Genomic DNA, 288,358 nt, shown 5'->3' on the forward strand with positions numbered 1-288,358 from the left:
ATAGTTTGGTTTTGAATACAAACACTGATCTACAGTGAAGCTGTGATTTTGTATTTACAGTGACATGTATTTACAGTGAGTTATTTAGGTATCATCAGCCGCTGAAGTACTTTCATAAACCAAATACTTTATTTTTACTGCTCGAGAATGAAGCTGCTTACCCTGGTGAGTGCACTAATGTATGGACACACACACACACACACACACACACACACACACACACACGAAAATGTAAATAATTTAGAGATTTTTATAAAACAACAGGCTGTGTATCTAAAGGCTGAACAGTAATTTACATTGACGCTATGGAGAGACAACAAAATAAAAACAGTTAGAGTAATAAGCGACAGAATGTTTGGATGGTGAGCATTTATTGACAGAGAGATTATCACTGTATAATGGTTTCATAGCACTCTCGGGTACAGATCACAGATTAATTCTCTATATATAATTCAACCGGAACACAATACATTCTGCAAAGTACATACAAAATTTTATCCTCTCCCTAAGTCTCAAATGATCAGATTTAAATGAAATATTCACTAACTTACCGCCTGCTTATTCTGAAATCCACCAAAAAAATTAATTAATATAACAATCTTTACATCTAGATTGGAGCAGATCATATAATAATTAGATATCATTGGCATAAGAACATTAGTTCTTATCCCAAATATTTAATTTTTCCTTTTAGAATTAGTTTTTGATCATGTTTGTTATACTGTGTTGTAAACACAGAATAGCCAGGATTAGTGTTTAAAAAAAAAAAAAGTATATTATCACCTTTTATTTATGTATTGTATTTTATTAAATTATCATTATTTATTATATTTTCGATTTATATTTGAGTAAGAGAAAATATAGAATACAGTTGTTTAAGATTGTTTACATTTTGAAAATAATTTAAAAATGATTTTTTTTTTTTTTTTATCAATTACGAAACATTCCAGGCGACCCCACATGGGGTCACAACCCCAAGGTTAAATAACCGTGCTCTATTGGCTGTTGTCTAAAATACTGATACCCATGTATTGAAAATTAATAAATAAACAGCAAAGAATATTAGTTTTCATTCACCTATAGCAGGGGTCTGCAACCTTTACTCTCAAAGGAGCCATTTTGCCTAATCTCACCTGGATTAAATTCCTTCCGGAGCCGAAAAAAATACCTTTCTCAACAAAGATAATAGTGTAGAAAATTCTATACAGTTAAAATTATATCGAATTTTTTTACGAATTAATGTTTTTGAAGGGCTACAAAAAACAACACATCATCACGTTGGTCAACACATGCTTGTTGCTCATTTTTTGCAACATATTAAGCATGCATATTAATCCGGCAAGTTGGTAATTAAAAAAATCTTTCCCCACACAAACAAATCTAAATTTTCTTCCAGAATAGTGTTTTGTTGATGAAAGTTGATGGTTTGTCATTTATTTTTAGGTTAACCAATTGTTTTATCATAGTTTTATTTGACGTTAATGTAATTAATTATCAATATCAAGAAATAGCAATTCATTACATTTTTTTAAGATATAGGGAGTCATTGCAAAAGAGTCAAAGAGCCACATGAGGCTCCAGAGCCGCAGGTTGAAGACCCCTGACCTATAGGTATTACAATAAAATGTGTTTTCGACTGTTCATATGTTTTTTTAATAGATTTTGTAAAACAAGTGTTTTGGGTTGGTTTTATTTTATAAAAGATAAAAATATTAAATAATTCACTTTCAGCACCAACTACAACGTCAAGTCATCTAATGGCACTCATCACAAAATATAGTTATGACAAAAAAAACAACTAACATTTCCACATGACATCAGCAATGATGAAGAGAAAAATGGGAATGGGAAGAAAATCCAAATATGATGGCTGAAGAAAATGAAAATCTACACATTGTGGTGGACTAAAATAATGATACCCACGCATTGAAAAAAAAGTATATAACTTGTATGAAAAATTGGAAAAAGTAGCAACGGATGCAGGTTCATCCTATAATACTACTGGAGAGTGACATGACTTGGGCGTCAAACAGCAGAAAACACCTGACACACTCCACATGTCAATGAACAGGTCATGGTAATCATCAACAACCGCACAAGGCCCGACTTCAGATGAAGTCAATATTTGTCAGTAGCAAACATCAGTAACCAGGAGCTTGGGTCTGGCCCTTTACAGCAGACCTGTCAGTTTGCCTCAGGCATTGCATCATTAGTATAACCCCCCTGTCAGCACTCGCTCAGCCTGGAGCCCACTGCCCATGGATTCTGTCCACAAACATTTCTTTATTCAGGTTGTATGCTCACATCTTTCTGTGAAGATGTTACCTTTTATTTTCACTCTTTGTTTTCTTTGCCTTTCCCCAAGGTTTCAAGATTTGGTGACAAAAACTCAAAACATTTCAGATATAAGATTGTGTTTTTGTTGTGTTAGATAATACTTAGTTCAGTGGTTCCTAACCTTTTTTGGGTCGCGACCCCATTTTGATATCAATAATTTCTAGTGACCCTAAAAACATTTTTTTTTTTTTGGAATTACTTTTTGATCATGTTTGTTTGGGTGACCATGGCTCAGGTTGGAGGTTTGATTGCAGTCTTTACCTGTCTGTGCGTCAAAGTGTCTTTGGGCAAGACACTGAACACCTTGTGTGTTAATGTGAGTGTGAATGAGCTGATATTGTAAAGCACTTTGAGATTACTTCAGTGTGGGGATAAAACATTATATAAATAAAGTCCATTTACTATTTATACTGTTTTACAAATACAGAGTAGCCAGGATTAGTGACAACTTGTGTTCACGTAGAGTTTTTTTTGTCTTTGCATTTTATAATCATTATTGATAATAATAACTAGATTTATACTTTACAAGGAAAATTATATAATACAGTTGTTTAAGTTGTGTGTTTTCTAATCAGTATTTCTTTTTTTTTTTTTCATCAATTACTAGACATTTCAGGTGACCCCATTTAAACTTCAGACAACCCCACATGGGGCCCCAACCCCGAGGTTGAAAAACCTTGACTATAGTCTAAAACAGGGGTTCTCAACTGGTCTCACCCTGGGACCCGCATTTTGCCACGGTCATTAAATCGTGACCCACTTTTTTTTTTTTGGAATTCAGTCAACCAAACTAAAAGCTTTTCAAAAATAGCTGTTGAAAACATGCATATATAATCTTTTTTAAACATAAATCTATATATTTTAGTGTGTAACATGCATTTCACAGCATGCCTGTCAAAAGATAAGTTTCTTTCAAAATAAGACAAGTCCAACTTGAGAGACATGAAGTATTTATTCATTTTTGACTAACTGTCCGCGACCCATCCAGTGCAGGTCCGCGACCTACTTTTGGGTCCCGACCCACCGGTTGAGAATCGGTGGTCTAAAACTTAAAAAACCAACAAATGTGTTTTTTTTTTTTTTTTTTCATTTTTCACTCTCATTGGGAAGAAAATTTAAATTTAGTTTTAGTGGTATTTAATTAGCTTTTTTATAACATGTTCCTACAAAAGAAAAAAAAAAAAAGCCTTCTCAATGTTTGTTATAGTTCAGGTTTGGGGAGATATTTGTTTATTTATTTACATATTTATTTTTTAAAGCAGTGGATGGAACATGTGTGTTATGGACATGATTTTTTCTTTTCAACATTGGCTGACGTGCTCTGATATGATTTTGTAATATGTACTTGGGCGTGCTGACATCACCAAGAAACAAGCCCACGTTGTTTATGCATCAGCTTTGCTTTTTAGTGTGTCATGAATATGTCGAGACTGACGTATGTTAAAGACAACAGTCCATTCCATTTCACTTGTTTGTTGCACCTTTATCATTTTTACTACAACAATGCTGGGATTGGTTGGGTTCATCACCAGGTTATCGAGGCAATGAGACGTCCTCTGATGGATCCATGTTTGTTCTGCAGCCTCTGGATTAAATGAGCTCACCACATCACTCCCCACCCATACACATCTGTTTTTTTTTTTTTTTTTTTCCTGGACATTGTCGATAATGAGGTCGCGAGCTGAGATTTTTCAACTGTGCTGTGCTACCGCTGCAACTAAACTAAACATTCAGACCACACATCTGAGCATGAATCTTTCTGCTCTGACGGCTAACAGCCACCTGCCTGGAGAGCGGAATTGAAGAGCTCTGAAATGAACAAATTCATGCCTTCTGCGTTGTGGTTTTCTTATTGTTGTGTGTTTCAAGGTTGTTTGCCTTTTTGTAAAAGCTTATGAAGCCTGTGTTCGCTTGAAAAGCAAGTGTCAATAAAAGTGCCTCCCTACTCTGCCACTATTTTCACTGGGATTTAGGATGTAGTTTATTATTATTATGGCCTATATTCTGTAATAGTGACTCTGATTTACTGCCAAGGCTCTAAAATTTCAGAGAATTGTTTATACTGTAAGTATTTCTTCTACAAAAAAGTCAATTGGTGATAATAGGGACTGTAGAGCAATAAATGCCACTTCTTTAGCTTCTTCTTAATCATTAATACCACATAATACTTTATCATTTTGCAAATTGAATTGCAAAAAATGTCTAAAGTCCTCACTGTTGTGTGTCATGGAGTGATTTGACTCTAACCCACCTATTATCCTCCTATATTACTCATATTACACATTTTACCATTGGGGGTCAATCTGACCCCAGAGACATTTGCCTCCAGAAAATGATTTTCAGAAAATGTTTGATCAAGTTTTTGTGTCAGGAACTTAGTTTATTTGTTGAATTTATAAATAACTTCTTGATAATTAAACTTTGACCTGTTCTCTATCAGGCCAAACTTTTAAATTAGAAATAATTGAATAGTTTTTTTTTTATCCAAATCTTCTTAAATTTACTGAGAACATTAATGACCACTAGAGCAGGGGTTCTCAACTGGTCTCACCCTGGGATTCACATTTTGCCACAGTCATTAAATTATTAGACCAACCAACCAAATTTAGTTTTTCAAAAATAGCTGTTGAAAATACAAATACATAATCTTTTTTAAAAACATAAATCTATATATTTTCCCATGCAACATGCATTTCACAGCATGCCTGTCAAAAGAAAAAGTTTATTTCAAAATAAAAGACCAGTCCGAAATGAGAGACATTAAGTATTTATTTATCTTTGACCAGCTCTCCGCGACCCAGTTGAGAATCACTGCACTAGAGTATGAACCCTATTGGTTGTGGTGGCGCCACCATCAGATTAAACTTTCATTTTTCGAGTTTGTATATCTTGATAATCTGCCATTCAAATAGTTTTTAATATGGGGTGCACATTCATGACCACCACAAAATTAACCATATTGATGTTGGTGACCCCTTTCACCCCCGTTTCCTCCCACAAACACATTTATTTACTTATTTTTATGGAACATATTTAGGGTTATTCACTATAGAGCCTTTGATTGTTTGTAAGCATTGTGACATATTTTGTTGGGCGGGGCTTAGCCTGGAGGCAAAACTACAATTGTCTTCATTTTTCTGAGCACGAGTGTCCGCTGGAATCCTATAAAACTTTAATTTACGTCCACTAACGTTATTCCTCTTATTCTGGCACCCAAACACACAACAAGACGACATTGTAAAACCATAACATTACTAGCCTCCACTGTATTTAGCTATCGGCGTTTCCTTTTTTTTTGCCTCCAGCTAGAGTTGTGACGTCACTCATAACGTGGACCATTAAGGGGTCTATAGGTCCTCTGTCTAAGACATAGGCTCCTCTACGTCTCTACGTAACTTTCACTGTGAAAGAGCTGTTCCAAAAAAAGAACATTTTCCCCCCACCCCACCATGTGTTATATCAACTCTGCATTTCCAGGTGTGGGGATGTAAGATTACCAGACAAGTTTTACACAGCTGAAACAGCTCTGGGGTCAAATTGACCCCAGATGAACACAAATGCAAGGAATATGCCTTCAGCAGATTGAATAAATATTATCATGATGATTTTATACTTAATCAATTGTACTCATCAAATTAGGTAAAGTCGTGAAATATGAAGCAAAAAAAGTCAACATGATGAACATTGAATGGGGTCAAATTGACCCCAAGAATAATAGATAATTCAGGCAGACTGAGTCATTATTTGTGCATCTATGCAATTAAATAAAGGATGCTATAGGCCACCTAACATACTGTCCACATGTCAGGCATCCTTGAATAGCATCTTTTGTGACATCCTTGTTTTTGGATTTAAATCCAGGGAGGCGGGGAGGGGAAAAAAAAGGTTTCATGAACGCTGAAGGCTTTCATCCATCTGTTGTTGCTTTATCTTGATATTGCATCAACACTGGCTGTCTTGTGTTTGGCCTCTTGGGAAAACTGTGTACAAACACTCTTTCATACGCTCTAAATCTCAAAGTCAATCTTCTTGACATCTGGGTCTGAACTGAGGGCTTTGTTGTGGTCAGCAGAGGAATAGAATTGGCTAAAATAACGCTGAAATACTTCTACAAACTATATTTCTTCATATTTTTTTTGCAATCATTTTCCTTGTCATACTGGTAGGGGAGAAATACTTTGTCAATTTCTTTCTGAGCTATCAGATGGAGTGTGTTCTCAAGACACATCATCTTATATCTGGTTCCTTGATTTAGCAGGATTTTCATTATTGTACACAGTGTGTGTGTTTGTGTGTGTCCATTCACACACATCACTCACTACCTTTGTGGGCTTTGGTTTATGATGTGTCCCTGTTATCGTCTGAATTTGCAAATTTATGTGTGTTCTGGTTTCAGAAACGTGGATAAGGCCTTATCTGCTTTGCCACTGAGAGCGGGGGCCTGCAGAGCTCTAATAAGAGCCAAACTCTGGCAAACATACAATCTGGCGCCTGAATAACTAGATTACGCAGAACAACGGCGATAGAGAGAAACCAAGTCGACACCATGCACAACCAATTTTAAAAACACAGGAATATAGAGTTCCTGTTTTTTTTTTTGTTAATCTATCAATGAAACCACGATATACAACACACCAGAAAGGGCCACACAACACTGAGGATTATACTTAGGAAAAATGTTAAACATTGTGTTACAATATTACAATATTGTAGATAGTAGAATAATGTACAACTATTGTATTATTGTATTGTTATTAAGGTATTTTTTTGAAAATGTAACAAAAGGCAGTTCTTTTTAAGCAACTTATAACAACATTTTACACATAAACAACGATTTTAGTCACTTCAAAAAACAGAATATTTTTTATTGTAAGGCAAAAACGTGCACATTTAACATGCAAACTACCCGTTAAAGCAGTAGTTCTTAAACTTTTTTGGCCCATCTCTTATCTCTGAATCCAAGTATCCCATTTGTTCCACTCAGAATTGCGCAGAATTCATGAAAAAACACCTATTGAGCATAATAATGGAATGAATAAGTGATAATACACATTTTAAAGAATCTCATTGTAAATAAGTGGAATGAAACAGTATTTAGTTCCTAATGAATCAAATTTATTTGTATAGTTTTTATCATTTCTGGTCATCACTCAACTGGTGTGGGACCAAGACTGACCCTTGTATTTTCAGTTCACGTTCTAATCAAGATCATTTTCATCATCATTATAACTAAAAATAAACATTATAAAACCGAACATTCACTTTTTCCTCTCTCAAGTGCCTCCTGTGGTGCCATTGCGAACCCCTAGGGGTACACCTACCGCCATTTGAGAATCACTGCATTAAAGGGTTGAGTCAGAGTTACTAATTGCATGCCTCTGTGGCATGTAGTGAACATGCATAGTTTGCATATTTTCTTTAAGCAGGGAAAATATTGGTTTATTGAAAAAGACAATAAGTAAAATTCAAAGTAGTTCAAGTAATAACTCAACTGCTTTGGTGTAAACATACGCTTTTGTATTTCTATTCTCAGTTCAAATCTACATTCGTAGAACTGTCCTGGGTTCATTACTTCCACATACGTGTGTGTAGAAACAAATTCATCTTGTGTCAGCAGTCTTTCTACTTTATTAACAAAACACAAGCCAGAGTATTTGCATATTAGATGCATAGTTAAACAAAATAAACATGGCATATGCAGCAGGGAGGCGACTCAGCCTAATTGATTCAATTTGATTTACGATGAATGGCGACTGCATTGCAGTCCTACACTGAGGGACATCAAATAGAAGCCCGCACGTCGACATTATTCATGAGGCGGAGAAATGAAACCACGATGAATGACTGGACCGCTCATTTGTTGAAACGCGCACACACTCGTACATGAAAAGACGAGCTCGCGCACACATGAAAACACCCAGCACACATCGCCTGCTTTGAAACCAGTTCAGTCGGACCAAAGTCAGTAGCTCTGTCAGTCTAATCAGCAGTCAACACAAGGTTGAGAAATAGACGAGAGATCAGTCATTTCACTTGCTTTAATGTTTTGTCTTGATTCTCTCCCTTTACTGCAAAATTTTGAAAAGAAAAATAAAAAAAAAATGTACTCCTGCACAAATACGTGACAAATGAAATTCAGGAAAAGGTAATAAAAGCAGGAAGTGCCCAGAGTTTTATTACTACACTACTTTTTTTTCTCCTCTTTTTGAACTCTCTGTAGCTCAGAGCATTATCGGGAGAGCAGAGGTATAGACAAGGGGTAAAAGAAATGAAAGTGAGGATGAACAGGAGGTTTGAGGCCACAGGATGGTAAGTTAATTTCCACTATAATGATGGAGCCTGCAGGGGCTGCTGCTGCTACTGCTGCCTGAAAATGCTGTTGTCCATTTTCCAAAGGCAGACATTCTGTCAGCACACAAACCCACCCACGGTAAAGAGCTGTGGAGAGAGCAGGCGTGTCTGTTCCATCAGTGTGTGTACGTGTGTGTGTGTGTCAATGCCATGTGTTTACCCAGAGCTATGAGCTACAACCTTGGCAACATTCTTATACTCCAGACATGCTCCTCCACCCACGCAGAGATCTGGAAGGAACCATTCTCTACCATTTAGCCACCCACCCAACCATCCTGTAACAAGTGCCTGTGTAGAGTGCAGTGTGTGTGTGTGCAGTAATAAAACAGAAGCTGCGTTTTCATAACCCTTGGAAATGTGCAAAATCTCAATAGTGCGATAAAAACTGTTAATGGAAATGCCTGAATTAAAAAAAAAAAACACTCAAATATCGCTGAAAAGTTTTTACGCTTTCATGAGGAGGAATTTCAGACGCTTCGATCACAGAACGTGAGGTACATGGTCACATGACCACTTCTCTTCGAGAAAACGTTGCGCGGTACGTGCAGACAGAAGAGGAGACCCGGACATTTTCTTAGCATAAGACTTAAACATTATACTGCCACTTCACCATTAGACGTGAAACAACAAAAGTGTTTGGAGCTTCCATCTTCCTGCAGCAAAGTCTTGCAGGATGAGATTTCACGGAAGGTTACGAAGCTCCTGTCCAAAACAACCTTCAATGGAAACATGTTCAAAGCGCAATTATACTTTGTCGACATTTCGAAATAGCGCTTTTATTTTTTTGAAAATCTGTAATGAAAACCCATCTACAGAGTCACTTTTCCACTATCACTTCCTCTTTACATATCAAGGTTCAAGGTTATTTATTTGTTGTTTCAGTGTATTTCCATACAAAAAAGCAAGTGTTCCTCTCAGCCATTTGATGCATGTAACAACAGTCAAACAATAAATCCGTAGTGTATTTAGTTAAATTTTCAAGCTTCCGTTACATAATTTTGTCTCATTTCTATGCTATCTTTCTTTTGTGCTAACCATATAAACCATAATAATCAAGTTTTTCCTCATATTTCAGATAAAAATACATCTCCAAGGTCTTCATTTTGCTTGAATAATTCTCAAAAGTAACATCCTCTCCTCTCTCGGTCTCTCTCTCCCTCTCTGTTGCTAGGCTGCCTGCCTTCAGAATAAAATAAATATTTTTAAAAAGGTGGAGAAGAAACAAAATGACCTTATTTTCTTAGTGGACTCAAGGCAACACATCAATTAAATAAGTGAAATTCTGTGGTCGTTTACATTCATGAGTCGTGCATAATCACTTTGAATACAACTTTTCACTATGTTTTAAATCAAATTTATTAAAATTAAACTGTAACTCAAGGTGTCAATAAATATCCCTTCAATTAAATCTCTAAATTAAAAATTACCTTTTTTCTTCCAGCTTTTGCTTGGGGAAAATAAATTCTCCACCAAAGCTGAATATCTGCACAGATTTCCCAATAGTCCGCCTATAAACGAGCTATATTTTTCCATCATTCAGACCAATTACGTTTATATGTACACACTGTCGGTATTCGTCATCATGTGTTTGCGATAATAATTGCTGATAAACAACTCAATCTCTGCTTATTTCCTCGGAGGACCCGACTACGGCGCTTCACATGCATAAATGAATGTAGTCCCTTTGCAAACAAATCAATAAAACTCATTTCCTTTTGGTCAATTGTTAATTAAATGCCAGTTTTCCTTCAATTAAAAACTGACCGAGGTGCAGAATATGGCATTAAATAAAAACATGTTTTTTTTTTCTTTTGCATTCCCTTCGGCAATCTTACAAATCCAGAATGGGAAACTACTTTAATTCATATCTGCTAATTTGCTGCTGCCTTTGTATTACCATCTCGGCTATGTGAGTTTTCTAAGCCTGGTAAATTATTTTAATGTTGATGGATAAGATTAGTGAAAGAATAAAGCTTATGTCGATACCTTTATGCTGAAGGTTGTTCAGCACTTAAAAGTACTAGAACATTATGCAAAAAAAGGATCTGGTCTTAACCCTCGCGTACCTTAAATACCAAAACGGTACCCGTCATAAAAACGTTATTTAAAATTTTCAACAATGCAGACCTAACCATAGATACAACATTTTCATTATATTTCAGTATTTTTTTTTTTAATGTTTTTTTGCCCGTTCTGTCATAAAAACAGCATTTTTATTTTTCAATGACAAAAACACAAATTATGCATCTCTTTTTTTTTTTTTTAAAAAATAATGTGCAAAGTGGAAAATTAGATATGAAGTTATTACAGACTTGAATAGGTAAATAATTGATAATTGCTTGTGAGGTATTAATACTTTTAGAGCTGTCAGCATTTATTATTTATATTTTTTAAATCGACACTCTGACCTTAAATTAAACTACGCAGAGTTTGCTGGGTGGTGTGGTCAAAAGTTTTCAATACAGTTTTCCCAGATTCATTCATTCATTCATTAAAAAAAAAAAAAAAAAATTACAATTATTGATATAATGTACATGATATACAAATATTTTAGGTGCCAGTTAGTTTCATGTCAGAGATGTTAGTTCTACCTCAGGTGTGTAGTATAAGTTTGAAGTGAGACTTTTGACACTTTAGGTTGGTTCTTCTGTTGTGCAGTTTTTCTCCACAACATAAATGGATGCACATTTTTGTAGTCAACATTATCAGTTATATTACTAATCATTTTTGGCATTATTGTCGTGGTTGTCGTGAATCTCGAGACAGTCTATAGATTTCTCTTTTTTTTTTCAACTAAAACTCTGTATTCTCCACCATCTCTGAAGCCAATTACATTAGGGTGACCATACTTTTGGATTTATTCAGTGATATTATAAATTAATTAATTTGTCTGGGTTTCCCAGGGACCTTGAACACATCTCTTTTTCGTTTAAAACCCCGTAACTCTGATAATATTTGCTTTATCCGAGAAATTCTACCAGTTTCTGAAAGCTAAGGAGTGGCGCTCGCCAGTATCATGTCAACAGAAAGAGAATAAGGGAATGTGAAAAACATAAAATACTGGTGGATTTAATTGAAAAAGAAGACCCTCCTGGTCACCCTAAACAACATGCAAGTTAAATGAATGATAAAAAAACACTCGTCTCACTTGTATTCACTGTACTCTGAAAAAACTTGAATGGAACTTTAGGTGTTTGGGTATAAGCAGTGAAGCAGTCAGGTAGTTATTTAAAGCTATAATAAACTGCAGATTTTGTTTATTTAGGTAAAGCATTATGGAAAATTTTGCATGTGCAATAAAGGATTTGCCATTTCCCTCTGGGCTAAGCCTAGAATCTAGAATCGCTCCTGTTTCTGTAACTGCAATAATTCTCAAAGGGGGATAATGAAATGTCAAAGTGACTCTGCCAAATGCTTTACTTTCAAATTTAAAAAATCTTCTGTCTTCAATGAGCGACTGCAGTGTTGTGTGCTTTTGGAGAACCTTAGGTGTTGTCAGACTTTCTATATTACGGGAAATCAATATCTGCCCAAATAAAAATGCCTCAGTACTAGTCTTGGGAAAATAATGCATTTCATAGGAGCCTTGGCGAAAATCACCTAGAGACAAAATCACTGGAGGGGCAAAAAAAGGAAGAGTGAAGACTGGGAGCATATACTGTATAATGACCATGGATCAAGCAGTTGTGCAGAGATACTCAAAGATTACTCAATGGGCTGCTGTAACGCTGAGATGTGCCTCTTATGACAGATTGTTTCTCTTGAAAGCAAGTCACTGTTCTTAACTGGAAACGACCTGCATTCTCCTGTTTGTGGACGAAAACGTGGAACCAGAATTCCTCGATGCTGTCACTAATGTCAACTCCTATCCTCTCCTGTCTCCTGCAAGCTAATGTTTACACCGAGTGTCACATTCAGAGACTGACATATGCACAGACGGTGTCATGCACCCACCCAAACATACCAGTGTATGGAGACGTTTCGCCCGCCCGCCTGCCCCCCCCTTTAGCATTGTTATTCTCCACGGTTAGAGTTTAGAGTTATGTTTTTGTTTGTTGCAAAAGCAGCCCTGAAGCAGGACAGATCTGCTTTAGTTTGTGAAACTAGACTATTTGCATATATCTGCTGTTCTCCTTGTTTTTGTTACTCTAGACATTAGTTTGCATAAAGCACACATCTTAATTAGGGATTTCAGTTTCGGGTGTTTACAACTTAAGAGGTTCTCCTGAAAGGGGGGTGAAGGGGGGTTCCACCATCCAGCATTCATCATTTTTTTAGATGAAAAATCAACAAACTACTTTAGATTATATACAGTAGTCCCTCGTTTATTGCGGGGGTTACGTTCTAAAAATAACCCGCAATAGGCGAAATCCGCAAAGTAGTCAGCTTTATTTCTTTACTATTATTAAACATGTTTTAAGGCTGTAAAACCCCTCACCACACACTTTATACACTTTTCTCAGTCAGGAATTAACATTTCTCTCTTGTTTAAACACTCTCAAAGTTAAACCTTCATAGATTTTAAAACATAAACCTGTTTTCAAACATACAGCACCTCAGAGTCACTGCTAGCGATCAGACATTGATGCCGAGCGCATTCAGAGTCTTTGTTGACAATGACGTCAGGCTGTCAACACGTACACCGGTCTGTTCACCAATTCAACCATGGAGTAGAAGCTGTGTGTGACCACCTGGAGCTGTATCACATGGCCTTTATAACCAGGACCGGACTAGGAAGGATTAGGCGTGGAGGAGAATTAGCGAGGAGGTGGTAGTAGCAGGTAAAAGTTCTCTCTGTAGCACTGAGCTAGCATAGCATTAGCTGCTAATCACACCGACTTTTTTCACTGGTGGTTTATGTTTATGAGAGGAGAAAAAGGAGCACAGCTCCTCACTTCAGCAGGCAGTGAAACTCACAGAGTTGGATGTGTCGCTGGTGGGTGAACGCGCATTAGCCAATCAGGAAGCAGAACCCAATGAGCGTTCAAACGCTGTAAAAAAAAAAGGCATCCAAAATTGCACTGTCAAAAAAATTGACGCCGCGAAAGGTGAACCGCGATATAATGAGGGACTACTGTACCCTCAAAAAATACCAGTAATGTACAAGTTCTTAAGAAGAAGAAAAAAAAAAGAATTTGGAATTTGCTGGTTTAAAAACATTTTAGTAGCATGTACTTTCTTACTTTTACTCAAGTAAGGGTGCAACTTCAATACTTTTACTTTTACCACAGTCATCTTTTTCCCGCCATCTGAAGCACAGTTTTGTTCCAAGAATCATGTCGGAATGGCATAAAACAATAGATTGATTAATGTTACAGTTTCAGGGTTGTCATTTACTTGGAACCCTAACAATTTAAGGCCCGAGGCAATAATACTCAGTAGCCTGTAAAATGTTTCATTCAGAAACGCATGAGCTTTTGTTTAAGACGTCCTTGATTTAGTGATGCAACAACAACAGTGTCAGAAGTTGAAGGTGAACGACACGGCAGGAAGTCAATCACTTCACTGTACCTTAATTATTAATTAGGTGCGAGTAAAATCAGTCATCTTGGTTATAGTTATGTAAATGTGATCGTAGATCTGGTTCAGATAAAGCACAATGGCACACAGAGAAATGCCCTAATAGGAATATCTAGCAGAAATATTGAAAAGAATAGCAGATCGAAAAGGATTTTTGTGTTTGTGTGGAGATGGTACCGTATCACATCATGGCCTTCAGTAACTGGTGATGTTTGTCATGGCAACAGGATCCCAAAGACTGAAGAACATTTGCGAGTCCTTTTGGCATTCATCCTTGTATATTTAACTGGTAACATGTAATATTTTTTTCAATTTCAGAGTTGGAACAGGCATTTCTGGGAAGGGAAATATGAATAGTATAGCAATGTTTATATTAAGGCCTGGGGAAGAAAAATGCACTGAATGTAGAAAATTAGAAAAAAAAAGCCTTTTTCTACAAACTGAAGGGAAGTTAATCACCACTGAGTGACACTGAGATACAACTAAAGATAAATCTCCTTTGTTTTCATTGTAAAATAAATGGATTGGTAGAGGTGAAAATTACAGATTACAAGTACTCATGCTACTGTACATGAGTTGCTATTATGGGTACTTGTACTTTTTTTTAGTATATTTCTAAATCAGTCATTTTACTTGTACTGAAAGATATTTAAAATAAGTAAAGTAGACATACACAACAATCCCTTATAACAAACAAAATGACTGCAAAAACACACAAAACATTACAGAATTGCTCCAAAGACACACAAATTGTTAACAAAATGACATGAAAATGCAGAAAGCAACAACAAAAATACAAAAAGTGACACGAAAAACGCAAAAATCAACAACAAAAACGCTGAAAATGGCAGAAAAATACACAATATTAAAATAAGAACACAAAACAAACACCACACATAATGACTAAAAACTGAGAAAACATCAAAACCACCATTATTCTAAATGCTGACATGAATGTTGATAATGTGACCTTCAGATCAGATACAATCACAATTTTGGCCACGGTTACATGATGTTTTTTAATTCGAAATTATTTATTCGGAATTAAATCATTCAGAATTAAAGTGTTGTGCTTCATGTTTACATGGTAATAGTATTTCCCAAATTGAGGTTTAGGAAAACCAGTTTATTTTCTGATTGGATGGGGGAGAATGTGAAGTATCACATCTATGGGGAAAAACACAACAAACCTTTTATTGGAAAAAAAAAACCAAAAAGTCAATATCACATGGTTTCAGTTTGGACCGCGGAGCGGAAGGATATAGGAGCTAATCACCAGTAAAAAGCCCAGTAAAAGTCTGGAAAACATTCACCAGGAATAAATAGTTGCTCCCTAGTAAATATAGTAGCTCTAACAACAGGTAAAATGATAAACTGGTGATATTACAGCCTGTGAATGCAGTACGGGGACGCATTTACCCCGCCTACTGGTCCCAGTGCCAGCCGCCCGGTGAAGCCTGTTCTGTTTATCGTGTTTACCGAGGTCCGTGTGTGTTTAGTAAGTCCGTGTGAAAGTCTGCATGTTTATGCGGACAACACTGACTACAGATGGACGTTCAGAAGAAATCAAGAATGTTTTGACCAGAGAGACATGTAAACCCATGTAAATCTGCGATGGTAAAACAGGGGACGGGACCCGGATAAGCAAACTGCTTCTCTCGTCTCCTTTTTCGGCATGTACAAAAAATGTAAAAAAAAAAAAAAAAAAAAAAAAAAGTGAATGTAACCATGTCGGAAATAAACTGAATAAATAAATAAATAAATAAATAAATGCTTCCGTCCACCCACTCTTTTCATTATATTCATGTCTTTTAAGGCTCTACATGAACAGTGTCGGCTCTAGTCCGGGCTGCCGCCATCTTGGATTATGTCGTCACCATCAAGTCATCGCCGCAAGTCGCGCAAGCGCAGAACGACCCGAATTAGCTTAAAGTGGATTTAAGCAAGAAAGAGGAATTATCTAATTCGTAATTAAAATCGGAATAAACCAGCCACTTAATTTGGATTGAAGTTTTTAAATCAGAATTAAATTAGCTTTACATGGTCAGTTTAAAGAGGAATTAACTTTTATTCTGCTTTAAAGAGGAAATAAAGCTCCCATGTCAACGTGGCCTTTGTGGCTCCCGCTGTGATAGAGTTGCCCATCCCTGCTTTACACCTTTGTTGATTGGTAGGAGAAAGTGAATTGAACCCACATCATGAACATGCATATTCCACACATAGTTGAACCCAAAGCCTTGGTGTTATAAGGCAGCGATGCTCACCACTTGCGCTCCTCTTAGCTGTCACCTATAACCTCGTCCTTGTTTGGTCCCCCAGGCAACTCAAGACAAGAATGTCAAGTGACACCATCTACTCTCAGTGACTCCCAAAGACACACACATTGAGTAGAATCCGCATCCACCACACCCTCAAGGTTAGCGAAAACTCCGACTCTTGGGACTGGAAGATGTTTTTTTTTTTTTTTTCTTTTAAAAGATGACACATCTTCAGGAAAAAAGCTGTAATCAAGTCCAGTCACCTTCACATACAACAAGAAGTGTGTTTGGTCCCGTGCAAATAATGACTGTCATCTGTCAAGAGAGAGTTGAAGCTCGCTGTCGTTGCATGAGACAGGAAACTTCCTGTCAAGATAACTCTGTCCATGTCAAGCCAAATATTAAATATTTCATGTTGGTAAGCTATTACTGATTAATAAGCTGGTGATAAGGATTCTAGGAAAAAAAACTTATTTGAATTTTAATTTATTTTGGCAGTCTTTTGAAAAAACAGAACAAACAACACTCAGTTGTCTAATTCTTCAGCTGAAAGGGTATAGGTTGAAGTAAAAGCTTATACACTCCTACCCCTACCCCATCACAAAAAAACAAAACAAGGCTCTCTAGATAATATATATTAAAAATGATTTGGAAACTCTTATTACCATTTTTACAATACCCATACAATACAATACAATTCCCCAGAAAACCTTAAAAGGGGAAAACTTTTTAACCCCTTTTTAATCTATATTCTTTGGCCATTTTGCAACTTTCTTTCAAAAAGTTCTGATTCTTTTTTCAGACTTTAGTTTCCTTTTGCCAATAAATATCCATATTTTTCCCTATTTTTTGTCCAAGTTTTGCAAGTTCTTTTTGACACTTTTATCAAATTTTTGTCCTTTCTTTAAATTTTTTGGCCCCTTTTCATCCCAATGAGCTAAAATTTGCACAATAAATACCACTTTTTTTCTTTTTTCCCCTTAATTTTGCCTCTTTTTGTTCCACGTTTGCAATTTTTCACTGTTTGTGACATTTTGCCCATTTAAGCTACCCTTGCCATTACACACAACCTGGTTCCTCTTTACTAGTCAATTTTTTTGGCAACTCTTGACTTCTTTTGGCCCATTTTAGTCACTTTACACTTTTTTCTTGCCATGTTTTTCCCACTTTTGGAACATTTTTGGCACCTATTACACCATGTCTGCCTCTACTCGCTTGGGAATAAAAAAAAAAAAAATGCAACAGGCGATGCCTGGTATGCCAGATGGCCAGTTAACCCCTGTACATACAATATATACACATATACACATACACATGACCGCACATGACGCATGCCTAATATTAATAATATACTATTTAATATCTACAACACAAATATAACAAAATATAGCGTGGCAATATTTAAATTAATAATACAATCAATAAACAATATATACCTTTTATTATGTTTATTCAGTATTGAGATATTTTATACCATTATTTACATTTTTTATTTTATTGCTGTACTAGGTTAAAATTGTTGCTCTTCTGTCATATACTTAGTAATGATATAAGACTTTAAAAGTTTTTTTTAAACTGGTTCATGTTGGTGCTTTGTTTTATTTTTGTTTCTGTAAAGATGCTTTATAAATTCAATGTATTTATATATTGATTTTTTCTTTCTTGATATAATTACTGTTTTTTGGCCATAGAGGTCAGCGGAGTTAGGGCGGCTTCAGTCATTTAGATCAGAAAACTTGGTAATAGGCAATATAAAAAGGTAAAAGATCATGGTTTTACTTTGGCGCTTTTATTAAAACAAATAGCAAGGGTCTAAATAATCGTAAAAATATGGATTTTCAGGCTAAAACTCAAATGATCTTAAATCAAGTGGTGTTGAGTCTCTTGGGCTTGTTCTCTGTGTGGTCTTTTAGCTCTAGTGCAAATAATAGATTATAGTCCAGGTTTCCCACTGGCCGTCCATTATGTCGGGCAGCCTGTCCAGTGCTGTGGAGATGGTTGAAGCATGGTGCACGACTCACTGTTTCACTGCCAAATGTAACCGTGTGACGCCTGTTGTACATGGAGCGGCATGTTGAGACACTTGTTCAGTTCCAAGAAGGAGATTGTCCTCCAGCACGTACAAAGACTGCCCAACACACATGGATGCACACATTTTCACACTTAGTCGATGATTTTATGATGGAATTGCACCATTTTTAATGTCTTGCTGTTATGCAACGCATGCATTGGTGTGTTGGTCTTGTTTTAGTCATCTGAATGACTTTAAAGTTTTAGTCTGGTATCATTAATGTTTGTAAATACACAGACAGATTTAATGTGACTAACATGCAAGACCGTGGCCGTGCTCTAAATCGCATACTAATGTACTACTCATACTAAGTTTGACGTCAAAATGAGTATGGAGTGCGTTCACATTAGATGGTATGAAAATATTTCACGTGCGAAAAATATGACAAAAAGTCGCTTTCATAAGAGTTGCAGACTGCAGCTTTAAGGAAAATAATCAATATTTTTTAAATAGTTTTAGTTCATGTGTATTTTCTTAATTATTCATAGTCCCGTTATTGTCACTGAAAACTAATTAAGTTGATGAAAACTATGACGAAAACTTTCACACAACAAAATGGCCGCTGTTTGTGTGTTTTTATCGACTTCTCAATGAATAGCTTGGCTTTATGTAAATTTGAGCAGTTCAAAGAAACATGTTGTGCAAAAGCAGCATCAAAATCCTGTGGTGAAAACAGGTTGTATTATGAAGGCGGTGCGTGGAGAATTGAGATTTATTTCAAACATACAGTCCAGGTTAGCAGGAACCCTAAAGCTGCTGCACAAGGACACCAAATCCAGGACTGAATACAAGATGGAGCAAGTGGAGGAAGGCTCCCATGTATGCTACTCACGCTCCGCAGGTAATGCAAGAATAATTGTGCTGTCTCATAAATCATGTTTGATATTTGCTCATTTTAAACGGAGGAGCTGGTCATGCTGCAGTGCCACAGCAATATCTGTGGAGGTCCTGGGCTTTCATTTGTCATGCATAAACCCGGAACATGAACCTCTGGATGATGAAGACTGGTTCTGCAGCCAGGCATGAGAACAGGTAGAATGGGTATAAATCATTAGCTGGAGCCATTAATGTCAAGAGGGGTCAACTGGAGTAGTGTGTTCAGACAGACAGCTGCTGGTAATTTAAGGCTAGCCGTGTTTAATGTATGGAGGTCAGTTTAATACACACGGTGCTTTATTACAGCTTCAGTGCAAACCTCATTCAAAGAGCACAAATCTTACAGCGATCAGAAGGTCTTATTAAGGATACAGTATACCTTAAGGCAAAATTACAATATTGCAGATATTAGAATAATGTACTATTATTGTATTTGAAGGTATCTTATCATAATGCCATTCTTTTTAGGCAACTTATAGGAGCATTTATATACAAACAATGATTTTAGTCACTTTAAAAAACAGAATATTATTAATGTAGGTAAAAAACATGCACATTTAACAAGCAAACTACCCGTTAAAGCAGGCTCAAGTATTTCTGAATCCAAGTACCCCGACAACATTTTGCTCAGAATTCTGTGAAAAACAATAAAGCATAATGATGGAATGAATGAGTGATAACACACATTTTAGATCATATCAATTTGTAAATAAGTGGAATGAAACAGTATTTAGTGCCTCCTGATTGGAATGATTGGTATTGTTTTTATAATTTCCGGTCATCTCCTTCCTGATGTGAGACCAAGACTGACCTTTGTATTGTTTGTTCATGTTCTAATCAAGATCATTTCTATCATCCTTTTGTGTGTTTTCAGTGTATTTTGTCTGTTCTTTTTCCCTCATTCAGTGTGTTTAGCGGTAATGGTAAGTATTTTTCTCTTAGTGCGTGTCTCTTTCGGTGTCATTTTGTGTATTTTGTTGTTGATTGTCTATTCTGTGTGTTTTTATTGTGATTTGTGAGTTGCTGGTAATATTTTGTATGATAATTTAATTTAAATTTTACTCTAACTCATACACATACAGGTACATCCACAAAATGTGTTCTTTGCATTTGACCCATCCCTGAGGAGCAGTGGGCAGCCACTTTTTTTTAACTAAAAATAAACATCATAAAACCTCATATTTTGAATGCTTGCAGTTGTTAAATTTCCTCTCTCTCTCTGTATTATTTACATTTAAATGATTCTCTTTGATGTCGTTTGGTTGTTTTTCTCTTATTTTTGTGTATTTTGTAGTGATCTTGTGTGTTCTCATTTATTGTGTCTTTGTTGCCTTTTTTGTGTTGCTGGTAATAGTGAGGATTCATCTCTCTTAGTGTGTGTGTCTATTTTGGTGTAATTGTGTATTTTGTTGTTGTTGTTTGTCTGTTCTTTTATTATTCAGTATATTTGTCTCTTATTTTGTGTATTTTTGTTGTATTTTTGTGAGTTGCTGGTAATATTCAGTGTGATTAGCATTTTTAACTAAAAATAAACTTAAAAAAACCATAATTTAATGCTTTAATTTGCTAATGTTGTTAAACGCTCTCTCTCTCTCTCTCTCTAGTACCCCCTGTAGTGCCATTGCATACCCCTTAGCGAACACATACCCCCATTTGAGAAACACTGCCTTACGGGATGATTGCATGTCTCAATATGAGAGAAAATTAGTTAATACCACAGCACGGTTGGGCTCTTTAGATATTTCATGTTGACGTACAGAATCGGCACCAACTCTGAAATTATGTAAAAAGCTGTCAATGAGAGGCAACTGCCACCTGGCGAGCCATGATGCTGTGTGGGCGAGCAATGGAGATGACATTTCTAGGAAGTAAACAAAGTGTGTTTTCAGGACAAATGGCTCAGAAATACTCAACAATCTACTGGAGCGATCATGTCTTCAAAAAAGCTCATCATAAAGTTATAGTGTCCTATATTTTTTTGAAAGGTTTAAACAGCAATCAAAATGTCACAGCTGAAATTGCTGTGATTATACATTTAAGGTTGCAGGTTGTAGTCGTGTGTCCTCATTGGTTTAGATCAGCGGGGGCCACAAAGATGTGATAGTATGATCCTAGGGCCAAATTATCAACATTAATGACCAACACAGGAAAGAACAAAAAGGTTTGTGTGGATTTTATTCTGTGTATTTGGCTTATTATAGTATTTTTGAGTTATTTTGTATGGTTTTATTTTAATCATTTTGTGTTGTTTGTTGTATTTTTTTTTAATATTTTTCGGTTTTGAGTATTTTTGTAGGCGTCATGAGTATTTCTGTGTATATTCTTGTCCTTTTGAGTATTTTCATTGTACTTTGGTGATGTATTTTAGGTGTCTTGTGTAGTTTTTGCATTTATTTTGGAGTTTTGCATAGTATTCTTGTATATCTTACTGATTATTAGTGACTCAGTTTTTCCTATTCTGTTTAGGATTTGTTTGTATATTTCTAGAAGTCCAAACAGACTAGGAAGCAATATGCTAAAATTGCATAATTAAGAAACGGAGGTGGGATTCTTCTTCCCACTCCTTTTCAAGCAAACATATCATTGCAATTCTAAGTGTACGTGGAACGTATGCATTATTTTGAACATCTTTGTTTTCTCTCTTGGGTTTTTGTTGTACACAAAGAGAAACAAATAAATTCAATTACATTTTGAGGGACGCTCAAAATAGGGACGAGGGCCACATGTGACCCCTCCGGCCGGCAGATGCCCATGTCTGGTTTAGATCAATTGCTTACAAAAAAAATATTAATTTGAGAAAAATATTTAATTATTTAGTTATAACAACTGGAAGCACTTATATTATATGTCTTCAAGATGCTTTTCTAACCCTAAAATGATTGCGTTCTTCCCCTTATCTGCCTCGTAATGCATTGGTAGGTAGAGTCAGCAGGACTGGCTGTGTGCATCAGGAGAAAATATTCTCTGTCTTGACATCATTACTAAAGGTGGGATGATGCACTGAGGTTTTGATACAATACGATTTTATTTATACGAGTTGTGGTAGCTATACAGTATTTTTTTTTAAAGAAAAAAAGATCAAAATAACTGCTGTTGGAAAAATAACCATGTTTTATGTTGACCTTAACTCGGGACCCACAAGCTTTTCAACTCAATAGGAATAAAAAAATAAAAAATAAAAACAAATCATAACAATCTCGTATGATCGTATATACACCACTTGTTCCATTGACGATACATCTTGTGACATTTTAGTATTGTGATATCTTGTCGCATTGTTTATCCTTAAATCTTAGGGGCGTTCCCATCGAATGCGATTTCAGCGACTATAGTGGCTTAAATCGCCCGTGATGAGTCGCTTATACGTAGTCGAGCTTTTTACCCCACCAATTTAAAATCTCGTTTACGGCTCAATTTTAATTTTCACATAAAACATGGCTGATACTATCATCAATCAATCAATCTTTATCAATCAATCAATCTTTATTTGTATAGCGCCAAATCATAACCAATGGTATCTCAAGGCACTTTACAGTAGAGCAGTCTTAAGGACGGACTCTTCATTTTATGGATACACACATATGCATATATACGTATATACACATTCATATGTATCCCACACCCAACATGAATTCATCATGGCGGCAAGGAAAACCTTCTGTTAAGCAGCAGGAACCTTGTGTGGATCCCATTCCTATGATGAACAGCCATCCACGTTATGCTGTGTTGGGTGTGTGCAGAGGAAAGGGTGGAGACAGAGTTGTTGAGACTCTGTAACTCCACACTAAGGATCCCACGGACCTGCAAGACAAAAGCCAGAAGGAGTACAGGAGCAAACACACAAGGGAAGAAGCAGACATAGAGGGAGTGTTTGAGAGAGGAATGGGACCCTCTCCGGTCCCTCTCTAGCCTAAATGACCTATCATGATTGCGGCAATTTACTTGTTCCACAAAATCCAGAAAAGCCACAGACTATACGATGACTCTTTCCTCAATGTTTCTCCAGTAACGTGACGACAAGGTGAAGCGACGTAGGGAAAAACCCATTGCTGATTGGTTGTCGCGACACAGCGTCACTCGAAGTTGCTTGAAAAGTTCAACATTTTTAACTTTTACAGACTTCTAGCGACTCTGTTTGCGCGATTGAGTTGGTGGAGTTGTGTGAGTCACGTCGTTTAACGTTGTAACATTTACATTGATTTTGAATGTAATCTAGTGGCCAGAGTTGCTGAAGTCGCTTTCGGTGTGAACACACTTTTAACCAATGCAGTTTTGGGTAAACGTATTGCGCCCTAGTTGTGAAACCATTAACAGTGAAAGAGAAAAAAATCATAAAACTATATTTTAAGTAACATGAAAATGATATCGTTGGACAAAGGATACACAAGTAATGTTATTTTTCATTAGAGTATCTGGTCCTCATATTGGCTCTCATTTATCAACCGTTCGTATTTTCAGATCTGTACGAAGTGCGTTCGACCATCTTCACGCAAGATTCCAAATGTATTAATTTTGACGTAAATAGTTCCTTAAACTTTCACAAATGCGCTGCAGTAATCGTTAATGTGATGAATTATAGGTGAAATTGACTGAAGGCATAAACACAGACAAGGGACATTTAGTCATTTTTTAAGGCTTTAATGTGATATTTACTGCCAAAAGCTTGCAAACTGAGGATGATATAAACGTCATATCCATGTGTCTCCAATATCTCTGTTGTGAAGTTGTTCTCAGTGCACACAGGAGGGCAGACGTCACCTGCTCAGTCGTTGATCCTCTTCCACAGAGCATTTAAATGAGCTTCTTTAATTCTAGTTTTTCACACTTCCAAAAAGAACATCTTTGTTTTGCTCCAACTCCGATGTGAGGATGCCGATTTTTATCTTAGAAAAGCTTCTTTTCTTGTTAGATCTCAGTGGGCGGGGCCTCCGAAACAGGAGAGAGGAGCTAGTTCATGACGATCAAATCTATCCACTGGATTTATCAACATACGATCATTTGTACGCTGAGATTGGTCAAATACAGTACCAAGGTTTTATGAATCACACATTGGTCCTGTCGTACGACCAAATTTGCACTCAAATTTACACCTGTTGATAGAGGACCAATTTCTTCTGGGAAATAAATGGTAGGAATGTTGCACTCAAGTCCACTTTACCCATCTCCAAAAATACCAAATGCATTATTGAACATCCTAGATTAAATATTTGTCTAAACTGGAACTGAATTTTGTGCTATAATGCCATGGGATTGAAGAGATTCTACCCACATGAAGCCAGATGATACACAGTGGTTACAAGGTTTGTGACAGTATGGAAAAGATGGAAAGGTTGGCTTTTTACCAAGTGGTAGCACAAAGGCTCGCAGGGATTTCAATGTACACGGCAGGGAAAATGAGAACGTGTGAGCTGAATTTTGTACTGAAGTGAAAAGGCATGAAATTTACTTCTCAGGTTCTTTTCCCCCACAAACACATTCATTATAATCAAGCATATGATATAAACCCATGTAGGCTACACATATGCATGCATTTATATATATATGCTTGCACACATCCTGTGAACATATGCTCATTGGCAAGCTTTAGCCTGACTTGTATGTTTTTCTTGGATAGCAAATGTTTTTTTTTTCTTCCTGGCGTGCCTTCTGTAGAGGTCACATTAGTGCAGCCTTGTTGTCATGCTCTGTGCAATACTAGCAAACCCCAGCATTGCTAGCAAACACTAACACATTGTTAAGCATCCAACAATGACCTAATGCGCACACACAAAAACACATTCATAAGCACTGATCTGAGCCAACAACCTCCTCTTAAAGGCTCAGAAAAACCATTGTTTTTGTTGTGTAGCTTATTTGCAAAGAAAAGTAAATTAATGACTAAAATGAGTTTACAATTTAGCCTAGTCAGTGCTTTCATGGTCATGCTGTGGGTAAAGTGAGTGCCACTTCTTTAAAAGTAAAGTGACTCAGGCAAAAACAGCCACAAATCTCTCTATTTTTCTGAGTTAAAAGAGTATCAATTTATGGAGAGCCAAGTGGTTTGCTGTGTCTGGTGTAATTTCTGCTTATTAGGGGTATAAATTGTGTGCCGTGCCCTAAGGCATACCGCATTAAGACTTATTTATTTCTAGAAAAGGTTACAAATGGGCATTAAAAATAAAAACAGAGAATGGAGATTTGAATGTAGGAGGTAGTTTCAAAGCTTGCGTTGCAAATGTTAGTTTTACTGAAAAGTGCTAAAGTTGGCATTATCTGGCCTTGGATTGGCCATGCTTTTTCTTTCCTTCCAATAAATTAAACTTTAAATTTTTTTTAAATTATTACACAGAGACAAATTTACCTAAAAAGCAGTGAATATTATTTTTCAGAGGGATTGTGAGATATCTAGTAAATAGCGAGTGAAATATTCAGCACTATTTGGGTTTAGGCACTAGCCATCAGGGTTAGGGGTCAATTGTAATTGTAATCGCCTAATTCTAAACATCTGTATTTCAATTGTAATTGAGTTCAGATAATTTACTTTATAATTGTAATTGCCATAAAAATTCTATAAAAATTGTTATTTATAATTTAACGCTAAACTGGGGAACCATGTTACAGTTCTATGTACAGTTCTACACATTACTAATTATTAAAATGCGTTTCAGATCAAGCTTTCCAACATTTTCCCATTTTAAAAAAAAATAAATAAATCTGGGGCTATACTGACACAAAAAAGGCTCAGATGTCCACACCAAAAATATTTTCATTGATTAGAAAGCCTAACAAGGTAACCAATTAATAGGAAATAAATGATATGATAGATGTTTATTTTTAGTGTATTTTACAGCTGATTTAGGACCCGTTATCATAAAAGATGTTAACCCAAGAGGAGGGTTAACTTTTATTAAGTTGTTTATTAAAGGCTCAGTCATTGTGATTAATTATAATTGAACAGTAGTAATTGAGAATGTAATTGTAATTGACTTTCTGAGAATAAAAGCAAATATTGTAATTGAATTGGAAATGCTGGTCACTGTAAATGTAACTGTAAGTAAAAAATGGATTTTACCCCAACCCTGCTAACTGTATAACCAGCTTAATCCTGCAAAGCTTCATTTCCCACTGTTTTCCCTCAACATACTGTATTGTTTAGCACCCAGTATCACTGCTTGTTATCTGCAAATGCACAGTCAGGTTTATCCACCCAGTCAAAACGAGTCCTCACAAACTGCTTTGAATGTTGGATTTGGCTCATGCAGATAATAAGAGTGTCATTCTGAGGGAAATAACAGAACCCTGTTGGCAGAAAACTTACTGGCAGAAGATGTATTTGCTGCCCTCGTGTATTTTCATTCATTTTTTTTTTCTTCTTGTCAATCCATTTTGTTTACTTGTTCACATAGGGTGAGTCATACTCTTTCTACAAGGGACTTTTACATAAATTGACAAATTCACATAATAGTAAAAACCTCAATTTATGAGAAAATGTTGGCTTTTAAGGGTGAATAATCTAAAAAAATTGGAGGAGGAAAAAAAAGCTGTTGAGAGATAAAAAATAAATAAATAAAAATCCAAAGCAATAGCTTTATGGGATAGTGCCTCAGTTGAAAAGTTTGTTTAGAGTGAGAATGCAAAGGGACAAACCAGTAAAGCACGAGATCCAAAGGGAGCTCGGTATCTGTGCAACAACATGAGCAGCACATCAGAGTCTCTCTCTTCTTTTTCTGCACCCATACTTACTTCCATACACAGAGCAACAGTGTTTGTAGTTTGAAAACGGAAGCAATGCTTAACTTCTCTGGATATCACCATACAGTTATATGTTCCGCTGCATCTCAGTTCAATAGATCTGCAAATACATCACCTTACTTTTTTTTTTTAAGAGATAAAACAATAGCACTGGAAATTTTGGCCTGCTTTAAAAAGTGCATATTATGAAACCAAAACTAACTAAATAAAAGTGTGAAGTTTTTGGCTTTTTCCTGTCCAATCAAGTAGAGTCCTGTCCATCCTAGCGTGAAAGCTAATTAAAGTACCGTACCATGGAGGAAGAAACTACCCGTAGCCACTGCTAATAACCAAAAGTGCCAGTAGCGACGGTTTTAAAGTCACAGCGCTTCCATCTGTATTAATGAAATGTGCTGAATTGGATTTTAAAAAGGTGGTCGCTGGTGGTTTCATCGTGTCACATGTAATCAGCATGTATGGTATGTCCTTGTATAGTAGTGAGCATGTGAGTAGGACTAGGTCTAGGTCAGACATGGGCAACTTTTATTAAAGATGTGATAGTCTGATCCTAGGGCCACATTAGCAACATTAATGTCAGGATTTAGATTAATGACCAACACAGGAAAACAAAAGGGTTTGTGTGTTTTTCTTATTAATGTATTTTTGAGTTATTTGTTTATTTATTTTAATTATTTTGTGTTCTCTTTCATAATATTACGTTCAATGTCTCACTCATATTACTCAGAGAACCGGCGTTATGTAAATAACCTAAAGTTTTCTGTTGTTTTTTTATGTTTTTCTCTTGTTTTGTGCATCTTTGTAGGTGTCTTGAGTAATTTTGTGTATAGTTGTTGTCCATTTGAATATTTTCATTGAAATTTGGTGATTTATTAATTTTTTAGGTGTGTTGTGTGTTACTGTGCATTTAATTTGAGGAACTCTCAAAATAAGGGCAAGGGCCATATGTGGTCCCCAGGCCACCTGTTGCCCACGTCTGGTCTATAGATAAGTCAGTCTATGACAATGACTGAGTATGAGTATAATAGTATTTTTGTGTGATTTTGTATGTTTTTTTTTTTTTTTTAATATAATTTTGTGTGTTTTGTTGTCATTTTTTAATATTTTTTTGTTGTTCTGTGTATTTTGTTGTATTTTTGTAGGCGTCTTGAGTAATTTTGTGTATATTTGTTGCCTTTTTGAATATTTTCATTGTAATTTGGTGATCTTTTTAGGTGTTTTTTGTGTTACTGCATTTATTTGGTGCATTTATTTTGAGGGACGCTCAAAATAAGGACAAGGGCCGTATGTGACCCCTGGGCCGCTAGTTGCCCACATCTGGTCTACGACAATGACAAGGAGTATAATAATATTTTTTCATAATTTTTTTTTATTTTTTTTATCATTTTCTGTTCAAGGTTGTCATTTTTTAAAAATATTTTCCTGTTTTGTGTATTTTTATAGGCGTATTGAGCATTTTTGTTTATATTTGTTGTGCTTTTGAGTATTGTAATTTGAAGATTGATTTTGTGCATTTATTTTGAGGCTCAAAATAAGGACGAGGGTCACACTGGGCCAGTTGCTCATGTCTGATCTAATTAGATATAAAATAATTTCAGTGTTTATTTACAAAATTATTGTTAAAAATCGTAACAGTTAAATTCCGAGTGATAAAGGTGTAAAGTGACCTTTCAACTTTCTTTTGTAATTTATTTTTAGCTTTAGCTGTAATAAATGTAACTACTTTTAAATTTGAATCTAACTCATTCTTCTATTGTGTTGAATTAGACATTCAACTGCATGTGCACGCGTGCGGGAAGGATATCTTTTTAACCTCTTTTCCAAGGTGACCTTATTTTCCAACACTTTGTTAATGACGGTGCCTGACATGTCACATTTTTCACAGTGTAAAGGGCTCAGCTCGATGATGTTCATTTCATCTAATTACATTTATCAAACAACAAAAGGCCAGAGCAGGCAGAGGAGATCCACACTAATTACATTAGAGCTTGTGGAAGATTGGCACATGTGATGAAGTGATTCGTCCGCTCCTGGCCCCACTGACTCTGCTCAATAAGTTGATGCCCATCCCAGCTGTTTATGAGATTGAGCTTTCATCCAGATGTCACTCACATCTAAGTTATTGCCCAGCGTTTACGTACGAGAGCCTTACCAAATCAAAAGGTTCACTTGTGCAGCAACGATGAGTCAGACGTTAGTGAGTGAGTTAATCAGATTAGACAGGCATCAACTGTAACACTGTCAGGTAACAGAAACATCATTGCAGTGATAACGTCTCCAATGTCATTCAGATAGAAACAGGGGCGGAGCACCACATTTTTGGGCCCTGGGTACAAACCATCTTGTTGGACCCCTACTGTAAGTTATAGACACTATACTATAGTATTCTTGTATTGTTATATATAAGCTTTCTTTTTTCTTTACAATGACCAAATGACTCCATATCCATTACTTGTATTTAATGAATTTGTTCTGCTACAGTATATTTTAGTGGTTTATTGAATACAGTAGTCCGTCGTTTATCGTAGGGGTTACGTTCTAAAAATAACCCGCAATAAACAAAATCCACAAAGTAGTCAGATTTATTTTTTTACAATTGTTTTATAGTTTTAAGGCTGTAAAACCCCTCACCACACACTTTATACGCTTTTCTCAGACCGGTCTGTTCACCCATTCAACCATGGAGTAGAAGCTGTGTGTGACCACCTGGAGCTGTATGACACAGTCTTTATAACCAGGACCGGACTAGGAAGGATTAGGCGTGGAGGAGAATCAGCGAGGAGGTGGTAGTAGCAGGTAAAAGTTCTCTCTGTAGCACTGAGCTAGCATAGCATTAGCCGCTAATCCCACCGACTTTTTCTCTGGTGGTTTATGTTTATGAGAGGAGAAAAAGGAGCGCAGCTCCTCGCTTCAGCAGGCAGTGAAACTCACAGAGTTGAATGTGTCGCTGATTTTGTTAGCCAATCAGGACGCATTGACATTAAAACAACAGACCACAAAGCATCAACAAAAATAGACAATTCAAGACACGTCATCGTACTCGCCGGCTGACCGGGACCAGGACCAATGGAAAGAGGGCCAACTGAGCAATTAAAAGATCATTACAGCATCAGAGTAAAAGACAGTAAAAGGATAAAACTACCATAAATAAATACATACAGTAAATATCTGAAGCTATAACTGTTTTAATGGGGGTGGTAGCTATAGGGCCTTGATGCAGCATTAATAATAGTTGTTAGTGCAAAACTGTGCTTAAAGCTGATATTCAGTTTCTGAGAAATTCTTTTGAAATTCATAAAAATACATAACTCGTCTTTTACTGTGGTCTACTGCCAGTGGTCATTCATATACTGTACATGTATATATGTCCCTTCTTCGTCCTATAGACCCCTATACAAAAGGAAATGATCGCCGAGTGCACCCAATCAATAGGTTTCGACTGTCAATCAAAGGGAATGTGGAACTGTGCACGTAAACAAGGCTGTGCATCACAACAGCAAACAGCTAAATATGATGTTGGCTCTTATCTGACCCATAGACCTATATCAAGGCGACCCGATGCAACCTTGTTATGTTCCGCGATACGCGTTCGGAGGCGTGGCTTCTGGTAGATTGCAGAGGCAGGGGGAGGAACTGGAGCTGTTGAGGGCGGGACATCGAGACGTCCTCTCACAAACTCCGGATATCAGCTTTAACAACCAGCTTATTTTCACACCGGGCCCTTTTCATTCCAATATAAAAAATCTAAAAATGTTTAAAATGCATTTTCATACATACCTGTATATATAAAACAGACTTCTGAGGCCCCCCATGCCCCCTGCCCTGGGTACTCGGTACCACCCCCAGTCCGACGCCCTGGATATAAAGTACATTGTGTTTGCAAGTTTTAACACAGCAAACTCATCATTGTTATTTGCCTTTTTTCTTCTACACTATTGTACTATCTTCTCCACACACATCATGACGCTAAACCAATTGTGTTTATACGCTGCATGATTTCTTTTGCTCCAGATGTCTGTCACAGTGAGCTCCAAGAGCACCGTGCTGCTCGAGCGGGATCAAGAAAGTAAACCCAGCATCAGTTTTGTGGAAGTGTTATTTTTTTTTTATCTGGATGACAGAGATTGTCACTCTTACGACACTAAAAGCTTTCAACACACCTCCAAATCTTCTATTGACACAGAAAGGTGTTAGTGGATATGTTGGTGTGTCTTTGCCTGCGTGTGCTTTGTTTATTTTTGTTGTTGTACAGTATGTTTGCCGAGGGGTTATAGGCAGCAACTTAGTAGTTTTCAAGATGTCAATATTGATGGCATGTTGTTTGTGAACCGTTTCTCAGAACAATATCAAGCCCTTTTATTAGACACTAGATAATAAGTCACTCTACGACAATGACACGGAGTAGAATAGAACTCAGTTACACAAAATGCAAGTAGAAATTTTCCCATTTAACACTTGAATAAGACAGATTTAAGGCTTTGCCTGGAGTTTTAAGTGAGAAATAATAATAATAATAAAAAAATAAAAAATAAAAAATATATGTATATTTAATTTTATTCATGTTCATACTAATTCTTATTCTGGTTCTTATAGTTTGATGTGAGCGAATAACTTTTATGTGCTTGCGTAAAAAAAAATGGTGTGCACAAAAAGTTATATTTATGTTCATGCTTACCTAACCTCACTCATTTTACCAAAATAGGTAACACTTTGCAATGATGGTTCCTTAATTAACATTACTACACTACATTATTAAGCATTAATGAACACATTAATCATGTTATTATCATTATAATGTATTCCGTAACATTAAATAACATATTAGTTAATGCAATCATAAGTAATTAAATAATATCTATTGCACATAGTTTATTAAAACATTGAACATTAATAAATGGTACATAATACATAGTTATCCTTAATATATGCATTACTTAATAATTAATATATTAGTAAAACATCGTAACGTCTGTGTTAATCGTTTACTTACGGCGTTTATAAAGTAAGGTGTTACAAAAACATTAATATATGTATAGGAGTGCTTTGTAAGCACATACATTATAGTGTTCACAACCATTAGGGAATATGGCTGTGAAAACAATTTTCTACAACGAATACTGTAAAAATGTGTTTCTGGATTTAATATTATTCCCTGATATATCTGAAAGTGCAATCAAACTCAAATCTTTTGGCAGCAGCGTAAAGAGTTTTCCCTCTAATCCAAAGTAAACATGTCACTTACATCTGACAGCAGCATCGGAAGGTGCATTAAAAAGATAGAGTGTTATTTGACTTTGGATTGTTGTGCTGAATGTACTTTAACCTTATTTGAAAAAGACTTATTCCTTAAAATGACAAAGCAAAAATGTCTTGGATGTGCAATATTACTGACTTTAGGAATAAATGACAGTTAAAACCAATGGTTTTCTGGTAACACTTCACAATAAGGGTCCCTTAATTGATGTAAGTTAAACATTAACAACTTAATAATGTCATAATAATCATTATAGTTTATTTAATAACATACCAGTTAATGCATTCATAAGCAGTTAGATAATGCTGTTATTAACATTACTAAGCATTAATGAATGTATTATAATGTAATTAGCTATCCCAATATAACATTAATTAACAGTTTAATTACATTATAATAATCAATGTAATGTATTAGCTAACATTAACTAACATACCAGTTAATGCATTAATACACAGTTAGTAATTCAGACATTACTAAGCATGAATAAATGTTATTATTATGCTATTATTTTTACAATGCACCATGGCATCATGGGTGAAGTGTTGCTAGGCTGCATAGTGGCTTGCGTGTACGTCATGTCTGTATTGTTGAAGGAATTTTTTATATAAAAAAGTGTTTTGTTGGTTTTTTTTTCTGCATTTTCCTGTCTTTTTGTTAACAGTTTGTGTCTTTGGAGCTATTCTGTAATGTATTGTTGTTTTGTGTGTGTCATTTTGTTTGTTTAAGTGGCAGTTGTGTCTGTCTTTGTTGTCATTTTATGTTTTATGATTCATTTTTTTGTATTTTTTGAAATTTTTGTGTGTTTTTGTGTACTTATGTTAGGCTTTATATTCCTTCAATCGTCTTGAATTACATTTTTTTGGGGGGGGCAAAAATTAGACTGGCCCCTGGGCCGCCAGTTGCCCATATCTGACGTAGTTCATGAGGCCAGAATTTGAATATCTCAACATTAGGACAGAGATTTAACCAACCACTAAAGCTTACACACACACACACACACGCCCCCCCCCCCCACACACACACATATACAGTATATATATTTGCTTCACCTCATTACTGCCTCTAACAGTCCTTTTTTTCTTGAACCAATAGAAACTTACCTGGAAGTCTGACCAGAGCAGCAATTGATTCTAATAAAGAAACATAGTGAAGAAAGTTATTTTCCACATGCAGTTTTTACAATTTTCTCCCACTGGGAAAAAACAATGAGTCGCAGGTGTACACAGGGTCTGCAAATTACAGAATAACATGTTCATAAAACTATGATAATTGCACATGGTCTATTTTAACTTGAATTACCTCTGACAGAAGCTGAACTCCATAGCTTCATTAGTGCCAAACTGCTGGAAAGCTTTTTTATTTATATATTTTTTACATTTTTATCCAGTTCTCCTTCAGCTTTAGGTGATTAAAATATCATCACATCTTACATTAGCAATTCCTTAGCACCTCCAGATACACCACAGACGAGCAGCAGGGACTCGTTCGATTAAAAATAGATGCTCGACAAAAAACTAGCACGGAATGCTGAATAAACAAAACAATTAAAGGCACTTGAAATCAAAGCAATTCTGAAAAGACTTCAAAACCATTCCATCAAAGGCGGGTAAAACGCTATTCATCACTAGATTTTAACACAATGCAGAAACAATTTGGGTGTTGAAAAGGCATGAAACAAAAGCGGAGAGAATTCTAAGTCAGGGGTACAAAACAGTTGCTGTCAAGAAGAAAACGTGAAAGACAGAAGCATTGGGACTGTGTTACTGGTGGGAAGACTAATGCATTATTTGCCTCAGCGAGCTTCCGACCAGTCCGCAGCAGGCTGCTGAGGATGTAAGACAGCCTCTGGACACATCATAATCTCACTTTAATTATTTAGACGTAACAGCTGCTCTCTTTACTGCTTTGTTTTCTTTTTCATAATAATCCTATTTCACATGTTTATTCTTTTCTTCTTTCAAGGGCCTGTGTTTGGTTTAAATCATCAGATTTGCCTCGAGCATTAAAAAGTAGGGGCAACCTGCTGTTGTCAGCAGTTTAAAGGAGCTGGATTCATTATTTAACATCGACTTCCACATGATCTCCAAACCCAATACGCAGAGGAGAAAGTAATAGATTACAAGTACTCACATTACTGTAATTGAGATGATTTGATGAGTGCTTAGACTTTTTGAAGTATATTCATAAATCAGTCATTTTAAATGTACTTAAGTACATTTTAAAAGAAGTGAAGTCATTTGTTACATTGTGAATTTAAAGTTAAATGACCAGGCAACAATCAAATGCATCACATCATTGCCAACCAATCAGAATAAACATAATGCATGGCACCAAAACAACATTGAATGAAGGTTATTTCAGCCTGAGATTTTGTCTTATTTAGATGCCTGTGGAAAATAAATTAAGTTCAAATTGTGCAAGATCTGTTCTAAGTTTATACATGAGATGTTTACTGTATGCAAGGGAACCATGGCAAGATTTATTACCATAAATCAACATTGGGAATGAAAGTAACTAGTATTATTTTGAGTACTATTTAATTTAACTACTTTACACTTGTACTTGTGTATTTTGTGTATGACTTACTTGTACTTGAGTACAATTTCAAATATTCATAATAATAATACACTTTATTTATATAGCACTTTTCAAACGGGGAAACCCCAATTATCCAATTCCATTACAGCTGGTATGAAGTGGGTCAATCTACCCTGAGTACGTAAACCTTAGGTTAGTTATGTGCACGAGTGTGACAAAAAGCCATCATCAATGGAGCAAAGATTACACGAGCTGCCATGGCAACCACCCGGAAGAGAGTGATTTATTCGCCCCGATGGGTGAAATAAACTGGTATTTGGGGAAAATGAGCCTGTTCTAAAGGTGCCTTTATACAGAACGCCACTTCAACAACTATGGGTCGCTTAAATCACCCGTGATATGTCGCACTTTTTGGTCGCTCCATCACTTCATCGCGCCAGTGACGTGACGAGGGGGGAATACTATGATTAAAATGTGTCTGTGGAGGCGGGGCATCATCGCTGGGAGGGCTTCTGCATAGAGAAGGCTGATCACTTCTTCTACAGCCGTAGGTTTACAGCACTTTTCATAGACAGTTCCACTTATGGTTATGGTTTAAATGCTCAACTTACTGAGTTTCTAAAGGATGAGTTCACTCAAAATGTAATTATAATTTAAAATGTGCATTCAAGGAGTATTCCACTTTCATTTGGCACCGGTAAGTTGGGAAAGTGCCCTCCCGCTACAGTGGCTATAAAGACAGTGACGGCCACTTGACGTTGCATCATTTAAATTGATTTTTAATGTAATGTAGTTGCCAGAGTCGTCTCGACGTCCAAAAAAGTGGTCATGAAAAAGACGGTTGAGCTAGAACCGCCGAGCACTTGCTTACCTGCTGCGCCACTATAACTTTCAAACAACGATTGTCTATACATCCAGTTGTATTACAGTATGAAACAATGTGAAGTCAATGTCGAGCCTTAAAGGTGGATTCATTTAGATTGACATTTCCCCCTTTACATTTGCCACAGGTTTGTACCCAGGGAACTTTGCTACAGACGTCAGAAGGCCTTTAAATGCAGATCAACCTCTGCATCCACAATGTTATAAAGAAAAAAAAAACCAAAAAAAAAACCTAAAGCGGCTCAGCATTTGTAATGATGTGAGCACGTCTGTGGTGTGTAATATTAAATGTGTGGTCAGATAAGAGTGTCAAGATACATTAAAGTGTTCCTTGAGAAGCGGTGTTCAGGTGGGCGGAGCCAGGTAGAAATAAAGGGTTTCTTAGACAAAATCTGCCAGCGAGCTGGTTCACTTCATGGAGAATGTTACCATGGTGATATACTCAAAGAAGAACATACCTCGCCTTCAGGAATGGGATACTCAGAGTTTACCTCATTTGAGCCCGAACATACTCAGAGTTTGAACATTACCCGCTTTCTGGAGTACCCCCCTGATCTCCTGGGGCAGATCATTCCAGACTGAGTGTTGGTAACAGTACTTCCACTTAAGTAGGATTTATCAGTGCTCTTTAAACCTCTGCCAATAAGATACCACTGCCCCAGTATTTCCAAAAACCTATGGCTAGTTTAGATCACACCAGAGAGCATTGATCTTCTCCATATGCAGGACACAAACAAACAGTTCATTCCAAGTCTCTCAATAGGCCACAGTTGGATGTGGTCACTAACCAATCAGGGACGATCAGCCAGATTTTAGAGCGTACACACTTGCATCATGTTTCCCTTTTTTCTGTCGTACTATAGTTACTGAACCTGAATATGATTCATTGGTTAATCATTTCATGGTATTATCCTTACAACTGTTTTTATCGTTCTGGCATTTCCCTTTATCTTTCTTTTCTTTTCTTAAGCACTAGAATTTACAAATGGAGCAGGCACAGACTAATGAATCAAGAGAAAGAGGGAAAGGCCACAAATGAAAGAGTATTTGTTACCACTATTATACTGTTTAATCCAGTGGCGTCAAACTCATTTTAGTCCAGGGGCCACAGAGGTGGGGAATCGAACCATTTCGACGTTAGTCCTACTTTGTATTTCCATGTATAAATTATATAAAAAGCAAGAATGTAGAGTATATAAGGTACCGACAATATCCAAGAGTAACAACATGAAAACTGGAAACCCTTGCAAATATTGTTGAGTTTCATTGAATTTGTGACAAATTCAATGAAATTTCACTTTTATAAATCTGTTGAAATGTTGTTTTTTTTGTTTTTTTAAGTGTTTGGATATGATACAGTGATTTAAAATTACTCCCAAATTCTACCTAATTTCAATAAATCATTCCCATGAAAACTTTGCATTTTTTGGATATTGCCAAACTTGCCGAGCTTAAGTTCCCGTGGAAATTTTCCAGATATTTTACGCCCCTTTGCAACTTTACTAAGATATCCACAACTAAATGATCTGGTTATTTACACAATGAGTCATGTTTTCTCAGTCATTTTTACTTTACCCTGCGGGCTGATTTGGATGTATTAATGAGCCTAATTTGGGCTTCATCTTAAGCTCCCAGTGGACACTTCGTCCCTACGTCGCGATAGACTTTTCTCGACAGCTGTAGAAGAAGAAGGGTTGTAGTGTTTGGGTGGTATCATGTCTCTCCCCTTTCTCTTTACTGAGGTTCTGATTGATTGCTGGAACACTCCACCTGGGTCTGGACTAATTGGTTCCTCCAGTTGCTCTCCCAGAACTTCCATAAGACCAATGAAGGTGGTTGCTCTCCTCAGCACTGCCTCGACACTCTTTGGCCTTGTTTTTTTGTTTGAGTTTAGCATGAAAAGTTCTGTTATTCCTAAACTCCTTTACTCTTGCAGGTAAGCAATTTTTTTTCTGGTTAGACTTATTGTTTGCTTAGTTTCCCACGTGCTTTTTTTCTCATTCCTTGTGTTGCCATTTTGTCATTGGTTAGAAAAAACAGAGTTTTTTCCATTTACTCTGCCTTGTAGTTTTGGGCCAAGGTGCACTGTTTGGCTAAAAAAAATGTGTTCAACTGGTTAGTGGAAGGTAAAATGTGGACATCGTGAGTTTTATAGTGCTTAAAAACGAAATGAAGATAGTCTTATTACTATTACCTCAGTGTTATGGAAAAACAAAAATCCACAATGAATATTAAGATCTGTTTTGATTACATTTTTATTTTCAAATATGAACACAACAGCACTGTATTTACCACAATAAGAACATAATAATAATTAAGAAATAAAAAGCAAACAAAGCAAAGAGAGAATAATTGGTTATAAAGTCCTGCGCATGAAGCCTGTACATGTTCGGAAAGGAGTGGGAGGAAGCATAAACTTATATTATCCTACTCCTCGTAATATCTAGTACTACACTTTACTTGTATCCATTAATCTTCTTAAAATGCACACCTTTTTACACTATAAAAAGGAGACATAATATATTGATATAGATCTATGTAATTATACAATTCACTTTCCAAACATACACATACATAAGTATATACACACCAATTCATGTTTTTCCTTAAACGCTTATGTTTTGAGAGGACACATTTTACGTGTTTATATTTAAATTGCTTTAAATTCAGACATTTTATTATTTAACAATTCAAGTAGAGCTACTTCATCACAGAACCCCAATGGCCGTCTCATCTGTTTTTCTCTTAACACTTCGTTTTTTTATTATTAATGTCTGATTAATATTTCAGTGTTTTGAAAACAATATATACCCTTATATATATTTTTTTTTACACAAACTGCATTTCGACTTTACAGATTTTTACTGTCTAAACTTTTTTTTTTTCTCTGTCTCTGCATTTGATGTGATTTCTCCAGATGAATATTGTGTTTACTAAATATAAAATCCTCCATCTAGCCAAGGTGAATTGAACCTGGAACGTCAACCACTCCTTTCAATAAGAAGAAAAAAACAAAAAAACCAAAATCATTCTAGGGCACTTGCAGATTGTTTATTTCACACTGCATTCTAAAGATCATGTCAAAATAAGCCCTCAAACTCTTTGTTTTAATAATGAACTCAACCCTGGTCGTATGGTAGTGTGTGTCCTCTCTGTTCTCGGTCCTATTTGTGCCAGATGGGCAATTAGAAATATGGTAAGTGCACGCTGAGCAGCCACCCACACACTGGTTTCAACATTACCACATGTGGTGATATTATACCTGATATAGCACTCATACTATTCTATTTACTTCACTCAATGTCCTTGTCACTAAAGTGAAACTTACAGTGTAATGCAAACAGCAGGTTTGGAACACCTCAGCAATGCCAGCGAGTGATTGCCCTCTCATTAAAAGCCTATTTCTGTTCTATACACTGTTTACTGTGAAACGCAACATGTGGGTAACTGGCTGAATAGTTACCCATCATCCCATCTGCCTGCTATTAAAGATCCCAATATGAAAAATTTGTTTTAGCATTCCACGTTGTAAGGAGCCTCTTGTACCTCATGAATATTTTATACTGTAAGTATCCACTTCCTAGAGACTCTCCTTTTGATTAGTATGGTTATAACTTCCTGTGTGATCAAAGAGGTAACTACTATATTGTTGGCAGTTATTTATCGGTCTCGTTTTCCTCTTTTTTTTAAAAAAAAAAAAAACCAAAACAAAGAAAAAAACCCAATGTAATACATTTTATAATGTGATAACATTAAACAAGGACTATTCCTCCAGTATAAATGTATAGCCCGCATTCAGGGCTCTTATTGTGAAAGGCAAGAAGTAAATGGCGTGTGATCGTTATGTGCAACATTTCACCGTCTATAGCTGTTTGTTTTCTTATTCGTAGTTTGTGTACTTTTCTCACAGGAAGTTGCATCCACAACCAGGAAGTAGCCTCAAAAATAAGGTGAATGCAATTTGTTCAAAAGTAAATGTGATTTTTTTTTTTTTTTGGATCCTATCATAGTGGTAACCATAGCAAAGACATGATATCAAAACCAATGTACAACTAAAAAACAGTATTTCTCCACTAAATCATCTTTAGTCACAAATATGGGGTCAATTCCAACCAGCCATTAACCACCTCAGGAGTAATTCTGATCTATAAATGTATTTAGAGAATGAATAGCACCCAACCCTGTAGGAAATATAGCTTTTTTTTTAATATATATTGTATTTAACCCGTTAACGTCCACCGTCTCGAATACTGGTCACAATGCATGTTTTCACTCATTCACGATCTTAAGGAATACTTCTCAAATACAGCAGCATATCACCAGTATCATATAATGTTTGAAAGCTTAGAATCTTCCATTTTTAACCATATAAACCATTCCAAGACACAACCATCTCAGCAAACACAGTGAAATATTTTGTCAAACTTGAAAAAAATAAAAATGCTGACATAAATGAGCCAGCACACCTCACCTTGCCATGTTTTACTGAATCCATATATTCCATCAAAAATGGTCTCTCAGTCTTTCTAAGCGTTCAAAAATTCAATGAATCCCAGCATTTAGTCCAAAACACAGTAAAACTGTTGTAAAAATTTAAAAAGTCAGAATCCTTTTGTCATTGCACAAAAGCACAACAAAATTTAAAATAATAGCAGCTCTCATAAACAGTGCAAAACAGTGTAGGTAAAAACAATAGTGCAAAAGATGTAGGCAATAATAAAAGATAACAAATAAAGAATACTATATATATATATATATATATATATATATATATATATATATATATATATAAGGAAAGGGGTGGGATGGACATTGATATATACATATGAAATAAATATTGCACGATTTACAAGACGAAAGCAGCTCCGCGCTTATTTGGGAATGTCTTGGACTTTCGTTTTTTCCAAACTCTGGGTGGACCTCGAGGGGTTAATTTGTAAAACTCAAATGCATTGTTTATTGTCTTTTCTTTTGCTTCAAGATGTCGACTAAAAACTCTGATTCTTTCAATGAAACGTCTAATCCCTCAATAGTCCAGGTAAGCTGTCTCTCTATTGACCCAGAAATCCTTCCTGGAATGAGTGTGTAATTCATTAGAGCAACATGTCATCTCTATTCATCTGTGGTTCTCACTTGACCCCTCTCCTGTGTCCAGTGAAAGAGTGGAGAAAAGTCCTGATGACTGATGGACCTGCCGACTATTTAGACATGTGTCTTTGCCTTCATGGCTCTGGCAGGGTGAGGTCTGGGTACAGTGTGACAGGCCTCCACTATAGCATGTACCGACACTAGGTAAAAACATCTCTGTGGTCTAAGCCTCAGAGATCAGCCATTAGTGAGATGTCAATCAGGCACACAGTAACAGTCCTCTGGGCAGCTTGGGGGAGGATTTAGGCCATGACTTCGAACAAGGAGGTAGATATGAAATCATTACAGTCAGGATAAATTTAGAACTTGTAAGTGTATTGTGTCTAGGCTGCAGTCAAATATGGCCCAATTATTGTGGTTATGAGGATAATGGCCTCAAATCTGCACCGTCTATTTTTTTTTCTTTTACCTGACAGAGAAATGAGCTGTAAATGATCAACTTGGAGAAAAATATTCCCCCCAAAAAACACTGAGAAACACGCAAACTGCTGAATAGATACACAATGGCAGTAAGAGGAAGCACATTACTCCCTAAAATTAAAATGAGAAACAGACTCAAAGGTAGTTGTGCTTTAGATATATAACATTTGTATTAAAAGGGACATATGCTAAATCCACTTTTTTAGCCCTTAAATCCATTTTGTTGTATATTTAGATTGTTTAGAAGTACAGAAAAGTTCAAATTAATCTCTTCAGGTGCTCCGTTGATATCTTTATATTCTGTTTTGGTCATATTTTTCAATCTGTTTTGATTTTTCTATTCTCTATTACGTTTTTTGAACAATAACGTCACAGAATTTGCAGCGGAACTGCCAAATTAGGACATCAACTCCAGGTCAACACTTCGAGCAATCCGCCATTTTTATTTCTCGCTTTTATTTTGTAGTCCAAGCTCAAGGATGCTGAAGTTACGAGAGGGTAAGTCAAAATGTTGGGTTGTTGGATGTAGTAACCCACACGCTTCATTACACCGTCTCCCAGCATCAGAACCTTTTCAAAGTGCCTGGTTGAGTTTTATTTTTCACTGAAATGTACCCACACCTGTGGGTAAGGTCATTTTTGTGTGCGTGAAGCACTTCAAGGATGACTGCTTCGCCAATATAAAGAAGGATTTGCAGAAAGACTTTGTCTGATTGAGGGTTCAATTCCTTCTATCTTTGGAGAAGATGAACAGAGCACTTTGGTAAGCTGTAAATAACGCTAAAAAGTGTAATGATAAGACGTCCCTGTCATTGTTTTGTTAGCATTAGCAGTTGCACGGTCTTCATATGTTAGTGCTGTGTGCTCGTTTTAGAAACTTGATGATATGGCCTACGTGGTTTAATTAAAGTCTAAAGTTTTCATTAGTCATTTCATTTTGCCGTTTTTGTCTCCAAAAAGACTGTATTAAAATGCATTTTGTGACGTTAGCTTGGCGCTAGGGTTAGCTCGGCGCTTGTGTTAGCTCACTTGTTAGGGTTCTGCTGGTTCATCATCTACATTTTCATCTCTCTCCGCCGGGTCAGACTCTGGCTGGAACATGTAAGGCTGGATGGACAAGTCTTCTGTTGTTGACATTTTGTAAATAACGTGTCAATAAACATTTTCTGCGCAGCTAAGCAATCGTATCTCTTCTATCAAACTACAAAAATGGCCGAACAGGGTGGAGTTGAACCGAGTGTCACCGCTGCAACCTGGAGAGGGGGCGGGGTATGAAGTGTCTCATTTGCATTTAAAGAGACCACACCAAAACGAGTTGCTCTCAGAAGCACATCAGAAAAGGGGTAGAAAAGGGGCCTGTGGAGCTATAATAATGAGGAATTCAGACCCAAGCATTGCAGTTCCGCTTTATATAGACCACAACTGTTTGATTTATATGTAAAAAGGATGGACTTAAATGTATGATGTGTCTTCTTTAAATATTTAATGTATTTTTTTTTAATTAAAGCTCTTTTTTTTTTTTAAATGTGGGTTTTTTTTTCTCTAACACAATGACAACAAAAAACGTTTTTTATACAATTTATTTTTCTCCAGGTTTCCTCTATCTTCAAATGTGATGTAGTATCAGATGCTCAAAAAGAGGCAAGAAGCTTCTTCGGCTCACATTACAGGTTAAATTGTTAAGGATATGTTGGAAAGGATATGTTAAAGCTGATCTGGAGTTTCTGAGAAACGTCTAGATGTCCCGCCCTAAAAAGCCTCACTTCCTCCCCCTGCCTCTGTAATCTACCAGAAACCGCGCCTCTACTTTTCTGCATGCGCATTCTGGAACATAACAAGTTTGCATTGAGTCACATTGATATAGGTCTATGGGTCAGGTAAGAGCCAAAATCATATTTACGGTACCTGTTTGCTGTTGTGACGCTCAGCCTTGTGTCCGTGCACAGTTCCGCATTCACTTTGATTGACAGTCTCAAAAACAGGAAGTCGAAGCCTATTGGCTGGACGCACTCTGCGATCGTTTCCATTTGTATAGGGGTCTATAGGACGAAGGAGGGACTTATATACATTAATGTATATGACTGACCACCAGCAGTAGAGCACAGTAAAAGACTAGTTAGTTATTTTTTAGTATTTCCAAAAAAATCAAACAAACATAGACTTCTCACAAACTCTGGATATCAGCTTTAACATGCATAGCTCTAACTTCTTCATAGAGTGCTGTGATGAAGGAGTGCAGAAAGATGGTTATGGTTACTGTACTTTGGATCATGGGCAGTGTTTTCAAAAGTCAATATAATTGGTCCAGAACATTGCTAGCAGTCTTCAGATGAAACCGTATCTTCTAGGAGCAAATTGTAGTCGCCTTTGTGATATCGGCCAATATCGTATCATTGTCCAAAGAATCAATACCATATCGTATTGTCATGAAACTGGTGATTCACACCCCTAGTATCTCCTATGATGTTGGTGGCTTATGGAAGGCAGGGTTTGGTAGGGATTAGCAAAACCATAGAGACAGCTTTGGGCCTCATTTGCCTACAGTCTGAACAGTGCCAAAGTTGACAAGTTGCTGCACTGACCATGGACTATATCTGAAATGAACGTATTCAAATAAAAAAAAAAAAAAATTGGCAATTCAATTAAACACAAACAATTACTTGGGGAACGTTAGATGATAAAAGACTTGTATACAAAAAAAGAGTGTTGTATTTGTTAAAGAGGAACTAAACCCCCAAACTGTTAAAAACAAATGTATTTAGGTATGAAGTATTGTTGTTGATTAATCCTAGTCTAACTCTTGACATTTTAGGCAAAGGAGGGTTGAAACCTGGCCATTACATTTCAATTTAGCTATTAGCTCAAAAAGGTGGCTTGTGACGTTTTGGTGGCTCCTTACATCACAAACCACCTCCGTTAGCCCCGCCCCTCCTATAAAATCTAGCACCTGTGGACTTTGCAATTTGCGGGGAGTAGGTTGGATTGAGCGAATTGTGAATGGAGATGTATAGTGAGTGATGAGTAGGTAGTTAGCATAGCAATTATTGTTCTTTGGAGGTTTTCTAGTATCGATTGGGTGTGTCTTAACTGCTCCAGGATCCCCGCCCATAATAAAAACATTTAATGAATTTCAGCCGAAACCTCAGGGTTTAGTTACTCTTCTGGAATAACTACAGGTCTACATGTATTTCAGAATTGTGTGCTAGTGCTGTACTCAAAAAAATCTATAACACTAAAAAAGACACACTTCCTTTGGTAAATGTCAGGATTATAGTGCAGTGAATAAGCTTTTCATGCAGTTCAGAGCAACAGATATTGAATACAATCCTAATAAAAATCTGTGCGATGGCAAAGTATATCTTTTTTTGATAAACAATAACTAGAAATGCTGAATCTTCAACCGGTGGCTTTCATCAGTTATCAACTACTCAGAGGAGACTCACCTGTACATTCAGTTTAAGTGGACATCAGATAATTCAAACTCAGCATCATATAGTTTATTCGTCATGTTTTATCTCTGATATGACATTAATCACTGTGCCGTTCATGTCGAGCTTTCACAGAGCACACCAAAGCTTTTATGAGAATCTGTGCAACAGCTGTCGTAACAGATTGAAAAACGTTTACCCACCAATCCACATTCCGCACTTTGCTGGGTTTGTTTGTGTTTGATGGTGCTTTGACAGAAACCGAGTGCTGCCACATGCTCTCAGATGTTGTTTTTTTTTTTTTTTTGCTGAGGATGCTCATATTAAAGAGTATGTCTGACTTGTAGGGTTAAACCAAGGAAGCATACTCTATGAAGGCACTTACAGGGATTGTTTGACAAGAAGAAGTTTTGCAGCATCCATCTGCTTGGATTAAAAAAAAAAAAACTAAAAAGTTACAACCAAAATAATTTTCATGTTATTAATGACTTGGATGAAAACAGACTTGTCATGTGTCACCACCATTTTCACTTCTAGGTAAATAACTCTGTAATGGCATCATTTATTCATTTAGCCTCATTGAGTTCTGTCACTTGGGTTCCGTCAAGTTCTTTGCCCGATGGTGGAAGCGTCAAGCTTAACTGGCAGTGAACCATTGGGATTCTATTAAGCTCCAACACCGTCTATGACTGCAGCACGCAGTCATGTTAACAAAAGCTGTATATTTACAGTCATCAGTTTTGAATTACACTGAAATGTCATGATTTGTAGATGAAAAACAATACAGTTGAAAAAAGGATCATAAAACAAGATTTGGCAACAAAAGATCAGATTTGGAGAAGCAAAAAGCCTTAGCTTTCTTTGTGTGTGTGCGTGTGTTGAACTTGAATTTTCCTGTGTGACTATTGTTCTGCTATACTAAAGATTACGTGTATGCCTTTTTCATGTAAATATTTTTAAACCAATGGTAAAGAAAAACTTACCACATAATGTCATGGCCATGAATAACCCTTCCAAGCACTGTTCAAGTATAGTAGAACATGTTACCGTATTTGCCACCTCAGCTATTTCCTAAAAAAGTTCTGCCTTTGGTCAGGCTGCTTCGTAAGTGAAATTGTCACTATGTCGAGCTGAGCTCTCTTTACCCCCAAAAAAGGCACATTCAAGGGCAGCAGAGGGGACTCAAGCACCTGCCTTTTTACCTTCTCATGTCCAAAGTGCCCTTTTGCTGGAGGCTAACACACACACTAGACAAAGACTAGAAAGGCACCTTGTAGCAACCTGACAACATTAGATGGTTAATTGTCTCTTACCCAGCACACCATTTGTCCAAAGAACTTTAACAACATTGAGATGATGGTTTCTCAGGCTACTCGATGTGTGCATCACAAATATCATAGATTTAAGCCATACTTACTGGCACCATTTTCAGACCTGTCATATTCTCCCAGTTCGTTCACGAGTCCAAGAACGCGTATGTGGGATTCATGGGGTTCATTAAAGTCAAAGTGTTTGTCCATATGAATGTTTGTGATTAGGGTTGTGCCATGCAAATGTCAACCTTTCCAGGGTGTATCCAGGGGAAGCTTTCATAAACTCAACTGCGACTCTTAAACATGAATGAATGGGTAATTGGTTTGTAAGGGTTGGACGATATCTAACGAGAAGAGATCTCATGATATTTAAATACGTCTTGTCAGGGGGTCTGAGTTGTATCCACGTATTGCACAGAGGGCACTTTTTTATTCCTTCAGATTCTGATCTGCTGACTCTCCCTACCCTCCGTTGTAGTTGTTTTACTAGTAGATCCACCATAGGCATGTTGCTGCCCCCACAGGTCGGCAAAGTAAATGTGGAACATAAAAGTGGTGTACACTGTGTGGATTTTTTAAAAGGATGTCATGATGATGACGACCATATATCAGCTGTGTGACTCTAGTTTCACATGAATTGTCAGCCTGGCAGTGGCATTCCAAGGTTTTTAAGCCTTTAGACTGTTCTTCCTTTTTCCGCTTGCTTTGCCGTGTAACCGTTTTGCTTAATGCCGCAATAGAAACTTCAGCTGGAACGTCCACCATTAGACTTTTACTATCAGTGGTACATGAACGCGCCTGACTTCAGTCGAGCAGCTAAAAGTAAAGGCCAAAACAGTGCATGGAGCACTCTGTTTGTAGAAAGATCTCTGATTGGCTGAATCCAGCATCACGCTCCTGGATTTCTAAAGTTCATTTACACGGCCAAGAGAAGAGGAAGAGATTCACTGTCCACTCAGAATACTTCGGATTACAATATGCTTAATGATGATTATGGATTTTTGACCAAATGACCAAAAAAAAATACATACTGCAGCTTTAAGTCCTGCCATATTGGACTCCCTGCTATGAGACTATTTTGTGATTATTTAACTATGTAATTTTTTTTATTGTTTGCATATCTATTACATAATGTCTAGGATCTAATTCCCCTACCCTTTTACAATAATCTACCAATTTCTTGTACTTAGCAATAAATGAGAGCAATTTTTTTGTAAATAAAAAGCAAAACTTTGCAGAACAGTAGAAAGTGGTTAGTGCTTCTGTTTCACAGCAAGCTGGATTTCCACGTCAGGGAACTTTCCTTCTTCCTTCTTCTGAAGAGTTTGCATGTTCTCCTTGTGTGGCTACACACGCACACACACACACACACACACACACACACACACACACACACACACACACACACACACACACACACACACACACACACACACACACACACACTTTAAATCTGCAGTTTCAGAGGAAACAACATACGTAAAGTTCACTCAACACACGTGGCAACCACTAAATCAAAAACCAAACATTTGCCCAGTATGAACCCAATCTTGAATGTGTTCATCAGTCCTATAATTTGTGATAATCATCCAATGGGCTTGCAGACAGTGCATATTTACTAAGGCGCACAGAAAAGTCACGACACCGGCTGTTATCCTCATCCACCCTCGGTCCCCCATCCTTCCATCCTTCCTTCCGCCTGACACGGTCCAGTCCCTCCCCTTTATACTGTCTGCCATGACCGTCCTCTACAATCTCAGACTGTGTTCTTTGTACCTCCCCTTTCTCGCCCTCAGCCTGAGCATCCCAGCCTCTCTTCCTTAGATATCCATCCCTCACCTCTCCGCCTGCGCCCTGCATCACATGCTGAGAAACCACAGCTAGAACCAGGACACTTTCAAACACACACATATTCCAAGCACTCCTCCCGTTCTCTCATCCTTCTGACGGACTTGCTCACTTTATCCTCTGTGCGCGCCAATGCCCGACACCAGGCAGGAACGGAGCTTCTCTTCTGCTTCTTCCCCTTGAGCATGAAAAGGATTTCCACATCATCCGCAATCCAGCATCACCGGCATGAGCACTGGATACATAGGCTCCAGCAGAAGTTCTGGGCTCGGGAACTAACGCATCTCGGACCTGTGAGGCGGGAGAGTCAGATTTAGGTGAGTAGATTGAACACAGGTACGGTTTATTTACGCTTCTCAAGCTATCTTAGTCACATTATTATGGCGATCATGCGTGGTCAGCATGTTATCCTGGAGATTTTCTTATAAACACATGATGCTAATAATTAGTTCTTCTCTCAGTCTCCAAATGCATCCTGCACCGGATTTCCAACTGGATGCGTAAATGCTCCGTTTATCTTCAGTGCTGCTGCATCCGGAGATGATGCTGCAGAAGTGCGGCTAAAAGGAAACAAGGAGGAAAGAATGATCTTATATTTCTATAAAGGCTGGATCTGGATGGTTTTTACTTTAAGATTGAAAGCAGGCCTGTAGATCACTGTGCGCATCCGCGTTTAGGGTGTTTAACTTTAATATCAGACGTGGACACACACGTGAAGATCCATCAGTTGTTATTTCATGTTTTACCTTTTCTCCCTTTTTAAATTTTTTTTTTTTTTTTTTTTTTTTTTAAACATCATCACCTTTCACGAGCTTTTATTCATCTTCATGTTGCTTGACTTGCCTTGTGTGCACATAAGAGTAACGTGCACGCACACGCTTGATCTATATATATATATATATATATTTTTTTTTTAATGTCGTGCGCGTGTCATCCACTGAGGCAAAGTTGCCATTAAGCGTTCAAGTTGCCTTGGTTGCTATGAGACAGCCTTACTGCAGGGGGAGCTCCTGCTCTTCTGCACTGCAGGTGTCATCATGTGGCTGAAGGTGAGATAACTGAGTTTGTTACTTTGAAATTAAAGAAGAGCAGCCTGGATTTGAAATTGGTCTGGATGCAGTTTATCTGTGTTTTGTGCTGTTTTTTGTTGAGTCATTTTTTCCCCCCTCTTTCAGAACATGCGTCCGAGCAACGCAGCGTCTAGCTATTACATAGAATTACATTCAAAACATGAACTTCATGGCTTTTTAATGTCCGTATACTGAGAATACGAACAACTATTTCCCATTTGAGTTCGTACCAAGTAATCATTTCATAATAATTATTGAGCCATCTTCATTTAACTCGAACTATCTTTTTGAATCTCTAAAAAGCACTTGTTAAAGAGTTACTAGCAGATCATGCTAAGAAAAGTGCTACACAATAGAAAGAAGAAAAGCCACAATTACACTAATGGAATGCACCAAAAGCCATCATATAGCATCATTTTTTGTGATTTTTTTTGACCCCCCCCAGATGTTTCGCATCATCGGCGCACAGCGGCGGCATTTTGCCACAACTTTTAGCCTTCTACTTTTTTAAATCTACTCTGGACATCTCTGTATAACATCACAATTATAAAATGTTTTAAATATGTCATATTTTATATTATGTATAACATATCATCACAACCCATACACCAAATATGCAACACTTAGAAACATTTGTCACAATATTTCAGTGAAAATGAACATTTAACGATGGTTAATTTAATCCTAAAACTTTATCATGTGCAATAGTATTTAACTGTTCTAGGTTCTACATCTGTCATGTATTTATCATTGTGAGTAATGCTAAACGATTAACTTTAATCACATCGATATTGAGGTTTTCGCTACTGCGATAACCTAACCTCAGATGCGGAGGTTTTTTCTTCAGTTTCCATCATATGAGTAATATACAGTATATGTTCACCAATCAGAATCGCCGAGAACCGCTTTCCTGGGCTGCTGGCCAATCAGGAGCGAGTCTCTCTCAGTTACCCCTCAGTTGAGTGCACTAACAACAACTACACTAGGGCCCTTTAAAATTCACGTTAACAGAATCAACCATTGAAAACTTTTACCGCTGAACGCAGAAATGGACAGAATCGGGTTGAAATGCTATCACTTTTTAATGGGGAAATGTTTCGGGGACCGCTTATTTGGTGCACTGCCTGCCCCCCTCCTGTCCTGGCCACTTCAAACATAATCTAAACTGCACTAAACACCATCTAAACTGCCAAAGAACTACACAAATCATCACTGACTCCTAAATCAGAGCCGACCAGTGCCCGCTTAACTTCAATGTGTCTGTGGAGCTCCGTCCGTTTCTCATGTAGCGCTGCATCGCTCTGTGAAAAAAATAAAACGCATATGCATTGAAATGTATAACCAATTTAGAATTTAGTAAATCGAATCGCAATTGCAATATCTGTCAGAAAAATCGCAATTAGGCTTTTTGTCAAAATCGTGCAGCCCTATTTGTGAGTTTGAATACTGAAATTAGATTTTAGTCTGAGCTCATTAGTGACTAGAGCTCCTTAGGGCTCCTCACATGGTCCACGCGGGCTATCTGGTGCCCGCGGGCACCATGTTGGTGACCCCTAAACTATGCTATGTTTACTCGCTACGAAACGCTCAATATACCGCTCTATTCACTCTTCTTTCAATCCAACCTACTCACAACAGATTGTAGAGCCCACAGGGGCTAGTTTATAACAATGCTTGTTTGTGTTGCAAGATGGTCTCAAAACATCACATGATCTTGTTCTCAGCCAATAGAGGGTTTTCACGGCGCGTCATCAAACCAGAAATTTCCATATTGGAGGTACACAAAGGTAAACAAAGCAGATCCCGAAACAAACAAAAGGAAATGGTGAATTATTGCCGTGTTTTTGGCTGTACCAGTTGGTTAGACAGTGAAAAACATTAGCGTTTTATAGACTGCCAAAAGTTATGGTTAAAACCAGGTAGTTAATGATATCAGGATAACCACTTTGCGAGTCGTCATCAATCCAAGACGAGGGATGCAACTCGTATGGATCTGCACCACCAATAAACCACAAGTTTTCCAAATATTGTGCCCTTTCCTGCGGACCAAGTCCTTCCCTCTATGCCTTTGCATCAGTAATGCATTTTGAGGAGCTTTTCTGTGGTTTCGGACATTTATCCATCACGGTGTATACATTCGAGTGCCTCCAATATGGCCGCGCATCCGGGTTACTGTCCAGAACGTGACGTAGGTGAAAACCCTCTATAGCAAAAATCTATTGTAATAGCTGGGTTTCACTCTATAGAGGGAAGTCACTCTGACATTCTATAGCAAAATATGCCAAATTGAAATACTTCAACAGCACTACTTCATACCCAAATACATTTGTATTCAGCGGAAAAAAGTGGTTTGGGATTTAGTGACTCTTTAAGTTTGGTACAAAGCACTCCACTGCAAACTGAATTCAAAGCTCATATTTAGCCTTAATATATCATACGATCGCTTCATTGGCAGAAAGTCACTTCCATCCCGTGACATTGTTCTTCTTCCTCTGCAGTAACGAAAATTGCACTGGTTGCGGAAATTGCTCAAGAAAAGCTGCCTAATTCAGAATCCTTCATTCAATCTGGTGGCCTTTGCAAAGGCAAAACATTGGCAACATGTAATCATTTTTCTCAGAGGAAAAGCATTTGAAAAATCAGATTTGCCAAATTGAAAATGCCAGCAGTGGCTTTAAGCTATATTTGTGTCATGGCTTTAGATGACCCATGGATGATGATGCTTTCAAGGACTGAAAGGAGAACGTTCAAGCTGCTGAGGTCCCCTTTTTAAAAAGCTTGGCAGTGAAACTAACCGGTGCAAGGCATGGAGCTGTGATTCTCAAAGGACGGGGAGATAAACACCCGGAAATATAATTAGGAGAAAGTGTGGAGACAATTCTAGCTATGTGAACAGTGCTTGTCTATTGCCCTTGTGTTCGGATAAGTGAATTATTTACAAGCTGTCTTTGTCGCAGACGGTGAACACTTTTAGTCCTGCACTGGCAGAAGCTGCTGGTTCTCCTTCCTCTTTCCTCTCTAGCTTTTGTACCTTGGCATTGCATTGTTTTTTTATGTTGGAGCTGGAATGGCCAGAAGCCACTTCAGAGAGCGAGGGTGAAAGGGGTCGTTTTATCTTCATAAGCAAACAATAGGGTCACATAACATATGACAAAGCTAACAGGAAAAAAACATTATTTAGGTATACTTCAGAAGAGCATGGGCCACATTTGACCCTCACTGAGGGACATCTGCTGCTGTCAGCAGTGTTAGTTTTGTTGACTAAAAATTTTTGTCATAGTTTCCGTCTACTCAATTTTTTACATATATGTACATTGGTTTAATACAATAAATAAAAACAAAAGCTATCCAATTAGAGCTACTTTTGTTGCATGGAAGAAAGCCTGGGCAATATATCGAGAGTCAAGCTATATCGCGATTTGTGTTTTGGCGATATGGAAAATTACAATATCGTCTATACCGATATATTTCTATTTTATAGCTTATATTGTATTAGAATATTTGTTTTGAGTCACTGCTTTCACTACTTTTCAGAACAGCATGAAAAGCACAATTAGATGGATTTCCGAGTGCGTCCTAACCCAGACCTTCCCCTAAACAAGCCACACTACAGAACTCACTCACACGTGCTGTCCCTTATGGGAGAAAAAGCAAAAAGTGTCACATGTTGTGCAGCTGTTTGTTAATACATGTGCCTGCTGTGTGGCATTTTGCATCAGCAAATGTAACCCAGAATTGTCTTCCTGGTAAGACTTAATTGAGTTAAGAATAAGATTTATATCGTATATCGCCATTTTGAGGGAAAAATATCGAGATATGTATTTTGCTCAGTATCGCCCAGCCCTACATGGAAGGCGGGACAAGCCATTAATTGATCAATAGGAGCAAACATTAACACTATCCCTTATCAGGTTGATAAATGGTAATTTAATTTTTTAAAAATGCATAAACTCTTAACTTAATTACAGTCGATTATATCTCTTAAAGCAGTGTTTCTCAAATGGGGCTACGTTTATCCCTAGGGGTACGCAATGGCACTACAGGGGGTACTTAAGAGAGAGAGCATTAAAAATGTGGTTTTGTTTATTTTTAGTTAAAAAAGATAATCATACTAAATATTACCAGCAACTCACAGAATGACAACAAAAACACAAAATAAGAGACAATATACTCAATAATAAAAAGAACAAACAACAATATACACAAAATTATACTAAAAACACACAAAATGATGATCAAAATTATTGATAGAACCTGAACTGAAAATACAAGGGTCAGTCTTGGTCTCTCATCAGGGGGGAGTGACAGGAAATGATAAAAACAACAAAAATAAGTATATTCAGGAGGCATTAAATACTGTTTATTCTACTTATTTACAAAGTGAGGTTCTTTAAAATGTGTGTTTTATCATTATGATTTATAGTTGTTTCTGAGTAGTGTTGCTCGCGGACAAAGGGGGTACTTGGATTCAGAAATAAGAGAAAGGGGGTACCTGAGCCAAAAATGTCTTAAAGTGTAAGTACACCCCCAGGTTTTTTGCTGAACTGCCTCGAGGAGGGAATAAAAAAATACCTTGATTAAGGGCGTTGCTCCTAGAATAGTTAAGACACACCCAGTCACAGCAGCCCCACCCCCACAGCTCTCCACAGTTCCACACGGAGCTGTCAATCAATGCTCACTTAGGGTTTGGGAAACCTAGTCCCTCCTCCCATCTTTAATAAGACGGTCGAGGCTAACAGTGATGGTTAGTGACATCACTGATCTAATCTCAGCCAATAGCAAAATTGAAGTGCAGTAGCTGACGTTCAACCCATAGAAGGCATTCACTGTGATACTTTACAACTAAAAACGATACATTTAAATATTTAGACTAAAATGTGAAGGGTGGGACGAGGATCAGTAAACTAAGTTACTTCGTACCTAATAAAATATGTATTCAGCAGAAAAATGAAAACAGTGTCGGTTCAGTAGGAGCACGTATAGCTCTTAAATGCATGTCCACTCCTTAGGGCTCGTTTGGTAATAAAGAAGTCATAGACGGACTTATCTCCTGCTCTGTGCGTCACATGTCATCCAAGCTAAAGATAATTAGAAACATTCCCATAATCCTCTTATCAATGCTCTTAGAAAAACTTTAATAATATTTTTCCCCCCCCCCACTAAATTCTCACCTGCAAGTCTTCGTCTGTAAAGCTCGCATCATTAAACACTGAAAAACAAAAAAAACACAAGAAAAACCCCTCTGGGAAGGCAATCACACATTTGAGAAAGAAAATTTGAGTTTTATGGAAAATCAAAGGCAGTGCGAGGCTTCAGCAGAGATAAAAGCAGCGTTAGACATTTCGTCGGCATCGACAATTCGATAGTTAAAAAGTATTTGGGCATTCAGTACGCAGTTTTCTTCAAACTGTGAGTGCTGTGACCTGTTCTTGCTCTCTGTCTATTGCAGTCTTTCTTCACTCACAGGGAAGGAATCACAGCTCAGTGAGCACAGACATCGTTTTATCATCGAGTGAAGTATGAAACTGCACATGAAAAGTTTACAAAGCAAGATGAAAAGGGTTTTTGTCCCTCACAAATAAATACTATAAAAGTAAAACTTCATGAATCTCAAGATGCTGGAAAAGCAACTCAATTAGTTAAGCTGCAGTTATATTTCACAATGATCTCCTTGAGTCAACAAACATGCATGGAAAACTTATTAGACTCTTTAAATTAGGTGTAGGAGGAGGGTTTGTGTGATAGACTGGCAACTATACATCTATAGAACCAACCCTCCTATTATATAATGAATTGACTTGATTTACAGTATGTAGCGCAGTATCCCCATCGAAGCCTCAAAACACTTACTTTTTGTGGCTACATCCCAATACCCACACTTGCGCCCCTCCATCGCATGCTCCCGCTGACGGATGCGAGTGCGTAGGGTGTCCCAATTTTACGGAGTGTGCTTTAACTCCACCCACCTTCATGCACACCTGTGCGAAGCGTGCATGTAAGTGGACTTCAAAGAAGGAATTACCCATAAGTAATAAATACATAAATATAAGTAAATCAATACATTTATTTTATTGCATGATTGTGACCATCACCAGCCCTGCCTATGAAAGGGTAAGAAAAATTTTGTTAAAGGGAGAATATAAAAGAGAGGGCGGGGTTATGCCTTAGTGAGGGGGAAGGGAACTGGGAAGAGGGAGTCAGGGTAGGGAAAAGTATTTTTTATTTCTTAAGCTTAAAGAGGAACTAAACCCCAAACCAACTTTTTTCTGCTGAATACATATGTATTTGGGTATTAAGTAGTGCTGTTTATTAATCCTAGTCCCACTCTTCACATTTTTGTAAAAGCATTTTAATTTTGTGTATTTAGTTGTACAATGTCAGAGTTACTGGCCTCTAAAGATTGAACGCTGGCTATTACAATTAAATTTTGCTATTGGCTGAAACGTATTCTTTAGATTCCCCTGCGTCATCAACTTTCACTGTTGGCTCCGCCCCTCCTCTAAAAGCTGAGGGGCGGGAAGAGTGTTTCCTCCAGTCACAGCCCTCAGTGAGCATTGATTGACAGCCTAACTGAGGAAGTCCACTGTGTTCTGTGTGAAACAGCCGCTGTAGTGGTGCCATTTTTGACTCTGAGCTTCTATAAAGAGCAGCTTGATGAAACCTCTGATTAGCGCAGAATCTATGTGTGGATATACAAACATCTATGCTATGTGTGTATTCCCGTCTGTCTCTGCGTGTGTCTGTCTAATCGCTATGTGCGCGAGGTGGGTGTACAGACACATCAATGTGTGTATTACTCTCTGTCACTGCGCACATGACTATGGGCTGACTGAGTGGGGCGTGTCTTACTGCTACATTAGTAACGCCCATCAATCAATCAAGTCATTTTTTAAAATTTCCCTCCTAGTGCCAGCTCAGCAGAACGCAGGGTTTTAGTCACTCTTTTAAGCAAACTTTCGATTAGCAAGTTAAACCTTTCACATTTGTTCGTAAGTAATATAGCTTTGATGTATTGACTCTATCTGTTAAAAACAATTATCATTGCCAGCTTCATTTCAGCATGTAACCACTTGTAACTAAATAGGATAAATACATTTTCTTATCTCGCAGTAATGGTAAGCTTTTATTTTTTGATTTTATTAAAAAAAAAAAAAAAAAAAAGGTAAATTATCAATGATTTTCTACTGCACCCAATGATATTCAATATGCTTTTATAAAATCATGTAATTCCCCCAGTGTTGGTATTAACAATTTCACTAACTTCCAACCAACACTCATCCTGTCAGAAGATAGGAACATTTAATCATGCATGGAAATGAATTTGAGTAAAACCTCTGTTCATACCCTGTCTGATAATTTCACTTTTCTTTCTTGTTGACTCTCCCACACACGTGACAACTATGCATAACAACCTAACACTTGGTCTTTGCAAGGTAGGCAACACTGCCTACTAAAGTGGTGCTAAATTAAGTCTTGTGAACCTGACCTGTGAGCCATCAAACATCGTCTGGAGACTAAAGTGACTGCTCTGAGAAATATGATAACCCTGGCACTACAGTAGTAACTACACAAGTTTATCCTGTCAGACACTGGTTTAGACTTTACTGGCTTTGTGATGGCACTGGTTGTGATTCAGTTAGAAATTAGGAGCGAACATTGAAGGTGCATTTTATACATTGTCGTATGCCTCAATTACTCTTGGCTCACGTGCTGTAACTCTGTGTACATGCTTATGTCAAGAAGTTGTATGAGGTCTAACTGTATTGATTTTAATGTGTGATTATGTTTCTCAGGTTTCGAATAAAAAAAATCGCTAAAGTTATTCTGTTTATGGTGAATTATGTATCACAGAGTTAATGTAAAAGCAGTTTTCTGCTAATGAGCCAGCGCTATATTCAAATAGCTAACTAATAATAAGCAAAATGGATTTATGCATACATTGTTTGAATTTTATTACAAGTATTTCTCAATATTTGGCCCATAGTCAGCCCCTTAAAGTCTGTTCTGATTTATTAAAAAAAATGTGTGTTTACTAAAAGAACAAAGATAAGAAGCAGATTTTTGGCTTGTCTCGTTCCACAATAACACTTGACTTGACGTTTTATACATAAGGTTGACATTATGCTGTCATTATCTTTCATTAGCGTGAATAAGTTGTCATTAAGCTGTCATTAAGTGTTGTTCGCTAAATTATGACACTGCTAAATTATGACACTTTTGGAGCTATGTTGGCATTTTTTTGGGTTAGGTGGAGGGATCTAGTGGGGTTAGGGGTTAGGGTAACAAAGGGTTAGGGTAACAAAGGGTTAGGGTAACAAAGGGTTAGGGGTTAGGGTAACAAAGGGTTAGGGGTTAGGGTAACAAAAGGTTAGGGTTCAGGGTAACAAAGGGTTAGGGTTCAGGGTAACAAAGGGTTAGGGGTTAGGGTAACAAAGGGTTAGGGGTTCGGGTAACAAAGGGTTAGGGGTTAGGGTAACAAAGGGTTAGGGGTTAGGGTAACAAAGGGTTAGGGGTTAGGGTAACAAAGGGTTAGGGGTTAGGGTAACAAAGGGTTAGGGGTTAGGGTAACAAAGGGTTTGGGGTTAGGGTAACAAAGTGTTTGGGGTTAGGGTAACAAAGTGTTTGGGGTTAGGGTAACAAAGTGTTTGGGGTTAGGGTAACAAAGTGTTTGGGGTTAGGGTAACAAAGTGTTTGGGGTTAGGGTAACAAAGGGTTAGGGGTTAGGGTAACAAAGGGTTAAGGGTTAGGGTAACAAAGTGTTTGGGGTTAGGGTAACAAAGGGTTAGGGGTTAGGGTAACAAAGTGTTTGGGGTTAGGGTAACAAAGTGTTTGGGGTTAGGGTAACAAAGGGTTAGGGGTTAGGGTAACAAAGGGTTAGGGGTTAGGGTAACAAAGGGTTTGGGGTTAGGGTAACAAAGGGTTTAGGGTTAGGGTAACAAAGTGTTTAGGGTTAGGGTAACAAAGTGTTAGGGATTTGGGTAACAAAGGGTTAGGGGTTAGGGTAACAAAGGGTTAGGGGTTAGGGTAACAAAGGGTTTGGGGTTAGGGTAACGAACAACCCTCAATGACACCCTTTTCATGCTAATGACAGATGTCAGCCTTTATGTATAAAACATCAAGCAAAGTGTTACCAAATAAACTTATAAAACTCAGAATGTTTAAGATTTTCAAATATAATTGTACCCACTTAAACTCCTTATTGATTTTTCATTACAATTTAAAAAAAATCATTTAAGTTCCATTTTATGTACACAGTGTATAAAACCAAGTTCAACAGTTCTCTCATGTGACATAACTTATTACAATATTTTTTTTTAAAGCCACATTTCTAACAAACAGTGCTGCAAACATATACTGTATATATGACCAAATGGGCTTGAAATTTCCTTTTTTAACAGGAAATGACAACTGAAAAGCAAGAAAAGTCTTGACCAAAGCAAAAAGATCCCAGGCAAGCCTGATCTGGAATCATAGATCTGGAATTGTTTTAGCTCAGATAGAAGCAGAATACCTACAGAAAAGAACACGGACAGAATCAGACACTATAAGAGCAAAGAGAAGGTTGACCAATGACAGCACATCAGTGTCACCGTTAGCACTTTTCCCTCATAGAGTAAAGGCCGTGGGCTGCTGGGGGAGAATCAGGGGACCGTTTTGTGTGGGGTTAGATGTCCTCACATAGTTCCCCCCCCCATTGTCAGAACATGCTTACCAACTGCTTTATTATGGTTGTCCAAATATAACAGACATATTTAATGTTTCAGTCATCTAACCAGCACTGGCAGCCTTAACCTCAAGCAACAAAACATGCTCATTGGAACAAGATCACCTGAGCAAACCTCAAATACATGCCAGAAAGGGAAGCTGTTTGCATAATAATCTACTATGTAGAGAGTACAAAAAGGGAACTTTACAGCTGAAAGGAAACCATGCTATAAAATATGAGCAATTTTGAAAAACAATTTTTTTTTTCTGAACTAGTAATCAGGTTTCTTACAGAGACTGTTTAATTAATTCCTTTCCTTCCCGGAGCTCACTAACAAGAAAAAGTTCTTCCCGCTGGAATATTTTAGGTACCCTGTAATTATTCCTTAAAAGGAGTGAAATATTTTCCAAAGCATTTCGTGTCTGGGATTTTTTTTATTTTTTTTTAAGTAAAGCCTGGAGTGAGATGAGAGACTATACTCTAAACTCGCTGTTTACAATTTAAAAACGTTGATGGTAATCATGTCAATGTGGGGTGAAAGAAGGGTCATGGAATTGGCCCGTAACTGCTGTAAACCCTGTGAGTTGGTGCACTGTTGATGATGTCAGGAGCATCTGTGACCTATATTGCAGCTCAGTGCAGCGGTAACCTACAGAGAAGCACAAGAATGATTAGATTCCAATGTTGGGTGGCACAGGAAGTGCTAGGATTGAGAAAGAAAATGAAACAAGTTGTGCTTTTCATAGGCTTTAAGTAAGTTTGTTCATATTGAATATGCCAGTTTGAATAGACACACAGGAGATGGGTTTATTTTTATATCTGGAAGCTTTCTTATTATTTCTATGTGATTTAACTAAAACAATCATATGATTTCATATTAGAACTAGAGATACAACTTTTTCCTTTCCGATATAATTCCAACATTGCAGCCTTGCGTATCGGACGATACCGATCTTGATCCGATATCAGCATGAATCATACATACTTTTTTTTTTTTACCTTGAATAAAAAAGAATACTTGTTTTGCAGTGTGGAAAGTTAAAAAAGGTTTGATCAAGTGATGTCACTCAAACAGAGAACAATAGTCAGCAACAGTAGGTATGAGAAAAACTGACATATCTACAGTATTCTAGAATTGAATAAAATAAATAAATGAATTGGGGGAGAGAAAAATTGGAATTGGAGATTTGAATCTGATATCCGATATTCATTTTCAGGCTAATATCGGATCAGGACACCCTGAATTAGAACCAATTCAAGTCTATCGTAAAGTAGTTATTTTCTGTCCTTTTTGGTTTTCTGGTTATTACCTTGGGCAGTGGTGACCAACCTTTTTTCTGTTTGTGAAACCATTTTAATATCAAGAATTTATTGGTGACCCTAAAAATTACTTTTTGATCATGTATTACAAATACAGAACAGGATTAGTGACAAGTTGTGCCAGCTCAGTTATTTTAGCTGCATTTTATTCTTACATACAGTATATTATTATTATTATTTGAGAACATCTTTTTTAAACATTTTTTTCATACTGTGTATGTTTTGTCCTGTTTTTTCTCTTTTTATACAGCATTTTATTTTAACTAGTTACAGTATATTTGAGAAAGTGAAGGTATAACATACAGTCGTTTAAGATTGTTTTAATTTGAAAAGGAATTATATATATATATATATCTATATATATACTGTATATTATTATTATTTTTTCAATCAGTATTTTTTTTTTACACATTGCGATCACAACCCCAAGATTGAAAAACACTGACTTAGGTCTTTCTTGTGTCTTAGCAGAAAAAGCCAAATGGAAAAGGATTTTCTTCACGATATTCTGGTCTGCACATTGTGCCAGGTTATATACAACCTTTTTCATTAGACTACATCTTGTTAAAATTCAATTTTAATGTACCTCCATTGATTTTCCTACCTATGCACATTTTTTTTTTTGTTGAGGCCTTTCATTCTCATGCATTAAAAAGTTTATCGCTGACAATCAGACATTCCAGTATTTGGCAACTGACTGCTGCATCTGTACACATATTTCAAAATATGCTCTCTAATTTGTTAAGATGAACCCTATTTGTAGCAGTTTTCCACATAATGTAAAGAGAATCATCATTGTATGCTGTAACATTAGGTTTCTGAGTATTAAAAAAAAAACAGATTGGCCTGACAAAGCTCTATCACAAAAGACGCAGTATACAGTATATATATAGATTTTTCCATGTACGCGACCTTGTCTGTCTCTACCTTTGCCTGTGTTTGCACATTGAATGCATCAAAATGTGCCAAAGCAGCTCCATAATGTATATGGATTAGATTTGGAAATGCATGAAAGGGTCACTGACAAAGCCCGGCATTGTCACGTAACGCGTATAGCATGTGAAATATTGATTATTTGTGATATACGTATATGTCATATGTGATTTGCCACCAGGGTGATTTTATAAACACTCTGGTTATGTTTTATTGAACTCATTGAGTGAACACAAAAGAATGGGAAAGGGTGGATGGACAGATAGGGTGAAGATTGATCTATTGTAGATTAGGAGAAGCAGACGCTAACTGGTTGCATCTGTTGTACATTCAAACAGCCACTGGTTTTATTGTTCTGGTGATGTCATCGCAGACTTTTTCCCAACATGGATAGATAGATAGATAAAAAATAGGACTCGTTAGGAACTGAAACGTTGCTTGAAATGGTTTGGAATTAATTTTGCACTTCCATGTATAAATAAATATCAATCTCTGCAGAATCTTCACCTAAATTTCCCTGATTTTGGGAATTTGGGAACATTTTGTGTAATAATTTGAGTAAAGTTTTCCAGTTATTAAAAAAAATTGATAGTTTTTTCAACACTAGGAATGGAAAACTGAGCTCTGCAAATATTGTGGATTTTAATTGAATTTTTGTATTTGGAAGGGCTGAAATACAAAGTCATTCTCTTTTGGACAAAAAATAAAAGGTAAGCACACATTTTTATTTTCTGCTGTGCTGCTGATTCATTAGAGAAGTTATGACCTTATTATATATGGGTGTAAAGTTAAAAGTGGGGAAATTTGCAGTGATTTTGCGCTGTCCATGGTGCTGAAACATGGCAGATGTGACAGCTGTCACTCGGATGCCCTTTGTAACGGGTGATTGTCGGTGCTTCTTTAAGGCTGAGTCATCATTCTTTTATTAAACATTTAGGTTAATTAGTTGGTTGTGTTCACATGATGTTATTGGCTCTTTTAGTTAGCAAAACGTGCTTTAAAACATTTTTTATTCCATGACATTTTGGTCTCGCTCTTACTGCTGGAACAACACGCGGCCGGTGTTTTGGGAACTGATGATTTGCAAATTAAGCTTTGATTTCACATTTTTCTAATGTGTTTACTTTCTCGAGCAGGCCAAATGTGATGCTCTAAAGGGCCGGATTTGGCCCCCGGGCCTTTAGTTTGACACGTGTCATTAAACAGGGAAGCTATCAAATCTAAAACATTTAACAATATTCAACATTAGCAGCGTAGTGGTAAATAAAATATATATATATAAAAATAAACTATCGACACTTGCTTTTCATATTAATATTTTTTAGTTTGTTGTCTTGCATGATAATACATTTCTGTTCTGTGGGTCCAAAGGCTTTTAGGTGGAAGCATGTCATAAAATGATGTATCTGTACAGTTTTTACTATTTTATTCAGTTTTGTCAAGAACCTGGACCTAAATTTTGCTCCTTTATTCCTCTTCCTCTGCTGTACTACGTCTGTATATACAGTATATATATTCATCACATCAGCCCCTCCCCCTGACAGTCTTTACATGGTCTTGTGTGCCAATAAAATAAAATCCCACATCTCCCTGCAAGGACCCTGACCACTGATGGAAGCCTCCGGAAAGGTCATTCCTTGTTAGGCCTTTTTTTTTTTCCTTCAAAATTCAGATTACGAACAAAAAGGAGATGCAAACTGTGTAAAATATATACATGAATAAATCATTAAAACATTTTTTTAATTCAGAAATATGTAGATTTAGAGGTCCCCTTGGCTTTTTGTATGGAATTAAAAAAAAAAAAAAAATTAATGTAACCCTTATGAAAGCAGATACTGATAGATATTTCCAATATTTCTTATCAACACCAAATCAAAAGTATACTGTGAAATACAGTGTAACAAACATTTTATGTCTTTATTATATAAATATAAAAGGATTACTGGTCAATCTGGCAACACTGCAAAGAGCAGCTCTGAGCGAGAGACTTTTTATACCCATTTTAGGGCATTGGAGGCAAAGCTATTATTTTCAGCCATAAAGAATACCAGCTGTGTTAAGTCTTTTTTTTCCCTAAATCTTCAATGCTGAGGATGAATCCCAAAGCACTCCCAGATTCCTAAAAAGAGGGTTGGTTCATCTGTCAGCTTGGGCTCTGAAAAAGAGGATCAAGCCTTTTCTGTTTAAAAGCATAAAGAGGGCTGTGGCCTACAATTTAGAATAGTTTGTCAAATAATGAACGAAAAAATTTTGAAAGAATTTCAGTAAAAGTAGAGTAAAATCTTTCTTATAAAAAAAATTTGGTAGGATAGTTTTCCTATTTTCTTCGTCTTATTGTGGAGTTCCCACTCCATTTCAACTGGCTATAGAAGTTCTTAACAAAAAGGTCAGGAGTTGATGCTTTGTGATGACTTTTGCTCTTTTCTCTGTCATATATTCCCCAGATCCATTGCATAGTTTTTTTTCCCCACTTGGCGTGAAATCAATAGCAATGAAGAGGGTCACTGCAGAAAAGAGTCATCCTTTAAAACGCCTGAGTACCTTTATACAGCACTGTCAGGGTAACTTTAGCTACATTTTGTTGCCCAACATACCAGTTCTATGTGTACAATTTTAGATTACAGCACTAAATCAAGCTCATCACAATAAATGCTTTGTATTTCTCGGTAAGGACGAAGTAGAAAAAAAAAACAATCAATGTAAATAAAGGGATTTATTGTCACAAAGCCAGTGGTGCTGCCTTTAAGCTATAAGACTGAGCTTTAAAGGTTTTTTTTTTTAAATTACATACTATATCAGGTAACTTGTGTCCACCAGCACAGAAAATGTGAAATAAAACCATCCATTCGTTTGTTTGTCGTCTGTGTAAGTCTTCCAACACAGAGAAAATTGCTCCGTTTCAAACTTGCAGGGTTTGTGATGTCACAAAAGCTTAAGGAAAGAAAATGCCCTCCCCTCCGCTGGTAGCTCCACCCATGGACTCCACCCCCAACTTGATGAAAACTTTTGAGAAAGTCCGCCATTGTTTTTCTTGCTAGTGAAGGAGTGATGGCTATCGGTAAAACTAAATACAGAACTTTCCTGCTGCCGGTACCGCGCCTCCACAGTGAACGTACACTGTAGTGAAAGCACTATTTGTTCATGCGAAGGTGTATTTTGCTTTTGTGGTTAGGCGCATTGGCAAACCTTTTCAATCGCTCATCTGACGTGTTTCTGACACAATGCGACGCAGCGGTTGGAGAAAACAAATGATTATCACCGTAAATGCATTATTCCTGTAGTTAGAAGAGCAGAGGAGGAGGAGAAAGTAACTTAACACTGGTGAGAGTTTGAATGACTTCTGCTGCTGCTGAGATGCACGGATCCTGAAGCACCGAGACAGACTCAAAATAGCAATGGCCGCGTACTGTAAATATCCAGTTTCTTGGCTGAAAACAATAAGTGTATGGATAGCAAAAATAAAATCACTTTGGTGATCACTGATCACCCTGTAAACAGCAAGACATGAAGTGCCCACTCATGATTATGCATAAGTCAGAAAGTGACTTTTCAGAGGCAAAACTCTGGAAAATACACCTCAAATACCATGTTTGTGGGGTTATTTGAACAAATGGAGATGGGTGAGAAATTGCATAATGTCCCCTTTAAATCCCCCAGGGTTTACATTTTTGGTGTTTATCTCGTACAATTGGAGCCTTTCATTTAAAATTTTCCCAACAGTTACCCATACTTTATCAACTTTCCTGAATTTGATGTAATTACTTACAAAATAATGTCCTAAAATTATAGAAAAAAGCTTAATAAGAACTATTAGTTTAATCTTGTAAATAATACAGTACGCAAATCTTAATTGGACTGAGCAGACTTGCGCAATTTTGGAATGCAACATTTCAAACACCTACAAGACAATAATCACCCATTTGATATGGGAAATATGGTTAAAATTCATGATATACACAGATAACTGGAGGCCTAGTTATTTGACTTCATTCATAAATTGACATGAACCTGGTCACAAGTTTAGTGGCTGTTACGTGTGTAACAAAAAGTAATTAATAATATGGGACCTAAATGTGCTTAAAATAATCCAAACTCACACGTTAAGAGAGATACCAATTCTCAGCATTGCTTACTATATTAGAACAGTCTTTCCTTGTTTGTATGTTATAATAGCGATTTTGTTCTCCCGAGTAGGCTACACGTAATGGTTGTGGCCAGGCTGTATCACCACCTGGCTTTCTATGGAATATTAGAATTCTCACGTCTAATAGGATTCAAACAGTCACAGTGCTGAAGAGGCAATTCACATCTGCTGTGGTTTCCACCAATGCATTCGGGATTGCTAATAAACAATGGACTCTTGGCAACCTTGCAAGCTTGCCTGATTGAGGCAGGAAATGCTACTAACTAGCCAGCCACTCTCACACCACACAAATGTAGTATTCAGCAGGGAGTCTATGTTCTTCTGTTCTCCATTTATCATGCGCTGCGGGTTGTAACATCATCAAGGATTAGAAAAGAAACGGGTGCTATACAGTAAGTAGCAGCTCAGCGTTGTTTAGTAGAGGATGAAGCATAGGGTGCGTCCGAATATTTTCTCCTATCTCCTCTCAATGCTTCCTTTGTAGCCTCCTTTACCCTAGGAAACACTGAAGTATCCTTTACCAAAGGAGACGAGACATTGCTGCCCCACAATTTGTGGCAACTTGTGGCAACATTTAAAGGGGCCCGCTTATTCGAGTGTTCACGGAAACTCACGATGACTGAAAACAAGGTTCCCGCGGATACTTGAAAAGTCTTACAAGTCCAAAGTTTTACATTTTGACACAAGTTGATTTTATGATTGTAATTAGTCTCACATTTTAAAATAAATGGTAACATTAATTTTTTATTTTTTTCTATGATTTACCATTGCACGATCATGACAAGTGGAACCAACTACAAAACAGTGACGTGGTTGCAGCGGGATGTACATTTAATGAAAACCGCTTGTCCAACAAAGATTTTTCTTAATGGTTTTTATTCTTCTTTTTTTTATTTTTTTTAATATAGATTTCTGGCTGTTTATGTCATTTTTTGGAGTGATTTTGATTATTTTAGTCGTTTTTTTTTTTTGTGTATTTTGCTGTAGTTTTGTGTATTTTTGTGCGTTTACTTTGGGGGCTGCTAGTAGCACGTCTACACTAGACACTAGAAATGTACCCTAACCCTATGCAATTGATGTGGCATTTTTCCCCAAATTGTATTTACTGTGAGTTGGTCTTAAATTGAATTTCAAATGGCAATAAAAAGTCTTAAGTCTTGATTTTAATTTGACTGTAGCTTTAGGAACCCTGTGAAAAGAGACGCAGATCATGTAAGTTTCCAATGCAATAATATGCCTTAGATTGAATAATCTAAAACCCATATCCAGTAACAATTAAATGTAAATGTCATAAAATCATACTTATTTTGGATTATTGTTGATTTCTGAGTGAAAGTTGAGTGTTCTTTTAGTTTCACTTTTGTTCCTCGTAGCCTGGTAGCCTCTTTTTACATTGAAACCTTGTGATGTTTGAGATTTTATCAGTGGTTAGAGGCACAGGAGAAAGTGTTATAAAAATGCATGTCCCGATACAACTTTTTCACTTCCGATATGATACCGATATTACAGCCTTGCATATCGGCCGATACTGATATTGATCCGATACGATATCAGCAGAAATCATACAGACTTTTATTACTTATGTTGTAGTGTGGTGTGTTAGAAAAGGCTTGATCAAGTGACGTTACTCAAACAAGAGAGCAATAGTAGGCAATAGTAGGTTACTTTGTTGGAGTGTGAACCACAGTCACCCATAGGGGTGGGAACCTCTGGGTACCTCACGATACAATACACGATACAAAGCTCACAATAACGATTATCTCGCGATATGCGATTATTGATATATTGGTCAGAAAGAAATTTACAATAAACTATGACATAAAAAGAAAAAAAAGATCAAGTGAAAATTTTTTTTTTTTTTAATATCGCTGAATAACAATAAATTGAGAAAGTGTCCTATGAACAGTGACACTATTTTAGTGAATCGAGATATCGTCACACTCTTTGTCACCTATGGATAGAAGTGCTGGAGCGGAACATTTTTATCGAAGAGTTTATATCTGGGATTTTAGATGCAGTCTCATAAAATCCGATACTCGTTTTCTGGCTGATATCGCACCGATATCCGATGTCAATAATCGGATCGGGACACCTCTAATTATAAATGGGCTTTTAGAAGTCCATTTTCGGAAATTTGTAGTTTCTCACCACGGCAGACGTCATTAACCTTCACCGCCGCGGTATTATTACGTCACCTAGTGGAAGTGTGGTCTGATTGTCAAAATAACGTGATCGCCTTTCCCTAACTCCTTTAGGAAGTCTCCTAACTCCTTTCCGTGGATGACGTCATGGGGTTAAGGAAAAGTACAGTAGATAGGATGGTCTTTTCAGACGCACCCGTAGAGTGGTGTTGCTGCAGGGAGCTTTGGATGGATCGGTTTTCTGCAGGGGATGTTGAAGGTTGAACAGAAGTGGAAGTAGTTAGCCCTGGAATAGCAAACTTTAAGTGCAATATCAGCAGTGCAAACCAAAAAAAAAAAGAAAACTGGCTGGCATGGTCAACTTTTTTGTCAGTTTAACTTGCTCAGCTGCTCACATTGACATCAGGGCCAGGTGGATGGGGAGGAAGTGCAAGGAGAACAGGCCGTGTGTGCAGTTTATCCGTAATTATCGAGTGCTATTTTCTCCGTCTACAATCTCTGTCTGCCCGAGGAAGTGGTAGCCATTCTTTAATGTTGACACCCAGTGATTATGTAACATGAGCAAGAGGTGAAAGGAAGTTGGCAGAGGCCTCCCCCCTCCCACCCCCTTATTCCTCTTTTAGGGCAGAAAGGGTGACAGAAATAAAGGGTTTGGGGATACATGAGTGAGGGGAAAGTGATAAAACTGATTCTGAGGGGGAAAAAAAAAAGGAATTTTCTGCAATTGGTTCTCATAACTCTGAGATTTCATAAAGATGTTGGTTGAAAAGGCAAATTGCAAATAAACCCTTACTTTTCTCTATGAAAATGGTTCACCAAAGAATAAGTGAATATTTCGATTAAAGAGACGAATTAAAGCTGCATAATAGAATGAAATTCAGCTGTCAAACATTTGAGGCCTTTATTGCCTTCCCTCGGGGCTCGTTTTACATAAAGTCTAAGACAATTATAATGATTTTTGAGTCTGCTTCAAAACGATTCTTTCAAATAAAAATGAATAAATCAGGTGACGGAGATGTACGTGAAACTAAATAAGGTGACTCTAAGTTAAAGACAAATCAGACAGTCATTTTTTTTTTTCACATTACAAAAAAAGTACCTGAAAATCAGCAAAATCAAAGAAAATTTTGATAATTTTGATTGTTTTCTTTTGACTAGAGAAACAGACAGAAGCACATAATACTTAAGTGTTAGATAATCTATGAATAACCACCGTAAACGGCACACGCTGAAATGCAATTTTAGCACAAAAGCCCTACATAATCCGACAAGCATGCCAACGCCAGACGGGGGAAATGTTTTGTGTTTTAGTCAGAGTCGTGTTGAGTCAAAATGCTGACTCGATGCTGACTGAGAGAAGATGTGTACCATATACAGAGAGAGGCTTCTCATACATGATTAAAGCAGGCACTTCGAATGGAGATATTTCGAGGGGAACAGACAAAATTGTTAATTCATCTCAAATGGAATTCAAATAAAACAAACGTACTGAAACAGAAAATGGTTTATTTGCCTATTATGCTCCTTCTAGAATTGGGTACCATACAGTCCTAATGAAATGTTTAGTTTATTTTCCATTAAAATGACTTAAATGATGATATATTATTTTTTTTCATTCTAATGTAGTGCGTTTACAGGGTCCCACTGGGAAGATCAACAGAAATGAGTGTTGTAGTAAATAAAAGCCCTTCACACATTTTTTTTCCTGTTGCTATTCCTAAAAAATGTTGTTACAAGACTTTTTTGTGCTAATGCTCCGAGTAGAAATAACTTAAAGTATAACTACAAAGGCTCTGTTTGCACTTGTAGAGCTGGGCTATATGGACCAAAACTCAATATTTTTTTTCCCAAAATTGCCGATATACGATATATATCACAATAATTATAATTCAAATAAAGTAGACATCTCTGGGTTAACTTTGCTGATGTAAAATGCCACACAGGCACATTTATTAACAAACAGCTGTGCAGTATGTGTCGCTTTTGTCTTTTTCTCCTATATGGGACAGCACGTGTGAGTGAGTTCTGTATTGTGGCTTGTTTAGGGGAAGGTCTGGGTTCAGAAGCACTTAACAATCCATTGAACTGTGCTCTTCTGAGGATACTTCTAAAACAAGTATTTTGACACAAAATAAGCTTTAATAAAAAATATATATTGATATGTGATATTGTAATTTCCTATATCTACAAAATTGAAATCTTGATATATCTTGAATCTCGATATATCTCCCAGCCCTAGTTGCAAGTATATAATATTGTATAGATATGTATATTCCATATTAAGATCACTACTTCTACTAGTATCAAAAATAATTACAATAAAAATTATTATATTTAAAAAATTACTTTACCAACTTTTTCCACTGTCCCACCCTAACTCTCCCTCCCCGGTTTCTTTCCCACTCACCTAGGTGTAACGCTGCCCTCTCTTTTTGTATATTCCCTCAAATAAAGTTTTCCATACCTTTCTTTTGGGAGGACTGGTGATGGTCACAATTAATACCAATACATAATGTATTTATTTCATTGTAATAATTTAAAAAACTGCATAGCTGTACGTGTAGTCTTGACCTTTCAACAACAATTGCAGACAAGGTGAAAAAATAAAATATTCCAACCATTAATTAGTCATTCCAATAGTGTGGAAGGAATTTAAGTCATCTTTCTTCTCTGAGCCTCTGATCTTGTTACGCTAAAAGAGTGATTCATTTTCTAGCTACACTACCTCCTTTCACACACACACAGTACACCTCTATTAGGTGTAATAGCATAGTGCTGTGTACTTGGTTCTAGGGCTGGGCAAAACATTGATTTATCAAATTTGCACATAAAAACCAATTTTATTTTGCAAATTCGAATAATTATTATTATTTTTTTAAATTTTTGTATTTCATTCCAACGACTTTTTCGCGTTCCGTCCTTGTGGGTTACCGTAGCGCGTTGTGAGCCAGCCCCCTCTTTGTTTCCATGTGTTTACCCTTTGAGTAGGCTATGTATGTGTGCCACAGGCATGTTTAAATTTTTTGTTCGCACTATGCTGAGATGGCAAGGGAAGAGTTTATTATTTTTTTAATGTTATATGTTATAAAATATGGAGTTATCGGATTTCTTAATCAGAAAATTTAAGCGACTGTGAAGTTTCTGTTACACGTTTGCCTAATAAACCTGGGTTAAAGCTTGAAATTGTTGAACGACAGAGCCCCATTTACTTTTTATTTTGGAATTGTTCTATGCATTTTAACTCTTGAGGACAATCACAGCAATAAAGTTGCACTTTTGACAAAATATCTGATGTCTGCAGTCATTTGTAAGTGCACTGAAAGAAAAAGAAAATCGAATCAAAATTTACATTTTTCTTTAAAAAATTTTAGTTTTTTTTTTTTTTTGAGGCAAAATCGCCCAGCCCTACTTCTAAAAAAAAAAGGCACATGTCAACAGTGTGATAAAAGGTGCAGGGTCTATAACTAAAAAGGGGATTGTTGGCATTATGCAAACTAGTACGTTTCCCTGGCTGTAATATAAGCTATGCTCGATTTGGTAGCATCCCACTTCATCAAGATAGCCACCGATCTCTTCACTTACGTTTTACATTAAACTAATGTATGAACCATCGCTTATTTAATTAATTATTTATTTTTTGTTGCTTCTCATTAACCTCAGAATTACAAAAACAATCAGTATCTGCACAAGAAGCCCACACACATGGCCACAAGGCGCATTCACTCCCCAAAGATTTCTGTTGGGCTTTGCTGATGGAGCAACTTCTGTTAGTTTTAATGATAGAGAGGCCGGTGTGGGGGAAAGCTTGCCTGAGCAGTATCCTTTCTAGTGCTTTTGTAAACTCAGCAGCAGACAAACAAGAGACCAATGCAGTTGAAAGCAGTCAATGTGGTTCAACAAAATCACAAAGAAAGCAAAAATAAATAAATAAGTAAATAAAATGCGGTAACACTAGCCTGCTGGTGGAATTGATTACTATAGGTACAAAGACTTCTTCAGGCAGAAAACGTTTAAAAAGAGAATTTGAGGGTCAAACAAATAACACTCCGTTGATATTTCTTAGTTTAAGGAAGATAAAACAAAATGCGTGTTTACTTTGATGCTTTGATGTTTCACTCTTCAACTACTGGCCCTATTCTCTGGTCTGGACTTAAGCGCTTTTTTATGCGCCTGCAGTTACGCACCTTTCTCCTGTGCATATTCTCCAGTTCAGGATCCTGACACGACCACGGCGCGTAAATCGTTCAAAAGCGCGCAGTGTGTGAATGAAGGCGGTCTGAAGCAAAGGAGGCGGACTGGGCCATGATGTCATTTTTTTTTGAGGGCTGACTAGAAATCACAGAACATGGAATTTTCCAACGCTTGTATATGTCATTGAATTCCGTGATAAACAATGTAAGCGGTTGATTTGATCAGATTATTGCAGTTGAGGATCAGACACATTTTTCTGTTGGAGTCAGTTAAAATCTCTTTTTTATCCCATCGATACTCACGACAGATTAATGTTTGTTTGTGTGGAAAGCCTGATTTTATTAAGTTCTTCAGAAATGATCAGCATGCATTAGTTATCATCATCATCTATCATCAATACGGTACCTGTAGCTCTAAAGTGTGAAGGTTTGAGGGAATAATCCCATTTATTTAATACAGTGGAGACGGAGATGTTTGCAGTGAAACACAACCATTGGCTTCCTACATAATACACAATTTTAGATCAAAATTGCTGATGTGAACTGAAGCTAAATTTTCTAGTATCCGTCCTCATTTCACCAACCTCCGCATATGACAGTTTGGATCAAACTGTGGCTTTATGTTGGACATAGTATGAAAATAGTTGGACATCAGACCAGCATTGACCGAGGGCTGATGTTTGTCAGAGTTTCATTTACCTGGTGTGCGCACGACGCTGGGAGTCTCTTTTGCAGTATTATGTGTGGTTTAACTGAGTTCAAACTTCTAGCGCAATATAATGTTTCACCTTCTGGGGGCGCTGCACTTAGTCCAGGATCAGTAGCGCGTAAGAGGAAAAGAAGTTAAGCAAACTGGAGAATCCGCGTAAAGCCAGATTTTAATGGGAATGCCCACATTTCAGGGCAGTGACTGACTTAAGTACAGGGGGAGAATAGCGCCCAGCCAGAAACGGCGCCGCTGTGCGACTTTTCTGACTTACGCGCATGGGAGAATAGAGCCCCTAGTGACTACTCCCTCCAGGGTTAGGGTTAAATTATAATTATAACTGATAATTAATTGTAATCCTAATTGAGTTTAAATACTTGACTTTACATTTCTATCTACCGTTCTACATATATGTAGTTAACAATTATTAAAATGTGTTTCAGATCAAGCTTTCCACAAAAAAGGCTCAGACCCCCACACCAAAAATATTAAAACTTATATTTTCATTGATTAGGAAGCCCAACAAGGTAACCAATAGATAGGTAAGAAGTTTGATATTTGTTTGTAGTGTATTTTACAGCTGATTTAGGACCCGTTATTATAGGAGATGCTAGCAGAAAGCTAACACGAGGATGATTAACTTTTATATCAGGCTTAGTAATTGTGATTAATTGTAATTGAACTTTAGTAGTGAAGAATGTAATTGACTTTCTGAGGATAAAAATATAATAATTGTATTGTAATTGGGAAAAAATGCTGGTCACTGTAATCGCAATTGAATTGTAATTGACCATGGGTAGTTGACAACCTAATTGTAACTGAAAAATGTAATTGACCCCAACCCTGACGCCCTCTTTCTTTACTTCTTATCTGTTGGCTTCTTTTCCTGTCATTACTTTGGTTAGACTCCGCCTCTCTCATGCCATATGCTCAGTCCCGCCTCCTTTATTTTCCCAAATTAAATTCAAGAAGCACCCTCCATTTGGTTGATCATCCAATCAAGAAAGTCAAAAATGCACTACTTGTCTTTAATCCCAAGCGAGCTAATGACTATTCAGCTCTCTCTTGATTAACTGATGGAACTGTGAGGTCACTGTTTAGTGCCTCGCGCGGCCTGTTTGCCACTTCTCTAAAATCAATGTGGCGACGTTTTCCGAGTTTCTCTCCCACTCGCAGAGGTCAGACCAAGACTGTTCAAAAGTGTTCTAAAACAAGACCTTTACCAAAAACAAGATTTAATAATTAAACAGCGTTTAGTCTCAGATTCACTGTAAGTTCCTTATTAGACAAAAACCTATTTCCCATTCGACTTAAAATAATTCACCTTCATCTTGTGACTTAGCAGATGTTTTTCAAATAAATCAGGTGTTGCATGAAAATGTGCAAATGAAGGACAAATTAGTATGCAGACGCATGCTCTTATTATTTCAGCATCCTACAAATCTAATTCATAGACATACTTCCCATTACTGAAATGAAAAACAAAGAAGAAAACAATCTGTTAATACTAAATATTGTAGTTGAGACTTCATCATCAATGTAACTTTTGGTTTTTTATTTTTTTATTTTAACCCCCATTATGGTCTGAAAACCTTTGAACTGCAGAAAAAGAAAGAAAGATTGACTGTCACGGGGGGGGGTTTCTCCACTGGAAGATGAAAGATGAAGCGTAAACTAATCACAGCTATTGTTTGTTTTTATTAGTTTAGAGCAAAAATTGGCTTATTGGGTGGTTGTGAGAGGGTTATCGTCACACAAACTGAATTTAGTCATGCTCTGCAAGAGGAAACAGAGAGTGTAAAGGATTTCTCTGAAAGGTTCCAGTATTGGATTGTGATCCATCAAATCAAGGTAAAGAAAATCAAATGTAACCTTAAAGAAGGCCAAGTAATAATTGGGTGCTTACATCGTTAATATTCTTTTATTGTGGGGGTTCAAATACCTTTTTTTTTTTTTTATGGAAAGTTCTCCATCCCTCTGCTTGAAGGCACATGGTTCAAATGTAAAGTTATTTTGATTTATTCACGTTAGCATTCAGAATAATGACCAGTCTGAGCAATAACACAGGTTTGTGTTGTTTTGTTTGTTTGTAGTACTGTAGGTTTGCAGAATATTTTTTGTTTTTTTGTGTACTTTTGTTGTCATTTTCTGTATTTTTGTATGTTTTTTGAGTCATTGTGTGTATTTTTGTTGTCGTCTTTTGTGTATCTGGAGTATTTTCTGTTTTTCTTGTTGGTTACTGTATTTTTCTATAATGTAATGTCATTTTTTTTTTTGTATATTTTAGTTTATTCTTGCTGTTGTTTTGTGTATTTTAATATTTTGTGCATTTGCTTTGGGGGCCGCATACAATTAGACTGAGGGCCACACGTGGCCTCCAGGCTGCCAGTTGCCGACATCTATTTTATAGTATTGTGAATTATTTCCCAATTTATACAAATTTAGCAAAATAAACAAAATTTTGAATTTAATATTTCAGTGCATTTCAAAAACCAAATAAATCCATCTAATTGCAGGAGGTACAGTAAATTCCACAAAGCTAGCTTTAAATTAATTAGAGTTTAAAGTACAGTAGTTGCATTTTGACTTCAGGGAAAGACGGGATTACCTTTACCTAAGCCGCCTCATTAAATATTTATCATAAAGAGGCACTTGTTGTCTTTCCTAAACATAAACCTTCTTAGAAGACCTTCAAATATCAACCTTCTGTGGCTCTTTGCGTAATTTGGAAAATTGGTTTGTGAATTATTTAACAGCTAATGGGATGTTGTTCCTGGCACTCACACAAAAAACTATTTTTTGTGCATCGAACAACATCTCTCTTGAATTTGTGGCTGGAAATGTTCATTGTGAAAGGCTCCTGATATATAGGGGAGGTGGAACTGACACATAAGATGATTGGAATAAAAATGTATTTTGATGACATACACCTCCAAAAAGCAGTTAAGCGGAAATACTGTAACAGGGGAACAAATCCAGATACTAGAGGTCGAAATGATGCTATTTTTAAACCAAACACTGGAAAAAGGTGGACGTCGACAGGAATAATCCATATCAAGGACATGGTGTTGTGAATAGCATTCCAAAAAGATCATTAACAACCTTCATGTGTTGAGTTTTCTTCAGTCATATCAAGCCTTGGGTTTTCTGTCTTTTGTCAAGGCTAGTTTTCCAACCATCATTGGTTGAATGTTACGTTGAATATTTTCAATGATTCCCTGGTACGGTACAGATAAGAAATACCGATGTATGAAGGCAAGCCCGAGGACGACAGAAATATCCTTGATCTTGAGTTTTATTGTGAATATAAATCCAGGAACTTACATTTTTTGACTCATGCGTAGGAGCTCAAATTGTTTGCCGTTTGCTTACAACAGGAGGCGGAAATCTTTACCTTGACTCTTTTAACAACCAAGCTGTATTTAAAGCTGGAAAAGAAAACGTTTTTGTCAGATAAAAACATAGTGTAGGCCTCATTGATCAATATATTGAAGATCATTTGCTAGAGAAAAAAAAAAAAAAAAAAGGTGTGAAAGGTTGAAATTGTTGCTTGGAAGTTTGTTTTGATTTCCACCGCAAACCCTCGTTTATTGACATTATCGGAAAAGTTTTGCGCATTGCATTGTGGGATGTGGAATCTCGTAGACGAATGGATTAAAGTGTTTTTACTTCATTCTTACTGTGATTTCATGTGTTTGCCTTTGAAAACTTCCCAACACATTTCTGGTGTTTTCAGGGACCAAAAGTTGTTTCGTCACCAGTGTTTGTTCAAGTCTGTCATTGAAAGAAAGAAATCACAATAAGATTGAAGAAAAAACCCTTCTATGTATCTATTTACAGAACTCCACATCCCACAATGCAATGCTCGGAAGAGAGCGTTTCCAGTGGGGATGAAAAGAAACTTTCGAGTCGCGGTTTAAACCATTTCTGTTCTTTTTGAGCAAATTATCTTTGATTTATTGATCTATGGGGTCGACACTATCTCTTTTTCTGATTGGGAAAAAAAATCATCTCCAGCAGCTTTAATATATATATGTGTATATATATATATATATATATACTCATTTTTACAAGGTCAAAAAATAAAGTCTTAAATCAGAGGGCTAGAGTTTCCTTGCTATTAATTCTTCATCTCTATAAAGCTGCTGAAAGGCTGTGTAATACAAATACGCTGATGCCAGCAGCCTGCTAATATTCTCCCTAACATGCCACCCCCAACCCCCCCCCCCACCACACACACACACACACACACACTTTTTAGCACTGGGCACTCCTGTTGTCATCTAAGCAGTCATTGCAAATCTTAGTTAAGACCTGAAAAGTTCTCTCTTGGCTGACAGTAAAAGCAAACAGCGTCACTAACATGGTATATGTTCACTTGTTTTCTAATAAATTCATACATTTGTCTTCACACAGGGACAGTTCACTTACCACAAAGAAGATTTAGCTGCACAATGAACAGCTTTTTTTGAGAGCACACACATTGCTGACACAAGGCTAACATAACACGGAACAGTTCGACTTTGGAATGCTTAATCGGCAATGAATCGAAAAGGGGGAGGGGTGTGTGGTGGTGGTGTGGGGGGGGTTCTTTTCACCATCTGTTCTGAGTCTCTGCAGATTTTGCTGATTTATGGAACACACTGAGTCAGTTCTTGCTTTTTTGCCTTTCCTCTGTTTCCTAAAAACACTGCTGTAAACTACAGACAACGGGGATCACTGACCCAACGCTTTAAATATAGGTTTTTGGTTTTTTTTTCCCCGCTTCAGTAGAAACGAGGTGGTTGGTCCGAACAGGAATGCTTGCCAAAGTTTTGTGATTAGCAAATTCATGAAACGGTGAAATAGAAAGTGAGCATCAGATTTTTTTTGGGGGGGGAAGAAAACGAGGTCACTAAATTCAGATATGGCATTGCATCAGATTGTGCAGAGCTAATGGGGATTGAAAAAGCAAACAAAAATAACCCACTGCAGCTGGACAAAAAAAACCTCACTGCACATAATGCCAGCCGACTGTTCTCCGGAGAGGACAGCAGCTGTTGTGTTTTCCTGTCAGAGTCGACTCCATTCCGAAAACGAGAAAAAAAAAAAAAACCAAAAAAAAAACCAATGAAATGGTTCAGAGAAAATGTATTTACTTTCAGGTGGTGATACATTTTCTTAAAACAGCTTTTTTTCACCCCGGTGTGCTGGTCTTGATATATTGACATTTGTCAAAAGAAAATGACAGTCGTCAGTAGAGCTAGTGCAGACGGAGGTTTTTTTGAGTGAAATCTTCACGTTAAAGCTTCCTCTTACAGGAGTGCTGATGAAATCCAGGATGAGAAAATAGCTACCATTCTTCATGCTCCTGGAGTCCTGAAATGGGATGTGGAAATCATGTTCTCACCCGGATACAATGTTGAAGCTTTCTTCACGTATGTCTTTCTATAAATAAATGTGCTTCCGTGATCCAGTTGTCTCGCAACAACCTTCCTTTGCAACCGACTTTGTTTACAATTGAAATTATACCAGATCAGTCACAAACAGGAAAGTAGAATGTTTTGTTTTCTCACCAATTTCCACTGAATACCTAAATGTAGGGATTGCGTGGAAGTGTAAGTATGTGGGAGTGAAAAACATGCATGCATAAGTATGTTGATTTAACATTGTACAGGGCCGTTGATTTTCAATTTCAAAATTTTCTAAATTCCGCTTGTTTTTAATTTTTTTTTTTTTCCACCTCATGTAGTGCAATCTTTGCTAGGTATGTTTTATTATTGCAATGAAATAAATACATTTATTTTGTTTTGCGTAATTGTGACCATCACCAACCCTCCCTAAAGAGGGGTAAGAAAGTTTATTCGACGGTAGCTATTAAGCGAGAGTGCAGTGTTAACACATTGGTGGGGGGAAGGGAACAGGGGAGACGGAGTTAGGGTGGGACTGTGGAAGACGTAAGGAAAGTTAGTCGTCAACTCTTTTGGTTGTGCTGAAAGTGTAATGTGATGCTACTGCTGTGCATACAGTAGTGTGTTGTGGGGTTGAATCTATTGAACCAGTCTGGTGGCAGATGCTCATTTCCACATCATGTTACACTTTTCCCATTTGTTTGTTTCATTTCCAAATGAAATTGTAATTCGTAGATGCTTCAAAGCAACATAAAACACAGCCACCACTACCCATCATCTTCCCCTATTCAAATGACTTAAATTGCTATTAAATTTCCCAAAATCATACCAAATTTGCTAAAAAGGTTTCCTAGAGTGAAGTATTATTAATTTTACATTTCATATGCTTCAAGTGATTCACAAAAATGAAATGACTAAATTGAAATCGGGTTAGATTATGTTGCATGAGCAACATCAGCCATACCGCCACAAATATCATGGAAATGCTTGATATGGTAGCAAAAGTTTATTTTAAAACTTTCATTTACTGCCAAACACAATCACATTTTACACAAAACCCCGTTACAGTCGTGTGATTGTAGATGCTTCTGCTATGACATGTCACTAAGTTTAATGACCACCAGTTTAGCTAATACACCAGCAGCCTAAACCTTAACTGTTTTTGTAGCAGAGCGATGTTCTACCCAGTCAATACCAAAATTAAACGTAGAGATGAAAAATCGAGTTGCTGTATATGTACATCAGAAGATATTGATCATTCAGAGGACAAATTGAGTCAAAAAATTTGCTTCCAAAACATCCTATTTATTATTATTATTATTATTATTATTATATCTACGGCGCCATTTACCAGAGTGGAGGTGCGGAAGTGGCACAATTTGCAAGTTTTTTATGTAGGAACAGGAGCTGGTCAACAAGCCCAGTAGTTAGGCTGCTCCGCTGAAGAAGTGACAATGTCTCCATCAGTAGAAAACACACGTCCACAAAAATGTGAAAAATACAATAAGAAAAATATTGGTTAAATATAAAAAAATGAAAATATGTGTATATATATATATTAATTTTTTTTTTAAATTGATAAGAAAAATAAATCGGCACCTAAAAAATCGCAATATATTGTGAAATCGATTTTTTTTTTTTCACACCCCTAGTCGTAATAATCTATAGGCAAAACACATTTTAAACACGCTACAGATTTGAACAGGATGATCAGCGGAATTGGACATATTTGTCCGTTTGTCACATTTTCAGGACATACAATCACCTGTTTCCCTGTAAATGCGTGATATTGCGCCAACATTTGCAGATGATGCATTTCCGTGTCATGTTGGGGTATGATTGAAAACAAAGAGGGCGAAGAAAAAAAGAAACCTATCAGAAAATTACTTTCTCCATGTGGGACAGATTTTTCCATTTCAGAACATCAACTCTTTTTTTTTTCTTTTTTTTTTTTCTTCTCCATCTGTTTGCTGTGATCACAGAAAATCAGAGGTCTCTCTTATTCCCCAGCAATTTTAGAAAAGTATATTAGAATGATGTTATTTAACCTACTGAAGGGCTTTTCTACCATTTTTCCTTTTCTTTTCTTTGATCTAGACCAGCTTGGGTCTCGTCTGTGAAAACCATACACTGTGTAACATCACTTGACATGTACATGTATGAGCAGGGAAGTGTTTTAGTGCAAATAGTTAGTATACATCCTCCCCACAAGTCCAATTCAAGCTCTGATTGATGTCAGAGGCCCCTCTAAGTGCATGTTCAACGTGACCAACTAGGAGACAAAATTGATGTGGCATTTCTTCCTTTGTCTCAGTGGAACAGAAAAAGAATAAGAAGTGTTTGCATGCAAAATCTGCTAAAACGTATTGAAAAAGACGGTGAGAGTCAAAGAAAAGCCTGTACCTAGCAAGGTGATTGGAAAGGTAAGCAGTCAGTGGTTTCTCATCAATAAAACCCCGGAGTAATTAGAGAAAGCACTTGAAAGCCAATTTGCAAGTTGACAAATGATCAATCTTCATCTGTAACGCAGCCACAGTAACCAACAGCAGCGGAGGTGTGTGTGGTGACAAATCGCTTGCCTTTGGGAGCGTGTGTCTAATACTATACGGTAAAACATAGTGACACTGGCTGTGGAAACACAAACTCTCTGTTTATTCTATCAGCTACAAACAGCTTCTCCTAAAAGGTGGATAAACATTAGAACGACATTCCTGCCGGCATGTATAGGAGACGTATGCTTGTGAAAAACAACTATTTTTATTAATGTTTAAAAACTTAGTGCTTTAAAAGTAAATTTTAAACAAATTTAAACTCAAAATTGTTAAATTCACTTGTTTTAATGTAAACTGGTAGATGATCCACTTTTAGGCAAATGTAGTCTTTCACGTTGGAGCTGGAACCCAAAACTTGACCCATGACATTTAGGGGCGGTTTATTTCCCAATTTGGTTCTGATCGTTGCAGTTTTAATTCCATTATAATCCTGATTTCGATTAGTAACGATTGATGATTTTGGATTATTGATCTCCCATTTAACACCAGTCAGCTGCTGAAATATTTGACCACTCTTTTGAGTAACACCTCACAGCACCTTCAGTATTTTATCGTGTAATTGAAATATCCAAATTTGGAGTCAATATAGGCAATAATAAAGTCATGATGAATCCATTTTTTTCACCACCCCTAACGTCATTACCCTCACCTGGACAAAGACATAGGTTCGTGGGGAGCTCTATGGTGTAGTGCTCAGGGCTTCTCCCTTTACTGGTAGATGTCCTGGTTTTGCTGCGTTCACACCGGATACGTCTTCTGCGGCATCGGACACATCTGCCGCACAAAACGTTCCGCAGGTTTCACAGGATCAGAAAATGTCCCCATTCGCTTCATATGCGCGTTTGAAGCACCGCCCACCAGCGACACAACCAACTCAGTGAGTTTCACTGCCTGCTGAAGTGAGGAGCTGCGCTCCTTTTTCTCCTCTCATAAACATAAACCACCAGTGAAAAAAGCCGGTGTGATTAGCAGCTAATTCTATGCTAGCTCAGTGCTACAGAGAGAACTTTTACCTGCTACTACCACCTCCTCGGTGATTCTCCTCCACGCCTAATCCTTCCTAGTCCGGTCCCGGTTATAAAGGCCGTGTCATACAGCTCCAGGTGGTCACACACAGCTTCTACTCCATGGTTCGATGGGTGAACAGACCGGTGTCCATGTTGACGGCCTGACGTCATCTTCAACAAAGACTGATTGGCTTTCGTCATGCGAAACAGCAGGAGTTCAATATTTTCAACTCTTGCGAATGTGACTGGAGCACGCTCGCACGGCCAACGCTCTTGACGCACGGATCGGACCGCATCGCCGCACAGGAAAGATTTTACATCTGGGACGCATCTATCCATTGACTTTGTATGTAATCTGGACGCACAAACATTTCGTGACGCATTCGGTGTGAATGCAGCATTTGAGTCCTCATGCAGAAAATCCTTTATGTTAGGAGTGTGCAATGCAATTCACGATTTGCCTGTGACAATACAAAAAATACCGATGCTAACAATATGATATACATTGATATATTGCAATCTCAATAATGACAAATTTAACCTTTACAAGTACAAAATGGTGTGAAATACTATTTATTTCACTTTTTTTTAAAACTTGCAAGAACAAGTAAATGGTAATTAACTGTAATTCAAGTACCGATTTAAAAAAAAAAAAAAAAACAAACAAGTTGCATGTTTATCAAACTGTCAAATTAACAAGGTCTGATGTGGTTCTCTGACACTTAGTGACTGACGTTTACGTGCTATGCAAATGTTGGCACAATTAAATGTTTGTTTTACGTGAAAAAAAATAGATTTCGGCATTTTTTGGATCAATACGATAATCGCGTGTAAATTCTGCGACTTCCTCCAACAATCCAAAAACGTGTTTTGTTAATGAGTCTAAATCATCCCTAGGGGTGAACGTATATGTGTATTTGTGGTTCTGTGTCAGACTGGCGTTGTGTGCCTTGTCTTATGCCTGTTTTAAATTGGAAATCGGGATCATTATATCACTGCAGTATATACTTGAATGGAATCAGAAACAATGTTATTGGTACTCGTTGAATTTTGTACTTTGATCTATAGTTTTTGTTTAAAATATTTCAAATAAAAGCTCCATTATCTGAAGTTCAAACTACAACATGTTCTTGTTGGATAAATAAGAGAATTTGGATAATTTGCTGCCTGGTTTTAGAGAGTGTTGGTTGCTGTAAAGCTGCATGGACCATTTGATAACCGGATATTTACCGTTTTATTTACCACAATGTGGAACCTCATCAATTATTTTAAGGCAAAGGCACTCCTTGTTTAGACTCGACTCGTAAAACGCCCACACACTGCTGCTGTTCAACTGGGCAGCTATCAAATAAACCTCAAAGCACACTCCATGCACCACTTCACATGACAGATGCTGCCCACTCCCCTCTGCTGCCTCCCCCTTACCCGGCTTGCATCGATCCCTCTCCTCCCACAATAGATTTGGACACAATAATTCAGCAGCCAGGTAAATTGGAATAACTCTGACCATTAGTGAATTAGTTTACGCTTTAAAATCAGCCATTGATTCCACAAGCTGAGCTGATTGGTTGCTGACCAACCAGAGAATTTAATTATCAAACAGAGCGTGGCTTGCTCAGCCGTGTTTTCTGAAGGTCAGGCTGCAGCCGCTACACCACACTTAGAAGAAACGACACCGCCAATGGGCGAGATTGGGTACGGGAAGAATCCAGTACAAATTAAGTTAGCTACGGCTAGCGCTCCCATTTTTCCGATGTGTCCTCCCAATCGCAAGTGGCAGACTATTACCACACCCAAAGGTGAAAGTAATGGATTACAAGTATGTTACTTTATTTGAGTTGCTTTTAAGGGTACTTGTACTTTTTGGAGTATATTTCTAAATCAGTCATTTTACTTGTACTGAAAGAGTAACTAAAACCCTGCGGTACATTTAAAAAATGCCTCGATTATGGGCGGGACTCCTGGAGCATTTAAGACACGCCCAGTCTATGCTATAAAATCTCCGATGAACAGTCTATGCTATGTTAACTAGCTACTCATTACACCTCCCTATTCACTCTTCTCTCAATCCAATACTCACCACAGGTACTAGTTTTTATAAAAGGGGTGGGGCTAACAGTGCTTGTTTGTGATGCAAAATGGTCCCAAAACATCACATGATCTTGGTTTCAGCCAATAGTAAAACAAGTATGGTAATAGCCAGGTTTCAACCCATAGAGGGCAGTCACTCTGACATTTTTCAATAAAATATGCCGAATTGAAATATTTTGACTAAAATATTGAGAGTTGGACGAGGATCAATCAGCAGCACTACTTCATCGCCATATACTGTACATTGGTATTTAGCAGGATTAGTTATTTTTTAAGTATGTTTTAGAAGTAAAGGCATTTGTTACATTTCTACACCCAATTGTTACAGAGTAAATTATTATTTGTTTTAAAATGATCAATGGACATTGTGAAACTACAAAAAATGAAATGAGCAGACAACAATCAAATGCATCACATCATAGCCGACCAATCAGATTAAACGCCAAAACAACATTGAATGGAGGTTATTTCAGCCTGATAATTTTTTGATTAAATGAATCTGTGTTATTTTATTTATTTATTTTAATTTACATTTTGACAAACTTTTTGTTTCATAGAGATGCCTAAATTAAGCTCCAATTGTGGTAGATCTGGTTAGGTTTCCTTTTTAAGTTTATACATGAGATGTTTACTGTATGCAAGGGAAACATGGCAAGATTTATTACCAACAATAAACGTGGTGGGTAAAAGTCACTTTTGCTTTGAGTCTTATTTAATTGAGTGAGGCCTGGGCAATATATTGAGATTCAAAATATATCAAGTTTTCTAGTTTGACGATATGGAAAATTACAATATCGCCAATATAGATATATTTTATGTTAGGTCTTATTTTGTAATAAAATACTCGTTTTAGGAGTTGTTACTTTCTGTACTAAGGTTAATTTATTCTAGAATTGTCTTTATGGTAATACTTTATTAATTTGAAAATATCAAGATTTATATCGTATATCGCCATTTTGAGAAAAAAAATTGATGAGTTTTTGTCCATATCGTCCAGCCCTAAATTAAGCTGCTTTTTACTTGAACTGAAGTATTTTATATATGACTGATTTTAATCATGTAACCATACTTCTACTTGAGTAGGATATATCAGTCCTCTTTACACCTCTTGACCACACCTTTCTAGACCCGACTCTCAGCTGGACAAAAATTACTCTAAATTCAGACGACAGTAGCTCAGAATTTTTCATTTTCTTTCTTCCCTCATCCTGTCATCCTCCCTAGATGATCCTGCATTAATCTCACACAGCACTTTGGTCCCACTGAGGTCATATTAATATGAACTGTGTTAAAATAACCCAGAGGAGAATAAAAATTCACTTTCAGACTGCCAGCCATCCATAACCTCACGTCAAAGGTTTTGCTTCGCTTCGTACATTATATACCGTTATCACTAGGAATAAATTTACTCTCAGGCAGCTGTGCTGATAACCATTCTCAGACTCTCATCTGCTTACATCCATTGGGCTGCTTTGTCAAATATTGTAGAAAATAAATATTACATTGTGGTGACCAGGCATCATGTATGAACAATGCACAGAATTATAGTTTGCATCTACCTTCTGGTTCTCTGGGGTTTACCTGTCCCCTTTGCAAAAGGCTTAATTCTATTCCAATCTCTTGCCTCCTGGGATTTAGAATACAAATAAGGGGAACAAGCCGCCCCATTCTTATGAACTTTATAGAATAAAGAGGGACACTTAGGACCCCACACTAGGGAGAAAGGAATTGATTGGCAAAGCGAGTGACGAGACCAGAATGGAGATTGAATCCCCTTGAAAGAGCCAGAACGGAGGCGGAGTTTGAGCATGAATAAGGCTGTTTAATAGGAGGATGGAGAAAACAAGCTATCCTTGTACTGCCTTGTGATTTCCTGAAGCAGACATCCTCCCCCTTTTACCCTGCCTATTCAAGGATAAATGTCATCCAATCCCTTTTTCCTTTTTAATCCACTTAAATAATAACAATGTGGGGTTACTTTAAGGAAAATAAAAATACAAATGGTTAAAAATCTTATTCAAATTTTGAATGTATTTGTGTTTGACAGCATTCTTCACTTTAGCACAGATGTATGAAAGTATAAAGGTGTGGTGGCCGTAAATGCTCACAACAAAAACACACAAAATGAAGAACCTCCACAACACAACAAAAAACGCCCTGAGAGCGGACACAACACAGAATGACAAACACCACAACGCAACACAAAACGAAAGCGCACACAAATACAAACCACACAACACGACACAAAAGCAGTTCAGTAAAAATCCACGAAGAAGAGTGACGGAAAGGATCAGGCCCATAAAAGGATCGGCCACTAACACCAAGGTCAACGTAACTCTTCTTCATGGATTTTTTTTTCGTGTACCTCCGTTATCGTCACTCTTTTTCGTGGATTATTTTTTTCATGTACCTTCGTTATAACACCGTAAACTGGCCCCTCATTGGCCAGTGTAGGTAACGTGATAGGTGCACCATGTGACCTAAACTGGCCAATGAGACGCTACGTACTAAAACCTAACCCTAACCTATGTTACGGACTAACCCTAACCTACGTTACGGACTAACCCTAATCTCATGGAATGGTCACGTGACTTCCGGTAATGTCATATTTCGTACGGATAGAATGCCGGTATATGGATACGTATTACGTACTAGGAAACACTTCCTTTTTTATATAAATAAATAATGTGGCAAAGGTTGATCAGACCGCTTCCTTTTATTACGTTTTTTTATTCAGTATTAAGCAGAACAAAAACCTCAAATAAAAACGTGTTTATCTCAGAATTGTACTTTTCACGCCAATGCTGTCAGTGCCACATGGTTTAAAAAGTCATTTTTAATCAATGATAGCTTTGGCTTTGAGCGTGTGGTGAGATCCTCGATACCAGTGTGAGACTGAGTGGTTGACGGTCCCCTTTCAGCTGTTAAAGCTTCCCTGTACTTTTCAGCCAAATGGTTTGGCTCTCCTTCCAATGGCATTGAACGGTTTCTTCTATGCTACTGTTCTCATAGGACAAGTGTAAAAGTTACCCACCAAAATACACCACGTCTCTCAAAGCTAATTTAGCATCTCACGCTTCAGCGGGTTATACAGCATTTATTGCACATGAATGTGCACGTGAGAAGATGTTCTGAAGAGAAATTTGCTGAATTTTTCTGCAATTGTCCTGCAACCCAGTGTGTGGTCTGCCTCTCTGCAAATAAAGAATAAGACTCACAGATTTATTTCTGGCTGTGCAGCTGGTTCACTGAATCCGTATGGCACCAACCCCTAAATTACCACAAATCCATCAGCCCACCCCATCTGGACAGTGCTCTCCACCACTGCGCATTGATTTTGAGAGTTGGGTGTTTAAGATTTTAAATTGCACATGCAGTGCTTTTTGATCAAGCTGTCAGACTCCTATTGATAAAAAAAATCGCAATATTAAAAGTAAAAAACAGTCAAAGTAACATTTAGAAAGGCTGTCAGGGAAAGATTATACCTTAGATGAAATGTTGGCGTGTCAATAATTTCCTTCCCTCTGTCTGATGTCAAATATAAAAGCTGCAGTATCTAAGTTTTTCTTGGTGTCATTTGGTCACAAATCCATAATAACTTTTCAGCATATTGTATTTCAAAGTGTTCTGAGAGAACACTGGACCTCTGCACCTTCACTTGGCTCTGTTTTCAAGCTTTGGGAGTCATGGAGTGCGATGCTCTTTTTCAGCTAATCAGAGATCTTTATACAGTACAAACCAAGTGATCCATGAGCGGTTTGGGGCGTTACTATTGGCTGCACGACAAAAGTCGATACCCTATTACACCCGGATGGTAGTGATGGGATGTTTTGTGTTTTGGGGGTTTGTGGGTGAGTGGCTGATCGTTTGTGTATGTGCGATTGTGCGCTCATGGGGGTTGTGTGTCTGTCGGAGGTCATCTGTGCGTTTGCGTGAGTGTGGGTAGGTACTTATTTTGGATTTTGCGCGTCGGATTCTTGTTTGTTTTGATTGTGATAGGTATTTGTTAGGGCTGCACAATTTTGACTAAAAACCTAATTGAGATTTTGTCAGACCAGTATTGCGTTTCGATTTGTAATTTTTATATTTTATACATTTAAATGAATAAACTGCTAAAATGATGAGTGAAGGAAGTCATGTTACTCGTAGACTCAAATTGCCCCACATTAGAACAAAACACATTCATCCACTGTCAAAAATATTTGGTTTTATGTGGACAGCGCCCTCTTCTGGAGGAATCACAGAGCGTCTATCTAAACACTTTAGGATCTGCTTTATGGCCTTTAATGTGTTCTAGCTGAACATTCTGATTGGTGAACATCACTCAAATGCCACAGACAGAAGAAATAAAACCTCAGCCTCTTGAGGTTACGTTATTACAGTAGTCAAAACCTTGATTGCGATTTGATATTGATAAACCTATGTGTTGCGGCTGGTGACGCTGTCTCGTGTCCGTATGTCCTTTGTTATGCCAGGGTTCATTCGTCAGTCTTACTTCTCAGTGTCTGGTTTTGTTTGTTCAGTTCAGTCTGTCCATAAGTTCCTTTAAAGAAGCGAGTTATCTGCTCCGAAACTGCTCCGCTGCATAACTGCTGTGCAATCTGCAGTCCGGCAGTCCCCACCGCCTCGGTCTGTGATGCGTATCAGAAGATCCCGCTAATTCACGTGTAATCGCGTGATATAGTGAGTTGTAGTCAATACAAAGAGGAGCAGAAGTCCTGCCCTGCAGATCTTCCGTTTTTGTGTAGATTACTGTGATTCAAGCATGGATGAGGTCAATATTTATATTTGAAATACGATCCAATCCTGCCTAGCGCCTGAAGAAAGCTGGAGATAGGCACCAGCAGACCCCCGCGACCCTGAAGGAGCAAGCGGGTCGTTAAATACGATTCGCCTTGAACATTGGAGTATTTTATTTGGAAAATAAACAGGATATGTTATGTGTCTGTGCTCTACTTCTTGTCCCGCATAGGCTTATCTTTGTTGAATTGAAGGCTCCGGCATGCAGTGAAAATTGACTCATTGACTTTAAAGGGAAACTATCAGATGCGTTGCGGTTCCGCAGCAGTTTCGGAGCAGGCAAGCCTGGCCTAAAATAAAGACTGTATAACCCACTTCTTGTGTCTGCATCTGTCCCTACATCTGGGTTCTACGACCTGTCTTGCCAATTTGGGATACTGTGAACCTGCTCCGCTATAAGTATTTTGCGATGGGGGAGGGGCTTATGGAAGCACATACTGTTTTGTTTGATACGTGCTTTCATGTCAGTCTGTTTAAAACATCAGAAAACTAGATTTGTTGATAGTTGCCTTTGAGAAAACAGTCGCTAAGAGGAGCTCCACAGTCGTGCGCGTACACGAGGATGTCGATGGATTTGAAACAGGGAGGCAAGGCAAGGGGGATCATGGTTGTTTACATTCCAGCCTCACAGATTTTACATACCAAATGTTGAATTTTACTTGAAAAGTAATAATATTTAATAGAAAACCTCCGAAAAGCCACAAAGCAGACAACCTGACAATATTATTTTGACACCCTGGGATAGAGGGACATTAATATATAAACTTGCCTCACGGAAAAAGCTCAGAGGATCTACTCCCATCATGTGTTAATATGAATGCAAATGCACTCACGGCAGGCGTTTTTCACTAATCCTGGACTGCAGTGATGCCTCAGGTTGTGAAAATGACTCGGTGTGCGGGTCAATTACAGAGCTGATCTTCATGGTAGAGAAGCCAGTGTGGGCGCGTCCTCACTGGAGTAGAGAATCAGTATGTAATGGCGTGTGGAGGAAGCAAAGTTGGTTATGGGTATAGAATATCTTTAAGTACATTTATAAGGTTTGTGTATATTTAAGACATTTAATTTTATTTATGAGATATGCATATATTTAAGATAAAGCAAAACCATATTAATAAGAGGACTTTTCTCTGGGGTAGCGGTGTCCTTCGTTACACCAACTTGTTTTATTTTATTTTTTTTTACAAAATATATCAATACTGAATTAATTTTAATACCTAGTTAATCAATTTCAGTTTTCAAGCATTTGGCTAAAAAAGTCCTAATGAAACCTCTTTTAAAAAGCACACTCAGCATTTCTGTGCTTGTTTTGTGTCTGCAGTTTCAGAACAATAAGAAACTATTTAACCTTGCATGACTTAAGATGTCACTGGCATTTCAAACACCATTGTTTCAGATTGTTTTGTTTTCGGTTTCTGAATGCGTAGGAATATCTTTAAGTTAATGCATAGCTATGATTTAATATGGGGCTCAGCTTTTATGTTTCAAAATTTCCCCAATTTAGTTTCAGAGTTTATCCATTTCTGCATCAGTTTACCCTTTATTTATTTATTTATTTATTTTTTTTTGTTTCCATTTCATCAGCTTTCTATAATCACATGTCATTACTGGTTTTTAAACGTCCCCAAATTGTGCCAAACATGTCTAATACAGTTAATTGAGTTAACTATTGTTATTAAATTCATATTTCTTTATTGTATTTGCACAAGATTCAATATGTGACTGTGTTAAAGTTTCTACACTTTAGGCTTTCTGTTTTACAGTGGAAAGTGCAGTAAATATCTGCTATTGTCCCAAAATATGTCGGTGAGGGTTTAGTCTGTATCTTATAGCTATTTTAAATTTATGAGGTGAATTCTGGTTTATGTTATGTTATATTTTGCACAAGAATAGGCATTTTTGATGTTATGTTGTTTGTAAATGCGTGATATTGTCCCAAAACAGGCATGTGAGGGTATATGCCCAATATATTGTGATTTCTGCTTGCTTTTTTTATTTTTTAAAACACAACAATTTCTATTTCACGTAGTGGATTCAGTTTTTTCTACCCGTTTTATGTGATAATGGAAACTTGGAGCCTCTACTAATAAACAGAGTCAATAGCACATACATGACAAATGAATGATATCAGGGGTCTGTAACCTTTACTCTACAAGGAACTATTTTACCTCATCTCACCTGGATTAAAGTCCTCCTGGAGCCAAAAAAATACCTTCTCAATGAAGACAATACAGTGTATTAAATTCTATACAGTTAAAATTAAATAGGATAATGTTTGATTTAATTTGATCATGTAAATGGCAACTTAAACAGCTTAAAATTAAAATAACATCAAGAAATAAAAACAGTGTCTTGCATCTTCAAATTCTTACACATCTATGTTTACATGAACACAGTGTTATATAAAGAAGTATTTTTTTTCAGTTAATGTATTTGAAAGGCTACAAAAAGTAACTTGAATTTGATAATGCATGATCATGTGGTCAACACATGCTAATTGCTCATTTCTTGCCACACATAAAGCAATTAAAATTGCTATTTTGTTCCAGAATAGTGTTTTTTGTTGGTTTAGTCTTACCAGGGATTTAAAACTTAAGGTTAGTAATCAACGTGATTCATTTTAGATGAATAAATTGTTATATCATGTTATATTATGATTTGTCATATTTTCTTGTTGTTTTTATGCTGTAAAGTGTCTTTGAGTGTCTTGAAAAGTGCTTTAAATAAAATGTATTATTATTATTATTATTATTATTATTATTATTATTATTATTATTATTATTATTATTATTATTATTATTATTATTATTTATTTGTCAATCATTAATAGCCTCTGTCAAAAAACAACTATTTACTTCAATAGTTTTTTTTTTTTTTTAAAGCTACAGTATAGGGAGCCATTGCATAAGAGTCAAAGAGCCACAGGTTGCAGACCCCAGGCCTATATAATAAAAAACATGGTTGCAGCATTTCTTTAGGTCACACACACTGCTGTCATTTTTAAATATGTGGCATTATGAGATTAATTTTGTATTTTTTTTTTTACTTACAGGTAAAAGCCAGTGAATTAGAATATTTAGAAAAACTTGATTTATTTCAGTAATTGCATTCAAAAGGTGTAACTTGTACATTATATTTATTCATTGCACACAGACTGATGCATTCAAATGTTTATTTCATTTAATTTTGATGATTTGAAGTGGCAACAAATGAAAATCCAAAATTCCGTGTGTCACAAAATTAGAATATTACTTAAGGCTGATACAAAAAAGGGATTTTTAGAAATGTTGGCCAACTGAAAAGTATGAAAATGAAAAATATGAGCATGTACAATACTCAATACTTGGTTGGAGCTCCTTTTGCCTCAATTACTGCGTTAATGCGGCGTGGCATGGAGTCCATGAGTTTCTGGCACTGCTCGGGTGTTATGAGAGCCCAGGTTGCCCTGATAGTGGCCTTCAACTCCTCTGCGTTTTTGGGTCTGGCATTCTGCATCTTCCTTTTCACAATACCCCACAGATTTTCTATGGGGCTAAGGTCAGGGGAGTTGGCTGGCCAATTTAGAACAGAAATACCATGGTCCGTAAACCAGGCACGGGTAGATTTTGCGCTGTGTGCAGGCGCCAAGTCCTGTTGGAACTTGAAATCCCCATCTCCATAGAGCAGGTCAGCAGCAGGAAGCATGAAGTGCTCTAAAACTTGCTGGTATACGGCTGCGTTGACCCTGGATCTCAGGAAACAGAGTGGACCGACACCAGCAGATGACATGGCACCCCAAACCATCACTGATGGTGGAAACTTTACACTAGACTTCAGGCAACGTGGATCCTGTGCCTCTCCTGTCCTCCTCCAGACTCTGGGACCTCGATTTCCAAAGGAAATGCAAAATTTGCTTTCGTCAGAAAACATGACTTTGGACCACTCAGCAGCAGTCCAGCTCTTTTTTTCCTTAGCCCAGGTGAGACGCTTTTCGCGCTGTTTCTTGGTCAACAGTGGCTTGACACGAGGTATGCGGCAGTTGAAACCCATGTCTTTCAAGCGTCTCTTGGTGGTGGATCTTGAAGCACTGACTCCAGCAGCTGTCCACTCCTTGTGAATCTCCCCCACATTCTTGAATGGGTTTTTTTTCACAATCCTGACCAGGGCGCGGTGATCCCTATTGCTTGTACACTTTTTCTGACCACAGTTGTTCCTTCCCTTTGCCTCTCCATTAATGTGTTTGGACACAGAGCTCTGAGAACAGCCAGCCTCTTCAGCAATAACCTTTTGTGTCTTTCCCTCCTTGTGCAATGTGTCGATGGTCGCCTTTTGGACAGCTGAGTATTGTACATGCTCATATTTTTCATTTTCATACTTTTCAGTTGGCCAACATTTCTAAAAATCCCTTTTTTGTATCAGCCTTAAGTAATATTCTAATTTTGTGACACACGGAATTTTGGATTTTCATTTGTTGCCACTTCAAATCATCAAAATTAAATGAAATAAACATTTGAATGCATCAGTCTGTGTGCAATGAATAAATATAATGTACAAGTTACACCTTTTGAATGCAATTACTGAAATAAATCAAGTTTTTCTAAATATTCTAATTCACTGGCTTTTACCTGTATATTTACTTTCCTACTACTGTCGCCAACTACTTTTCTGTTTTGGTTTCATTATAAAACTTTTTTATTGTTGCCATAAGGGAATCCAATGTTGTGCATAATTTGAAGTATTAAACTGCACCATAATTTCACTAAATAGATTTGAGAAAGTAAAAAAAAAAAAACGCACTTTCATTGGGTCATGGTTTGTTATCTAGGAGTAATGGTATAGGTCTTATGGCCAAAGCAGTGAACCACTGATTTAAGAAACTGCATTCAGTTTTATCACTATGCCTCAGATATAACAGCATAATTATTAGTCATTTACATAAGTTGCCTCAAATGATCTCACATTATTTCTTTTAGTTTAGATTTACTCTTTAATCTTTGCATTTATCTCAAGCTTTGTTTAGGCCATAGCTCAAAAAAAAAAAAATAATAAAAAAATAAAAATGCAACATTTTACAAATATCCCTGTCAGTATGTTCCTGTGGTTACTCCATCTTTGACAATTAAAACACTCATCATGTGTTTAACTGGAAAAGATTAGCCCCATTAAATTCACCCTGCTCTTTTATGATCTGTTTTGACTAATAAACCATGAAAAGTGGGAGAAGATTTTTGCATGCAGCAGCACTTCTGAGCTCATTCTTGCTCCATGGCCAGGGGCCAAAGTTCTTAAATGCAATTACTGACGGCAGTTTTTAAACTTATCAGTAACTGCAAGCTATAATATTATTGCCTGCAAGATACTTAAGCTTATCATTATTGGCAATGTGTGATTTTAGTAGTTTTTTTTTCTTGGTTAATGCTTATAATTTTGTATTTTAGATCTAAATACCCGCTAGATCAGCAATTCTCAACCCCTAAAAGGGTTGTGGACCTGCACTGGGTGGGTCATGGATAGCTGGTCAAAAATGAAAAAAATACCTAATGTCTCTCATGTTGGACTTGTCTTTTATTTTGAAAGAAACTTTTGTTTTGACAGGCATGCTGTGAAATGCATGTTGCACAGGAAAATATACAGATTTATGTTTTAAAAAAATATTATGTATGTGTGTTTTCAACTGGTATTTTTGAAAAACTAAATATGGAGGGTTGAATTCTCAAAAAAAAAAAAAAATAAGTGGGTCTTGATCAGGGGTGAAAGTACTCATGCTACTGTAATTGAGTTGCTTTTATGGGTACTTGTACTTTTTAGAGTTGAGTTTTATTTTTAATTGTACATTTTGACAAACTCTTTATTTTAAACAGATGCTTTTGTGGAAAACAAATTGAGGTCCAATTGTGCAAGATTTTGTTTCTTTCCATTTCATATATAAACAATATTTTACTGTATGCAAGGCAAACGTGGCAAGATTTATCACCAAAAATAAACATGGGAGGTGAAAGTAACTAATAACTTTTACTTTGAGTGCTATTTAACGACAAGTAATAAGTAGCATAATTGAGTATTTTATGTTTACATTACTTGTACTTGAGTTTGTACAATGAGTGGTTCAGACTATAGGGACAACATTTACTAATGGGGCTCCAATTTTTCTACTTTTAAAGGTGTTCAGATTTTTTTTTTTTTTTAATTTTTTGGCATGATTTTTAAACAAAATTTTTTTTATTTGCTCTATATACTGTTTGTTTTCGTTTTTTCATTTTTTGTTTGTTTTAGGATTAGAGTTAATTTGATTTGATTTTGTGCAGTCTCCAAATGAATCAAACAAAATGAACATAAAAACAGCATAAAACATACACAAAATTACTCTCCAAAAATGACAAAAGAATGCACAACAGGACAACAAAAATACACACATTTGGGGATGAAATTATCCCTCTGAATACAATCCCATGTATTTACATTAATATTTGTTTTAATTAATTTGTTTATTAGGTGATATAACAATATAACACAATTTCAATCAACAGTTTTCCCTTGTATACAATATTTTCTAACAAAGACACACACGTCACTTCAAATTCTTTATTTTGTGTATCACTATTTATACACACCCCAGACACTCACACACATTTTTTTTTTTCCATTTTCATTTCTAAAAATGCAAATTACTCCATTTTTTAAAAGGCACAACTTAACGCAACTTAACTCGCAAAGTCCCATTTTTTTTTTTTTTATAAAATGGACCCAATTCTGGGCTCATTCAGTTATTGGGGAGGGGGGGGGAGAAGCTACATTTTGTAGCACATGATTTTTAACAATTTGTGAAGTCAGGGCTTTATAGTCTCTCGCAGCAGTAATTGACACCAGTGGGGGAAAGGGAGACGGCGTGCTTTCACACCAGTGGCTGGGTGTCATAACATATCATAAAGCAGTCTTCTAACCTTGTCAAGACTTATCATGACACCAATTAAGTGAGGAAGACGGGCACATACCGCAGCTGAAAGTGTTCGGATTGTTAAAAAAAAAAAAAAAAAAAAAAGTAAAAAGAGGAGGTTTTTGTATTGAAGAGCAAAATGCTTTTGGTTATCTAAAAACTACTGGAGGGCTTGAAGGGTAAAATAATGTAAGAGATAACAGGACATAAATACACACCGTGTCACTGTAAAGTGACAATGACAAGAGCACTATCTTATTTGTTCACCACAAGACAATTAGAGTTTAACTCTGTGACATCTTCTAAGGTGTGTAAAATAGACCTTGTCATGTAACAGTTGTTTTTCTTCTCCCCCTCCCTTTCTCTTTTTCTTTTTCTTTCTCTTCTCTCCCATCAGGTCTCCACATAATGGAGCGAGAATGAACAGAGAGCGGCTTAAAAAAAAGCATGAACTGGAGGTTTATTGAGGTCATCTGCTTCCTGTTTATATGGGACCATATAACAGTTCAGTCTTCCCGCCAGGACCCGTTGGCCACTGAACAACATGTCACCAAGCAATATGACTGGCTCATCTCGGACCGTGGACCCTTCCACCACTCTCGAAGTTACCTGTCCTTTGTGGAAAGATTCCGCCAAGGATTTACGACCAGATATAAAATTTATAGGTGAGTTAATTTTAAGCATGTGTGCTGTGCTACTACTGCATGACTTTTTTGTTTTTCACTGCACTACCTTGATTTTAACATATTTATTAGGGCTGGGCGATTTTGCCTAAAAAAATAAAATAAATAAATCTCCAATTTTTTAAAGAAAAATTTGAGTTTCGATTAAATTTTCAATTATTTTTTTTAATGCACTTAAAAATGAGTGCAGACATCAGATATAGTGTCAAAAGTTCAACTTTATTGCTGTGATTGTCATCAAGAGTTAAAATGCATAGAACAATCCCAAAATGAAAAGTAAACAAGGCTTTGTTCTTGTAAAAAAGATGAAGCTACAGCCCCAGGAAGGGGGCGGGGCCTGTGAGCAACAGCTGTCAGATAATCCATCAAACGCAATCCTGACTCTGATTGGTTCTTGTTGCTCGGTCGCGGTGCATTCTGGCAATCTGCCAAAGGCTGCAGGAGCAGCAGGGGGCGGGGCTCAATGGGCCTGTTTTTTTCACACAAACTATTATTTCCATGTAAAGCTGTCCTTACATAGTGACAGCTTTAGCAAATATGACAAAAAGTCACTTTTATAAGAGTTGCAGACTGCACCTTTAAGCAAAAGTGCAACAGCAACTTCACAGTAGCTTAAATTTTCTGATTAAGAAATCAGATAACTGCACATTTTATAAACATACAGTGGGTACGGAAAGTATTCAGACCCCTTTACATTTTTCAGTCTTTGTATCATTGCAGCCATTTGTTAAAATAAAAATAGGTCATTTATTTCTCATTATTGTACACTCAGCACCCCATCTTGACAAAAACAATGAGAACAAGGCTTCCTGATTGCTATTTAACAAATTATTTGCACAACATAATATAGAAATGAAGATTTTGCGGCAGCAAAATAATAATGAAGCATTAAATAACATATTCAAAAAGGCAAAGCTTGTTAGCTCTCACCGTTGTCTCAATAAAATTTATATATATATATATATATATATACACACATAATCACCAATAATTATTAATGACCATTATCCATTATACCTGCTATATAACCTGTTTTTGTACATTTTCTTGAACTGGTTGATACTTGGACTTTGCTTGAGTTCCTCACTTAGATTGTTGCACAGCTTGACACCAGAAATCGATATACAGAAGCTTTTCAAGGTTGTTTGTCTGTTTAAGTTTTTAAAGTCATGTTCGCCTCTTAATTGATAACCTCCTTCCCGATTCCTTAATAAATGTTGTATATTTTCTGGTCATTTGGTTTTGTGCCTTATATATGATGATTACTGTTTGGTAAGATACAGTGTCAGTGAATTTCAGAACTTTTCATTGTATAAAACGTGGATTTGTGTGTTCCAAGTAGTTGACCTTGTGAAAAGTCCTTATTGCTCTTTTCTGCAGAATAGTAAGTGACTGTAATGAAGTTTTGTAAGTATTTCCCCAAAATCTCAGCACAGTAATGTAAATATGTCAAAACCAGTGAACAGTTTGATAATGCAGTTTAGATTTCTTTTAAATCTGAATATCTCAGACCATGCATTAGGGCAGGTTTGAATAATTTACAACTGAAGAGTAAAGTGGTTTGGAGCTTTAAAAAGGTTTAAGTCATCAGGGTGAGAAATCGTACATAACCAGCAAATTTTATTCATTAGCTTCAATTTTTAATTTCACACACACATCAAACACATAACACCCTTATATCCAATTAGTTCTCACTTTCTGCATTTACAAATTAGTAATATGGTGTCGTCTTCATCTGCTGTTGAGTCATATTTGCTTGGAAATCTATTTCTATTATTTCTATTATTATTGGATCGAGATCCTGAGTTTTTTTTTAGCTTTCTGCTAACACAGAGTTACAGGAAAGACAAAAAGAACCAATTTTAGGCAGCGTTTTCAGTGTGACGTCTCTCTTTTCCTGCCATCTGAGCACAACTGAACACATCTCCTTGTTCCCTACTGGTTCCTGTGCCTTGATATTGTCACATGAACAGTAAACAATGCATTTGCATAATGTGAAACTTGACAAAGCAGGGTGCTGTACAGAGACATGAATCTCGCAGACGAAAACATCACAAGCCGCTGTTTCCCAGTCGGTGTACGGCCACTGAGCACTTCCTGTTAGGCTGCTGTAGTGATTTATTAAAAGTACGAGCGTGTGTTTGTCTGGTGGGAGCTGCTGGGAATAGTGGTGGGCCCAGGTGGCTCCTGGTATTTCTCAGTCCCAACAAATTATTAGTGGCGTCAGATTTAGGCATCAGTGCGAGATATCTTTTCTAATTAAATCTGGGATTAGTCGTGCTAAAATTCTATCAGTCATCACATTTTGCAGTACAACAATCACCAGGCTACAAAGCTAGAGATGAAACAGGCAAAGTTTTATGCAAAGGGAGCCTTTACATTTCCTTTGTACGACTGTCTCAGTGGCGTAACACAATGTACATCATAATAAATAATCGTCATATAGGCATCAAATGTTCAATCATTTTAAGGGATCCTATTACGATGATACATTAGTGAAGGTAGCTGATTAAAATCAGCTCTACCAGTGACATCATCGGTTCATTGTAGAATGAAATCATACACGTCCTCGGTCTTTTCTCGGCACATTATTTTCCACCTGTGCTCGGCTTAAACATCCATTGAGGAACCAAATGGCTTTGGAAATTTCCCCTGGGACTGTGCCTGCCCCGACAGTTTAATGGTGGAAAGTGGTTGGAATCTGATTTGCAGATAGACAAAGCGTCCATTGCTTTTTGGATTTCACTTATCAGGAGAGATATGTGCCATGGCGCAACATTAGCGATAGCACCGACATGTTAGGTTACAAACAAACCTGCTGCATCTTTAGCGATGTAGGCCACTCTGACAAATTGACAGAATAAACACAATAATAAAGGTTGATAGGCAACGTCAGGATTCTGATGGGCAGAGCTCAGAGGGAGAGGAAAAGAGTTTACGAGAGAAAATGGCACACTCGACCAGTGGAACTAAGTGGACTATTGAGTGTAGCGATGGTGAGAGAAAAACGATCAAAAAACGGGGCAAGTGGTGACACTCAGCAGGTCCGGGAGGAGGAGGAAGTTGCGTTGGGGGAGAGACTTGGAGGAAAATACAGTAAACAAACCATTCAACTCTGACCTAGATAGCAAAATAATAATAATTTTGACATCCAAAGCCTGGTCTGTGTTTTTGTAGTTTTATAGAAGGACACAAATGTTGAGGTGTCACTAAAGCAAAAAAAAAAAGTCACTAATAGAGAGAATCAGAAACAGCCGTTTTTCTCAGCTTTTTGTCAAAAACTGGCAATTTTTGTGAAACTTGCATCTATTCAACTGCTGATTTCGGAAGAACGAAACAAGCTAGAAACAAAATGAAAGTAGAGAGTCCAATCTTTCAGAATCTCAGATTGTCATAGGACAAAATATTCTGCGAGTCTTGAAAAATCAGTGAAAATAATCTAAAAAGCCTGGCACTGAGGAGTTGGCTGCTCTGAAAACGGCTGGCAGTGAATGAGTTCATGTAAATAATGGTCTGAATGTAACCTTCATCACTTTTTTTTTTTTAGCAATGCTTTCTCCAAAGTCTATATGAATGTCCTTTATGGCGTTGGTCACAAAAAGCCACATGTGTGCCTCCTACACAAACAGAACCCATCTGAATAAGGTGTATCTGTGTGCTCGTATCACCATTGAAATTTGATGGCCTGCTTTGCTCACATTAGCATCTCTCGTTGTCTTTCTTGTACTCTATTATAGGGTCGAATGTGTTTCAGATGACGCCTCCTCTGTCGGGTCTTTGTTCGCACAGCTCTATCACAGGTTCTCATGTGCTTGAGCAAAAATCCAATATAAATGCAAATCCCGGGGCCAATAATGCATTTTAAAGGCTTCAAATCAGCACTGTAATCAAAGAAGCAAGATGAGAGCTGTTATTTAGAATGAAAAATATTTTTTTGTAAATGCATAGACTATACTCTGGAAAAGCCTTGCAAAAAGGAAAGATTCTCCAGAAATCACAACCCATCCATTAGATTTATAAAAACCAAACTGAATTTAAAAAATAACAATATGTACATTCCAATTTGAAGAATTTGGCAACATGAAAAAGACAATACCGGTGCTCTTTGGTGGTTTACTGTGTCTAAACATCAAAGCAATCATTTTAAATCCTACTGATCCTTGTTCCCCCCACGTGTGGAGTTTGCATGTTCTCCCAGAGCAAGTGTGTGACACTATATATTGTGTTCGCATGCAACTAAAATAAAGTCCTCCATCTGTGCTGGAGGGAAATCCCTGTTTACTCATGGATCAAAGCAGCGTGCACCTTTGCTTACAGATGGTAGCTTAAAGCTAATTTGTGTCAAACGTTTCACAGCAGAGAAGACAAATAACACAACAGCCCAACAACAACAACAACAACAACAAATGCAATATTTACTTTTTTTGCTTCTATCTACTTTGTTTTTAAATGTGTAAACCTGAACTATGTCAAGACCTGCACCTGCACTTATTTTTGCGACTTATATGTTGCTCCCTGTCAAATAATTAAAATAAATTAAAATCTATTTTAAAAAGACCAAAGACAATAAAAATCCCAAGTGCATAATTATCATACTACAAAAATTAACTCTGACAGATTCAATGAGATGAGTTACTTTTAATAGTTGCTTGAGACGTCTTTGAAGATGCTGCGTGAGCTGCAGCTTATGCAGGTTTTTTTTTTTTTTTTTTAACGTTTTTTGGAAACATTTCTACTGAAGAAATGATTGAGTTCACGGAGCAATAATACAGCAATTCAGCCATTGATTATTAAACAATGATAAGTTCTTAAAGATATTCAGATTATTTTTGAATTGTTTTGGAACACTGAGTTCTTATTATGCAAAACTGGCAGATTTGAGTTGGTTTACAACAATCTGGTTCTCTTTAGAATCTAAAAGATTGGGCTTTTCAAGCTTTACTTTGGTTGCTTTAAATGTTTAAAAGGGAGCAGTGAAGCAATGAGGAACTAGGAGTTTGTTGGGTTTTATTTTACAAATCACAAAACAGTGAAAATAATTTAAACCATAAAATCAATACCAAGGGTTAGGAAAGAGGTCAACAAAATATAACTTTACTGACAAAATCAGCAACAAAATGGTGTGAACTGAACAAATTTACCTCCCAAAATAAACCTGCTGCCATTATTAGGCAGCAAAGAGAAGCAAGGGCTGAAAATAAAAACTGAAGATTGATCTAGTGGTAGCTTCCATGTTGCATTTGTAATTCCATTTTGCAGTTTTAACTAGAAAGTAATCACACCTTCTTTTTAGCAGACCCTATTATTTGTTATCTCTGTAAAGACATTATCATTATCACATTGTGCAATGTTTTGTCCAAGGTACGAAAAATCAGAGAAAGCCAAACAAGGTGTTGCATTTTTACGACTCGGGTACAGAATCGGTTTGGATGAGACTTCTGTGATTGGGTAGAGGGGATGGGAGGATGATTTGATGCAGTTGGCATATTTGCGAGACGGCGAAAGAGAGGCTGCATTGATGTTTAATTCAGGAGGCTGTAGCCAAATGAAGAGATGGAGGGCGGCAGCCATGGTCACTCAGGGAGGATGAAACAGGCTGAAGTGCAGCAGGACAAACATGGAGGGATGTGGAATGTCACTAGGCTGGCAGACAGGAAGGTGTTACATTAAAATGTAAGTAAGTCCCAAAGACGTGGAAGGGAGAGTCCAAGTCCTTAGTATCAACGTCAGGAGTAGGGGAGCAAACGGGTAAGCTGACAGTAAAGTCACCGTAAAGGTGAAATGATCCGGGTACACGCACACCAGGATTGGGGTCAATTATGACTGTAATCGCGCCACAAAATAATTGAAAATAATAATCAAAAAATCTGGTGGTGTCGTAATCATAATTCAATTGTAATTGAGTTCAGATAATTGACTTTGTATTTGGAATTGCCATGAAAAATTGTTAATTATGAACCATGTTACAGTTCTTCACATATGTAAATGTCATTATTAAAATATGTTTCATATCGAGCTTTTTCACATTTTACTATTTGAAAAAAAAAAAGTATACCGAGGGGTATACTGACACAAAAAAGGCTCAGACTCCCACACCAAAAATATTAAAACCTATATTTTCATTGAATATGAAGCCTAACAAGGTAACCAATAGATAGGAAATAAATTGATAGATATTTGTTGTTAATGTATTTTACAGCTGATTTAGGACCCGTTATCATAAGAAATGCTAACATAAAGCTAACAAAAGGTTAAATTTTATTATATATATATGTATATATTTTTTTTTTTTGTCAGGCTCAGTAATTGAGCTTTAGTAATTGAGAGCGTAATGTAATTGACTTTCTGAGGAAACAAAATAATTAATTTAATTGTAATTGGAAAAAATGCTGGTCGCTGTAATTGTAATTGAACATGGATAATTAAATACGTAATTATAACTGAAAAACATAATTGACCCCAACCCTGGCGCACGCACATAAAAATTGTTGAACAAATATGTGAATTCAAAATTTCAAAAAAGGACGGCACAGTTTGGTCTATTTTTGCTTTTTTGGGTGTAGGTTGGAGACAGTATTTGACCCACAGCAAAGACAATGTCACCATTAGTCATTCAGACAGTTTATATATATTTTTAAAGAAGCTGTGTTTCACCTTCCAATAATCCACAAATGAGCTTGAACATTGTGTCCAAGCCGAGGCCATGCATCACCTTTTCCATTGAGCTGAACACAATAAAAGTGCCTCCTGGTGGCCTCAGGGTTTAGAGATGCTGACCGTGTAATTGCAGCGTCCCTGAGAGCGGCCTGGTTTGGTATTTTGGCTGTAAGTCATTTCTCATTTGTTGTCAACTCACCACCGCTCGTCTATCAACAGCAAATGCATATGAATCCATTTCTTTACATTTAAACCAGGTTTAGCATAGACCGGTCACTATTATGGTTTCCTTTTCAAAATGACACCCATACATCCTTTCATTTAGCTTCCTATTTCCTAGATTAGGGTCCCAAACAAGCTCCATGAAGAAAAAATGCCACATTATATATAGATTTATTTCTAAACTAGCAAGGTCATTTCCCAGCCATTTGAGACTTTAGCACGTGTCAAACTCAAGGCCCGCGGGTCAAACCCGGCCCTTTAAAGCTCCCAATTCGGCCCACAGGCGAAGGTAAAAATGACAGTGAAAACATGACTGTGTTTCACACACTGATTCAGTTATCTCAGTACCTCCATTCATATATGGCTCATAAAGCTTACTTAGTTTTGGGGTTTTTTTCCATATATAAATTGATTTGCAGAAGCTTTTTAATCGAATGCAAGACACGTGGGTTTGTGGGCTGAGATACTGAAAAAGACAAACACAGGAAATCACACTTGTTTTTATTGTCAAGTTTCAATAATAATAATAAAAAAAAAAAATTAAAAAAAATCTGTTGCCTAAAGGTCAGTAATTGCAGCGTTTATAGCATTATTTAATTGCTTTTTGATGTTTAGTGCAACATGTGCGGATTAATTTCGTTTTTGTTTTGCTTGTTTGACACATTTAAAGCCATTTCAGTGTTACTTTCTACAATCCATGAACTATATCTCGTTGGATGCTGTTGCAGATCTGTTTGGTCTAGCATTTTTAAGCTTGTGACAATCCAGTAGAGCTGATCTGGGGAGGGGCTCAATGCCGCTTTCCTTCATCAACCTCGTGATAAAAAGCTCCCGCTGTGGCATGACTGAATTACTGGCAAAGAAAGAGTTGGTAATTAGAGGAGAAACAGGCGGCTAGGAGGAACTGTCAGGGTTAAGTACTGACTAATTCACTGCGTGGGATGTCTGCGACCCTTTCCCATGAGACTGGCAATACGGCGCCATCAGGAATTCTGAAGAAGAATATACCAGGGGAAATGTAGTGACGTTAATACTGGTAAACTGTCAGAGAAATATAGATGACTAAAGTTGATTAATGGGACACACATAACAAAAAACTGAATTAATAGCATTAAAATGTAATATTAACAATATGTAACAGTAGGGCCTTTAATACTTAATTTTAAATGCAAGCAATTTTAATCTAGTGTAATGGCTAAGGAAGCAGGGAGGGTCATTGGTTCAAATCCAAACTGGGATATTACTGTGGGATGTTGAGCATAACCTCTTGTTGTACGTTGCTTCGGATAAAAGTGTCTGCGAAATGAAATTGTAATCCAAATCTTGAAATATTGTTGTAACAAGTACAGTCACGGTATTTTTTTTTTCTCTGATTGTGTTGTTTTATAGAACAAAAATCGCGATGAAATGTGCAATCTAGATCCGATCTGGATGAACCTCGACATTTCATAATGATCAGTCACCAAGATATTCAATCCAGAATCATTAGCCTGTATTGATTCAGATTCCAATCAAAATGTGATAGCATTTTCCATGGCGAAAGGCAGGGGTCTCCAACACGGTGCCCGTGGGCCCCAGGTAGCCCGCGTGGACCATGTGAGGAACCCTCAGAAGCTCTAGTCACCATTGAGCTCCATTTAATCTGATTCACTTTCCAGGATTCAAATTCATAAATATATATACATATGTCAGATGTAGAATAGCACTTATTAAAGTTACAGTGAATACTGCTGCACCTGATAAAGTTTTAATACTAAAAATTACCATCTTTATTTTCACTGAAACATTGTGACCAATGGGTTAAATTGCTGCAGATTTGGTGTATGGGTTGTAGTATGTTATACATAATATATATTTTAAAAACGCAGGGTGGATTTTTGTATAATATGACATAATTGTTACATTTTACCAGCTTTACAAGTTATACGATCAGTTAAAAGTTGTTTGTTTGTTGCTAGTAAAATATTAAGATGATAATTTTCGATGAAATGTAATGAAAATGAAAGAACTGCAAACATTAGGCAAAATAAAGTGTTGCATGTTGAAACTTAAACATTTCCTACCTTTTCAAGTTACTGCTAGCCTTGCTTATTATTTTACCCTTTAATTAAAGTGAAACCGTCAATATTTAGTATTTAAGCTTTTCTAATTCAGAATATACAGTACCTACAATGTAGCTCACAGTTTCAGACAGATTGGTGACCCCTGGCATAAGGTCTATCTTTGGTTAAAATCTTGTCAAATCTGTTTAGTAATTTTGACTTAAGCCTGTGAACAGACAAGTAAAGTAATACACGCTGGTAAAAATATGACCTCCTTGGTGGAGGTAATGAGGTTTAGTGCACTAGTGGTTTTTGGGAGAATTCTACCAACGTCTTGTTCAGATCATAGAGGTTAGTACGAGTACTAGTAGCTCAAAAAAGACGAAAAAACTGAACGGAAGAGTTTAATGGCGTCTCAGCCTTCCTTCACGACGTAACTGCTTATTCTATTCACAAAGAGAGCTACGCAAGATCCGAGGCTGTCAATCATAGTCATATATGACGTCAAATCCCGTTTTTCAACCTCAAATACCTTATTTAAAACAAACTCCACAGAAAAATGAGCACTTGAACACAACGTAGGGAGATAATAACTAATGATCACAGCAGAATTTAGGTTTGGAAAAAAATTATGTGACGAGTATTTTAACTTTACAGTTTGACCCAAATCCCATCCGTTATCATTGAGGAGGCGGGGTTTATGCCAGTCAGCAGGGGGAGGTCTAAAAAAAAAAAACAGCTTCACCTCCCTGAGAGCAGTCTATGGTTAGCGCCTGGAGCTGTAGCCCAACCAACACACAGGGGTCAAGGGGACATCAGTCAAACGTGACAAAGCAAACACTTTAACACACACACATAACATGCTAAGTTTTTAATGTTTGGCAAAGGACGTATGCAACTCCGGACCAAAAGTACAACAATCACTTGCCAGATTTCCCCCTACTGAGAAGACTTTTACCACTCGCATTAATTTGTCATCCTGAAAAAGCGTGATAACTCATCCTGCTATTATTTTGATGGCTGTCATGAGGATCTAATTTTTTGCTAAGTTTGGACAGTGCATCGTCAAAGTGGAACCACACAAAGCTGCTGTGTCTCATTACAGAAACTTCGGGTCAAAGTGACCCAGTTTGGTTTTTTTTTTACATTTAACATTTAGATGAAACCCTTGAGGATGTGTTAAAAATAATCCTATTTGTTTGATATTTTTACTGATTACAAGTCACAGCTGTGGAGATTTGGGCAAAAAATCTGTTCTTTCAAATTAATAACATTTTGTTTAAAAAAAGAGAGAATATTCAGGAAGCCTGTGTTTCTGGAAGAAGGTTGCTTTTCTCTCCGGGGACCTTCACACTGCACAGGCTTGATAAGAGGGTTCAAACAAGTAATGACATGTTTCTCATTCTCAGACTTGAAGCAGTGGAGCAGCACTGCCGTTATGGATTACCACTGACCTCTGCATGCTTGTGACATGATATCTGCTGACCCAAGTACTTCAAGTCACGGGGGACTAGACTTGATACGTAGTGCAGTTTCTTTCATTCTCATTAACCACAGTCTTCAAAACTACTTGTCTGATTATTTTCCACATTGGATTTTCAATCATTAAATATTGACAAACAGAATCAAGAGAAGCACAATCTTATAGTCTAAGTCTGATTCATAATGGCTCTTTAAATGTATCTTATCATTTGTGAAGGCTACTATACTTAACTATACTTCTTACTCCATGGCAAGGTTGGATTTCAACCATATCTTTTAACTGAGAGTTTTACTTGCATCCACTTCACGGATTATCCCTGTGTACGAAAAAGATTAATCAAAAACATTGATTCGTAAACATCTAAAAGCGATAACAACCCATAATTTAGAGGATGATGACCTTTTTGGACATTTCAGCAAATCAGCGTTTGCATATGATGTTTTCCAATATTGCCAATAATTGGTCCCATTTCAAATAGTCTTCATTTATAGAGCATTTTTTTCTCCTTACCTCCAAAGTAGTCCAAAAGCTTTACAATATCAGCTAATTTACCCGTTCACACACATTTACACTTCATGCTAGATGCTAGTCGACCATTGGGAGCAACTTAGGGGTTCAGATTCCTGCCCAAGAAACACTTTGACACATTGTCAGTTCTAGCTTTGGTATCAAACTCCCAACCTCTAGATCAGAAAACAACCCCTCTACCATGGTTGGCCCATAAATAATCTATGGAGACATAGCATTTTATTCCACTATTTTGGTATTCCTAAGAAGACCAGGAACATTACGGTGTAGGGTCTTTGACTTTGTAGTTACCAGGAAAAGAGAAAATGGACTATATGAAAAAATACTAAAAAAAAATACTATCAGCCATTTTACTATGTAAAGAATATACAGTATGCTCAGCCGTTTCTGAGCATTTTGACTGATTTGTAAAGACCCATAGAATATTTTGTACTATGACAATCTGAATTCTGAATAGAGGCAAGTTTCACACAAATCACCAGTTTGTGACATAAAGCTGAGAAAAATGTCTTTCTGAAAAAATCTTTTAGTGACTTTGAAGCACCTTTTTTTTTTGCTTTAGTGACACCTCCATTGGTTTTCCTTCTAAAAAAACTACAAAAACAACACTGAGACCGGGCTTTTGATAACAAAATTATTATTATTTTGCTATCTGGGTCAGAGTTGAATGGATTTCTTACTGTATTATGGCATTCCTCCAAGTTTTTCCTCCCGTCATTCCGCACACGCAACTTTCTCCTCCTCTCAGACATGCCGAGTGTCACCGCTCGCCCCGTTTTTTGATTGTTTTCTCTCACCATCGCCACACTCTCCAATAGTCGACTGAGTTCCGCACATGCTCTGGTCGAGTGTGAGCTGCTGGGAACTTCAGCATAAACTCTCGTAGCGCCATTTTATGTCTTGTGAACTCATTTCCTCTGCCTCTGAGCTCTGTCCATCACGGATGATCTCTCATCCAAACGTGTGCTGCTATGTGGCTCACAGATGAATGTTTTGCTGACTGCCTCCCCCCCTGTCACTCACACAGACGTAACTCCCTCTTCCTCCCGACACGTAGCGATGACCCGTTTGGTCCGGTTAGTTGATGGTTTTATCTCATGATCGCAACATTATCAATAACCCACTCAGGTCCACACATGTTCCGTGTTAGTATGTGGAGCTGTGAGCTGCTGGATACTTTACAATATCACTCCGTAGCGCCATAATCTCCCTTGTCCCTGCTTCTTCCTCCTTTGCTAATGGTAGCATCAGTGGCTTATCTCGCATCTAAAGGTGTACTGCTGCCACCTTCAGGGCACAGTTGGTTACTACATCACCCTACGGCTTAGATATTAATGAGGGACCTCCGCCAGAGAGTTTTCTAGTAATCCCCGTGAAAAAATGTAATTGACATAAAAATACTTCAGTCGCACTGAGCGTATGGATTTGAAATGATGTAAAAGTACGTCAATGGCACTGAATGAGTTAATGTATGAGGTATCGTAGTTGAGCTTCAAGTAGAAAGTGAAGGTACTTATCTCCCTTACTGCTTTGTTCTATCCTATCCCATCAGTCATAAGAAGATGTATACATACACCTGTTGATTCGTACGACCTATTTAGAGACCTGTACAGTATGTCAATGATTTTGGTACGTGAGGAAACAGGAGCACTAGCCAAGCCCAAGAAGAACATGTAAAGTTCTTTCAAGAAGTCCCCAGGCCCACCGAAACTAGCCACCTTTCAAGCTAATGGACAAATAAATGCTATTTAATTGATTAAGACTAAAAATCAGGAGTAATTTCTTTAATCCTGGTTTTCCCTTTGTATCAAACCAAAATCAGAAACACTCATTGCAACTAGCCAATTTGCTTCCTTGCTTTTCCAAACCTAGCATTTATTATTACAGTATGCAAGAAGGCTGTTTTATATACCAATGACTCACACATAATGAGTGGCAAATGGAGTTCAGCAGTAAATAGATAGAACACAATACGTGGCTTCTAGGTAGCTAACAATAGCCATTATTTTCCCTCCTCCTCGTTTTTACTGCATGAATGCCCTGACCTTGGAAGCTTTTTCATTGCACCTTGAGTGGGTGAGCATTGTTTGCTCCAGTATTAGAGAACACAAGAGGTGATGGAGTAGTTCATCCACTGCTCAGAGCGACTGCACTTGTAAAACCCAGCGATAACAGATGACATAATCTTTAGAGTGACACTGGGTTATCCAACAGCCGTTATCATAGAACATACAATGTATCCGTATGATATTTAGTGGTGGGTAGAGTAAACAACAATGATACTACTGTTACTTCATAATGTAATGACTCAATTAGAAGTAAAAGTACTCATAAAAATAAGTACTCGTGAAAAAGGAAATGTATTACTTCCAAAACAAACCATCACTCCCTGAATGTGAGGCTTGGATATATTCATTAAAAAAAAAAAAAAAAAAAACGTAGCCTGCATAAAAAAACGGAATGAACATAATGAAGTGTGTATATCAGTGGTTCCAAACCTATTTCGTGTCATGATCCCATTTTTATGTCACAAATTTCTTGCAACCCCAGAGACTATTTTTTTTTCCTCTAAAATTAGTTTTTTGATCATATTTGTTTTACTGTGTTACAAATACAGAGCAGTGAGGATAAGTGTACAAACTGACAATATGCGCCAGCTCAGTTATTTTTTATACTGCACTTTATTTGACCTATATTCACATTAAAGAAAGTTAAATAGAATACAGTTGTTTGATATTTTGTGTGGTGTTTTAATTTGGAAAAAAAAATTAAATACATACTTTGAGCTTTCTGCCTCTTCCTGCACTGTATGTCTATTTCTGTGATATAATGTATTGTTTTTTTAGTTGTACAAAAATAGATCAATAATAATAATCATATTGATTTCATTAGAAAATAATATAATAGTTTATTTCATTGTATTGTCACTAGACGCTTCAGGCGACCCCATTTTATTTCCAGGCAAAAGTAAAATAATTCTGCAAAAGAATTACTTCTAAAAGTGTAATTTATTAAAAAATAAATAAATAACTGAAGTACATGTAACGGAGTAAATGTAACATGTTACCCACCACTGATGATATTTAGTTGACATAGACAGTATAGCTATGTTTTTGAATACGTTATTATAAAAGCGAGAGATGTACATCACCAAATGAGGCTAATGGCTCTTTTCCATCTACAGTTCCAACTTGAAACCATACCTTAAAGCACACCATCCATTAGCACATGTAACACATGTGCTAATGGATGGTGTGCTAATGTAACACATGTGCTAATGCAGCACATTATTTTATTTTGCAATTCCACTTTTGGCTCCTGTAGGAGTATCACTGTTTCTCATCTTAATTATAATTTTTTTTCCCTGTGAGCTTGTGATATTTGGCACTGAGCTGCTGCCCACACAGTCAATCTAGTTCATCAACACAACTTCTCACATTGCACAGTTAATTAGATTCAGACACATGCTCATGTCACTCACGCGTGCGTTTGCTTCCATCTCCGTGTCGCATCAAAATCACGAGATTATAGCAAATAAGGAGATTGTTTTTGATTTGATCTATTTCCTCTTTGTTGCTTCACTCACTACAATTACAAAAAATAGAAAGGCTTTGATGGTGGCAATTATATTCCAATCAGACGAACATGTTTCATTTGCCAATGTGCTTTAATTATCAGCAGTACAGAAAAGACTGGGGCTGCTTGAATCCATGTAAATTTGTGTACTCTTCATTTTTTGGTTATTCTGTTTTAAAACCAAATAAAAATAACAAATAAATGTTGTGGTTACTTAGTTTTACGACCAGATATGCAGCCTGAAAAAAAAAAATAATAATTGTGTAATAGTTGGATATTTACTGGGAAATTAGGAGTCCACTGCACCTCGTTTCCCTCCACAGGTCCTGGACCAGGTGTCCGCACGCAATAGGACTGTTTAGGATTTATTTCAGCTGTTTTCTGGTCCTGCTCCTGTTTTCATGCAGTCTGTGGATGTTTTAGCTCGTAAAAAGCTGCTCACGCTGTAGTTTTGTTTTATGGTGTTACGGTCCAAATAGTATCCAAATAAACAGGTGACTGACATCTACGATTTGACACAGCTTTTTTGAGGGCAGTAAACACGTTTATTTTGCACGTTATGATACCGCTAGTTACTAACGGCAGCCGTCAACACAGACAGAAGTGGATCACAAGAAACAAGGAGCACCAGTAGATTAATTACAGCACCCCTGTTTTCTTTAATCACATATCATGTGCATGTTTTACATAACATCTTTTTTTTTTTTTTGATTTATTAATGTATTATTAATGTTTCAATTCACCAGTTTTTCAGTAATGTGACTTATTGCTCCTTTTTTTTCCAGGAGTAAAAGTCCGTCTGTGTGTCCCCTTTTGTGTGGTGAGATTAAAACAGGAAGTTCTCGTCATAGTTTCCCGTAAATATCTAAGTATATCACAAACAGAACTAGATTTAATGTTAAAAAAAAAAAAAAAAAATAAAAAAATAATTGCTGCTTATCTGGTTTTTATGTTTCTGTATTTCTCTTTTGGTTTGAAATCAGTAAAACTAAATAACACACCGTTTACTTGTTATTTTGATTTGGTTTTAAAATAGAATAACCAAAGAACGAAGGGTATACATATTTATTTGGATATTTAAGGGGAAACGATAGCTTCATCTTTTAAGTTCACCACACAGATGGACTTTTACTCCCGGATAACAAACGATGCATAAGTCACACAACTGATGAACTGGTGAATTGAAAAGTTATTAATATATTAAACAATAATTTAAAATAAATGGTTATGAAAAGCATGCACATGATATGTGATTGAAGGAACCAGAGGTGGTGTAATGAATCCACTGGTGTTTCTTGTGATCAACTTCCGTCTGTGTTGATGACTGCTGTTAGTGGCTAGCGGTATTATAATGTGCAAAATAAATAGTTTTACGGCCCTCAAAAAAACTGTGTAATTGTTTTTGCAAAACTGTCAAATGGTCGAAGTTCTAACATCTATTGTTCCTCACAGTCGATAGTCAGTCACCTGTTTATTTGGATATTGTTTGGATCGTAACACCACAAAACGAAAGTTTAACTGTGAGCAGATTTTTACCACCTAAAATATCCTCAGACTGCATGAAAACATGAGCAGGACCAGAAAACTGTCTGAAATGAATCCTAAACAGTCCTATTGTGTGCGGAGACCTGTGTCCAGGACCTGTGGAGGGAAACCAGGCGCAGCGGACTTCAGTTCTCGATTTAATTTCCCCGTAAATATCACACAAACTAAATAATATTTTTTAAACGGAAAGACACTGCTTATCTGGTTCTCTTTCTGTATTTCTGTTTTGATTTGAAGTCAGTAAAACAAAATAACCACACCATTTGTTATTTTGGTTTGGTTTTAAAAAGGAATAACCAAAGAACGAACGGTACACAGATATGCTTATAAGTACAAGGGGCTGCTTTTTTTTATTCTCACAGTATTTGCAGGGTTTGAGCCAGTAGATCAGCTGCACTGAGCTCCAGCAACAAGTGTAAGATAAGTAAAGGAGACGAGATGACGACGCTTACAAGTGAATTTCTTTTGAATGACTGCTACGAATCCGCTCATTTAAATCTTTTTTTTTTTTTACACAGCCACCAGAATAACAAAGCTTAAAGAGTTTTCTATGCTGCCTTTGTTAATCTGTTCATTACATTACCTTGTGGTGCTGTTGCCATAAGTAAATTACATTTCAAATCTGAAACATGGATTTCTTCTGGATGGATTCACTTCATTTTCTGCCGAGACTAAATTCGACTCGGTCGAATGACTTTCATAGCTTTTGATCTTTCCTCCTGCATCAGTTAAAAGGAGAACATAAATCAATTGCACAGATATTTTGAAGCAATAAAAACATCTCTATACTATTATGCGGCCTGTCAATCATTTCAAAGATTAAAAAAAAAAGAATAATAATAATAAAAAACAGTGCCAACTGTATATCAATGCAACTCGATGCGACCTTGTTATGTTCCGCGATGTGGAAAAGTAGAGGCGTGGCTTCTGGTAGATTGGGAGGAAGTGAAGCTGTTTAAGGCGGGACATCGAGATGTTTCTCAGAAACTCTGGATAGCAGCTTTAAGGTTTAGTGTTATTAAAAAGTGTGCAAACATCACTCCATGCACTAATAAGAAGGACAAAGCACAGGGAATCAGGAATGCGTCGGCGTTGTGCTTCCCAATACGCCCTCAATCCATCTAGTGCGTTTCCCCCTAATGATTATGTATAGTAGGCGGATTGGAGCAAAAATGTGGGAGGAGGAAATGCAAATAAATGCATGCAGGTGGAGCAATGCGATTGATTAAATCTGGAACTGTTTGCGGTGATAGTTTTAGTACAAGAAAATAATACAACTGAAAAGCAGGTGCAAACACACACGCAGAGATCATCGCTGCATTACAGAAAACACAGCGGAGATGAAAAAAAGACTCCAGTTGTGTATGTGTGTGTGAGCTCCTCTGCGGGTCACTGTCTCACACACACTCAGTCCATCAGCCTAACGCATGCCCCCATCCGTCACTCAGAGTCACATCCACGCACATTTCTCCACTGTGGGATGGATAAAGAATATCTATCTCTCTATCTGCTGTAATTCATTCATTTTTTTTTAATTTGTTTCCTCTACTAACACCTCCAATTCTGCTGCTTCACATTTTTATTTTCTCTCCCGCGCACTCATGTTCACCCTCCATGTTCAATACAACACGTACAAAACGCTTATTTAAATAAGGATGGTCTGCACCAGCTCTGAACGTGCGCTAGGATTTAGGGAAGCAACTGCATTACCAGCCTTTATTTCAGATCTTCGTGAATCTGCCCCTGAGAGCCTTTCCCAGACACATTAGAAATAGGAGAAGCTGTGAAATCGTATTCTGGCTGCAGAAGTGAACTCAGCCATCACTCTCTTAGATTAATAACAGCCTTTGGCTTTCTAGGATTTGATCTTGTACATCACAGCAACCTTGACTTAATCCTTTTTGCTCAACCCATTCTCCTTCATCTCTTTGTCCGTCCCCTCTCCTTTTATGTTGCACTGAGAACACGGTGGTTCTTATTGGCGGAGCAATCATCTAAAGACGGCCATCTTGCCAAAAAGTATGGAAACATTGATTGTCTGCGTTAAGTGCTTTGCTTCGCTAATTTAATCTAAACCCATTACTGTAAACCTTCTGTAAAGTTTCTTTCTTCCTTGTTTCTACAACTATTTATTCTGCTATATTTAGCACTCGAGCCCTTGCCAGCAGCTAAGACGGAGGTAAACTGTAAAAATGGTAAATGGACTTATTTATATAGTGCTTTATTCCTACACTGAAGAAGTCTCAAAGCGCTTTACATATCAGCTCATTCCTACACCAATGAATGACCATTGGGAACAACTTAGGGTTCAATGTTTTGCCCAAGGTCACTTCGATACATAGACGGGTATAGACCGGGATCGAACCCCCAACCTCTCGATCAGAAGACGACCCCTCCACCATCTGAACTTGTAGTAGGCAACTTTTATCACAGCGGGTCCACAAAAATATGTTTGTTTGACCTGAGGGCCACATGATGAACATTCAAGTCAGCATTTAAAATAATGACCAATCTCAGCATTAATTTGGGAAAGAACAAAGTGTTTTTATAGTAATTTTGTGTTTTTCTGTCATTCTGTGTGATTTTGTTGTTGTCTTGCTCATTGTGAGGCATTTTGTGCATTTCTGTTGTCGTCCTGTGCATTTCTCTGAAAAATATATGTTTTTCGGAGTATTTTCTGTGTATTTCTGTGGTTGTTTTGCTTGTTTGTTAGTCCTGTGGGTTTGCAGAGTTATATTTTGTATTTTTCTTGTCTTTTTGGGTCCTTTTATTTTCTGTAATTTTTTTATATTTTTCTGAGTAATTTTGTGCATTACTATTGTCGTTACGTTAATTTCTGAAGTGGTTTTGTTTGTTTTTGGGGTATTTTCTTTGTTTTCTCTTGTTTGGCACTAGAAAAACAAAGGGCAATGTTGTAATTCTTTTTATATTTTTATGTGTTCTTGCTTTTGTTTTAAGTTATTTTCTCTTATTTTGTACGTTTACTTTGGGGGCCGCATTAAATTAGACGGAGGGCCACATGTGGCCCCCGGGCCGTCAGTTGCCTATGTCTGAGCTAAGATCTCACCTCCCTCTGCAGAGTCCTTCACTGTGCACCAGAGCATAGAATTAAAATCCATTCAATAATATTTAGAGTAATTCTCTCTGGTTGAAATTCACGTAGGAATTCCATCGTATCTCTGTCTACTTGATTTATTACAAGGCTTTGCTTCTCATTACCAGGAAAGGCCTTTGTTTTTTGTATTAATTCCTGTCAAACTGCCACAGAAAACTATTGTAGTAACATTAACAATGGGATTCCTGCAAACAAGCAAATGGTATTATTATCCTTGAGGGTATGTACAGTAAATATTTAACAATGCACTCTAACAAAAGTTCCACTTCCTTTCCTTTATAGGGTCTTTTCTAATATTACAAGTGTAATCATAAGATCTGTTTTATAGAAAGTAGTCATTTGTAACCATGTTTAAGCCTTACAAAAAAGAGAAAAGAAACAATGATTAAAGCCTCAGCTATTGCAACATCTTAGATGAAAATTAAATAAATAAAAATATCTGGGGAAAAAAAGCCCTTGTCCAATGACACCTTTGTTTAGCTGGTAATGGATCATTAAGTATGAAGGCAACCTTGAATAAACCTTGTTAGAAGAAAAATCAACATATTAACCTATTAATAGAGGTTGTTGTCCTAAACTAAATAAATGAAAGAGTTGTCAACATTTATACATCCCAGAAGGCTGTAGTGCAGCACGATGATAAACTCTATCGTCTGAAATATGCAGAATTTCCTGAAAGCCCATTGGGGCCCGTTTTGGTCTACATTTATTAACATTTGTCCTTCATTCCTGAAAAAGAAATCACATCCAAGTAGTTGATGCTGCTGCCCTGTCTCTTTCTGGTACAGCAAGCACAGACTAAAAGGGAACAAGTCAATACTGTGTGGGAAGACAAAATCGCTTCAATAAGTCATTCATTGGGGAATTAACATTATTGGATCAAAGTCTCCATTGCTAACAGTTTGCCAGTCTTTTTTTATTATTGGCATCCAACGGCCTGTCAGACATGTACGGCTCTTTAACAAAAAATTTAAAAAAAAAAAAAAATCAAAGTTTTTGTTGCTTATCACTGTTAAAACATGTGAAAAGTAAAGATGGACTGGCAGGCCATCTGGCATACCGGGCATCGTACCAGTGGGCCATCGACCCAAGGTGGGCTGGTTTTGTTTGACGAGCGAGTGGAGGCAGACATGGTCACAGGTGCCCAAAAATGACCCAAAAGTGGCAAAAACATGGCAAGAAAAAAGTGAAAAGTGACTAAAATGGGCCAAAAGCAGTCGAGACTGGCCAAAAAATGGACAAATAAAAAGGGACCAGGTTTTATGTAATGGCAAAGGGTGGCTTAAAATGGGCAAAAGTGGAACAAAAAGAGGGAATTGGTATTTATTTGGCAAAAGTTAGCTCATTTGGATGAAAAATGACCAAAAAATGATAAACAAAGGATGAAAATGTGATGTGTAAAAAAGAATTTGCAAAAATGGACAAAAAAAGGAAATATATATTAATTAAAATGAAGACCTAAAGAGCCACATGTTGAGCATCACTGACTTAATAACAGCTTCTACATGGTGATCATGTTTTGGGCTGGTCTAGACAGAAAATGTCAGGGCATAATTTTTGTCCCAGTCCACCTCTGACCGGGAATCCACACCAAAACAGTTCGAGCTCTATAAAGTTAGAATGTACTTTTATTACTGATTAGAATATAATTACTTAACAAAATGATAGGTAAAAATGTATTGGATCTGAGCCGCTGATGCATTGTGGCTAACTGTGTGAATAAAAGTGAAAATTTAGGTGCATAACAACAGCTACTGTAAGATGATAGATAATAGTACCTTGCCAGCTGATAATGATGCAGATGCAAGAAGTGTGTTGTCCGTTTATTTCTCGTCCATTTTGTTAAAGGCTTGTTTCTGAGTGACATTGTGTTCTGATGCTGTTATCCAACTTGTCAAAAGAAACTCTTACATAACGTCGGCAGCGCTGCTCATTTCAGTGTTTTTAGTCATTCATATTTTAGCAGCTCATGCTCAGACTGGGTTGCCCATTAGAAATCAATTAGATATGATGTTCTATTTGTAGCCTTTTATCAATAGCAATTGTAAAATCCCCACGAAAGAAAATAAACAGTGGAACAAAATGTTGAAAATGAACAGGGCAACCTTTATAAAAGCATGAAAACAGGCTGTTCTTTGACAAGTAGGGATAATAATAATAATAAAAAAAAAGAAACGCGTCACAAAACCACGACTGTTGCCAAAAAACCCTTATCGTATTATATCAACATTTCACAGGCACAAAAGCACAGCTCCAATGCTTTTAACGAATATCCATGTTTTTTTTTGTTTTTTTTAACCTTTTATATGAGCAACATTAGCTAATGCAGTTCAGCCGTTGTTATTTTGATATTTAGATAGAGCCTCAGCTAAAGCTGCATGTTTACTGTACTGTCTGTACTATGGCCCTTTGGGTTTTTGATGTAAATATTGCGCCGTGTGTGTAAACAGGAGCAGCAGTTTCAAGTGACTCAGAAGATATGGGAAATATGCTGTGAACAAGGTGGCACGAGGAAGCAGATGCAAGCGCCGGAAACATAAAAACAGAAGATTATACAGTCGTATGTTTGCCCTCAATGTGGAGGCTTTTACCAACTGTAGTTTATTAATAGAACATATTAGATCCTGTTAAAACAACTCAACTAATTGAGTATTAATATCTACAAACTATTTATTAAAAAGTTTTTTTCCGCAACACAGATGAGTCAGGACCAGGGTTGGGGTCAATTATTAATCATTATTTATCCTCAGAATGTCAATTACAATTACATTTTCATTTACTGAAGTTAAATTACAATTAATCACAATTACTGACCCTTTAATAAATAATCTAATGAAAGTTAACCTTCCTCTTGTGTGATAACGGGTCCTAAATCAGCTGTAAAACACACTAAAAAGAAAAAAAATCATAATTTAATTTCTTTCCTATGAATTGATTACCTTGTTAGGCTTCCTAATCAATACAAATATAGGTTTGAATATTTTTGCTGTTGGCATCTGAGCCTTTTTTGTGTCAGTATAACCCTAGAATTCAAAATGTTTTAATTGGTAAAATGTGAGAAAGCTTGATATGAAACATATTTTAATGATTGTTAACTACATACAGTATGTGTAGAATTGTACATAGAACTGTAACATGGTTCCCCAGTTTTTCGTTCAATTATAATTGCCATTTTTTTTATTGAATTTTCATGGCAATTACAGTTACAAAGTAAATCATCTAAACATTTGATTATGACAGTGACTTTTTTTTTAATCACAATTATAATTGCACCATAATTGTAATTGATTATCAATTACACGATTACAATTAGAATAGACCCCAACCCTGGTCAGGACCCATAGCTTGTGAAACACTAATTATACACATGTTTTGCACAAGAACAGAAGAGCAGTGTCTGGGATTAACCCTCCTATCATCCTTGGGGTCAATTTGACCCCATTCAATGTTTATAATTCAAAAAATAATAGTTGACTTTAATTTTTTTGCTTCATATTTATTACATTTTCCTAATCTGGTGGGTACAATTGATTAAGTGTAACATTTTCTATATTTACTCTATTCCAAAACTGAAAGTTTGACCTTTGAACCAGCAGAGTTTATACTAAAATATTAATAAATAAAAAATACTGATGGTAGAGTTAAACAGGTCAATTTTTAAAAATAAATAAATATATATATATGTATATTCTTCATAAAAAAATACAACAAATTGTTCCTGACATGAAAAATGTGGTCAACAATTTTCCTAAAAATAATTTTGTGGACGCAAATATCCCTGGGATCAGATTAACCCCAAGAGTAAAATGTGTTACTACTATTTAACGATAAGAGGGTTAAAGGGGAATGAAATCATCTGGTTATTGGACAAACTTTCCTGTTATATAAAGAACTTATCATTGATTATTACTTATAGATGGATAGAAATATATTGTACCAGTCAGTTAACAATGTTGTGCTGGGCTGTGAAGAAGAAAAAGAATAAGTTTAAAACATTTAATGAATGTTCCGGTATTTTACAGTATATGCGTACTGTAGTCTGTAGCAAGTTGTTAATGAATGCCGGCAGATTGCTTTTCAAGCCATAATTTTACACAATCCCTCGAACTATAGATCTCACGTCTGAACATTAAAAACTACTCGTAATTCACAGCAAAGTAAAAACCTCAAGAAACAGACACAAATAGTCAGATTTGACAGCTTAATATGCAAATGGTATTTCCGTTTTATTGCACCATCAAAGCGTTTAAATATGCAATAAATTATGAACTTGGTTGAAAATGTTTCTAGTTTTGTGTACCGGGAGGCACACATCTGTCGGTGGCTTTTTAGTAATGGTGCTACTAAGAAATCCTGATGTAAGGAGCTCTAATATCGCCCACGAAGTGCAACGCAGACATTGCACCAGAATTGAATCATCACCTTTTAGATATAGTGCATGTAAAAGGTAATCACAACTAGCTTTACAGATCACTGTAGGGATTTACACGAAGTTAGTTCTTTTTATCCCTTAATCTATGGGCATCAAAGATTTAAGAAAAATACTATCATTTTAATCAATATTCAATCTTAAAAGGTCAAAATAAATGTCTCCTTGTTCACAATTACTGACGGCTGATTCAGTCCTTTATTAACAACCGAATGTATGATTTAAAAACACCTTCACCACTCTGCAAAGAATCTTCAGTCAGTAAAGAAGCCACGTACACACCATGGAGATACAAAGTAAATATTAAAAAATCTTTGTTTATGATGGAATGTTTGTGCATTACTTTGTACAGCAGGCGCCTTCTATATATTACCCGTGTAAAAAAGGCTGAGTGCCTTAGTGCTTCACTTTGTTACAATTCTGATTACATTGCTACTTTTATAAGTCAGTGTCACATTTTCATTTGGTTTGTTTTTGCTAAAATGAAAAATGTCACAGACTTTGTCTCTGGTGGCCTCACACATCCATGTGAAGGTTCTACAACAAAGGTTACCTGAGACTCGCATCTTAAGCAGGTACAGACGTAAAAAGATAATTGGGATGTTTTTGTCCCAATTTTCCCCGTTCCCAACCGAGGACGGCAAATACCAGATTATCTTATGTCTTATGAAATAACTAGAGATGTCCCGATACAACTTTTTCACTTTCGATACAATACTGATATTGCAGGCTTGATTATTGGCTGATACCGATATCGACCCAATACGACATCAGCACGAATCATACTTTTATTACTTATTTTGTAGTGTGGAATGTTATAAAAGGCTTCATTATTAAAAAAAAAAAAAAAAAAAAAAAAAAAAAAACACCCATTTATTATAAACCAATGGATTACATATTATTAACCTTTTATATCAAGAATATTCTCAGATTGATTAAAATAAACTAAAAAACAAATCACAAAAAACAATATATATATATATATATATATATATATATATATATATATATATATATATATATATATATATATATATTTGGAGGTTTTAGATGCAGTCCGATAAAATCCGATAATCATTTTCTGGCTGATATCGGACCGATATCAATATCGGATCGGAACACCTCTGAAGATGATTCTGTTGTCTGAGGTGTGTTATGGGTGAATTTGTCTCGATAATCTTCTCCGAAATGGGCGACCACTCCAGACGGCATTTCCGAGTTTAAAATTCTGATCTTCAAATTCAACCAAGTTCGGTATTAGCACGTTGAAATATCTCAAACATGGATGGCTGCTATAATATTAGAATTCTTTTCCCCGACTTTACCAAGTAGGAGCTCCGACTTCATATGCCGTTCCAAGTCACTTTTTTGAGTAGGTGGTCGGAAAATTCCGAGTTCCGAGTTGCTTGGAATTCAGCGTTTCATCTTGTTGTTAGATCTTGTTCGATCGATTTCAGGCTTGGAGGAGGAAGAATGATGGTTGGACATAATTGTTGCAAATTGATATTATCGGAGCACACCACACTCAAAGTACGATGAAAACTGTTCCATGTCTGATTTTTTTTCTATCTTCATTTGAGGGCTTTACAACAAATAGAAAATCCTTGTGTGCCCCACGATTTACTACACGATGCATTATTGCAGGACAAGTTTTGTGCGGATGGCAAAGAAAGACAAGTTTTGTGTTAGTTTTGTTCCCTACTATTGATTCACATGTGGTGTCAAAGGTCACACTATCCATCCATCCATTTTCAGACCCACTTGTTCCTGTTTTTAGAGACGTGGGGGTTTTCTGTTGACTGTCTTCAGCTCTCAATGGGCGTTAGGCGGGGGTACACCCTGGACAGGGCGCCAGTTCATCATAGGGCGACAGACAGAGACAACCACTCACACTCACTTCTACTGGAAATTTAGAGCCTCCAATCAAACTAACAGTCATGTTTTTAGATTGTGGGAGGAAAAAAGGTTACATTACAACAACCTTAAAATATATGTATTTTACAAAATGCCTGTGACACTATTTTTCTAGCCTCTGTCAGTGTCTTATATGATACTCACCAAATGTTCAACCCAGCTCTAATCGAAACAGACAGCATGATGCCTGGAAGGTGTTGTGACATGCTATATTCACACTTCCTACCCATAGCAGTTACAGGGGACACCACATTAGCTATTAACTCGTGGACAAAAGTGCAGTAAATATGAGCAAAAGAATATTCCACCCCCCCCCCCCCAAAAAAAAAAAAAAAAAAAAAGACACAGTGAAGCATGATCACTGAACAGCAGCGGGGCCGCGTCCTAAAATAGAACATAAATGCACATCCATGGACACAATTTCAGGTGCAGACTCAAAAGGGGCCTCACAAGCAATTTTTATTTTTGCAATTCTGGCGACCATTTACGCAGATGCAAACTATGCGCCGCCAGGCACAACGTGGAGGCAGACTACATTGTCAAGGCGAGTGATACAGAAGCAGCAGGTGGGATCTGAGTGAACAACAATAATGACCAATCCTGTGTTTTCCTCACATCCCATTTCTAAGCAGCCACAGGTGAAACAGAAAAAGATGTTTGTTCTGAAGCCCTCCCAGGCTACAGAATTAAATATCAAAAATGACTATACACTGGCCCTAATGTATCAGGAGGATAAAAAAAGGCAACTGAGTGGCACTCCAGCTGCAAGAGTATCACTGGAGCTTAAGGTTATATGATATTCTGCGGTGCACTAATTAATAGAGGCCAATTGCTATACAGAAGCTGAGCAATGGAATTAATTTAAAATATATTCAATATGCTGTTCATGCTGCAGCGTTAACACCCGTTAAGTCTTCATGTATGCATGATGACACCTGCAGGCATCACCATTCAGCCGTTGGTGACATGCATGTTACATATTTTCAATGTATCTTGGCTGAGGAAAGCAGAACATAGTAGGGTGTTAATTTGATTTTCATAGTCAGTACAATTTTTGTATCGCTCGGTTACACATGTAGCTTACCTGTGTACTGCTTTTTAGCCTCACAGCACGGATGTTATACTATAGGTTAAAAGAATTTAAAAACACGTATTGTGTGTTATGTAGGGGTGTGTGCATAGCTATAAATCGGACGATAAGATGTGATCCACGATTTACATGTCACGATACAGTATATCCCAGTACTAAACATATATACGTATATATATATATATATATATATATATATCAATAATTACGAATTTCACCTTTACATGTACAAAATTATGGGGTTGTGCATGCTAAAATAAACAGCAACATTTAGCAACAAAACACATTTAAAAAACATTTTTATGTTACCTTTGACCAGATTTACAGCAGTATTTGTGAAATTGGGATATTTTCTTTTCTCTTGAAAACATAATGTCAATGTTAAATCTAAATGTTAAATCTAAACCTCAGTTTTACATTTAAATCCAAAATGTTAAATCTAAATATAAATGCTAAATGTTAAATGTAAATCCTAATTGTTAGATCTAAATTTAATTCTGAAGAACCTTTTATTTTGGTACTTCTGGTGAATTTGTATATTAGCTAAATATTGAGTTTCACCTCAGACATTTAGATTTAACATTTAGATTTAGATTTAACATCACATACAATTACAAATTTCACATATATTGCCACAAATCTGGTCAAAAATAATGAAAAATAATAATAATGAATAATGAATAATAATTCACATATGTTTTCTAAACGTGATTTTTTGCAAAATGTTGCGAAAAGTAGCTGTTTATTTTAGCATGGGCAACTTTACATTCGGTGCCCCATACAAAATGGTGTGAATTACAGTTTATTTAATTTTTTTTAACTTTCAAAAAACAAAAAAAAAACAAAAAATAAAAAATGGTGACCAACTACAATTCAAGTATCAATGTGAAAAACAAGTGTCAAATTACATTTTTCAAAAAAAGTTTAACTTTTGCTTCTCCAACAAATTTTGATTTTAAGTGCTTAAATTATTAAAAAAAAAAAAAAAAAAAAAAAAGCAACCACATTCATCTATAAAGTGCCCAGTATGTCCAATTTTTGCTGAATTCATTTTTTCTTATACCTTTAGTACGAGGTTCTTTAGAAAGGATTGGGAAGGGCTTTTAATTAGGCGACCGTGGCTCAGGTGGTAGTGGGTCGTCTTCTGATCGAGAGGTTGGCGGTTCGATCCCAGTACCTGACTATGTGTCGAAGTGTCCTTGGGCAAGACACTGAACCCTAAGTTGCTCCCAGTGGTCGACTAGCGCCTTGCATGGCAGTCCTGTCCCACTGGTGTGTGAATGTGAGAGTGATTGGGTGAATGAGCTGATATGTAAAGCGCTTTGAGACTGCTTCAGTGTGGTGATAAAGCGCTATATAAAATCAAGTCCATTTAACATTTAATTACTTTTCTAACAAAGGTTAAAGACACTGTTTTAGCACAATTTTTGTCACATTTTCATTATATACAGTATGTCGCACTGCATTGGTTTTTCAAATAATGTCGACTGACAGCAGTTTTTATGTAAAAATTTCCTCCTACAAAATGTTTGTTAGCTAATTAGCAGGGTAGATAAACGCAACATTATCAATTCACAGCTCTTGAATCTAAATTTCCGACTAGATGTGACAGGACCGGAGGTGGCAGCGTGCAGGTTATGAGACAGGAGTAAGAAACCTTCAGGCTTTGATAACAGACGACGATGGCAGCTCTTGGTCATGATGTGACTTGATTAGAATTGAGTTAGATAATAATTAAAAACTAGACGAGCTATAATATCCTCTGCATACATTTGAAGGCATATTTATCTCTGGCTGAACATTTATCAGCCTGCCAGAAAGTTCACACGCCACGTGTGACATGACGTTTTGACAATCGCTCACTCAACATCAGCAGATGAGGGGCCGCTGACGCACACTGTGAGCGGGTGGGCTCAGACACAGGGAGTTAGAGACATATGACATTTCAGAAGATGAGTAGAAACACACTGGGAAATTAAACAGAAACTATTATTACAAATAGGGAAATGACGAAGATAAACCTTTTTTTTTCAACCCTTTTTGTCTTTGTCCTCATAAACTAAACTAAACTTAACTAAATCCGACTATTGCTGAATATTCTTTATTCCAGATATAATTGTAATTGCATAATTGTTAGCTACAATTATGACATAACTAATTGTAATTGAAAAAAAAAATAAAAGATACGTTGCTATTGTAATCGTTACTGAGTTCAGATAATGTCTCTTTGTAATTGTCATTGGGATGGAAATTCTATAAAAACTGCCATTGACAATTTATTTAAACGCAAAACTGGTGAACCACGTTACAATATGCTTACACATAAAATATGTTTCCTTATTTTGCTTTTCATAGACTCAACTTTTCCCACTACCTGTCAGTAAGGCTGAACGATTAATTGCATTTGCGATATTAACTCAATATCATAAAACGCAATTTTCTAATTGCAAAGGCTGCGATTTTTAGTTATTTATTTTTTGCTTTTTGCTTTGTCTGCACATGCTGTCAAAGGTCTACGCTACAAGAAGTGCAATCTGTCTAAGACAGCAATGCATGTTTTGTTTTTGCAATTAAATAAATGAATTTATTTTACTGCGTAATTGTGACCATCACCAGTGCTCCCCAAGGAAGGGTAAGAAACACTTTATTATAGGGAGGATTTTATTTTATTTATTCATACACTGTCCTGTTAAGTTCAGAGAGTATTTAAGAAGTGAAGTTAGTTAGATATGTTGAAGAGGTAAAGCCACAGATTTTTTTTGCTCTATTGTTGTAATCTGTGCGTTAAAATGTATATTTAACACATTTTACCCTTGGGGTCAATCTGACCCCCAGGGATATTTGCCTCCAGAAAATGATTGACCAAGTTTTTGTGTCAGGCACTTTGTTTATTTGTTGAATACATACATAACCCCTTGATAATGAAACCTTGTCCTGTTTTCTAGCGCCACCATCAGGTCAAACTTTTAAATGAAAATTAATAGTTTTTAGGCCGGGCTACCGGACTCTAAACGCCACTCATTTAAGTTCTTCTTCTGTTTTGTTTTTGATTCTTAAATAGGATGACACCTATTGTAAGTTTGCATTTATCATTGTTATTATTATTATTATTATTAAAAATATGAAGAAACAATTGCGTTTGTGTGATCTTTATTGTATTGATGTAAATCTAAACAGCAAAAACTGGAAGTGACGTCAATTTATTTAGCGCGTATGGTTGAAATGATCTACCTACCGGTGTATATTTCACCTAACAGACGGATACAAGCCAAAAATATGGACTTGTACACAGCGGAGATGCTCGTGAACATTACATCAAACTGTATAAAGACACTGCACACTGAAAAAGGCTTTGACGCCCGTAATGCGTAGTTCAGGTACGGCTCTGCGGTAAATAGGCTTATACTCACCCAACCTCTGGAAAAAAGGTATTACAGGTTGGCCGGGCCAGCAATATTTATTACTGTATATATAACTATGTAATCTAAAAAAAATCACATATGTCATGACAGCTAAGGGCATGTTTTTAACACTCAAATTTAGATTTTAGGTATTTCAGGCATATTTAAAAGTTGAAAATTCACAATAAATCTACATATGACCCCTTTAAGTATGCCTGCTAATAAAATAAACATGGATTTCTGGTGCACTAGATCAGATGGTACCATGGTTCCATTTGATCTTCATCAAAGGGTTATTGTTTTCTTAAGGCACTTCCCAACCACAGATTTCCTGTGAGACGTATATTTGTGTCTGACATCTTTCTAAAAGTGTGGGAGAGTAGGGAGTCGCCTGCTGTTCCTGTTTGCGTGGCTAAACTGTGCTGAAACACTGGGAGGGGGGGAAAGACTTTCAGGGAGACCACTGAGGGATTAACGGAGGATAAAATCTTCACCATTAAGTGAAGTCTTTCTTTAGAACGCCGCTTTTTAGAAGACAAATAATGTATGTGGCGTCATTGTAAGCAATGCATCTATACGAGAATCCTTTTCTTCAAAAAAATCTTTTGTATACAGAGCAATGAAAGAATGGAATGTTCTACCATTAGAACTGATCAAAATAGAACTGTTTTTAAAGGAGATACCTTAATGTCATTTATAAATTCTATAAAGTTTACAATGTTTGGAAACTGCAATCGTCAGATTCTGAGCATGTACTGATATGACTTGTATTTTTTATGTATAAATTGTCATTTATTTTTGTCAATTATTGAAATATTATTGTATTTTATCTGTCTAATGGATAGTTTTGACCTGTATGACTTTTTAGAAGGACCCCAGGAAGATTAGCTGTCTGTAAAGCACAGCTAATGGGGATCCTAATAAACGAAACTAAATCCGACTATTGCTGAATATTCTTAATTCCAGGGTTGGGGTCAGATATAATTGTAATTGCATAATTGTTAGTTACAATTAAAACATACTTGTAATTGAAAAGAAATACGTTGCTGTTGTAATCGTAACTGAGTTCAGATAATGTCTATTTGTAACTGTAAAATATGTTCCCTTATTAAGTTTTAATGATATAATGCTTTTCATAGACTCTTTACCACTACCAGTCAGTAAGGCTGAACGATTAATTGCATTTGCGATATTATCGCGATATCATAAATTGCGTTTTTCTAATCGCAAAGGCTGCGATTTTTATTTATATAAATTTTTCATATTTTCATTTATTTATTTTTTGCTTTTTGCTTTGTCTGCACATGCTGTCAAAGGTCAACACTCCAAGAAGTTCAATCTTTCTAAGACATCAATGCATGTTTTGTTATTGCAATTAAATAAATACATTTATTTTATTGCATAATTGTGACCATCACCAGCGTAAAGTCACAGATTTGTTTGCTTTATTGTTGTAAACTGTCCTTTAAAATGTATATTTTAAATTTTTTTTAAGTTTAAATAAACTTAATCTGTTTCATAATCTGTTTATTATGAAACAGATTGAATGAATGATTATTATTTTTTTAATTTCGGTTTAAAAACTAAATTAAAAACATGTTTTTACAACAGAATTTATCAAAAAGCAAGGAATAGGCTGAAGTCCCAAGGCTTATTTTGCCGATCTATACCGTTGTACTGATTCAGATTGATTTATTGCTTGTGTTCACTGAAAAATACATGACAGGAGGCCCTTGAAAAAATATTTGCATATTAAATCGCAATCGCAATATTGAGGAAAAAAAAATCGCAATTAGATTAGTTTCCAAAATCGTTCAGCCCCACCTGTCAGTTCTCTTAAGGTAGAGAAAATATCTGTGTAAAGCCTACTGCACACCGCTCTATACTGCCTACTTGTGGTGCTGCTGTACAAAAGCTATATTCCATAAGCTGTAAGTAGCAATAAAACGATGCTTTCAGGATTCTACTGTAGGTCCCTCGTTGGACAAGTGCCAGTCTGCTGTTTGTGCAGAATAATGTGACCAACATTAAACGCTGTCATAAGAAATGGTGTTTGTACATTTATGATGAGGCTCATGTACTCACAAAATGAAATAAATGTTCTTTTAAGGTTTGACCAGAGCAGCATCAGGTACAGCTTGGTGCTTTGGAGGCAATGGAGAAACTGCTTATATGGACTATAATAATCATATACAGTACAGTCTCTTTGTTTTGTCTGTCTGTCTGTCTGTCTCTATTACATGTTTTCTTATGGACCTTTTTTGTGTCTGAAATAAAATATTGAAAATAAAAGATAATTTTTTGGTCACACCAAAAATATAAATATCTACAGTATATTTTCATTGATTAGGACTCCTGAAAAGGTAAGCAAGAGATAAGAAACTAAAAAGATGATAGATCATATTTTTTGTTGTGTATTAATTAAACTGATCCGTTATCATAAGAGATGCTAACAGAAAGCTAACGCAAGAGGAAAGTTATGTTTTATGGGCTTATTTATTAAAAGTTCAGTAATTGTTATGAATTGCAATTGAACTTTGGTAATTGAGAATGTGATTGTAATTGACTTTCAGGGGAAAAAGGTAATAATTTTATATTTAACTGTAATTGGGAAAAATGCCGGTCAGCGTAAAGATGTAATTGTAATTGAAAAATGTAATTGACCCCAATCCTGCTTTATTCCTGAGGTTGATTATTGGTGCACCTTAAGCTGATAAATGACACATTAAAAGCTTTGTTAAGTTAACCAAGTGGTGAAGAAGAAAAAAAAAAACAAACACATGATTACCATTGATTACCAATTTGCAAACTGCGAGTGGTACTTTTGCAATTGCATTGTAAGTTTGGCCCTAATAAAATAAAATCATGTTACAACAGGAAAGTGTTTCACAAATGATTACCTGTTTTTTATTTTTTATTTTTTATTTTACGATGGCATTCAAATTTTATTTCCTTTGTTTTCTGAAGGTCACAGATTATCTATACAGGGGAGAGTTAATGTTCTCCACCTCCCAGACAAGTTGCTTAAACACCGTAAAGAAATAATCACCTCTGTTCCTTCTCGCCGTTCTATGCATCTGCAATGTAATTCATCTCTTCTTAACTTACTTTGATAGGTCATTAAACCAGGCTTGGAGCTGTGGAGTGAAGCACTGAATCATGTCACGGGATCCATCTGCTGGCATGTTTAATCTGAGGGAAAAGGGGGGTGGGGGAGGGGGTGCTAACTATAGAGTGTGGCAGTCATATAAAGTTTTATGAAATAATCGGCAGTAAGTGAGTCACCAGGTTCATTTAGTGTCAATGGAGTCAAATCAGAGAGAGAGAGAAATAATCTGAATTAAAAGCAGTGCAAGGAAAAGCAGGGTTGTGGTCAATTATAATTGTAATCCCATAATTGATCATTTATTACAATTACGACATGGTTATAATTGCAGTTGTAATTTAAAAAAAAAAAATCTGTTGTTGTAATCGTAATTGAGTTCAGATAATTGGCTTTGTAATTGTAATTGCCATTGTCAATTATAATTTAACGCAAAAGTGGGGAACCATGTTACAGTTCCATGTACAGTTCTACACATATGTAGTTAACATTTTTTTAGAATCTTTTTCATACCAAGCTTTCCCACATTGTACCATTAAAAAAAAAAAAAAAAAAAAAAAATAATAATAATAAATGAATAAATCTAGGGGTATAAAGACACAAAAAAGACTCAGACGCCCACACCAAAAATATATAAACCTATGTTTTAATTGATTAGGAAGATTAATAAGGTAAGCAATAGATTTGTGTTTTTAGTGTATTCTACAGCTGATATAGGATCTGTTACCATAAGAGATGCTAACAGAAAGCTAACACAAGAGGAACTTAACTTTTATTAGATTAATTATTTCAGGCTCAGTAATTGTGATTAAATGTAATTGAACTTTAGTAATTAAGAATGTGATTGTAATCAATTTTGCGAGGATAAAAAGTAATAGTAATTTAATTAGAATCGGAATTCTAATTGAAAATGGGTAATTAAACACATAATTGTAACTGAAAAATGTAATTGACGCAAACCCGGCCTTCCACCATTGAGGAATAGACAGAAATCATCCATGGTGTATATGTGATGGAGAAGATATTATATTCTACCATGTCTGGAGCAAATAGACTGAGTATGTGAACCAATCAGATCTGATCTGAATTAACTTGTGCTTTTGGTAAACCATCCCTGTTTTTGTATGATAATTTTTTTTTTTTTTTGGTATGAATGCACTGTAAACCCGAATAAGTTACCAGAACTAAAACATATTGAGGTAATCGATAGCCTCAATTTTTTTTTTTTTTTTAAGGTTGATTAACTTAAAAGTCAAAAAGAACTTAAAAGGTTGGATGACTGGCTACATGTACTTTTTGATAACAGCTAAATGAAAGTGCTATATGAATTTGAAACAACAGAAATACCAGTACTTATTCTGCTAATTTGTACTTAAGTTATATTGTTAAGTTATAAATAAAAAATAGTTCCATTTACTCAAAAAATATTAGTTAAAAGTTACTCAAAAAGAAAAAAAAACATGTTACACCAACTTGACATAATTAAGTTAGTAGAACTTTTTCTATAACTTTGAGTATAATATTTATTTACTTTGAACGTTTGGCTTTACAGTGTGGGTGCGCTCCCCAGTTATGTTCTGTTTCTCATTGTTTTTGACTGTTTTATTCTACAACATGAATAAAAAAAAACAAATAAAAACCGTAGGGTAGTATGGACAGAAGTGACTAATATTGTTGAATGATGTTTGGATGGAAATGTCCCTTTCTAAATAAAGAAAATAAAAAAATAAAATAAAAAAAAGGCAGTATAAGGAAGTGCGTGTGAGACGGTGCTGAGTCAGCATGTAGGAGCAGTGAGATGTGCCGCGCTACATGAGCGTGTTTGTTTTTTTTTTTAAAACTTTGAGAAATTGTCATTTTCTGCAGATCTGCAATAAAGTATTTATGGGATATCTGGGAACTGCCATCTCTCGATGCTACGTGTGATTACACAGAGTAAAGAAAATGCAATGTAGACGTTATTTTATCTATTGTGGAAATCTGTACCATCCGTAGGTGTTCATTCAGTCTATTCACATTTTGCAGCTCTTGGCTGTGTAAAATAACCTGCGCTTTTAAAGAGTTGTCAAGACATTACCTGTAAAATGTCAGCTACATTATCAACGTGGGCCATTATGTAACTGTCATTTTTCTGAGAGGAACAAAACCTTCAATGCTAATATAGTGTGCTGAATAGAGCGTTAAATATTTTTTTGCCCTCCAGTCGGGTCCGCGCGCAGGCTGACACATTTTCTGACTGCGAGTCAGAAAAGCCGAGGTAAGTGACCGATCAATTTGAAGAGACCAACCTATCCAAGAGCAAACGCTTGAGATGGAGCTGTTAGCACTCAGCTTTTCACTTGAAGTCACACAGCTCAATTTTTAGATTTAAAAAGAAATGGGTTTGGGTGAGTGGAGGATAAACTGATTTAGACAGGTTTTTTTTTTCCCCTTCCAGAAATTTTAAAAATCCAATTACAGAAGCTAAATATCCTGTTTGTATGCTATCGTAGAGTGGTTCTCAAACTTTTTTGGCTCACGTACCACCTGTCTTTTATTTGTGAATCCAAGTACGCCATTTGTCTGACTACCACATTAAATTTTGCTCAGAATTCTGTGGGAAAAACAACTATAAAGCATAATGATAGAATGAATGAGTGAGAATGCATATTTTAAAGAATCTCATTTTGTAAGTAAGTGGAATCAAATAGTATTTAGTGCCTTCTGAACAGATTTATTTCTATAGTTTTTTTTTGTCATTGACGGTCATCTCAATGACAAAAAACCGTGCCGACCGTGGCTCAGGTGGTAGTGGGTCGTCTTCTGATCGAGAGGTTGGGGGTTCGATCCCAGTACCTGACTGTGTCAAAGTGTCCTTGGGCAAGACACTGAACCCTAAGTTGCTCCCAGTGGTCGACTAGCACCTTGCATGGCAGTCCTGTCCCACTGGTGTGTGAATGTGAGAGTGATTGGGTGAATGAGCTGATATGTAAAGCGCTTTGAGACTGCTTCAGTGTGGTGATAAGGCGCTATATAAAATCAAGTCCATTTACCATTTTTACCATCTCCCTCATGCTGTGGGACCAAGACTGACCTTTTTTATTTTTAGTTCATGTTCTAATCAAGATCATTTTGTGGGTTTTTTGGTGTAATTTTGTGTATTTTGGTATGTCGAAGGGGGATATGGGTTTGAGTCCATCCGTCCGTGCGTTCAACGTCCGTCCGAGTTAAAGGGGACAACTTTTTTCAGATACTGTTAGGATAGGATAACCAAATTTGGTGTATGGCTTCAGAGTATCGTTAACTTGATGAAGTCTGAAAATGAGAAGCGCACAATTATTTTTTCCGGAGTTATTACCCTTGTTCCTTTTTTTTTTTTTTTTTTTTTTTAACTCTGTTCGAGGTATCTTCAAACGGGACAGCTTTTCTTAGAAAACATTTAGGATACAATAACCAAATTTGGTGTGTGGCTTCAGGGTATCAATACCTTGATGGAGTTTGAAAATAAGAAGCGCGCAAATATTTTTTTTCCAGAGTTCTTGCCCTTGTTCCATTTTTTTACTCCGTTCGAGGTATCGTCAAAGGGCACAGCTTTTCTTAGAAATAGTTTCAGATAGTAATTTGATATTCTGACGTGGTAATATTTTCACGTGTTTACATCACACATAAAATTATAGTAAAAACACACAAGACAACATCAGAAGGCACAAAATGAGAAAAAAATGAAACAAAACAATAAATGACACTAAAAACACAATAAATGACAACACAAATGTATTGTTCTTCCCTGTATTAATTCTCAGATTGGTCACAATTCAAAATTCTGACATAAATGTTTAAAATGTGGCCCTTGGATCAGAAAATCACTTCTTTTGTGGCCCTGCTGCGATAAAAGTGGCCCAAAACTGTGTCTATCAAATAATATACACTCTGTGATACGCATGCATTTGATAATTTGTTAAACTTTCCTTCCTTTAAAGAATCATTTAAGTACTTTTGAACTGAGCAGGTGTTGTTTCTTGTCTGTTCGTCTTCAGGGAATTTGCACGTTGGAAGGTGAGAAACACTGCGATTGAGAGAAGGGACCTCATTCGGAACCCCGTGCCACTCATGCCTGAGTTCCAGCGCAGCGTTCGCTTGCTGGGCCGCCGACCTACCACTCAGCAGTTCATCGAAACCATCATTAAAAAATATGGAACTCATATTCTCATCTCTGCCACGCTGGGAGGTAAGAGAGGTTCATGCTTTTTTCATTGACCTACTGTATCTCATGCTTGACTAACTCTTTCATCACACTTTCATACAATTGTTACACATGACTTGTTTACTTATGAGCTTCATAAGTGAACCACATTATAGTGTTATGGTAAAATGAGATTTTTTCACAGAACAGTGGATTGTATATGCATGTGCTAAGACCAGATTTGAGGTAGAACGAGATCCACCTCTGTAGAATGGGCTGATTTGTATATGTAAAGTATGCTTTATTCTTGAATAATTTTTATAAACTTTAAAATAGTTTGTAAGTATTGTACTTAATATAAGAGGCAGCAGGTTCCTTATGAAGACACGTGATAAACAATATATTGAACACAAAATATCTATCAACTATCAAACAAGTATATATACATAAAAAATATGACTGTAAGATTCAGAAAAATTATTTTACCAAGTGGCTTTTTTCTTTTTACAATACAAGGAATTTGACTTGGTAGTTGGTACAACAACCAGAAACAGTGGACTAATGATGATAAATATAATAATAATAATAAAGATAGAGATGGACTATGTACATCTAAATGTTACACTTAAATATAGATGTTAAATCTAAATGCTTAATGTTGAATTTAAATGTTAAATCTAAATGTTAAATGCTAAATCTAAATGGTGAATTTCCAATATTAGCTGAATGTTTAGTTTCACTCATGACAATTAGATTTAACATTTAGATTTAGGTTTAAAATGTAGGTTAACGTTTAACATTTAGATTTAGCATTTAGATTTAGATTTAATAATTAACATTTAGATTTAGCATTGACATAATATTTTTACAAGAAAAAGACACCACAAATATTGCCGTAAATCTGGTCAAAACGTGGTTTGTTGTTAAAAGTTTCTGTTTACTTTCGCATTCACAACTTTACAATTAGCACCCCTTAGTATAGTGATTTATATTGAGTATATCTATTTAGAGGCGTGTTTTAATATATAAAGATGCATTTGTCAAGCAGTTCAATAGCAGCTATGACAGCAGCAAATATTGACTTGTTTGAAAGTAAGGAACACACAAATATGATATTTTTAGTATACGCTACAGCCTTGCATCCCTGCCGTCCCAATCTAAATATAAATGGCTTTTTTCTGGTATCTTTCATCTTATCGCACATTGTGAGGAATGCATGAAGGCAGCTCGCTGTGATTACTTTGCCAAATGCATTTTAAAGATATAATTAGTAAGATAATCTACTGAGTCACTTGGACCCTATATTATTTAATTTAATGCATGAATTGTTGCCAAGTTTTTTTGCTTCTGTTGTTTGCAATAGTTGTTGCTCTTTATCTTACCGTCAAACGCCTTTTGAGAAATATTTATTACTTCTTTTCATTACATGTGTAAAACACAGGAGGTGTTTGATATAAAGTGATATGCCAGTTTAGATCAACTCAGCCAATGCAATACAATAACATCACCCAGTTAGCTCTGGTCGATACAATTTTAAAAATTAAATAACAGCGCACAGATCAGCAAAATCACATTTTTCAAATTCATGGCCGGGGGGGCCGAATCTTGCCCTTTGGAGCATCCACTTTGGCCCGCAGGGGTAAGCCAAATTTAAAAGAAAACATGAGTTATTGTGTAAATTAAACTCAACACTCCTGGTGCATATATTGCATGCAATATTTTTTAATGATAAACTGTTGAAGAAAACCTCAAAAATCCTTAAATTATTACATAATATTTCCCTTAAATTAAATAGAAATTGGTCACAAAATCTAGGAAATTTGAGGTGAAGATCCTGTTGGACCTATATTTATCACTTATTGCTTGGATATTGTCGGTTTGTTACATATTTTGTATTTTATGTATACGTCCCGCATAAAATCTTTGGCCCACTTAAGATCAAACTGCTGCGTATTTGGTCCCTGAACTAAAATGAGTTTAACACCTCTGAGCTACTGTAAATAAAAAATATATTTATGCATTAAGCAGAAAATGAGAAGAATAGGGCATCAACTTCTCCATAACGAGTACACGGTACATGGTGTTCTGTGAAAGATTGGTTTGCAATTTTTCTTTTGGAAACTGGGATTACAATATCAGCTGATCACGTCATAATTGGGTGCATTTAGGAAGAATTTCAGCGCAGCAGAAAAGTGGTCAGAGAAAGAAGTCACAGATAACATTTCAGTATCGTTTTCAACCACAGCCTCCTCTTGTACTCTGCACGTATCACTTTATGTTCCTCCTCTTTGTGTCCGCTCTGACTTCCTTATATTCAACCTTGAGGGCAGTTGTAGCCGGTTACGGGTCAGTACTTTCTCTTCTCGTTTGCCATGAAATTGCCTATTAATGAGCACAGTTATATGAAGCAATAAATGTTCATGCAAGACCAGCTATAGAGTAGGAAAGAAGAGGCGAGTTCTCCCTTTGTCCACCTACACTATGCGGTACAATGACTCATTATGCATTTGAATAGAAGGGATTGTTTTTTTTAGTTTTTTTTATTTCTCCGAGGCTACTCGAAGTTAAGAGGTCAAATGGCAAAAACTCCCACTTTGGTCACCTTGTTATGAACATTTTTTTTTTTCATATTTTTTATTATACAGTGGTGTAAAAAAGTGTTTGCCCCTTCCTGATTCTTACTTTTTTGCATGCTTTCCACCCTTAAATGTTTCAGACCATCAAACAAATTTAAACATGAGTCAAAAGTAACACAAGTAAACACAAAATCCAGTTTTTTAATGAAGGGTTTTATTATTGAGGAAGAAAATCAGAATCAGAATCAGAATCAGAATTCCTTTATTGATCCCAGGGGGAAATTGCTTTTGTTACAGCCACAGAACACATCACAAATAAAGAATAAAAACAACAAAGACAAAGAAGGATAAACAATAAATAAGTGTATAATTAAGTAAAGACTGTTTAAAATAGGGGTCAGAAACACACACATTACAGTAGTAGAAAAAAGTAGGATAAATAATAATAATGATAATGATAACGATAATGATGATAATAATAATGATAATATACAAATATATACCAATATGATTCAGATATTTACAAAATAATACAAATAATAATACAAATATACAAATCCAAAGCTACATGGCCCTGTGTGAAAAAGTGTTTGCCCCCTAAACCTAATAACTGGTCGGACCACCCTTAGCAACGGCTACTGCAATCAAGTGTTGAAATTAACTTGCAATGAGTCTTTGACAACGCTGTGGAGAAATTTTGGCTTCCTCATATTTGCAGAATTGTTGTAATTCAGCCACATTGGAAGGTTTTTGAGCATGAACCACCTTTTTAAGGTCATCATGCCACAGCATCTCAATAGGATTGAGGTCAGGACTTTGACTAGGCCGCTCCAAATGTCTTCATTTTGTTTTTTTTTCAGCCGTTCAGAGGTGGACTTGTTGGAGTGCTTTGGATCATTGTCCTGCTGTAGAACCCAAGCTCACTTTAGTTTGAGGTCACAAACAGATGGACGGACATTCTCCTTCAGGGGTTTTTGGTTGACAGCATTTATCACAGCGAGTCTTCCAGGTCCTGAAGCTGCAAAACAGCCCAAGACCATCACACTCCCACCACCATAGTTTACTGTTGCTATGGCGTTCTTTTTATGCCAGATGTAATGGGACACAGACCTTCCAAAAAGTCTTGGGGTAATAATAATAATAATAATAATAATAAAGAAAATGGCTCAAAAACTAAATATCTATCCAAAAAATACACAAATTGACTCCAGAACCACACTGCAATTGCAACAAAAACAATAATTATACAAAAAAAAAATGCACAAAAACACAACAGAAAGTTACACAAATACACATAATGACTCCAAAAAACATTCATTACAGAAAAATACAGTGAGTAAAAAAAAAACAAAAAAAAAAACAACAAACACATTTAACATGCACATGTCCCATAGAATTAAACCAGGAAAATTGCACCCACATTTTGCACCTGCAAATATACCCCTTTATAACATGACAGAGTACAGAGTATGTACACCTCTTTTACATCCAACCTTCAAACACATCTCTACTTATGCTTTCACATGAATGCATACTTCCGACGGGCACTTTTTTGGCGATTCTGGCATTTTAGTTGAACTGGATGTATCTTTTCTTACCTTTTCACAAAGTGAAAGTATAGAAACTCAGGCTCAGGTGGTAGAGGGGTTGTCCTCTGATTGAGAGGTTGGGCGTTCCATCCCGGTTTGTACCGGTTTATGTGTTGAAGTGTCCTTGACACTGAACCTTAAGTTGCTCCCAGTGGTTGACTACAGCGCCTTGCATGGCTGCTCAGTCCCATTGGTGTGTGAATGTGAGTGTGAATGAGCTGATATGTAAAGCACTTTGTGACCGCTGTCTGTGAAAGGTGCTATATATAAATAAACATTACTTACTTACAATTGTATAAAATTGTTGTTTTTTTTAAAAAAAAATAATGATAATTAATGTTTGTATTTAAAAAATATATGCAAACACAATACATGTAATAATAAACTGCATAGAATAAATTACAAAACATATTTTTTTTTATACTAACACATTGCTTTGAAATTTAATTTTCAATCTCAGCACGGCGGAAGTAGCAAAACTCACAGCGGAACCAGCAAAAATTCATTTTCCGTTAGTGCGCATGCTCACAATCAATTTCAGTACAAGGTAAACTTAGACCGTGACACCGGAGAGGGAGGAGGGTCATCTGAGCAGCTGCACTCACACTGATATACTAGCAAAGCTTTAAAGATGCACGTATTTCAACCTGATGTGAGTCACTGAGTGTGTGCATGTGCACGGCTCAAGCGCATGCGTGAGTAGCGAGTCTCACACACACACACACACACACACACACACACACACACACACACACACACACACACACACACACACACACACACACACACACACACACACGCCATGTTTCCTTTGGAAGTGTGAGCCACAAATGAATTAAAGATGAAGTTATTCTCAGCCTGCTCGCTAAGTTACATCTGTTTGTATATTAATTACTAACCTTGGATGATTATCACCCCGCGCTAGGAAATGTTAAATGCTAAATAGTTTTATTTGTACGAATTTATGTGTCCGTTATCAGATTCTACCTAAACCGCAGCATTGATGCAAACTTTATCAATTTATCATGCGCATGTCCCATAGAATTAAACCATGGAAATTGCACACGCTATTTTACTTTGCACCCGTACATAAACCAATTTATAATACTATAGAGTATGTACACTTGTTTGTCCATCCATCCTTCAAACACATACTCATTTGGCCATAATTGACAACTCTACTTAAGCTCCTCCCACTATATGAATACATACTTCTGATGGGCACTGTACTAGTTTTACAATTTAAAAGAAATAAAAATTATTTCAGGCTTATTGGCATTCCTAACAATACACAAATATAGACAATTTAAGACAGATTGCATGTTATTCTTGTTTTTAAGAGATTGCCAACATTCCGTTCTAGCTTAGGTGATGGAATGCTCATCTACTAATAATTAAAATGAATTAATTTGAAGCTTGACCTGTTTATAGCGAACAATATTTTTTTACAAATTACTGAACCGTAAAATGGTTTCCAATTAATGATATGGGCTTACTTGGCATTTTTGGCTCCATTGTGTGAATTGGTGAAGACTTTGGAATATAAAGTGAGCATTTTCATTTAACTAGTTTAGTTTTATTAAACTTCATCAGTTCAGAGTCAACACTTTTAGAAAACTCATACAGCAGTATATCTTTGATCCTTGTTTAAACAAGAAAAACTAATGTGTTTAATCACATTTGTTGTTGTGTTTTAGCTAGTTTTTGATAGTAAGAGTAGGAGGAAGTGATTTATTAAATATGTTTTGCAGGGTGCCAGACTGCTCTCTGTTGGAGTACATATATTCAATACAAAATGTATTTATTTATTATTTTCTAAAGTGATAAACAATTCAACTCATTATTTGATAAATGGTAATTACATGGATTTTACAGTTGATTCCAACCTTGAGTATTTTCCAATAAAAGTCTTAATTTGAACCCAATAGTCATTGAATTTGCTGAATTGCAATTAGTGCTATTCATGTTTGCTTATCCACTTGTAAATAGAACCATTTATTTAATTTTATTTATTTTTTTTAGAGTTGCGGGAATCTTGCTTGTTATTTTTCTTGAATTTCTATAATTCATTTATTTGCCACATAATGGAAGGCAAAAAAAATGAATAATTTATTCATGCAACAAACATTTACTCAGTGAAACATGCCAACTTTGAATCCAGAGGAAGCTTCCTATTGAAATATGAATATTTAAACACCCTGAGCTAGCTCAGTCACTCTTTTGTCTTGTGTTGTTCTTTTACTAATATTTGTAGAGCAAATGCATGAGTGGAAATTCATCAAAAGTTTGTCACATTATGAATAGGAGCTTCTTTACTGACCCATTTTTGGTCCAATTATGTTTTACAACTATACCATTATTTATAGCCTGGTACGGACTGGTAATAAAACAATTTTCCATATAAACTGCCCTAGGCCAGTGTATCAATCACAGCCAATATTGTCTGAAAGCAAGACATAACATCAACACCTGCTACACAACAAAGGTGATAGATTTCAGTGTGTCATGCAACTTTAAGGATTAGATATTGCAGATCAGTGCTTCCCAAACTGGGGTACAGGAGCACATTGTACTCAGAAAGATTTAACAATTATTTAAGAATAATCAGAATATGTTCCTAGTTCCTCTTTTTGACAAATTCACCACAAACTAACAGTACTTTTGCTCAATGAAATGATATTTTCTTGTAATTTGTAGAGGCCATTTTATCATACTTCTGTGAGGATCAGAATCAGAATTCCTTTTATTATTTATTTTTATTAAAAATTGGTTTTGTTACAGCCACTGAAGAAAAATCACAAATAAAAGAATAAAACGTTTAACAAAGACGAAAGAAAGAATAAACATTAAATAAATGTTTAATTTAGTAAAAGACTATTAAAAATAAGGATCACATACACACACATTACAGTAGTAAAAAAAAAAAAAAAATTATAATAATATACAAATTATATACCAGGATAATAATTAACTACATTTTACAATGGAGATTATTTTCTTACTATTTAAGTATTCGCATACAAGTTGTAGTTTAACTAAATTTCACTTAAAATGACACAATTTGTTTTGAATTTGTAGATTAAGCACGGGGAGGGTACACATGATGTGAAGAGGGGCTACAGATTGTTTGACAAAAATGCAAAAGGGGTACACAAGACAAAAAATATTGGGAACCATTGTTGTAGAAGAATATGAAGAAAAACATTAACATAACAAATTCTATTTTTTATAGGAAAAAAAGAAAAACATGACATGCCTAAACCCCTGGGCTCGGACAAACCCAGCTTCCTCTCTACCTTTAGGAATTACAATCATTACTTGGTGTATCTCTAGTGATTTACCCGGGTACAATACGGGCCATCGTAGGTTTGTCACACCAAAAAAATAAAGCGGTGCTAGTCTCTCCAGCTTTGCCGCATCACTCCACGTGAACGTTTAAAACCTACCTACTTTACATCTATGACCACCAAAATTTATACAAAAAAAACGTTTGAAAATGGTCCCAGAAAAGCCCCCGTTATTATGTCACGTCTGGCCACAACACTGCGAATTATAAGGGACACATAACCAGGAGGGAATGTAGCTCAATTCTCAAGGTAATCTTTGATCTAAACAGACTGTCGTCAGCCCTTAAAACCAAAAGCTGCTGTGGCAGAGAGGAGACAGAATATTATGAGGCCCAAGTGGGCATCGTCTGGTCGTTAGCTAGAGGAAAGAAGCACAAACGCAACACTACAACTTCCATAAAGACCATCTGCACGTCAGGTTTGCTCATCGTCTGTGTCCTGATTCCGTCAAGACTCAAATGTATTTTCTCTACATTTAGGCATTGAATGTTTTCCAAACTAAACCTAATATAATAATGACTTGTAGTCAGTGTTCATTTTTTGACAATTTGAAAAAAAAATTGTGTGGAAGAAAACTGTCAAAATATATATTGATATTTTTGTCAGCTGATGCAAACAAAACATTGATGTTCACATGGGACGAAATCCAATAAGAACTGAGTTTTGATTTATGGAAGGTATCCAATTAAAACTACTTTTGTTTCTCATAAGGCGGGACATGCTGGTAAGTGATCCAATAGGAAGTAAGCTGATTGTCTTACGCATTGATCACATCAAATCTGTCTCTGTATATTTACAAACATTAATACCATCCTGTATCAGGTTGATAAATGGTAATTTAAGTAAATCATTTAGTTGACTAAAACTAGAACTGAAATAGTCCTGGTGATTCAATTTTGACGAAAACTAAGTTGCATTTTAGTCAAAAGACTATGATTAAAACTAAATCAAAATTTGCTGTCAAAATGAACACAATGTTAAGCTTTATCTTAATAAAAAATTACTCCAGAGTGTTTCAAAAGTTTTCCCTAATAACATTACAGAAGTTGAATTTCGAATTTCTACTGAAATGAGAAACCTATTTTTGAGAAATATTGCAGGGAAGTAGACTGACGATAAGCCACACCCACTTTCTTACTTTTTGTGAGAAAGTGGGTGTGGTAATACCGCCGTTTCTGCTCACTTTATCTGTTCAAAATAAACTGAGCCAAACAGAGCTGAACAGAAATGACCTCATACCTCTTGCGCCAAGCAGTGTCAAAACAAACATGGCGCCCACCACGGAGGAGACGCTCAGATCTGCGCTCTGCTCTGTTTTAATAGACCTGGATTTATCGTTCAAACAAGAAGAAGCTTTATTACCATTTATATGAAGGATGTTTATGCCGTGCTTCCAAATGGAAAGTTTCTGGAAAAAGATCTACGCTTTCCGTGCTATTGTCATGTTTGCTCTTCGTTGGAATGGTTAATCTGCTCGTGTTTGACAATTCCAACAACAGAAAACATTATCTCAGTCAACAATAGGCATCAGAAAGTTAGTGTAAACTTCTTTCTAACAAGCACTGAAGATGTAACGCTCGTCAGTGACTTTCTTTGAAACTCTGGCAGCGCCTGCAGAACACATTTGGGAAGCTGATCATCAGCTACCTGCAGTGACTGAGCTGTCTGACTCTTCCAGCCTTCCACCACTCAAAGCTAAGTTTCTGGCATATGTGAATTTTAGAAAAGGAGGCATCAAGGGATATATATCTATTTTGAAGTGTATTTCATGACCTGACTGCAACCTGCATACAGTCTGTGCGTGGGAGACTGAAATCTGCTACAGAGGAAAAATGCGTCTAAAAAGACATCCCCCCCCCCCCATCGTGGGTTAGTCCAGCCAAGTTCTGAAGCTCAAACTGAAAAGCATATCAAACACTTACAACGGAGATGTTTAACACCTGTGATTAGCCTGAAGCTAGTGGAAACGATAGCAGAGGATGTTTATTGACAGCAGATATGAAAGCTGTCTGTGCCCAATAACTTATGATAGGCACACCCACCACTGTAAATAAACACAAGAGGACTATGTTGCTTTTACAGACAGCGTGAAGGACATATTTGCATTTTTGCTAAAGCCGCAAGGAATATCTTCTTTTTTTTTCTTCTTTTCTTTTTTTTTTTTTTTTTTTTTTACCACATCTGTCGTTTTCTCTCCTTCATACGTCTGAAAGCTGTTCCTTTGCTCTGAGCGTTTGCTTTTAATGCTCTTTGTGTGTGCACAGACAGCTTTTTGAACAGCACAGGGGAAAAGATTGACTTGTTCGTAGAGTTTAAAAAAAGAAAAGGAACCAAAAAAATGGTTATATTAAAAAATATAGATAATATATAAAATTAAAAATAAAAAAATAAAAAAATAAAAAACATTAGTGCCCTACATAGAGGTAAAAAAGACCCAAACAGAAAACACTGTCTCAGTTTGAAGCTAAGTAATCATATTTCATAATACACCAAAAATCAAAGACAAAATTAAACTAATAACCTGCATTAAAAAAAAACAAATACAGGAAATAAGGAAAGATTAGCTGCGTTTCTATTACCCAATGAAATGCGCAATATCTAAATAGTGCAATAAAAACCTATAACGGAAACGCCTGAATTTCGAAAAAATATTGCTAAAAAAATGTTACGCTTTCATGAGAATAGAATAAAACTTTATTTGTCATTGTAATAAGTACAATGAAATGCAAAAGCCATGTAGTCAGTGCAACCAATAACAATTTTAAACAGAATAAATAAGAAACACAGATAGGAGCGCAAAAAAATAAAAATAAAATCAGGGTGAGTGCAAAAGCTGCCATTAAAAAAAAAAAACATTTACAAAAGTGAGGTAAGGAGGTTATTTCAGACGTTTCGATATCAATGTATCGCAAATGCGCCATGGAAACACTTTTTCCGCAATTTCACGTGATATACCTGGTCACGTGACCTTTTTTTTCTGAGAAAACATGGTGCGGTACTTCAGAATCAGAATCAGAATCAACTTTATTGACCAAGACTGTATGAATACACACAAGGAATTTGTCTTGGTTCAAAGTTAGTCATTTTTATGATAAAATAAAAACAAAATGTGTTTCTCGGGACAAGCAGCATACAAGAAAGGAAGAAGAAAAGAAATAGTAAGTGAAATATACTGTAATGCAATATAAACATAATACATCATAAATAAATAATGCATATAAATAAATAATAAAGAAAGAAAGTATACACAGGTACAGTCTTCTGCCTTGTAGACAGAAGAGGAGACCTTGACATTTCTTACCATTATACTTACTTAGTAAATTATTACTATCACATTTGACAGCAAACAACAACGGAATGCAGTGTTATATGGAGGTTTGGATTTGGTTTTATATTTGAAGAATGTCCCTCCAAATATCCCCCAAAAACACTGGTGAAGCGTTATCCGGTGTTTTATATAGTGTTGATGATAAACCAACTTAATCCCAGAATAAGTGTCACGCATCACTCCAAAGCTCATTGTGCAACATTAATGTCTACTACTACACTGTAGTTGGGCAGCACAGTATTGATACCTAATTTGGCCAAGCCAGTACTAAAAAGTAAATTACTACATCGCTAAAATGCAACGTTGCTAGTATTGCTTTGGTTTTGTAAAAATTAAGAATTAGAAATGCAACCAGAAGTCCTTATTATCTATAAAGGTATGCATTCTGCAGCCATATATCAACTCTTTAATAGTGTGGCTGACACCCAAAGTCTTTATGTTGCCCATATTGTGGCTGATGGAACATTTTTCCAAACCACAGCACTCCTGTTTATTCAATTACCCACAACCGGCTGACAAAGATATGCACATACCATAGAAGAAATGCACAGTTTGCGAACACAAGCAGAGATGCGCTAATGTAAAGTAAAGCACGGTCCATTTCTTTTTAAGCATCCCTCAGATGAAAACACAAGAAGAACCTGTATAAACTGATTAACCCTGGCCGTGTGCCAGTGAGGTAAAAAAGTAGTAACACACTGTGTAAGCTTAGTACAAATGAGTTTTCAACCCACGGAGGTAATAATTTCACTTGACCAGCAGCAGCAATAGCCACAAAACATTTATACAGCCAGGATCTGCTGTATGCCACTTTGGCTTATGGTACATATTTTTTAAAAAGTGCCATAAAGGCTTAAAGCATGAACATTTTCCTTGTGCAACAGTGCAAGTCAAGGGTGTGTAAGTAACTTTGCTGTAACCCCTGAGGGAAGAATGCATGCCCTTGTCTCCTCACCCACTGCCTGTGCTCTAACCAGTCATGACACGTCTCGACCCTGACTGTTGTCCACCCGTAGTCATGGTCACCACAAGTTAAGTGACCAATTCCAACACGACACTCAGGGTCAAATAACCATTCAAAGCCTTCTGATACTGTATGTGGCGCGTTCCTAAAGTTCCAACCATAAGTGTTGTCATTTTCTGTGGATAGAAGTTTCATGCGTGTGATTTAATAAACGATTCAAACATTTTTTTTTATTGCATAAGAAAACAGACAGAATAACTGGCTGGTGCTCTCCTTCTGATGTAAATGTATGTGCATTATGTCTAAAACATTTTTCATTAAAGTTTGAAGTTATTAATACAGAGAGGCATATATTGGGTGTTGTATATCGTCACCCTGTTTAAATAATCGCCTAAATCATAATTCAAGTTATTCAGGAAACACAAAAAACTTCACCAAAATATATGCCATTCTATTGGAAAACTGTAATTACCACTTTTTTTTTTAACCCGTTAACGTCCACCGTCCCGAATACGGGTCAAAATCTCCCTCATTCATGCTCTTTAGGGATTTAATGCTTCTCAAATACAGCAGAATATCACAAGTGTCATATACCATTTGAAAGCTTAGAATCTCACATTTTTAACTATATAAACCACTACAGCAAATACAACCAATTATTGGAAAACAAAATGGTGACATAAAAAGTTCAGCACTCCTCACCTTTAAAGCGATGCCATGTCTTACTGAATCCATATATTTCATCAAAAGTGGTCTCAAAGTCTTCTTAAGACATTAAAAAATCCATTGAATTCCAGCTTTTAGTTCAAAACACAGTACAACTGCTGTAAAAAAAAAAAATAATAATAAAAAAAAAAAAATATATATATATATATATATATATAATATAATTATAATATAATTAATTAATTATTTATGTATTATTGTCCCAAGAAACGTTTAAATAATATCTGTCAGGTCTTTCTAAAACAATTTTGCAGATTTAGGATAGCGCATGGTGGATTAGTGGTTAGCACGTCTGCCTTGCAACAAAAAGGTCCAGGGTTCAAACCCTGGGGTGGATATTTGGGTCCTTTCTGTGTGGAGTTTGCATGTTCTCCCCATGCTGCGTGGGTTCGGCTCCGGATTCCTCCCACAATCCAAAAACATGACTGTTGGAGTCTCTAAATTGCCCGTAGAAGTGAGTATGAGTGGTTGTCTGTCTGTGTGTTGCCCTGCGATGAACAGGCGCCTTGTCCAGGGTGTACCCCCTGCCTAGTGCTTAGTGTGAGCCAGAGATAGGCACCGGCAGACCCCCGCAACCCTAAAAAAACTGGAACAAGCGGGTCTAAATATGAATATATTTTTATAATGCTCCCTAATAAGCGAGAAACTGGTTCATTAGAGAGTCATGTTAGGGATCTTGGTTTTCATTCACATTACAAAAGAACAAAGACATTTGTTGAAAATACAGTATGTTATATATTTAGCTCAAACCTATTCAAAAACAACATTGGGAGGTTTTCCTTAATCGATATTCGGGGCATGAAGAAACTGTCCTTCCATCCTGAGTTGAGCCTGAGTTGGCTATCCATCTACGTATCAACCGTTGCAGCACATCCTCCATGTTCCTATTTATTTCTGGCACTAATCAAATCCCTTCGATCCGTGATGTTGCTTCCTTTTTGGTTGTTATGTGTTTGTCTTCCTCTTGCCTGGAGTAGTTTGAAAAAAAAAACAAGTGTAATATATCTATTCTCCACCCTATAGCCTAATGTACCTGTGTGGTTGAGGTGAGAATTCTACAATATGTTACCTAATCTTCCAATAAAACTGTCTCTATGGCAGTTGGTCAAAACTACAAAACTGAAAGACTTTCCTTAACGTTGTTCCACCTTACATCTAAGAGGCCTTTTATATTCTTGATGATGATGGGTTCAGCATCTACAATTTATGTTCCTGGTGTTGATTGGCCTTTATAAAAGTCATGGACTTAGCGATGGCTCTTTTGGATTGCTTGACATAGGGTGGGGTTGAGTGCTGAGTTTTCTGAGAAAGGAGCAGATGATTGGATCATGGATAGTGGATGGATTGGAATCACCCTCCTGAGTTCAATAAGGGTCACTTTTTAAAGGTTGTTCCTTTCCCCCTTTTTAACCCACGGTGATCTCTGGCCAGAATCCGTACATCACCTTGATTGAATTAAATGTGCTGTTTACTGCAGGTTCTGTGTACTGAGCACTTCCTAACAGAGGAGTAGACTTCCCTGTTTTGAGCCGTCTGTTGGCTTACTGGTTGTTTGGTTTTAACAGTGGACAGGTTACTGCAATACACTGCATATACCATGTTATTCATTGTCCAAGTGTGTTAAGGTCACATCGAGCGCAACTATAGTTGCTTAAATCGCTTGATAGTCACTTGAACATAGTTCCGATTTTTGCTCGCTTCATAGCTTCATCAGTGACCAGTGACGTGACGACCAGAGAAGTGACGTAGGGATAAACTTGGATGTTGCAACATAGCGTCATTCATAGTCAATTGAAAAGTTCAACATTTTCAACGTTGAGCGACTTCCAGCGACTCAGATTGCGCGATTGAGTTGCAGGAATTGTGTGAGTCGCGTCGCTTGGAGGGCGATTGCTTGACATCATTTACGTTGATTTTGAATGTAATCTTGTCGCCAGAGTCACAAAGTCTATTTTGTTGTTCACACTGCAGGCAAATGCTACCCAAATCTGATCTTTTTGACCAAGTGCAACCTGTATTTGATCTGGTAAAAACAGTCTGAACAGCACAATTCCAATATTTTCAAACCCAACCACGGTTACTTTCATATGTAATCCTATATCCGATACGTATCTGTATTTTGCAGTCTGGATGGCCGAGGCGCTTTCTATCCGACTCCTACGTCATCGCACATGCTGTAAATATGTCGCAGCCATCACTGCAAATCTGAATTGTGCATTAAGACCTGCAGTGTGAACTTAGTGATAGTTGCCTTCTCTGTTTATCCTAAGTAACAAGACCAGGACTACTGAGAACCTTTAAGCGCTACTTTCATAATGTGAAAACGCTGATCTCAAAGGGTCTGACATTTATTTTTTATCTGCTCCCTGTAGGTGAGGAATCACTCACTATGTACCTGGCTAAAAACAAGCTGGACAGGAAGCTCGCCAACGCTACTCAGAATGTGGAAGCCCTCCATCAGTTGGCCTCGTCCTACTTCATTGACCGCGATGGCACCATGAGAAAGCTGCACGAGATCCAGATTTCCACCAATGCCATCAAGGTTTGTTGGATTAATTGAAAACCATATACGTTCTACTGTTTTCTATAGATGCTCTACAGGTTTGTCATTCAAAAGTAGTATATTTTTTATCACCCCCACTATGTTTGTCAGTTAGTGGGATTACGTCAAAAGTACTGGGCGAGTTTTGACAAAATTGTAACCAAAGATAAACCGCCATGAATGATGAAATTTAGATTTGGAGTGGATCCAGATCAATATACTGATTCTGGATCAGTTTAAAAAGGTAAAAAAAATTCATAATGGTTCATAATTGATCGATCTTTGTGAATTTTGGTCGTCGGGTTGATTCCTTTTCACTTCACCCAGTTTCATCTGGATTTGTTCTGAATTGCGCATTTCATCACAATATTTTGAAAAAATGGACGCTTTTGTTGTTAATGGGCATATACATTTCTTCCAAGCCTTTAAAGTGTGAGTGATTATGTTACCAAAATATGAGATGTCATGAAAAAAAGTAGTAGGCCTAAGAAAAATAAAAAAAAAGTAGAAGGCTAAACTTTGCAGCGAGTTGCCACCGCTGTGCGCCAATGACGTGCGACACTTAGGGGGTTGAGGGGGCATGCCCCCCACCCCTCACACCCACCACAACCCTGGTAAATTTTACACAAGTGATGCTATATGGTGGCTTTTGGTGCATTATATTAGTTTATTTGTGGCTTTTCTTCTGTCTATTGTGTAGCACTCTTCTAAGCATGATATATTTTCTCGCCAAGTTTTTGTTTGCATGATGCATTTACAAGTTGAAATCCGGTATCCATGATAATGATGACAAAGAATTGAGCTAATAGAAAAACCTGACTATTATAGATATTAACGTAATGTTTTTCGGTGCTAAAGGGGTTAGGAATCATTTATGCAGATGTTTAAAGCTTTAAATCTTTGAGCATATTGTAATCAAAGTGTTCTGAGTGGACAGTGAAGTTATTCTCCTACTCCTGGCTCTGTAAAATGACATTTATAGATCCAATCAGAGATCTTTCTACAAACACTTGTGCTCCATGAGCTATTTTTGACGTTACTATTGGCTGCTCGGCTGAAGCCGAGGGGTGTTCAGGTACCCTCGGCGGACGTCCCAGCAAAAGTCTCCATAACAGCGTTTGGCACAACAGTGACACAGCAAATCAAGAGGAAAATGGCAGACTGAGGTGGAGAAGCAACAGTTTAAAGCCACAAACATGCTGAGGAGGAACATATCTCTTTGTGTCCTCATGTATCCCCGTGACTGTGCGGGGTTCGCCCCACACACACAGGTGTCAGAGAGAGAGAGAGAGAGATAACAGACGTGTGTAAACCAAGATAAACTTATTCAAGGTGAATTAATTCTATAGTCTGGAAGCAGAGTGATGGTTGTCAGTCCGCTAAGAGCGGCAATCTTAAGGGATCACAGCCGCCTCTGTGAGCTCTCTGGCGGGGACGACCTGACGGCAGCGGCCGCGTTGCTCTGGACAGTAACTAGAGTGATACGTGCGTTCATGTTAGAGTCTCTAAAACACCAGAAAAATCTCCAATAACACAAGATAAAGTCCATACATTTGTCACTAGTCTATACTGAGAAAAAAGTCGCTAAGAGCATTGAGAAAATATACAGGTAAGGGAGGTTCAGTTTCTGTTTTGGTTTCAAAACAGAGCAGAGAGAGGATTCTACGGACTGCAGCTTTAAGAGTAGAAGGCGGCCGGAAAGAGAGTAGTAGGCGACTCCGCCTGCCGCCTTCTGGACATCCCTGACTGAAACACCCTATGTCCATGAAAACTGAACAATATGATTACAGGTGACACAATGTATGGTAAATTCAATAGAAGTGACTCTCCTGATCTGTTTAACCTTGTTTGAGTATAATTACACATGCAACATGTATTTCTGCAGTGAGATTGAATGCCTTGTTCTTTTTAATAACAACAAACATATACAAATTAGTGGATAATTGTACATACACAAAGTCAATTAATTATATATTGAGATGCATTGCTATGATTAACACATTTCACTAAATCTGTTAATAAAACAAGTGGATGTGATAAATAGAAGCCTATGCAAATTGTGCCACCGTGAGGGTAAAGCTGTAGGAAATCTGAGATACATTTACAAACATTGGATCAAACTGTGATCATAAGCATTCCGTCTATTTATGTAGATCATAACATCATAGTCAAACCTAAAGCTGCTTTAAAAAAAAAAAGAAAAAAAAGTTGTTTTATTTCATGAAGAGGGGCACAAAGCAATAGAAAAACATCCATTGAAGCACTGCTACCTAAATTAGATTGTTTTCTCTCTATGCAATCAAATTGCTTTATTTTCTGCTTTTGATCATCAAATGACAAACAAAGATTAACAGCTTGAGGAGACTAATCTCCCCCGCCTCTACCGACTTGCCCATCACCATTATTCCCAGACTGGTTCAGCTAGGGACAGTAAATAACACGATTTAGTCTAGTAGCAACAGTTGTTGAAACATGAATAGCATCAAACAAATACACAAAAAAAAATCCTTCTCATTGGACCATGTTTCAATAATGATCAGCCCACGTGACTAGTTGTGCTGCCTCGAGGAAGAACATTGTAATAATTAATAAATAAGAAACATGATTTACATGTAGAGAAAACAATTGACTTAGGTTTTGTGTTTCCATGACTTATTAGTTAACATGAACTAACTATGAATATATGTCATACAGACTAAATCAAGTTCCCTTGATTTAGTCTGTATGATGTACTGAGAAATAGAAAAGCCACGCAATTGTTTGACTTACGCTATTTATTTATTTATTTATTTATTTATTTATTTATTTATTTATTTATATGTGATAATAATGACACCAGCATAGTTACAGCACTACATCTTTAATTGTAATTGAAAGGAGTTGTAAACCTGGAAAGTAATAAAAGTTATCCACAGATTCATTTACAAAAATCAAATACCTTACAGCAGACATGGGCAACTGGCGGCCCGGGGGCCACATGACTCGAGGCGCTTGGTCTAATTTTGTTTGGCCCCCAACACGATAATATCCAAAATGACAAAAATACACAAAACAACTGGAAGGATACACACAATTACTCGCAAAACACACAAACTGACTCCAAAAACACACTAAAACAACAGAATAATATAAAAAAATGTTAACGAATTACTCCAATTACAGAAATACACACAAAAGGATAATAAAAATACATAAAACGACTTCAATAATATCACAAAAATATACAAAATGACAGCTAAGATACACAAAATGACAGAAAAATCCTCATATCGACTACCCAAAATAAACAAAAATCACCGAAAACTATACAAAACAACAACAAAAACACATAAAACAGAAATATAGACAGCACACTTTTCGGTATTAATGCTCAGATTGGTCATTATTCAAAATAATGGTATTAGTTTTAGTAACATGGCCGTCTGTTCAGAAAATTACAATTTTGTGACCTCCACTGTAAGGCAGAGATTGGCAACTTTTATCACAGTATCAGTAAGAACTAATAAATGACTGAGCAGGATAATTAATATTATTTATTTCTATGTATTCCCGGAGTACGGTAATTAGATATTTAATTTAGTGATAGTGGTTTTTGACATGTGTTGATAACACCATCCAACATGTAAGCCAGAATATTTGCGATAACTAAAAGCACAACCAGTGAAAAAAGAAAAAAAAAAGCATATATATATATATATATATATATATATATATACAGTGTTGTTTTTATTGTGACTAATGTCATCTTGATTTAAGAAGTCTTCATTCAGTGCGTGGTGTGTGTTGCTCCTATTAAGTTCCCAGTATTGTTGTATTGACCCAGAGCCAATGAAGTTCATCGTAGATATGCCATATGTGTAACAACAAAAACAAATTTAAAACACGTTTGCAGCCGCACAGCGACAAAATCAATATCCTCGCTGTGTAAATGCACATCTCTTCAGTTGATCCTTTTTTATTATGGGGTGCGCTGCCCATAAAATACAGCCGTGGTCTTGTGAAACGTAGTGATTTTGAATATTACACAACAAAAACTTACCCGAAAACCAAAGCAATCATCAAGAAAGTACAAAGTTTGAGGCTACACTTAAAAAAAGTATTTGAAACCGACTGTTGCGAACGCTTTACAGAGGCAGATAATTGATGTGGGAGAATGGAAAGAACATTAAAAAGTTAAAAAATTAAAAAAATCTCAGCCAGCAGGACCTGAGCTTGAAATGCGTTATCTGGCACAATTGAATTTTACCTACTCAGAGTGGGTTTGCGGGTGTTCATTTCAAGGCCTGCTGATCATAATTATTTAGACTCCTCTGATTTGTCACGGCTCTGCAATCACAGGATTCAAAACTGGGGAAAGAAAAAAAAAAAAAAAACCTGGTCATGTAAAAATGCAATTCCATCCCACTTTTTTATTCCATACAAATTAAAAACATATTTAAAGGACATTATGTCGATAAAATATCACAGTTTGAATGTTCGATGTATTTGTTTGTAAATGTCAGGGTTCAATTATCCATGTTTAATTACAACTCAACCACAATTATGTTGACCTGCATTTTTTCTAATTAAAATTAAAAGTACAATTATTATTTCCCTCTTGAAAGTCAATTATAATTACATTCTATGTTATTAAACTTCAATTACATTTAATCACAACTACTGAGCCTTGATTAAATAATCCCATAAAACGTAACCTTCCTTGTGTTAGCTTTTTTTTATTTTTTTACGAGTTGGTTTTGACCCATGTCTTAAATCAGCAGTAAAATACACAAAAAAATATTATCTATCATCCATTTTTTTTATTTTTTTTATTTTTATTTTTTTATTTTGCATTGTTAGACTTCACTATCCATGAAAATATTGGTTTTAATATATATATATATATATATTTTTTTTTTTTTTTTAAATGATCCTTAAGAAAACTAACTAAACTAAACTTGATATGAGACATATTTTAATAATCGGTAAACACATATGTGAAAGTCATAGAACTATAACATGGTAGCCCAGGTTTGTGTTTAATTCAATTGTGAATGACAGTTTTTTTTTTTTTTTTTTAACTTTATTTTTATTTGCAATTTACAACATACAAATAACTTACAAGTGTAACAAAATAAAACATAAAACAAAAATAAGCCAAAAACAATAATTTAACAAAGGTTAAACATAAAAACAGGTTTTATTAAATATGATAAATAATCGTTATTACAATATTATAAATATGACAGTTTTTTTTTTATAGAATGTTCATGCTAATTACCATTACAAAGTAAATCATCTGAACACAGTTACAATTCAATTACAACATCAACATATTGTCCAATTCCGATTTATAATTTTGTCATAATTATAATTAATTACCAATTACAATTATAATTGACTCCAACCCGAGATGACTATTGTTGTAATTTGCGCTGTATAGATAAAGTTGAATTGAATTGACTTTAACATTCAGTGACTTTTAATGATCTACTTAAGTGCCAAGTTTGTCCTTAAACCATTGTAGTTTTTTGTGCAACAATGTGCATTACTGTATATACTGTATAGATGTTTACATTTGGGCATTTTATTCGCTCTGGTTGTATTGCTTGCAGCATTGGTTAATCTTATTAATATTGGTCTATAACCATAAAATTTTAAACATTTCGGAGCGTTATTCAACACAACAACTCCACCTTTCTGCCTCCGTTGAAAGAACACTGGCCCAGCTTTTTGTTGTTCTGACTGACAAGTGGATTAAGAGGCTTTGGCGGATGCGACTTTAGGTAGAAGGAAGCCGAGCAAGGCAAAATTAAGCAAACTTGACAGTGGCTGCTGAGTCAGCTTCTCAGGAGAGCAATGGCAGAAGTGGTGTGCTGTGGTTCCATACACACACACACATACACACACACACACATGCTGCTATTTCAGCTAGGATATTTACTCATCTGATAGAACTGTGCATTGGAAAGATGAAGAAATATCCAAGTTTCGAAAAGGGTCAGAAATATTTTTGTACAGTAGATTTTTTTTTCTTCTTCTTAAAAGCGGAAAAACGATACCTTTTCATCACATCTTCTAAATTTGTCTAATAAGACATCTTGAAGCACACTATGAATGTCGTCTGCTCCTCTAATAGAGCAGAATAACCACCTAATGGGTTTGTTCTGTCAAGTGGAACCAACATGTCTGTGTATACAAAAGGTGCTGAGTAAGTCATACTGTATAAATAGAACTGCACTTATTTTGCCTTCTCACTGGAACAAAGTGCATTCTTTATTCAATGTGTATTATGAATAGTTTTAATATCTTAGATTACAGATGCACTGTCTAGGACTCCAGCAATCAGCACTGAGCATCTGAGAGTATATGTGTAATTGCTTTTGGCATGATTTAATTATGAAAAATCAATGCTATTAGCATTTTGACGAGTGAGACATGATTACATAATCTTAAACATCTGCTTTAGTTCTCAATAGGTTATAGACATGATTCAGAATTTGAATAAATTTGCTTTGTTCCTGGTTAAGGAATAATGAAAGGTCAGCAGATGAAATACAAAGTTGGAATTACGCATATGCAATTTAAACTGGTTGAAATGGTTTTTGGACCATATTATAGAGTAGATCCAAATGGTGATCTTGTAAATAAATATACATATTTTTAGTTTGCTTGGACTTTTTTTTTTTTTAATTAATCAGTGAAAGTTGTGGGAAAATATGGAAGCCCATTACTGCCAGTAAGAAAAAAAAAAAAACTGACTTAGATTTTATTTTTTACTTTTGCTTTTCCTAGTTTGTTTTTTTTTTACTGTCCAGATGTTTTTTTTTTTGTTTGTTTTTTTATAATAATAATTATGACTTAGTGTCTCATAATTATGACTTCCAATTTTTTTTATTTTATTTTTTTGTTTTGTTTTTTTACTTTTACTAGTTTTTTTTTTTAATGTTCGGGATGTGTTTTTTGTTTGTTTTTTACTGGCAGATTGCGTGTTTTTTTATTGTTTTATTATAACTTAGATTATTTTTTTTTAGTTTTCCTAGTTTTTGTTTCCTTTTATACTGTCAGTGTGTGTGTGTGTGTGTGTGTGTGTGCGTGTGTTTTTTTTTTTTTTTTTTACTGGCAGGAATGGGCTTCCATAAAAAAGTGTGTACCAGCACTGAGTGAAAATCGTACCGTACACATTCGTGCAGTTATTTGCGTAAGCATTGATTTAATTTATTTATTCTATGTCATTTCAACACATTTTCAGGACATTTCATGCACAAATGTCTACCAATTGTTTTGTGATTATTCAATAGTTACACTGTACATTTCTAGTTTCATCTGATTATCTCTTTTTGAAACATGGCCAATGAGGGGGGTATGTGTTGATTTCTGCGGATCCTTATTTTCCCATTTTCAGCTTCCAATATCTCAGGAACTACATCGCAGAGGAAACTGAAATTTGGTATAGTAATACAACTCCACCTACTCTCTCAGAATATACAAAAAAGATCTCCAATACATCCTGTCTGGTAGACATGCCAGCTCCTCAAAATTGGAAAAAGGTTTTTCAGGGTTTGGGGCTTGAATATGTTTTCATGTAAATGCTTCAGTAAACAACTTTGCTTATACCTCAGCTCCCTGTAATTTGATCAGCTTTGAGCTATGTACATAGACTGTTCAAATCACTAATGATTAGTCACATATATGCATTGGTTCTTGGGTGAGAGTCTCTTGAAATTTGAAAAAAAATACTCTTTACTATTTTCATTGGCCCATAACTGCATGTGGGAATTTGATTAAAAAAAAAAAAACATGATCTCTGTTATAATTGTATAAAGATTATTCTTTCTTGGTATATAATTTTTTATTTGGAACCCAACTTTGGTTTATTTCACCACTCGCAAATATTAAAAATAATTTACATGAATCCATTGTAGCCTGTCTCTGTGTCTTATGATCATTTGTTGTTTATTAGTTATATAAAAAATATAAAAACCAGTGCATTAGGACAACAATTATCTTTGAAAACACTAGTGCAGTGCTTGTGCGAAATATGTAATGTAATAGAAAAGTGGGCGGATGACATCATCACTATAGAGGTAGGACTGATTACATCATCATTGTAGAGGGTAGGAATGATTACATCATCATTGTAGAGGTAGGACTGATTACATCATTGTAGAGGTCGGACTGATGACATCACTGTGGAGGTAGGACTGATGACATCATCACTGTGGAGGTAGGACTGATGACATCATCACTGTTATGAAATAATATATTAATGGTATTGCAGTTATAGTGATAATATTAATTATCTTCTACATTTTCTCTTTATTGGGGTGTTTTTCCTTCAAAATAATATCATATACTTCCATCATGAGAAGCTGTTCCTCACAAAGTATGAATTGGGAAAAAAACACCCCCAAAAAGAGAAAATGATATAAATTATTCAGCTATATTGTAAAATAAAGACCATATACTGATTACTAATTCTTACATACTGTGTATCCCTGAATGAGAAGTCAGACCTGGTCGAGGTGAGGCTGGTCTATAAATAAAAGCAGCTGGATTTGCAATTCTTGGGTCACTTTGGAAGCAGACAGACAGTGATCAGAGCCCCCGGATCTATAAACACGGAGAACGGCGACTTTTGCTCCTCCAATATTGATTCAGTTTGACGGTGAGAGCTGCTGTGCAGTGCAAACTCACAATCCGGATAAGCACAGCACATGTTTTAGACATTTCCTGTCTGAAATTGAGCAGTTTATTCTGCATTTAAATAGAATAATGGGAAACTGAGCTCTGATTTATTCATCTATAAATTATAGCTGTGTAAATATTCATTCATTTAACTCCATTATGAGTAACTCTTTGCATGTGGCTTATCACATAAAAGAAAAGACTCCTATAACCTACTAAAGGGTATTAGATGAGGTGCTGTAATGAAGGTGAGATTCATTAGAAATGAGACGTATAGCATTAAAGATAAGGATGATTCAAAGTTCTACTATCAAAGAGGAAAAATTCATATTTTTTGTGGGAATGTAGGCTCAGCATTTATAGCAGGCAAACATATGCAGAATACCTTATGTTGCAATTGCTGATTAGCTGCAGTTTTGACGCAGCACACACTGAAATATTTATAGCTCTTTGCTATGAAATATATATTTTCAGAATGAAAATGGTCACCTTTCAGTTGGATGTCAACACTTATTCTGTTATTGTGAAAAAGGATTAACACATGGTTTGAACCTTATAGCGCCCCCACCCCAAGTAAAGAAAAATAAAAAGGTATTCACACCAATGTGTTCCATTGCGTTTTTGCGATATATTTAAATATCAAGACTTCTGAATAACTTTATAATGAAAGCGTGAAAACTTTTTAGCGATGTTTAAGATTTTTTTTTAATTTTTTTTTTTTACTTGAAACGCAGTAAATGTATGTAAGAAATGTAAATATGTCATATCATTTAGATGTCATTGCCAAAAAACAAAAAAGTCAAAAAGCATTAAGTTGATACTATAATATGAAAAACTTCCACCAGATTTACCACTAACAATGGTTAAAATGTATTCTAAATTTAAATTATGTAGCTTTTTTTTCTTAAACACCCATCCATCCATCCATTTTCTATTTTCTGACCGACTTGCTCCTTTTTTCAGGGTGGCGGGGGTCTGCTGGTGCCTATTTCCAGCTGTCATTGGGCCCCATTCACTCCTACTGGGCAAAGTAAAGGCATTGCCCTAGCAGTAGCCTAGCAATAGCAGTAGCCTAGCAATAGCAGTAGCCTAGCAATAGCATTTACCTAGCATTAGCATTAGCCTAGCATTAGCATTAGCCTAGCAGTAGCCTAGCAATAGCATTTACCTAGCATTAGCATTAGCTTAGCAATAACATTATCCTAGAATTAACATTAAATTTGCAATGCCATTAGCCTAACATTAGCATTAACCTAGCATATTATGTGAATTATTCCTTTTTTTCACAAATACGTGTAAAGACAAGATATTAACAGCTAATTTACTACATGCTTTACTCTAATAAGTTACCTCTTTGGTTAATGGTTTAAAAATATAACAAATGCATACATATTCACAGACTTTTAAAAGAGAAAATATAGGCTGTGTAATCTTTGCAAGCATTTCTTGATTAACCGTGTTATTATCAGACTACTAATGAGGCGTCTGAGCAGAACAGCAGCAGGATATATAGCAATCAGTCTTCAATGACATCAGACATCTGTGCAGCCACTAATGCAAAGCATACTTGTTTCACTTTTTCCTTGTTTTTTTTTTTTTTTTCCCTAGTGACAAATGCAAACAATTGTTTGCCTGTTATTAGACCCCAACAGTTTGCACATGCTGTGCAAGTTGCAATAGTTAGTGTACTGAAAACAAATTGCTGAAACAGAAGGGAGGATTTCTGTGAATTGTAATTTAAATTGGTTTTAAGAAGTAAAATTGCGTGGAAAAAACTAAAGTAAAAACTAGTGTGAATAAATGTTTTTATACATCACGTGTCTAAACTCAAGGCCTGGGGGCCAAATCTGGCCCTTTGGAGCATCCAATTTGGCCCGCTGTTGGAAGTTAAAATGACAAGAAAAACATAAAATTACCAACTAATTCAGTACAATCTAAATACACAAATTAAATTAAATTCCAAGTCGTTTTTTGAAAGAACACATTTCATTCAAAATCCTGCAATTGTCTTGAGTTTAGTTTATTTTGGTCTCTTTAAACATGTAGCCTCAAGCACAAACATGAAGTTAATTCTGTTTGTGCAATTACAGCATAACTCAACAATAGGACACAACAAAACAGGACCAAAAAAATTGTAGGCTACCCTCCTTAAATTCATCTTTCACTCAGATTTATAAACAAAATAAGATAAAAAAAATAATTAAATGCATTTTTATCATAATTATACCCTTTGTTTATCTAAGATCTCAGACACATTATCAGTTCATAACGTCTATATCATCTCTTTAAACATTATACAGTATTTGTTTGGCATTCCTTGAAGTTATTCTGCAAAATTTCCCCAAATCAAACTAAAATTGGTCACAAAATGAATGAATTAATGCTTGGATATGGTGCATGCCTTCATTAATGTGCCTTCAGCACATCTTCTGTTTCAAATACCAGTGCACAAATGTAAATTTTTTGATAGAAGTAAAGAATATTTAAATATATTTATATATATATGTATTTCAGATGCGTAATTGTACAGGTGTTGTTTTTTTTTTTATCATTATAGGGTTTTAGTTTCACCGTATATTTAATACTTTCCTGTTAGAAGACAAGATTATTCCGTGTTTATCCCAATCAAACTCACAACACCTGGAGCACCACTTCAGCAATCTCTTAAAGCGAATGAAAGCTGGGATTCTGAGTGGTTTAACAAATGATTCACACCAACTTCACCCAAAATAAACATATGAAATATTAATGGGATGGGACTTTTGCAACAGCGACAGCACTGTGCACAAGTCGAGCCTTAAAGTTTCCCCAAAAATGTGATTAAGTAAAGATCCTTGTTTTTCCTGTTCCCTCCATCTTTTTTTTTTTTTCTCTAGCAAGAGTTTGCTTTGTCAGCGTGTAATTGTAAATATACATTTTCATGCTTTGAAGGGCAAACAGCTTTTATTGTTGCACAAGTAGCCTCGCGGACACAATGTAATGACATTTTAGAGTGTGTGCGAGGGTTTCCATTGGATTGTTAATAATCATGCATATGTTGCTCACGCCTTTTATTACAGATATCACATAAATGCTGTAATCCAATTAACTTGTTCATACTCCCTCAATTTTGTGGTGTTTAAATATTTAACATGCATTTAACAGCAAACTGCAGTATAACTGTTATTGTTGAAACAATCATAGGTACAGATATATTTACCAAACATGGATTTTTATTTCTATTGGGACCTCAGATTGAATATTTAGGCCTTATAGATCAATTCATTGGAGATATTTTGATAAAAAAAAAAGACATAGAAGGTTGAAATGTTTGCTGTTTTTACCTCCACTGTTATCACTTTACAGTATTTATTTTGTTTCAAAGAAATAAAAATAAAAATAAAAAAAAAAAAACTTCTATGTATATGTTTACGGGGTGTCCACGTCCCACAATGCAATGCGTGAAACTTTACAGACAATGTCAATAATAAAGTATTTATAGTGGGGATCTAAACAAACTTTTGAGCATCAATTTTAACATTTACATTTTTTTTCAAGCAAATAATTGTCGATTTTTTTTTTATCAATGAGGCCTACACTGTGTCTTTATCTGATCAAAAATGATTGTTTCCAGCAGCTTTAAGTAAATGAACGATCATCTATTTGAATAATGGTAACCTACACTTCCATTCATCCATTATTGAAAACCACTGCTGTGTATTCATTCACACGAAGCTTACATTTGTGCATATTTGTCTTTAAATGGGCCGAACGTCAGTCACAATCAGCATATGTTAAATAGGTTTGAAGAACAGATCTAGTTCATTGAATTCTATAGGATTCCCTCAGTGATAAAGAGATCTTGGAGGAGTTCGTGCTTGAACAATTTCAAGACAACACACAAACCACACTTTATTAAGCAGGTGGTTGATTGGTGTGTACTGTACGCACGCACGCACGCACGCACGCACGCACGCACGCACGCACGCACGCACGCACGCACGCACACACACGTCAGTTCAGAATGATGTCTTTCCCCACTGTGACCAATACATCTCCCTTCTCATTGAAGTAAATGACATGGTTGTTTTCCTCAGTGTGGCTGAATTTGATAGCACTCCTATGGGAAAACAGGGTTATTTAGGAATGAAAATAAGGATACCCAATGGAGTGTTTTTAATAGAACGTAAATGTCAATTTTACGAGTGAAAGTCTTCTTATGGAAATATGTGATTATGCCAGAAGAAGAAGTGTGTGATGGGGGAATTGACTGTACAGTATCTCTTGAGGCTTTCTGTCGTTGACGTCATGCACACTGACTGAGGCGTGTGTACTCTATATTCATCCATGCATAAAGTGTGCAAGCGTGCGTTCCTACAGGGGGAGTGGGCTTACTGCACTTCTCACAAGGTCACCTATCCATGCGGTGACTGTGGGCAGATTTACACCAGCAATCAATATGCATATTTCCTGATGATGCTGCAGTGCTGTGGATGGATGGATGGCTGAGTGGGATGGGTTGGATGCAGGGTTGGGGTCAATTATATTTATAATTGTGTAATTGATAATGAAATACAGTTTTCTTAATTATAATTGATATTGTAATTTTAAAAAATCTGTTGCTGTCGTAATCATAATTAAATTATAATTGAGTTCATATAATTGACTTTGTAATTGTAATTGCTATGAAAATTTAAAAAAAATTGTCAATTTTAATTAATAAAATATATACATATAAAATGCAAAACTGGGGAACCATGTTTCAGTTCTATGTACAGTTCTACACATATGTAGTTATTATTATTATTATTATTATTATTATTATTATTATTATTATTATTATCAAAAAAGGCTCTTTGTTTGTGTTTTGACCTACACCGTAGTAGTCGGAAGTCGCTATCTTGAAAGCCCATGACCTACTGGTGTCTATTAACTAAGTTCTTGTATTTTTTGCTTGAAAAAAACATATACTTGTGAGTATGTTTAAGTGTACTGTTTGATAACACTCCTAAGACTGTGTTTGTGAAAGTTAAGTATAAATGGTGTGTTGCATAAATCACTGCCGATTGCGGTAAATGTTTGCATGAACATAGCCACAGACGTTAGCATGAAGCTAGCAGACTTTTTTTCATAGTGGTATTTTTATTACTGCCACAAAGTGTGGAAGGGGGATATAGTTTTGAGCTCAGAAACTGTTAAACATACGATAACCAAATCTGGTGTGTGGCTTCAGGGTATCAATACCTTGATGGAGTTTGAAAATGAGATGCTCGCACTTATTTTTTTCCTGAGTTATTGCCCTTGTCCCGTTTTTTTTTTTGGTGGGGGATGTTGATGACTGTCTTTTTGTTTAAACTACTATTGCAATTGTAATTACTCTCTAATTGTGATTAATCATTAATTATGTAATTACAATTGTAAATGACCCCAACCCTCTTTCAGGCTCAGTAATTCTGATTAATTGTTATTGAACTTTAATAATTGAGAACGTAATTCATATATTTTCAGAGGACACAAAATACGTGTAATTTATTTGTAATTGGAAAGATTGCTGGTCATTGTAATCGTAATTGAATTGGAAGTGAACAGGGATAACTGAAACATGTAATTGAGCCCAACCGTGGTGGGATGGATGTTGGTGGACACAGTCGTTCAATCACAATGTTTCACAGTCATAGTCATCTAAGCCTTGTGTGAGGTAAGATAAATTTGACATGCAAACAGTATTTGGCCCAGATATTTTTTTTTTTCTTCTTCTTCTACTGCACACGCCACGTTTGGAGCTGCATCACAACTTCATTTGCATTCGCCACAAGCAAGTATGACATATTTTATATTCAGTGTGGTTTGATTTACAACACTTGAGGGGGGGGGGGTTCGGTGCATTGGTTATAATTGGAAATGCCCCTAGAGTTCAACATTTTCTCAGTATCACTTGAAACTAATGAGTTCCAATAACAATGACTTTTACGCATGAGTCATTCAAAGGTTTTAAAATATTCATGCAGGTATATGTTGGTGGGCTCCAACAGAGTCGCCTACAATGTGACACACTGGAACATTGTTACATGATATGAAGCAGAAGAAGAAGAAGAAGAAGAAAAAACGTCCTCAGAGGGCTCCGACTATACCCAGGCTGGAAAATTACAGAGGAGAATGTGTCTTGATTTTCACGCAGCCATAAATAGCAGGTCATTAAGTAAATGGTACATGATGTGATGGGCAGATTAGGAAAGCTCACTAGAGAAGATGTTTGATGAAGACGGTTGAACCTTCCCCGATCACTCCTCTCATTACGTCATGCTTCTTCTCCTTCTACTTCTTCTTCTACTTCTTTTTCTTTAAGGCTACATATCAGTGCACACATGGATGGTTCAGTTTGAGAAAGTATGATCTTGGATTTGTCAAATATTCAACAGCGAGCACGAAGCTACCCCCGATGAGTTAAACTGGCAATGGAAATTATTATGTGAGCTCCATATGGTGTGATCATTTTAATTAATGTGGTGCAAAGTGGATTATTGCTAAATTAAGGACTCGAAATGCATTAAAAAGTGATAGAAAGTCTGTTAATCCTCAGTTTTTTTTTTTTGTAGAAGTGCTGCACGAGTGTGACACTATTATTAATTAATTTAAAACGTTGATAGTTTTCAGAATGTGAAAAGATTAAAAACACTTATGCATCAAGTGAGTTTGGTAGGAGGTTCATCCGTGCTTGCTAAGGGAGGGGCTAAAGATATGGAGGTAGATTTTTGTCATTATTTAATCAAAATAAGTTTTTTCAATTAAAAAAAAACTGAACTGAACAAAAAATACAGTTTCAATCAAAGAAAAAGTGTTCATACGGAGGTAAATTTGTGTCTTTATTCTTCATTTAAAAATGTATGGAAGGTCTTTTTTTTTAAAGTTTTTTTTGGTTTTTTTTTAATTGAAAAGACATTTTTTAAGTAGTTTAAAAAAACTTTAAAAAAACAAATTTTCATCATATTAAAAAAGAAGAAAGAAAAAGAAAAATGTTAATAAATGTTAATAAATAACTATTTTACGCCAAAAAAAAATTTGCATTCAAACACTTTCTTTAATTAAAGAGGATTTTTTTTTCTAATTGAAGTGAAGTTTTTCATTGAAAATGTTTTATGATTGAAGCAATATTTCTTTTGATTGAATAATAAAGACACACATATTTGTACCTATTATATGAACCACAAGTTTAACAGAAAGATGAACCCTTGAACAATCACAAAAATGTTTCATCTAAAAGGATAATGATATTGATAATAATGTACATTTTACAGTATTTTTTCTCAAGGAGAAAAACTACCTCTTGCTTTTGGTCTCTTCTGGTCGCCGTCACATACTTATTCACATTCATTTCAGCCTAAATGAGTAAAGTGTATGCATGAGCACGCATTGACAAAACTCTAATCAACCTGCAGCCATGTTTCTAATGTTTCTATGAGTCCTTTGGTTTATGCACGACCTTCTCCTACCTAGTGAGCTGCTGCTACTGCTGCTCCTGATTCAATTTGTGTTCTTTCATAAGTTAACTACAGATTTCCTTTTGTTTATACTAAAGCAATTGTATTTCATAATTGGATTTTTAATTAGCACTGTATTATTGTCTGGGAGTGAAAATGCAAACTCATGAAATCCCATTGAATTAGTTGGTACATTAAAAGTGAAATAGGGTTGAGAAACTTTTAATATGTGATTTTTGTCATTTCAACATGTAATAATAAATGTTTACAGCTGAGGTCAAAAGGTTTAGCTTTGGTGCATATTCAACTAATATTATTTGTACACAAATGCCCACACACAGTTTACAAACTGCAGGCGAGTTGCATGTGTGTGTCATCATCAGGATTTTGCACAGCAAATAAAGCAAACGTTATTGTTTGGGGAAATCGTATATAGATATATACTGTAAACACTGTAACCTATAGAAACGGCGTAGACTGAGGATCTCGTGTGACTCATTTCTTATTTACTTGGTTGGGTTATTCTCTTGATGACAGATGACAATTACTGAGGATGTTCCAGAACCGTGCTTTCTGACTGTGGGCTGTGATACAATTTGGGCCCACTGGGATTCCACTGTTGTGTTCTGCTTAATAATCCAAATCCTCTAAGTCCCCCTCGGCCCACTTCAGTCCTTTGATTGCTCCTTGTAGTTTTATTACGTTATTCTCCATTTTCATAATCTGGTGCACAGCACTTTCGTGCCATATGCTGGATAGAGAGAAAAAAGAGACGCTAACAACTATTGCGCACAGCTCCAATAAGGTCATTCAGATCACAAGGGTTAGTCTGTAATCCATAAAGCTGGGTATGTCTGTTCTTCATTTAAAAATATAATACCTCAAGGAATAATGGGAATCCATGTACTGTGAGTTCTTTGGTTATTCCGTTTCAAAACCAAATTAAAATAACAAACGGTGTGGTGATTTAATTTTACTAATTTAAAAACAAAACAGAAATACACAAAAATCCAAAACAAGACAAGCAGCATTTTTCTCTTTTAAAATTAAATTTTTGTTCAGTTTTTGTGGAACTAGGATGAGAGCTTCATGTTTTAAGGTCACCACACAGAGGGGACCCACAGATGGGGTTGGACCTGTACAAAACAAGGGGCAACGCATAAGTCACATTACTGACGAACTAGTGAACTGAAACCTTATTAATATATAAAAAAACCAAAATAAAAAATGTATGTTACGAAAAGCATGTACATGATATGTGATTAAAGGAACCAGAAGTGGTGTAATGAATCTACTGGTGCCCCTCGTTTCTGTGATCAACTTCCGTGTGTGTTGACGCCTGCCGTTAGTGGCTAGCAATATTATAATGTGCAAAAAAATTGTGTAATTGTTTTTGCAAAAGTCTCAACTCAAAGGAGTTCTAACGTCTATTATTCCTCACACAAACTTCACAGTCGATAGTCAGTCACCAGTTTATTTGGATACTATTTGGACCGTAACACTCTTCGGTAAAGTTGGCGCGATATTCACAGATTCAGACTTCCAGCATCAATAATTCTTGAACGAAACGTCATCGACTTTCAAACTACGCCTCTTTGCCATCTGTGTGAGGTGGGCAACATGCTACAAAATCATTTTTATCAAACGCAGCAGAATAAAAGTCTGCCCCGGTCTGTGGGTCACTCTGTACGGTGAGTTTAAACATGAAGCTCTCGTCCATAGTTTTCCCTTTAATATCCAAATATCGCACAAACAGAAGATTAAATTTTAAAACAAAAAAAAAACATTGCTTTTCTGTTTTTTTCTTTTTTTCTGTATTTCTGTTTTGGATTTAATTGCATAAAACAAAATAACCACACTGTTTATTTGTTATTTTGATTTGGTTTTAAAATGAAATTACCAAAGAACGAAGGGTACACGGATTTATTTAGTATGTGGTTTTTTCGTTTTCGTTTTGCTGTCACTGGTTTTCAATTAATGAAAGAAAAAAATGATCCGTTTTTTTCTATTTTTTTTTATTTTGTTTTGAAACGAAATAACCAATTAATGGAAGGTACACGGACCACACTGCTTATTTGTTATTTTGATTTCGTATTAAAACGGAATAACCAAAGAACAAACAGTACACAGATTAATGGGACACTGTCTGTAACTGACAGCCTCATTTACTTGTTTTCTTTGTTCCGCCGCTGCGTGCCTTCACATCCTATAGAATACCTGAGAAACTATCTGTAGATGGCACGGTCCAAGGATGCACTTTGCCTTGTCACTACGTATCACGGAACACAACCTTTTGGAGGAAGGTAATTTATTCAGCGATAAGCTCAACAAAAGGGAGAGAAAAGAAGAAAAAAAAAAGAGCATGGTCAGCAGCCATCAAGATGGTGGATTGTGATAGGCAAGTGCAGCCTTGTAATCAATCTGCAGATTCTCTTTGTTGAGGCTCATGAAGTGCATTTCAAAGCCCGCTGCTGCTCGTGTGAATGAAAGCACAAAAAGAAACCCACCGGGCAAGTGTTGAATAGGTAGAATCAATGATCCCTTATGTGTTTTAAATTGTTTTAAGATACATAAAGTTTTTAAATCCACTGAATGGACATTGTGATCGTGAACACAGCATCTATTTATTATTTGAAAGGCCCCTAAAGAAAGTTTCCACTGTGGTGATTAAAGTTTTATACTCCTGCTGCTGCTGCTGCTACAGAAAAACCACAAGCAAACTTTATATTTAATGTTTTGAAATACCTAGAATAGCAAGGGTATTCGGGACAATAATTGGTAATGCTAAATCCATCTTTAAGGATTTTTTTTGAAAAAATTAGAACAAAACGTGTGTGTGAGAGGAAACAAAAAAAACAAGTTTTCAAATATTTGACTTTATAGATTTCAACATAAGCAATACATCAAACAGGAACTAATAAGTCCTTCAGCCTTTTTCCCAAATAGTCTATGGTCATTTCACATGTCAAATAAGAATTGCCTTATTTGAGCCAAAAAAACTGTAAATGTCTCCTATTTGGAATGGAGAATTAACCTGAGGCTCTAAATTAATTCTTAAGTGACATATTGGACCAAAATGGCTATAATTAAAAAATAATGTGCTCCCTCATCTCCCATTACCGTTCTCCCTGCTCTCACTGCAACTGGAAGGAAATGTTCTCACTTAAACTTTGAAACCCTATTAGCCAAAATAAATGTACTACAGGCTTACTTTTTCTAAGTTTGGGAATCCACCTTGTAAAGATATGATATCAATTTCTTCTGGGACCAAGAATCACTTCATCTTGATAATTTAGGCATCACTATGTCATACCAGTTCGTATTCACTATGCAGTGTATCCAACAGTGGGTAGCAGTGTTGTACCCTAAAAAGAGTAAGAGTGCGCTGAAAGCTCGATGTTGGCAGGAGTTTCAGGTCATTGATACAATATGACGTCCTCAAGTTCCTCCGTTTGATCAGCAGCAGGATCTTCATCAGATGCTATGGTTCAGGTCTTGGTGGGGAAGACTGGCACACTTCTTCACTGGATCCAGTAACATTGTCCCTCTCAGCTCTTACAGCAACGTCTTGGTGAGCCAGAGGCTAAAATAGTGCAGTGATGTGTTGGACTGCACTTCCAGAAAAGTGGTTCATCAACTGCTGAAAATGAGTTTAAAATATTCTGTCTGATGGCTTCTGATGAATTATCTCCATTATGGAAGAGATCATCTGATCCCTGGCTGAGCGGGACATGTTGACTTCAGGTACCATTGGGCCGTAGGTGAGACACGGTCCTCGACCAATTTTTTTAACGAGCTTCTGAGAGGTTGTGGTGAGAAGGAGCCTCTTGTTAGGCACCCACAAGATCTGCAGCACCTTTGGAACCACGTCTTACCCCCAATTTCCACCGCATCCGAAACTGTTCCGAAACTCCAGCACAGCTGTGTCATGCTGCAGCCCTCTGCAGCCCCTCTATTTTTGCCGGTCGCCGGAGCTGTCCTGCAGCAGTTCGTAGTGCATAGACACAGAATAACATTTCTGGATTGTTTTCAGAATAAAATTCTCCGTGTTCAAGGCGGATTGTAATTCTATCCATTGACCGAGGTTACCCCTGGTAGAGAAAAACACCAACCTTTCAGACTTTATTACAAAACCGAGCACATATTTGCACTCGGGGGGACAAGACGTTTCCATTTGGCCCATTCCAAGCACTTTTAAAATTGTATTTCGCATATAAATATTGCATTTATCCATGGTTGAATCACATGTATATATCACACGATTAGAATTGGCAGGATCTTCTGAGTCCTTGCTGCAACAGATACGCAGAAAAACTGGAGGCGGTGAGGATTGACAAACTGCAGATTGCGCTGCAGTTACACATAGCGGAGTAGTTACAGATCCAGTGGAAATCCAGGATAACGTCGCATCTCATGGGTGCTGGAGAGGTTCAGGGCAGCAGGCCTGCTGATGCCTCTCACCGACTCTCACCAATCACATTAGCCTCTTCCATTAGCTTTGGAAGTCTGTGAAATGGAATCATGAAGTTAGCGTCCAAAAACCCCAAAACAACACAAAACCAGCCCAACCAAAGGTCTTTCAACTTTGAATGTGTGTCTGTCAAATGTAACTCACCTAAACTAAATGCTGATAGGAGCCTTAATATTGCCATCATAGTTCTAAAGCTGAAAGTCCAGGACCTGAAGAAGTTATTGATAGGTAGGTTGTAGAGTCCTACATGACGATTCAGGAAAATAAATAACACTTTCTGCCCCTTGCTGAACATTCGGCAGGAAAAACAGGAAAAATATGTTTTTGTTTGCACACAAATAACTTTATTATTACTATTCGAGAATGTGTGATTGCTGATTTTATGTAATTTTTATTAGTTTTAAAGGGCCCATGTTAAGCTAAATAGACTTTTCTGTGTTTTAAACATCATAAAGTGCTATATGGGCTTCATACACATGCCCAAAGTGTTTTTTTCATTAATTCCCTCAATCGTTAGTTAGAGGGTGATTTGCTCCTTTCTTACTGCAGGGTGAGCTCAAACACCTCGCTCCAATTTGATGACGCGTTCCCACTTTGATGACGAATTTGACGCGGCACTGAGCTGGAGAAGCCGCGCCTCCATTAAGCTCTCTGCCATGATTGACATGTAAACAGACACGCCCACGAAGGTGAGCATTTCAACGTCCTTCGTGCAGTGCTATGTATGTATTTTCTACAGTCTATTTATGTACCGCGAACACCCCGCCCCCACGCTGTGTCTCTTGTTCATAAAGCAGCATGAGTTCGGCTACGGAGTGGGTGGAAGGAGGGCGGGCCGTCCTCTGGCCCTACGTCAACGTGCGGGGAGGAGGAAGTCAGTGTCCCGTCTATAGACACGCCCACTCATGAATATGCATAGGTAGGCCGCAAATCAGCTTGTTTGTGTGGAGTTGCTCAGAAAGGGACTTTTCAGAGTCTAAAACTCTGGAAAACAGGCGAGTTTGGGAAAATAAACCTCAAATACTATGTTTTTGGGGTTCTTATAACAAATGGAGATGCGTGAAAAATAGCACAACATGGGACCTTTAAGGAACAATAGTCACTATTTTTTTACAATTTTCAATAAAGGACATGTTTAACCCATTTTGTTAAAGTTTTGTTGAAAAATGTTCATTCAGAAAACGTTTGAGAATCAATGCCCTAGAATAATGTTGCAAGGTTTACTTATAGCAGGCTGTTTGAATACTAAAGAGGCTGTCTACAGTTACTCTGGGGAGTTTTGTCCCTGTTTTTCTTTTGAGTTTCCTGCCATCCCACCTCCTCCCATTTATCTAACCTACTCCTAAACAGCCGTATGCCAAGGGTATGATTTGCATCTGTCTAATATCCTGCTTGTCAGCATACCATCTGGTATGGTATCATCATTAAAAGACAGGAAAAATGATATCCCACTGTCAGGAAGACGCATGTGCACTTACACCAATGCCAGACCAGTTTGTTTTATCAAGAGGTTAAACAAAGCTTTCAGTTTAATCGGTGCAAAAATAGCTCAGATTGAAGCAGTAAAATAAATTCTGGATAAATTTCTGCATAAAAAAATAGCGGTTCGGTTCTAGCTTTTTGCCAATATCTGATAATGTCCAACGCTTAATTTTCGATATTAGCTGATACCCATATATACAGTGCATAGACCCCCTCCCCCACCGTGATTTTCTCTCCATTGTATTACCATGTTAGGCCAACTTTTACTGCAATGGCCCACTGGATGTATTCCACATAAAACATCATCTGTGTAAAATAAGAAAACGAATCCAACCTCAATTATGGTTGAGGTTGAATTCAACCTCAACCAATTATGGCAAAAAGTGCCATATTTATTTTTAACACATCTCAAAACAACAGCACATATAAGTTTTTCAATATTGGTGTGGAAAAAAAAATCCACCTTTTAAGCATTTTCCTCAAAACTTGTCATAGCCATTCCATAGGGAGGGCTGGTGGTGGTTTAGTTTAGTTGCTTTTGCAGGTAAAAACATGCATATTTGTCAAGAAGAGACTCCACTACATGTAGTGTCAACCTAATGCAAACATTGGATTATTTTGTAGGTTTTTTAAAGAATTATTATAAATAATAAAATATCGGTGAAAAAACCAATACAGATGACGACCAATATTAAATTTTTTGGCAAATACTGTCCAAAAATATTGTGCACAACATACATATATACTGTATATAAGTCAACATCATTGAAAAATTTGCTCTAAAACTATTATAAATTACACAATGGAAACAGTAACTGTTATTTAGGTTTTATGTAACCAGGAAAAAAAATGTAAAAACTGATTTAGAATCAATCAAATCTCACCAGCAAAACAGGGGCTCTAACATTTTCATGATTAAATGTGCAAAAAAAGTTTATACGTATTGATTCCCTTTAAAAATCCTTTTTAAATCTACCAAAAATGTTGGATAGTTCAGTTGCTGCTAGAATGCCTTTATTATAAGTTGTAATTTATGAATGCAATAAATATACTTCCTTCGGCAATTTAGACATGCAGTTAGTTCAGATATCACCCATTTCATCCATAACATTTAGGAGAAATAGTCGGTGGTTTAGTTGGAAGAATACAATTTTTTATATCACTCAAAAAAAAAAGAGTAAAATGTCATATCTATGGTAACAAAAGTAAAATTAATATATTTGAATGAACTTTTCAAATGTGCATTGTAAATCAATGTATGAATTATTCACAAATGAATCTTGAAATGCTAATTATTGACACAAAGACCAAAAACTCTCAACTTCCTTACTACATCTGTGCCCTTATTGTCCAGGCAGCTCTTTGCACATTTACGCCCACACACAAAGTAAAGCTTCCCCTGAATCACAGCTCTCACAAAGCCTTAATTCTCTTTCAGGTGACGGAGACACGAACGGGGCCTCTGGGATGCAGTAGCTATGACAATCTGGACTCGGTGAGCTCAATCCTTCTTCAGAGCCCGGAAAGCAAGATCCATCTACAAGGTAAACAAATCATGTGTGTACACATTGCTTGCCTGAAAGTACTTGACATCCAGTCAGTGGGGGTCGAAATTCTCAGGGTCAAGATTATTTGCAATCATACATGAAAAACGAAGAACACTTTGTATCTTCTGAAGAAGTGAATTTCTGTGATTTTCTTTGAGTTGGTTGTTGGTTTGGTATAGATTTGCTCCTGAGTCTTCCTTCAGGCATAAAAACGTGATTTCCTTGGTATAGATATCCTCTTGTGTTCTAGTATCATTACGTTCTTAAGTCTCTTTTAAAGCTTTGATCAAAGACTGGATTCAAAACAGTTGCTTGAGCTGTGCAATCTAATCATTGAGTGCAAGAAAATATTCATAATACAGGTGCAACGTATAATTAGATAACTAAAACACAGTGTAGCTATTCTTATCATTGTTAGACAGATTGTGATTCATGGAAGTGTACTCAACATGCATACAGTACATGGGTGGCTTTCTCAATGCGAGCAGTCATCTTACAGACCTCACATCCAGGAATGCCAATAGCACATGTTTCTCATTAGTAGTATTGTTCGCTTCAGAATAATATCCCAGTCTTTAATCCTCAAACAAGAGACAATTAAGTACAAGGAAGGAATTACATGCATTGACAGCCACACTGGAAGGGGGGAGGGGAATCAAAAAAGATTGTCTAATGGTGGTCAAATTGTTTGAGATGAGCAGTACGTTCTTTGATGTTTTTAAAGCTGGAAGAAGATATTAAAAGTCTTTTTTTTCCCCTCAATCTAAGCACATACCCTTCTCTTTCTAAGGTGATCTCGACTTATCTGGAAAAATCAGAGAACTGTGTTTCCTCAAAGAAACACTTAAGTCCTCCATTGACTCCAATTCAAAGCTTCATAAGTTTTGAGAGTAGTTTTATTCTCATGCACCAAATGCATTACCCTTGTGCTTTAAAGACCAGTTTAGTTCTTTATTGGCAAATGACAGGCCTGGAAAAGATGTCTTTTTTTTTAGCCTAATAATAGCCCAAATGGAAAGGTTTGTCCCAGACTTTTGCATTCAATTAAAATATATATTTTTGCCAAATTACTAATTTTGTTATATTATTAATGATAAAAAAAAAAAAAAAAAAAAAAAACCTGATCTTTCAACTTTCTGAAGCAATTGTCCTTCACTTAATTTGGTGAGGAGATTTCCAAGGTCGAGAAACGCTTTAGTCTCTATCTTCTTTGCCAACAAAGTTATTTTCAGTTTCTTTCTTCTTTAAACATTTCTTCAGCTTTTTGAAGTTGCAAATACTTTTATGCTAAACCTCGGGCTAGGCGGTACAACCCTCAAATGTTTTTCTTCTTCTCAAGATGGCAGATTATCTAGAAGTTACGCTACTTTTCTTTTTCTCTAATAAGGGACAGCACATATGAGTGAGTTCTCTAGCGTGGCTTGTTTTGGGGCATGAGCCTGGACAGACGTTAAGCCATGGGTTGCAACAATGGTTTAATATCTCCGTTATATACCTTATGCCACTGTGGAAGGGATTTGTCATGTTTAGTAAGAAATTATGTTTGGTATTCTCTGGAGATTGCATTTGTCTGCTGCACATCTAACACAGACAGACAAACACTTTTGTGATTTGCGTCCCTCGCCACGTTGTCTCTGCAAAAACATGGAGAGTGCAGTTTGTGCTTGGAGAGAAAAAGATGGTCCAGAAAGAAGCTTGCATAAGAGGTAGACAGGGAAGAAATGGAGAGCGTAGGTACTGGTATTGTAGATCAAAAATAACTAAGTAAATATCCTATTTGATATGGTGTATGGACCCAAATAGGTATTTACTTTCTGCTTTTACACCAGGATTCAGACTCACTATAGTAGTTGGACTCTGCAAACATCTGATAATTTTATCACCTTGATCTTGTTGAACTGCCCCAAACATCCTTTGATGCAGTTGCATTGGCTAGTTGCTTAAGGGCGTCGTTACTATGGTAGCGACTTCTCGGGCCAAACAAACAGAAACGAGAAAAAGAGAGTCTCGACTAATGGTCTAAGCGAGCGCGCAGAACATTTCTTCTCCTTCGTTTGTTCTTTCCTCAACATTCAACAATGGACCAGCAACAAATGACCGTGTTTTTGGTTTTTGGTTTTCACGCCCTAGCCGGTTCACCCTCCCACTTACAGTGCCACGCGCTCTACCACCAGTCAAGTACTTCTAGATAAAGAATGTCCACTCAGTCTATGTACATTATCTTAAAAGGTCACAACCACCACCCACTCTGATTAACTTTGAGCCTTGTGTTTGCAGGATCATTTTTCTCATACTCATTTCCACTGTTGCCAAGGAATTCAATCAGCTTCTGAATTGACTTACTCTTTGAGTCACTAAGGCTGCGGATTACACAGTCATTGCCTAACATTCTTCATTAGTACTGTTTGGTTCTTGGCTCCAATATACTGGATCCCTGTTGATCAGGGTTTGCGTCAATGATAATTGTAACTGCGTAATTGATATTTAATTACAATTGTGATGTAATTAGAATTTGTTTAATAAGTTCGTGTGTGTCCATGTGAAAGGCCGCATGTTTATGCCTCTGTCTATACACACTTTTCATTATATCCATGTCTTTTAAGGCTCTTAATAAATAGTCTAGGCTGGAGTCTGATTTCTAGATTCTGCCCTATGCTCCTTTAATTTGGGTTGAACATCCAGTAAGGTATGACAAATGAGAAAAAATGTGGGAAAAACACCCACATTTCGGAGGCAAGGCAAAAAAAATTGAAAGAATTAGAAAAGAAATTCTGGGAAGTGACATAAAAATATTTTATGGGGTTATTAATTTAGTTATTCAGGCTTAGTAATTGTGAATATATGTAATTGAGAATGTAATTCTAATTGACTTTCAGGGGGGAAAAGTATTTGTATATTGAATTGTAATTGGAAAATATGCCGTCACCTTAATGGTGTTGTAATTGAACATGGATAATTGAATACATAATTGTAATTGAAAAATGCAACTGACCCCAACCCTGCTGTAGATTGTGTATTCTGTTCACAAATAATATTTCTTTGAAATAATTTTCTCTACTCCCTGCTTGACATTTGACATTTAGGAATAAGAGACTTATTTTTAAAGATCTGTGACATTAAATGAGTTGGTATGTGTTGGATGTGTTTACATTGTGGACAGCCCTCTACTTTGTATTGATTGATCAACACATTCTGAGAAGTCATTAAACACTTTTACCCAATCATTGTACAGTTCTAACTGATACATATTGTCATTTGTTTGGAATCGATGAGATGATTGGAAGCTTGAACATCATTAGTGTGACTTTGTGCTGTGTAAGTAAAACACAACATCAGTCAGCAGTGCCAGGAGACTGCTGTGCTGTAACCAGCCTTATTGTTGTTTCAGTAAGCGAGGCTGTTTCATACAGCTACATGGATTATGGCTCGGAGCATGACATAAATGTCGTCAGTGATGGAGCACAAAAACTTGTATTTTATTTAGTTTTAGGGGGAGCTGCCATCTTCTTTGATCTATGAGTCATCTACAATACAGAATACAGCTGTGGATGTCTCAGAAATCCATACATGTATTAATGACGTCATCACCTTGCAACAGATGTATCAATTTGAAAGTGGCTAATCAATGATGGTGACTTTTAGTATTATGATATACTAATACTATCAATCAGGGGTGCACAGAACTTTTGTGATCGTTGCCCGGGTTACTTCTTAGTGCTCACTTTTTTCAAATCTATTTTCCACAACCACTTTACTGGAATGAAAGAAACGAGGGATGTGTGGGAAACACAACTTTTACTTTAATTTTAAAGGAAAAGGAATAGAAGCAGCACAACAACGTCTGTACTTAGTTGAGAGCCTAATATAATTATAGCTTTCTAATGAAATGACTGGAAACTAAACGTCCAAATATCTGAAAAGTGAATGTAATGACAGCTTTTTAAGCACTTTCAATAATTCCATATTTTTGAAGCACTGAATGTTCTGTTTGTCCGACAGAACGTAATAATCACTTTCCTTCTCTGTCTTACTATATTTCAAAAACAGTAGACATGTCTCCTTAGATTTGTTTTTATGAAAGCAAAACATTAGTTATATGAAATACTTATTATCTATTTGGTTTTATTTTTATACCAAACATTAAGCAGTCCGCTAAAATCGTAGATGATAACAAAAGGTCCAGTTATTGTCACTGATGGACGGACTGCTGCCGTATCTGTTCTTTGTGACGTTAAAATGCTTCAGTCACTTCATTAAAATGTGACCAAACTTTTCTCCATTTACCTTTTCTCATTTCCCATGACCTACGCTGTCTACTCGGTGTTCGAATATGTCAGTCTTCTTGTGTCTCTCCCTCCTGTTCATTATGCAGGGTGCAGCACTTTGTATCATTTGCCCCGCCCCTCTGCCTTCCGAGTCAACTTAAAGCTTCCAAAAAGACATTAAGCATATTGATAATGTTAAAACATTGTAAAACAACTGGGAACGCAATACAAATAGTAAAGTAAATCAGTTTACTCATGTTTGTTCCTTGCAAGCCACTGTATTCATGGTTGTCTATTCAAAGTGCTTGTTACGTCTGTTCACACTGCAGGTATTAAAGGGCCCATGTTAACCTAAATCAACTTTTCTGTGCTTTAAACATGATAAAGTGCTATTAGGGCTTCATACACATGCCCAAAGTGTTTTTTTTTCATTGATTCCCTCAACCATTAGTTAGAGGGTGATTTGCTCCTTTCTTACTGCAGGGTGAGCCCAAACACCTCGCTTCAATTTGATGACGCGTTCCCACTTTGATGACGAATTTGACGCGGCACTGAGCTGTAGAAGCCGCGCCTCCAGGAAGCTCTCTGCCGTGATTGACATGTAAACAGACACACCCACGAAGGTGAGCATTTCAGCGTCCTTCGCACAGTGCTATGTATGTATTTTCTACAGTCTATGTATGCACTGGTGAACGCCCCGCCCCCACGCTCTGTCTCGTGTTTATAAAGCAGCATGAGCTCAGCTACGGAGTGGGTGGAAGGAGGGTGGGCCGTCCTCTGGCCCTACGTCACCAGGAGGAAGTCAGTGTCCCGTCTATAGACACGCCCACTCATGAATATGCATAAGTAAGTTTGTGTAGAGTAAGTCAGAAAGTGACTTTTCAGAGGCTAAAACTCTGGAAAACAGGCAAGTTTGGGAAAATAAACCTTAAATACTGTGTTTTTGAGGTTCTTAGAACAAATGGAGATGGGTGAAAAATAGCATAACATGGGACCTTTAAAGCTGCTATCCGGAGTTTCACAGAGAACGTCTCGATGTCCCGCCCTCAACAGCTCTACTTCCTCCCCTGCCTCTGCCAATCTACCCAAAAGCCACGCCTCTACATTTGTGCACGCGCATTGCAAAAGAGCAAAGACGCACAACTACAAAAACTACACATTTATTGTTAGAGTGCCATAACTGCCGTCAGCTGTCAAAAAATAAATAAATAAAATAATAGGGGGAGCAAATCATCTGTGAATACAGCATGTTTGTGTGAACAGACAATCCTAAATAACTCAAAATATGGATTATTTTTTTAACTGTGCTTGGTATTTATTTACAGTGCTGAAATGGACAAATCATTAAACTTTTATTTTTTTAGTAAAATGCACCATTTTACCAATGAAACATTTTATTTTTAGTTAAACTTTTTAATTGTGGTTTTTTAATGCCTGAATTAATTAATTCATTCATTCATTTATTTATTTATTCTACATAAACCAAACAAAAAATAAAATAGTTGCTCTCCAGCCTGGCACAGTATTGTATTTTAACTGTATCGCTGTGTTGCTAAGATTTACCGTAGTAACAAATTACCTCATTATGCAGGATAATAAGTAAGTTTGATGAATAAGCAGCTTCAAGGAAATGCAGGATTTACCCATTTTAATGAGGTAATGGCTCAACATCCCAACATCAAAAGAAGCTGAAGGAGAGCATGAAGAAGCACACTTTAAACTCTGATGCAATCTCATTTGGTTTAAAAATAACCCTGTGAATCTTCTCGGTGTCAAACGTAGCGTAGCAGGACAGGTGATTCAAATTTGCTGAGATGACAGGACAATCAAGGGAAAGCACAGGAATAGAAACGCTTTGAAGTATTTGTTAGGCTCCACCTTCTGTGTGTTGATTTCATTCATTATTTCATCCCTGTGTTGATTTCCGTTAAATCAAGAGGTGACAACCCTCCAGTGGAATTGAGGGGTTGGGGGTTAAATCCCCAGGCTGGACGGTTGATGTTTTAAATCAAATACATTGAATCTGTATTTATAAAAAGCACTTTTCATACAAAATATGCAGCTCAAAGTGCTTTTACAAAGTTAAAAAAAAAAAAAAAAAACTCCCACCCCATACAAATCCTGTCCAACACACAGACACACAGGTTGAAAAAATAAATTAAAATAAAATAATATGATAATATGACAAGGACACTGAGATCCTCCCATTGGTAGATTAGCTCATGCATTGTATGTCACCATGGACGTGTGAATGTGGCTGATATTGTAAAGTGCTTTGGGATTATTTCAGTGGTAATTAAAGCTCTATTTAAAGTATTTTTTGCATCTATAGCAGGAATACTGCAGAAACCTTTAGTTTGCTTAGTTGGACAGTTGACCATCCAAATCACTTAAGCTAATTTTAAAATGCTAAAAAAAAAAGAAAAAAAAAAAAGGTTTTTAAAACCCTTACTTTTGAAAATGTTCTTATATTCTTTATTTCGAGCTGTCAATTTAAATATAAAAACAGAGTTTGAGAATGTATAGTGATGACTGGTTTTGAAAGCCATTGTATTAATGTAATTTATGTTGTTTTTCTTTTGTTTTTGTTCCCTTTTGTCTGCACATGCTGTTGAAGGTCAACACTATATGTAGTGCCAAAGGTGGCAAAAATACTAGTCTTCAGTACTCAAGCACGGCACCCGCCTGGGGACATCACGAGGAAATTATTTATTGCATTATTTTGCAATAATTTGTAATAAAACACTAACTATTTTAAAATAATGCAATACTATTGCAAAATAACGCAAAAATTCATATTTGGGTGACACTTCCGGGTCATCATCCGCACACAAAATGGAACATGAATGGATAGTTATTGCATTTTATCACAAATAAATGAGAAATAACACAATAATTAATTTCCTCGTGATGTCCCCTGGCGAGCTCTGTACTCAAGTAAAAGTATAGATACTTGAATAAAAAATGACTGGTGAAGGTATTGAAGTTGCTCGCTTACTTGGGTAAAAGTAAAAAAGTTAATGCAACTAAATGTACTTAAGTAAAAAATGAAAAAGTAAAACAAATGTTTTAATAATAAGACCGGGTTTTCAACACAGTAAATTCTTGTAGAAAACTGGTACATGGGAATGAATTAAATATGTTACCTTGGAACACCTGGAGAATTTAGCACTCATAATAAATACAATGTGTAGATAAAATGAGAAAAAAAAAAAAAAAAAAAAAAAAAAAAAAAAAAAGGCAAATGCTCAAAAAAACTTTGAAGCTTTGAAAACTTGAAAATGTTAACCATAAAACTAAGTGACCTGTTTAACAGAAAAAAAGCTCAAACGACGAACATTTTTCATTTAGCCTCAAGAGAATCATGTTCTCCACGTTTTTGGAATGGAAACGTGTACCTTTTTGGTCTGAGAACGAGTCGTGATGAGCTGAAAAGCTGGTAGTAACGTGTTTAGTTTGAGTGACAAGGTCTGAAAAGTAACAAGCTCACATTTTTAAAATGTAAGGAGTAGAAATGACAGATATTTGTTTAAAAAAGTAAAAAGTTGCCAAAAAAAATAAATACTCAAGTAAAATATCAGAAAAAAACTACTTAAGTAGAGTAACAAAGTATTTGTACTTAGTTACTTGTCACCTCTGGCGACAGCTATGCATGTTTTATTATTGCAGTTAAATAAATGAATTTATTTTATTGCATAATTGTGACCATCACCAGCCCAGAAGGGTAAGAAACAAAAGGTGAGGGGGAAGGAAACAAGGAAGAAGGAGTCAGGGTAGTACAATGGAAGGGGTGGGGGAGAGTCGACTATTTTAAGGTGTAATTTATGAAAGAAAAACATGTTTTTTGTATTGTACTTGTTTAATCTCAGACAAGATGATTAGCTCACGTGCATTAGATAGGATAAGCTGTATTAACTAAAAATAAACACATTTTATACACGGGTTGGACTGGGTTATAAGATTTTATTGAATAAAGCAACCACGTATACATTAAATAAAAAATAAAAAAGAGACAAGGTCGTTAACAAGGGTCAAAGTGTTTGTTCAAAAGTAACGAATCAAGAAAAATACCACACACATTATCATCATATGAGCAAATGTATTACATATAGCGTACTGGTTGTTTTTCTCATTAGATTTGATTGACAAGCCAATCTTCTACTCGCTACTATGACTAGGTTGTCATGGTAACAGGGAAAGTAAAGTAAAGCCTTCATGACTTAATATTGTTTTGCTAACTTACGTGTATGTTAAAAGGATTTCCTTAACATGCACATTGTTATTTTTCTCTGAGGTTTTACAAAACATCTAGAAAATAGCGACTTGGAGCTTTGATTCAAGCTTGGTTGGAGAAAAAAAAAAAAAAAAAAAAAATCAGACAATTTCAAACAGCAAGATTGCACCCAAGCTGTGAAACCACTTCACCCTCCGTCCCCACCGCCCTGCTGTGTCCTCCTGAATCTGAAAGAAGACAGTTTTTTTGTTTTTCTGTGTGTTCAGGTCAAACCAAATCTTGGTGAACATATTACGGTACTATTTTGTTCTCCTGTGCTCCCAAACGAATTAGGTTTGACCAGTCGGTTTGGTTTTAGAAAGTATTCTAGGTTTAGTTTTCACCACACTGATTTATTTTGCAGATATGGGTTTCTTCATTCACATTTTTGAAAAACAGTTGAAATCTCATTGACTGAAGGACATGATGTCTTTCTTTAAAAATAAAATGAAATATATATCCAATTGTAGGCCACTATGTAAAGCTGTTTGCTGTTGTAGTAATAGAATCTGTGTACCTTTGGTTATTTCATTTCAAAACCAAATTGAAAAGTTGAAAAAACGGGTTGGTTTTTTGGTTTTATTCATTTAAAACAAGAAACAGAAAAACCAAACAAGCAGCGTTTTTTCAATTTTAAAGTCAAATCTGGTTCTGTTTGTGTGATATTTGGAAATTTAGGGGGAAACTAGGACAATAGCTTCATATGTTTTAATGTCACCACACAGAACGACCGCTGGAAGTCTGAATCTGTGAATATCTGCCAACTTTACCAAACAGTGTTACGGTCCAAATAGTATCTAGATAAACTGGTGACTGGGCGGATTTTTGATCCCGGTCTGGACATAAACAGAAGCAACGGATTAAGTCACATTACTGGTGATTTGAAACGTTATTAATACATAAGTAAATCAAAACCAAAAAATGGATGTTACGTAAAACATGCACATATGTGGAAGCAGAGGTGGTGTAATGAATCTACTGGTGCTCCTCGTTTCTTATGATCAACTGCAAAATAAACATTTTTACTCTCCTCAAAAAAGCTGTATATTTTTTTTTTTTTTTTGCAAAAGTGTCAAATGGTAGAAGTTCTAACATCTATTGTTCCTCACACCAGCCTCACAGTCGATAGTCAGTTTATTTGGATCGTAACACCTCAAAACAAAACCTTAACGTGAGCAGCTTTTTACGAGCTAAAACATCCACAGACTAAATGAAAACATGAGCAGGACCAGAAAACTGCTGAAATAAACCCTTAACAGTCCTATTGTGTGAGGAAACCTGGTTCAGGACCTGGGAAACGAAGTGCAGCGGACTGCAGTTCTCGCTCTAATGTCCCTGTAGATATATAAAAAAAAAAAAACAGAAAAACGCTGTTTATCTGGTTTTTGGTTTTTCTGTATTTCTGTTTTGGTTTTAAATCATAAAAACAAAATAACCACACTGTTTATATGTTATTTTGATTTGGTTTTAAAACGGAATAACTAAAGAACGAAGGGTACACAGATTTAATAATCCAGTAAGGGCGTACAATGGGATCGATTTTTAGCTTCAAAAGCTTCAAAAGTTTCATTAAATTTGAATTAGATGTTTTTTTTTTTTTTTTTCTTGCTAAAACTCGATGTTTTACCCACACTTCAATAACTTATATTGATATGCTGGACATTTTGACACAATAATTATTTCTCATTTTATTTTTATTTGCATAATATACTGCTTCTTCACAATTATGGAAAAATTAATTTCTTTAACTAGACCTACTAAATCTAGATAAGGAATGTTTATGTCTATAAACTAAACGAGTTGTATTATTATGCAGAGCCTGACACTAATATGATCAAATAAAGATGCTATAATAGAAACTCCACTAAATTCAAGTTTGTGTAGTTTAATGCTTTAGTTGTTGTTTTTTATTCATTTTTATTTACCTAATTGAGTATTTCTCAGCTCTGATATACAGTAGGCTACTTTAAGGCAATGGTTTTCAAGCTTTTTTGGATCAAGTCCCCCCATTTTCTTATTTCTAAACCCAAGTACCCTCTTTGTCTGACTACGACATTTTGCTTAGAATACGATGAGAAAACAACTTTAGAGCATAATGATGGAATGAATGAGTGATGACACATATTTTAAAGAATCCCATTTTGTAAATAAGTGGAATGAAACTGTATTTATCGCATCCTGAATAAATGTATTTCTAGTTTTTATAATTTCCGGTTATCTTATATCTGGTGTGGACCTTTGTATTTTCAGTTCATGTTCTAATTAAGATCATTTATCATCATTATTATGATTATTACTTTAAGTAAAAATAAATATTATACAGCCCTGTTATTTTAAACTTTTCGTTTGTTAATTTTCCACTTTCTCTCGCTTAAAGAAGACATATCATGCCTTTAAATCCTTCCTTTTTACATATAAATCATACAGTTGTGGTCTATATGAAGCGGAACTGCAATGCTTGGGTCTGAATTCCTCATTATTATAGCTCCACAGGCCCCTTTTCTACCCCTTTTCTGATGTGCTTCTGAGAGCAACTCGTTTTGGTGTGGTCTCTTTAAATGCAAATGAGACACTTCATACCCCGCCCCCTTTCCAGGTTGCAGAGGTGACACTTGGTTCAACTCCACCCTGTTCGGAGAGATACGATTGCTTAGCTGCGCAGAAAATGTTTATTCACACGTTATTTACAAAACGTCAACAACAGAAGACTTGTCCATCCAGCTTTACATGTTCGAGCCAGAGTCTGACCCGGCGGAGCGAGATGAAAATGTAGATGATGAACATGCAGAACCCTAACAAGTGAGCTAACACAAGCACGGAGCTAGCGGCAAGCTAACGTCACAAAATGCATTTTAATACGGCAAAATGAAATGACTAATGAAAGCTTTAGACTTTAATTAAACCACGTAGGCCATATCATCAAGGATCTAAAACGAGCACACAGCGCTAACATATGAAGACGGTGCAACTGCTAATGCTAACAAAACAATGACAGGGACGTCTTATCATGACACTTTTTAGCGTTATTTACAGCTTACCAAAGTGCTCTGTTCGTCGTCTCCAAAGATAGAAGGAATTGAACCCTCAATCAGACAAAGTCTTTCTGCAAATCCTTCTTTATACTGGCGGAGGTTGCAGAAGCAGTCATCCTTGAAGTGCTTCACGCACACAAAAATGACCTTACCCACAGATGTGGGTACATTTCTATAAAAAATAAAACTCAACCAGGCACTTTGAAAAGGTTCTGATGCTGGGAGACGTTGTAATGAAGCGTGTGGGTTACTACATCCAACAACCCAACATTTTGACTTATCCTCTCGTAACTTCAGCATCCTTGAGCTTGGACTACAAAATAAAAGCGAGAAATAAAAATGGCGGATTGCTCGAAGTGTTGGACCTGGAGTCGATGTCCTAATTTGGCAGTTCCGCTGTAAATACTGTGACGTTATTGTTCAAAAATCGTAATAGAGAATAGAAAAATCGAAACAGATTGAAAAATATGACCAAAACAGAATATAAAGATATCAACGGAGCACCTGAAGAGACTAATTTGAACTTTTCTGTACTTCTAAACACTATATATACAATATACAACAAAATGTATTTAATGGCTAAAAAAGTGGATTTAGCATGATATGTCCCATTTAAGTACCCCCTGTAGTGCCATCGTGTACCCCCAGGGAATTAGCTTGTTTTTTTTAAATTTATTTATTTATTTATTTTTTTAATAGCAAAATGTGTTGTCTTACCCTCTTACCAGATAAACACACTGGGAATGAAAATCTGTTAGAGGAACTGATTACAAAGGGGATTTTCTGCCTGTTAAGTGTTTAGAAGGTGAAATTGAGACAGCAGGGGCTTTTTAGGAGTGAGCTTGTAAATACTAATTTTTGCTTTTTTCAAAGCAAGATGTCTTTTTTTCACCCTCTTAAACGCAGTTGAAATGTACGTTGCACTCTTTAAACAATCCCTGATACTTTCACGGTCATTTAATGATATAAATGGTACATATATATTCATATATACACAGATGTGTTTTTTTTATCAATCTAAATCTCAGAAACCTACAGAAATGTATTGCATTCACTTGAAATAATAAAATAAAATCTGTTTTTTCTGAATAATTAATATTTTTGGTTTGTTTTTTGTTGTTTGTTTTTTTCCAGTTTTTCTGATTATTTTTTTTCTTCTTTTTTTCAGTCATTTTTTAATTTTTTTCGGTGTCATTTTTTTCTTCTGTTTTTGAGACTTATTTTTTTCAGTTTTTCTGACTAATTTTTTTCTTTTTTTTTCAAGAGTATTTTTTATTTATTTTTATTTTTTGGAGCCCTCTAAGCTCAGAAAAAAACAGTCCCAAAAACAGGGAAAAAATGTGCACAAAAAACAGGAAAAAAAATAACGGCGTTAATTGTTTCTTTTTTTTTTAGCACTTCAAACAGTGCAAAACATTTCTCATTTTAAGAGTTCCCGGTGTACTCATAATACTGATGCAGAGATGGTAGACTGCTGAGTTTCTCATCTTTGTTTGCGTTAATTCTGGCTTTTAAAAATACTGGATCAAACACAAAAGCCTAATTGTGCGCAAATCTAGCAAAAAAAGAGTTTGCAGATGACCGGGGCTTTGCAGCCCCCACTAGCACCTCAATGCTAAACATGTAGCAGCTAGCACGCACAGCTAGCGTGGACACTCGGACCGTGCTAACTGTAACATGCCCCGAGCACGCCGTGTTACCAAAACTGGACAAGATGACAGGGTTTAGAGCCATAATGTTTTATTTCATTTGTATATTCTATTATTTGGAGATTGACATGAATACACATCATTATTTCCCTTGATGGTCTACTCTAAACTAAAGGTGTCAGCAGTCCTTTACACTAGTCTCAAATACAGTGGAATGTAAATGGCTCCAAGTCTGTTAAAAACAATGTATAATTTTTAAAAAGCCACTTTGTTATATACTAATCTTTTGATCTGCCACAATAATGTGATTTAAATAAAAATATCTCAAGTTGAAGGCATTTCTTATGATTAAAAAAAGATTAATTAGATTAATTAATTACAGACCATATATAATTATTCACATGTTTTTAATCTCAGCACTATAAAAAAAATGAAGAAAAAAAATAAATCTGAAAAAACCAAAACATTTTTTTCAAATGATAGCAATACGCTTCCGTAGAAACGTAATGATACTTTAGAAGCTGTGATTCTTTTATTGAAAAAGTATGGTAATAATAAAAGGTTGATGAATGGATGGAGAGGTGTATTTAGCTTTGACGTTTTTTTCATGTTTGTCAAACGAGACAAACATTTGTTAAAAAAGACACATATTACGAGTAAACAGGATAGACTTTGGCGTCTTATTAGGAAGTGTATAAACAGAAAGATTTTCATCTATAGTGTGAAATAGCAGCTGGGCTTCAGACGCTTTCCAACGATATCTCTGAAACAATAAAGATATAGCCCACGTCCCATTCTTCTTACTCATTCAGTTTTAATGAAGAGGCTTGAGACACTCGGGGACCACGGTATCTTTTCTTTTCTGTTTGTCCTTTCTCCATACTGGAGCTCAGAAATCCAATATACACTATTGGTTGTGCGGCTGAATTCTCACTTTCAGCCCCCTGGGCTCAGAAATAAAAGAATTGCTTATTTGAGCAATGAGATCTAAATGAAAGAGGGAATTGACATATAGTAGGTAAAAGAAAATCTAATTTTTAATCATTTACTTTACTTCTATATTGCAGAACAAACCATATTGGTTCTGTCCAGTTTTTCCTGTAAGGAGTGTCAATGTTTTCTGTAACTGTGTGAAGGATTATTGTGGTAATATGGTTTCTCCTGCATGGCTTTTGTCTGTTGGCCCTCTAAAGGTCAGGATATACACTTGTGCCCCATAACCTGTGGAGCGTTCAGTAATTACCCAATGGTCAGACTCAGAGACCTGCCATCAGTTGAAATGCCAAGCCATGTCAGGGGAAAATGGAATCACTGAAATCTAAAGATTTAAATAGCTGGTAAATTGCTTCCAAAATAAATTCCCTTCAAAAAGATATTGGTACATTTAAGGGCATGTTTACCACAATTGTGTTTTTTGGATTACGTGTACATTTATGGATGTGACGTAGATTCTGGGTTATGATACCATGATCATTCACACTTTAAAGGACTTTAAGAAATGTCCATCTCCATTGATAACCACATAGTAGGTCCAAATGTATGGGACCCCCAATTTTTAAATACATATTGATGAAATGTGCATTCCGGATGAAACTCCGTGGGGTACATGAGGAACCAACATGACATAACTGAGTCAGATTTAATAAAAAATACAAACAAAAAAATAAATTTTTTAAAATTTTGTCAATGACTGAAGATGGGGATTTTCCGATTGTCGAAACTGATCCAGAATCAGTTTATTTGATTTTATTATTTATTTATTTATTTTTTATTGATTTTGATCATGTAAACAGCATATCATAAGAAACAAAGAAAACAAAAAGATTCTCTACACAATTTAGCAATTAAGTTTGCATTTCCATAAAGGAGTGGGAGGAAGTACATACAATACTTTTAATTTAATCCCACCCCCTTTTTTGTTAATTAACTAGCTTCCCATTATAAGAATTACCAACATAAACTCTTAATTTCACCTTACAAAGTCTTACAAATGATTTCAAAAAACACAAATTCACAGTCAACGTATACCCTACCAGAATATATTGATCTGGATCCCCTCCAATGCTGTCCTCCGTCATGAGGACTCACATGGAGTCCTACTCTTTGAAGACCACTTAGAAAACTGCATTACAGCTCCAGTAAATCTGTATAAATACAGTTTGTTCTCCACAAAAAACCTTTGCTGGAAATGGCGTTCATTGATGAGACAATCTAGCCTTGACCTGACAATGGTCTGACGTTGTCTCAATATGTATGAATAAAGATTATAAATGAAGAAAGACAAACAGGTACGTTCTTGTTGTCAAGCAATTGTGCATTCTTAGTATCTTTTAGCTGTTTGACAAAGATTTAGGACAAATAAAACTGAAAGTGTCTATTTGTGCGGTTGATGTACAGACAACCCCTGGTGCTACTGGTACGGTTATCGAAGTACAAGTACTTAGCGTCTGACCCCCAATTTCCACTGGATGCGGCTCCGCTGCGTTACGTCACCGCCGCGCCACCGGAGCTGAGAGGTTTCCACTTTAGTCTATGTGTTTATGCACTGGATCCGCTGCGGTGCTTGTCTGCTCCTTCCCAGCTGCGGTAGTCCGGTGCCCTCCGCCAGATATATGCAGGGCTTCTATTACTGGCGGACACCGGAGCACAACGCATCAATCAGCACAGAGCAAATTAAGCTAAACAGGAAATTAAGCACGCAATAAAATATCCAGATACCTTTCAAAATAAAACTCTTCAGATAATATTTCAAGTAACTACATCACCAAAACGTCATAATGTGTAAAAACAAAATCACATTCACTATATTGTTTCCTCTCATACTGTAACTGCAGTGTAAACTGCATCATCTTTAATTTAGTTCATGTTTTACTGGTGCAGTATAGCTATGACAAATCCAGAGAGTCCAACCTTCTTGTACTACTTCGTTAGGAACACAGACCTGTTTTTCTGTTTATTGTTGCGTTTATAACACATACATTTAACTGCATTCTCGCACGATTATATAAATATTGTGAGAACTCCTCTGTCTAGTGAAGTCACAGTCGTCCAACCAGAGAGCACCTTGGCGCACTCAAAACACAACCAGTGGGGATTACCGGACAGCGGGGCAAAACTGGATCGGTGCCGTGGAGCAGCGGAGACGTATCCAGTGGAAATCCCCGGTTAGGGTTAAGTTTAAGGTTAGAGTTAGTTTATATCCCAATATCTCAACAATTTTTAGGGTTAAGTTTAGGGTAAGGTTTAGTCTTAGTCACGTGACCAAAACTGGCCAAATAGGGGCACTGCGTATGGATAGAATGTCGGTATATTGATACGGCAACCGTATGGATAGCCACTGCCAATAAAATTTGACTCAACCTCTAGTATTAAACGGGTTCATCGCAGGAACCCTTTAATTCTTTTGACCCAACCAAATACACAAGACCAACACAAAAATAGCACATCCACAATCCAGTTTCATTTTTATTTCCTTTCTTGATCACATACATGGAAATATATATCAGAAGATTTTATCAGTGATGTGCCAAAGGAGCATATTGAGGATTTATGTCTTGCTCAAGAAACCACAGTGTTGGTTCACAGATGGGGCATTTTTCAAATTTCCTTCTTCCGGGATTTGATTTCTGACATTTGTCTACGTCTCTTACTATCAGGCCACTATATTTGAACTTGAAACTTGCTTCTTATGATTATGATTATTAGGTTTTTCCCAAAACCATTTGGTTTTTGGGAGGATTAGTTGTTTTAAACCAAAAGACTCTGAGTGTTCTGAATTTTTAGCCACTTAGAGTAAAAAATTAAGACATCTCGTGCTTGTGAAAATTGCTCATTTGTTCTAAAAAGATAAGGCTCTGGATCCTTTACACGTCATAACTTTCCAAAGGGTCGACGTGGCCGTGATGAATCGGTTACCAAACAAAAGCAAAACAAATTTTATTCCTTCAATCCCAAACACATTCTTTTCTTCTTTTTTTCTTTTGTCAGTTTTCTCAACGGCCTATCTTGGAAGACCCATGAGCCTATCTTAGAAGATTTATGAATATGTTAGAATAGCCTGAGCCAACAGTTTTCAAAGTGGTGAAGTGAAAATAAATTAAACCAGCCCTGTAGGCGAGCCATGCGGTGAGTGATGAATTAGATACTCATTGCTTTGTTGCTCTATGCCTGTCCTTTTCCAGGGGAAACAGTGTAAACCTAATGGAAAAGACAAAAATACCAATTCATTATTTATTTATTTTTTAAATTTTTTTTATGATGGACATGTTTAAAAGTAGTTTTTTGGGGGGACACTATTTATTTTATTTGATCCCTAGAGCAAAGCCACTGAAGCAACTCTTATCACAGATAAAAGAAATTATAATTATCTTTATTTCTGTGGTTGTTTCATGAGCTTCGTGTCAATACGATCACTTGCATTGGGCTGATTCGAGCCTTTTCCTAATCAAACCATGACCCCGTTCTTCTTCTTCTCAGACAAACTGGTAACACTGGACAATTTTCATGATGGATGGCTTGATGGCGTCACCTTTTTTTCCTTTTTTTTTTTGTTGCTACCACTCTCAAACAAGCTGAAACCCCCCAATAAATGATGAAATTTTTTTCAATACTGACCTTGAAGTCAGCTTTCAGTTGGAGGTGGTCAATCAAAACTAAGCTTTAATTTGGCCAGCTTCAATATAAATCTCTCCTTTTGCACAGTTTGTTCCCACCGGCTAAATGCTACTGCTTCTGCTAGCATCATGTTTTTGTTTTTTTTTCCTGTCCGATAGTCTTTACCCCATCAATGATATATTATTATTATTATTATTATTATTATTATTATTATTATTATTATTATTTATTTTTTTTTTATTTTTTATTTATTTATTTATTTTTTCTTGTTCTTGCCAAAGCAATTTTGCTCAACTTATCAATTTATAATCACTAAATCAAACCACATCAGGTCTTGTAGATTCGATGCTACAAGAGAAGCTAATCTGTTCATTTCATTTTTTTCATTGTAATTTTTTTTTTAAATCTGTTGCTATTGTAATCATAGTTAAATTGTAATTGAGTTCATGTAATTGACTCTGTATTTGTAATTGCCATGAAAATGTGATAAAAAAAATTTGTCAATTATAATTTACGCTAGCCTGGGGAACCATGTTACAGCTCAATGTACATTTCTGCACATATGCAGTGAAACAATTATTAAAATATGTTTCATATCAAGCTTTCCCACATTTTGCCATTTAAAAAATATGTAATTCGAAGGGTATACTGACACAAAAAATTTGAAAATCTATATTTTCATTGATTAGGAAGCCTAACAAGGTAACCATTAGATAGGAAATAAATTAGATGGTATATATTTGTTTTTATTGTATTTTACAGCTGATTAATGACCCGTTATCATAAGAGATGCTAACAGAAAGCTAACACAAGAGGAAGGTTAAGGTTTATTAGGTTATTTAATTCAGGTTCAATAATTGTGATTAATTGTAATTAGTAACTATTCACAAGTGTAGTCTGCTACTACTTTCTTTCTGGCTGCTTTCTACTCTTAAATATGTTAATAAATGATTCATTACCCCTTAAGCACCGAAATAATATCTGTAATATTACTTGAATATCTGTAAAAGTCACGTTTTTCTATTAGCTCTGTCTGCTAGCATAGCTTCTCTTCTTCACTGCAAGATATCTGCATGCCAACCGACCACTGTGTTACCAAACAAATATGCCGTAAATCATTGCAATCACGGTTTTTTTTTTTTTTTAAAGTCCAATTGTTAAGGCACAAAATACATTTTCAGTTGCACTTTTAAAAAGAAAAATAACTATTATGCAGTTTTGCATTGTTTATTATAGAACCAGAATTTAAATTAATAGGCTTCATTTTCATTTGTATTATTCCTTTATTTATTTAATTCAAGATTTATTTTTAGTTAAATTGCATTGTTTTGAATAGTTTATCAAGGAATTATTTTGACAATGAAAAATAAAAGGAAAATAGTACAGTATTTTCTAGTTTTTTTCCCAAAAAAAAAAATTTGTCTACAGTCCCATTTTGTAAAATAAATCGTGAGAGAATCGTATCGTGAACCCAGTATCGTGAATCGAATCGTATCGGGAGTTGAGTGAATCGTTACATCCCTAATTGTAATTGAATTTCAGTAATTGATAACATAATTGTAATTTACTTTTTGAGGATAAAAAATGAATTGTAATTTTATTGTAATTGGAAAAAATGCTGGTCATTGTATTTGTAATTTAATTGTAATTGAACATGGGTAATTGAAAACGTAATTGTAACTGAAAAATGTAATTGACCCCAACCCTGCTAGCTGGAAACACCCACTAATCCAGTGGTTGCACACACTTAGATTCTGTCCCTCTGTCAGGTGACAGTGCGAACCACTTTGTCACCTTGACAGCCATTAATTAAAGGATGAAGGACATAATAGCACCATCATGTACGTAAGAGCATCATTTCAGTAGATTATTGCGTCAAAAGATTGAAAAGCACTCTTAGTGAGGATACATTCATGTTGCTAAGATGATTATTCACTACAAATGTATGGATAACGTGAATGAGGTTTTTTTTTTTTTTTAAAAAAAAAAAAAAAACAAGATTCCATGTAAAATATTATCTACAGCAGTGTTTCTCAAATGGGGGTACGTGTGTGAGAGAGAGAAGTGTCAGTCTTAGTCCCACCCAAGGCGTGAGATGACCGGAAATGATAAAAAAATAAATTAAAAAAAACTATAAAACTAAATCTATTCAAGTGTTGCTAAATCAGTGGTTTTCAGCCTTGGGGTTGGAACCGCATGTGGGGTCGCCTTGAGTTTATAATGGGTTCGCCTGAAATTTTTAATTATTCTTTTTAAAAAAGATAAATGAACACAATCTTGAACAACTATATTTATATACTTTGACTTTGTGAATCTAGTTAAATTAAAATGCAGTTAAAAAAAAAGAAAAACAATCTTTATCAAATGGGGTCACAATCCAAAAAGGTTGCAAACCACTGCACTAAATAGTGTTTATTTCACTTCTTTACAAAATGAGATTATTTCAAATGTGTTTTATCAAACATTTATTCCGACATTGTGCTCTATAGTTGTTTTCAAATGTTTGAGAACCACTGATCTACAGTACTGTACATTTTGAGCTGTAAGTACACAAAGTAGAAGCCTTCTTCTACAAAAACATTGTCTCTGTTTACAGATGTTTTATGAAATTTCTGTGATCAATCGAGGCTTTTGATGTGAAATGTTAACACAGCCCATCATGACACTTTGAGGGCAGTTGGGTTTTTTTTGAGCTGAAATGAAAATGTCACTGCTTGTCAAGTGTCTCCCCGCCTGTCTGAGGTTCTTGTAAAACATGTGATTTTCTGCATAAGCTTTTATAGGCGGTATATGATTGCATGTACGTGATTGTGTGTGTGTTTATGTTTGGAGTGTCTCACCATCTGAGGCACACTGCTACTGCTGTGCAGGGACACATGGCAGACCCTGATGGAACAGCTTGAACGGTGCACAGGCAGCCAGCAGCCAACACATCTCTAATTACATGCTGACGCCACATATTATTTCAATATATTTAACACGAGCTGCGCTTTTTCCCCTTTTTTTTTTTGCTATAAATCCTTGCATGTGTCTTTCATAGATGATATTTGAAAGGAAAGAAAAGTCGAGCAATCATTCCAAGCTGTGATCTTTTGAGAAGAAGAAGAAAAAGTAATCACTTGGTCATTTTTTATTCCAACCCATCAAGTGCAAGAGGATGTGTGTTCTGTATACAACAAAACTGACAATAATCCTGCACCATGGGGAGCTCATAAACTACTCCAGACAGCCTGCCCTTTCCAATCCAACAAATGCTTCAACATGCAATTTTAGCCATTTTTTTTTTTTTTTTCTCTTTCTCCCAAGAGGCAGAAAACTGTACGCCATGACTTTTTATCAGTAATTTATTCTTCCATTTGATTGTTGCACCTGCACACTTTGTTTTGTGCGTTAAAAATATCAATGGGAAGATTTCAAGAAAGCCATCGCTACACAAAGCTATTGTGAGAGACTCATTGTTGTCTGCAAGTGTTTGCAAAGATGCATTAGAATATGTTTCATATTGTGCACATGGAGCCTCCTGTCTGTTAATACGTCTTCCGACAAAACAGGATCATCTTTTTCTTTCACTGTGTCTGCTTTGAAATATTTTCATTTCACAGCTTCACGTGAAGGAAATCATCTGAAACCACGGCACAAAATCTAAAATTTAAAAAAAAAAAAAAAACTGTGCTGCACTAAAATAATCCATGTACTGTTCGTTCTTTGGTTATTCCGTTTTAAAACCAAATGAAAATGACAAATAAATGGTGTGGCTATTTTTGTTTTACTGGCTTCAAACAAAAACAGAAATACAGAAACAACAAGCAGATCACCAGCATTTTTCTGTTTTAAGATTCAAATATTAATGGAAAAATCTTGTGTTTGGGAGATATTTGGATATTTACAGGGAAATTAGAGCGACAGAACCAGAACTGAAGTCTGATGCACCTCGTTTTTCTCCACAGGTCCTGGACCAGGTCTCTGTTTAGGATTTATTTCAGCAGTTTTTCTGGTCCTGTTCATGTTTTCATGCAGTCTGTGAATGTTTCAGCTTGTAATGGCTGCTCACATTTATGTTTTGTTTTGTGGCGTTACGGTCCAAATAGTATCCAAATAAACAGGTGACTGACCATCGACTGTGAGGCTGGTGTGAGGAACAATAGATGTTAGAACTTCTACGATTTCACACTTTTGCATAAACAATTACACAGCTTTTTTCAGGGCAGTAAAAATATTTATTTTGCACTTTTTAATACTGTGAGCCATTAACGACAGTCGTCAACCCACACGGAAGTTGACCACAAGAAACCAGAGGATTCAATACACCACCTCTGGTTCCTTTAATCACATATCATGTGCATGCTTTTCGTAAAATCCATTTTTTGGGGCGGATTTATTTATGTATTGATAAAGTTTTAATTCACCAGTTCATCAGTAATGTGACTTATGTGTTGCTCCTTTTTTGAAGTAAAAATTCCGCCCCCGTCTGTGGTAAGATTAAAACATGATGCTTTTTTTTTTACCGTAAAAATCCAAATATCACGCAAACAGAATATCTAAATTTAAAACTGTAAAATGCTGCTTGTCTGGTTTGTGTTTTTTCTGTGTCTTTGTTTTGGTTTTAAGTCATTAAAACAAAATAACCACACCGTTTATTTGGTAATTTAGTTTTAAAACGGAATAACCAAAGAACAAACAGTACACAGATTTTAAATGGAATTTTAGATTTAAAGGTTCGAAAAAAAGTATTCCTTACATGTAAAACCCAAGACAAGTTTGCGACGACAGCCCTGTATGACAACATAAGCTGTTCCTCGCTGTGTGTTTAGAACACTTATGATAATCTACGATAATCTACTCCACGACAGACATACCAACACATTATGCCTAGGAATGCTAAGTACCTCCTTTTCACAACTTTAAAAAATGCTAACGTATTCTGAGAGCTGAGAATAGCTCAAGTGGAACATGTTATCTTCTGTCAGACCCATCACACACATGCACACACACAGTCAAAGACCCAAAGCAATTTATGCTAAGAAATGAAAAGTGGATAAATAGCTTCTTCAACTGCACCTTTTACCTCACAGCCAAAGAAGAGAAGGCTTCGTATGAAACGGGCAAACGCAGCAAATCTTAAAATTATACACTCTGTTTTGTGTTTAGCATATATTACATTCTCAACAGGAAGGATTTAGTTGGCCTGGACAGAGAAGAAAGAGACACTCCTACGGTAAAGACTTCTTTGGTTTCGCATCAACCATAACCTTCCGTAGGTAATTTATCGCTCCCATTGAAGTAATGCACTTTATTGCACCAGTGGATTAAGTAATGATTATTTTGTGAAATTGCAGCCACACAATGGTCAATTAATCTTTAATGAAACTGTAAGTTATGAGGTGGAGCGTGGCATCGCAATAAGCAGGCAACTGCTTGCCAACGCAGATATAAGCCTCAGTGAAGACTCCCCGTCTATCCCTATGTAAATATAAAGCTCCTGCAAACAAGACACAGTGCAGCGGCAAAGTCTCAGCTGCACAGTCTCCAATTTTAGCACTCATTGAAATGTTTGTGGGTCTATATCCTCCCAGTTGCGTTAAGGAAGAAAAACTTCATGCTTGGATTCATGTTTTTAAATAAAAGCTGCTGGAGATGACATGTTTGGATGACATAGTGTAGGCTTCATATCAATACATTGAAGAGCATTTGCTTAAAAAAAGATATGAAAGGTTGAATTTGCCGCTCAGAAGTTTGTTTTGATCTACACCACGTGTCAAACCTATGGCCCGGGGGCCAAATCCGGCTCCTTAGAGCATATAATTTGGCCCGCTGGAGAAAGTAAAACTGACATGAATCATTATGTAAATGAAGCTCAACTATATTTGCAGGAGCTCATGATTGCAGTCATTTTTATTGTGAAACAGTTGAAAAAACTAAAAATTCTTGCAAAATCCTTGAATTATTACATAATATTTCCCCTAATTGAATAAAAACGTTTCCTTTCAGGACTGATATCTATCATTTTTTGTTGGGATATTATCAGTTCCTTGCATATTTTATGGATTATGCATATGTAGAAGTGTAAACTAAGGCACAATAATGTTGACATTACTTGTTTTCCAGCATAAAATCTGTGGCCCACTTGAGATCAAGCTGCTCTGCATTTGGCCCCTGAACTAAAATGAGTTTGACACCCCTACACTGTAAACTAAACACCGTTTTTTTTTTTTTTACATTTTTGGAAAAATTTTGTTAATTGCATTGTGGGATTTGGAATCCCGTAGATGGAGGCATAGAAGTGTAAAAACATTCTTAATTCTTACAGTGATTTCTTGTGTTTTCCCAAAACAAATTCTGCCAAGGTGAATTCCCAACACATTGCTGGTGTTTTTCACAAATTCAATGTTGCGGCAAAACAATGGTGAATGTTTATTTAGAGGTTTACACAGGGAACAAACGAGAACAAAAATGGCATCAAAAAAATCTGGTGAAACACAAAAAAAAAATTGCAGTAATATTGACGTAAAAACCATCTTTTGCATTTGTCTACAGGATCCCACAATGCACCAAACATTTCTGAAAATGTCTGGAAGACAGTAACTGTCTTCAAAATGGCATAAGCCGTACTATGCACTACAAACTCAGTGTGTATATACTGTCTAATATATACATATATATCATATAGTATGATTAGAATAATCAGGATGATGAGCGTTTCCACTGACGTATGCTTCCAAGTTTCCCAGGATGTAGGATGCAAAACCCGAAACACACTGAGGCTAAATATCTGTTGATTCTCCACCTTTGAAAGTTCTGAAAACATTTTAAGCGAGAAAGTGACCAAGTAGAATATCAACATGTGGTCACTGGATTCATAAAACTCGCGGAAACACATTTCTTCCTGACATTGTGCTACTGACTAAACTACTAGTTAACTTCAAAACAAGAGCCCTATTTACAAAAGTGTTAAAAAACTAATGGAAGACCAGAATGGATGCTTTTGTTTTGAAAATGGGGATGTTTGATGTTTAGCTTGAAGCCGGTGTCACAGACTGAGTTTACATTCTGCTTGCAATGCATCATGGGGCGGTTGAGTATGACTAGTGTGCCCACCGTGCATACTTATGTCCCGATATAGTATACATCCGGGTATTTCTCGCAATACTCATTCTTTTCATACTTTCTAATGTGAACGCACTACATACTCTTTTTTACGGGGGGAATATTATCTTTAATTTATTGGTCTATGAGGCCTACACTATAGATTTATCTGATAAAAAAACACTTTTATCCAGCAGCTTTAACTTCTTTTTTTCAGATGATAGCCAAAGAAGTGTAAATACAGTACATGAAGGTAATCATTGGGCAGCATCCTTGTACATTTTTTATTATTTGCACGTCTACCTAACAGCAACAAAACCCCTGTTTTTGCATTTTGAGGTAGAGCCTTTGGAGCTTTCTGTGTGCAAATTGCATGTTCTCCCCTCACGTATTGTATATATGGGTATGTCATCCACTGCTTGCCCGAGGGCTGTTATCGTCTTTCTCATTTCGAAGGAATTATTTTTGTTTTGCTCGATCATTTCTGCACTTGGGCTGAGAGGACATAACAACAAATGTTTTAATATCTCAGCGTGTGCTGGTGTAATACAGCCACCAACGATGAAGAAATTGGAAAGCAAAGGGTGATTGATGGAGTGTATGAGAACATAGGGACAATGGCAGAAAAGTCAAGGGGCCATGTTGGAGTCGGCGTCGGGGAGTATTTTGCGAGTGCGATGAGGTAAGACGATGGAGAATATGTGCAGAGACGGACGAAGAGCGACAGAAAAGCATCCGATTAGAAATGTAGAAAACCTGAGATTGCAAAGTTGATAGTAAAGAATTGAATGTCTGCATCCTAAATTATTCCTGCAGCAATCTTCTGTCACCAACAGACTGATATGAGAAAAAAAAAAGAGCCGCCAGAGTGTGTTGAGGGTAGGGTAGGGTTGGGTTGGTGTGGATGAGCTATGGTTAGACAGAAGAAAGGAGGGAGGGCTGAGGCACTGGGTGTTATTGTGCACCCAGCCGCTGGCACCAGTACTGTCAGTGAGCAGCGTTGATCCGTGAACTTGCCATCTGGATTTTTCCCCACAAATCACATTAAAGTTTCAAGCCCGGGAATACATCAAGCTAAATGAATATTGGATCCAGACAGGCCTGATGGAGAAAAAGCCCCCGTGAAACCAAGTCCTTTGTGGTCAGACATGATCTATCCATCCCCTTTACTCCCACCATCCCTTGTTCTGTCTGCTTCCTTCATCACCGAGGGCCAGAAGTTCCTCTGAAAGATGAAGAATAAAGGGCTTGTCTATTATTTAATAAGCGTAATGTTTGACGAGCAAGTTTGGTTCACATAAATCACAGTAAAATCAAGACCATAAGTTTGTATTAAAACCGAACAAACCTTTTATTAGAGATTGTCCCGTTTGTCCTTCAGACTGTCACTTTTTCTTTTTTTTTATTTTTTTTATCGAGTCTGAAATATGTTTTAATTCATCAAACAAATGAAGGCATAACAGAGAACGCAATTTACCAAAAAATATGACTTGATAATAGCCTTAAATATAGTTCAAAACAGTATCACTGCACTGACAAATTTCCATCATCTATGTTCATTTTATTTTTAAAATGAATGTAAAATAAAATAAAATACAAAGACTGTAGCTTTGATAATGGTGATTGCGCTACTGACACCATGGTTAGAGTCAATTATAATTGTAATTGCGTAATTGAAAATGAATTACAATTGCGTTGTATTCATAATTGTAATTTTAAAAAGCTGTTGCTGCCATAATTCTATTTGTAATGGAGTTTAGATAATTGACTTTGTAATTGTATTTGCCATGAAAATTCTATGAAAATTGTCAATTATAATTTAACGCTAAACTGGGGAATCATGTTATGTACAGTTCTGCACATATGTAGTTGACAATTATTCAAATATGTTCAAAATCAAGCTTTCCCACATTTTACCATTTAAAAATAAAAAATAAAAATAAAAATATATATATACTGTATATATAAATCGAGGGTATACAGACACAGAAAAGGCTCAGATGCACACACCAAAAATATTAAAACCTACAGTCCCCTCCAAAAGTATTGGAACGGCAAAGTCAATTCCTTTCTTTTTGTTGTATACTGACATTTGGGTTTCAGATCAAAACATGAATATGAGACAAAGGTTCATAATTCCAGCTTTTGTTTCATGGTGTTTACATCACGAGCACCTTTTCTTTTAACCCACCCACTTTTCAAGTGAGCAGAAGTATTGGAACAGACATTATTAAATTAACTTAAAGTGAATAACATTTAATATTTGGTAGCATAGCCCTTACTTGCAATAACTGAATCAAGCCTGCGACCCATTGATTTCACCAGACTGTTGCATTCTTCATTCCAGGCCTTTACTGCAGCCTCTTTCACTTCTTGTTTGTTTCTGGGGGTTTTTCTCTTCAGTCTCCTCGTCAGGAGGTAAAATGCTCTATTGGGTTAAGTTCCGGTGATTGACTTGGCCAATCTAAGACCTTCCACTTTTTCCCCTGATGAAGTCCTTTGTTGTGTTGGCAGTGTGTCTTGGGTCATTGTCTTGTTGCATGATGAAGCTTCTCCCAAATTGTTTGGATGCATTTTTCTGTAAATTGCCAGACAAAATGGTTTTGTAGATTTCAGAATTCATTCTGCTGCTATCATCATGAGTTACATCATCAATAAAGACTAGTGAGGCCGTTCCAGAAGCAGCCATGCAAGCCCAAGCCATGACATTACCTCCACCATGCTTCACAGATGAGCTTGTGTGTTTTGGATCATAAGTGCATCCTTTTTATCTCCATACTTTGGCCTTTCCATCACTTTGGTAGAGGTTAATCATGGTCTCATCAGTCCATAAAACTGTTGTGGCTCATCTTTGTACTACTGATGAGTGGTTTGCATCTTGTGGTACGGCCTCTATATTTCTTCTCTCAAAGTTTTCTTCACAGAGTGGATTGTGATACCTTCACCCCTGCCCTGTGGAGGTTGACAGTGATGTCACTGACTGTTCTCTTTGGGTGTTTTTTCACAGCGCTCACAACGTTTGTCATCAACTGCTGTTGATACCCTTGGCCGACCTGTTTGATGTCTGTTGCTCAGTACACCAGTAGTTTCTTTCTTTTTCAGGACATTCCAAATTGTTGTATTGGCTATACCCAATGTTTGTGCAATAGCTCTGAGCGATGTTCCCTTTTCTCGCAGCTTCAAAATGCTTTGTTTTTCTCCTGTAGACAGCTCTCTGGTCTTCATGTTTGTTTAACAGCAAAAACAGTTTTCACAGGTGAAACCCAGAGCCAAAAACAACAACTATTTAATGTTTAAGCGATCAATCTAAAAGGCAACACCTGAGCAACTAGAAACACCCATCAGTCACATGTTCCAGTATTTTTGCTCACTTGAAAAGTGGGTGGGTTCAAAGAAAAGGTGGTGTGTCCTGAGTTGTTTAACACATCTAGATGTAAATACCATGAAAAAAAAGCTGGAATTCTTAATTTTTCTCATAGTCATGTTTTGATCTGAAACAAAGTAATTGACCTTGGAGGGGACTGTATGTTTTCATTAATTAGGAAGCCTAACAAGGTAACCAGTAGATCGGAAATAAATTAGATGATAGATATTTGTTTTTAGTGTATTTTACAGCTAATTTAGGAGCCTTTATCATAAGAGACGCTAACAGAAAGCTAACACATGAGAAAAGTTAGGTTTTATTAAGTTATTTATTTCAGGCTCAGTAATTGAGAGTAATTGTAATTGAGCTTTATTAATTGAGGACGTAATCGTAATTGAACATGGGTAATTGTAAACCTAATTGTAATTGACCCAAACCCTGACTGACACTCCTCTCCACTGTCATGTGTCCTGTTTGAAACAATTTGCTTACTTTTTTACTTTCATTTTCGACCCATTATTGTTGATTTTGCATAAATGGATTTTGTTTCTACCCATAGGTGGAAATAATATGTCAAGTGGAAACACATAATGCAATGATTTATCATTCAATAACATGTTTTGTTCTGGTTCCTGGTTGCATATTTTCTCTGCCGAGGCTACGTCTGTGCTCAAGTGAAACCTATTAAGAAAATATAGCCTCACCGAGATGCATTTTCATAGAAGAAGGAAAAATCGGTTTAGCTACTTTCCAATCCAGTGGCTTGTAGAGCTAGGGATTTATTTTTCTCAGGCCTGGACTGAAGAGAAAAGCCTTTACTGTTCGCTATCCAGACTTCCATTTTATGAGATCCTAGAGTGAGATATCAATTGGATTAGACATGAATAATTATAAAATCTTTGTCAATGATAGTAAAAAAAGGTACATGCAGTATGTACTTGCAGTTTTAGATTAATAGAAGCCTCTGTGTCACAAATATGCTTTTAATATCGTGGATGCTTGCAGACACACTGCAAGCCGAGTAAAAAGGGAGAAAATATTTCATCGCTGAATAATAAAAAGGATACTTCACAAGAAAGAGGGCATCAATCACTCCTCTGAGTTGTCAAAGCACTAGCGACACGCAACAGAACCGACAGTTCAAGTTGAACGAAGGCGAGCTTTGAGGAAGGAAAAAAAAAAAAAAACAGTGCTTATGACAAAAAGTAATCTCGGGAAGGCAGTCACCCATTTCAATGTCACTTTTTCCATTCTGGTGTCTTTTCCCGCACATGTGTGTGTTTAGTGTAGCGGTCACATACCGTATGTGTATCACCCACTGACAAACAGCTCTGATTTTTCTCCTTTTTGTTCTTACTCTGAATACAAAGTTTCTGTCACAGTATTAATTTATCAATGCACTGCAGATAATATACTTTTCTGTGTTTAAATATAATTTCAGACCACTTACTTTCAAACGGAATTTCTACCTGCGATATATCGCGATGTAAATAATTACAAGTACCTTTACAAGTACAAACTGGTATGAAATACAATTTTTTTAAACTTCAGAGAATAAGTAAATAGTAACTAATACAAATATAGTTGTCTCTGTAATAGGCTTGGGTGGGGCCAACGGGGTGGCCCAGAGTGGCACGTGCAACCCCATCCAGATTCACAAAAGACAAATAAAATTGTAGCTTGTACATTTTTTTCATTTTTTTTTTAAACAGGGATAAATCTACAACCTTGTGCAACTCACATGGAATCTAATAATTTTCAAATCAGGTTAGGCCACTTTCCTATTTTTTCACTTTCCAAGCTGTTGTCGTGGCAGTAGTTTTACATATTTGAACTTTAAACATGTAAAGGCATTGTGTGTGTGTGTGTGTTTTTTTTTTTTTTTTTAGGAAAACATTTATTTTATATGTAAGTTGTTGCAGTGAGGAGCTGGCATTTAATCCACACACAAATGATAAACTATTTTATTGAATTAACTACATATCACATGCATTTTGTTTGATGATGTTTAACATGTTTTGTAGCTTCAACATGTGAGGGAAATTTAGGGTAAACGGTATTATTAACTGTGATTTTAAGTGGTTGTTTTATTATTTTAAATTCAGTGTGTCACCTTATTACCGAGTGTGTGCCCGTGCAGTGCCCCCTAGCCGAAATTTCCTAGACCCGCCCTTGGTAATAGGAACAATCATATTTTAAATTATGGTGAGTTGGATTTCTTTGCATTGTCTACAGTTCTATTAATTAGAAAGCTGCTTCTTCTTTCTTCTTCTTTCTTCTTCTTCCTTTTCTTCTTCTTCTTCTTCATCTTCATCTTCATCTTCATCTTCATCATTTTATTTTCATCTATTAACCTGAAGTAGATGGCACCAAGATGTACACACTCCAATACAGTAGGTGGCGATATGCACCTATTCAAGTTGTTTGCAACACGCCAATAACCCGCGCCAAGCTAGAAAAAAAATCTAATTAAAGTGTTGGACACTTATTATAACCATGAGAAAAGACGCTTCATTACTTTCCTACTTGTGTCTGTGTTGCAGGTCTTCAGGTCATTTTCCCAGAATACCTGCAGGAGAAATTTGTCCAGTCAGCGTTGAGCTACATTATGTGCAATGGAGAAGGGGAGTACGTGTGCCACGACAACCAGTGCATCTGTCAATGCTCAGAAGAGTACCCACAATGCAACTGTCCTATTACTGACATCCAGATCATGGAGAACACCCTACTGGGGATGACCGAGTCCTGGGCCGTCTCCTATAAAGACTTTGAGCACTCTGGTAAGCAATTATTAAACATTTATTAGAAGTGGGACGATACGTTGAGTTCACAATACGATACGATAAACCAGGGGTGTCAAACTAATTTTATTTCAAGGGTCAAATACTGAGCCATTTGATCTCAACTGGGCCGCATTCTATACTGGAAAACAAGTAATTTCAACATTATTGTGCCCTAGTTTAAATATAAAATAAGTAAGAAACAATAAGGAATAGGTGATAGATATCACTCCCATTGGGATCCTCACTTTAAATTTCCTCAATTTTGTGACCCATTTTAATTTAATTAAAGGACATTTACTTAAAAATTTGAGGAAAATTGAAAGATTTTGTAAGAATTTTGTTTAACCCTAAAAAAAAGTTTAACCCTAAAAATGACTTCCATTATGCGATATATGCACCGGAAAAATTGTGAACCCCCCCCTCGAAAATATACTTGAGTTTCATTTACACAATGATTAATGTTTTCTCTGTCATTTTTACCTTTCCTGCTGGCCAAATTGGATGCTCCAAAGGGCCGAATTTGGTCCCCGGGCCTTGAGTTTGACACGTGTGTGATAGACAATGTTGGGCTCACAGTAACAATACGATGAAAGTGAATTTCAGCTTGAAAAGTAACCATGTTTTTTTTTTTTTTGAGTGCATCAACTCAATAGGAATATAAAAAGATAAAAAACAAACCATAATTATATAGTAGAATGTGCAATTATGTATATTTTCATCTTATTTGAATCACCTCATTTTATTGTTAGACAAGAATAAATGTGGGTAAAGTTAAAGCACAAGGATGGATGGAAGATTATCTATTATTGATATGATATAAAAAGTGTCCAAACTAACCCTGCCAGCTACAAATAAATATATTTATGTGCTTTGGAAGAAAGTTATTGCTATGTTGCGAGAGTCGTCTTTGGTCACAGATATCTCTAAAGAGGCTTAAAATCCAGAAAGAATAAAAAAAATATACAAAAAAAAATATATATATATATTTTTAAGAAAGAATCCACACACACTAATGTAACTGGTACTCATATTAACTGACACAAGGACATAGACTGGACTGGAGAGCAGGCATTATACATTATACAGTTTATTTTCAGCACAAAAACTAAAGTCTAAGCTACGATTGGCTGATTAGAACCTACTGTCATTCTGCACACCTGGGTTAATTAGAAGAGTTAATGAGGAGATGGGAAACAGGTGAGAGGACGTGTGGATAAAGACAGGGGAGAGAACACAGTCACATAACACAGAACTATGAGAAATATGGGCGTGTCCCGATATCAGCCTGAAAACAAATATTGGATTCAAATTTTGTTTTTTTTTTTTTTTTTTTTTTTTTTTTTTTTTACATATTCATTTTTAATGTATTTTATTCAATTGTAGAATACTGTAGATATTATGTTGAAGGTTAAAATGTATGTAACCAACTGGTTAATAATATTAAATGGGTCAGTTTTTCTCATACCTACTGTTGCTGACTATTGTTCTCTGTTTGAGTAACATCACTTGATTAAGCCTTTTCTAACATTCCACACTACAAAGTCATTATTTTTTTATTTTTTTATTAAAGAAAAAATAAAATAAAAAATGAATGTATGTATGATTCATGCTGATATCAAATCAATATGGGTATTGGTCGATAGGCAAGGCTGCAATATCGGTATCATATCGGAAATGAAAAAGTTGTATCGGGACATCTCTAATGCAAATAAATACAAGAAGTCTGATCTCGTAACACATTTAGGCCCAATAGTATTTTTGTTTGAAAACCCAATTTTAAACATTGAACCTTATTACAAAATATGCATCGAAATTGCATGATTATTTTTTTTCTTTGACACTCTTTATGACATTATTATTATTATTATTATTATTATTATTATTATTATTATTATTATTATTATTATTATTATTATTATTATTATTATTATTTATTTATTTTTGTTTACACTGTTACACTTGTCCTCATCTTATTTTTTGTTTTTATATTTATTGTTTGCACCAACTCACCAAAGCAAATTCCTTTTATTGTGTGAACCGAAACGGTTTCTGATTCTGATGATGAAATACTTACTAATACTTTGTGTTTGATAGTTTTTGTTTAGGCCACTACCTATTGTGAGGGTTGTGTCACAACTGCCTTAAAGTATCAACATTTGTTTTATGGGTGTATGTAAGGCAGTGGTTTCCAAACGGTGTGTGTGTGTGCCATGGGATTTTGTGACAGTGATAGTAATATAGTTATCTTTGTCACATTTTATTTGGCATTAGTAAATAATTATGCACATTTACAGATACTGTACATGATATGAATATTAACACGTGTTATAAAGGCTATTTTGCACAATAGGTGTGCATATAATGTGCATTTTCTTGCATGAATATTGTGCGGCCCCACCAGAATTTCCATACCAAAATCATCACTGTTAATTAGTTATAAATCTAACATTTAATTTTTTTTTTTAAACACTCTGTCATCAAGGTCAGTGGTTCACAAACTGGGGTAACCTTAGGGGTAATTGAATCCCTCTCAGGAGGTACACAGAAACATTTGTCAGTTTAATTTTTTAACATTATTCATTTTTTTATACATGCACACGCACTTTTTTTCTCATCCATCAATATTAATTTGTGACACAACTCTTTAAAATACACCAAAAGGTGAAGTTCAAACTGTAAAATGAGCAAAACATCAGAAATAAATGAATAAAAAAGGCCTAAATTTAAAGTTAATGTTGGCCGAGACACAGGAAAGAGTTTAGACGAGCATGCAGACACAGATAAATAATGTATAACATGAGCTATGGGGTACTTGTGATAAGAAAGTTTGGGAAACACTGATCTAGGTCATTTATATCTCAGAACTCGAGAAGGGTGAGTGGTGAAAACATCATTATGTTTTCATTTATTTGAAAGTTGTCGATGTCAAATCATTCTTGCATTCCTGAATAAAAGAGTGATTTAATTTAGTTCCTTATGATATACTGACTGCTCATAGATTTTGCATAAATATGGGTTGAAAAACAAAGGAAAAGTTACATTGAGTTTGATGTTTTCCAAATACAAATCTTTTCTTTTTTATTTTATGGTCAACACTTTTTTTTCCTTTGTAATTTCTCTAAAATTTTGGTGTAGGAGGTTTTTAAAGCAAGATATCTATAGTGAGAGAAGATGGGGGGTGGTGGTTACCTGACATCTTTGAGAGCATGATGGAGGCGTTTATAAGTTCAGAACGGGGGAAGTGAAGACGTCAGGCTTCTTTGAAGAAAAAGGGGAAAGGAGCTGTGACATGCCTTGGAGGCGAGCAAAGGGAATTCTGACATTTCACGGCTGTGGTTGAAAAAGAGCTCTCAATTGTGTGGTTAATGTTGTTAAACTGTCTCGGGGAGAGCTGTACGTGGGTGCTCGCCTGATGTACAGGTGCACCTGTTTCTGGAGTGTAGAGAGGAGCGACGCTTTGAATCATCTCAAGGAATACTTATTTCTTACCTTCCAATAAACATTACGGATTGCAGGTGTTCTTGCACATTAGGCACATCTGGATTCAGTTGAAAAACGTCAGTGAATGGCCCAAATTGTCATTATTCTATTGGGTTGTTAATTTAATTTTTCATCCTCCACCTGCATTCATGAATTGGATCAAATGAACCATTATTTCTGGGTTTAAATTTTTTCCCGTATTGGAATTCTTCTTTCAATTACTGTTTTTTTTATGATTTCTTTTCTCTGTACAGGGAGATGAAGTTGTTTTAATGCTTTGGTTTTTGCTAAGCATTCACTACAGTAATGCAACGGATTCTAGCGCATCTGAGACAAACACACAGCCAGATTTGTCTATGGCAGCAGGAGGGACATTGGGACAATCCCCCCCACTGCTCACAACACATTTGTAAGGGTAGTAATCTAGAGTAGCTGTCTGAAGGCACAGAGGAAGAGAATGCTTACGCTTTGAAAGTGCTCTATCTCTGAAAGGCTGCGAGGGATTGCATCTTAATATAAATACATGCATGCCATGATAAATCAATTTACATGATTAACAACCTACTTAGATTATCATTTTATAGTATATACTAAGCAATCAAAGGAGTAGGGAAAACACATATAGTGTTGCCAAGTATGTTTGAGATAAACATTGGGGTAAGAAAAAAAATTGCATCAGTTATTGGAACATTGTAAGGTCCTTTTTAGTGATTTTTACATTGTTGGCACTTATCCTGCTTCCTTGTCAAACAGTAAAGTTTTTTTTTTTTTTTTTCCTGTGATTGCGGAAAACAAATGGAAAACAAACCTTTTTTCTTTTTTTTTTTCCTCTCATTCTCCAAGAATTAGGCTCCAACATGACACGAAAATGTGTCACATTCATGTTTGAGGACAAGATCCTGCTTTTTCACGCTATACAGTAGTCAACCGCTATATCGTAGTTCACCTTTCGCGGCTTCTGTGTTTTGCAGATTTTTTTTTTACAGTGCAATTTTGGATGCATTTTTTTTTTTACAGCGTATGAACGCGCTTTGTGTTCTGCGTCCTGATTGGCTAATGCTGCGTTCACCCACCAGCGACACATCCAACTCTGTGAGTTTCACTGCCTGCTGAAGCGAGGAGCTGTGCTCCTTTTTCTCCTCTCATAAACATAAACCACCAGTGAAAAAAGCCGGTGTGATTAGCGGCTAATGCTATGCTAGCTCAGTGCTATAGAGAGAACTTTTACCTGCTACTACCACCTCCTCGCTGATTCTCCTCCACGCCTAATCCTTCCTAGTCTGGTCCTGGTTATAAAGGCCATGTCATACAGCTCCAGGTGGTCACACACAGCTTCTACTCCATGGTTGAATTGGTGAACAGACCGGTGTACGTGTTGACGGCCTGACGTCATCGTCATTAAAGCCTCTGAATGCGTTCGGCATCAATGTCTGATCACTAGCAGTGACTCTGAAGTGCTGTATGTTTGAAAACAGGTTTATGTTTTAAAATCTATGAAGGTTTAACTTTGAGAGTGTTTAAACAAGAGAGAAATGTTAATTCCTGCCTGAGAAAAGTGTATAAAGTGTGTGGTGAGGGGTTTTACAGCCTTAAAACATGCATAATAATAGTAAAAAATAAAGCTGACTACTTTGCGGATTTCGCCTATTGCGGGTTATTTTTAGAACGTAACCAGGGATTACTGTATTTCACAGGAATATTGGTGATTACATGTCAAATAATATGTACAATTCTGCTTACACCGGTAATCCCATTCAAAATCTCTTGAGTAGTGATTGTGTTTGCTTGTGGTTTAAATGGAATACAGAGTAGGGTGGTTCACCAAATCAATTTTCACCAAATTTTGCCAGATCCCTTTTTTCGCTCTGTTTTAAATGACATTGTAAGCATCCGTTACTAAAAATGGAGTCAATTGTTGCACATTTAGGGGTGGAACCCTTTTTCACAATGTTGACATTTTTTTTTTCTTTTCTTTTTTCAGGAATAGTGTTTGATCTTTTTACTCATTTCAGAATCAGAATCAGAAATACTTTGATAATCCCAGGGTGAAATTATTTTCATTACAGCTCCAGATATACAAACAATACAAACAATATATATATATATTATACAAGCCACATCTATTAAAAACAATGTACATATAACTATACATATATAAAATGTCAACTGTACAGTTTAATTATGTGCAGAAAGTACAAAAAGAGCAAAATGAAAAAGACTGTCCGTGTTTGAGTCACGTTACAGAAGGGGGGTGTCCGACTATCTTAGGGAAGCGTATTTAGTATATAGACTATTAATGACCTTACTTATTTTTACATTCTTTGAGTTTCTGATATCTGTGAAAGTTACGCATTCTTTGGTTGAGCAATAAAAATTGTGAGAAAGTGTGCCACCCTCTACTGACGTTATATTGGCTACATTTTTGGTACAAATGTTCAAAATGTCAATATGAACAGGGCAAAATGTGATTTGGTAAAATTTGCAAAACATTGACTTATACCAGAGCTTCATCTGAAGTGTGTTTGATAATGTGTTGTGATGAACAGCTGGGTCAGATTATTATGACACCATTGAAATCTGAAATGGCACTGGTACAAAAACAGGTTTAGCTAATGGTGTATTAGCTGAACTGGTGGTCATTTTACCCGGTGACACGTCATAGCTGAAGTGTCTACAATTACACAAGTGTGTGTGGGTTTTCATGCAAAACAAGAGGGTGCTTTAGCCAAAGATGTTTGTTGACCATATCATACATTTTTTTGGTATTTTTCTGTTTTATACGGGTGGCTGAGGGTCTAGCATTGGTGGCTAACGTCACTCGTGCAACGTACTTTTGTGTGATTTCAACGTAACCATCCCCACTTTGTAAATCACCTGAAACCAATGACATTAGTTGACTCTTTGAACCCTAAATTAGCATGTTTGGTATGATTTTTGGAAGTTTGAAAGCCAGTAAAAGTCATTTAAACAGGGAAAGAAGTAAAGAAATGGAAAGGAAAGAGCAAAGTGTTTTCGAACAGTGTCAAGTAAACACTAAAACGGAAATTTTGAAATTTTGAAACTGAAAATCCTTAGGTTTGTCATTCACATGTACCAGAGATTGTCAAAAACAATTAGCAGCTAACTATTGTTAAAATATAGTGAAGATATTCTGTTGTTGTACATGAATTAATTTGTATTATTAATTAGGAGAGAAGACAAACCTTTTATTTGTTTTGTTTGTTTGTTGTACGCACGGTGGCTTAGTGGTTAGCACATCCGCCTCACAGCAAGAAGGTCCTGGGTTCAAGCCCTGGGGTGGACACTTGGGTCCTTTCTGTGTGGAGTTTGCATGTTCTCCCCGTGCTGCGTGGGTTTCCTCCGGTTACTCCGGCTTCCTCCCACAATCCAAAAACATGACTGTGAGGTTGATTGGAAAGGAGTGAATGAGAGAGTGAATGGTTGTCTGTGTCTGTGTTGCCCTGTGATGGACTGGCGCCCTGTCCAGGGTGTACCCCCGCCAAGCGCCCTATGAGAGCCGGAGATTGGCACCGGCAGACCTGTTAAAACGGGAATAAGCGGGTAAGAAAATGGATGGATGGATGGATGGATGTTTGTTGTACCTTGGGTTGGGATATCTGCCTTGTCTCGTTGCTGACATAAAGCTTGTTTTGTCCGTTAGATTTGGTCAGAATCGGATATATTAAAACATTTAGTCCTTGGATGATTATCATGAGGCTATTTAATATAAGTACATTTAGTATAATGACAATTACTCATAGGGCTCATGAATATACGTATATTGAATACGTCATAAAGAAACAATAAAATAATAATATTTCACATAAACATTATGAAGCTAGCCAGGGTTGGGGTCAATTATAATGTTAATCATGTAATTTGTAATTATTTACAATTTTGATGTAATCGTATGTGAGAAAAAAATAATGCTGTTTTTGTAATTGAACTGTAATTGAGTTGAGATAAATGACTTTTTTAATTGAAATTGGCATGGAAATTCGATTAAAACTGTTATTTACAATGTCATTAAACGCAAAATTGGGGAAGCACGTTGCAGTTATATGACTTACACATATGTCATTAAAAATTATTAAAATGTGTTTCATTTGACTATTTAAAAATAAAAATTAATAAACGAGTATACTGTCAAAAAAAAATGCTCAGACGCCCATACCAAAAATATTAATATCAATATTTTAATTGATTAGGAAGCCTAACAAGGTAATCGATAGATAGGAAATAAATTAGATGATAGATTATATGTTTTAGTGTATTTTACAGCTGATTTAAGAAATGATAACAGAAAACTAACACAAGAAGGTTACATTTTATTAGCTTATTTATTAACAGCTCATTACTTGTGATGAGTTGTATTTTAATTTTAGTAATTGAGAATCTAATTATAATTGACTTTCAGGAGAAAATAATAATTGTACCGTGATTTAATTTTAATTGGAAAAAAATGCTGGTCATCATAATCATAATTGAACATGGATAATTGAAGACAAAATTGTAATTTAAAAATTCAATTGACCCCAACCCTGAAGTTAATCACGTTCTTGCCGTAATCATGTTTTGAAGTAGTTCTGAGTAATAGCTACACTACATGCAGTGCTTGTGTTGTTTTCTTATAAGTTTGCTTGTTAGTGTTTTGTTTTCAAATGTCTACCTCACAAAGACTTTAGCAACGTAATCATTATCTGTCCAGGTTGATCCAGGTAAATAAGCAGCAGACGTGCTTTGTCAATTGTTCTACATTCCTCACAGTTGTTCTTTTTGTCACAAGACTGTCAATAGAACATCTGTGAAACCTTCTTACTGCAACACAATACAGCCATTTTAAAGTGTGGATGAAGAATTTCCTTCATAACCTTCCAATATTAAGTTCCATGGTGTAAAGAGGCATTAGTGCAGTGGTTGTGTAAAGGTTAGAGAAGCTATTTTATGGTTCAAGGAGAGTCCAGTCCACCCAGTTTACCATTAACTGAAGGCTTTTTTTAATGAAGCCCTTCATCCCTAAAGTTCTTCTCTGCTTTTTACAGCAGAGAAGGAATTTAATTTGAAAATTATACAAAAAACTTGTGTTATCCTAATGTTACGTTCACACCAAAATCATGCCTCACGACCTTAGTTGGACGTTTGTTCTCATTGAATCAGACGCTTGTCACCAGCGTAGAAGATGCTCGGGACGCACGTCCAAACAAGTTGGGAAGGGAGCGCGATGAGGGGAGGGGCTTTTCTGTTGCCGGTAGTGTTTATTCGATGGATGATATTGTGGCGATCAGTTACGTTCATAATTCATCCAGTGACTGTGAAGTGGTGGGGAACATTATTGTGTTGAGAAGGCTGTGTTTCCGGTCGGATGTATTTTGGTGCGACTCAGTGTGCCTCACGGTTGGGGAAAGCTCCTGATTGGTCGACGCGCCGCGATATGCCCCAATAGTTCAACAATGCCTACTCCAGGGTCGGCCATGTTGGAGGCGTCGGACGCGCGGCGGGACCTCTCGACGCTCCTAGAAGTCCAACTTATATTGTCTATGTAAACCTGACGCTGTTGATGCGTTTGGTGTGAACGTGCCATAAGTCAGTGTTTCTGAAATAAGGGTACGTGTACCCCCTAGGGGTACGCGATGGCACTACAGGGGGTACTAAAGAGAGAGAGAGAGAGAGAGAGGTGAGATAACCAGAAATAATAAAAAAAAAAAACTGAAATTAATCCATTCAGGAGCCAAGAAAATCTGTGTTTTTCAACCTTGGGGTCGGGATACCATGTGGGGTCACCGGAATTTTCTGAAAAGTCTAAATAGATTTTGAATTTTTGTAATCATTTTTTTTTTTTTTTAGATTAAAAAAGCACACATTCGTAAACAACTGTATGTCTATAATTTTACTTTGTGAAATATAAATCTAGTTCATCTAAAATGCAGGAAAAAAAGAGAAAAAAAAACATCTGAGTTCTAACATGATTAAAACCTGAGTCTAAAAAATGTCTTTGGGGGTCGCTAGCAATGCTTGATATCAAAATGGGGTCACGATCCAAAAAAGGTTGGGAACCACTGCACTACGTATTTTTTCTTTCCACTTATTTACAAATTAGAGTCTTTAAAAGGTGTCATCACTCATTCATTCCATTCTCTATAGTTGTTTTTACCAGCATCACTACTAATATAATAATCTCTTTTTGAATTTGTCTCTTTTCTAATATTTTATACCATGCACTTTTATACTGATGAACTTTTTATACCTTATGCAGACTTTTACTGTATCTTATGTTGTTTTTACAATAACTGTGTGTGTTTGGCTTGAATCTTTAAAGTGTACATGGATGTTGTCGGGAGGGGCATGTGCAATTTGGTTGTGCAATGGCAATAAAATGATTCTATTCTATTCTAAATTGTTTTCTAACTATGTAGTTGGACAAAGAGGGTACTAGGATTCAGAAATAAGAGAAATGAGATACTTGAGCCAAAGAAGTTTGAGAACCACTGTTCTAAGTTATACACGAGAATATATTTCATTCATTCACATTTTTCTGTTTCCTGATCTGCTTTTGTCTCACTTCTTGTCCAGACGAGTTCAAGTCTTTCCTCAAGAGGCTGCCTTCTACGCACTTCCTCCCCATCAGCAGTGTACATCTTCTGTGGGGCAGTGACTGGGATCTCCAGGCCCGTTACAGACTCCTCCAGAGTTCCCTGGAGATCCAGCGGCTCAAGATCCAGAAAACTGCCCGCAAGCTCTTTGGCCTCAGCATCCGTTGTCACCACAATCCTAACCACATGATGCCTCGGGAGAGGTAGGTAGAAAGAAATCGGACTTTTCCGTTGAGTTTGGTAATTAGATGTAGATTTACTCAGTCAGGTAGAACAGAGATTTCTAGATTTAATTTCCCTCGAAATCTAGCAGAAAACCCAAGATAGCAAGATATATCTCACAGGAGACATTTTTTAAGGTGGCCTTTATTTTTGGTGTGATGCGTTGGGTTTTTTTTATTGTTGCTTGCTGGAGCATGCAAAGTGAAGCTGTCATCTAACATTATTTCTTTAACTTGGTTCTTTCTGTCCATCAGCTCAATTTAGTGCTGAGGCTTGCACTTGCTCAAAGCACTCAGCTTACTCTTGTATTTTTTCCTCTGGCTTTGGGAGTTTTCTTGATAGGTCATTGCACACATCTGTCGCCACCTACCGTAGTCGGACTTAAGAGCCGCACTGATGTGCATTGATGTCAACACTACACGAAATACTGTTTTTCTCTTTCCTATCCACTATAAAAAGACACTTTGCAAAAATATGCAGGGTACTCTGCTGTCACATGAAACGCCCCCTAAAATTACTCAGAGTGGAGATGTAACAATATAAATGGAGGGAAATTAATGAATTATTTATTTAAGTGGTCGAAAGACGAACTGTTACCTTGTGTCTCTGACAGAAGAAAGTCACCTATAATTGTGTGTGAGATCAGAGTATGCCTTGTTTTTTTGGGTTTGTTTTTTTATCAAAGAGTGGCAGCATTCCCTCCTTCCACGGGGTGTGTATCTGCAAATAGCAGCATGTTTATTTGTTTGTGCATCCGGCCGACACATTGTTTGTTTAATCGCATCTCTGTGTGTCCATATTCAATAAGTCAAAAGATGTGTTTCCATTACCCTTGGAAATGTTCAAAATTGAAATAGCGCAATAAAAACTGGTAATGGAAACGCCTGAAGCACTTAAATATCGCTTGAAGGTTTTTACACTTCCCTGAGAAAGAATTTCAGATGTTTCGATATTGAAATGTGCTCTGGAAACACTAGCTGCGTTTCCGTTTCCCTTGGAAATGCGCAAAATCTAAATAGCGCAATAAAAACTGGTAATGGAAACACATGAAATTTGAAAAAGCACTCAAATATCGCTAAAAAGATTTCTAAGCTTTCATGAGGAGGTATTTCAGACATTTCGATATTGAAATACAAATCCTGATCACATGACCACTGCTTTCCTAGAACACATGGCGTGGTACGTGTAAACAGAAGAGTAGACCCTGAGATTTCTTAGCATTATACTTACAAATGATTACTGCCACATTAGACGGGAAACAACAAAGGATAAAAGAGTGTTATAAAGAGGTTTGGAGCGTCCATTGTCTTACAGAGAAGTCTCGTGGGATGAGATTTCATGAAAGTTACGAGGTTCTTGCCCAAAACAACCTTTTTTAGAAACTCATTCAAAGTGCAATTATACTTTGTCGACATTTAAAAATATTGCTTTTATTTTGCGGAAATCTGTAATGGAAACCCAGCTTGTGTCCGTATTCAATAAGTCAAAAACTGTGTTTTCTCTTACCCTTGTAAATTCACAAATCTAAATAGCGCAATAAAAGCTGCTTATGGAAACACCTACATTTCGAGAGAAAAAACTCAAATATTGCTAAAAGGTTGTTCCGCTTTCATGAGAAGGAATTTCAGACGTTTCGATATAGAAATGTTTCGCGAAAGCGCTATGGAAACATTTTTTCCGCAACTGCACGTCACAGAACGTGACTTACCTGGTCACATGACCACAGCTCTATGAGAAAACATGGCGCAGTACATTTAGACAGAAGAGAAGACAGGGACATTTCTTAGCATTATACTTAAAAAATGTTACTGCCACATTAGATGTGAAACAACAAAGGAATACAGAGTGTTATAAGGAGGTTCTGAGCGTCCATTTTCCTGCAGCGAAGTCTTGCGGGATGCGATTATATGGGAGTTAGGAGGTTGCAGCCCAAAACAATGTTCAATGAAAACAAGTTCAAAGCACAATAATACTTTGTCAACATTTAGAAATATTGCTTTTATTTTGTGGAAATCTGTAATGGAAACCCAGCTTAAGTGTAAGAGGAAAGAAATAGTTCAAATTTTGAGGTCAGCCATAACATCTGTCCATGAGATGAGGCAGCGGATGCCCCACATAGCACAAATCCCTTATTTTTTTTTAGAGGTGTGTGACATCCACTTCAGGGAGGTCTTGCTGCATGTCCTCGGCTCACCAGTGGCAGCGCAGAGGGAGCAGACAACGATGTAGAAAAACATCTTGTCTCGTCCCAGTAGTAAAGAGTCGGCACGTCGTCAATTCTGACAGCAAGAGAGATCCTCTGTAAGGGACCATTTGGCTTCCCTTCAGTTCAGCTATCAAACCCCAGAGTTGGGACCGTGACACATTCATGGACCTGCCACTCTGTATTGTTTCAACATTGAGCTGTGCAGAGTGAATCTCATTCACACTGCACTCATTCAATATCATTCTGGCTTCTTTTTTTCTTTTTCTTTTTTTTTTTTAAAGACCTATACAGACTCCCAATTTCTGCACATTGCATTTTGTTTAGCAGTGATGAAAATCAAGATAGTTTTTTAAATAATTAATCACATAATTATGGGACGTTGGAACACGCCATTAAAATTTCCAAAATTGGTATGCCATTCATTCACCTTAGTACATAAATTAAATTTAGTATACTGAAGTTTTAAATAAATCATATTTGTTATGCAATGAATTTAATGAATGTAACCTACATTGAACCTAACAAAACTTGTTTATTATGCACAGTCAGATGCGGACAAACTCACCAAAGAAAGACCCCAAAATCCTCTAACAACTAAAGCAGCTGCATATTTAGGTATAAATTTAATTGCAATGTGTTACTTTTTATTATGTTTCTTTATATCGCAGTACATTAAAAGTGTTAAAAAACAAACTCAAGACGATAGTCATTTTGAAACAATGAAAAGAGGTGCAAACACACTCTTGCAAATAAAAAACTGTAATCTATTAGGACACTTATATAAAATAACCTTACGAGGAGGAATCAATAGGTCACATCAATCATTGTTTCCAGATAAAGCACAACTAAACACCACAACCACTTTTTTTTCTGTTTACTTTTTAAAATATTTTCCTATTGGCTGAGAATGGTGGTTTGTGACTAAACACAGGGCATAGTTACTCTTTAAGGACTAGGCAAAAAAAAAAAAAAAAAAAAAACGGCAATAAAAACATACATTTTCTTGTAAACTAAATAACCAATTGAATAAATATCTGCTTTATCTTCACTAATACATAAAAAAAAGTTACTTTTTTTTATTTTTATTTCTTCTGCTTTCTGTACCACTAAAAAAAAAACAAAGTAAAAATCATGAAACACCCATTTAGATGCAAGGCAATCATAATCGACCTATTGTCCATAGTGTCCTGAATGCAGTGACTTAAAGTGTAATATATCCACAGTAAGCGTACACTAGAGTTTGTCCTTGAGCCAAAATCTCTTCCCATCCAAAATATTTTAAAGTTTTATTAGCCTGCTAATATACTAAGGGTCAGATTCACTAAAGGTTTGGGGTATTAAATCGTTGCAAACGTCACTCCCTCTAATGAATATGTATAGTAGGCGGAGCTCACAAGGCAAGCAAAAAAATGGGAGAAGGACTTGAAAGTAAATGAATGCAGTGGACGCAATGCAATTCATCAAACCAGGAACTGTTTGCGGGTGATTGTTTTATACGCCGAAAATAGTACGACTGACAAGCAGGTGCAAACACACACGCAGAGATGGGACAAAATGCTCTAGTTAACCTTTCTAGTATAGGAAAATAATTTAAATAAAGCAATAATGTGCGCGTGCGTGCGTGTGTGAGAGAAAAAGCTGGACGTGCACCCGCAGCGGCGCGTGTGGAGTCGAGTGGCTTCGGTGCAGAGAGGATGCTGGATGGATGGAGAGATCCATGGATGTCGCTCCGGACACACAGCTCCGATGAGCTCCTTTGTCTTTCTCTCCATGTTTTGACTGTGAAACTCTCGTGTCATGGTACAATATTCACAAATGAGAGCATGCGTGACTACTCAGGAGCCAGACCTTCTGGATGATGGTCAATAGATCATCTTCAAATGGTGCAGAATGATTGACAGACTGTGTTGCTGCATTAACTCAGATCAATGGCAGATCAAATCTGATGGTTTCTGTCCAAATCTGACGGTTTCTGTCCAAATCTGACTATTTTTCATGGACTGATTAGAGCAAAGTTACAGGACCTGACGGAGAAGCCACATTAAATTTGGGGAAAAAAAACATCATTAGGTTTAAAAGTTGTTTTTTAAAAAACTAAAAATGATTTGTTTATTTAGTTTTCTCATTGCTCATTTAGCGGTCTGCACCACTTCTGCACGTGCGCTAATCATTGCTGCAATCTTAGTGAATTCCTCGCAGCAGGTGAGGAAACTGCGTCACCAAAGGATTTAGGGACGCTCTTGGTTTACCACCATTTCTTTTATATCTTAGTGAATACGCCCCTCAGTCTTTTCCCCTCAGGTTTAGACTTAGAATTTTCTTGTATGTAGCTTTTTTCACATCTGCTGAAGACACAATACTGCGTAATGTGTTGGAAAAGAGCTATTACTAACAGCTATTTGTTCGTTAGTAAGCTCAGCCACTTTACACAATTAATGGAAGTGTTATTGCTGCAAAACTTTGTGCCAGAGCTTTGTTGAAATATTTTTGGCAAGGAAAGACAAGCAAGGGTATAGTCAAGAACTCCAGGATAAGAATTGTCACTTTATCTAAGAATCTAAATTTGTATCTTACATTTTGAAAAAAGTCTCAGTCGATTAAAGATGACATGGAAATAAGAATATAGGGTAGAGATAATTAAGTAAAGCAGCTGGAGACATTGAATTTCTTCCTAAAGATGTTTTTTTCTTGAATAAAACTTGGTTTCTTGTAGTTATTAGGCTACATTCTAAGTCAGATAAAAATATATCTATTCAGGAGCCACTAAATCAGTGTTTTTCAACCTTGGGGTCACCTGGAATTTAAATGGGGTTGCCTGAAATTTCTGAAAAAATTGAATTACATTTTTAAAATTTTTATTTTATGTTTTAATTAAAACCACAACACAACTGTATGTTTCTACTTTCACTTTGTGAATTTAGTTCATTTAAAATGCTGTAAAACAGATTTATCTGAGCTCAAACATGACCAAAAACGAATTCTTAATATCAAAATGGGGTCACGATCCAAAATAGGTTGGCAACCACTGCAGTAAAAACTGTTTCTTTCTACTTATTTACAAAATGAGATTCTTTAAAATGTGTCTTATCACTCATTCATTCTGTCACAGCAAATTTGACAATTCCATCATTATGCTCTATATCGGTAGTTGTTTTTAAAAAGTTTTCTAAGCAAAATGTTGTAGTTGGACAAAGGGGGTACTTGGATTCAGAAATAAGAATAAAGGGTACTTGGGCCAAAAAAGTTTGATTATCACTGTTCTAAGTTTTCAAATGCCATACAAATGTTTGTTAGTTTTTGACATCACTGATGGCATCAGCTGATTAATATACTAGTATAATATATACCTAATTGACAGTGTTATGTGTTTTTATCTTTTTCTCTTTAGATCTGTGATGCAGTGGCTCAACAGGGTTCAGTCTTTCCTCTACTGCAATGAGAACGGCTTTTGGGGAACCTTCCTGGAGAGCCAAAGGACATGCGTGTGCCACACGGGTGTCACACTCTGCCAGCGACCCATACCTTGTATCATAGGTGGCAACAACAGCTGTGCCATGTGCAGCCTGGCTAACATCTCACAATGTGGCTCCTGCAACAAGGGCTACAAGCTGTACAGGGGTCGTTGTGACCCCCAGAATGTGGACTCGGAGCGCAGTGAGCAGTTCATCAGCTTTGAAACTGATCTGGACTTTCAGGACTTGGAGCTGAAATATCTGTTGCAGAAAATGGATTCAAGATTGTACATCCATACTACTTTCATAAGTAACGAAATTCGACTGGAGACTTTCTTTGACCCACGATGGCGCAAGCGCATGTCCTTGACCCTCAAGAGTAACAAGAACCGAATGGACTATCTTCACATGATAATCGGTCTGTCAATGAAGATCTGCCAGATGCGTAACAGCAGCATTGATCCGATGTTCTTTGTTTATGTGAACCCGTTTAGCGGTAGCCACTCAGAAGGCTGGAGCATGCCCTTTGGTGAACATGGGTACCCACGTTGGGAAAAAGTACGACTGCAGAATTCCCAGTGCTTCAACTGGACTCTCCTGTTGGGAAACAGGTGGAAGACCTTCTTTGAGACGGTCCACATTTACCTGCGCAGCCGTGCTAAGATCCCAACCGGCCTCCGGAATGACACAGGACAGGGCCCGGTGGATCTTGGCGACCCAAACAAACGCCAGATCTACATCAAAATCTCTGACATCCAAGTGTTTGGTTACAGCCTACGCTTCAATGGCGACCTGCTCCGTAGTGCCGTGCAGCAGGTTAACCAGTCCTACACGCAAGGGACTCAGTTTTACTCCTCTTCTTCAGTAATGCTCCTGTTACTTGACATTAGGGATCGAATTAACCGTTTAGCGCCTCCTTCTGCACCTGGCAAACCACAGCTGGACCTCTTCTCTTGTATGCTAAAGCATCGGCTCAAGCTCAACAATAGTGAGATGATCCGAGTCAATCATGCCTTGGACATGTACAGCACAGAGATCCTGAAACAATCAGATCATCTGACTGCTAAACTCTGTTGAACTCAACTTTACCAGAAGGATTGACGACCGAAAACGAAAACACCCAACAATCGAACTATAACGGGGATTTTCATTTCTTTCATTCGTTTCTCTTTTTTGACCTTTTCTGCCTTTTGATGTAATTATACCTTTCTAAGCATAATTCTTATAAAGACATAGTAAAGAACAAGGTTGAAAAACTCATCTCGCAGATGGAGAGAAGTCGTGGAAACACTTTAAGGACTGTATCATATTTGCCCCAGCATGTCAGTAATTCCTGAGAGAAACTTTAAAGAGAGAGGAAAAAATATTAAATCTATGTATTGGTGGGAAAAGAGGCCTTGATTTTACTCTGAGGGAAACACATTATGTCTGAAACTGCCATTCTTTGCTAAAAAAAAAAAAAAAAAAGAAAAGAACACATTTTTAAGCTATAGTAGATATAACATAAGGGCAGAACAAATATAAGATTCTTTCAGCAGATGTGCTGAGATATTTCTGACTTTACGGTTGGTTTAATAACAAAGAAATGTTTATACATTGTAAAGAATAAATAGCCCTATAGTGAGTATGTAGTGAGAGCATTACTTATAGACTCTTTATTACATTTCAGACCCACAGTGAATCTGCATCACTCTTTGTGAGTTATGAGGCACTCCGTCATCGTTCTGACACATACGGCACACAGCAGGGCTGTAATGGATAGTCATGTCAAATAACAAAAGCCAGCTGTTTATATATACATATGTGTGTGAGTGTGTGTGTGTGTGTGTGTGTGTGTGTGTGTGTGTGTGTGTGTGTATGTGAGGGAGAGAATGTGAATCTGTGTCTTTATTTTTTCTTCCTTGGGCTTGAAGCTTATTGCTGTTTGTTTATTGAATGTGTCATTCGAGATTGACTCCCCGTCTTTTGCCTAATCTTGCATTTTGAGCGCTTCTTCCCGTGTTTGAAATTCAAGCAGTGTTTTTTCACAAGGCAGTACCTCCTGGTGCGTGAGTGCAATATTGTGGTCTGAAGATTTAACAATCAATGCTATTTTGTACAGCTTTGCAAAACGTACATGTTGTGACTGCAAAATTCGTGGAGCTTTTTTTTTTTTTTTTTTTTTTTTTTCGAAGCACCAAGAAGAGTAAAAAAATATATATATTCATCATTCGGACACTTTTGCAAGACAAAACCTAAAGCCATACACTTCCCTTAGGTAGACAGTAGTTTAGTAGTAAGGCAAAAAGATCAACATAGTTTTTAACCACTTCATAAAAGTGGGTAAAAAAAAACATTCACGAGTCTTTTTCCTTTATTCTCTCAAATGACTTCAATAAGAGCACATGAAATGGAAAGATGAAGTTGGGGCATATACGATCTTGGAAATTATCGTGTTGTAAAGCCATTAAAATTTCTATGTTGTACCAAAAAAAAAAAAAAGGAAAAAAAAAAAACAACGCTAAACTATGATTTGGGCAGTGTTTTAATCTGTATGCTTTTAATGGCCAATGTCTTAAATGTGTTTTTATTTTTGGAGAATTGAAATTTGAAACGTTTTGCATGTTGCTGGACGCATCAACGAAGCTGCAACTTTGTTTAACACTTTGTATCATCTTTACCTGTAATATGAAACACTACCTATGTATCCATGATAACACTTTGTTTGGGCAATTTAATGGTGAGACTTTTTCTCTCACTAATGGTGACTCGCCCTGACTAACAATCGGAAAAGACAAACTTACTTCTTAGCCAATTTAAGGCTAGAAAACATTCAGACTGGGCACAAAAATACACTTTGAAAGATACTCTTTCCTCAAGATGTAAAAGCTACCAGTCAGTCTGCAGACATTTAAAATGGATTGATGGATTTCCATAGTTTTGTTAACTTTGTGTTTTTTTCCACAGCTTGGGTCAATTCCTATGACTCCTCAGCAGGGGTGGACTGGGAAAAAAATCAGCCCTGGAATTTTGTGTCCAGACCAGCCCACTACATTATCAGCGACACCACGTAGAAGCCGTTATTAAGTCAGTGATGCTCAACATGTGGCTCTTTGTCTTAAAGGGGACATATTATACAAATTTTTCACCTTTTAAAACAGTTCCCTAAATGATACTGTATATCTGTGCTGGTGTTTGGTCAAAACATAACATAAAATAAGCAACAGAAGAGGTTTAATACCCTGTAAAAACGAGTTCTGTGAGAGCGCTCTGTTTTGGGGGGTGTGTCCCTGGATTTGCATAGACCTCCCCCTTCCCCGCCCCTGTCTTTCGCGGGGTGGCACACACCAAAGGTGCGTTCACACCGAATGCGACTGCAGTGACTAGATTACATTTAAAATCAATGTGAATGACGCGACTTCAAGAGGTCTTAGACTCTCGTCAACATAAAACGTAGCGGACTGGACCGGCCCACTTCGGGTCGACGGTCCACCGGGACGAAGCTTGGTATGCCAAATGGCCAGTCCACCCCTGCTCTTCAGTAGCAAAGGCGTGCGGTTAATCTTTAAATAAAAATATTAGGACAAAGGATTGAAATAGGTGAATATGGAACTAAACATCAGTTCAGCCCTTAATTTGACTAAAAACACGTCTAATTTCATTTTACAGTACAGGCTAATACAAAAAGTGTGACAAGGTATTATTTTTATGTCACCGTTAGTGCTCCAAGATGTGTTTAAGGTAACATTTATAGAATACTTATTTTCAGGTATACAATGGCAATTGACAGCTTGTCAGATTGCCAGAGCTTTGCTCTTAATGAGTTTTCCTCCCATCGTCGGGTCGAGGGTTGTACGTTACAGATCTTTTTCAGAACGCTCAGACTTGATTTATGCGCTTGTTAGTATGCAAATGTTTGCTTTCTTGGAAACGTTATACTTTAACGACAATATCTGCTGCGGTAACTGAAACGAACCCCAAAAACCTCGGCTTCAAAAAGTTTTTCTGACAAACTGGAGGACATAGTGAGAGGAACTTGTTCACTTTTCTCTATATTCTGAAGTAGTTTTGCAGTCATTATCATTGAAGTGCTTAAAGGAAGGAGATAATTATAAATCTTAGCTGTTAAATAATGAAATACATTTTTGATGGATTTACAAACACAAATGGCAGGTTATTAACTTTAAGGCTGCTGACAACGACAATGTTTTATTAGATATAAACATAGTGTACGTCTCATTTGCTTGAAAAAGATGTAAAAGATTGAAATTATTGCTTGAAAGTTTTTTTTTTGGTCCCCACTGTTAATGCTCGGTTTACTGACATTGTTGGAAAAGTTTGGTGCATTGCATTGTGGGATGCGGATTTCATTAAACAGCTACAAAGAAATATTTTTACTTCATTGTTATGGTAATTTCTTGTGTTTGTTGCCTAAACGTTCCCAAATTATTTCTGGTGTTTTCATAGACTGAATGAGATTTACACACAAACGTCCAAATTCGGCCAATATCACGGGAATAAACTAAAACAAAAATGGTAACACATGGCAAAAAAAAAAAAAAAAAAAAAAAAACAAGAAATCACTAAGAATGAAGTAAAAACACTTCTATGTTGATCAAAACAAAACTTTGGAGCGGTAATTTCAACCATTTACATCTTTTTATCCAAACAAATCATCTTCAATTTATTGATTTATGAGGCCTACACAGTCATTGATAATTTGAAATATTTTAAAAAGTTATGGTAAAAAAATAATTATATATATATATATATATATATATATATATATATATATATATATATATATATATATATATATTGGCTGACCACACATTATGGAAACCACCAAAAAACATCACACGTTTATTATTGTTATTATTATTATTATTATTATTATTATTATTATTATTATTATTATTATTATTATTATTATTATTAAGTGCCTGTTATTATCCCTTTAATGTGTTGAGAGCTTTTACACACAGGGGTTTCACTGAAACAGCTTCAGAAATTTCAACCACCTTTGGTCACTGAATCCGTCCTTTTTTTTATTACCTCCTCAGATGTGAATCTGCATGTAGGGGAAATACAACAAACGGCCTAATGTAAAGGTGGACAATGTACAATTTCACTGTATATAAAAAATCTTGTGACTGTAACAATGCTCTGGAACAGGAACAGTATTGTAAAAAAAAAAAAAAAAAAGAAGAAGAAAAATCAGTATTGATCGGGGATACCAAGGCTATTTCCATAAATAAAATAAAAGCCCTTCGTTTGAGTACACTAGCACAAAATACACAACGTCTTGCATATCTAATTAAATTCATTGCCATGGAAGGGATTTTCTATTGTCATAACAATGTATATTGAAATTTCCTTTTTAGCCACCTGCAAGTCCATGAATCAAGCACATTTTGCTCGTATAGCATTATGCTACCAGTGTTGCTTACTGTACATGTACCCATGGATGTGTCTCGAGACTTTTCACTGAATAACTTGCCTATGTACTTTTTTTTTTCCTTTTTGCTATTTCCTTGGGATCATCATACTCGCTTATTTTAAATGAATGTTTCATATAGTAATCTATTTCTCATTAAAATGCTATATTTAATAAGAAGAGCAAGACGTATTTCTTCCGTTTACATTTGCTGCAACAGAAGCCTGAAAGGAAAAGAGCAGGGTTAAGAAGTTTGATGTTGTACTTTTTTTTTCTTTACTGCCTGTGGCTCTGTAGATACCTCACGATGTGTTTTGTGTTTGGCTTTAATTCAGCATTCCAATTACTCTGATAAAAGATTCATATCCTTTCGATTGGTTCATCAACAGATTAAAAATTACACCGACGTCGTAAAAAGGTCGGTTTGCCTATCTACGATTTTAATCAATCACTTCCCTCCCATTCCAAATAATAAAACCACTGCAGGTCAGAGCATCAATACAGAACGGTTTATCTCATAAGGAGATACAATTATGCTGTATATAGGCCCTGGGAGTCATGTGAAAGATTCATTATGTAATGCATCAGGTGAAAGCTGCAGCCAAAACAATGGGGATGTTCAGATGCGAGGGATTGAAAGTGTTTGTCAATTTCTCAGATTGCATCTCAGGTATATCATCTGAAAAAAACACAGCACCACTCCAGCTTCTGGCTTATTGTAAATCAAACCTCAATTGTTTCCAGGCAAGCCTTGTATGGGTCATTAAATCATAACAAGTGTATTGAATATTCTTGGGAGGATAAAAAGAAAACGCTTGTCGGAAAACTATATTTCAATGGACTCGGAACAATAGGAGTCAAATACATTTCTAACTGCAACGGTAAGTTATTTCTTTTGTTTTTTCCCAATAATGGTTTAAAAGGCTGCTGCCGTTTGTTTATATTCAGAATTCATGTGTTTTTCTTTGAGGAGTGGATTGCAGAAATGTGACTTGCTTCTACAATCTTAAAAAGCTGTTGGAATTTGACAAACATCCTTTTGGAAAACGGGGTCAGGGATTGCTCGCAAAATGAAAATCATCCTTTCCAATATGAAGTTAGAACAAATTTTAACTTTTTTGAAAGCCCTCATACCAATTGCAAATGTCATACAAAACATTAACTGTAGATCTTCATAAATAATGCACTGGCCCATTTTGATTACAACGGTCCAAACAATTTACGTACAATCATTATTGATTGAAAGACACAAACTAAGTTAAATAATTTTTATTTCATGTGTGAAAAAGCTCTTTTTATTATGTGTTCAAAAGAAACACATTAAACTCCTTTTATTGGTGTTGTAAGAAAAAAAAAAAAATACACATACCAGTCATTTTTAGGAAAATTAAACCTTTTTTTTGTAATGTAAATGACTTAGTGGTCAAACTTTGTAATTTAAACTAAAAAAAAACCTATGGATGTAACTGAGTCAATAAGCAATGTTGTTCTAAACATAATCCCTGTATTTTTTTTACTATACCATTTACATGGTATAGTAAAAAAAATTTACTTCACTGTTGTTGGATAGGATAATAGTTCAGATGAGCTATTTTATCATTGTTCCATCACGTTTAGATCAAATTATGACCAAGTACCTAATATGCATGTTTTAACATTGGAGGAAACTGTTAACATGCAAAGAACACATAAAGAAATCAAACCCTTGCCATTTACATGCGAGGGTGAACTAATAACCAATTGAGTAGTAAAAGGTTGAAAAATCTTTGTATTTCTACCGAACAAAACAAACAAACCTTTTGACTCAGCTAGATGAGTAACAAATACTGTAATATTATATTATAGTCGCTGTGCAGCAGTGATGGTCAGGCAATTTTAATACAGTTTGATAAGTATTAAAGCTTTTGAACAATTGGCCTGTTTTTGCAGCTGAGGCATTCTGGCATTGGAATGGACCTTTATGCAACATTTGGTGATTGTTCGTGAACGGGAAATTGGATTTCCTCGAAAGAGAGAAAATGCAAAAAACGAATAGCATCATAGGCTTTCTGGTCCCTAATAAACATAAAAGAATAGCAAGAAAATCAAAATGAATAACCATATTCACTGTGTTGGTGCTTGGTAGACAATTGGTTGAAAATATTGTACTCAACATGAATGAATGCAGTCCAAAAATGTAATAAAATTGAGGTAAAACTTCAGTCAGGTATGTGGATTAACAGACAGAAACAGACCTGTGCACGAGTGGTACCCAAGCATCATGTGAAGTTGCTCACTCACCATTAAAGGTAACCTGAGGTGAGGATGCGTCATCCCATGAACAGTCAGAATCTCTGCGATTAGACGACAATCTGTTTTCCGACGTAAGCCACAGCTGCATAGACCGTCAAAGTCCTTTCAGAGCTGCCTGCGAAATCCACAAGTTAAATCCAAATTTGATGGGATGCCAATGAGAAGATTTGAGGAAATGGGTGTAATATGTTTGTATTTGCATGTTTGAAAAAGGATTTCTGATGCAGTGAATGAGCAGCACTATTAAGATGATCTGTTTGTGTAATCCAGCAATAAGAGCATTAGAGACGTTCAATCTCTACCTGGGATTTCTTTAAGGAGTTTTTTCACTTTCCATGATTTCTCTAACAGAGGGAATAATACTACCAAACATCCATAGTCTCTATATAAAGTTAACTAAAACCTGAAACACAGCCTGAAAACAGATAATGATTGGAAAATATAATTTAAAGCCTAGGTTCCTAAAGTGGGGTACGCAAATTGTCATAGGGGGTGCGTGAATGAAAATTAAAAACAATGACAACATTGGTAACTAGAATATAAATACAGCAGTTAATGTTAATGCTAGGTCAATACTAATGCTAGGCTAATGCTATTATTAGGATAATGCTAATGTTAAGTGAATGCTAATGATATGCTAATGCTAGGTTAAAGCTAATGCTAGGTCAATGTTAATGCTAGCTAATGCTTGGCTAATTATATTGCTATGTTAAAGCTAGGCTAATGTAATGCTATTGCTAGGTTGATGCTAATGCTATTGCTAGCCTAATGATAATGCTATGATAAAGGTAATACAAGGTCAATATTGATGCAAGGTTAATGTTAATGCTAAGTTAATACTATTGCTATGCTAATGTTAACTCACTCAGTGCCATTGACGAGATATCTCGTCATTTCAAATCCAAACGCTCAGTGCCATTGACGAGATATCTCGTCATTTGCATTTTTTTCACGGGGATTACTAGAAATCAACCTGGCGGAGGTCTCTCATCAATATCTAAGCTGTGGGGTGTTGTAGTGACCAACTGTGTCCTGAAGATGGCAGCAGTGCACCTTTAGATGAGAGATTAGCCACTGATGCTACCCAGCAAAGGAGGAAGAAGCTGGAAAAGAAGTGAGATTATGCTCTATGAAGTGATATTGTGACTTATCCAGCAGCTCACAGCACCACATACTAACACAGAACATGTGTGGACCTGAGTGGATTATTGATAATGTGATCGTGAGATAAAACCATCAACTAACCGGGCCAAACGGGTCATCCCTGCGTGTCGGGGGGAGGAGGGAGAAGGGGGGTGTGGAGGTGCGTACAAAATACCCCCAGCCTGTGAGCCAGATAGCAAAATAAAAAGTGACATGTAGGAAGTAGCAGCGCACCTTTGGATGTGAGATCATCCATGCTCATCAGAGCTCAGAGGGAGAAAAATAGGCGTTTACGAGACAGAAAATGGCGCTACGTGCAGAGCTGACGTTCCCAGCAGCGCACACTCCGACCAGAGCATGTGTGGAATTCGTGGATAATGTGGCGAAACAAGCCAGAAACAATTGAAAAGTGGAGAAAGTAGAGGCTTCAATCTTTCAGAATCTGGTGTCAGATTCCAAATATTCTGTGGGTCTTTAAAAATCAGTCAAAATGCTCAAAAACGGCTGACACTGAGGGGGGTAGAAAATCTCAGAATGGCTGGCACTGAATGAGTTAATGTTGATGCTAGGTCAATGCTATTGCTAGGTTATTGTTATTGCTAGGCTAATGCTTGATAATGCTAATGACACTGATGAGCTAATGCAGTGCGATGTGAGCCAGCACCTTCAGCCTCACTTGCATTTTCTTCAGGAAATGCAAATATTGTAGTTATTATTATTAATATCATATATTATTCAACAACAGGATAGGTAAAATTCACTGTAGTTCTACATAGTATATGAAATTATATTATTGTTTTTTTTTAGTGTGCAGGAGTAGGGGGTACACAGCTTCAGGTTAAATGTCTGAAGGGGAATGGACTGAAAATTTTGGGAACCCCTAATTTAAATGATCTTGTACGAGGATGACACAATGACTGGCAAACTGTGATATTGCAAATGCAGATGTCCTAATTTCAAGTCTTTTTCTCTCTACCTTCTTCCCAGATCTTTAATTGAACAGCTCCGAGGACGGATGACCTGAGTAAGACCATTTCTCAGTGTCATTTATTCTAATAGTCACAAGTAAAATTGTTGTTCCTGCTACCAACACACGCAGCATGGAGAATTCTGGTATACAATCTGATAAAACAAGTACATATACATTATCTTCTTGGGTGGGATCACCCTCCAACAGAGAAAACAGCTGGACGCAAGATGTGATTGGTCGAATTTAGCACAAGACGATCCAGCCTCGCCTTGTGGTTTTAGTTTCATGCGAAAAAAGTGACTATAGTGTGGATGTTGTTTCAGGCGTAGATCTAAGGTAATAGAAACTAGAGTTGGGGTCAATTACATGATACAGTATTATCAAGTTAGCCTGCCTTGGCCTTGGGCCAGTGGTCTAGTCAACACTTATTATAAAGGTGACGCTTCTCTTCCTGTTTATTGGTAACGGCGACTCCAAGGTCTGTAAATGCGACCGTTTATAGACGAGCCCATGTCCGCTCTGGCGTTTAGGTTATGTTATGATTCAGTCCTATTTATGTGGACTGCAAATCATAACCTGCTACATCAGAATTTTAATCTTTTCCCATTTATTAAACCAGTAAAGTGACCGTTTATCGACGAGCCCATGTCCGCTCTTGCGGTTAGTTATGCCTCTACCTCCCACAATGCACCATTGCCGATCAACAAAAGTTCGTCATATTCTGTCCAAAATAGTGGCTCTCCATAATTTTTGCCTGGAGGTATAAAAGTCATTCTAAAAAGTCCTTTTCATGTTTTTTTTTTTTTCTTTAATTTTTTTAAAAGTTCACATAATATTTTTCTGGCTATATACAGTACATTTTCACTACAGGTTCCTTTTAATAAAAAAAATGTCCCACGCGTTCAAGTTTACAACACTCCAGCTATATACTATAGACTCAATAAGTATACAATTTAAAAAACAATTTGTCAGCTCACGAGGAACAACTGAACAGCTGTCACATTTGATAAGTCTTGGATTTTGATGACTCTATAGTTTGCGCTACATGACACATGCTGCCAGTACAATATTGCTCAGTTTTGCCCTGAAAGCAGCTTAAGGCACATGGGATCACAGAGGGAAGCTGGCACAAAGCTCCAGGCTTCAGGACAAAACCTTTTGCTCAGTTTCTGGCTGTCAAAGGGTGGATTAGTGTCTGATTGTTGGAGGGCATGCTTTCCACATATTCACACAATATACTACACACGTATGATATAATGAAGTGACCGGCTCACTCTGAAAACTGGGGAAAACATAGGAACTTTCCCTGTGTTTTCCTCCCTTATAACACCATGCCATACTTGGGTAAGTATTAATTTGTTTGGACCTTATTTCTTCTTCTTTTCTTCCTGTTTTACTCCAATAAGGTCATCGAGGTCTATCCTAGCTTAAAATACCAACTTAATGTCACTCAGTAATAATTGCTGTCTTGCTTGTACAACCAAGGAAACATTTGTTTTTTCTTTTTTATTTTGCTTTCATAGGAATGTGGCCAATACTGTTCCCCGAGGGACAAGTCCAAAATTGTACAAAAATATGTTTGCAATACGGTAGATTGCTTTAATCGTCATGTCATGACAATTAAAGAAAAAACAAAAAACAATGGCACAGCATTGTTTTTTGCTGCTTCTAAAAAAAGTAAATTAAACAGATAAATAAAAAAACAATCTACCGGCAGATAAAAACGGTTTGTATTGTATGCAAGCCATAGACACAGGTCCAAGTGCACTGTTTGGAAAATGATCTTCCACCTTTTTTTGTTGTAATTCCTAGCTATGCTTACAGCACAATGTGCAATGTACTTGTATAAATGGTGCTTTTTTATTTGCTAGATTTTTCGTTATGGTATTAAGAGAGGTAATTGAAATTTTTTTTTTTATTATTTAGAACCTAGGTTCCCAAAGTTGGGTACCTCCAGGGGAACACAAAATGTCATGGGGGTACATAAATAAAAATGAAAAACAGCGTGACAACAATGGAAAGTAAAATATGAATAGAGCAGCAGTCAGGAGCCTCCATGCATTGCCACAAATTACACACTGGCCTCTGTAAGACTGCCCTCTAGTGGTGACAGAGAAAACATTTAATCAAAAAAAAAAAGCACAAATATGGCAAGAACTACATTACTTTGTACTCGCAACAAGTGCTGTCAAGACTTTCACGCCCTTTGCCACCACGTAATTGTGCGAAAGTAGATTTTCAGCTTTCACAAACATGAAACCAAAATACACAACAAGACTTTGCGTGGAGTATCACAGACTCATGTGATACCCATGGCATCCTGTGCTGATCGTGCAGTGTTCCAACCGGCTGATTAAGTAATGTCACACACCTGGGCCCAGTGTGTTGAGGTTACTTAAGCTCCCAGACTCCTTCACTTTCTCTCTCCTAGTCTGCTTTGGCCTCCACACAGGTACACATCACACCTTAGTTTGACTTAGAGCTCTTAGGTTTTTGCATTGTTTGCACTTTGCTACACGCACATTATCTGCACATTTTACTCTACTGATGTAAACACTCCATGATGTAAATTTGGTTTAATTTGGTTCACTTTAAAGGAATTAAAGTTGATTTGGTCTCATCCAGACCAACTTGGTTTATTTGGTTTAATAACTTGAATGTTTGATTTTTTTTCTTAATTAAACAATAAAAATTTATTGAATGGTTGCCGAGGTCTTGTCTCCATTTCTTGTTGTTGTGACCTTTGAAGCTGGGCTATGACACTCAGACTCTCTCAAACTGAGCCAAACATTGCTGAGTTCTGTTCATCCTGTCAACCTCACCCTTATTAAAGTTGTGAGTTGTATTTCACAATGCCAGGGTGCTGAAAAATATGTATATATATATTTTTTTCTCTCACAGAAAATACCAGTGGGTTAACTAAATAAATCAAGTGATGATTCTAATGAGATGTTTTACAGATTATTATTCATTTTTCAATGGGATATGTGAAATTCATAGACTAATTTCACTGTAGGGCTACATTGTATTTGACTTTACATTGTTTTTTTTTGTTTTTTTTCAGTGTGCAGGACTAGGTGGTACATGGCTTCAGGTTAAATGTCTGAAAGGGTTTGAGACTGAAAAGTTTAGGAATCACTGATCTCGATGGTGTTTTTAGTTACATTTAGAATTGCTGATTGATTATAAAATGGCAGTGAAACACTCTTTTCTCAACTTTAAAGGGGGCGCTCATGAGCTCAAAGATTCTATTTTTCTGCTCCACAGCCTCAGAGTGACAGCACGCTGGCTACAAGTGTCTAGTCAAGTACAGCCATCCATTACTTTTCATCATGGATGTTCTTTTCAGAAAGGATCAGAGAATGGACTTCAATTATAATTGAAGGTAAGATCATAAAAAACATCCCTGTTTCCTTTTGAAAATCAAACCAATCCACAGTTGAATTAGCAACTCTGTTATGTTCATATATTCTAAAAATGCAATGCTTCACCAGCCATGGACTTAATGTTTATTAAAGAAAACAGTCTTGTATTACAGTATACAATTAGTATTACATTTAGAATAATCAAAGTAAAAATTTCCTTTCAAAGTGTGTTTTTGGTCTGAAACATGATTAAAAGTAATTAAAACAATCTCAAAAAAACAATAAAATCTTTGATTCAAATTGGATTAATTGTGTCTTCAGTGAAAATACGACACTTTCTAATTCAACAAGATATCAGTAGATATCTAATTAGTGTTCACCTGGCAATTTTTTTTTTTTTTTTTATCAAACCTGTTTTCAGACTTTGTTCAATTTCATTTTAATAATGTCCCAGCAGACTGTGAATTCATTTCTTTGTTCAAATCTTTACAAAATATCTACTTTATTGCACTTTTCCCACTCGGTGTGTGTGGCTCCATGTTTTGCGTTGACTCCGTTCATTCAATAAAGTTGGATAAATCAAAACAAGTTATTCATTTGATGTTTCATCTTCACCAAATCACTCCGGCTCCACATGGTTTGTGACTTTCTTTTTTTTTTTGGTCTTTGTTAGAGACCTTAGTGTGTGTCAAATTGAGTTGCATCTCCAGAAGGATCCGGTCAGTTTGGTGCGTACTGGCCGATTAGCAGGAGGTGTTGGAAAGCAAAGTGTAGTTAATGTGTTTACCAATGTTATTGGTGAAAAGGTCATTGTATGCTGAATTGATGAGACACTTTGTCACTGTCCTTTTTACCAGTAAAGGCACCTTAATGCATTCAGCCATTTCATAGGTAGGTACGGAACTAAATGAAATCATTCAGGAATATAGCAAGAAGCCAACATTAGATTACAGTAAAACATTGGCACGACAGTTCATTTAACAAGGATAGATACTTTTATTTATTTATTTTTTTTAATGGTGCACTATCAAACAAAAAAGACTCAAACAAGGGCATGGTATCTAAATTACATTCATAAATATCTGATCATTATTTCAAACTTCCAGCAGCCTTTTGACCTTGCATCTCATCACAATTTTATGAAACTGAAACTATTTTCTTCAAATACAGTCCTTCTTTCACTTTTGAAGGACCAAAGGACATTTGAATAAAAGTGGATTATAGTTTTTTTTTTTAGATCAAAGCATTTGAGAGTTAATAGGTTTATTTGAAATATTGTGAGGTGTAATATGCTATCCTGTTCAAAAACACTTTTTGTTATACTGGGAGAAATGGTCCTTCCCTCCTGAGAGTAGTCAAATATTCATTCAGACAAAGAAACGAATAGAATCGGACCTCTGTAGCAGCTGGAGTCCTATAAAAACTGACCAATCCCTGCTATTCGGTCCAAATGGAAACAACCAATCAAATGGAAATACCAAGCAAGGGCCTGAAAAGTTGTGCAGAGGTGGTTGTCTCTCTGTTGGACAAGTAAAAATAAGTTTCTTTTGTAGGGATTTGATATTTTTCTATCAGATGCCTGTTCAAGCTTTTGGAGGCGTGGCTTTAGATGGGGCCTTGACGAGAACATACAGGAGAGGGTGGAGCTTTGAAGTCTTTTTAGCTCAAATCATGCTAGCTTTCCTAAATTGCGGACTGCAACTTTAAACAGTAACTAAACCTTGAGGTTTGACGTGAATTTAGAAATTCCAAAAAAATGCCTTGATTATGGGTGGGTCTTCTGGAGCAGTTAAGACCCTCCCACTCTAACGTCTCCAAACAACAATACTGTATATGCTATGCTCACTATCTACTTAATATCAGATACCTCTGTATTGGCATTTCTCTCAATCCAACTTAATCGCCAAAGATTGCAGAGTCGACAGGTGCTAGTTTTATTAGGAGGGGCGGAGCCAACAGTGCTGGTTCATGGGGAAAGCCTCTATCTCAGCCGATAGCAAAATTAGATTTTTATATTTTAACCCATAGAGGGCAGTCTGTCTTACATTCATTACAACAAAATATGGCAAATTGAGATACTTTGACTAAAGAGACAATAATAGAATATGATCATTTTATTGTCATTGAACAAGTGCAACAAAATTGCACATGCCCCTCCCAACATTTTACTACCCTTCAAATATTCATGCCAAACAGACACAATGATCATAAAAAAACAACGTAAAGTACGGTAAAAGTCTGTCGTAATAAATGTAATCAGTGTAACAGTTCTTCAGTATTAAAGTTAATCAGTGTAAAAATATTAAATCAATCAACAAGACGACTTCATGCCCAAATGCATTTGTTTTTAGTTACTCTTCAATTCTGATTTCACCAGTGTAGTTTTTTTAGTGTAGCTACAGTGTTGAAATGTTGCTAACTGTGTGAATCACCAACAATAAGTATATTTGGAATCCTCTGGTCCAAATGAGAAAAAGAGCTCCAAGATATTGGGAAGAATGAATTTGAAGCATACTCAAAAAATCAAAACTGCTTACCGACACCTGACAATGAGTGAGAGGGGAAAGGCTTCACCTGCCTATAAAGATTCACACCAGAATGAAACTGATAGACTTCCCTGTGATGTGCTGTTGCCATGACCACATGCATTATGACAGAGAATGTCTCACGAGGCTGTGATGTGGAAAAAAAAAAGATTGGGGGGGGGGGGGATACAACCTTTCTGTGCTCCTCTGCCTCTCTGACCAGTAATGGAAGTCGCAGAATGATGTCTGAAGAAAGGCGAAAAATGTCATTCTTTAACTGACAGTCTACTCTGATTACAGAAGATAAACCACGGGCACCGGCTTTGATGCTTTCTCAAAAAGACCCTGTGCTTTGATCACAACTTTTGAGTATGTAGAACTTAGCCGAGTCATGCTGATGAGAATATACAGACGTTGAATTTAGCAAGGATAGAAAAGCCTTACTCTTTGATGTTTTTTTAGGAGGGAGCACCTGTTGCACTTCCTCAATGGCACAAAAATGTTGGTCTTATCGGTTCCAGAGAAATGATAAAACCAGGTATTAAATCTCCTGCACTGATACAAAAGTGGTAAAAAACGATTCTAGTTGTTGTTCCCAGGCTAGTGCGATGAAATCTGTCTGGTATATTTTTACACAATTGACGCTCCTTTAAACTCTCCTGAATATCAACTTATAACTGCAACTTTAGGTGATTTATACATTTAGATGTCCTATTCCACGTGTCAAACTCAAGGCCCGGGGGCCAAATCTGGTCCTTTAGGGCATCAAATTTGGCCCGTTTGAAAAAAAAATCATGAAACATTTTGTAAATGAACAACTAATTCAGTTGTAGATATCTCAGCTCCTCCAAAAACAAAACATCTAATAAAATCCACAATATTTGCAGAGCTCAGTTTTTCAGTTCTTATATCACATGACAGCAGTCAATTTTTAATCTCAACTTGTTGAAAGAACTCTCAATTTTTCCAAAATCTGTCTAAATGTTGTACAGTATGAATGAAATCACACATTCTATATGTATATAGACATGTGCATCTTTGGCCTATTGTTTATCAACAAACATGCTGCAGTTGATGTCCTTTTTCTGCTTTTTTTAGCCTTCCCTAATGAGAATTGGCTTTATATTTCATGTAAATCTCCAGTTTTTTGCGGCCAGACTACAGATTTCTACATTTAAAACATGATTTATTGTCACTCAGTATCATATATTTCCAAAATTTCACATCTGTAACTGCTAACGGTCCTACTTCAATCTGAACAAAAAAATGGCCATGTCGGTCATGTAGAGGCTTTGGAAAATGTTATTGTTATGGGTAAGGAATTTAAGAGAAAAGTGGCAGGGGCTTAATTAAGCTCAAACTGGTGTGTATTTGGCCCCTGAACTTGTGAGTTTTGACAACCCTGTCCTATCCCTACTTTTAAAAAGATTGCTTTAATTGGGTAAAATACAGATTTCTTTGTTGAATGTCACCCAGAGAATGAGGACAGACTTTGGCTTCTTCAAAGGTCTTCATCTCTACAAAACTGGCATATGTAACTCTACTTTTTGTTAGCTACAAGCTTTGTATTATCTTGTATTATGCTGTGAAAAGCCCAGCATGCCATGAAAAATGTGCAATTATCCAAGGACTGCATTTATAATGTACCATACCGAAGAGTTGAATGCCACACGCAAACAATTTGAAGCATTCATAATTTTCACTTGTGAGCACGACCTGGTTCTTCTGAAAAACTCTTATTTTTTTAAACCATTTTGTTCATAGCAAATGTGTATGGTATTAAAGAGCCATGTTTTTAAAAGGTCAGCTCTACCTTTTGAAGACTATGGGAAAAACAGAAGCGCCAAAGTGAAGCACCTGCTGTCCCCTGACCCGGGATGCTCTACTTTTATAATCACAGACGTGCTGAAATAGTTCCACTGCGTTATGCTTTCAAGCTAAAAAAGAACTTAGCCACGTTGATGAATTTGTTCAAACACGGCGCCACTGCACCTAATCGCCCTTATTTATCTTAGAGTAGGATACTAACGAATCATCAAACAGCCGTTAATGTGAAATACACGTATGGAAAACAGCATGAAGACAACATTCATCGAGATTCAATTCCAATCAGAACCACTGAGCAATTTACATATTTCAACGGTGCAGATGATGGCGTTAGGAATAATAACGTAGAGGTTCCTGCCAGACAAAGCCACAGGGTAGATATTCTGAGTGAAATAAATCCACAGACAATCATTACATCCTCACCCACACACGCTTAGCCATAGCATGCAAGGTGATAATCTATTGTCATTATTGGGAAGAAAAATAAAGACGTGCTATTTCAAAGTTAATGTTTTAGGAAAGTACTATCAAATGGGACTTTGTTCAACTGTGGGGCTCGAGCTGACAATCAATTTGGACTTCTAAAACTAATACATTTCAAAGTTAAGAACACATCTTTTCTAAATGTATCTTTATAAGAAATGAAAAAAGTGATTCATACAATTTACAAAAAGCTGTCGAAATATTACTTCCCTTCTATTAGATTTCTGTCGTCTGTTTTATTCATACAAATTCAGCATATATATATATATATATATATATATATTTTTTTTTTTTTTTTTTTTTTTTTTTTTTCCCTTTAATTTGTACTCTTTTAGTGTGACATTTAAACATTCTGTCCAGGGACTAAAGATGAAAAATGGCCTAATAGCTAAATCTGGTTCTTTCTGTATATTCATTTACACTGTCCCTGTTAAATAAACCAATAGATAAATAAATAAATAAATAAAATACAAAGTCAGTTTTGGGGCTACACCAGGTGGGAGATGTCCGGAAATGATAAAAATCTATAGAAATGAATCCGTTCAGGAGGCGCAAAATACTATTTTATTATAATTATTTACAATGAGGTTCTTTAAAACATGTTTTCACTTATTAATTCCATAATTATGCTCTATAGGTTTTCTGAGCAAAATGTAAATGTTGTAGTTGGACAAATTCAGAAATAAGAGAAAGAGAAAAGATGTAGATGGTCTTATTATTAGCTGAGAAAATGCCTGTTTGCTATGTCTTTATGGTAGGTTTTATAGCTGCGTTCAGGTGTTAAATGAAAAGAAGTTTCTATCCTATTGTCTAAAGGTTAGAAACCCTGTTATCTAGAATAATAAAGTACAGATGCAAATCTGATCAGCCTTTATGCACAGCTGATTTGCCCTTGTCTTTGACTGCGGTCCTGGAATAAGCTTCTGGTGTTGTCAGCTGCATTAAGTCACTTCCCCCCGGAGCCTTGGTTGTTTACCTTACCTGACTGCATGATCCATGCTGCAGCTCTCTGTAGTGCTTTCAAAGGAGATGCCCTCTCATATCTGCAAACGGCGCGCACAGATAAAGTAAGGTAGTTTTTAGTTGAGTGCAACTAAGCAGAATGAGTGCGAACAACAACAACAAAAAAAAAAGATGCTTACAGCCTGAAACAAGCTTTGCATTTTTCAGGTTAAAAAAAAAAGCAAAGTCATGACAAGATAAAGCAGTAAACATAACCTTTGGTTTGGTGCAAAAAAAAAAAAAAAACCTCCAATATAGTAAAAACGTGTCCCTATTTATCAGAATTCAAAGCTTAAAAATATATCTGTGCAGTTTGCAAGTTTAACACAACTTATTAAAGCTCCATATAAACTTTTTTTTTAATGGTGCAAAGAATGATCTGTTAAAATTTTACTCCCCGAAGGTCATATTTAAAGTTCTTGGTAACTCATGCACGTTCTTTGCCTTAAGTCACGCACTTGGATCTCGTCCTGAATCTGAATCATCTGGTGAATCTAGTTCTTATTTAAACATTTTAGAGTAAACCGTGGCTATACTACAACATTAGACAAAACATTGTTTACTTTTAGCTATCGTTTAAATAAATGTACACGTTAGCTCAATCACATAGTAGTTCACATTTAAAATGTAAAAAAATAAACAATAAAACATGGCCCTTTTTCTTTACACACATAAAGACTTACAGACAAGGTCACCTATATCGTGAATTGAATGATATATACCCTGAATAAGATATTTGTTTGACCATGTAGTCTCACTGAGATCGAAATAAACATTTACAAATATCAGGCATGGAACACAGTAGACGGCAATAAAAAAGAAACAAATGAACTCAGACAGTTAAAACTGAAGTGTATAAAGTATTTAACATTTTGATATTAAATGATTTATACTCTTTTGAACCTTCATTTTTGAGTGAGTGCACCATTGGTATACATTTAAACCTGGGAGGCTTAGACAACAAGCTCCCTGTTTCACTGATTGATAGGTTGTCTTCTCCAACTATTTCTAGAACAAGGTGATTCCGTATTTGGTGATGAGCTAAGGTTAAAGATATGACCTCTGTTGGATGACCTTCCTTTTGTTTATATAGGCACTAGCCTGCTGGGAAAAGCTCAGAGTTTTGCATAGATTTGGCCAGCTTCTCTCAGAGTCCAAACAGGGTGTAGAAACCCGCTGATTGTACAATAAATGTCATAATATTTGCAATTCAGTTGTCCCAAAGATTTCTTCTACACCACCTTTTTTGTCACCACCGTCCACGACACCAGATGCAACACAACAGAGACTTTTGACTCTTTTTAAGCTTAAAAAAGTAGTGTTACTTGTTTTTATGTCTTATTGAGAGCAACTAATTTATTATTTTGTATAAAAGTAGGGGATATTAATATAATACAAACTACTTAGTCTATGATCATGGTCTAATACCTTCTTATGCCTAATTGTAACCTCCTACCACAGGGATGGCGACTCTATCACAGCGGGGGCCACAAAACTCTCATTGTATCTAATCCGAGGGCCACATGATTAACATTCATGTAAGCATTAACACATTTTTTGTGTTGTCTGTGGTTTTGATGATTTGTCAGTTTTTAGCCATTTTTTGTGAGTCATTAGTGTTTTTGTAATTGTGTTCCTGTTGTAATTTGTGTATTTTTCTGCATTTTTGTCGTGGATTTGTGTCACTTTTTGTATTTTTTGTTGTTTTTCTGTGTAGTTTTGGACTTTTTGGTGTACTTTGTGCATTTTGCTGCGGATTTGTGTGTTTTGGAAGTTATTTTGTGTGTTATCGTGGGCTTCAAATTACTTCCAAATTCTTGATTCACAATTTTGAGGGATTTGCTTTGGGGGCTGCAAAAAAAAAAACGGCCTCATGTGGCCCCAGGGCCGCCAGTTGCTTATGTCTGTTCTACAGCCATCAGTGACACCTAAAACTTTTGGAAACACACAAGGGTTGAATGTATTGTTTTGGTTTGATTTGTCAAGTGTTTATTATTATGAAGCAACACAGAAAGGCTTCCAGTTTCAAAATTTTAATTTTTTAATTTACTCATCTCATTGGAATTTGAAAGGGGATGTTTTGGACGTTACAGATTGTAGAGCACCACTTTTTTTTTTTTGCACACACTAGCATCATTTTTTTGCGTGGCTAGCGTTTTTCCTAGCTTCAGTTAGAAACTTCTTCTTTAGGTTGTTGCAAACAAACCAATGCTGTAACTCAGCAAGGGCATTATAGCAGCTCTGTCAGATGTGTCTTATTGTATCCTGTTTTATTTGAATGCTGACGTGTTCACTTTTTTTTTTTTTTCTCTTTTTCGAACCCTCTCACCTACTCCTCCCTCCATCATCTCAGCTGTGTCTCATTTCTCTCCCCCGTGTCCGTACCTCTTGTTTTCAAACACATCTTAAGGCTTTGTGTTGTGCGTTCTTTTTTTTTCTGATCCAGATTTGGTGACACTTTCCTTCTGCAAGTGGTTTGTTTTGATTGGATTTTTCTCTTTTATTCCTTAGCCCAGCCGCTGATACTATCAGTTTTTTTTTTTTTAGTTATTCTTTCACAGAAAGTCAATGGCTTGGAGATAATCAAACATAAGTTTTTATTGTTTTGTGTGCAGTAAAGGCCAGAGGGACCATATTTCGGTCCCAAACAAAAGTAAACACTTGCCTGAAACCCATAATACTTGAACAATACTTAAAGTTTGTGTGTTTAGAGTTCACCTCTCAATGGTACAGATAACTCTAACATGAAATAAAACAACCAAAGGCTCTTTGTATTGGGAACAACTGAAAATAAGAAAATATTGAAGGATACAAATACAGAATGCTAATACATAAAATAATCATCACACAGGAAGTTGCACACATACTCAGGAAGTAGCGCTTGAAGAAAAAGGTGATGACTACAATGTTCCTACATACTTTAATATATTAATTAGACTTACATTATTATCATTAAATTGTGACCCACTTTTTTTAATTTTTTTAATTAAATTAACCAAGTTTATTTTTTCAAAAATAGTTTTCAAAAACACATATTTTAAAACGCATGTATATATTTTCCTGTGCAATATATTTCAAAGCACGCCTGTCAAAATAAAAGTTTTTTTTCTAATTTCCTTCCATTGTCCTACCCTGACTCCCTCTTCCCTGTTCTCTACTCTCTTATAAAGGTGTAACACTGCCCTCTATTTTTATATCCTCTCTTTAATAAAGTTTTTCTTCTCCTTCTTTCAGGAGGGGTGGTGAGCAATAAAATACATTTATTTATTTAATTGTAATAACAAAACATGCATTGTTGTCGTGAGAAGACTGCACTACATGTAGTGTTGACCTTTGACAGCATGTGCAGACAAGTAAATAAAAGAACATGAGAAAATAAGTATTAATTTTTGACTAGCTCTCTGGGACCCACTCTGCATAGGCCCGCGACCCATTTTTGGGTTCCAAACCACCAGTTGAGAATCCCAGCACTAAGGTATTTTAGGTAAGGAAAGCAGGTGGATTTTGGCTTTGAGGATGATTTGCTGTAAGCTCATTACCCTCAAAAGCTCATGAATTCTAATGTTACAAATGGGAAAAAAAGATCAAATACAAAGAGACTGCACACAATGAAGAAAATAAAATATGGTTCTTCAGTAAATTAAACATTTTACTACTACGACTTCAACTGAAACTTAATCTAAAAGACTATCAGACTTAGTTTCAGTTTTTGTTTCAGTCTAACACAAAATTCAAATATAAATCACAAAATCACAATTAGAAAATACATAACAAGACTGAAACAGGCAGAAGCAAAAATGCGTATATGCCCAACATAAACATTTAAATGACCTTTTTCAATAATACACACAAATGAAATGCAAGCATTTAACATGCACATATATATATATATATATATGCACACACGTACTATTCTTTTCTAGACAACATTTAACAAAGAACACAAACATATTTCTACTGCTTCACATAACGCTCTAAAATAATTGTCATTTTCTTTTTGACTTTAAACATTAAATTATGTATCACTCATTTTGATTTCTTTATCAGTATTAATCCACAAATCAACCCCTAGAACACACAGACATATTCCTTTTACTACTACTCTTGCTTTTGATAAAATAAACAAATTGATCTCTTAGGCTGTATTTGCAGGTCTGTATAGTGAGAAGTATTAGAATTATTTCTAATATTTTATAATAAACAATATATTTGGAATTCATAAGCTTTGATTTCATGAAAAATGGATGTGGTCATAACATCCTGTTTTGTTTATCAATCGTACAGCCTTTTTTTCTTTTGCAATGAAACAATATCATTTATTATGGTTTTAAAAGTGGTTCCATATATGGGAGTATGAAAGTGCAATAAATTGTAAACAAGCAAACATTTTAATTAAATAAATTTTTAGTTTTATATGACACACAAAGTGTTTTTTGAGTTTTTTGTATTTAAATTATCGTGGCGGCAATACATCAATTGTAGAAATTCAATTATGACACGCTCAATATTCTCTATTTAGATCAAACAAGCATTAAAAAAGTAATAGAGTGAATGATAATGCACAAGTCAGATAAACAAAAGGAGTACTATATATACCATCTGTGTGTGTGTTTTCCTCAATACTCGGGTGTGCCCTGCTATCTAATCATGGCAGAGAGGAGAGGTGGTTAGTAGCTTCTTTCAGAGGGTCAATCCACAGTTCACTGATGCTCCAGTGAACGATAAATATTCCCGACAGCATTGCTTTCCCTCACATTTCTGTGGCCTTTACTTTTGACAGCTTATTTCTTTTGTTACGGTGTATTTTATTTTGAAAAGTCACTTTGAGTTGCTCGCGTTTTCCTCTGTAATGAATGTCAAACCATTGTTGTTCCAATTTGCTTTTTTTTGTTTTTGCATTCCTCCTGTCTGAGGTTTTGTCCACCATTCCGGCATATATAAAGATACAGAAAACACATTTTTATAAATATTTTCACTTTTACTTCCTTTTTTTTTTCCTCCCTTATTTGACCTGGGACTGCATTTTCCAGGAATAAAGAATGAGTTGAAATCATGCCCAAACATACACATTTTTTTACTCACGCCCACAATTCACAAACAAGCTCCGCAAAGTTCACGAATACAAAATATCAGTCGCAAACCAATACATTTTGTTTTGAAAATAAGAAACATACAGATCAAAAAACAAATAAAGCATGTTTTACACATGTAAAATAACAAAAAACTAACGTGACTTTGGGCATAAAAAACTCTGCTTTGCAAATCTGCATAAATTTGATTAGGTTAAAGAGACTTTACTAATTCCCAATGGGGAAACTTATTTGCACAGTTTGCACATACAGTCCACAACATAATGTTAAAAGTACATACAAGTTAAAAAAAACTTCCACAGAATAGACATACAGTTGCAGTAATTCACAGATGTTCATTAAATTATCTCAGATTCACACATAAATGCGAGTAAAACAGTTTTGTACTTAAAGGGTATTATTCTGTACGTGTAAAACAAGCTTTATTTGTTTGATAGGTATGTTTCTTATTTGCAAAACAAAATACATTAGTTTTGTGGAAGTTGTTTTGTATTTGCAAACCACCCTGAGGGTTTTTTGTGCGTCGTTGAGTGAGTAATACATATTTTGCATGTTTGTGAGGTTTTGGCATGACTTTAACTCCATTATAGATCATTTCCATGTCTAACAAAGATGCCGGATCCCTTTAGTGAGACTTTCATCCACCGTCAACACTTTGCTGTTTAATAGAAAACTCAAATTCAGAAAGTTGACGGTTCTTTTCACTTGAATCTTGATCTTCCGCAGGCTAATCCCTATACAATTTTTTTTTTTTATCTCTCTTACCTTAAACAGCAAATTGACGGCACAGCAACCTCACAAAATCCTACTCCTGCAGACGTTTTATGGTGAATGTGCAGATGTAAGGCTCTATATCTGACTAACGTCTTCTCAAAGAAGCCATCTGTTTAGTCCTGTGCATTTCAGTGCAGAAACCAGATGGTGGTGGGTTTTTTTTTTTTTTTTTTTTCAAGCGAGGCATATTTATATGGGGTCAACCTCGGTAGAAACGTATACATTCATTTTGTATATCTACTATTAAGATTATTACAATGATGCACTCGATCACATACCTTGATATGCATTATGCGTCTGCACAAGAACCCAAGTGAACTCTGCAGTTAATTGGAAATTATGCTAAAGTAAGATCATGGAAAAATACATATGAGCTATTCACTGGATCCGTTGAATAAATTGCCACATAAATGCCATTTAACAAGTAAAGGGTGAACTTTGGTTTGTGCTTTTTCTGTGGGCAGGAAAAGAGCTGATGGCTATAAACACACTTCTTAGTGTACACTCTCGCCTTACAAGGAATTAGACACAACCTGGCAGGTAGCTCTCCTGATAATTGAAGACGAGGCACCGTAAACACCTCAAGGCTGTTGTTAGTCTTGAATCTTGTTAACAGCTGGGGATGATAAAAATGTGTGTGTTGATGTAAGGGGTGTATTGCAGAGTGAATTTGGTGATCCTAAAATAAAGTGTATTATAGAAGTACAATGTGGCTCATGAGTGGAATCACTGTAAAAGGAAACGGTGTTCAGTCGCAGATTTTTTATTTTTATTTTTAGGAGTTAAAGGAAAAGCTAGAAATGTATGCATGTACATTATCAACAATGTGTGCAAATTATAGAGTGCAAACAATATAACAGAAAACATATAGGCAAAGTATTTAACAAGGTTAATCCTAAAGTGGGAAAAAACACATTTTTCTGATCCAAAATTATTAGCAATGCTTTGATTTACAGTTTTATTGACATGCATTTAAACAGGCCACAGTCACATGTATTTTCATATGTTATAGTGGTTTTAATTAGCAGTAAGGGTCCTGTAATTTCCATGTTAACAGAATTATTAACGGAGTCACGGAATTGACCAATAAAAACAGAATTCATTGTTTTTATTGGTCGATTCGAGAATAATTTGTCAGTACAACTTATAGCAACCTTTTAATTGTAGCTTAAACATGGTTTCACAAAACATTTTTATTTTGAAAAGCCTTTTAGTTTAATTAGTATTTTTTTGTATTTATTTAGTTTCCTCACAGGAGTTGAAATCCAATATTTTCTGAAAAAATTGATGAAATGTTTCTTTAAAAATTTAATTTAAAAAAAAAGTGGAAAAAGTATGGGGGGGAAAATGCAATTTGAAAAATAAATAAATAAAATGGAATTAAAAAAATGTATGGATGGATTTAATTTACTTTAACAAGAGGTAAAAATGATAAAACTGTTTTTTTTTTTTTTTTTTTTTTTTTAAATAAAATGAGTTCCAAGTCACCCTGAGTGGAAAATTGAATATTGACTTTTACTGGATTTTGCTTAGATATGTATGTAAATAATTTCTAATAGTGTATCTACAGTAGTCACAATTTAATAAGCTTTCTATCCTGTAACAATACTTATATTTGATATATTTATTTATTTTTATTTATTTTTTTTTTTTTTACTTTTACCTAGATGAACTAAAACATCCTCTAGGAATACAGTACAACATATAATCAGTCATCATAAAACAAATGACTAGAAATGTAAAATGTAAATATGGCAAAAAAGCTATATATACCAAATACAAAGTTAGTATAACTTAAACACAAAAACGTATGTCTAAATAATAGAATAACTTAAAACCTGAGCAGAACCTATTGGATATTATATCATAATGCAGAGTTTCTTCTTCTACACCACAGAAAGGTGTAGACTTGAAATTTTTTAATTTTTTTTCATCAGTGAAATTCATTAGTCTCCATGTAAATTGCGTTACTGAGATTGTAACAAGTAATATATTATATATATATATATATATATATATATTTTTTTTTTCAGTAATGTTTTATTACTGCGTGAATATAGGAATATATTACAGTAACTCGTTACTTTTGTCATGTGTTACTCCCAACACAGTCCAGGAGGAGCTCAAAGTAGAGCACTAGCTCCTCTGTGTCGAGCAGTCAGATGAAGTGGTTTCCTTACGTTGGTGTTGTGCCAAACACTATTAACTGGGATAAGGCGTTGGCACCAGCCCAGGACACACTGGGGAGATTATCACCCCACTGGGAACAACTCAGAGTAGGATAATGGTCTTTGGCAGTGGTTCGCAAACTTTTTTCTCTTATTTCTGAATCCAAGTTCCCCCTTTGTCTGACTGCAACAATTTGCTTAGAAAACTATTTAAAAACAAACCATAGAGCACAATGATGGAAAGAACGAGTGATAGCATTTTAAAGAATCTCACTTTGTAAATAAGTGGAAATAAACAGTATTTTGTGCAGTGGTTCCCCACCTTTTTTTGATTGACCCCATTTTGATATCAATAATTTTTGGTGACCCCAAAGAATTGTTTTTTTCTTTTTCTAGAATTAGTTTTTGTTGTTGATTGAGCTCAGATAGTTGTTTTTATTCATAAAATATTCATAAAACACAAAATGACAACAAAGACTGAAACAGCAACCACTTAAACAAACCATATTACTACAGAAAACACCCAAAAACATCAACACATTCCAGAATAACTCCAAAGACACACAAACTTTCAACAAAATTAGACAAAAAGGCGGTGAAATACAGAAAACATCAAAAACACAGTGAGGGACCCCCAAAAACTCACAAATCAATAACAAAAATACAGACAATAAACACAAAAATAACAAAACCCACACATGAGTAAAAACAACAAAGACAACAAAAAGAAGACAAAAACCCTTTGTTGATAATGCGGCCCTCGGATCAGACAATCACATTGTGGCACCCGCTGTGATAGTTGCCCATCCCTGTCTTACACCATGATGATAAAAGTTTAGAATTCTGTCTAAAAATAAGGTTTTTGGGGGGCCTAGTTCATGAATGCGGCTGCCATTTATTTTGTATTCAAAATATACTTTTACTAAAGAATTAAAGCTTTTTTTTTAAGGAGTCACCGGATCAAATGGAGTCAAAACATGGATGGTCATGTTACGTGAAGCTGATCCAACTCTCCAGTGTATCTGTACCTGCAAATAGTCCTAAAGGGCCCTTCATTAACACTATATAGTTCTACTTTCCTGGCCTAGTTTTAGCGTCTGATTGACAGAATGAGGCAATTCTTTTACATGGTAATGACCGTTATCGTCACCTTTACCCACTCAGTCTTCCCACGTAGTAGCTGGCGGCTGTTTTTTTTTTTTTTTTTCCGAGAGTCCTCGGGGTAGAACAGCATAACACAATCTTTGTGAACACTAACAAACCAGCTCTCCAGCCTGCTTGATCTAGACAGCCACTGGTGAGATTGATGGCTGTGACTTGAAAGCTGTATTTCAGACACTGCCTACCCTCCCTAGACAATATTCTATAAACTGCTTCCTCTGGTGAATCTGATGGCTCCAACTCCATCTGTCTCTGTCAGGGTGGGGGGTGGGGGGCAGATAGTCAAACACACACCTTTTCAAAACACCGGCAAGAAACACCTTCCAGGGACTGGGAAGTGAGCGACTACTGCACATGTGTCAAACTCAAGGCCCGGGGGCCAAATCCGACCCTTTAGGCCAGGGGTCTGCAGGGGTCTCTGGAGCCTCACTTGGTTCTTTGACTCTTTTGCAATGGCTCCCTATAGCTTTAAAAAAATATTTAAATACAGAATTTTTTTTATTTTTTTTCTTACAGAGGATATTGATGAATAATGACATTGAGACCTAATAAAATCATGATGGAACAGTTTGTCAATCTAAAAAATATATCACATTCTGCAATAACTCTGCCAGCTTTACTTTACCATTCTGCAACCTCTACAGACCATCAACTTACCTTGAACCTGTGGATAACCTACGTTTTAAATTTCTGGTAAGATAACTAAACTATACAAAATACTAAACAAAAAGACTTTTCTGGAAGAAAATAGAGACTTTAATTGTGTAGGGAGTGGGACACATTCATTTCCGACTTAATATGCATGCTTGATATTAGGAGTGTGCCGATATCTCGATACGGCGATATATCGCAATGTTTTTTTGCACGATCGTCACTGTCCATAGGACACTTTTTCAATTTGAATTGTCTTTCAAAGATATTAAATAAAAATTGTATTTTTTCACAATCTTTTTTTTTTCTTATGTCATAAATTATTGTAGATTTCTTTCTGATCAATATATTGATAATCGCAGTATCGTCATATTGTGTGATAATCGTTATCGTGAGCTTTGTATCGCGTATCGTGAGGTACCCAGAGGTCCCCACCCCTACTTGATATGGGTCAAGAAATTAGCAATTAGCATCTGTTGACCAACATGATCATGTGTTATCAAATTCAATTTATTTGTTGTTTACTTTATTTGTGATTTATACATTGTGTAAACTGCAAACCTGGGGACGTTAATGTTGAAATTGCTCATGTTCCCGCTTAAAATCTGCAGCCCACTTAAGATCAAACTACTTCATATTTGGCCCCTGAACTAAAATGAGTTTGACACCCCTGGTCTATTTATATGTAATATATTTGTATTCTGTCTACTTAGGTATGAATACATACGTTTTCAATTAAAGGGGCCACTTTCCTACTTATGTCAGACTGGCTTCTGTTTTAGGGACAAGTTCCTCCCCGGTGCTTAGGGGAGCTTTGAGAGATAAATGCTCAATTAACCTTTCCTGACCCAGGCACATTTTTTTAAATGGTTCCCAACAGGCAAAAGGTAATTAATTAATTTAATGGAACAGCATACTCACCTCATTGTAGAAAGGTGCTCAGTTCACATGACACTAATCAATCGTTTTACCTTTGCCCTTATTTTGCATTCCATTAAAAGCGGTCTCAAAACAAATAATCATTTTTTTTAGAAAAAGTTCTTAGTCTGATGCTACTTTTAATTATGAATAATAAGAGTAGAATAGAATAATCAAGAAATGAAAACTGACTATAAAAATAATCTTCTTTGTGAATAGACACTATTATACAACAGTCGAGAGCAGGGGGTACTTGAAACAAATGAAAGCAACCAAAAATATGGGTTTTTAGAATGTTTATTTTCAGTTAAAAATGATAATCACACTGATACTGAATACCGGAAAAAAAAAGAACAGACAAAAATCAACAAAATGACATCAAAAACTCACACATTAAGAGAGAAAAATACTTGCCATTACCAGCAACACACAAAACGACATGACACTAAACATGAGAAAAATACACACGATCACGACAAAATACACAAAAATAACATATGTACAAAATGACATAAGAAACAACCAAACACATACAACAATTTAAATAATACCAACAACATTTTCTATTTCCTGCCTTGAGTCTCTTCTCCCTTCCCCCACCACCCCCTCACCTAGGTGTAACACTGCTCTCCCTTTTTATATCCTCCCTATAATAAAGTGTTTCTCACCCTTCCTTAGGGAGGGCTGGTGATAGTCACAATTAAGCAATAAAATTAATTAATTAATTTCATTGCAATAACAAAACATGCATTGCTGTCTCAAAATGATTGCGCTTCTTGTAGTGTTGACCTTTGACAGCATGTGCAGACAAATAAAAAAAAAAAATAAATGAATAAATACAAACAACACACAAAAGACAACAAAAACACCAAAAATAAGAAAAAAAAAATAAAAATACCGAATAATACAATCAGACAAACAACAGCAAAATACACAAAATGAGACAAAAAACACACAATGATGATAGAAATTCTATTGATTAGAACATGAACTGAAAATACAAGGATCAGTCTTGGTCCCACATCAGGAGAGAGATGACCGTATATGGCAGGAACTATAGAAATAAATCTATTCAGGAGCAACTAAATACTGTTTCATTCCACTTATTTACAACATGATATTTTTTAAATTGTGTTATCACTCATTCAAAGTTCTCTTTACAGGTTTCTAACACGTGTTTGGATCAATTGAGCAGTCAATAAGGATAGGTGAGACAGAGGTGTAATCAATAACAAGACATGTTGAACATTAGAAGCCTTTTAACTTATTTTCAAGGAATATTTCATTTGAACACCAAGACGAGATTAATGGTAAATGATAAATGGACTTGATTTATATAGCGCTTTATCCCCACACTGAAGCAGTCTCAAAGCGCTTTACACATCAGCTCATTCACCCAATCACTCTCACATTCACACACCAGTGGGACAGGACTGCCATGCAAGGTGCTAGTGGACCATTGGGAGCAACTTAGGGTTCAGTGTCTTGCCCAAGAACACTTCGACACATAGTCAGATACTGGGATCGAACCCCCAACCTCTCGATCAGAAGACGACCCTCTACCACCTGAGCCACGGTCGATTAGAATGTCAAGGTCTGAGTTTTACTTTTAAAGGTTTGGGTTTTGTGTGTGTGTGTGTGTGTGTGTGTGTGTGTGTGTGTGTGTGTGTGTGTGTGTGTGTGTGTGTGTGTGTGTGTGTGTGTGTGTGTGTGTGTGTGTGTGTGTGTGTGTGTGTGTGTGTGTGTGTGTGTGTGTGTGTGTGTGTGTGTGTGTGTGTGTGTGTGTGTGCGCGTGCGCGTGCGCGTGTGAGAGAATTGGCGTCTCCTCTTGGCTTCAGGCAGGTGATGATCCCAACCCATTGCCCTCCTCCACCATTCAAGGTGTGGTTGTTGACAGTGTGTTGGGTTGTGGGTTTGCAGCTCTTTGTGTCCTGCTTTCACCAAATTAGTTCTGCTGTTGTTTTAGGACGGTCGATGTGGTGGGTTTCTTTAGAGCAGTGTTTTTCAAATGGGGTTTCTTGTTTCCTGGGGTTGCACGATGGCACAACAGGGGGTACTTGAGAGAGAGACAGAGGAAAATTAACAAAGAAAGCATTAAAAATATAGAGTTGTATCATATTTGTTTTAATTAAATGATAATCATCATAAAAAGGGACAGTCGTGGCCCAACACCAGGAGGGAAATAACCAGAAATTATAAAAACTATAGAAATCTATTCAGAAGGCACTAAATACTGTTTTATTTCACCTATTTATAACATGATATTCTTTAAAACGTGTGTTATCACTTATTCCTTATTCGTTCCATCATTATGCTCTAGAGTTTTTTTTTCAGAATATTTTGAGCAAAATATTGAAGTCGTACAAAGGATTCAGAAATAAGAGAAAGGGGTACCTGAACCCAAAAAGTTTAAAAGCAAAACTGTTTGTCTTGTGTTGGTTATTATTTTATTACCTCCGCCAAGGACAGTGTATGTTTTTTAGTCTGTTAGCAGGATTATGTCAGAGTACATAACAGATTTTCGCAAGATTTTAATCAAAGATTTGAATCAAAGATTTGAATCAAAGATTTGAATCAAAGATTTGAATTTGAATTTGTTGATTATTTCAAAGGGAAAATGCACATTATTAAACAGACATGCTGTAAATGAGCCATGCTGTCCTTGGCCAGATTTAAAATGCAACCTAAAATGTAAAGATGGATCTTACGTCAAGGAAAATTTCATTGAATTTAGGAGGGGATCTGGATCAATAAGTGAAATTAATCTGGATCAGTTTCAAAAATTGAAAAATCACTGTCCCACAACTTTGACAAAATTTTATACTGTATATCTCAATTACAAGTTTGTAATTGACCAATTATTAAATTTGACAAAAATTTGATTTAGATTTTTGGAAAAACTGTATCATGTGTTTTCGTATTTTCTTCCAAGCCTTTAAAGTGTGAATTATCACAGGACCATCTTAGCCACATCTCGCTAAGAGGAGATTTGGTGCTTGGTGAATATTTGCGACTCGGAGTGTCCTATTTGTACTTGTATTCAGATAATTTTTCCATTGATCAAACTTTGCTTGACTTGTTATGAAGTCCCCGTTCTGGGATACATGTGTTATGTGCACATTTTGCATTAAATTATTATCAAGCCAAACATTTTTCAACACTATAAAATGTATTCCTTTTTTGACTTCTGTGAACCATTTTTCTCAAGGCTCTTAAATTCAAAGGGAATATTTGTGATCTTTACCCTTTGGCCAGTATTCTCTATTGCCACATATTCATTTATGGCACAATCAAACATGAAATATTTACTTTGCTGTATTCTTGTTGTTTAGTATTCATTCAAGACAAAACCTCCCTTATCGTGATTTAAAATATGCTGCTTTGCAAACCACAGTTTACAATTGAAATGCACACTATTAAAATAATATATTCCGTCTGTCTTCCATATCTCTTTGGTGGATGGTGATGTGTGATTACAGAATCTCTCCTGGTCAGTTCTGGTCAAACTGTCCTAAGCAGGACAAATACTATGGTACTGAAAACACTTACCAAGGTCTTTCTCAGAGACTCTGTCATTGTTATGGTTAGCACATCAGCAGCATACAAAAACCCTGAGAGCACAGAACAGCTACAGATTCATGGGACGCTCACACTGAAACCCCTGAATCCCAGACCGGTCTGCTCTACTCGTGCATTTGTATTCTGTCAGAGTTCACTGGTATTTCAGAAAACAAACTTGAGCTTTTGTGCAATGTTTTCATCAGCCTTTTCAGACTGTTGCGCCTGTCAAAGCTCTCTGGGAAAAAAACCCCGCAAATGATCGGAGGAATATTTTATTACACAATGGTTAACAAGCCAACGGCTTTGCAAACTATGTAATTTGCATTTGTTCAGAAAGTTATTTCCAAACACAATTAAAACACCCCCAAAAACTGGTACTGCTTCATTTCCGTGGACAAAAATGTGGCGGTTGTAGGCTACTGCTTTACACTGTCGCAGTGGAAGAGAAAGGCCAGCTGGCTTCCATCTCATGGGAGAACACATAGTTTTACCATCTGCCACCATAATTTTGCAGGTCTAATATGTGCCTCTAGCTGCTTCACCAACAGCCATGAATCCAAATTGCTGCCAATCAGTAACAAGAATGAAACAATACCCTGCTCGCAAACACCCCAAAAGCAGTTTGTGTACGTATTCTACAAAACGTGATACCTCTTGCTCGCGTCTAATCAAACGTGGAAGAAGCCAACCCATTACTCTATAAAGATTATAGGAATCCAACCCCCTGTTCTGGCTTGTTGCTGTGGTTTTGCCTCAGCGTGTTTACCGTATGATGGAGTTTAAGCAGCTTTCATAAATCCCAGATTGCAGCTATTACCGTGCAGCATAGCAGTTGTTGCTTTCTTGCTACTCATGAGAATCTATAGGATGCACATATGTAATGCACTATATACAGTATGTGACGGCACGTATTGATGCTTCTCTGCTCTGTGTTGACCAAACAATCAATGAATTACATTTCCAACTCTGCAGTGTACTGGGAGGGAAAAAAATGCAGACAGCTCAACCCAGAGAGATCTCTCCAACAGTAATGTCTTGAAATATTTACATAATCTGAAAACGGTGTAAATAGGATGCATTGCAAACTCAATTTATACCTGGAGAGGATTAGTTGGTCTGTAAATTTAAAAACAAGGACTGAATACAGTTGCGATTAAGTGATTAGTTTTAATTGAATGCATTATGATCAGATTGGTAAATCTAGGAGTGATTGTGACCTATAAATGTGCTAATATTGCAGTAAACACTGAGTAAAATAACACTCTGAGCAGGTAAAGCGGACGTTTTTCATGGAGCACTGCGGTGCTTGTTGAGAAACAAGCGGAGCTTCAGACAAGACTGGATTCCCTTTTCATTGATGAATTCCGTGATTCCGTTGGCGATTCTGTTAACGTGGATTTTACAGGGCCCTAAATGACAGCGTAAGGTCAGCGTTATGTATCAAACCTTAAGTAAAGTGTTATTAAACAGTCTTGATACTGTCACCCTGAAATGTATTGTCTCATCCGCTCCATATATCATTTGAATAAATCTTCATTTGCTGAAACGGACAACAGATCTTTTTGGTCAACCCCTTTTTCTGGCATTATGCAATAATGGAGATGAGTGAATGAAATGCATGCAATAGTGTCGGGACTGATGAGTTAAGTAGGGCAAAGATTGGTCTAAATTTATGGCGATGGAAAGATGAGTGTGACTGATTCACTGACCAAAGTGCTGTTGCCCCCCCTCCCCCCCCCCCACAAATACATTGCAGACATTCAATATAATGACCTTCAGTCTTTGGCAACTGTTGCAATGCACTGTTGAGTGTCACTAAACTCTTCAAAAATTACTCATCCTTCCACTGACAGTCACCAAGAGTCTTCTCCTTGCTTCATCACTTCTCGGCTACACACTCACCTAGTCTCTCCATCTCTCTCCCACTTTTAATCCCTTGCTGTACTCTGGCTCCATGTGCATTCAACCTCCCCCCCCCCCCCCCCCAATCTGTTTTGATCCAATTCTTAACAGCCATGTGCGCTTCTGTAAGTAAGAGTGAATCACCCAGGGGGCTCTCATCAAAAGGCTGCCAGGAAGACAAAGAGGCTTGCAGCCCTGTGCTAACTGCCAGTGTCCTTAAAGGGAACTCGCTGGCAATGGCACCTTTGATCAGTCCACCATGACAGCATTTCTCACTGCAGTGGAAGCATTTGACAGTTTTCTTTGTCTCAGAACACAACTGGAGTAGACTTAATGCAGAGTGTTGTAAGATAAACTGAAGCTGGTACATGTTTATTTTGTGTATGTTACATAAGATGCTGAATTTATATTTTTTTAATCAGACACAGTTTTGGCGTCATAAATGAATAAATCAAAGATTTTTTTTTTTTTTTTTTTTTTTTTAGGTGTGAAAGGTTGAACCTGCCACTTGAATGTTTGTTCTGAATTTCACTATAACATGTTTATTAACATTGTCAGAAAAGGTCAATGCATTGCATTGTGGTATGTGGCCTTCCATAGATAGATGTATAGAAGTGTTTTTCTTGATTTCCTCTGTTTGCACCGAAAACTTTCCAAAGTGATTTCCCAACATTTTTCTGCTGTTTTCACAGATTGAATGTTGCTGCAAAACAATGGCAGATGTTTATTTTGATGCTTACACGGAAAGATTTGAATCATGCCGAAATGGAATATCTGCCGGAATGAGGTGATATCAAGTGTCAAGTGAATCACTGTCCTTGTCTGGCAAAGAAACACAAGAAATCATGGTAAGAATGAAGGAAAAACACTTCTATACATCCGCTTACAGGACTCCACATCCCACAATGCAATGCTTTTCTGGAAATGTAAATAAGAGCATTTACAGGAAATATCAAAGCAAACTTGCAGCAAATTCTACTTTTTAGATTGTTTTCTTGAGCAAATGATCTTCAATTGATTGGCCTATAACTGTTTCTATTACCCTCGGTAAAATCTAAATAGAGCAATAAGAATTGGTAATGGAAACACCTACATTTCAAAAAAATACTCAAATATACCTAAAAGGTTTTTTCGCTTTCTTGAGGAGGCATTTCAGACGTATATATCGTAAAAGCGCAATTACACAATTTTGGTACATGTGGACAGAAGATGAGACAAGACATTGTCTAGCTTTATACTTAACAAAGGAATACAGTGTGTTTTAAGGAGGTTCCTGGAGTGAAGTCTCGCGGGATGAGATTTCATGGGAGTTAGAAGCTGCTGCCCAAAATATTCTTAAATGGAAAAACATTCAAAGTGCAATTATATTTTGACATTTCGAAATATCACTTTTAAGCACAATATGCACAACTATAACATCACATTGCACTCTCACCTTAAAATAGTCAACTCTTCGCCACCCCTTCCATTTTCCTACCCTGACTTCCTCTTCCCTATTCCCTTCCCCCTCACCTAAATGTAACACTGTATATTCTCCCTTTTAATAAAGTTGTTCTTACCCTTCCTTAGGGTGGGCTTGTGATAGTCACAATTACACAATAAATAAAATATATTTAATTGCACTAACAAAACATGCAAAAAACAATAATAAAAAGTATAGATTTTATTTGGCGAAAAACTTTAATGGAAACACAGCTTACGAGACTTACACTATATCTATATCTAATTAAAACAAATATTAATCTCAGCAGCTTTCAGTTTTGGTTACTTAATTGTCTTGTGTATTTTTCTTTTAGCATTACAAATTTAACACTTTAATTTGCCTTATATAATGACCACAAGATACATTTAGGTTAATGTTACAGTTAGGTTTCAAAATGTCCAGTTTTTGTTCTTTTAAAATGTGACTTAAATAACTTTTTCACCCAACTGAGATTTAAAAAATGCATGATGACATACTGGAGTTGACGTCTCTGTGGGGGTTGTACAGAAACTCTACAGAGGTTGCAGTGAGGGTCCTCCTGCCTCATGCAGAGTAGTGGGATGAGGTTTTGATTTGGGAAGGTCAGGCCACAGTTGAAGCCACCTGCTGTCGCAGCACAAGGACAAGTGCAGCCTTGCAGAGCTGAGCCAGTGTCAGTCACGCTGTGCACCATCGCGAACCCCCATCTTATTTTATTTTATTTTTTTTGCCTTACCACAGCATCTTTCTAGATGCCAATCTAGAACGGACATGCAGAGGGTGGGAACGGAGCTGTGGCCCTCCCCTCCATCTGGTGCCGCACTCCTCTGTCAGGATGTCAGCCTGCACAAGGTAATGAAGTGTGTCATCAAGGTTACTGCAGGCTGGAACAGTGCCTACTCTTCATCCTCTTCCTCCTATATATCCAACATCTTTGTCTCTAGGAGCTTACACTGTCTGTCAAGTGTGAGAAGCAAATCTATGATAAACTATCTACGTTTCTATTCATTTGGGACTATATGGACTATTTCATTAGTGTAAACACCAGTTACTAATCAGGAGTAATGACTGCATCTTTACTCTAAAGATTCCTGTTATGTATAGTCAGTACATGTTGCAGTATTCATGTTTAATTTAATTATACCGACATTCTATCCGTACGCAGCGCCCCTGTTTGGCCAGGTTAGGGCACGTGACTAAGACTAAACTTAACCCTAAACCTAACCTAACCTGTTATAACCCAACCCTAAGATGCTACGTACTTGTACTTTGGAAACTGTACCAAGAGTACTGGGGGTTGTCCGTACGGCAACCGTACAAATAGACACTTTCCTAATTTTAACCATACGCGTAATTTGCGGGGGCGCGGGGGCACATTGCCCCCCCCAGTGGTCAAAAGTTTTAATTAGTTTTCCCAAACTCATTTAAAAAAATACAATTCTTAATATAATGTACATAATATACAAATACGTTACGTGCCATAAAACGCAGTGACTGTACATAATATATATATGAATTAATTTCTTATTTTAAAAATGCAAGTTATTTTTTGGCGTTCGAGTCATGTGACTTGGTTTTTCTTCTGCGGCACATTTCTTCAAAATGTAAATGGTGAAGCAATACTGCGCCCAGCAGTTCATGTGTAGTACTGTAGCAAAAATAAGGTGGAAAGCAGCCACCGGCCTGATTTTATCATGAATCTAAAAATAAGGATTTTTAATGACATGGTCAGTCTTACAGAGCTAAAAAAGTAGGAAGAAATCAGGGTGGGGCTTCACTCTTCCTGTAAATAAGATGTTACATTTAATTTTTTTTACTGTGTTTTGGACTAAAAGTTACAACACGTTGACGCAAATTTGTGCAGTCAACATTATCAATTATTACTATAATTGTTTCATTATTGTATATGGTTCTCACAATGTGGTTGGCGCAAATCTCCAGACGGTCTATATATTAATTCTATTTTATTTTTTTTGCCCCTCCACCCTGGCAAGAATCTCAAACTCCACCTATGATTCAACCGTAGCAATTTATTAGAAAGAAAAACATTAAATATGAATATTGCACTGCACATTGATTCATTTTTACATTGCTTTATTCATTTCAAAACATTGCAGCATGTTAACATCAGCAGCCTCTCTATAGAACCAACGAAAACAAATTACTACTGTGTATATCTCAGTGTTCATGGAACTTGAATGTTCATATGTCTCATAATCATGTCTAAGCATTCCAGTGGAGGCTTTAATGGTGTAGAGGGAAGCTTTGAACAGAGCATAGGCTTTAGAGGAAATGGAATAAATCATGCGACGTTGGTTAGAGAGTCAAAGGTGAAGGAAGAATTAACATCTGTATTTTCACAGCGAAAAAAAACGTATCATACAGGTGACGTCCTGTTAGCTCAGGCAGTTTAAAAAAATAAAAAATAATTGACAGTCGTGTCATTGGAATGCTTCCAACAGTCATTTACAAGGCATGAAAACTGTATTTTATTAGGTTAATTTCATATAATAAAGAAGTGGACTATAAGTGCATTGTATGTGTTTGTTGCAAATCTGTGTTTTCAACCATCATTGCCATAATTATCAAAATGCAAAGTATATTGAAGTTTTTTCTAGTACTATTTTTTTTTTCACACCGTCGAGATGACAGAATATTCTTGTTTGTACAACTTTTTTTTGTCATAGTTTCAATCAAAACCCCCAAATTTAAAGCTAATAAGAGTTTCTGTTTTGGTAAGTTATTATTCAAACAATAACGAGGCGACCATGGCTCAGTGGTACCCAAGTCATTGTCGTTGTGTGCTTGGGCAAGGCACTTCACCCACATTGCCTAGTATGGATGTAGCGTGAGTGTTGTTGGTGGTCGGAAGGACCGACGGTTCACTATGGCAGCCTCGCTTCTGTCAGTCTGCCCAAGGACAGCTGTGGCTACAATATTAGCTTACCACCACGGTGTGTGGAGTGAAAGAATAATACCCATCAATGTGAAGCTCCTTGAATGTCTATGAAAAACCGCTATATAAAATCCAATGCATTATTATTATAATAACCTCCTCATTCTTGAATCTATGAATAACAGCAACAAAAAGTTTGCTTCTAACATCAAGATCTACTGAATTCTGCGAAACTCTTGGTCTAAAATAGCAAATAAAAAAGAGCTTTTAATTGCTTCACAATGTTTTTGACCCCTCAACGAACATGATTCTATCATTTTTGCCTATAATTTGAAAATAATGACACTATAATTAAAATAGAAGGGTGCTGGAAATTGCTCAGGATATTGCTTGAGCTGTTCTCATGTTATTAATTCCTCCTCATGTTATTTTGTGTGTAAATACCACCAAAAACAAGGCAATTACTGAGTAAACCCATAATAGATAATAGCCCACTATGTATATCTTTAATCTATCTCATTCATTACAGTATATATATATATATATGTAATCTTTGCATAAATAGTGAATTGTGCATGATAACATTTAACAGTAAAGAATCCCCAGATTACGTTTAATCAGCATCATGTGAACTGACTTTTATCGGACATTTGCATTTTTGCATTGTGGTTAAAATTAGCATATCATTCTTTGTGTGTAAACTAATGTTAGGCTAATGCTAATCCAGGGGATTAATGCTACTGTTAATGTTAGGCTAATATCAATGCTAATTTGTTAATGCTAATCCATGGCTATACTAGCTAATGCTAATATAGTCCTAGGTTAATGCTAATCCAGAGCTAGGTTAATGCTAATTCAGGGTTAGGCTAGCTAATGCTAATACAGTGCTAGGTAATTGTTAATGCTAATTCTTGGTTAAGGTTAATGCTAATGTTAGGCTAGCTAATGCTATTACAGTGTTAGGTAATGATTATGTTAAGCTAATTCTAATGTATTCCTAGGCTAATGCTAATCCAGAGCTAGGTTAATGCTACTGTTAATGCTAATTCAGGATTAGGCTAACTAATGCTAAGACAGTGCTAGGTTAATGTTAGGTTAATGCTAATGCTTGATTAATGATGATGCTAATGCTTATCCAGGGTTAGGCTAGCTAATGCTTATACAGTGCTAGGTAATGATAATGTTAAGCTAATGCTAATCCAGGGTTAGGCTAATGCTACTATTAATGTTAGGCTTATGTCAAAGCTATGCTAATTTTAGGTTAATGTTTATTCAAGGCATGGCAAGATAATGCTATTATAGTGCTGGTTAATGTTAAATTAATGCTAGACTAATGCTAATCCAGGGTTAGGTAAATGTTACTGTTAATGCTGGGCTAATGTCAATGCTATGCTAATGCTAGATTAATGCTTATCCATGGCTAGGCTAATGCTATTTAAAAAAATAATGTGAAAAACACAGCATTTGGAAAAAAAAAATGGATTTCATAGGGCCCCAGCTGTCAGTGGGTTTGCTGCGCTCTGATATCAGACATTCATTTTCCACTGTCACTGCTGATGTATGAGGCTACAGGATGAACAAGGAAGAGGGGAATACTAACCTTGTGGGAAACTGTTCGGGGTCAAATGTTGACCATCTGAAAATCTGTTCAGAGAAGGCATAGGAAAGACAATTGGCCAGAGTAAAATGCTAAAGGTAGCAATTACTTTATGCACCCTTTGAATCATATTACCTTAAAAAAAGAAGTTATGTTGTCATTTGACCGTGAATGTGAAAAATGACTTATTTCAAATAATCCAAACATAAACTAAATGAATTTTTCCATCATTATTAAAGCTCACTGATACGTGGGAGTGTTATTACAGGACATTCAAAAGTCCCCATTTCAAAAAGCTGACAAAAAAATAAATAAATAAATAAGCTTTGTGCCTTTTATCTTTCTATCTATAACTGCCTTTGCTCTAAAAGATGCAAAGCAAACAAAACAAAAAAGAAAAATTATGAAAGCTTGGAAAGAGGGCATGACACAGCACCTACAAAAGGGCTTTGTGCAACAGTATAACTCAGTGAAATAGAGCTGAAAAATCACACACACACACACACACACACACACACCTGAAATGGCAAAGTTGTATCAAGGGAAGGAGAGAGAGAGCGCTTGTGTTGCACAGTGGGCTCTGGATTATACAGAGGAGGAAATACACCTATTTCATGCTTTTAATGCAGTGAGTATGCATTAGCGTTGAGGGAAATGACTTGAAAACTGGGGCTGTGAGGTGTGCAGGCACAGCCACGCTTCAACAGTGCCAGAAAATACTCAACGGGTAAGACAGACAGAAAAAAAAAACAAGTCCTATACCTTACCTTACCAGGTCGAGCTGGCTCAGCTTTCAATGACCCTTTCTATCCATCCATCCCTGTCACTCATAGCGGTAGCCAGTTTGTCGGCCCTACATCCTGTATCATCAGTCAGTTGGTCTATGTCGGACTTCTTAAGCCAAGTCCTATACAAAAGATAAAAAATGTTTTTTATGTAACGGACATTTATAACAGAAGTAGGACTAAAAGCATTGTGGAAAAAATAGGTTCAGTTTGTCTTGCATGAGTAATACATGTTTATTCAATTCAACTTTATTTGTATTGCGCAACAAAGTCATGTCAATGTGCTTATCAAAATTAAAAATTCATAAGAGAAAACCCAACAAGATCCACATGAACAAGCATTTAGCGACAGTGGGAAGAAACAACTTCCCTTTTAACAAGAAGAAATCTCCGTTAGAACCAGGTTCAGAGGTGGCAGCCATCTGCTTCGACTGGTTGGGGTTAGTGGACAGGAGGACCAACAGAACAGGATAGAGAGATAGAACATCAGAGTGTCCCAGACGAGTTGAGCCGTGAACCACAGATCAGGAACTGCCATCATCAGCTTCACCACACCTGAAATAGAAAAAACAGAGAAGGTCGAGGAGAAGGCACTGACTGCAGAAAAACATGATACAGTATTATCAAGTCAGCCTGCCTTGGCCTTGGGCCTCACTCCCAGTGGCCTAGTCAATACTTATTATAAAGGTGAAGAATCTCCTTCCGTTTATTAGTAAACTAACAGCGACTCCAAGGTCTGTAAATGTGACCGTTCACAGACGAGCCCACGTCCGCTCTCGCGATTAGGTTATGTTATGATTCAGTCCTGTTTATACGGACTGTAAATCATAACTAGCTGCATCAGAATTTGAATCTCTTCCTGTTTATTGAACCAGAAAATGCGACCGTTTACGGACGAGCCCATGTTTGTTCTAGCGATCAGATTATGATTATGAAAGCATAATGTGAGCATCCCATGGATATCCATTAATTCACAAGTGCCTTTTTTCCCATAAAATTGTGCATATTCAAATGGACAAAAAATGTTTTGCTTTAAAAATTGTATTTTTTTTTTTCTTTTCTAGAATTACGTAATTTCCAGGCTATAAAGCGCACTGTTTTATTGGCCGCAATAATTTAGCAATTTTTAAAGAAAAATCCACACAAATGCTGCATCCTAGGCCATAGGCCACACTCTATTGGCTGATGAGGGTGCCCGTCAGACATCTCGGCCAATCAGAACGGGCAGGTATGCTTTCTGTCTCTCTCTCTCTATCTATCTCTCTCTCACTATCTCTGTCTGACAACATTTCTCTGCGTCATTGCTATGATGAGGCATCATGACAAAATGAGTGATCAGAATGATGGTCTAATGCGACAGAGCTCATTGAGGTGGCATGAAGCTTATGAAACCGGGAAAAATACACAATTTAGCCGCGTCACTGTTTAAGCCGCAGGGTTCAAAGCGTGAGAAAAAGTAGTGGCTTATAGTCCGGAAATGACGGTATTACCTGAAAACATTCAAACGCTCTTTATTGAGAGGGAAGGGGCTTACAAACTGAGAAATAAAATCAATTTTAGGTCTTAGTGTGCGGACAACAAGGAAAAGCTGTTTTATGTTAGTGTGTGGAATACAATTCTGGAACAGTTTACCAATGGAAATTAAAGAGTGTACAAATATCAAGCAATTTAAGAGAAAATACAAAAAAAAGCGTGTGCTATGTAATTTTGTGTGTATTCAATCAAAATCATATAAAGATATGATAAAATTAATTTAATAAAAGCAGCAATGGCTGGAAAACAGGATGCTGAAAATTTAAAAAAAGTTTCTACTTCCACCCACTCCCTTTTGAAAACACAAAAATCTATGCAGTAATGTATGCAATTGTTTGTTTTTGTTTAGTTTTTTTTTCTAGATGAAAGCAGAATTTGTAATATTGTTTTTTTGTATTATTGCGTTCGTTCGAAATAAAAACAGTATATCAAAAACAGTACATCATAGAAATCAGAAAAAAAATAATGTTATAACTGCTTTATTTATTGTTACTGGTTGGAATTCCTGTCTCTCCGACTGTCCTCACTTCACATGAGCAGCATATAAAGCCTGGCATAAAAATGCTATATAAGGTTTAAAGTTGTCAACAATTTATGTATATGCTATAAAGGGAACATGGAAAAGAACTTGGGTCGGAGGGAAATATTAATGGCAGTGGAAAAGCTCTGTGGCTTTTAAATCTCTGGCCTAATGGACTGTATTGACCACATTAATAAAACAGGATATGTGTTTCTAATGTCCTCTCCGTGGTGCATTAGGCTTTGCTTGGACTGTGGTTCCATTTGTTTGTCTGGATGGCAGCTGGGAGCAGGGAAAGATGGGAATCCAAAACTAATTTGATCTGCAGCGCAACCCAGAAGGAAAAGCTTCAAATATTTCCCGTCTGATAAATGTTTTTTTTAAAAGCAGGGGATAAAAGGTATAAGCTGTGTAAACAATCAATAGAGTCAAAAAGGTTAGAATGTTTTTTTTTCCCCCCCTCCAATCAGAAGTGATTGCTCTGACATTTTTTTACAGATTTTTTAAAGTGCTGCTCTCATCTGGTGACTTTGATGATTCCCTAAATTTGACCTCCTCTAGCACATGTGTCAAACTCGAGGCCCGGGGGCCAAATCCAGCCTTTTAGACCCTCAAAATCGGCCTGCTTGAGACAGTTAAAATGATAGAAAAAAACATGAAACATTTTGTAAATTACCAACTAATTCAGTTGTAGATATGAGTCCCTCCAAATACAAATATTCTATTAAAATCCACAATATTTGCAGATCTCAGTCAACATTTTTTCTGAAATTTTGCTAATTTTTCTTTAAAATCTGTGTTTTCTGCCTTGTTTTCACACTATGGTCAACTTGTGCTTTTTTGGCTGATGTATTTTCTTATGTTTGTCTTTTCTTTTATTATAAGATATTTCTATTAATTTCTTCATCATTCAAATTGAATTAAGATACCTGCGCTGTAACTGTGCAGTGGAAATAGAATTGATTTCAATTGAAACATAAAATTCAAGTTCATGGCTTTTCTAATTAATTTTTTAAGACCCGACGAAGCTCCTGGCTGCTATTATCTGCCAACAGGATTCTGATTAACTGGACATAAATTCCCTATTATCTGAAGTTACTGTTTGAGGTTTATGAACATCAACCCCCTAATTAAAAAGAATAATGTTGCACATATCATGTAGAAAGTCATTTGCATCGTGCTTAGCTAAGGATTACAAAAAGTCAAACTCCTGTTAAGATGTGCATGGGGGGAAAAAAAGAGAAGCAAAGTGGATTCACGAACTTGCATAAAGCACCATATTAAAAAATCTATATAAAAGTATCAAAGCCTGCATAGTTATTATTCAATGTTTGAGGATTATCTAAAGCACTGTGTTCACAAACATAGATCACTATGTTGTATATCAAGTAAATGAAAACGATGTGAAACCCAATCAGTGAGACCAAACATCTGTTATTTTAATGAACAAAAATTGTGTTTTATTTTTTACATTTTTTTTTAAGGTCCAGCAAGCACTGAAGTTTTTAATTAGTACTTTTAACTGAATTTTAGATTTTTTACGTCGTCCCCAACCACCCATTACAGCTGTGTTTCACATGAATGCACGACTGGTTGGAGGATTGAAATACTTACCTTTTTACTAAGGGGGTCTGTATTTTTTTTAATAATAATTGAAAATAGTTGGTTTAATTTTATAGAAAGGATGGTACAAGCTGTGTTGTTTTTTCTCCCTAAGTTAGATTATTATTTTGTATTATCAAGAAGCTTTACTACTTCAAACTTAATTTCATACAATGCATTTTTGTTGTAATGATTTAGGAAAAAAGCTACTACTTTTTACAAGGTGGTTTTTTTAGTGATTCAAAAATGGTATTGGAGCCAAACTATGATTAGTAAAAAAAAAAAAAAAAAATTGGTATCAAATCTAAAGAAAAAGTGGATTGTTCGACAATGCATTGTCAAGTTCATCTAATAATGAAGAACAATCATTCAATCATTAAATATTGATAGTAGTTTTGTAAAAACTATAAGATGCATTGAGGATTTACTTTATTGTTATTTTGCCTGGTCATTCATGTAACGCTGAGTTCTGTTATTGGGTGACTCAGCTTGTGAACAAGTGCTAACTCACGTGGAAATGAACAGAAAATTAGATTACGCATGGTGGATAAGTTGTCTCAGCATGTCATTGTGATCAATTTGAAAGAATTTGACATTGGTTTTTTAAAAAAAAATGCTTTAAATGACTGTGATATTGTATTGGTATTACATGATATCAGAATGATGTTCAGAATCCTGTAAAAAATTAAATGACAGGGAAAACATGTTTTAAACTCGAGGCCAAGGGGGTCAAATTCAGCCCTAAATCCATCCAAATTAGAGCAGGAGAAAGTAAAAGTGTGTAAAGTACAAAAATAATTTACTTCATTATCTCAGTCCCTAAAAAAATCAATGAAATTCCACAACATATGAAAGACTCACAGATTTTTCCATTCATATTACTGATGATGGCAATCATTTTTAATCTCGAATTGTTAAGAAAACATTTTTTTAAAATCCTGCACTCTAACTTGTTTCAAAAAAGTCTCCAAATTATTCATAAAATTGTTCATAAAATCAAAGAAATTGAAAGAGAAGATCCTGCAGATGACTGATATCTTGGATATTGTCGATACCTTACATACTATATATATCATTTATACCAGGAATTGCAAACTAATGGCGCGTTGACACCAAACGCATTGAAAGCGTCAAAAGTGGCAGATTTACGTTCACAATACATGGTGGACTCGGTTCTAGGGAACTTCAGAGGTCCCGCTGTGCGTCCCGCGCCTCCTGTGCGGCGCGTTTTGAAGCATTTCACGCGGCAGACGCTTTTGATGCTGGAGTTGGGCTTGTTGAACTTTTGGGGCATATCGTGGCTCGTCAGGAGCGTTCCCTAAACGTGACGTATTCAGAATAATGAGAAGGAAAAAAAAAAAACTAACCGAAGGCGGAGACAGGTGCTCTTCTGCTGGAATAGAGCAACTGTAGTTGGTGTCCTCGTAGGAGATACGAGCGCAGATGCCGGTCAGCAGGTTGTCAAACTGGGCACGGGAGAGAAGTAGCGTCCGAGCGCAAATAAAACCAAGCCACTCTCTCGATAATGTAGAGCCGATGAATGGGGGTAGGAGGCGGCGTGTTCAGCAAGGAACTCCAAACTTTATTCTCCATTCACCCACACTTATCTATTGCCCTCTGACATCACAGTGCACATGCTGACTCACACCAAAATACGTCCGACAGGAATCACCGCCTTCTCAACATAATAATGTTCCCCATCATATCACAGTCACTGGGTGAAGTATGAACGTCACTGATCGCCACAATGTCATCCATTCTATGAACACCACCTGCAACAGAGAAGCCCCTCCCCTCGACGCACGTCCCGAGCATCTTTGACACTGGTGACAAGCGTCTGTGTTCAGTGAGCACAAGCGTCCAGCAACGAGCATGAGGCACGATTTTGACGTCCGAAACGCATTTGGTGTGAACGTACCATAAGGCACAATAATATATTATTGGAATATCGCTCATTTTCCTTCCTAAAATCTGTGGCTTACTTGAGATCAAACTGATCCATATTTGGCCCCTGATCTAAAGTGAGTTTGACAGCCCTGATGTACGTTCTTAAGAAAGCTTCAAATGTAAGGTCAAAACAAATAAGGCTACTGCATCGGCAATTGTAACGTTTTTGATGGGATATCATTTTACACATGAGGGTCAAATGATTTATGCATTTTTTTTCCCTTCAAAAGGCAGAAAAAAACCTTAAAGCTGTGAAAAAGATGTCTATGATGTCCAACGGATTCAAAGGAAGATAAAACATCCTTGCAAATGGCCTTTCTCAGCCTCGATCTAAGAAGGATGGGCAATTACAGATCGCTTCTTGAAGATTGCCATTTGAGGATGATATATTTCACTTTTTACATCAGTCTTTAGAACCTGTATGAACCTTCTATAGGGTGGTAATGTGATTGACTGAAGTTACCACCCATGCTGTTTCAAAGAGACTGAATATCTTAGGATTTCTTCTTTATCTTCTCCTGATTGCTGCCTCGCTCAGGGATTCTCAAAATAATGAACAAAGTGTTAAGTACCTTGTTGCAGAAAAGGTTATTTGACATTTCGCCACAACTTGTTTTATGTGAGAGAGTAGAATCTGAAGAGTTTTTGCAATTAAATTGATGAAGATACTTCTCTGCTCTGAATACTGTGTTGTTCTTGGATTTTGTTGTGATTTGGAGGTACGAATCCATAAAACACTTAAAGCCAGAGATGAGTCTTACAAGCCTTGTAATTTGGTTTATTCCTGCCACGGGCTACAACATTATTTGACACAGCTGTGCTTTACCTCTTCCCTGGCCCAGGTAATATTGTGACCTTTTATTACAGAGCCGGTATGAGTCCAGTTCATAGCCATAGCTTTGGGAATTGGTTGGGGACAGAATAGATTGGCAGAAAAGAAGACGGCAGAAAAGCACTCATCCTAATGCTGCTACTGGAGCGATGTTTCAAAGCGCTGCAAGGCTCTCCACCAAAGACCCTCTTCCTCAATTTGATTGATTTGGGCGCCAGTGGCTTTAACCCCCCAGAACACAATTTGAGTCATCTCAGTCTGTATTTAGAAGTCTGTAGGCCTTTTCTCAAGGGTCTAAAAAATATAGGCTGTTGCCTTCGCGCAATGTTCCCAGTAAAATTGAGAATTTGAGAATGGGGGGTAGCATCTGTTTACTTTTATGACCAGTTCTATAAAAAAGCAATCCAAACTACAATAGAATTATCTGTATGATTTATTATCCCTCGTTGTATTTTATTAGTTTGTAGCTATACAGCTTTCCAATCCTCATTTTTAATAGCACACGTTGTTTCAAGCCTTAATGTGTAAATAGAAGCCAGTCACGATCCTGTCTATGATCCAGTGCATTACACACGAGTAGCTATTTCTCGCAGTACTTAAAATGAAAGGTCACCAGTATTATTCTTGAACAGTGGAACTGAGAGGAGCTTTATTATCACCCCAGGGAGATGGACGACATCCAGTGCTCACCATCTCAAATACGGCAGCTCAGTTCACTATCAGAGCCAATTGTTCCTTTTTTGGGAAAGCACTGGTCTGGAATTAATACAAGCAGAGTGTTATACTTTATAAGAGCAGAAAACAAATCTAGACGGTCACAACGAAACAGAAATAATGAACATATTACATTCTGTTTTGCAACACATGTATACGGGTAGTTGTTGCAAAAAGATTTTACTACATGTAGCGTTAAATTTTGGTAGGGAAGAAAAAAAAAAATTGAAGTGGGTTGTCTCCCAGCTAAAAAATGTAAACCTGTGTATCTACATATGTATTTGTAACAGCAAAAGCACTTTTCCATGGGTTTGAAAGATTGTGTGGTTGAATGTTAATGTGGGCTTTTCTTATTTTTAAGCATTTAAAATAATTGAAGACATAAAATCTGATTTTATTCTTCCTCAAAACAGTGAAAACATAAAAAAGATGATTTATGCAGATTGGAATTATTCCTTTAACTCAAATTAGCCTCACATGAGGACATCGAAATGCTTTCTTTTGCTGCTGTCACACCGGTATAGACTCAGACTGGGTGAATTGGAAGGAAAGTTTTGATTTGGCTTTGTTTATGTTCACAGTGCACTTTTTGATCCTCTCCAAACAGCCTCTGATTCAGTTGCATGATCTAGTTCCTTTTGGGCGCCGTTACTGGAATAAAGACTTCTCTGGGCAGACAGAGTTGTTTCATCTATTGGTCAAAGCGAGCCTGTACGAGCGCAGAAAACTCGGCCTTCTTTGCATGTTCTTTCACAACATTCAACAACGAAGCAACAGTAAATTGCTGTACTTTTGGTGGTATTGATGATTTGCTTTGTAGCGTAGAACAGTTCTTCTGCCCACCCACACAAAATGCTGTGCTCTACGTCAGTGGTTCTCAAACTTTTTTGGTCCAAGTACCCCCTTTGTCCGACTACAACATTTTGCTCAGAATACTGAAAAAACCACTATAGAGCACAATGATGGAATGAATGAGGGTTAACACACATTTTAAAGAATTTAATTTTGTAAATAAGTGAAACAGTGTTTTTTGTGTAGTTTTTATCACTTCTTGTCATCTCCTGCCTTGTGTTTTCAGTTCAATTAAAAATAAACATTATCAAACCCCATATTTTTAATGCTTGAATTTGTTAATTTTCCACTCTCTCTGTCTCAAGAACAGTGCCATCGCGTACTCCAGTTTGAGAAACACTGCTCTACGTTACCTTTGACATGTCTTGTGTTTGGTCTGAGCCAAGAGCGTTTGTGTTCATGCCGCACCTGAATCGCTCTGGACTTTGATTGGAAACGCCAACGACTCCAAAAGTCGCTGACTTGACTTTGCGTGTTCACACTAAACGACGACTATCCGGGAGCCTTAGGATTCTTTGATGTGAATGCACTCATACAGACCTCATTTGTTTTTTTTTTATTTATTGCTCGTAAGAAAATCTTGTTAAAGAATATTTTTACAACAGTATGTATTAGTGGTTGTGTTGATACCAGCTCACATGTTTCTTATCTCGGCTAAAGCTGGATTTCACCCATCTGCTAAAAACTGTGAGCTGTATACAGCCTAAAGTGTTCATCAGTGGCCCGATACCTCCAGTCCGCAAAGGAGATCTGAAATTCTCAAGGATTTACTCTTTGAATAAATTTCTGTCTTCGGCTTGTGCTGCCCTTTCACTAAATTTTATAGAAAATTTTCCTATTTTTTGGGAACGTCGTCATCTTTTTAGAGCAGATGGACTGTGTCTAAACAAGGCTGGAGTAAAACTCTTCACATCCAACTTGTTTTACTTCACCAGTCACACTGCTATCAGTTCTGATAAAGACAGAGGACAACATGTACCATCGGAGAACAAAACAACAAGGAAAGAACATGGAGTCAATGAGCTTCCAGCAAGAAATAAAAATCGCCAAAATGAAGAGGTCAACCCAACCCCCGCATCTCAGGACCCACCTGCTTCACCCCAAAATTCACCTACTTCCACCTCATCCAGCTTCTCTCCTACCCCTGCCTTCTTGGATTTAACTGCCCAGATGAACGAGCTGGTTCTGGCTGGCACAAGACTAACACCCCACCCTTTACCCCACCATGGTCAATCTGCACCACCCATCCCTCCTCGAAGATACCAGGCTCAGGATCACTCTTCTCCTCAGGCCAGCTGTGTTCAACTTAGAGCGACACAGGCCTGATGTGTGCTGGGTCCAGACTGCAATAGCTCTATTTTTAGGAACAACCAGAAAAAGTCAGGGCCCTATGGAGTTAATGCAGCTTCTTTAATTCCTGTGGTGACAGGTAACACAGGTAAAATTGTGAAATTAAAGAAAAGCAAAAAGCTTTATAGAGATAAAAATTTGACTCCTATAACATGTCATCCAAAAAGTCCACCAGTGTCTCCAGTAAAGTCTTTAAAATTAGCTCTTCTTAATGTTAGATCTCTTGTTAACAAGTCACTAATAATTAATGATTTTATTTTGACACATCACTTGGACTTTTTATTTCTTAATGAAACATGGTTGAATGATGGTATCAGTAATACTATTCTCAATGAAAGTGCGCCACAAGACTTTATTTATTTAAATAAGTGTCGTACTTGCAGGAAAGGTGGTGGAGTTGCTGCCATTTTTAAATCAATATTTCAGTGCAAAGAAATAACATTTGGTGATTTTATCTCCTTTGAATATATGTCATTCTTACTGAAGGGTGATTCAAGAGTTCTGTTTTTAGTCATTTATAGACCCCCAAAATATTCTGGAGAATTCATGGATGAGTTCGCTGAACTGCTGTCAGTTGTATGCACTGAATACAACTTTTTAATAATAACAGGTGACTTAAATATTCATGTAGACAATAACATGGACAATACTTCCAAAGAACTGTATGCTTTAATGGATACTTTTGGTCTTACACAACATGTGACTGGTCCGACACACACTCAAGGTCACACTTTGGATCTGGTTATCTCTAAAGGTGTTGATATCTCTGCTGTTGATGTAAGAGACTTAGCTCTATCTGATCATTTCTGTGTCTTTTTTGACCTAGAGACTGTAACATCTGTTCCCCCTAGTTATGTGTGTTTAAAGAAAAGGTACATAAATGAGAACACAAGTGCACAGTTTATGGAAGCCATAGCAATGACACCAACATTGAGTGCTGAGACAGTTGATGATCTTCTGGATGAGTATAATAGAAACGTCTGTAATGTCATAGATGTGGTGGCTCCAATCAAAACTAAGAGAAAACCAAACACACAGAAAACACCTTGGAGGAGGACTGAGATAATGCAGAATTTGAAATCTGACTGTAGAAGAGCTGAGCGTAAATGGAGATCAACAAAACTCCAAATTCATCTAGAACTATACAAAATAAGTCTGCGAAAATTCAATGATGGCTTGTTCAAAGCAAGGCAGCAATACTTTTCTGAAATTATTGCCAAAAATGTCAACAACTCTCGCACGTTGTTTTCTGTAATTGAAAAGCTCACAACCCCCCCAGATCAGATAGCCCCTGAATTACTGTCAGCTGGAAAATGCAATGAATTTGCTGTATATTTCAATGAAAAAATACAATCAATAAGGTCAAACATCAGAACAAACCAGCAAAATCACAAAAAGCTTGAACAGCTTCAACCACTGAGGGATGAGTCAATTACAATGTTAGAGTTTATTACAGTGAACCCAAAAACAATAGAGGAAACTGTTCAGCAGCTGAATCCATCAACGTGTTGCCTTGACACAATACCCTCAAACTTCTTTAAAACTGTTGTAAAGTCAATTGTCACTGATCTGTGTCAGATAATTAACTGCTCATTCCAATCAGGCACCGTACCAAAATCCCTGAAAGTAGCTGCTGTGAAACCGCTGTTAAAAAAGAGAACACTGGATGCCTCTATACTGGCTAACTATAGACCAATCAGCAACCTTCCATTCATGGCCAAGATCATTGAGAAGGTGGTCTTCAACCAACTGAGTCAATTCTTAACATTCAACAAAATATTTGATAAATTTCAGTCAGGTTTTCGTTCTCATCACAGCACTGAAACTGCTCTTATCAAAGTGATCAATGACATAAGGTTGAACACTGATTCAGGAAAAGTATCTGTTCTCATTCTGTTGGATCTAAGTGCTGCATTTGACACTGTAGATCATACAATTTTGTTGCACAGATTGCAAACATGGGTCGGACTAAATGGAAAAGTAATGCAATGGTTTAAGTCATACTTGGAGGAGCGAAGCTATTTTGTAAGCATTGGAAACTTTGAATCTGACAGATTACCAATGTCCTGTGGGGTTCCTCAGGGATCTGTTCTTGGACCCCTTCTGTTTAACCTTTACATGCTTCCTTTAGGACAAATTTTACAGAACTGTAAGGTTGATTATCAGAGCTATGCAGATGACACACAACTATATCTATCACTGAACCCAGATGACCATGGTCCCATTGAGGTGTTGTGTGACTGTTTAGAAAAAGTAAACTGCTGGATGAGTGAAAACTTCCTTCAACTAAACCATGACAAGACGGAGGTGATTGTCTTTGGTAACAAGGAAGAGAGGACTGCTGTCAGCAATTATCTTGAGTCTCGATCTTTAAAAGCTAAAGACCAAGTCAAAAACCTTGGTGTTCTGATTGACTCAGATCTTACATTCAGCAGTCAGATCAAATCTATCACAAAAACAGCCTTCTACCACCTAAAGAACATCTCCAGAGTGAAAGGTTTAATGGCTCAGAAAGATCAGGAGAAACTGGTCCATGCTTTTATCTCCAGCAGACTGGACTATTGTAATGGTCTTCTGACAGGAATCCCCCAAAAGAGCATCAAACAGCTACAGCTGGTTCAGAACGCTGCAGCTCGGGTCTTAACCAGAACAAAGAGGTCAGAGCACATTACTCCAGTTTTAAAGTCTTTACACTGGCTCCCAGTCAGCCTCAGAATAGACTTTAAAGTTCTGCTGCTGGTGTATAAATCTGTGAATGGGTTTGGTCCAGAATACATCAGTGACATGTTGGTCAGGTATGAACCCAGCAGGTCTCTCAGATCTATGGACACAGGTCAGATAGTGGAACCCAGAGCTCACAGTAAACATGGTGATGCTGCTTTTAGTTGTTATGCTGCAAAGAAGTGGAACAAACTGCCAGCGGAGCTGAAGTCAGCATCCAATGTGAACATTTTTAAATCAAAGTTAAAGGCACTTTTTTTCTCTACTGCATATGATTGAGAGATTTTTTGTCATGTTGTTGATGTAATGATGATTTTACTGATGATTTTAATTGATTTTACTGATGATTTTAATTGTTCTTATTGATTTAAATGTTCTTATTGATTTTAAACAATTGAATGTTTTATCATGTAAAGCACATTGAGTTGCCTTGAGTATGAAATGCGCTATATAAATAAATTTGCCTTGCCTTGCCTTGCCTCGGAGAAAGCCAGTAAAAGAGTCTTCAAAGACTTTTCCCTTGGAAGATTCACTCTTGACTGATTCACTGTGGGCATTGGTGGGTTAGAGGTTAAAGGAGCAGCTGGGTCACTAGTTCAAATCCCAAATTTATCTCCCCCACTGTCAGCCAATGAGCAAGGCCTTTTTAATCCCTGATGCTCCCAAGTGCTAGGGTTGAGAACTGCTTACTGGATTGAGAACATTATATGGTCCTTTTTAATTTGTGTTCTATTCTGCCTAAAGAATTGGACATTGTAGTCAATTTGCCTGTTTAGATATGGCTTGTTTCTTCTATGTTTCTGTTGCTTTGCTTGTTTGTTTTGGTCGAGTTTTACTTCGATCAGATTTTTGTATTCTACACCCATCTTGTTTTTTTGCTTGAGGGCTCTTGTCCTTTAGATTAGCACATGCCTTGCATTTTGTTAGCATGGCTGGATTTTCTTCTACCTTGTTTTACTCTCTTGGAGTGTTTATCACTTTGAAAAAGTGAAGCAGATCGAGACAGGTCACCGTCTTCGAGGAAAGCTCTAAGCTGAATGACTGCAGACCTTCACAAAATATGTGAGAAACTTATTTAACAGGCTGAAACATGCTCATGTGTTGGTAGAAGAAATTGTACTTTACAGTATGTAATGAAGACTGTTAAAAGTTTGGAGATACTTGGGTAGTTTTAAGTGGCTGTGTTCAGATAACAAGCAAGAGAACGAAGCAATGACATGTTCAAATAGCTACAACTGACTGTGTTGACGCCGAAATAAGTGAGCTATCATTCCAAGTGATACAACTGTACTCAAACATATCTACATTTTGCACGCTCTCTTGCAAATGTAGGCGTTCCTTCTTGGAAGCAGGTAGAGTGTTGCGCATGTGCAGAGGGCGTTTCTTTTCCAAACTTTGGGAAAATCATCCTCTATACTTTTACAATAATGTTGCAGGTGCACAATTTTAGTCTGGATATCAGCATTTTAGTCCAGTTTCTGTGATGCTGAGACTTACTGTTAAAACATTTACTTTGTATTCTGACTTTGCCAGATTGGACTCTGATGGTCACAGTCCCTGTTGTCTCAAGTGACATTTTCTATAAAAGGATAGTGGCTTAAATAGGATTTCTCCTCGGATGCTTGGTATAATCCACTTTGTAACGTTGCCTAACATGACTGGAAAAAAAAATCCTTAATTTCCTGTAAGTGGTGCTGGGGTATAAAATACTTGCTTAGGTTTGCAATTCCTACCCAGAAATCATTGCAAAAACAACAGACGAATCTGTGCTGTTTTGTTTTAAGATTTTTTTTTTTTCCCAGCCATATGTACAAAAGTGATGCGTTTCCTGTGTTAACCAACTGTGCTGTTGGTATAGTCCCAAAACACAAAGCTGTGCCGGATGGTCAGACATGGCACAGAAAACATAGAGAAGGCCATATCATCAATCACAACAGTTGAGCTACCAGCGCTACACCCGCCTCCTTCTGTCTGCGATTCTGCTTGTCGCCCAATTCATTTCTGTCTCCCAACACTTCTTCCCTCTATGCTGTATGCCACCATTTTATCCTTTTATCCTTCCACTCAACATCCATCATTCTCTCTCTCCCTCTCTCTCTCCTTTTCTCCAAAGCGTAATCTCATCTTCGCTTCTTCCTGATGATTTACATGTCTGATTCCAAGTCTCTGCTGGTGACAGCGTATGAACAATGTTTTACTTCTAAAGCAGCTTTAGAAATACAGACGCATTCTAATGGCTTCTCGCCGACAGAATTAGGTCTAAATGCTGTGTGCGTGAGTGTGTGTGAGTACAGTAAATTACTTGCGAAGAGATGTTTTCCCAATGTCACACCATAGACAATGACATAAAAGCATTGTCATCCTAACAGAATAATAACCTTTGATGGGGTTTGTGGAGTTTTAAAATAGGACCTAATCAGTGCTGTGCCTGGGGGTTTGGTTTGGTCTGGGATCGACGGTAGTGACTTTGACTTTGATATTTTGGCAACTTTTTTCCCCTGCTAACAATTAGTCTTGTTTTTTTGTTTGTTTTTTAATGTCCTGTAACGGAACAGGTTATATTTAAAAAAAAAAAAAAAAAAAAAAAAAAAAAGAGCAAACGATGAAGCCAGCAGGGTTGGGGTCAATAACATTTTTAAATTACAATTACGTCTTCAATTATCTATGTTCATTTACAACTCAATCATGATTACGTTGACCAACATGTTTCCCTAATACAATTAAAGCTACAATTAGTCAATTACAGATACTTTCTCAATTACTAAAGTTGAATTACAATTAATCACAGTCACTGAGCCTTTATCAAATAAGCTCATAAAAAAAAAAATTACAATTACAATCGACCTCTTCCCTGGATGTCTTTGGGGTTGCCAGAAATTGTTTATCAAAATGGGGTCACGATGCAAAAAAGGTTGGGAAACACTGCTCTACATGTTAGCAGCTCACTTACTCATAAATTACTTAAAGCTAATGGTGACCATGTTTAAAGAAACAGACTGTGTAGGCCACATAGTACAAAAATGAAATGAATGTGGGCATTCAGGTATTTTTTTGTGTTTTTAGGTCTCTCTTTATCTTCCTCAGTGTTTCCTAATTTCACCAATGGATTACTGTGTATTTTATTTTGAAGTTCAGTTTGTGACCCAGCCTTTTCCCCGATTTTTCTAAGGTGTGGACATCTAAATGTAAAAGTGATTATATCTTTCATCTACAGGTAGCATGGTAGCAACGTCTGCAGCTTCAAAAGTACATCCTTGAGAAATGTGGTGTAGTTTTTCCAGCTCCACAACAACTTAATCACATTTTTCCTATGATAGGGTAAAGCACTGGAAGGTAGCATAGCGTGCAGAAAATGTCTCAAGGACAAAAGCGTGATGCATGCCCTGCAGTGTGATGACTGCAGATAGGACCTATCTCCTGGATATCTGTTATTGCTTTTTGCCGTCGTCCCTGGATTCTTCATGAATCCAAAATGGTTTCTTTGAAGTGCAGTCGTTCTTGCAAGTGGAAAAATCCACAAATTCAAATTCAAATATCAGGCAATATGTATTTAGAGGCTTTATTTTTTATTTATTTATTTTTTTAGATAATGACCAAGGCTGTAGAATTTAACAATGGCACTACATTATTGCCATATGATGTCTTGATATCTGCTTTTTTGCACTGGTATGAAATGTGTTTACCCGATGGGTCTAAAATGTATTTCAATGGCATTGCAGGTCAGGTAAACTTCCAGGAAGATTATATTGAATGACAAAAGTCTGGAAACTAATGTACTTTTGAAAATAGGACGTTTTATTCTACCTTTCTCTGTCTTGTGGGTCGTGAAGTACATTTAGGCTGATAAATGGATTGAAGGACGGGCAATTGGGTGGGAAGGTGAGTAAAAGAAAAGCTAGAAGAACTTGAAGCTTTGGAAACGTGTTCCTCTTTAAAAGTACAGCTTGAAACTGCTGATTAGGGTGGTTCATAAAATTCATTTTCACCAAATTTTGCCAGATTGCTTTTTGCCTTGTTCACATTGTAAGCATCTGTACCAAAAATGGAGTCATTCACCGCACATTTAGGGGTGGCACACTTTTTTCCCAATGTTGATGTTTTTTTTCCATTTTCAGGAATAGTTTTTAAACCGTTCTATTGCACTTACTCATTTAGTATTAATACAGGGAGAAACTATTATTGACCACACTTCCCTTTAAATCGTTAAAGTTTCTGATATCTGTGAAAGTTACACATTCTTTGGTTTAACAATAAAAATTATTATATAATTGTATTGGCCCAATTTTTGGTACAGATGTTCAAAATATCAATAGGAACAAGGCAAAATGCAATATGGCAAAATTTGGAAAAAAAAAAAAAATTCATACCATTATATTATAATCCATCCTACTGCTGATTTTTGCGTTTAATGGATAAAATTGGAGCCACAAAAGGTAGAGTTCACTCAGCACATCAATACAATGGGCAACAGCTGTGGAAACATGTTTGCTTATTTCTTTTTTAAAAGGCGTGAAGCACATTGAAGGTGAACTAAACCTGAGCCTTGTCCAGAGAAAGCCAACACACACACACCGATCCCAGGAATTCATCTGGCTAATATCTGGCCCAGTGGGCCCACACCTGGCATGCTCATCCGGCCCACATACCACATGGAATGATGGTGCCCCGCTTCTGTTTGCCAAAACTCGGCCACAACTAAGCCATCACAACGCCATATGTCAGCCAACAAGAAACCAAAATAATATATTACCTTATATGGGTCACATTTATATCACATCCAGGTTAGTCAATGGTAACTTGCCATAATTCAGCTAAAACTGGCCTAAATGTTTTTCAAGATAACTAGCTGACATTTGTACGGGCCAGAAAAATGCCAAAAGTACTGGATTGTTGCAAGATGTTGGCCACATCTGTATGCTATTTAGGATCATGACACAAGTCTTTTGATGACAATTGAATTTTGACACATGCTCTAGGAAGCATAGGGTCGTGGGTTTGCGTCCCATTTCAGTCTTTTTTTTGACATTTTTTTGGATGTCGAGATGACTCTAAAGACAATATTACATTAAAAATCTATATAAATGATGCGATATCAAGCAGGCAGTCACTGTTTTTATAGCCAGTGTAACAGGAGGGCTCTCTATGCAGCCATCTTATTTTATTCATAGTATTCCCCGCTCGTCACGTCACTGAAACGATAAAGTGATGAAGCGACCAAAAAGCGCGACTAATCATGGGTGCTTTAAGCCACTATAGTCACTGAAGTGGCGTTTTGTGTGAACGCACCTTTAGAACAGGCTCATATTCCTCAAACACCGGCTTATTTCACCCATCAGGGTGAATAAATTGCTCTTTTCTGGGTGGTTACCATGGTAGTTCGTGTAATGATGATGGCTTTATTGCGCGCGAGCACGTAAGTAACCCAAGGTTTACATACTCAGGGTTGATTAATCCACCTCATACCAGCTGTAACGGAATCCGATACCCAGAGTTTCCCATCGCGGGGTATGTTGATCCAGAGTTTATGGATAAACTCAGTTTGTTATGGAATACCCCCCTGGTGCTTGTGAACACCAGGAGAATCCATCTTGCATGCAAGGTTACAAAATATATACTTGTATGAATTCATTTGTTGATCTTTTAAAAATAAGTTATTTTTCGGCGCTCGAGTTGTGACTTGGCTCTCATTTTGTTGCGCAATTCTTCTTCACAATGTAAATGGTGAAGCGACATTGCGTCCAGCAGTTAATGTACGGTACTGCAGCAAAAATGAGGAATTTTAATGACACGGTCAGCCTCACAGAGCTACAAAAGTGAGAAGAAATCGGGACGGAGCTGCTTTCTTCTTAGGACGTTACATTTTATTTTACAGTATTTTTACATTGTTTTGGACTAAATGCTGGGATTCACTGATTTTTATTTTTTGTTAATGTCTTGGGAAGATTGTGAGACTACTCGATGGAATATATGGATTCAGTGGTTCATTCGTGGTTTGTCGCCAATTTTTTTCTCCAAGTTTGACAAAATAATTGACTGTTTGCTGTGATGGTTGTGTATTTGATTAGTTTATATGGTTAAAAACGTATATGATACTTGTGATATGCTTCTGTGTTTGAGAAACGTCTAACTGTGAATGAGTGAGAACATGCATTTTGACTTGTATTCGGGACGGCGGACGTTAGTTAAGGGGTTTTTAAACGACACGTCAACGCAAGTTTTTGTAGTCAACATTATCAATTATGTCACTAATCATTTTCGCATTATTGTTTATGTTGCACACATTGTGGATGGCATGAATCTCGATTCAGTCTATATATTTCATTTTATTTTTTCTTTTGCCCCCCCGGCAATAATGTCAAACTCCGCCTATGCATCTGCATTCAAGCGTGACTCCACACTTCACAAAATTGTTTTATACCCTTGACCAAAAATACATCATTTACCTACATTTGTTCTTGCTCTGAACCAACTTACTGTTCTTTCACTGCCTAACAAAGCGTGAAAAATATGTGCTATTTTTCGTGCTCCCTTTTGGTTTGAAAAACAGTCCACTATATCTTCTGATGGACAAGCGTTTGCTGCTTTACACAGGTTACAAGGTAGTCAACCAATTCCTTGGAAACCACAGGGAGCTGTCACTTCGCCTATGACAGGGTGCAAGCAGCGGCCTAATGGTTTGCCTCCACTGTCACCTGTGACCGCACTGCAAACCTCTGAGAGAAGTGCTCAGGAGGTGGGCAGCTTTGTTTACTCCCCCTGACACGGCTTGATGAATGGAGCGTTGAGTGAGGGGATAAATTCATTGCCCCTATAGATTTTTTGCCTGAGCCTGTTTTAACTGTCGCAAAATAGCTTGTTTCCCCTTAAGTCTCTGAAGAAATCAGCCGTCAATTTGGTCAAGATCCAATACCTAAACTTCCTCTACTGAGACAGATGGTTTGGTATGTTAGGTACATTTCCTAGATGTTTGACTGTGCTCTTCTGTTTTGGAAAAAAGTGGTGACACTTTACTTGGTTTTGTGCATAAAGGCTGACATTAATTGTCATTTTTATGACATGACACTAGTCATTAGCATGACTAAGGTGTCATGAAGGCTGTCATTAAGTGTCCTTCGTTACTCTAACCCAGTGGTTTTCAAACTTTTTTTGGCTCAAGTACCTCCTTCTCTACCTTTTGAATCCAAGTACCCGCTTTGTCTGACCACCTCATTTTGCCCAGAATTCTGGATAAAAAAAAAAAAAGAGCATAATGATGGAATGAATGAGTGATAATACACATTTGAAAGATGCTCATTTTGTAAAAAGGTGGAATGAAACAGTATTTAGTGCCTCCTGAATAGATATTTTTTTTATAAATTCCTGTCATCTCCCACCTGGTGTGGGACCAAGACTAACTTTTGTATTTTCAGTCCATGTTCTAATTAAGATCATTTTTTTATCATTTTGTGTTTTGTGTCTTGTGGGTTTTTGGTGTCATTTTGTGTATTTTGTTGTTGTTTGCCTGTTTCTTTTCATTATTCAGCATATTTTTGGTGTTTTGTTGTTTGTGTGTTGTTGGTTTCACTTAAATTATTCTCTAAGTGTGTGTTATTGGTGTTTTTTGGTTGTGTCGTTTTGTATGTTTCTCTGTTATTTGTGTGTATTTTTTTATTGACCGTGAGTATTTTTCTCCCATTTAGTGTGTCTTTGTTGACGCTCTGTATGTTAATGGTAAGTATTTTTCTCTTAGTACGTGTGTTTTTGGTATAATTTTGTGTATTTTGTTGTTTGTCTGTTCTATTATTCATTATTATTTATCATATTTTGTGTTTTTGTTGTTTTGTGAGTTGCTGGTAATATTTAGTGTGATTATCATTTTTTAACTCAAAATAAACATTATACACCCATATTGTTTTATTGCTTTGTATTGTTAATTTCCCTCTCACTCTCAAGTACCTGATGTAGTGCCATCGCGTACCCCTATTTGAGAAACACAGCCCTATCCTTTGGTTACCCTGACCCCCCAACCTCAAACCCTAACCCCAGTAGATCCTTCCACTTGACCCAAAAATGACACCGTATTCATGCTAATGACAGCATACTGTTAGCTTTATGTATAAAACTTCATATAAAGTGATACCAAACACATATTTCTTAAACACGTTTGTATCCTTCACAGCTGCGCACAGAAAAAAAATCAGAGCCGGAAACTTTACAAAAATGACCCCCTGACCTGTACCACAAGAAGGTGCAACATAGAGAAATTTGTATTTTTAATCTCAAAACGTAGAACTGTTAGCATGGCTAAAAAGCAAACGGTCAATAAGAAGTACTGTATTTCCTATTATATTCCTTTTGATATTAGTTCTTTATCGTGGTGACTGCTGCATTTACAGGAGCTGCAGTAACAGTCCATGCACTGCCTGATCAAATTCAGCAACATGTTTTTCCCATTTTACCTTTACTACATTAATCCCCTCTGCAACATATAAGAAATTCACCTTTTGACGTATGTATTCCATTAAAGCAATACAGTGCATTTACTATCGGGCCTAGGTTATTTCCCCTCATGCTGACAAAAACAATTTTCCTCTCTCGCCTTAATGAGGATTGCAAAGCCTTTCAAATTATGGTTCCACATAGCCTATCATGATATTGATGAGAGGCGAGCAACTGCATTCATGGAATTAAGGTCTGAAAGTCACTGCAACAAAACGCTCAGCAGTTAGCATTTCTCCTGTTGATTTAGGGGCTTTTCTCAGACAACAGCTTTGTTTATAGGTTCATTCATTATCATAATTCAAATGCCACATCATTATATGATTTGAGATGCAGCTTTTACACAAGGTGAAATGAAGTGATGTAACATCCGAGTAGTTGTTACTGTTATTAGTTTGTAAAAAAAATTACAATTTTTATTCTTGATTTTCTTAATTGAGCAAAAAACAAACAAAACAATCCAGGTAAGACAGATCAATCAATAATGATTCATTAATGCCAGTGATAATAATGCACCAGTATTGCAGTATAAGTTGCCCTTCAAACCCCTAATCTCCTCCAGGTTGTCTTTATAATTTTGAATACAAAGAGTGCATTTCATGATTTCATTCATTCTAAAATTGTTCAACAGAGAGTAAAATACCTTACCTGAATAAAGTACATGAATTGACTAAGTTTCCCCTAAAAATGTGTGCTGTTTTTGCAAAGTTAAACTAAATTGACCTCTGTGAAAGGAACATTCATAATGCGCGTCTCTGAAATTAGTCACTACAGATGGAGCATATTTTGCTGAATTCATATGGTCGCACTTGTTTAAGGCAAACTAGCAATCTGTTGGTAGCATGTGGTTGTGCATTTTATCCCCCTCCTAGTTGAAAGATAATTCATGGAAACATTACATAAAGGGATGGGGGCCTTGGGAGGTGGGTAAAAGAAAAGGTCGTCCCACTACTGATCTAATTTAATGAGTAGCTTTGACTTTGACTCCATTAAAACTGACATGGTTTTGGATTGTGGAAAGAAATCAGAGTCCCCTGAGAAAAACTAATGGTTTCTCAAAGAGAACAAACACACTCAACTCAGAAGGACTGGGTCATGAACTCACAACCTTCTAGCTGAGAGGCAGTTACTAACCTTTGAGCATATGCCACCATTGGTGTAGCACGTGGACTTTGTGTGGTAGATACAACAGGAAGAACCTCATGAAAAACTTTGGACAATGAAACAAAATAACATGAATGTATGGGGTGCAAATTTAACAACAAACCACAGTAATAATTGTGAAATTTGTGATTTTCTATCGTTAAAAATATGTCAATGTTAAATATGAATGTGAAATCTGAATCTCAAATCTAAATGTTACATTTAAACACATGTTAAATCTAAATCTAAATGCTATATGTTACTTCTAAATGTCACATCTAAATGGTAAATGTTGAATATAAATCTAAATATTAAATGATAAATCTAAATATTGAATCAAAATGTTGAATCAAAATGTTAAATCTAATTCTAAATATTAAATTTCAATGTTAAATCTAATTCTAAATATTAAATTTCAATGTTAAATCTTAATGTGAAATGCTAAAACTAAATGATGAATTTGCATATTAGCGAAATATTTAGTTTCACCCGCGACATTTAGATACATTTAAACATAACTGTTAAACGTTGTAACATTTAAATTGCTTAAATATTTAAGATATAGATTTAACATTTAGATTTAACATTGACAATATATTTTTATGAGAAAGTGTCACAATTGCTTTAAATCTGGTTAAAAGGAACATGAAAAAATGCACACAAGTTTTTTTTAAACGTGGTTTGTTGCTAAATGTTGCAAAAAGTTGATGTTTATTTTGGCATTGCAACTTTCCAATCGGCGTCCCATATGAATGACTATAAATGCATTAATGCAATACGTAGTACCCCCACATTTTCCAGGAAGTACTACTAACCATCAGAGTGGAGTGAACTTATACAATTTTTAGGACCATCAACATCAAATGCCACAGCTGTCTAGAAAATAAAATGCCATTGCTATTCAAAGCCAGGTCAAGAAAATGGTCAACGATCCCAGAAGACGGCACTGAGTTGTCAGATGAAAAGGGACCTGAAACGCAAACACAGCCTGATGTGACATTGGGTTGCCATTAGGGCATTGCCGACTGACACACTGTGTAAAACAGACAAACATGCAACAACAGACAAATGGAAAAAAAACAGACCATGAAGATGCACCAGATGGGAAAGCTGGAAAGGCAGAAGGATTGACAGACATGCAGAAGAAGAGGGAGAATAGTGTGTGATACACAGGCAGGCACATGTAGATTGTCTACTTTAGATTTCATGTTGGGTAAGAATTAGTAGCTGGTTTACGGCTTCATTCACCCTCATAATTTAAATTAAAGACACACAACTCATGCATGAGGTGAAAAATGTCAAGGAGGAATGAAATGCAATAGTAGATTAAAGCTGCAAGCAGCAATGAATGGGCTCTCGCAACCATACACATGTCAGGAAGTGGCGCACGTTGAGTTGTGTTGCATGTCTGGGTATGGCAGAAATGTTTAAGTGTTGAAAAGTAGCTGACCATTTTCAAGGATTATATCACAAACGTTCTTGCAATGTTCAGTGCAAATATAATGCCTATGACTTCCTTTTATCAATAGGTGGCGCTATGACTATGAATGACGGTTGGGTTAAAAGATAACTCATTTTTTTTGCCATACAAATGAAAGCTGCTACAATTAATTAGCATATACTTAACTCTACAAACTCTTAATGACTTCCATAAGTGTAGCATATCATCCTAGTGAACAGGCTGCTGAGAGGAATATTTCAATCTATAAAGATTCAAATTTATTGTCAAGATTATTTTATTACACAACCAAATAAACATTTGTTTAAAATAAAAATATGAATGTGTGAAGTACTTTAACAGTGCAGTGTTGGATGCAAGACATATATCTCTCTATAAAAGCAAGGAATCTGTGATGACATCACTGCAGAGGTATGACTGATGACATCATCAGTCCTTCCTCTAAAGTCGTGTCAGAATTCTACAGAATTTCATAGCTGTACGTAAAACTAATTGTCTTAGCCCCCGTATTGAGCCATTTTGCCATTCACATGTGCAGTCCCCCCAAAATATCACGCCAGTCCTAATATTCGTTCATATTTTCATGAAAAGTTGAACGTGTTTAGGCCGTCAAAAATGCAATCACTTTTTTGTAAGAATAATAATAATCATAAAAATGACCTATTACAAAGAAATGAAAGGCACGAAAGCATTTGATTAAAGACTTTTTGATTTTCACATTGACTGTTTCGATATATTTTAACATTGTTATTTTACATCCCAAGAAATAATACCGATTAAATCTCTGTATGGTGAAATAAAAACACAAAAGTAGGACAGTGTGAATTTGTAAATAAGAATGAGCATTTACATTTATATGTACATGTCATTTACAGTTTTTACATTCTGAAAACATGGCACCGAAGCATCTTTCAATTACACTTTGTAATGTTTTTTGAATGGCCACAGCACTGTCATGCTGCATGAGAGAAACTGAAATTTCTGAGTTGTACTTTATATTTTTCAACTGACGTTGACACATAATGAAATCTTAAGATTGAGGACATTGTAGAAAATTGATGGGTTATCCTTTTCATAGATCATTTCTGTGATTTTTTTTTTTTTTTTTTCCACATTTGAAAGCATTTTCTGAAGAGTTGGAACAGGTGCTCTTTTGGGTTTTCCAAATCTTTAATAATTTACAGTCTTCATCATTTGGTGCTATTTTGTTTGAGATGTGGAAAATAAATTAAGTTCCAATTGTACAAGATTTGGTCTCTTTCTTTTTAAGTTGCTACATGAAATGTTTACTGTATGCAAGGGAACCTTGGCAAGATTTATTACAAAAATAAACGTGGGGGTGTGTAGGAGGTTTTGACAAGGAGTAATAAGAATTATATGAATTATTATTATTGGACCAATTGGCCTTGAGGTGGCATCTAAAATAGTTAGTGTCTTAGATCACTAGTTATTAATACCTTGTCATCCAGGGTGTGAATTCTTGTCAATTTATCTACTCTCCAATAACAAACCATATTATTTTCTAACATGAATCAAAGTACAAACATGTATTAATCAAGAGTTAAACCTGCTTACACAATAAATCTAAGAGTGCTACGCTCACTAAGCGAAGGATACATTTATATACAATTTAAAAGTAAAAAGCTTAGTGAAGGAAAGAGAATAAAACAGTGTGGTTTCTGTGTGTGTGAGAGAGAGATGAACCATGTGGCTGCAGTTACATTAGGCCCAATTCAAATTTTTAAGCTCCAGAGTACATCGCTTCTGATGAGTCTCGGGTTCTGATGTGTCCGTGGTCGGTGAAGAGAGACTGTAGCAGCAAAGCGTGGTTCTGGGTTTAGTCAGCCTTTAGCTGGGTTTTCAGCGGGTTTCACTGGTTGCAAAGCTTATTTCACACCTCGGCTCACCATCAGCAGGTTTCACCTGGGGGAAAGCGAAATTATTTAATCTCTTTCTTTATTTTGCTTCTCCTTCTAACGTCCCACGGCTTCACCTGTCAAAGCCACTTTATGACGGACAACTGTGACGTCAGCCCCTCCCATGGCAGGAGGGGGTTGTTGTGTAAATTATCCAGCTGCATTCAATTCTGCATGGGCGAGATTGACTGTGGGCGCATGTAAGCTGCGCCCATAGTCACTCCATTGTCTCGTGTTGAAGAGGAGTTACTGCGAGTGTACATTTTTTAACGATAGTGGATGGTAAAGATTAGTGCGCCCCAAGGAGGAAACACTTCACCAATCTGATACAGATGAACGAAACACCTTTACACATCATCATTATCCATATAATATTCATTCTGATTATCTAAAGACAGATCAAACTTTGTTTCGTAGTATTTTTAATTCATTATTAACTTATTTTATGAGCGTGCTGAGTAGTGGGGTGGCGCCCTAGCACCCTTTATTGGCCAGCCACCACTGGTTCCACTGGTTGTGGCTTGTTAGAGGCCTGAATGGTTTGTTCGTAGGTTCAGTTCAGCAGCAGTCAGAACGGAGGCATTTCTCTGGAACGTGCAAGTTTTAGTGAAAATCTAATAAGCAAAATATTGTGAGGTTACCAAAAAAATATGAACGTACAAGAAAAATAAAAGTACACTGCGGTGGGCATCTCAGCGGCCAGCACCAAAATCCAATGATTTTGAGTTTGGCGCCTGGTCTTATAGTGGTGATTTAAGCATTTCTATTGGTCGACGTGTTTTAGGGAGCCAATTAGATTGCTTTGGGTGAGTTTGTGGGTTGTGGTTTGCCTGTTGGGTGTGTTCTGAGTGGATGGATGGACAACTTTTTTGAAGAGAAAAATATGTAAATGATTCAGAACACAGTTAGATTATAACTTTCAAAACAAGATGAAAGCAAATATATTTTCCCGGGGAGATATTCCTTAAAACACTTAAGCTGTAACTTTACTTGAAGTAATCTTATTCTAAGAATGTCCTTGACTTCCTGTGGATAAAAAGTGAGACAGTGTAGAAAATTACATTTCAATTTTGTATCAAAGATTTTGAGTCACTTTTAGAGTGTTTTCATCAATAGTTCTTGGAGCGAGCAGAACAAAGGAAGAGTTCCTGCCTTGGCATGTGTTGTCAGTCTCTGGGAAAGAGATAAGGGAGTGGGAAAAAAGCATGTGCTCGTACAATTCCTGCAGGCTCCTTTTTTTGTCAAGGAGTGAGGAGGAAAAATGGAAATATTTCCTATTCCTGTGGTTAAAAAGTGTGACGTGGTATCTGTCATAGACATGATCTCCTACAGGTGAAAGTAACCAGTAACTTTTACTTGACTTACTTGTACTTGAGTACATTTTAAATCAAGTAACAATAAGATATATCATTACTCTTTACACATCTAATTCCTGTTCAGGTACCTTTTTAAACAATGGTATTCATTGATGCATAAGGTATAAGGCACACTAAGTTTTGGCCACTCGGGGTGCTAGACCTGTAACTTTGACGTCAAGCGCCCCGAGTGGCTACAAGCGCCGCAGCACTGTCGCAAAAATCAGTGAACAGTCGGGCCAGCCTCCCTTGTCTTTTGATTGTGTATGCAGACAGTAGTTGACCTGTAACTTTGGGATAAGGATTGGCTCTAAGGGCTGGGTCGGTCGTGCTGCAAAGTGGGGCTGGGCTTGTGCCGTGGCTGGAGGAGCAGCAGCCGCCGCCGCCCTCCTCTCTCCGCCGCCAGAGGCCCGGCGCTCGGTCCTTCTCGCCGTTGTTGGTCCCTTTGCCAAGGGTCGGCATGATGGACGGGGGGACCACGGCATGCACCGCAGCTGGGGAGATCCATGAGAAGGGCCCGGCGCGTGTCCTAAGTCGCCGTCGAGACCCGGCCCTGGACACCACCCCCGCACACACCGAGTCGTCCGTCCGCTCCGTCCCAGGCAAAGAGGGCCGACGACGGTGGCGGCGAGGCCAGGGAAGCGCCACCGACACGGCAAGGCGGGCCAAGCACCAGGTCTCCAGCAGCCCTGCTTCACACTCTAGCCCATCTGACCCAGCCCTGAGAGCCAGTCATTATACCGAAGTTGCGGATCTGACTTGCCGACTTCCCTTACGAAAGAATCCACATTTAACTGAACTATCGCTGCAATTAGTGCATTCATTAACCCAACACAAAACTATCAAATTATGCTCTTTTGGCTGTGAACCGAGGCTAAACTTATTTCAGCTGCCCAAAACATTGACGCCGGGTCGGGAAATGCCCGTATGTTGTGATGTGTTGTGTGGGAACTATGTATATCCGAGCCTGTGGGAACTATGTATATCCGAGCCCGTGGTCACATGACTGCCATAAAGTGAACCGTTCTCCAGGCATTCTCCCTCCAAAGATGTCTCTCTCTCCAGTATTTCAAGAAGAAAGCCCCACTCGGAGCATTGATACTGTCAAGCACTGTATATTGGCTTGAGGAATCATTTTAAATACCTCATATGAGTCAAAAAATCTGCGGTGTGCCTTTAACATTAATGGTGGCACTTTGAATTTTTTTAGTTGTGCCTTTTGTTACAACTTAGTCCTATTTGGCTTGTTACCTTGTCTTGTCACTCTAGAAAATGTTAAAAATAGGCATGGACCTGCTGATTATGTGTTACTTTTTCAAACGCCCATATGAATGGAAAATGCATATCTATT

The 288,358-nt window shown here is 36.5% G+C and overlaps 1 protein-coding gene across 1 annotated transcript; it reads left to right on the forward strand.

The window, feature by feature from the left end:
* The first annotated feature begins 47,881 nt into the window (after positions 1 to 47,881).
* brinp1 (bone morphogenetic protein/retinoic acid inducible neural-specific 1) lies at positions 47,882 to 223,805 on the forward strand. Its single transcript, XM_028462781.1, has 8 exons — positions 47,882 to 48,292; positions 95,336 to 95,603; positions 132,743 to 132,933; positions 147,791 to 147,960; positions 171,476 to 171,581; positions 202,408 to 202,644; positions 212,698 to 212,920; positions 218,534 to 223,805. Exons 2-8 carry the CDS (start codon positions 95,386 to 95,388, stop codon positions 219,672 to 219,674), a joined length of 2,286 nt encoding a protein of 761 aa, XP_028318582.1. The 5' UTR covers positions 47,882 to 48,292; positions 95,336 to 95,385; the 3' UTR covers positions 219,675 to 223,805.
* Positions 223,806 to 288,358: the final 64,553 nt, after the last annotated feature.

This window comes from Gouania willdenowi, chromosome 12, assembly GCF_900634775.1.
Source record: "Gouania willdenowi chromosome 12, fGouWil2.1, whole genome shotgun sequence".
NCBI lineage: Eukaryota > Metazoa > Chordata > Actinopteri > Blenniiformes > Gobiesocidae > Gouania > Gouania willdenowi.

What these genes read in the sequence shown, in the direction of transcription:
- brinp1 (XM_028462781.1), top strand. Translation starts at nt 95,386, where the DNA reads ATGAACTGGAGGTTTATTGAGGTCATCTGCTTCCTGTTTATATGGGAC. An exon ending in ACCAGATATAAAATTTATAG is followed by an intron (nt 95,604 to 132,742) that starts GTGAGTTAATTT and finishes GTTCGTCTTCAG; the next exon opens with GGAATTTGCACGTTGGAAGG. An exon ending in TAAAGACTTTGAGCACTCTG is followed by an intron (nt 202,645 to 212,697) that starts GTAAGCAATTAT and finishes CTTCTTGTCCAG; the next exon opens with ACGAGTTCAAGTCTTTCCTC.